This window comes from Arvicanthis niloticus, chromosome 6, assembly GCF_011762505.2.
Source record: "Arvicanthis niloticus isolate mArvNil1 chromosome 6, mArvNil1.pat.X, whole genome shotgun sequence".
Classification (NCBI taxonomy): Eukaryota; Metazoa; Chordata; class Mammalia; order Rodentia; family Muridae; genus Arvicanthis; species Arvicanthis niloticus.
Genome location: NC_047663.1, coordinates 50,010,478 through 50,263,411, shown reverse-complemented (window position 1 = coordinate 50,263,411; position 252,934 = coordinate 50,010,478). Strand labels below are relative to the sequence as shown.

The 252,934-nt window shown below is 41.3% G+C and overlaps 1 protein-coding gene, 1 long non-coding RNA gene, 1 other non-coding gene and 3 pseudogenes across 3 annotated transcripts; 3 read left to right on the top strand and 3 right to left on the bottom strand.

The window, feature by feature from the left end:
• The first annotated feature begins 19,098 nt into the window (after nucleotides 1–19,098).
• On the top strand, nucleotides 19,099–19,547 carry LOC117710904 (U6 snRNA-associated Sm-like protein LSm5; annotated as a pseudogene).
• A 3,501-nt stretch (nucleotides 19,548–23,048) lies between these two features.
• Nucleotides 23,049–61,982, bottom strand: LOC117710281 (NACHT, LRR and PYD domains-containing protein 1a-like). The gene is made up of 13 exons (XM_034505027.2): nucleotides 61,832–61,982; nucleotides 47,555–49,229; nucleotides 42,665–42,835; nucleotides 41,768–41,938; nucleotides 39,484–39,573; nucleotides 37,295–37,386; nucleotides 35,918–36,017; nucleotides 34,404–34,627; nucleotides 30,972–31,234; nucleotides 30,372–30,497; nucleotides 29,273–29,414; nucleotides 23,804–23,848; nucleotides 23,049–23,374 (listed from the first exon to the last, which is right to left on the bottom strand). The coding sequence occupies exons 1-13, from the start codon at nucleotides 61,980–61,982 to the stop codon at nucleotides 23,049–23,051; spliced, it is 3,576 nt and encodes a 1,191-aa protein (XP_034360918.2).
• Nucleotides 61,983–69,719: 7,737 nt separating this feature from the next.
• Nucleotides 69,720–111,058, bottom strand: LOC117710280 (NACHT, LRR and PYD domains-containing protein 1b allele 4-like; annotated as a pseudogene).
• Nucleotides 111,059–111,510: 452 nt separating this feature from the next.
• LOC143433729 (NACHT, LRR and PYD domains-containing protein 1b allele 4-like) lies at nucleotides 111,511–144,719 on the bottom strand (annotated as a pseudogene).
• LOC117712202 (small nucleolar RNA SNORA17) lies at nucleotides 139,741–139,867 on the top strand. The gene has a single exon (XR_004607265.1). It is a non-coding gene; the product is annotated as a small nucleolar RNA SNORA17 (small nucleolar RNA).
• Nucleotides 144,720–248,145: 103,426 nt separating the features above from the next.
• Nucleotides 248,146–251,428, top strand: LOC143442763 (uncharacterized). Its single transcript, XR_013111226.1, has 2 exons — nucleotides 248,146–248,221; nucleotides 251,229–251,428. It is a non-coding gene; the product is annotated as an uncharacterized LOC143442763 (long non-coding RNA).
• Nucleotides 251,429–252,934: the final 1,506 nt, after the last annotated feature.

Genomic DNA, 252,934 nt, shown 5'->3' with positions numbered 1-252,934 from the left:
ATAGGTATGTGGGTTTATTTCTGGGTCTTCAGTTCTATTCCATTGATCGTCCTGTCTGTCTCTGTACCAATACCATGCAGTTTTATTACTATTGCTCTGTTGTACAACTTGAGGTCAGGGATGGTGATTCCACCAGAAATTCTTTTATTGTTGAGGATAGTTTTCGATATCCTGGGTTCTTTGTTATTTCAAATGAATTTTGAGAATTTCTCTTTCTATCTCTGTGAAGAATTGAGTTGGAATTTTGATGGGTATTGCATTGAATCTGTACATTGATTTTGGCAAGATGGCCATTTTTGCTATATTAATCCTGCCAATCCATGAGCATGGAAGATCTTTCCATTTTCTGAGATCTGCTTGGATTTCTTTCTTCAGAAAGAAAGTTCTTGTCATATAGATCTTTTACTTGCTTGGTCAGATTCACACCTGCTGGGAGCAAACTTGCTTAAAAATTAACTGCTTTGTCAGCCATACATGCTTACTGGTACAAAGTCTTGGCCTCTGTGGGAAAGTACTAACCCAGTTGAGAACAAATAGCTATAGATCTTGTGGACAGGTAACCTCTGCGGGAGAGTACTAGCTTAGTTAAGAATAAATAACTATAGAACTTATGAACAGGTACCAAGCAACCTCTTCTGCTCTGTTCCTTCTGCTGAACTTTTCACCCAGCCAATATCCTGTTCTTGAGAACAGCTGTGCTCCCCCAGAGACAATGAGACTCTACATCACTCTCCTATCCCATATCCTGCTTCTATGTGTATATAACCTGTATGAGAACAATTAAAATTTGACAGCTTGATCAGACCTCTTGTCTTGCTGTCTGTTTATCACATCCTTTGTCCCCTGTTCTCTTTTTCAGGTGGCCCCCCAGTTTCAGTTCACTGCCCATGGGCCAGGGCACACACACCAAGGTATTTTATATTATTTATGACTATTGTGAAGGATGTCATTTCCCTAATTTCTTTCTCAGCCTGTTTATCCTTTGAGTAGAAGAAGGCTACTGATTTGTTTGAGTTAATTTTATATCCAGCCACTTTGCTGAAGTTGTTTATCACATTTAGGAGTTTTCTGGTGGAAGTTTTAGGGTCATTTAAGTATATTATCATATCATCTGCAAATAGTGATATTTTGACTTCTTCCTTTCCAATTTGTATCCCTTTGACCTCCTTTTGTTGCCTAATTGCTCTGACTAGGACTTCCAGTACTATATTGAATAGGTATGAGAGAGTAGGCAGCCTTGTCTAGTCCCTAATTTTAGTGGGATTGCTTCTAGTTTCTCTCCATCTAGTTTGGTGTTTGTTACCAGTTTGCTGTATATTGCTTTTACTATGTTTAGTTATGGGGCCTTGAATTCCTGATCTTTCCAAGACTTTTACCATGAAGGGGTGTGAATTTTGTCAAATGCTTTCTCAGCATCTAGTGAGATGATCATGTGGGTTTTTTCTTTGAGTTTGTTTATATACTGGATTACATTGATGGATTTCCACATATTGAACCATCCCTGCATTCCTGGGATAAAACTTATTGATCATGATGGATGATTATTTTGATGTGTTCTTGGATTCGGTTTGCTAGTATTTTATTGAGTATTTTTACATTGATATTCATAAATGAGATTGGCCTGAAGTTCTCTTTCTTTGTTGGGTCATTGTTTAGTTTAGGTATGAGTGTAATTGAGGCTTTATAGAATGAATTGGGTAATGTTCCTTCTGTTTCTATTTTGTCGAATAGTTTAAAACAATGGTAGTAGGTCTTCTTTGAATGTCTGATCGAACTCTGCACTAAAACCATCCAGTCCCGGGTTTTTTTGTTTGTTTGTTTGTTTTTTTGTTTTTTTTTTTTTTGTTTTTGTTTTTGTTTTTTTTTTTGGTGGGGAAACTTTTAATGACTACATCTATTTCTTTAGGGGTTATGAGACTGTTTAGATGGTTTATCTGTTCCTGACTTAACTTTGGTAACTGGTATCTGTCTAGAAAATTGTCCATTTCATCCAGATTTTCCAATTTTGTTGAGTATAGGCTTTTGTAGTAGGATGTGATGATTTTTTTTTGAAATCTTCTGTTTCTGTTGTTATGTCTCCCTTTTCAGTTCTGATTTTATTAATTTGGACACTGTGTCTCTGCCCTCTTGTTAGTCTGGCTAAGTGTTTATCTACCTTGTTGGTCTTCTCAAAGAACCAGCTCCTGATTTATTGATTCTTTGTATAGTTCTTTTTGTTTCTACTTGGTTGATTTTAGCCCTGAGTTTGATTATTTCTGCTGTCTACTCTTCTTTGATGTGTTTGCTTCTTTTTGTTCTAGAGCTTTCAGGTGTATGGTCAAGCTGCTGTGTGCTCTCTCTATTTGCTTTTTGTAGGCACTCAGAGCTTTGAGTTTTCCTCTTAGCACTGCTATCATTGTGTCCCATAAGTTTTGGTATGATGTGTCCTCATTTTCATTAAATTCCAAGAAGTCTTTAATTTCTTTCTTTATTTCTTCCTTGACCAAGTTATCATTGAGTAGAGTTTTGTTCAGTTTCCACATGTGTGTGGTCCTTCCATTTTTGTTGTTGTTGTTATTGAAGACCAGTCTTATTCCATGGTGATCTGATAGAATGCATAGGAGTATTTCAATTTTCATGTATCTGTTGAGGCCTGTTTTGTGACCAATTATATGATCAGTTTTTGAGAAGGTACTGTGAGAAGATGAGAAGAAAGTGAATTCTTTTGTTTTAGGATAAAATGTTCTACAGATATCTGTTACATCCATTTGGTTCATAACGTCTGTTAGTTTCTCTATGTCTCTGTTTAGATTCTGTTTCCATAATCTGTCCATTGCATATAGTGGGGTGTTGAACTCTCCCATTATTATTGCATGAGGTGCAATATGTGCTTTAAGCTTTAATAAGGTTTCTCTTATGAAAGTGGGTGCCCTTGTGTTTGGAACATAGATGTTCAGAATTGAAAGTTCATCTTGGTTGACTTTGCCTTTGTCAATTATAAAGTGTCCTTTCTTATCTTTTTTATAGCTTTATGTTGAAAGTCAATTTTATTTGATATTAGAATAGGTACTTCAGTTTGTTTCTTGGGACCATTTGCTTGAAAAAGTGTTTTCCAGCCTTTCACTCTAAGATAGTGTCTGTCTTTGTCACTGAGGGTGTTTACTGTATGCGTCAAAAAATGCTGGGTCCTGTTTATGTATCCAGTCTGTTAGTCCATGTCTTTTTATTGGGGAATTGAGTCCATTGATGTTAAGAGATATTAAGGAAAGGTGATTGTTGCTTTCTATTATTTTTGTTATTAGTGGTAGAATTAGGTTTGTGTGTCTATCTTTTTTTTGGATTTGTTGAAAGATTACTTTCTTGCTCTTTCTAGGGTATAATTTTCCTCCTTGTATTGGAGTTTTTCCTCTATTATCCTTTGTACTGCTGGATTTGTGGAAAGATATTGTGTAAATTTGGTTTTGTCATGGAATATCTTGGTTTCTCCATCAATGGTAATTGAGAGTTTTGCTGGGTATAGTAGCTTGGGCTGGCATTTGTGTTCTCTTAGGGTCTGAATGGTATCAGTCCAGGGCCTTCTGGCTTTTATAGTCTCTGGTGAAAGTCTGGTGTAATTCGGATAGGTCTGCCTTTATATGTTACTTGACCTTTATCCCTTACTGCTTTTAATATATTTTCTTTGTTTTGTGCATTTGATGTTTTGAATATTATGTGATGGGAGGTATTTCTTTTTTGGTCTAGTCTATTTGGAGTTCTGTAGGCTTCTTGTATGTTTATGGGCATCTTTTTCTTTAGGTTAGGGAAGTTTTCTTCTATAAGTTTGTTGGAGATATTTACTGGCCCTTTAAGTTGGAAATCTTCACTCTCTTCTATACCTATTATCATTTGGTTTGGTATTCTCATTGTGTCCTGGATTTCCAGGATGTTTTGGGTTAGAAGCTTTGCATTTTGCATCTTCTTTGACAGATGTGTCAATATTTTCTATGGTATCTTCTGCACATGAGATTCTCTCTTCTATGTTTTGTATTTTGGTGATGCTTGCATCTATGACTCCTGACCTTTTTCCAAAGTTTTCTATCTCCAGGGTACTCTCCCTTTGTGATTTCTTTATTGTTTCTACTTCCATTTTTATGTCCTGGATGGTTTTGTTCAATTCCTTCACCTGTTTGGTTGTGTTTTCTTATAACTCTTTAAGGGAAGTTTGTGTTTTCTTTTTAAGGGCTTCTACCTGGTTATCTGTGTTCTCCTCAATTTCTTTGAGAGTGTTTTTTATGTCATTTTTAAGGTCCTCTATCATCATCATGAGAAGTAAGTTTAAATCTGAATCTTGCTTTGCCAATGTGATGTAGTTTTCCAGACTTGCTATAGTAGAAGAACTAGGTTCTGTTGATACCAAGTACCCTTGGTTGCTGATGTTTATGTTTTTGTGCTTGCCTTTCACCATCTGGTTATCTTTAGTGCTACCTGCACTCACTGTTTCTGACTGGTGCCTGCCTTTTCTGTTATCTTGGTTGTGTCAGAACTCCTCAGAGTCCAGCTGTCTCTCTGATCCCGTGATCCTGAGATCTTGGGTGTAAGATCTCCTGGGAGTCAGGTTGCCTCTGGGTTCCCAAAATCCTGGTGTGGCCAACCTCCTGAGATCCAGTGATTCTATGATTCTACATTTCTGAGCTTGTTAGAGCTCATAGAAGTCCAGCCTTCTCTGGGTTTTGTTGGATTGGGTGCAGAGATGACTCTCAAGATCTGCTCAGTGCTCAGGCACAGACCGGAAGGAAGTCGAGCCTCTGGCCAGGAGTGAATTCCAAGTCTCTGTGGTTCCTAGTTACTCCCTGTTTGGGGCAGGTGTTGCTGCCATTTTACCTAAGATCCTGCAGGGGTTAGAGCTCCTAGGAGTCCCACCTCTTCTGAGTTTTGTGAGATTGGGTGCAGAGCTGAAGCTCATGGTCTGCTCAGTGCTCAGGCACAGACTGGAAGGACTAAAGTCTCCATTTCTAAATACCTATTGTCTCTTTGGATTTATTAAAGGACCTGACACTTTCTGCAGTTTCAGGTGTCTCTTGTTGGCACCACATTATGTGTTTGTGTTAATGGAACACCAGTTGTGCAGGTTGTAGATTGCATCTTTAGAAACCAATCCTGGAGAAGGAATAATAATATTTCTTGGAATAAAACTTATTACTGAGATATTCTACTAACTAACACTGTTTTCCCTGCAAATGTGCCACTATCTGATGTGCAACAGGTCCTGACTGCTGCCCAGGTGGCTTGTCCTCTGGAGCAGCCAAGTTTAGAACCTTGGTTATGGTGACTGTTTCAGTGCAGCTTTGCTTTTGGCCACAGAAAGTCCATCCTATCAGGGCTTGTGTCTCAGCTCTTCCTAACCAAATCAGTATGGAGACATGCATTAGAAGAGCACTTGATAATCTTGCATTGCAGTAAGAAGACAAAGAAAGTGATGGGAGCTCATTTTAATACATCAACCATTCATGAAATCTAATGCATTTATTTTGTAAACAATTTAAGATGCTCACTGTATAAAATGTATATTAAGTATTGATATTTTAGCATTTTTGCTTATTTACAAATAAGCTCAGTATGTAATATCTGCCATACACACTTATGAACCAAACTGGCACCCTATTGTGTCCTATCTGTCACACACATTTAAGAACCGTGATTGATATTGCAGTGTGTCATATCTCTCATACACATTTAAGAACTTTGAGTAGACCTGCAATTATCTTATTTGTTTAGTTTTAAGTTATTTCTAATCATTTTAAGAAGTAAATATCACAGAAAGGAAACTCAAAATATGGAATTATACAATAAAACCCTGAGGATTGTGGGTAGGATATTTGGGCTGAAGCTGCCTGGCTGGGACCTAGTAAGGGCAGGAGTTAGAGCAAGAAAAATACTGTATTCCAAAAGAGAAAGAGAAGCAGGGTACAGAGATCTTCACAGCAGAGCTAGAGGACCCAAGAGTTAAGAGGAAAGGATGGGGGAACACGGAGAAGCTGGCTAATTCTTCTGTCTATTGACCTGGCAGTGTGGGATTCAGAATTCAAAAGCATGATCCATAGGGAAAGTTTTATAGCCTTGGAAAAGAGACTGGTAGGGCTGTGCTCCAGGCCAATCACACAGCTTTGTAAGCCTTCAGGCCAACTGTGACTTTTGGTGAGATGATTTCTCTTGGAGATAAGTGAACAGTGGAGAGTAATCTAATTTTGTCTTTCTCGTATAATGATTAAAAAATACTTATTTGTGAGTGATTGAAAGAACATCTGTGTAGGGGTAACTATTAAGTACAAAATAGGATGTTGGATCCCTTTTCCAGTGTTATACACAGTTGTGTATATGTGGTGCTGGGAGTAGGACTCTGACCATCTCTAAGGCAGCTCCTAACCACCAAGCCTTCTGCTCAGTCGTGTGTTCTACCTTGCACATAAATTTCTTAAGCTGTGACACTCAGCTCCGTATGTGATAATGTAACCAAATATTAGGCTTGCAAGTTCTTCACAAGAACAGAAGCCATGTGCATATGCAACTCTCCAAGATTAACTCACAATGTGCACTGATTCTGAGGGGTTTCTGGCAGCTAGTTGCATGTCATATAATGTAACTTTTCTACATCTTTGTTTGACCAGACAACATGCATTTTAAAAGTGCCCCCCTTCCTTTCCTATTAATAAGACATTCACTTTTCAGGGAGAATTATCATCTCTTTGTTTCCATTCTCAGGATCCCAATCATGCTTGTATAATGGTGGGTCAGGTTGGATTGAGGCCGGCCAGTTTGACCATCAGAACAGGCAGGACAATCTTGATTAGTCTTGTTGGCCCCACTGTGTTTTGCCTGAGATGGTCAACTCACATGACCATTTGGCTAGGGAAGCCAAAGGGGGATATCTTTTTCCCCAAGAAGTGTTCTGCAAATAGTGCCAGCAGAATAGAAATTCACATGGCCACTAGTTACAGATGGAGAAACTAAGGACCAAAGGAAGTTCAGGCAGAGATAGGATTCTAATGAGATTGCTCATCCTTCAGCCAGTAAGATGTCAGGATCCCAAAGAGACCCCACCTGACTTCTCAGAGAGGTCCATGATCAGGTGAGGATGGGTCTCCTTCAGAGCTTATTAGAATTGGTCTATGCATGCTCTACTCCAGGACTGGTTGAAGCTGAAGAGCTTCCTCATCTTGTCTTGGTTTGTGGTCTCAGCCCGCACTGCCTCATAGGAATCTTCACTTAGCACCAGACTATACAGCTTGTCCAATATAGGGTACACTGATGTCACTCAGTGTAGTAACAAAGGAGCATCAAAGGGTAAAGATGAGAAAGGCACTGAGCAAAGAAATGCTCCTCTGGGGTCTCTGAATGGCTGCCTACTTCCTGCTTTTTTCCTGAAACTGCTTTTTTCTTCTGTACCCCTGGCTCCCTTCTTCCTCTGGAAGGCCAGTAGAAAAATAGCATTACATTCTTGAGGCCAGGTATTGTAGGACCATGAAGGAAAGCCTGGTTTCTGATCAACCAACAGCTGGAAATCGCTGGAGACCCCACAGGGTTTCCTGCAAGGGATGGCAGGCATTTCGCCATGCTCCCAGTCTCCAGGCTCCTGACAAGGCCACAGACCTCTATAGAGTTGGGTCCTTTCAGTCATGTTGGACAACACCCCCAAGCCCCTCCACAGGTAGAGGATGTGACTACAGGCCTTGGAGCCTCAAGACAGATCTCCATATTAATGAGATATCTAAAGGCCAGAGGGGCATAGCCAATTAAACACTCCTTCCCAGACTCCTTCTTTCTGATCTTCAGTTACAGGTGAGGAAGTTCAGACTCTTGTGTTAAGTCATTCTCTAGGCTGCTTGATGAGTAAGTGTTGAGGTGAGGTTCCCACCCTGGCCTGATGCTGGGACAGATCAGGTTTCCCACTGTGGCTCACTCAAGTGAAGGAGGAACAAAGACTATCCTTTGACTAGCAGTGCAATTGTGTGTAGTATCTCAGGAGCAGGGACCATCACTGTTTGACAGCTGACAAAGACTGGTCATCCCCAGAGGCACTGATTGGAGGAGCTTGGTATTGGCATCATGGGGGCTGGACTAGATCTATATTGTTACTGTACTTGAAAAAGTCACTATTTTCATTTGTCTATGTCATCTTGAAACTATGGATGAGTTAAAATAGCAACCAATCAAGTAAACCTCCTAACTAAAATTCTGGACAGAAAACCTAACCATAGAAACAAAAGATCTTTACAAGAAAAACTATCAAATATTCCTTAAAGCAATAAATTGAGAAAGGTCTAGACGATAGAAAGATACCTCTGCTATGCTCAATGACTAGAAAATTTAACTTTGTGAAAATAACCAGCCTACCAGAAGAACTCTACAGATTCAGTGTAGTCCCAATAAAACTTCAGGAACATTCTTCACAGATAGAGATGAAAAGTTCTGAGATACATGGGGAACTATTAGAAGTAAAGCATGGCTATGGTGTCCTGAACAAAAAGAATTGTGTGGGAAGTGTCATCACACTTCATTTATAATTAATACTACAGCTGTAGTACTAAAACCAGCATGATGTTGGCAGAAAACAGCCACACAGTTTAATGGAATAGAATAGAGGACTGAGATAGAAGTCCACACAATGACATCTGTCTGGACGCTGATGAAGAAGGCAAAAATATACTCTGGACAAAAAAACAACCAATCAACAAATGGTACTGGAAAACCTAGATGGTAAAATGTGGATGAATTAACCTATGTGCCTATATGTAGCCTTTAAAATTTCTATTGAAAATTATCTAAAACTTAAATGTATGAGTCAACCCCTGAGATGAGTAGAGCAATAAGTATAGAGTACTTTTCAACATAGTAACATGAGATAGGATTGCCCAAATGAGACTGTTGCACAACAGAAAGTAAAACCATTATAGGAATTGACAAATTGTATCTCATAATTCTGAAATAGTTCTGTACAACAAATAGACCATAAATGACTGAAAACACAGGTGAGAATGGAAGAAACTGTTTCCCAGATAACATCTGACAAAGGATTAGTAACTAGAATATACATGGAACTCCAAAACCTAAACAAAAAGAAAATAACTTAGTTATAAGATGGGATCATAGGAGTGAGCAGTGATAGAATTCTCACAAGAGGAAACACAGCATTAGGGAACAGTTAGCTATAAGACAAACACAGGTTAAAATTACTTATGATTCTCATCCCTTGACAATATCCAGTATCAAGGAAACAAATGATATCAAATGCTGGGGTGGATGTGGGAAAAGGAAAACTTGAACACTACCAGAGTAATAGTTCAAGTTAGTTCAAGTTCAGTGAGGTAGTTCAAGTTCAGTGAGGTAGTTCATGCTAGGACAGCCACTCTGGAGATAAATCTGGAGGCTTCATGAAATGTAGAAGTACCTTATAACTCAGCCTTGCACTCCTAGTAATATATCCAACTGAAAGACCAATCTTTTAAGTTCAGACTCCATTTTAAAGAACTTGAACTCAGATAAACTAACAGGCTGGTATCTACCATTAGTTTCTAAGTTATCCCCTCAACAAAACCTGAGCTTAGCTTCAGTTTCTAGGCTAACCCCAAGAAGACCAGGGTCTCCAAGTTAGTCTCCCCAAACAAATCCAGTGTTACCAGTTTAATTTCCAACAAGCCCACTCCCTGATGACAACCACCAATGCAGAGGGAAGCAAAAGTTAAATTTATAGTAAGAGTTTTAGTAGCAGCCAATTGTGCTAAAGGCCATAGCAGCTTTCCAATTAGATGCTTGCTAGGCTAAAAACCCTCATCCCTCCCTTGTTGCTTTGTATAACCACTTACCCCTATAGATATTCAAGGCTCCTATCCATCAAAACTGTCCTTATATGGGCAGTAAGCTGAGGGACCAGAGCTGGCTTGAATAAAGGCCCTGTTGTAATTTGCTTGGGATTGGCTGCTGTCTGTTTTTCTGGGTTCACTAATACCTCCCTGGCACTATATGACAAAATTTATATTCTACAATGTAGACATTTGCACAACCATGCTCATTGAATTTCTGTTCCCTATAGTTATGAAATGCAATCAGCCTAGATGTTTATCAACAGAGAATTGGGTAACAGATGTGTGGTGCATACATACCATGGGGTTTGACTGAAGTGTGAAGAAAATGGCATTACAAATGTACGCATACAAAGTAGGAAAGATATCAAGCAAGACAATCCAGATCGAGAAGGAAACACCATATCTGTTATGTGAGGCTTCTAAATCTCTTGAAACCAGAAAACTAGAAATGGGACTTGGTTTAAGGATACTAAAAAGGACAGTAGTTGATTGGTAAAATGTAGGTAGACTAGGACCCTATTATTTGGTAACTATAAAAAAAACCAAAACACCATACAAGGATTAAAGTGGAAATCCTAGTAGTAATGAGTTTAAAAACAAAAACCCAGTTCTAAAAGTGGGATACCTCCTTAGGAGTTTGTGGGCAGGGAAGTCCTGGAGATTCCTAAGACAATAGAAGCCCAAGTTATTCTGACTAGTTCCCCAGAAGAACTAGTAGATAAGGCATTATTATTGAATACACCACACCTCTTAGACATTTGCTATAGAGAATTCACGCTGGAGGAGATTTGGAAGCTTTCTTCCTGTTGCTAAGCCCTCAGGTTGCTGAGGAAGAAAAGGCATCAACAACAGTCTGACCCAGGTGTGTTCTCTATGATGATAAACCAACCTGCCAAGGTGGTCCCTCTGCTGCACAGTGGCACAAACATGATGTGAGCAGTCACTAGCTCTGTGATTCCCACTCCATAAGAGAGACTGCATCCCTAGCAGTGTAAATCTTGTAAAACAAATAAACCAACCCACGTTTGTAGAAATCTTAGACTCTCAAGAGAATCTGCTATTGCTGCTTAGCTAAATGGACATAGTTAATGCCCTTCTAAATATCTATATTTATACCGCAAACAAAACTACTTCTTTCTTTTGTGTGAATGGAGGTGACTACACATATTTAAGGATGTACACTATGCTGAAAAAATAGTATGGGTGAATACTCATTCCTGTAATTAAGTCATTTATATCACCCCATTAAGGCTTAAGTAACATTGTGGAAGGAGAATTAGAAAAAATACAGCAACATACTGTATGGAGAAGGCTTGTGAAGTGCTGTCTTATAAGCAGGGTATTTCCATGGTCATCATGAACTCATAGCACCCACAGCTCCTGTCTCTGGACCCTCACTAGTTGGGCCTGCCCATCAATTAGCTATCCATGGGGAAGCAGCTCCCAGGGACAGTGTACTTACTATTAAACTACTGTCAAATAATAAATTATGGAGATGGGGAGGTAAATGTTCCATCTGTATACATGCTGGTGAGATAACTATGTACTTCAGGATCATGCAAAACCCTTGGTCACACAGATGGTACAAGTTAAACTCTTGGAGATGAAGAAATCCCTTTTGAATGTGACAAAGTGATTTATAGAAAGAAAGCAAAGGTGGCAGGAGTAGGAGGGAGAGAAGAGAGGACTTTTTCTTTTTTCCTTTATTTAAAGGTACAGTGACTAGAATGCATTGTATGAGAGTAGAAAACTGTCAAAAACAGCTTATTAATACACATTTTGTATAGGTTTAAGATCCAGTATCTCACATTGGCAAAATCCCATCACTTTAAACCTGAGCTTTTATGTGAACTGGCAGTAGATCTTCGTGCATCTCAATCTGCCACTTCCAGGGCAGTGGGAGAAGAAAGAATACAGGAATGAGGAAATGGGGTTTAAGGTATGTGGTGCTTTCCATATGATGTGTTCCCTGACAAATGATCATGTGTTGAAGGACTGATCCTGCAGCAATAGTAAAAGGTGACTGTCCTGAGGGCTGTAAGTCTATGAATGAAGCAATACACCAATGTTCTCATCATGGAGTGAGTACTGAGAGTGGAAAGGAAATCACATCAGAGTCTACAGTGGGAAGAGGACAATCACTGGGCATGTCCGGGAGATTATGTAGTGCATGGACTTCCTCTCTTTCTCCTCTTCTCAACTCCACTTTCTCCTCTTTCCCCACTCCCTTTCTCTCTCTCCCTTCTCCTCTCTCTTCTTTGGTGATAGCACACCATCAGTCTTCTCTCTCACATGGAAGGCCCACTTCCATGATACTATGTTTCATATATGCTCAAAGAAATGGAGGTAGCTGATTGTGGACTGAAACTTGGTTTAAGACCTTAAAACAAAACAAACCTTTCTTCTTTTAAAATTGTGGTTTTTCTCATATATTTGTCATAATACAGAAGAACTAACTATTACAGTGTCACAGTGTAAACTGCTAACACCAGCTATTAATGATCTCACAAAACCACATACCAGATCTTGCTATCTTGCGGCACCAAGAAATTATGAAAGTACATGTCTCCCTAATCATTGCCTTTCCTCAACACCTAGGGTCTCTGGCCTTATACTGCTTTTACCTGGTTTCAGCAAGGCCTTCCATATGAGTTGCATGTGCTTCTTGTCATTGATTTTCAGCTTAATCTCTGACCCCATGTGTCCAACGTAGATCTCAGAGAAGAGCTGGGATTCCTTGCTGCTCCTGTAGCACAGCTTCAGTTCCTAATGTGTGAGTGTGTGTGTGTGTGTGTGTGTGTGTGTGTGTGTGTGTGTGTGTGTGTGTGTGAGAGAGAGAGAGAGAGAGAGAGAGAGAGAGAGAGAGAGAGAGAGAGAGAGAGATGCTGTGTGAGACTCATTTTGTGAAGGAGGGATGTCCCCACTCAGAATCTTTCTTGATCTTGCACAATACATTAGATTCTGACTCTCTTGCACTGAGGTGATTCACAGCCTATGAACACACATCTTTACTCAGAAGGCTGAAGACACTGCATGCTGTTTCTTTTTTCATTATTCTGACAACAGCTGTCAGGAAGAAATTTAAGGAAGGAATTAAGATGTTTAGTTTCCTGGTGGGAAATACATTGAATCTGGGGCTCTGTTATTTGTGGTGGGAGCTTGTTATACCCCAGAGGATCACGAATCCTCTACATGTTTTCTACATGTCTAAGGTGGGAAGGTGGCCATGGCTCTAAGCCTCATAACCTGCCTCTAAAGACATTGTTCTGACACCCAGGTCTCATACCTTTTGTTGAGAGAGAGAAGAGAGAGAGAGAGAGAGAGAGAGAGAGAGAGAGAGAGAGAGAGAGAGAGAGAGAGAGATGCTATGTGAGACTCATTCTGTGAAGGAGGGATGTCCCCACTCAGATTCTTTCTTGATCTTGGTCACCACATTAGATTCTGACTCTCTTGCACTTAGGTGATCCACAGCCTATGAACACACAACTTTACTCAGAAGGCTGAGGACACTGCATGCTGTTTCTTTTTTCACTATTTTTCATTATTCTTATTTCATTCCACAAATTTCCTAAATACTACCAGTGTCTGCAGACCCAGTGTTTAAGCATTTACACCTGTAGGAGACATTTCGTATTCAAACCATAAGAGCCATGGATGAGGGGGTGTGCATTCTGAAAGTCCTGCTCACACATTCTCAGCCTGGGCCTCTTTTCTCCATGTTTAGCAGGACCCTTCTCTGTGCCAGATTGAATCTATTTCCTCACTTTCCCAGGCCTAATTTGCAATATTGTGTGGTTCCTTAAAACTCCACCTAACTTTGATGTTTAAGTGGTAAGTCCTGATTGTTGAGATCCCAGTTGCTTCCTCCCCAATCTTAGTTTGTTGCAAAGTTTTGGAATCTGTCCCACAGTTTTCCCAAGCCTGGCATCAGACCCCAACAAATATCAAATACCAGGTGCTCACCTTTGGGGTGATTTCCAGCTTCTCAGAACCAGACACAATGTATCGGGAGCCAATGTAAAGATTGTCTACTGGGGGTGGCTTATTTATTCTCATAAACTGAAACTTCATTTTTTCATCAATGGCCTAGGGAACATTATTACAGACAGTGATTTATCTAGCTTTCTGGGCCACAACATCTGTTCTAAATGAGGTGAGGTGGTTGATTTGTACATTTGTGTGAGATAGGTTGGTGATACCTCCTGAGCACCCTTCTAACTTGTGTTCCCTTACACGGTTGGTTGCATTATTGGCCCCAGTCAAATTCATTTGAGAATGAGTCTCTGGCTGGGAAGAGGGAGTTCACTACATGTTGGTAGTGGAGCATTCCCATCCTCTGTTTGGGGGAAGAGGCTATAGAAGCCTAGGTAGATATTGGCAAAAAGGCATTAATGAAGTTTTAAGGGACTCAGGTGTGAGTGGCCTAGAAGAATGCAGAATCATACACACCAGGGTTTCCCTCACAGAACTACATTCACTTTCTCAGTTAAGAATCTCTACAAGGGGCTCAATAGCTGCATCTCAGGTTTTCTGTCACCCCAACATAGCCCCACTCTTGGGGTTCTCAGTTTTACCTTCTGAATGGTGCAGTCATTGGGGATTAGGTAGAGGTGAAGGGTGACTTCTTGGAGACTGAGGTGATAGTAGATCAGTGTGATGGTAGTGATGGGGATGAAGCGGCGGGCAGCAGGGATTATTCTCAGTACAACTCCTATTGGGGAGAATCTTGGGTTTTTTAGTACTGTGTAGCGATGCTTCACCCTATCTGGCATTTCTAATACCATCCCATGTTCTTGAAAGTGGGCCACCTTGAAGTCAAATGTACTTGCGTTTGTCTGTGAAAGAACAGATTCAAAGATTTAGATATAGTGTTTCCATTGGGTGAAACTTGGATGGGAAATACCACTGTAGGATGTAGCATGACTGTGGTAGTTTGAATGAGCATGGTTCATATAGTTAGTGGACCTGTTTGGGAAGGAATAGGAGGTGTGGCTTTGTTGTAGGAGGTGTGGCCTTTGAGATTTTAAAAGCTCATTGTTTCCAGTTTCATTCCTGTCTCCTCCTTGCCCGGCTACTGTTCCAGTGCCATGCCTCTGTGCTCTCTGCCATGCTACCTGTCATAATGTCCATGAACTTTAACCTCCTGAAACCATAATTCTCTGCAATCTTCCTTCTATTAATTACCCTGTTCAAGATGTCTGTTTAGATTTATTTTTATGTTGATGAGTTAAACTGTGACCATGATCATTTTAAAGCTTTAATAATACATGCCCATTGAGTACAGATTAGACAAACAGCCAATCCATCACCATCAATTTATCATTCCAGGGTGGGTGAGTGTGACTTGCTGTCAGTGTTGTCACATGTACAGTGCCTCTTATTTGAGGGAGCCTTGGCTTTGTGCCTTGATAGCTGAGAGAGTTTTCACAATTAAATGGTTGTTCTTGATGGTATCATCCATGGATGCTATCAATAAAACAGCCTCAGATGCTACTGTCAGACACTTGACAAACCACTGTTTCTCTGGGATGCTGCCATCTCCAGGCTGAGCATATAGAGATTGGCAGTACCCATTAAAATCTTTATTGCAGGTTCATAAAGACCTAGAGGCTTAGCCAATAAACTTTCCTTCCCAGACACTCCTCCCTGCAAAAGGTATTTAACCTCAGGCCCACCCTAGAAAGTGGGGTATGGTTTAACTCATTCACTTTGAGCCATGACAATAAATGCCTTAAAACCATGGATTGCCTCTTTACATCAGAATCTGCCATGGGAAGCCCTGGAGGCCTTCACCAATAGAGTTGCCATCTAACCTCTGTATTCACAGCTACAACCACAACCAAGCCAAGCCAGGTGCCAACAAGCCAAATCTCCCCTTGGGACCAGCCATGGGCACCAGGCCAAGCCCAAGCTCGCCATCATCAAGGGATCATCCAGACTGTCCCTATTTTCCCACTTGGTCCCAGGCTAGAACCAGTCCAAGGGGCACCACTCTGTTCTCAGCTCTTCCATGACATCCACTGGTGCCTGGGTGCCCAAGAGCCTGAGAACCAGATGGACCTGCCCTCCTTGCAGGCCTGGGGATCCCTGAGCCTGCTCCAGCTGTCCTGGGCCTCAGACTGCACTTCCCCACTGGCTGTCCCAGGCCTCAGTCTGCACTTCCACACACCCCGAGAGCAGTGTCCTGCAGCTTCCCTACAGCCCAACACGAATCCAGCAACAGTATGGAATAGGCATGATCAAAACTTCCTGCTTCCTACCTCCCTGAGCAGCAGAGCCCTGTGGTGGAGTGGACGCAGGACCCCATTAACCCTACAGTTAAGGCATTGCATTAAGTCTCTGCTGAGAGATGGATTCTAAACTATAGGAATTATTAAGGTCTAATGGGACTTTTGATAACAGATTGCACTTTTCATGATGATACAAAACTGAAGCTTTAGAGACAAAAAGTGGAAAGTTAGGATGTAAAGTGATGTGCTTGACAACAGGTAGAACTGCGATGATGAATGTCACATGTCACCTTGATGTGATCCCTACATAATTCTGAAATCCATAGTTTGCCTGCCTTTTCTCCTGAGTTTGGTTTCAACTTGCATCAGGACAAAGAGTATTGCAGTGCATTTCTTTTGCAGAAAAAAAATATATTTTCTTTCAGGTGTTTTCTTTGGAATGGATAATCACCAAGATATGAGACAATGAAATCTCTCCTGCATGATGTGGTCAACTTGGAATTTACATCAACAACATGCTAGCCAATAATTTCAGATGGAACTGCATGACACAAAATTGTCCCCTGTGTGACAGTTTGGGGACTTGATAGCCTGTCTTTTCTTAAGGAGGCCTCAGACCTTGTACCAGATCCTCAAAATTTCCCTTCTTTGTGATGTACCTATTTAGATAGACTCCTAGAAGGTGCTGTATATTTCCAAGTTCCCTGTTTGCTAGCATAAACACTAGCCATGCTTTTCCTAGGACTTGAGGGGAGCATGAAGTGCTGGACTTTTATTATTAAGACCAGAAATTTCCTGAGACATTTAAGTTGACAGTGCTGGGATCACATACTGCAGTAATGGCTTTCTTTATGAGACTGTTCACTCGGACCCTGTATTTATCAGACCATCCTCTGAAGGAATCTTTGAAAATCACTGAGGTTAGGGCATTTTATGAGCCCCCTCCATTATTAGGACAAACTTTTCCTCATCTTCTATGATCCTATAGTCTGCTGAAGGACCTGTCAAGCCCAACCTCCTCCTTAAGCTTCCCTTGGTTACCTTGGAGAGCCACAAAATGAGGGAGGTACACAGCAGTCACAGCTCCTTGCTCAGCCTTGATGTCAAACAGAGGTCCAACCACTATGAGACTGTGTTGCAAGGGAGTCTTGTCCAGGTATTGGCTCCAGGCACAGAATTCAATCTGGATTGTCACTGCCCTTGTCACCACAAAGTGGAGTCCTGTGCTGGGACAGTGGTAGGAACCAGCCATGGGCAATTGAACTCTGGAAGAGGAGAAGCAGACACCAGTTCAAACCAGTACTATTCATTTGTTATGTGCAGAGCTCAGGACAGAGCCAACTTCAGGCAGCTAGCTCTGAGTTTTATTCCTCTGCTGTCTATGGGGATCCCTGATTAGTCATTTAATCTCCCAATCTGTTTCCTCATCTATACATAGGGTTAATGATAACAAATCATCTTAGAGCTTTGTGAGTACTGAGTGATCTAATGCAAGTCTCCTTGTAATACATGTAGGGAACAGTCAGTGCTTCCTTTGATAATGATGAGGGTGATGAAATGTGTGTGTGTGTGTGTGTGTGTGTGTGTGTGTGTGTGTGTGTGTGTGAATTTCAGAGGATAAATCTAGTACCTTGTGCACAAAAGTCTAAGACTCAACTAGTGAGCTAGTGAGGCACATCATTGGATATGTGTGTGTGTGTGTGTGTGTGTGTGTGTGTGTGTGTTGGAGATTTTATTTATTTACATATCAAATGCTATCCCTTTTCCTTGTTTCTCATCTACAACTCCCCTATTCTATACCTCTCCCCTGCTTCTATGAGGGTGCTCCCCCACCTACATACCCACTCCCACCTCACGCCCTGGTATTCCTCTACACTGGGTCATCCAGCCTTCACAGAACCAATGTCATCCCCTCCTATTGATGCCAGATAAGGCCATCTTCTGCTACATATGCAGCTGGAGCCATGGGTCCCCCCCATGTGTATTCTTTGGTTGGTGGTTTAGTCCCTGGGAGCACTGGGGGGGTTCTGCTTGGTTGATATTGTTTTTTCTGTGGGGTTGTAAACCCCTTCAGTTCCTTCAGTCCTTTCTCTAACTCCTCCATTGGGGTCCCTATGCTCATTCTAATGGTTGGCTGCTAGCATCTGCCTCTGTATTTGTCAGGCTCTGGCAGAGCCTCTCAGGAGACATCTATATCAGGCTCCTGTCAGCAAACACTTTTTGGTATCCACAATAGTGTCTAGGCTTGTTGTCTGTATATGAAATAGATCACCAGGTGGGGCAGTCTCTGGATGGCCTTTCCTTCAGTCTCTGCTCCACACTCCCCCCCTGCCCCCGCATTTCCTTTAGACAGGAGCAATTCTGCCTTTAAAATTTGGAGATAAGCAGGTGGCCCCATCCCCCAACCAGGGGCCTTGCCAACCTCTGGATATTGTCTCTACAGGTCCTCCCTCCCCTTTGTTGGGCATTTCAACTAATCTCACCCAGTTGGGTTCTGGGAGCCTCTTGCTTTCCTCAAATCTGTAACTTTCTGATGGCTACCCCCAGTTCCCCATCCCCCATTGCTACACACCTCTGTTCTGTTTCCTGACCTTCTGTATGACATCCTGGTCTCCTCTTAAACCTGATCCTGTCCCTCTTTTTCTCCTCTCCTTCCACTCTTCCTCCCTAGTTCCTCCCACCCTCTACCTCCTGTGAACATTTTCTTCCCCATTGTAAGAAGGACCGAAGCATCCACACTTTGGTCTTCCTTCTTCTTGAGCTTCATATGGTCTGTGCATTGTATTCCAAGCTTTTGGGCTAATGTCCATTTATCAGTGAGTGCATACCATGTGTGTTCTTTTGTAATTGGGTTACCTCACTCAGGATGATATTTTCGATGCAGTCTGGCATTTGAGACAGCCAAATTCAGGTTGTAAGAGGGAGGTGATAAGGATTCAGAGGTCTGGTCTTATTTATTAGTTTATAAATTGCCCAAACCAAACATGAGGGTCACACCTTGAAGGAAGCACTGCTCACTGGTTAAAGCAAACCAGACTTCCAGTGTGACCATGTCGGCCAATGCCACCATGAACCCATTGCATCTCTTACGAATTGACGTTATGGACAATTGTGTGGAATCAAGAATTGACATAATGATGAACAGTGATAAAGACATTTTTGGGCTGGACGATGTTGGCACGTCTTTAATCCCAGCACTCAGGCAGTAAAGGCAAGTGAATCTCTGTGAGTTCAAGGCCAGCCTGATCTACACAGTGAGTTCCAGGACAGCCAAGATGACACAGGAATACTTTGTGTCAAAAAGGCTGGAAGAAAAAAAGATGAATGAGAAAGAAACTGATGGCAGTTTACTAGGATTTGTTGTCTATATGGTTTTGGAAGATGTCACAGTTTTTACACAGAAATTACAACAGAGGAAAGATACAAATTTGATCAGATTTTACTAAATGGAAATAATATAATAATACTGGTCCCTCAAGGAGAAGGGCATAAAGTATGACTGGATTTCCTTGACTTTCACTAGATTCAGGCTTTCTCAAGTATTTAATGTTTAGATTATATAAAACAAAGTTTCCATTAAAGTAAAATACTTTGAAAATATACACCCCTTTTAATGCTAATCATGATAATTTTATCATGGTTTAAAATATTCTTTTTAATTGAAAAAGTATTTATTTACTTTATATGAAGATTGCATTTTTCCTCTCTCCTCTCCTCCCAGTCCCACCCTTACAAATCCTTCCCCCACACCATGGAGTTCTCCTCAGTGAAGGGCAAGTCCCCCTTGAATACCACGCCACCCTGGGATATCCACTTGCAATAGGCCTAAGCCCATGCTTTTTAATGAGGCCCAACCATGCAGTTTAGGGGGAAGGGATCCAAATGCAGGTAAAATAGGCAGAGACAGCCTCCTTTCCAATTGTTAGTGGACCCACATGAAGAACAAGCTGCACACCTCCTACAAATGTGTAGGGGACCTAGGTCCAGCCACTGCATGGTCTTTGTTTGGTAGTTCCATCTCTGTGAGTCCCCATGGTCCCAGGTTGGTTGATTCTGTAGGTCTTCTTGTGGTGTCCTTGACACTGCCAGCTTGCTCAATTGTATCCCTCTCTCTTCCGCAAGCCTCCCAAGCACCACCTGATGTTGTCTGTGGGTCTCTGTATCTGTTTTCATCTACTGCTGGATGAAGCCTCTCAGGGAAAGTGATATTAGGCTTCTTTCTGCAAGTATAGCAAAGTATCATCAATAGCATCAGGGATTGGCTTTCTTACATGGGATGTGTCTCAAGTTAGGCAAATCACTGGTTGGAGTTTCCTTCAATCTCTGTTCCATCTTTATCCCTCAATTAAAAATAAATAGACATAAATTTAAATTTAAAAATAAGGATGTTTTTTGTTTTTGTTTTTGTTTTTTAAAGCAAAACACTGGAGGTGTCAAGAACCAAAGGGTTTGGTTGTTAATATTCTAATGTTTCCTGGAAGGCACCAAATATTTAAACATTCTAGGGTTGTAAGGAAGGACCAGGCTGAAAAACAAACATATTTACACCCCAGACCACTCCACCCCTCTTCAGCCAAGAAGCAGGACCATTCTGTTTTCTGTTATGAGTGTTGGTATCAGGTCACATAGATAAACATGTTATATGGACAGCTAAGTCACAACTGGTAATGTGATACAAAACAGTCTTTACCAATGGGTATTTACAGTTACAAACAAGAATAACAACAACAATCACAAAACAGAAGGAAACACACAAACCTTTTCCCCAGCAGACTGCCACATAAGCAGATAGTTGCCATTTATCACCTTTATAGCATAGGTTTCCCTTTATGTAGGAAATGTAAAAAATGAACCCTTAATCATCTTAAATTCAATTTTAAGAAATTAACTGTTATAATCAGGTTTAATTATCATTAACACAAAATGTAAACATGTCAATACACTTCTTTCATCATATAAAGTATATTTCTTTCAAGTTATTGGTTTATGTGAGATGAGTGTGTACTACAAAGTCTCCATTTCTAAATACTTACAGTCCCTTTGGACTTATTAAGTGACCTGGCAGTTTTAGGTGTTTCTGCAGTTTTAGGTGTCTCTTGCTGGTACCACATCATGTGTTTGTATTAAAGAGACACCAGCTGTGCAGGTTGCAGATCACATCCTCAGATACAGAGCCCAGAGAAGGAATAATAACATTTTTGGAAGAAAACTTAATACTAAGATATTTTATTCACTGACACACTTTTACATGCAAATGTGCCATTATCTAACTGAAGCAACCGATCCTGACTGCTGTCCAGGCAGCTTATCCTTTAGAAGAGCCAAGCTGAGAACCTCAGTTATGGAGGCTGTTTCAGTGCAGATTTGTTGTCGGCTACAGAAAGTCTGTTCTGTCAGGACTTGTGTCTCAGCCCATCCTAACCAAATCAGTATGGAGGCATGGGTCAGACAGAGCACTCCATGACCTTGCATTGCAGTGAGAAGACAGAGAAAGTGATGGGAACTCATTTGAATACATCAGCAATTCATGAAATAAAATATATATCCTTTTTTAAAGTTGTAATATGTTCACTGTATAGAATGTATATTAACTATTGATATTTTAGCATTTTTATTTACAAATAAACTCAGTGTGTCATATATGACATGTATCTTTAAGAACCTTGATTGACAGCCCAGTGTGTCATAACTGTCATACAAGTTTAACAAACTTGGCTTTACCTGTCATTGCCTTATTTGTTTAGTTTACTTCTAAATTCTCAATGAAGGCAATATCACAGAAAAAAAAGCTCAAAATTTGGAATTATCCAATAAAATCCTGGAAGATTCTGAGTAAGATATCTGGGTGGAAGCTGCCCATCTGTGACTTTTAGTTAGGGCAGGAGTTAGAAACAGCAAAATACTGTATTACAAAAGAGAAAGAAAAGCAGGGTGCAGAGATCCCCACAGCAGAGCTACTGTGCCTGCAGAGTCAAGAGGAAAGGATGGGAGACACTGAAGAGCTAGCTAACTGCTCTTTCTATAGGCCTGGCAAAGAGATGCAACAGCATGATATAGAGGGAAAGCTGAGTAACCTGTGGTAAGAGACTGGCAGGGCTGTGTTCTAGGTCAAGCACACAGCCTTGCAAGCCTCAAGTCCAACTGTGAGTTTTGAGGCGATAATTCCTCTGGGAGATGGGTGAGCAGTGGAGAGGATTCCCATTTAGCCTTTCTTTTATAAAGATAAAAAACCCACATATTTGTGTGTGTTTGAATGTGCATCTGTGTATTAGTGCCTATTAAGTACAAAATAGGATGTTGTATCTATCCATGGGCTTGGTGTTACACACTTGTGAGATGCCTGAAGTAAGTGTGGGAATAGGACTCTGACAACCTCCAAGAGCTGCTCCTAACCACTCAGCCTTCTGTTCAGTCACCTGTTCTACCATCACACATCAGTTTCTTAAGCTGTGACTCACACCTCTATTTGGGATGATGAATCCAAATGTGAGGCTTACAAAGCCATTACAAGGACAGGCTTGTACATATGCAACTGCCCAAGATTAATTAGCAATATGCAGAATTTGATGTATTTCTGGTGGTGAGTCCCTTGTTGTATCATGTGACTTCCCTACACCTCTGTTTGATCAGACAATATGCATTTTAAAAGCCCCCTCCCTTTCCTATTTATAAGACATTTACTTTTTAGGGAGAACCACATCTCTTTATTTTCATTCTCAGGATCCCCATCCTGCTTGTATCATGATGGGTCAGATTTGCTTGAGGCTGTCCAGTCTGACCATCAGAGTAGGCTGGACAATGCCTGGTTAGACTTACTGGCCCCACTGGGTATTTTCTGAGATGCTCAACTCACCATCTGGCTAGAGAAGTCAAGGGGTAACATCTGACTCCCCAAGATGTGACCTATAAACAGTGCCCTTAGAAAGGAACCCCCTCCCCCGGCCACCGGTTACAGATGGAGAAACTAAGGACCAAAGGAAGTTCAGGCAGAGCCAGGACTCTAAGGAGAAGGCTCAACCTTCAGTCCCTGAGATGTCAAATACCCAGAGACCCCACCTGACTTCTCAAGGAGGTCCATGATCAGGTGAGGATGGGTCTCCTTCAGAGCTTGGTAGAATTGGTCTTTGCAGGCTTGACTCCAGGACTGGCTGAGGCTGAAGAGCTTCCTCATCTTGTCTTGGTTTGTGGTCTCAGCCCGCACTGCCTCATATGATTCTTCACTTAGCACCAGACTATGCAGCTTGTCCAAGAGAGGATCCACTGATGTCACTCGGGTCACCAGCTGCTCCCGATGCTGGTCCATGAAATGTATCAAGGAAGGAGCATCTAAAGATAAAGATGAGAAAGTCATTGAGCAAAGAAATGTTTCCCTGGGGTTTCTGATTGGCTGTTCACTTCTTGCTCTTTTCCTGTAACTGCTCTTTTCTTCTTCACCACTGGCTCCCTTCTTCCTCTGTAAGACCAGTAGAAAAACAGCATTACATTCTTGAGGCAAGATATCAGTGTGACACTCTGCATAACCAGGAGGTAGGGTTCTTGGTCAGGTATTCAGTTTGGGAGTGAGTAGAGTTGTTGTCACCATGGAAAGCAGCAAGGTACGTAAGAGGCAACTTTGCCTTGTCTATGAGCCTTTCCTACATTCTGGTGAGGTTTGCAAACTGAGGACCCTTCATTACTTTCTGCCCTTCTCTCAAGGATCAGATGAAATACTACACAATACTATTGGCTTCTCTAGCCTCGTAGAAATTTACTAACCTTTGGAGGATGGAGCAGTCCTGGGCAGTGCAGGTCTGAAGTCACCTGGAAGAAAGGAGAGGTGAAGCATCTGTAATGATGTCCTTGCCAACACTCAGTGCATTCTGTGATACTCCAACTCATGACAGATTTTGAGAACGAACTACAGACATTCTGATATAATCCGGAAGGTGAACAGCTTTATGTCCTTGTTTGATTTGTTTTACACTCAGATATGACAAACTTGTGCTCTGGATTTGATGTTAGAATTAAGGTGAAGCAAGAGTTACTACATGGAAATAGTGAGTGAATTTAAATCACAAGTAAAGGAGATTAATAAACTACAGCTCATGAATAAGCCTCAAGGTATTGAGAGTTCCTAGATTCACTGTGCTCTAACAGTTTAGGGAAATCATTTCAAGAACTCAGTCTGTAGTAATGGGAATCCCTGGTTCCATTGGTGTGAAACAAAGATGATATTGGTTACAAACCATGCTAGGTAGACTGTCTTGGTGCACCCTGAGCTGTATGTAAACTGGAGCATCTAATGAAGAAAGTGACAGCATGACCATGAATTTTAAAACTAAGATGTAAGCCTGGGTGTACACATGGGCCCCAGTTTTAACCTTCTAGTATCTGAATAATCTCCCCAATTGAAAGGAATAGATTTTCATGATTCCTAAATGACAGAATTAAGAAAAATATGTGGAGGCTGGGTATGGTGGCGGATGTCTTTAATCACAGAACTTTAGTGGTTGAGGCAAGCAATCTCTGTAAATTCAAGGCCTGAGCTTGTTACACAGAGGAACACTGTTTGGAAGTATCCACCCATGCACCCAAAATACAGGGAAAATGTTAGCTTAATATAAAGAAAAGCAGCATCCTTGATCCTATCAGCTAAGGGTCGTACTATGAGATGTGTATGAACAGCATATTACTTTTCCAAACACCTTACCAGTTACTCATTCTGATCTTCAGTTACAGGTGAGGAAGTTCAGACTCATGTGTTAAGTCATTCTCTAGGACTGCCTGATGAGTAAGTGCTGGGGTGAAATTTCAACCCTAGCCTGATGCTAGAACAGTTCAATTTGCCCCCTGTGCAGTTGTTTGTACCATCACAGGAGCAAGAACCACCATTGTTTGACAGCTGTCAAGGACTGGTCATTCCCAGAAGCATTTATTGGAGGAGGTTGGCTTTGGCAGTGTGGCTTGATTAGAACTGTGTTGTCACTGTACTTGAGAAACATTACTATTTTCACTTGTCTATGTCATATTGACATCCATATATGTCATCATATATGGATGAGTTATAAGAGTAAACAATCAAACAAACAAAGAAACCAAAATGCTGGACAGAAAACCTAACCATAGAAATGAAAGATCGGCACAAAAATTTTTACCAAACATTATTCATTAAAGCAATAAATTGAGGAAGGCCTAGAAGATAGAAAGATGCCTCTGCTATGTTCAGTGCTTAGAAGAGTCAATATTGTGAAAATAGTCAGTCTACTAGAAGATCTCTACAGGTTCAATGCAGTCCCAATCAAGGTTCCAGGGACTCCATAGAGAATGAAACATTCTGAGATACATGTGGAACTACTAAAGATGAAACATGGGCAAAGTAACCCTAAACAAAAGAAGTATGTGGGAAGCATCCTTACACCCCATTTAAAATTAATATTACAGCTGTAGTACTAAAACCAGCATGGTGTTGGCAGAAAACAACCACACAGTTTAATTTAATAGAATAGAGGACTGAGATAGACATCCACACAAGCACATCTGTCTAAACACTGATGAAGACGGCAAAAATAGACTCTGGACAAAAGACAACCTGTTCAACAAATGGTACTGGAAAACCTAGATGGCAAAACGTGGATGAATTAACCTACATGCCTATATGTCACCTTCAAATATTCAAATGCAAAATATCTAAAACTTAAATGTAAGACTCAACCCCTGAAACTGGTAGAGTAATAAGTAGGGAGTAGTTTTCGACATAGTAGCATGAGTTAGGATTTGCCTGAATGAGACTCTACTAGCACAGGGAGTAAAACCATTATGGTAACTGACAAATTGTATCTCAAGACTCTGAAATAGTTCTGTATAACAAATAAAACACAACTGACTGAAGATGTAGGTAAGAATGGGAGAAACTGTTTCACAGATAACATCTGACAAAAGATTAGTAACTAGAATATACATGAAACTCAAAACCTAAACAACAAGAAAATAACTTAGTTGTAAGATGGTATCATAGGAGTGACCAAAGAATTAGAAAACGACAGGTTAATTTTTTTTTTTATTATTCTCATCCCTTAAGAATATCCAGTATCAAGTAAACAAATGACAATGAAGGCTGGAGTGGATGTGGGAAAAGGAAAACTTGAACACTGCCAGAGGTAGTCCAAGCTAGAGCAGCCACTGTGGAAATAAATCTGGAGGCTTCATGAAAACCAGAAATCGAACTACCCTATAACTCAGCCTTACACTCCTGGTAGTATATCCAACTGAGAGACCAAACCATTTATGTTCAGACTCTTTTTTAGAAAAATTGAACTCAGGTAAACTAATAGACTTGTATCTACCATTAGTTTCTAAGTTATCCCCTCAACAAAACCTGAGCTTAGCTTCAGTTTCTAGGCTAACCACAAAAAGACTAGGTAGGGTCTTCAAGTTAGTCTCCACAAACAAATCCAGTGTTTCCAGTTTAATTCCCAACAAGCCCACCCCCTGATGACGACCACCAATGCAGAGGGAAGCAAAAGTTAAGTTTATAGTAACACTCTCAGTAGCAGCCAATTATGCTACAGGCCATAGCAGCTTTCCAATTAGATGCTTGCCAGGCTAGAGACACTCACCCCTAACTTGTTGCCTTATATAAAGACTTACAACTATAGATATTCAGGGTTCCTCTCCGGCAAAACCATGTGTGCAGACCGTGGAATGAGGGGCCCAAGCTAGCTTGAGTAAAGTTCCTGTTGTGATTTGCATTGAATTAGCTCCTGGTTTTTTTGTTTGTTTGTTTGTTTGTTCACTAACATTTCTATACTTTCTATTCTACAATGGAGACATTTTCATAACCATTCTCATTGAATTTCTCTTCCCAATAGCTAGGAAATGCAATCAACCTAGCTCTCCATCAACAGAGGATTAGATAATGGATGTGTGGCACATTCATACCATGGGTTTTGCCTGAGGTGTGAAGAAAATGGCATTACTAGAGGTAAGTGTACTAACTAGGAAAGATAACTAACAAGACAATCCAGGTCCTGAACGAAATGCCACATCTGTTACATGAGGCTTCTAAATCTCTTGAAACTGAAAACTAGAAATGGGACTTGGTTTATGGATGGAAAAAAGAACAGTAGTTGATTGGTAAAATGTAGGTAAACTAGGACCCTATTATTTGGTAACTATAAAAAAATGAAACACCATACAGGGATTGAAGTGGAAATCCTACTACTAATGAGTTTACAAACAAAAACACAGTTCTAAAAGTGGGATACCTCCTCAGGAGTTTGTGGGCAGGGAAGTCCTGGAGATTCCTAAGACAACAGAAGCCCAGGACATTCTGACTAGTTCCCCAGAAGAACTAGTAGATTAGGCATTAGTTTTGATTACACCTCAGCTCTTAGACATTTGCTATAGAGAATTCACGCTGGAGGAGATTTGGAAGCTTTTCTTCCTGTTGCTGAGGAAGAAAAGGCATCAACAACAGTCGGACCCAGCTGTGTTCTCTATGATCATAAACCAACCTGCCAAGGTGGTCCCTCTGCTGCACAGTGGCACAAACATGATGTGAGCAGTCACTAGCTCTGTGATTCCCACGCCATAAGATAGACTCCATCCCTAGCAGTGTAAATCTTATAAAACAAATAAACCAGCCCACGTCTGTAGAAATCTTAGACTCTCAAGAAAATCTGCTATTGCTGCTTAGCTAAATGGACATAGTTAATGCCCTTCTAAATATCTATATTTATACCGCGAACAAAACTACTTCTTTCTTTTGTGTGAATGGAGGTGACTACACATATTTAAGGATGTACACTATGCTGAAAAAATAGTATGGGTGAATACTCATTCCTGTAATTAAGTCATTTATATCACCCCATTAAGGCTTAAGTAACATTGTGGAAGGAGAATTAGAAAAAATACAGCAACATACTGTATGGAGAAGGCTTGTGAAGTGCTGTCTTATAAGCAGGGTATTTACATGGCCATAGTGAACTCATAGCACCCACAGCTCCTGTCTCTGGACCCTCACTAGTTGGGCATGTCCATCAATTAGCTATCCATGGGGAGCAGCTCGCAGGGACAGTGCACATCCTGCTACACTACTGGCAAATAATAAACTATGGGAGATGGGGAGGTAAATATTCCATCTGTATACCTGCTGGTGAGATCATTATGTTCTTCAGTATAGTACCAAACCCTTGGTTCCAGAGATGGTCCAAGTTAAACTCTGTGAGATGCAATCAACCTTTTGAATGTGTCAAACAGATTCATAGAAAAGAAGCAAAGTTGGCAGAAGTAGGAGTGAGAGGAGAGGAGACATTTTTTCTTTTACTTTTTTAAGGCGGAGTGACTAGAATGCATTGTATGTATGCATGAAATTGGTAAAATAATTTATTAATACAAATTGTACGTGGATTTATCATCAAGTATTTAATGTTGGTAAAAATCCCTTCACTGTAAAGCTGAGCTGCTATGTGATCTGGAGCCAGATCTTTGTGTACCTCAATCTGTCACTTATAGAGCATTGGGTGCAGAAAGTCAATACAGAGAAAACATGGCTTAGGGTATGTAGTGCTTTGCATACAATGTGTTCCCTGAAAAATGGTCATGTGTTGAAGGCCCAGTCCTGCAGCAGTATTCAAAAGTGACTGTCCTGAGGGCTGTGAGTCTATGAATGAAGCAATACACCAATGCTCTCTTCATGGAGTGAGTACTGAGAATGGAAAGGGAATCTCATAGGAGTGTACAGTTGGAGAAGGACAGTCAGTGAGCATGTCCAAGTGAGAATGTAGTGCATGGACTTCCTCTCCTGCTCTTCTCAGCTCCATTTCCTCCTTTTCTTCCCAGTCCCTCTTTCTCTCTCTCCATCTCTTTCCCCCTCATTTTCTTTTAAGATACCACATGAACAGCCTTCTCTCTAACATGGGAGCTCCCACTTCCATGATATCCTGTTTTATATCAGGCTCAAAGAGATGAAGGCAACTGACCATGGAAAGAAACCTGGTTCTAAGACCTTGAATCAAAGGAAACCTTTCTTCTTCTAAAGTTTTTTTTCTCACATAATTGTCACAATTGTGAAGAGCTGGCTAACACAGTATCATAGTTCAAATTTGGTCCTACCACCTTTTATTGATCTAGAAAACCACTTGAACGATCTGACTATTGTGGCACCAAGAAATAATGACAATATACCTCTCCTTAATCATTGTCTTTCTTCAACTCTTAGGGTCTCTTGTCTTAAACTAATTTTACCTGGTTTCAGAAAGGCCTCCCATATCAGATTCATGTGCCTTTTGTCTCTGATTTGTAGCTTAATCCCCGAGCCCATGTGTCCAACGTAGATCTCAGAGAAGAGTTGGGATTCCCCGGGGCTTCGGTAGCACAGCTCTAGTTCCTAGAGGGGGGGGAGGGAGAGGGAGAGGGAAGAGGAGGGAGTGAGTGAGAGAGAGGGGGGAGAGGAACGAACAGAGGGAAGGAGAGAGGGAGAAAGAGAGGGAAGGAGGAATGGAGAAGGAGAGGTAGAGAGATAAGAAAAAGACTGTGGGAAAAGCCTAAACTGATGTAAATGAACACTTTCTACAACCTCATAATCTCTTGATCTTGCACACAACATTAGACATTGACTATCTTTTGCACTGCTGTGACACAGCCTTTGAACATGCATCTTTACTTGGAAGGCTGAGGACCCAGCTGGCACCCAGCATGCTGTTTCTTTTCTCATTATTCTAACAAAACCTGACAGGATGCATCTTAAGGAAAGGTTTATTTTGTTTAATTTCATGGTGGGGAATGCATTGAAGCTGGGGCTCCATTCTTAGCAGAAAAATTTGTGGCATGGCCTGTTATATCCCAGAGGATCAGGAATGAGCAGTCTGAGGTGGGAGCAGGGCATGGATGTAAGACTCAAGGCTTGCCACATATGGCTTGCTTATGACAATCAGGCCTCACAGATTTGATTCCATGAATTCTCCAAATACTACCACTGTCTGGAGACCAAGATTTACTGTTTAAACATTTACACTTGTAGGAAAAAATTCAGTTTCAAACCATGATAGCCATGGATGAGTGAGAGCTCATCCTGAAAGCCCTGTTCACAAATCCTCAGCCTGGGCTGCTTCCCTCCATGTTTAGCCGGAAACTTCTCTGTGCAATATTGATTCAAATTCCTTAAGTCCCCAGGACTAATGTGCATTCTTGTTGGGTTCTTCCAATTAATTTACACATAACTTTGATGTATTCTTGCTCATCCCAAATCTTAATTGTTTTCTCCTTAATCTTAGTTTTCTACAAATCTGTGTAATCAGCCCCACAGGTTTCCCAAGCCTTGCATCAGAAATACCTGGATGCTCACCTTTGGGATAATTTCCACCTTTTTGGAGCCAGACACGATATAGCGGGAACCAACATAAAGAGCATCTAATGGGGGTGGCTTGTTTATGCGCACAAACTGAAACTTCATTTCTTCATCATCAATGGCCTAGGGAACATTACAGACAGTGATTTATCTAGATTTCTGGGCTACAACATCTGATCTGAAAAAAGTGAGGTGGTTGATCAGGACATTTTGTGGGATAGGGTGATGACACATCATGAGCTCCCATCTACCTTGTGTTCTGACACACTGATATTTGGATTGTTGACCCCATGATCATTTTGTGAACAGAGTAACTGCCACAGAAGAAGGGAGTTGCTGCAGATTGAGCACAGAGCTTTTTCATCCTTCTTGTGGGTGGTAAGACACTACAGAGGCTGTTCGGGTATTAGTAAATTGGCATAAAAGAGAGTGTGTGGGTAGGGGGACAAGAAGGCAGAATTGTATAAACACACCAGGTTCCCCTTATAGAAATGTATCCCAACTCTAAGTTCAGAATATCTCCAAGGATTTCACTAGCTATAACTCAAAATTTCTGTTTGTCCACTATGGCCCCACATTTGTGGTCCTCAGTGTCACCTTCCGAATAGTGCAGTCATCGGGAATCAGGTAAAGGTGAAAGGTGACGTCCTGGAGATGGAGGTGATAGTAAATCAGTGTGATGGAAGTGATGGGGATGAATTGTCCCACAGCAGGAATCAATCTCAGTAGAACTCCCATTGGGGAGAAGCTTGGGTTTTCCAGTACTGCATAATGCTCTTCCACTCTTGCTGGGGTTTCTAGGACCATCCCATGTTCTTGAAAGTGAGCAACATGGAACAAGGAGCTGTCTACCATTCCCACTGTGAAAGAAGAGATTCAAGAGATGTAGATTTAGTATTTCCATCTATCCATGCTGGGCTGGGAAACTAGTACCCAATGATTTAGAATGATTATGAATTTTTGTGGTTTGAATTAGAATGGTCTGTTCTATTTGTTGGAACTGCTTGGGAAGGATTAGGAAGTATTCCCTTGTTGAAGGAGCTGTGTCACTGGTGGGCTTTGAGGTTTGTAAAGTCTATACCACCATCAGTTTTCTTTCTTTCCCATCAGAATGTAAGCTCTCAGCTACTGCTGTAAGCTCCAGTGCCATGCCTGCCTGCTTGCTGCCATGCTCCTTCCCATGAAGATCTTTGTATCATCTTATGAAACTGTAAGCCCCAATAACAAGTTTCTTCTGTAACCTGCCTTGATTATGATTTCTGTGTAGTTTATATTTATTTTACTAATTAACTTTCAGTGATAATACTGCGGAACTATCAACTGTTTTCTCACTACAAATTCATGATGCCAAAGAGGGTAAATGTGCCTTGCTTCCAGGAGTGACTTATGCTGACTGCCTCTCATTGGGAGACAGCTATGACTTTGTCCCTAGATAGCTGTTACATGAATATTCACAGTGGAGTAGAGGTTAATGAAAGATGCTATAAAGAGACTATATCCAGAAACATGAAAACCTACAGGTTCACCAAGGTGCTGCCATCACCAACCTAATTGTTTTGGAATTTTGCAGTGTTCACTAATGTCCTTGTTGCCAGACAGAGTTTTGTTGCTATGAATGGGACCCAGGGTGCTAAAGACAATGTATAAGGATCCCTGGAATTTAATCTTAAATGTGAACTTAATGAAATCTAGTATTACCCTGGATCTAAGCCTGGAGGCATAATAGAAGGAGATTATCTTTATTGGGGTAATTGATTTAGGAAGATCTTCCCCCAGGTGGGGTAACATCATTCCACAGAAAAGGATCCAAGACTGAGTTAAATGGAGAATGTCACATGAGCACAAGCATTCACTGTTCTCTACTCCCTACCTATTGATGCAAGTTTATCAGGTGCCACACCTCCATGTTTTCAAACTTCCATGTCATGATAAACTGACTTTACATTTGAACTGTGAGGAAAAATAAATATATTCTCTCCTGAGTTTATTTGGTCAGGTATTGGTTATTGAGTCACAAGTAAAGTAACCTGGACAGAGAGTTGATACCAAGAGTTGAGATGTTGTTATTAAAAGCCAGATCAAGTGGTTCTTAGTCCATTGGAACTGTTGGTGGATAGAATATTAAAGAATTTGATACTTAGGACTGGAAATATTCTACTCTCCTGAAAGCAGAGCTTATGGTGCCATTCTGGTGAATGCTGGAAAGACAAGAATGCCAAGAGAGGCAGTGGAGGCCTGCTCATGAGGTTCCTGAGAGTAGAAAGGTTTTGATTTGGTAAATTTAAATGGAAAGAAACTAACTATTCATGCAACAATTTGGTCAAGAATATAGGTTTATTTTGCTAATACCCTGAATGAATAAAGATGAATTTAAATATGGGGGACTAATTTGTCAGGAGAAGTTTCTTGGCAAAAAAAAAAAAAAAAAAAAAAAAAAAAAAAAAAAAAAAAAAAAAAAAAAAAAAAACATTCTGAATGATGCTTCAGAATCACCTGTAATTGTTAAAGAGATCATCTGCACAGAAGGGAAAGCTGCACTATACTGTACTGTACTGTACTGTGGCAATAGGAAAGGTGTCTTGAGGGTAAAATCTCACTCTATACTCTTCATCTTGTGAGGAGCCAAATTCATTTAAAGGTAGAAAGCTTTAACTGATGGTTTTCTCTGATACAAAATACTCAAGTGAGCTTTTCCCTATGGTCAGCACATCATACAGCTATTTGTGTGGACACATCTTAAAGCAGTCACTAGAACTTGACAGTATCATCTCTGTAGGTTTTTTTATGTTTGAAAGATGCTCTATTGGGGGGGGGGGGGTCATTGAGTCAGGATGCACAGCTTCAGAGAGAAGCTGAGGCCAGGCAGTGTGCCTGAGTCAAAGATCCTGTGAGGAGGTCCTGGGAGGTTATTCTATGAATGTTTAAAAGTGAAGGCTAAGGGGAAATGTAAATCCTAGGATGTTCAAGAAACTAGAACATTTTTTTTTCTGCTAAATAAAGTTTTAGGCAAGGAGTAGAGACATGGTCTAATGAGAGGCTATGTGTGCTTCATTTGTACAACTGGAGAGGTGGAGTTATCTCAGTCTTTGGAGTCCAATGAATGATACCCTGAGCTCCATGGCTGGACACAAAGCTGGAGAATTTCTTGTGATGGTGTTTGTCTTGCTGTGGTGTGAGCATTCCTTGCTATGCTGTGATTCTTCCATGTTGGAACGTCAGTGTTTATTCTGTGCCATTGTATGTTGGAAACATATAACTTGTTTTTTATTGCATAGGAGGACAGCCACTTCAAAATTTGTCCTTCCAGTCCTTGGACCCTCTAATAAATGATTTTCATGGGATTTTCTGCCTGGTGTGACTCTCTGGTTGGAAGAAGACAAGAAGACAAGAAACAATGAAGAGAAGAAAATAAGGGAAAAGAAAAAAGCAGGGCTGAAGGCCCTGAGCTCCTCAGCTCTGCTGGGGAAACCCTCCCTTGGCAGCTGCAATGTCTCTGCTGGGGATGCTTCCTCTCAGAGGTATCTGGTTCCTGAGTTCCCATGTCTCAGGATGAATTTCCCTTGGGACACTGTCCCACTTCAGAGCTCTGTGACTCCTGGGCTCCCATTTCTCAGGATACTCTTCCATTGAGATACCTTCTCCCCTCAGAATTGTATGGTTCCTGGGCTTTCAAGTCCTAGGATACACTGTCATCTTAGCAGAAGCCATAGTACACTTTTAGGGACATAGTTTGTAAAGGGTTTTTGATATTCACCTACTAATATTGGTACTGAGGACATCACTTTCTAATTAGGGACACCTTCTGGTAAGACAGAAATAAAGTCATAAGGCTGGGAGACATGTGCTTCAAAGAAGATACATCAGACAAGAAGGGATGACAAAACATATCATTGTCCACCTCTGTAAACTGCTCTGCCCCATTAAGGAAACCTTGAAACAATTCTTTATCACCCACCATCCTGCAGTTTTTATATGGCCTGTTAATCTCACCTATTATAACACCCTCTTCCTTAAGCTTTCATTGGTTACCTTGGAGACACACAAAATGAGGGAGGTACACTGCAGTCACAGCTCCTTGCTCAGCTTTGATGTCAAATAGAGGTCCAGCCACCATGTGACTGTGTTGCAAGGAAGTCTTGTCCAGGTATTGGCTCCAAGCACAGAATTTAATCTCAATTGTCACTGCTCTTGTCACCACAAAGTGGAGTCCTGTGCTGGGACAGTGGTAGGAACCAGCCACAGGCAATTGAACTCTGGAAGTTGGAGAAGCAGACACCAGTTCAAACCAGTACTATTCATTTGTTGTGTGCAGAACTCAGGACAGAGCCAACTTCGGGCAGCTAGCTCTGAGTTTTATTCCTCTGCTGTCTATGGGGATCCCTGATTAGTCATTTAATCTCCCAATCTGTTTCCTCATCTATACATAGGTATTATCTTAGAGCTCTGTGAGTACTGAGTGACCTAATACAAATCTCCATGTAACACATGTAGGGAGCAGTCAGCTCTTCCTGTGATGATGATGATGGTGGTGATGATGATTGTTGATAAAGATGATTGACGATGGTGATGACGGTGATGATGATGTAGATGGTGACATAGGTGTGGTGTGGTGTATGTGTGTGTGCGTGTGTGTGTGTGCGCGCGCATGCACACATATCCACTTATATGTGACTGTTATTTTTTTTGGATAAACCTAAGATCTTGTCCACAATAGATAAGGGCCCAAACAGGTATATCTTCAGTTTTTAGTGTTTATATTCTTAAAGTAAATATTTTCTGATAATGAGAGTCTATCTAATGATAGTAGTGGTAAATCATTGTCCGAAAAACAACACTGTACCAAGATCTTCAGTTAGTTTCTCAACGCTTTCTGATTGGCAACTGTTGGGTAGAAGAGTGCCAGTTTCTGTGGGAGGAAATGAAAAGTGACAGTTTCTCCAGCAGAGACAGTGACTGTGACAGCCTTGGAGGAGAGTATCACTTTGTGGAAGACACCATGGCTGTATATTTAGTCAGTCATTATTCATGTGACTACAATTCTTGGAGGACAGGGCTGCCATACACATCATCATGTTCTCAGCTTCAGGGGGTTCTTGGCACACAATAGTTGTTAGTGAAGCACGTTTGAAAAGAGTGCGGAAATTTAAGGTGAATCTAAGGACAGGAGAGCTGGAATTTAATGAGGGGAGGAATGCTATGTCTTGGCCATATAATACTGTGACAAATGTACTGTCATAATACTGTGACAGTGTTGACAAAGAAAAATGAGGTCAGTTGAAACAAATTGGAAGTAGTTGATGGATATAGGTAACTATACAGGGAAGTTTTGTGCTCTCCTTTTATAAGTTTTTTAAAAGGTTTTTGAAGAAAACCCCTATTTGTATAATAGCCCCAAATTCCTATTGCAACCCTGGTCTTGCCTTCTGTATTGGCAAAGGGAGGAGAAGTTACAATAGAGATGGGAGGTCTGTGGTTATCTGTGGGGATCCCTTATGGAAAGTAGACTGTGAAAAGCAAGCCTCTGACAAACAAAGCTCACTTACTGGTACATGTTCCTCTCTGTGTCAACCACTTCAGCAACCACAGGTCCTGTTGGGCCCCAGAAGTCATCCTTAGTCCCCAGAGGTTCCATGGGTTTATCTCCTGAAGAGACAGGACAGCATGGATGAAAGGACTTTAATGGTACAAGTTATGAGTACCACTCCTGTAGAAGAGGCCAGGCAGTGGTCACTCTGTGTTGTCCAACTTCGTCTACCCTGATTTCCTGAGTAATGTATAATGGCTGAACCTTTTTCTATATTGACCAGCTTAGGCCTTATTAGGAAGTGCATATTCAGTCTGTATCACTGGTCCTCTAGCTACCTGCATATATATGTGTGTGTGTGCGTGTGTGTGTATACGCATGCATGTGTGTGCATGTGCATGTGCGTGTGTGTGTGTGTGTGTGTGTGTGTGTAATCTTGTTTTATTTTCATTTATTTTTATTTGCTTTTTGAGCAGGCATTCTACCATAATACCTGCTTCCAAGGCAGGCTTTGAGTTTTCTTTCATCCTAGCATGTTTCAAGTGCCTATGCTGAGAAAAGAACATACCAAAGATGAATGAGCAGGGATAGAGAGGTGAGTCCTAGGTCACAGCAGATCAGAATCAGAGAGAGAGAGCCCTGGTACAGAGCTTGATACAAGCTACAGACTTAAGAGAGTGGCAGCAGTAGCCTCCAAGGCTGAGAGAGAAAGAAGTAATCTCCTTTTGGTTCTAAGTGTGGAAGGTCTTGCAAGGGGTAGGGATCTTGACTATGGTGAGCTTGTACTGTTCCATGTCAGAGACAGGGGGATAAAAATGACCACTTCTATGACATTTACTACAGATAATGCTTTCTGTATGTGACAGGGAATGTGCACCCATAAAACCTCACCAATATCACTGCCTCAACAAGATTTCCCCAATGACAACACTAGTTGACATACTAATGTGGATGATGGATACCTCCTAATGCTCCATGCCAAAATAAAGCGCTATAGGCACTTAAAAGCTGGTAGGAGACAGGTAACATCAGTCTTCCCCAAGCAAGAGTTATCCCATTGATTATTCAATTCTAACTGGCCACCCTGGAACATGTATACATGATCAACAATAAATGGATACATCATGTTGTATTTATATATACATATGTGTGTATATATATATATATATATATATATATATATATATGTATTTAACAAAAATAATATTAAAGAAGAGGGTCAGGAATTTGAGAATTTGTGTGTGGAACATAGGAGTTGGAGTGAATAGATCGGGGGCAGAAATGATGTAAATATAGAAATTAAAAAATTCAAACAAGAAAGAGTGATAATGTGTTCTCCATACAGATGCTCTTGCATCCAATACTTACAGGCTCTTGGTCTTATTCCTTCACATACCTGACTGTTGCCTCTGCTTCTTGAATGAAGTTGAGCTATTACCCTTTTCTTCTTTATCCATGTTCCTATTAGGGACCATCACATGTGGCTTCCTACACATAGACATATTTCTTTCCCTCAGATGTCAGGAAAAGCAGAAACCAGGGTTGTGTGCACAATATTCTGACACAAAATTCAACTCATCTGGATTTTAACTCTGTCCCATGCTTCTTCTTTGAGCCACAACTGTATGAAGTCCCCCATCCTCCTGTGCATCCATGGTGTCAGAACCAGGATAATCTCTACCCCTCCTTTGGTTTGTATAAATGGGTTCCCCAGTGTTCACACATTAGAAAGTTAATTCACAATGCAGTTCCACAGTGCTCATAGAATGTAGTAGTGCCAAACACAATGAGATCATGAAGGCTCTGCCTTCATGAAGGTGTCAATAGCATCATCGCAGAAGTAGATTCCAGTGCCCTGACACAAATTGACACAAAAGAATTGACACAAAAGCCAACTTAACTTCTTGCTTTCAAAGTTCCCTGTTATGAAATATATGGAAGATCAAGAAAGGCTTCTCTAGATGCAGAGTCCATGCCCTTGCCCTTCCTTATATCCAGAACTGTAAGACATAATCTCTGTCCTTTATATCCAGTGCCCAGTGTCAAACGGTGTGTTTTAGCCAGAAAACAAACTAATAATCACTCACTCTGAAAGCTAATCACCTAAACAATACCTTCTAAACCTCCCCTCCTTTCTGTTCTCTACTCTACACCTGCATCCTAGTCCTGGGATGGAGTGAACAGTGTCTTGAGCTGCTGTCCGCATCCTCTGACAGGTGTCCTTGCTTCTGATGTGGTCCCTTCCAGCACATTTTCTACATAGTAGCTGACCATAAAGAAGAGAAGCCACTTTTTGACTGAGGCCATAGAATGTCTCTCATTGCCTCTGGGCAGAAGTAGAAATTTCTTGGCATAGTCCACTATTCTTGCTGTGGCCCCTGTCCCCTCCAAGGCCTTGTATACCACCCTTTCCTGCTTACTGACCTCTAGACCAGTGACTCTCAAATTACCATGTTCAAATGTCACCTGGATAGCCTGCTAAATCAGAAACCACACTGAAGAAAGCTGCCATACACAAGATTCTGAGTCTGTAGAGATGGAGTGGGGCCTAATAACCTACATTTCTGTGAATCTATCAGGTAATAATGAAGTAGAAATTATGGTCTCTGCACATGGTTTCCACTCCTTCCAAGGAACTTCTCTCTCTGCTTCCTTAGAACATCTCTACCTGGTGATTTCTTCTACCTGAATCTTCCCATATTTCCCATCTTGGAGAGGTCATCACAGCTCACCTCAGTTTTGAATGAGGTCAGACAGAGCTCCACTGCACTCCTGGGCTTCCCAGGTACAATTATGTGAACAGTGGGGGAGCAAGTGTTTTCTTTTTGCTGGACTGAGGTAATAAATGTTGGGCTATGTTTGCCTTGTTTACTGATATGCCCTCAGATGCCCAAATAGTGTATGATGCACAGTGTTTCTTTAGGCCCCTCCATTCAATGAATGGATGATCCTCCTATGTCTAGAGGCCCCTCCATTTCACGAGGCACAGAAGCTATGAACTTGAGAACAAATGGAATTCACAGTCATGAACTGAAATGTGCCAAAAATCAGGCTTTAGCACAGTCCCTGGGGATGGAAATGAACTTTTCCTTCCCTGAGGTTTCATATTCCATAGTTTTGTGTGTGTGTGTGTGTGTGTTGGAGTATGCACATTCTCTTTTGGGTATGTGTCTGTCTGAGCATTAGAGTTAAACAGTTATACAGAGTGTGGTTTGTTCTCCAACTGTTTCTCTGTTTTTCTTCACTGTGGTTTCTGCTTCCATTGCTCCACTGGTCTGGCTTTACTCATGGCTACTGTCATACACTTGCTGTTCCCAGAGGACTATCCACTAACTCAATCTTTCATATTCTTTTCTGATGGAATACCTTAAATATGGATGTTATATGATTCTATTTTTTTCTTAAATCATACTACCTTCCTACATACACGACCCTTCCTTACTCCAATTGCAGTGGTTTCCTGGTTTCTTCCAGGCTGTTTGTGTCTTTCCCACCACAGGACACTTTCCCTACCACTCATCTTTAAACCAGACACATAGAGCAAGGATTGCCCATGGAGAATTATTTCTTCCCCACTCCTCTTACCATGTGCTGGAGATGAGCAGCTTTGGATTCTTTGCCTCCAGAGCCCTGAGCTCTGTAATAACCTGGTCACTAAGTGAGTCCTGGTCCAGCCTGCAAGCAGAAGAGGGGGCTGTTTCTTCTATAGTCTTCTACAGGACCTTGAGAAGTCAGAGTTCAGGATTTTGGACTCTGTTGTCTGAGGATGAAGCCAGTGAGGAGGCTCATTCAGTCTTATACTTGATCAAAAATCAGGACAAAGGGGAGATAGAGATAGAAAGCAGCAGCAGGCTGATAGAACCATGGAAGGAGATGTGCCCATGAGGCAGTCTCAGTGAAAAAGTCAGTGTTCAGTGACATCTGAATACAAGGAGAGGGCCTTTGGAACATTTCAGAGCTGAAATAAGTGGCTAGACATTTATACCTCCTCTCCACAGGCCAGTCATTGGATATAGATTGTCCCAGGGAGGGGAACATGGCCATGGATAAGGGGACTCTTGTGGGCAAAGTGCACATCTGTAGCCATCAGCATTCATAAATGCTGATAGTCAGGTATGTCTCCAAAGGGATTCTGGAAAACTCTCAAGTGCCAGGATATAAGGTTTCATGAAAGTTCACCTTGAGGGAAAGAGCCTTGGTTCCATTCTCACCTCATACCTCAATCCCTTTAGTGCTGAGGAAGAAAACATTGTCCTTATACAAAAGCCAATACCAAGGTCCTCTGATGCATTCTTATGACCCTCAAGTTCCAGGGCTGCTGACAGTGTTAGAGTAGTGCCTGCCTTATCTGCATTTCAGAGTCCTCAGTTCCTAAGCATGGATACATCACTCCCACTCTGCCTGCTGGGATGAACAGACAAGGCAGGAGGAGAAAGGTTCTTCCTCCTCTGAAATGCTGCGCAATGATACCATACTACTTCATGGGGAGAAGACATGACAGAGTCTTTGAGTTCAAGATTGTTATGTCTCCAGGATGGAAGGAGACAGCTAAGAATTCACATGTAATGAGTTGTCTGGAAAGCAGACCTGCAACAGAGGCCAGTCTTGTATATGCTCTTCAGTGTGTGAGGAACAATCGTAGCTGAAAACTTGCTGCTGAGCAAAGGTGCCACCCAGCTGGGCTTGTTTCAGTTACAAGAGGTGCAGAAATAAGAATATTCACTGCAAAACTGCTCCTAAGGTTTGAGAGTTGCAGCAGATGGCTAGATAGGGAAGCCCCCAGGGCACAGGCTTACCTGACTTTTCCTATTGGCTGGAAGAACCAGCAGGTTCAGGAGTTCAGAGCTTCCATTGTTTTCTGAGCTCAAGAAGGACACTGACCTGTAACCTCTGGAAAGTGTTCTTCTAGAAAACTGTGTACATCTGCTAGGGAGGTGGAGAAATCTGATAGGAAGGAGCTTAGAGACAGCATGAAGGGCTTTGTAGAGAAGGACACATGTCTCTAGGACTTTAGTTTGGAAGTTTTCTTAGTTTTCACGGAACTCTAGGCCAGGATGAATGGTACAGCTCCAGGTACAGCCATCTATCTCAGGCTTCTGTAGTCAACCCCTGTGACACTCTATGGTTCCAGGTCCTATCTGTTCCAGTCTTCCCCAACTCTGCCTTGGTCTGGGCTGCTGGCCTTACATTGTATAAACCAAGGCGTACTTTCCCTTCATGCCTCGGAGATCTTTTCTGGGAAAATTTGGTAAAATTCTGCTTCTCACAGAATTACACTTTCATAATATTATTGACTGAACTGCATTCAGCAGTTTGTTGATACAGAGTCACAAGCTGATGGGTGCTCCGTGTCTGTCTCTTTTCACGACTCAGAGGACAGAGCCATGTGTATTTGTTTTCCTAGGACCTGTACCAATGCTCAGCACACAAAGAACCTGATATGAATGTGTGCATACATGAATTAATGGATGAGAAATGATTGAGACCCTCACCTGGAGTAAAGCAAACATGGGAGTCCCTTACTATGTATAGCCAACCATGCTAATGCATGTGATTCTACCATGCCCAGCTACTTATTAGTATTATCTTTGTTTTTACAAATGTATACTGTATGCCATTTCATATGTACTATGTAATATACATGTCTGTGAGATGGGTATCACATTCCATTTAATCCATGAGAACACTGTGTTTTTGAGAAGACAGTGAGTTGCCCAAACACAGGATGTAAGTGGTACAGCTGTTCAGAAGCCAGGCTGACTATGAATCCCTTATTTATCCCTTTTATTTTCTATATTTTGTCATCTGGGAACTCACCTATGTCCCTTCCCTTCCTTATGTGCAGAAAGCTATTGCAGGGCTTGCTTACCGCAAGATGCTGAGGTTGCAGCCACGATTCCTGAGCCCCTCACACAGCAGCTTCACTCCGTAGTCACCCAGATCATTCAGCTGAAGGTCTGCCGCAGTCAGGCTGGAGTGGGCACTGAGTGCTAAAGCCAGGAGTGAGCCGTATGTAGATGTGAGGCCACAGTCAACAAGCCTGCATGGGAGATGCTCACCATTAGCTTCTCCTGGGCTCATTGCTTTTGAGAACTTATCTCGTTTCCCTCTGTGAACCTTGGCATGCTGAGCTGCCAGTGGTTAGTTCTCTGTGTGCCTTTTCTGTTCAGTTCCATGCTTTCCCCAGCTAAGTTGCAGAAGCAATAGATATAGGTCAGGACCAATGCCCTTTTGCCATTGGCCATGGCAGAGCTCTGTAGGCCTAGGAGAGCTTACTGCTATATTTCAAGTCATGTGACATGAAATTTGCCAGATGTATAATAGGGCATAATGTCATTCATTAAGTGAGATATTTATCAAGACAAAGTCTATAGGAATAGAGTAGAAGTCTGATGTGAGGGCAGAGGCAGGAGGAAGTGGGAGATGCCATTCCTTGGACTTGAAGCTTTCTTCCCTCAGGCCTCCCTTTGCCTCTGTATTCTTCACTTCTGCTTTACCCATGTCCGCAGGAAGTGTGCTCCACTGAAGCCCTCATGAGTCTAGTACTAACATTAGATAGTGGGACTTCTTGAAGAATGCAGTCTCTAACGATCCCCAAGAATAGAATCCCATTTGTTTATCTTAACAATTCTGGCATGTGTCATAGGTGTGGTAAAAGGAGTTCAGTGAATGCTTGATAAATACTAAGCCTCATTTTAGAGATATCTTTTGGCTTTAATCTCTTCCTATCTACCCCTGCTTCTGGGGGAAGCCAGGCTAGACTCACCACAAGGTCTTTAGTTGGAAGCCAGGTTGTGTCAGAATTGAACAGAGACATTGCACTGTAGAGTAACTCAGTGGATTTCCACTTAGGTCCAGTTCCTCCAGTGTTCTGATTAATTTAAGATTGGAGAAGAAAATCTTCCAGCTGGCATTGGTGGTTGGGGTCCATCTGTACCTGAGGGGAAAGAGAGGTAGCAGAGGGGTGTGACTTCTGTGTGTATGAATGGTCTGTTCACAGTTCCACATAGAAGATTGGTTTTCTGTCTCCTGAGCCCCAGGCACTGGTATGCCACTTCCAGAACTCCCTATCCTTGTACATGTTTTTGCTCCAAATTCTGGATTCTCTCCTCTGGGTCATTCTTCATCTACATTCTTTAGGATAGCATACTGTGTGCTCATTTTATCCATATGTTTCTGGCTCAGTCTAGGTGTTCTAAGGTCGTGAACAAATGGCTCGCATCTTTTTTTGTAATCTGTAATGCTCAGCTCATGATCTAACACAAAGTGGGACCTTGGAAATTCAGATGGGCTTCTCTTTGATGTGAGTGAACCTGCTTTTCTTTGGAACACATTTCTTGAATCTTATGAAAGAATGCTGGAAAGGATATAGGATTGGCAGTTAGGAATGACTCTGTGAAGGTATGATAAGCATGATCACAAACACTATACTACAGCTGTGTTGGTTCACATGGTCCTTGTATCCTTCCAAGGATAGAGGACCACAGGGAGAGGAGAGTGGAGGGAGAGCGATGGACACACACACACACACACACACACACACACACACACGAAGGGGGAGAGAAATAGAGACAGAGAGAGACACAAACACAGAGACACAGAGACACAAAGAAAGACACACCACACAGAAAGATAGAGATACTTATAAATTTATAACAGCAAAGAAATATTAGGGAAATCAAGTACTAAACTTCAGAATGACTTTTTAAAAAGGATTTATATATTTTCACTTCATGTGTATAATAGTATGCCTGCTTGTCTGTGTCCTATATGAATGTAGGAGCTGGCAGAAGCTAGAAGCAGGGCCTAGTATCCTCTGGGAATATAGTTAAGGTAGTGTGAGCCACCTAATGTGGGTGTTTAGAGTGGATCCTCATCTTCGGAGAGAGCAGCAAGTGTTCTTTCTTGCTGACCAATACACCTCATACTCAGAGCAGGGTATTTTTGATGCATGGTTAGTATTTACACCGAAAAATCTTGAAAATCCAGAATATCATTTTTTAAAAGCATGACGTGCTTTTAAAAAATGATATTCTAAAATGATATTCTATTTTAAAAAAATAGCCACACACAGAGAAATTGCTCACCCTGCCACCTTCAATACCTTCATTTCCTGAGCTGGTCCTACCCTTTCTCTTGACTTTGGCCAATTTTACATTTGAACTCTTTTTCTTGTGTGCAAAGGGCCTCTTTTTTTTTTTTTTTTTTTTACCTGCCTTGACTGGCTGACTTTTCCTCTTAACCTTACTTTCTTCCTAGCAGCTGAAGACTAGAATAAAATGGGGTCCAGATCTAAACAGAGAATTCTCAACAGAGGAATCTCTAATGGCTATGAAGAATTTAAAGAAATATTTACCATCCTTAGTCAACATGGAAATGCAAATCAAAAGGACTCTGAGATTCCATCTTACACCTGTCAAAAATTTAAGGAACAGCTTATGCTGGTGAGGATGTGGAGAAAGGGGAACATTACTCTATTGCTGGTGGGGGTGCAAATAGTACAACCATTTGAAAATCAATTTGGTAGCTTCTCAGAAAATTGGGGATAGATTTATCTCTAGACACAGCTATACCACTCTGGGACATATATCTGAAAGAAGCTCCACCATACCACAAGGACCCTTGTTTAACTGTGTTCATAACAGCTTTATTTGTAATAGCCAGAAATTGTAAACAATCTAGATGCCATTCAGTCAAGAACCAAATAAAGAAAATGCGATATATTTATATTATGGACTCAGCTAAAATGTGGTATATTTATATTATGGACTCAGCTATTCAAAACAATAGCATCCTGAAATTTGCAGGCAAATGGATGGAACTAGAAAAAAGATCATCCTGAGTGAATTAACAGAAACCCAGAAAGATAAACATGGTAGGTACTCACTTGTAAGTATATATAAGTCATAAAGTACAAGATAACTGTGCTACTACAATCCACAGTTCAAAAGAAGCTAAGTAGCAAAAAGGTCCCAAGGAGGAATGCTTGAATCTCACTGAGAAGGTGAAATAGATTAGACATCAAGAGGGATAGGGTCTGGGTAGGAAAGGTTGTGGGGATAGGAACAGGAGAGACAAGGTGAGGAAGGACATAGGGAGAGAGTACTGAGACAACTGGATTTGAGATGACATCTCTGGGTTGAGCCAGAAACCTAGGACAATGGAAACTCCAAAGAATCTAGGAAGGGGACCCTAGCGAAGACTTCTAACAGTGGAGGATATGGCACCTGAACCAGCCATCTCCTGTAACCAGGAAAGACTTCAATGGAGAGACACATTGAGACACAAACACAGCCAAAAGCCTTAGACCCACAATTCTTCCCAGGTACAAGGCAGGCAGGGGTAAAAGATGGAGTAGATTTTGAGGGAAAGCCAATTAATGAGTGTCCCAATTTGAGACCAATTTGCGAGGAGATGATTGAGGGAAATCTATGATCTAGGTGTAAAGTAAAGGGATCCCACCCCTGATAGTGTTAATGATATTCTTCTATATTTGAAGACAGGAGCCTAGCATAACAGTTCTATGAAAGACTTCACTCAGCAACTGATGAAAATTGATGCAGAGACATATACCCAAGCATTACATGGAGTTTGGGGAATCCTATGGAAAGGGGGCTGAAGGATACCACAAGAAACTAAAGCTACAATAACTACACCACCACCAACAATAACAACAACAACAACAACAAATACTACAGAATCAACTAACCTGGGCCCATAGGTCCTTATAGAGACTAAATTGCCAATAGAGAGAATGTATGTGACTGATCTAGACCCTCTGCACGTGCAGTTGAGTCTTCATGAGGGGCTCCTGAAGTGGGATCAGGGTTATCTTAAACTACATTGTCTGTTTTGGGTCCCTTTCCCCTAACTGGTCTGCCTTGATCAGCTTCAATAGAAGAAGATGCACTAGTCCTACTGCAACTTGGTATGCTGGAGCTGGTTAATAACGATCGGAGGCCTTCCCTTTTATGAGAAGTGGAGGAGGGGTAAATGGGAGAGATAAAGGTGAAATGGGGGGGGGGGATTGAGCGAAAGCTATGATCCAGATGTAAAGTAAATAACTAACTTAATTAATAGAAATAACAAAAATTATTTCAAATTCTTGAGCTTTTCCCAGCACCTAATTTCTGCTTCCTGCTTGTGATATAAGATATGAGCTCTGAGCTGCTGCTCCAGTCACCATGCTTTCCCTGTGCCATGATGCAACCTGATCTCTCTAGAACCATGAGCCCAAATCAACTCTTCTATAGGTGCATTGTTAATGGTGTTTTATCAGAGCAACAGAAAGTTATCTAATACATTAAGCAATCTCTCTACCAATAAGTTACATCCTTAGCACATGATATCTTGAGACAGAATCATACTATGTAGCCCAGGCTGGACATGGATTTCTGGCTTTCTTGCCTCTGCCTTCTGAGTTTTAGATGACACGTGTGCACAATCAAGCTCAGCTTCTCCAATTCTTAACACTGTCCTCTATGAGAAATAGAGTTCTGGTTCATACTATTTTTTTTTTGTTTTGATAATTCATATACACTCACTTTTCTACAAGAATATATTAGCCCATCCTAATCGTATAAAAGAGTCATTGAGACACCTTACTGCATTCTCTTCACTCCATCCTGTTCTTTGACAGTCTCTCCATTCCTTTCAAGTCATTTGGTTTTCATATGAGCTTTTGCTTTCTTGTCCAAATAGTATCAAAGTCCTCAAATTAAGGAATCTTTCCACTTTAGCCTCCTGAATGGCAAGAATTCAGGCCTATGTCAGCCAGTCTAGCTCAGATGATTAGGAGAAAATGTTTCAACACATGAAAACAGAAGACTTAAATAAAAATCTGTCCACTTAAATAAATACTACCTTCCCTGACATCTGGCATGTGTTTGATCATGGCAAGAGGCACTCTCTATGTAATTAGAATAGTTGGCTGTCTTAGTTCACAGTTTCTCTGGACCTTGGACAACAATTGTACTTCTCTCATGATTCATTGGTAGGGACTTCTATAAAATAAGTACTTAATGATATAAGTACTTAATATTTATGGGATGAATTATGTAGAGGGGAGGAGACACATAGTGATTCTAAGTAATCTGTACTGCATAGTAGTAGGAAATTCTGGAAGAAGTGTACTTTGCTGCTTTGATTGACAGAATGTTAGGGAGCCTTTCAGGTGAGTGTCAAGGCAAGGTTGCCATCATTAACACCTATACTTATTATCTGGGCAGTGGAACCATAGGGACTCTCATAAATACACATTCTTAGGTGATGAGAAAGATTTCAGGGCCCAGGTTACTTTCATGGGGATAGGGGATGGTGCCTGCAGGAATGAGCTGTTTCTCAGAGAGAAATCATGTTAATGGGGAGGATCAGTAACTGTGATGATTGGAGCACCTTGAAAGGTAAATATGATTTGAATCAGAGAACTTGGGTGTTCCTCACCAAGGCATAGGGAGTGACAAGTTCTTAGCCCCCTCCTGTGATCAAGCATACCAAATAAAATACAAAAAACTTGTCTGATTCAGGAATTAGAAGTTACTGATGACTGGTACCCCCACTTCTCTGGAACCAGCTAAGTGTGTTACTGGAGATCAGAACATGTGGGTTCATGGAATCCACAGGGAATCTGGGGAGAGGACTGTGTCTGAGTACTCACAGAACCATCCTTGGGGCTGTCAGCTTATATCCTTTCTGTCTTGCCACATTCAGCTGAAGACTCCTCAGATGACAACAGAACTGAATGCAGAAAGTGACCACCATGAGCTCCATGTCTGTCTGTATCACCAGGTGCTTCACATTTGTCTGGAACACTGTGTGTGCAATGTCATTTTGGTCAGGCACTATTGTTTCTTGAAGATCATGCATCACTTGTGTCAGGAGCTTCTTTTCCTGATTTTCATATAGACAGTGGAGCAAACCCAGAGAAGGCGGTTGATGGGGTTGGGATTTCTCTAGGATGTTCTGTAGTTTCAACATTGCCCTCCAAGGATGGCTGCAGGAAACAAACTTTCCCATTTCTTTCAATCCCTCTTCAGTCAAAAGACCAAATAGAAAGCGCACAGTGGGTGCCTCAAACAGGTTTTCTTTTCCATACTGTTCTACCAGTGTTTCCATAATTCTGTCATCTTCCATAGCACCATGTCTTTGCTCACTCTCTTGTAAGATGTAGGACATTGCTGCAAAGAACTCCTGGAGACACAAGTGGGCAAAACTGTAGCTCAGAAGAGAGCTGGGCTGTTTTTGAAGGACACCAATCTTCAGGAAAGTGGCAATGGCATCCTCTGCTAACCCTTGGTTACAGAGGTCACTTTCACTGAACAGGGTCCTTCTTTGGCAGATCCCCTTAGCAGCCAGTGAACAAAGGGCTCTGAGCTGGGTCCCCAGGTGCTGACCTGGGATTGTCAGGGAAAGGTATTTCAAGCAGAGGGCTGTGGTGGTCTGTGAAGTCAGTGAGAGATCTCTCCTCTGCTCCATCTGCCTTTTCAGGCAAATGCAAACCAGCCAGCACACCCAGGGAACCTCACACAAAGTCAGGAGCACTGGGTTAGATTCAACCAATCTAAAAGCAGTAATTGCATCTCTTTCCTTTGGAAAATATTTGTAGAAGTAGTCTTCCCGTTCAAACTCAGTGAAGCCTAGGACTTCCACCCAACATGGCTGCCCCAGGGAAGGAATGAGTTTCTGCAGAGCTGTGGTCCGAGCTGTGATCAGGAAAGAAGCCTCAGGAAAGATAGATTTCCCTAATAAACTGCCCAGCAGTGTGTGCACAGGCTGTGTTTGACTCCAATGCAGACACAGCTCAGGATTCTGCTCCTCCAAGACCCATGCTGGCTCATCTATGCCATCCAGGATGAATAGCAGCTTCTCAGGGTGAAACAGGATCTGCCTGATGGGAGCTGTGGGCACTTCCTGGCCTTGTGCTATGAGCTCAGCCAGACTCAGCTGCTTGCACTGGGCCAGCTCTCTGCAGCTGAAGAAGAAGACATGCTGGAAGCGATCCCTGTAGAGCTGACCTTCCTTCCAGGCTCTCCTCACCTGCCTGACCAGTGTTGACTTCCCAATCCCAGCAGCTCCCTCTATTATGACTAATTGAGGCATTCTCTGAGTACCTATATTTGGGCCAAATAAGTCTTGGATCTCAATCACATGTCCTCCTTCTTCTGGTACACATGGATGCCAGCTTTTCCTGACCAAGTTCTCGGAGCCTCCAGGGCAAAATTTTTGAAATAGTAGTAGGTTTGTGAAATTTTGCAACAAATTCTCACTTTTCAATGATGGTGTGTGGTAAACAATCTCTCCTTCCTGCTTCATATGTACTTCTGGAAAGGTTCCTAAATGAAAGAGAAAGTTTGAGCAGAAGTGTATACATTAGTATTGTGTATTCATTCCATCCTTCCTTTCTTCCTTCCTTCCTCCCTTTCTTCTTTCCTTCTCTCCTACCTTTCTTTCTGCCTACATTTTTTCTTTCCATCCCCTTTTTTATCCTTTATCATCTGGATGCACTTAGGCATCTGTCTACCCTGTACATCGTATAGGCTGTGGGCATTAGTATATTCTGAACAGTATAGAGTAGTAAATCTGTGTTTAGAGTAGAAGATTCTACTTCAAGTAGTTATGTGGGTAATAATAATTCTGTCTGACATTCATTCATGCCTTAGATATTTATCTAATTTTTTACCCAGTGCCAGTACTGCTCTTGAGGCTGAGAGTAAAGGTTAAGTTTACAGACATAACTTGGTCTTCATTCAGCCTATGAGATGATTCAGTAGTTCCACTGAGCTCATCTTTCCCATTTGTAATTTGGCTACTATGGTTTCTCCCTGTAGGTGGCCATGCAGTAGTGGGGAGATTACAGACAGTGGAGCAGAGGTCTACTCCTGACAGATCCTATTGGATTCACCATTGCAGTTCTGAAACATAATGCTGAAGTTCTGACATTGTGTGTCTGATGGGAAGAATCAGGCATTCTCTAGGAATGCCATAGAGTTCATGTTTCAGGACATAGTCTTGGCTCCCTGTTCTGAGGTCAGGCAATTTTGGGTGTATTTTGTACTGCATTCCAAACACCTTTGGCAACAGCAAGCTTTGTTTCTGGCTACTGTTTGAATATGTTTTGTCCCCTCTGAAACTCAGTTAGAAACTCAGTTGCCAACATAAGATTAGGGGATACTCAAGAATAAGAGATACAGGTCTATTGTGAGTGTTTGGAGTCATGGGGACAGGCCCCTTAATAATTAATTGCAAATACTTTTCTTCTGGGAATGGGCAAACTGTTGTGGGAAGGGAAACCCTTTCTTTCCTGAAGGCACCTCTTTGCATCTTTATGGCCTTTTTGAAGCTGAGTAGTCATAGTTTTTAGTCTTCGACACCCAGCCTCCAGAACTATAGTTAATATGCATGTTTGAAAAAATCACTGAGAATGTTGCTGTAGCTCTATAGTCCATCACTCAGAAGACACAGGCAGGAGAATCATGAGCAGCTCAGGCCCAGATTTTCCATATGTGGAGTTTGAAACCATCCTAGGCTATCAATCTATCAGTCTATCAGTCAATCAGTAATTCAATCAGCCAACCAGAAACAAAAATAGAAGCATTGCTTACCCTCTTAGAAGGGGAAAGAAATAATCACGGAGATATAGGAAAGGAGGGAACTAGATGGGAGAGAAATCGGGGAGGGGAAAGGGTGAACAAGATCAGGTATGGAGGTGGGAACAGGAGAGAAGTCCAGAGGGCCAGGAGAATGAATGGAAATTAGCAGCCTTTGGGGGGTGTGAGGTAGTGGGACTCTCTAGAAAGTACCAGAGACCAGGAAGGTGAGGGACTCACAGGACTCAATGGGGGTAGCCTTAGCCAAAATTCCCATTACTGGGGAGAGGAAATTCAAAAAAATCCACATCCAGTAGATAGACAGGGCCTCAAGTGGAGGAACTGGGTTACTAACACACAGTCAAAATTCTGACCCAGAATTGTTCCTGTGTAAAAGAACTGCAGGGACAAAAACAGAGTAGAGACTGAAGGAAAGGAAGTTCAATGGCCAGCCCAACTTGGGATCCATCTCATGGTGGGGTATGAAGGCCTGACATTATTACTGATGCTATGATGTGCTTATAGATGGGAGTCTGGCAGGGCTGTCCTCTGAGGTGCACTCCTAGCAGCTGGCTGAGACAAATGATAATACTTATACCCAACCATTGGACTAAAGTTGGTGACTCTTTTTTTTTTTTTTTTTTTTTTAGAGACAGGCTTTCTCTGTGTAGCCCTGGCTGTCCTGGAACTCACTCCGTAGACCAGGCTGGCCTCAAACTCAAAAATCTGCCTGCCTTTGCCTCCCAAGTGCTGGGATTAAAGGCGTGCGCCACCACCACCCGGCAAGTCGGGGACTCTTAAGGTTGAATTAGGGGAAGGATTGAAGAAGCTGAAGGGGAAGGTAACCCCATAGGAAGACCAGCAGTCTTAACTAACCCAGACCCTTGGCAACTAATTTCCAGAGACTGAGCCACCAACCAGGAGCATAAACTGGCAGATCCAAGGACCCTGGCACAAATATAGCAGAGGTCTGCCTGGTCTAGCCTCAGTGGGAGATAACTTTAATCCTTGAGAGACTAGAGGCCCCAGGGAAGGGGTAGGTCTGTGGGGACATGCACTCAGATGCAAGGGGAAGGGGGAATAGGATGAAAACTGTGGGATGGGTACAGGAAGGGGACAGGACAATGAACGGAATATGAATAAGATAATTTTTAAAAATTGCCCAGGCTTTGCTTTCTTTCCAAACAATGGAAACCAAACTCAGACTTTTGTTGTTAATTTAATGTACTCCACAGTTTGCCACTGTCCACTTTCTGAGATTCACCTGCCCTATCCTATTCTTGCTTTTTCTGACCAGTACATCTGAGGATTCATCTCTCCAGTTTTTGTCCAGGATACAAATCTCATCTCAACATCTTCACTAGAAGAAACTCAAGAAAAGACAAACAGGAGGATGACCTATGGACCAAATCTAAGATCATTCCTCAACACCAGTCAGTTGCTCAAAGTACACGGTAGATACCTGTACTGCCATGGATGAGGTGTTAGAGATAATTTGGTGAGAGCACTGAGTGTAGCATCAGTTCATACATTATCCCTTGAGGACCTATAGATCTGTACTGTGCCCTTCTCCCATCCTTGAGCAGGCCTGAGAGACCTTGTTTACCTCAACAGACCAAGTGATAGGATCTAGGTGGAGTTATCCACCTTGGCTGCACAGAACTTAGAAGAAGAACTGCCCCTGGGTTTGCCTTGAGATATCTCCAGCCATGACCAAGAATGTATTATCAGATTATCCCACCTATCTCCAGCTGAAACCAGAAAGGGTTTGGGTTGGGCCTTTCCCTTTAAATTGAGAGATGAACATTAAAGCTTTGAGCCTTGATCAGAAAACTTTGTCTTGGCTTCATCTCTTCTCACTCTCTGTCCCCCCTTTCATTCCCAGTCCCCCTTTCAGGTGAACCCAGTTGTTTCATGGCCACAGGCAGCTACAGATTGGCTCCCACAAACAAGAGGCCTGAAAACAGGGCACCAGCTGAGAAACACTGTCTTGGGTGGAGCTCCATGGAAAACGGAACAAGAAGGAAAGTATCCTGGTCACTTGGTAAGCAGTGAATAGCATTGATGGTAGCTAGTTAAGGCTGTGTTTCCAGAAAGTGTGTTTAAGGGGCTACGGTCTAGGTTGAGTAAGTGTTGACCCAACGCCAACCTCACCTAGGAGGTGACATCAAATTTTGGGACCAGAGAATTCCAAATAGACATTCTCCCCGCAGCCTAAGAGATTCCCCAGACAAGAAGAGCAGGGTTAGAAGGAATTGGAAGACTAAGAAAGCAGGGCACTGAAAAGTAAATATCAGTAGCTGCCGCTACACTTCCTAAAGAAAGAGATGAAGCATTAGATCTTGAATATGAGAGAGAGAAAGGGTTTTAGAAAAGCAGTTGTTCTCTCTCTGGACTGTGTCAGCAAAAAAAGAATCAAGAGGCTGTTTCAGAGCCCTCCTAGGAACAGGAGAAAATTCAGAAGTCCTGAGTTTCTTTCTAGCTTCCACAAGAGAAATCCTTAGTTCTGCTTTCTTTGTTTATTGTCTGTCCTTGGCATGCCAATGTCCATATGAGTCAATTGGTTTTGTTTCGTTGTTTGAATGATTGTTCTATGTTTCATGTTCAAAAGAAGATCGTGAAACTGCTTGATTCAACCCTTGATCTACTTTAACTTGGTTTTAAAGGCAGTTTTAATATGCACAGCAGAGGCTGATAAATTACCCTACACCTGTAGCTAAGAATTGAGCTGAGCTAGAAAAGCCTTTCCAGGAACTGATTGTCAGCATAAGCTGCTTTTAAAAGGCCCAGCAGCTTTTTGGCTTCTATGATAAGGAAGCTGAGAGTTGTCTTTCATTGAAAAATCTTTGTGACAAGGTGCTTTTCTCTTGAAATTACATCTAGAAAAGGCAAGAAAATTTTGTTTGGTCTAAATATATAAAATGTGTAGGCCACTCATTTTTGTTTCTGACTGGTTTTAAAAGTGTAAATATGTTCTGCATGTCTTGGTTATAGATTATTAGCCTATAAGATTGGGTATGATTAAAAATTTACAACTTTGGTAACAAAAAGTTGGCTTAAAATTGGTAACTCAGGGTTAGAGTCATTCAAAAACGAGATGTATAAAAGATAGAATTTTAAAACAATGTCTCTTTAATGAGATATTAAAAGTTGCACTAGCATGCATTCATATATAAGAAGTGGCAAAAAAAACTTTGTAATATGAAAATAATCCACTTGGTGTTAATTTTAGAGAAAATTGATTGTTTGCATTGTTAAAAATTTGTTTTGCTTCTCAAACATATGATTATACTCTAATATTGCAAAAGAAACTTAAAAATGTACTTAAACTGCCAACATTCCATTGACTAAAGCTGACAGACAGTTCAATCATGAACTTGAGATTTTCTTGACTCCCTTGTGTTTATAGAAAAAAGGTTAGAATAGGTAGAGTTGAATAAAATTGTTAGAAAACAACTGTGGCACATTATGGGCCTACTGCACCCTTCATACAAGCTTTATTGGATACTGTGGTAGAAGCAAATTTAATGCCCCAAGATTTAAAAAACTATATGTAAGGCTACTTTGTCAGGAGATTACTTGCTTTGGAGCTCAGGATAGTGAGATACCAGTAAGAGAACCACCATGATGAATGCTCAGACAGGCAATGCATATTGAGATCTTAACATGCTTCTAGGAAGTCAATATGAAGGTAAAGCTAATCAGGTTGGGCCGCCTGCAGGAGTGTATCCACAGATTGCAGTGGCTGCTCTTCATGCTTGGAATCAATTACCTACTAAAGGGGATCTTAGTGGGAATATGAGAATGCTAATGCAGCCTGCCATACAGCTATTGGACCATAAGGTCGAGTGCCTGAAATTTGTTCTTGGTGCAGGAAGGATAATCTTTGGGCCAGGCCTCAGGATATAGGCCGAGATTAAGAATATTTACATTTGAATTAAGTCAATGCACAGTGGGCACAGCAGAAGTTTGTGTAACAGACATTCCTTTTGTCTTGGTCATCCTGACCAGTCCATAGAAGGGTGTTTTCTGGAATTTGCTTATTGCCTGTTTCTTCCTTGGGGAAGGTTCAGCCTCAGGCCTAAAGACATTCACAACAGACAGTTTATGGGCCAGGTGTTATAGATAATGATTGAGAGAGAAATAGTTTAAAAACTTTAAATGATTTTCAAAAGCTGTTAGGTGATATCAATTGGCTTTGTCCCTATTTAAGGCTTACTACAGGTGAATTGAAACCTCTATTTTATATTCTCAAAGGGAGTGCTGATCCTGCCTCCCCTCAATTTTTAAACCCAGAAGGATTGTTGGCCTTACAACAAGTAAAAAGAGCTATTGAGAAACAATTTGTCACTTATATAGACTATTCCTTGCCTCTACATTTGTTGATTTTTAATACAAATTATACACTTACAGGATTGTTGTGGCAAAAGGCTCCCCTCATGTGGATACATTCAAAGATATCCCCTAAATGTAACATCCTACCATATTATGAGGCAGTAGCCCATATGATTGTACTTGGAAGAAAACAGGCACTGATTTATTTTGGCAAAGAACCAGACATCATTATTCAGCCTTTTAATACAGATCAAAATATTTGGTTAAAGCAGCATAGTACAGTTTGGTTGCTTGCTCAAATAGGATTTAATGGCATTACAGACAAACATTATCCTCCAGATAGATTGATACAATTTTTAAATGTACATAAAGTTATATTTCCTAACATGACTTCTTTGCAGCCACTACATGATGCTCTTTTAATCTTTACTGATGGCTCCTCTAAAGGACGAGCAGGTTATCTCATAAATAATCAACAGGTAGTCATAGAGACTCCTGGACTCTCTGCTCAGTTAGCAGAACTGACAGCAGTTCTGAATGTCTTTCAGTCTGTAAATGATGCTTTTAATCTTTTTACTGATAGCCTATATATGGCTCAGTCTGTCCCCTTGTTAGAAACTTATGGTGTATTTCAGTTCAATACACCAGCTAGATATCTGTTTTTACAAGTACAAAACCTCATTATTACCATAAAAAATCCCTTTTATATTGGCCATATAAGAGCTCATTCTGGTCTTCCTGGACCTTTAGCTTCAGGTGATGATCGTATTGACAGAGCTATAATAAGAGAAGCCTTAATTTTGGGTCCTGTTGTATTGGCTAGATGAGATCATAATAAATTTCATCTCTCTAGTCATACCTTGAGGCTCCGACATAAGATCACTAAGAAGCAGACTACAATGATTGTAAAGCAATGTCCTAACTGTCTTACTTTATCTCCAGTTCCCCATTTAGGCATTAATACAAGAGGCTTTATGCCCAATCATATTTGGCAAATGAATGTAACTCACTATGCATAATTCAAAAAATTGAAATAGATACATGTCTGTATTGACACTTGCTCGGGATTCCCTTTTGCTTCTCTACATGGGAGAAGCCTCTAAAAATGTAATTGATCATTGCTTACAAGACTTTAATGCTATGGGATTACCTAAAGTCCTCAAGACAGACAATAGGCCAGCCTATACTGGAAACAACTTTACTCCTTTTGTAAAGAATTTGATATTGAACATAAAACTGGAATTCCTTATAACCCAATGGGACAAGGAATTGTTGAATGTGCATATCACACTCTAAAAAATTAGTTCGTTAAAATTAAAAAGGGGAAATTATGTCCTCCAAGGTCACCAAAAGCACACCTTGCTTTTGTGATATTTGTTTTAAATTTTCTGCAAACTGATGCTAAAGGTCAGTCTGCAGCAGATAGCCACTGGCATCCAGTCACTTCAGCTCATTTGCCAGGTCAAAGGTCCTGACCCTGTTTTAATTTGGGGTCATGGCTCGGTCTGCATTTTTTCAGAAAAAGAAAATGGAGCATGATTGCTACCTGAAGGATTGGTCTGTCAAGTGAACACAGATTTTGCACCTAATAATTATGATTCTAATGATGAAGATGGCTCAAAATCAGCCAGCTGATTTAACTTGGCATATACTTTTTACTCTTACTGGAGAGTAAGTGTCTTTTATCAATACTTAAAGCCACCCACTATATACCTTGTGGCTAGACTTTGTGTCTAATCCCTGTCAAACAGCAGTTGGATTCGATACTGGAACATTTCTGCTTTCAACTTTATTTTCTACCTTGCTTGGATAATCATGTTGCTTTTAACCTTGTGTCTTAAACAGATTGGTTGCCTTCACACAGGATTGCTCTCAGCAAGCTCAGCCATTCATCATGGCAGTTATCCATCGCTATGAAAAATTGCATTGAATGCATGCCCACGGGTCCTTTGGTCTGAATGTGGCTTGGTCTGTATGGGAATGTGCCAATCATGGCTGGTTAGTCAAAGACGGGTAAGAGTGTTCTTGAGCTCCTATAGACCTAAGGCAGAAGCATACATCAATATGCTATGTATGTTTTCCTTGAGGATGGGTTATATAAGGAGCAATATAGATACCAACCTAAGCCAGGCACAGTCACCCAGCCACTCTTTACCCTAGATGGTATGAAATCTTGTACCCAATCCAACTGCTGGCACTGCTCATCTTTAAAAACTAAAAAAGGGGAATTGTGCCCTTCCCCAAGCCTTGAGCAGGCCTAAAAGACCTTGTTTACTACAACAAATCAAGTGATAGGATCTAGGTGGAGTTACCCACCTTGGCTGCAGGAAACTAAGAAGAATAACTGCCCCTGGGCTTGCCTTGAGATATCTCTGGCCACTCATCTCCCCCACTCATCTCTGGCTGAAACAAGAAAGGGTTGGGGTGGGGACTTTCCCTTTAAATTGAGAGATGAACATTAAAACTTCAAGCCTTGATCAGAATACTTTGTCCTGGCTTCATTTCCTTTCACCCTCTGTCCCTTTCTTCATTTCCAGCCCCGTTTTCAGGAGAATCCAATTGATCCATGACTGCAGATGGCTACACACAGCCTTGGGGTCTAAACCTCTGATGTCTTGGAATTTTAGCTGGATGCAGTGAAGACACAGATGTCAGAGAGTTATCAATTTACCCTTCCCCCCACCCTTCTTCTAATATCTCAATGCCCATAATCAGCTTAAAGAAGTTAATGAAGAGTCAGTGCTCTAATTCCCTGGGAATGGGGACTGAGGTAATTAATATTAGGCTGTTCTTCTAGGGAAAAGTAATGGTTTTATTGGAACAGGGAGGAATAGCTAGAAATGATTACATAGCTATAACCTATTGGTAGAAAGCTGTATAATTGTTATTAAGCTGAAGTTATAATTTCTTAAATGATACAAAATTTATTTTGATTTGAAATTCAATGGTTCCATTAGTATATTTTCTTATAAGTCAAAATTGGTGGGTACAAGGCTTAGACCCAGTCTTTCATCAATTTTTTTAACTGATCTGAAATGTTTAGCCTGTGAGTAAAGGGCCTATAGCAAATTCATGGCTCTATGTTTACTGTTAGGGTGCTTTCTAGATTTTAATTAGAAATAGCTGAGAGGAGTTATCAGACTACAGTCCAGATTACTTTACGTAGATAATTGGTTTTCAAAAACATCAGAAGTCCACAGTATTGATGTTACAAACATTCCTATATTAATGTTCATTTGATTAGAGATCTGTCTGCCCATGACAGCTTCCCTGTCTTGGATTTTAAGAAGAAACTGAGCATCTTTGGAGTTACTCCAGTTGTGGTAAGACAGCCACTAGGCAAAAATTGCCTCTTTTCATATACAGACAATATACTGTCCAGAAAAAGGACACACTTGCAGAATAGTTGACTGATTATATCTGCCAAGACAGAGTGATCAGCCCTTAAAAATTCTACATTACTGAGTCTGTCAGATGATCCTGGGCCAGAGGCTGAAGATCAGATCCTCCAACGTTTTGAGTATAGGGACTGTCCAGGTATTCAACAGTCTCTATAAATTGGCTAAGTTTTGGAAGCTATGCTTTGTGATTCCCATATCTTCAGTTAATTCAGTAATTCTGGATTTCTGACACAGTTGAAGACTTATAGTCTCATAGCCAATCTCAGCTATTTACTTTGAGAGAAAAGATTTGAGATGATTTTCAGTTGACATTCATTCTAAAGCCAGGTTGAGAACTAAGTCTTTTAGTTAGGAAAGATGACAGAGTTTCTGTTTAGTTGACAAAAATGATGGATTGAGTATTAGGTCTATCTTGTCCTTTACTGATACAAATTAATATAGTTGTGCTCTTGTTGTATTTTGAGAGAAAGTTTGGGTTTTTTTTGTTTGTTTTATTTTGAGAGAAAGTTGGGAGGAGCTAAGGTGGGAGGAGTAAGGAGAGGAAGAGGAGGAGTAAGGATAGGAAGAGGAGAAGGAGGAAGAGGAGCTGAGGCAGAGATGTAGGAGCAATGGAGAATCACACGTTTATTGGGAGCAGCCTTGGGTAACAACTTATATCTAGATTAGTTAATTGGTTGACACTTCTAATTGTGTGGGCATCTTGTTATTTGAGCATTGTCAAATATATAAAGCTATATATATATGGCAGAGCCATCTTCCATGCTGGCATATTGTGGGCAGCAGGACTGGTGTCTCTGGCCACCTGTGCCAGTGGCCAGCTTGTATTCTCAGCCACAGGTTTAGGCTAGTTGGGAACATGGTGGCTCTGTAAACAAGCCAGAATAGGTGCTGCCATTTTAAATATCACCATTAACAAGTGTAGGAAAAGGTAAGAGAGATAAGAACACTGGTGGGAGCATAAAAGAAACCCTTTTGGGGAAAGACATGAACAGTTTAATTTCTGCTACAATATCATCAGTGGAGTCTTCCTAAGCCCCGTGTGTAAGAGATTTGGTGTGTGGAGCTTGAGATCTAAACTTCCTGTAGAGGTGGCAGTGGTATAAACAGTGAGTAGTGTGAAGCCTCAGATGATGAAAATGTGACAGATGGGTAGGGTGACATGTTCTACATCACACAGTAAGTGAAATACCAGTGGCAAATGAGGGCAATGGGGTTTGGCCCCATGGTAAACATTTTCAAGGCTTAATTCAGGGTGGGAATAATGGAATTTGAAGGGAAGATAAAGATTGGGTATAGGCAGGACTTTCACAGAGCAGCAACATGGTAGAGGAGAAAGTTGTTTATTAGGCACTGATTCAATTTTTCTAGATTCCAGTCTTGTGTCTGTTTCTGTATGCTGTGAGCTTGGACAAGTTAACCTCTCTAGACCTAGTGCACTAGAAAGAGATGGCTATTTTGATGCTTGAGAAGATGAGGAGGCAAGGGCATGGCTGGGGTAAGTGCAAATAAAATGATGGAACTCAGTAGAAGAAACTGGCTGAAGCTGAAGCAGGGGCATATCTTCTTCTCAGGTCCATCTCAAGAGAAGAGACCTTCTTGGAGCTTCAGGTCCTTCCTGGTTCCCAGAATCTTTAGTTTCCACTCAGATTCTGAGCTGAGCTCTGGGTTCTAGTTAGACTAAGCTCACTGCTGACCCACATCAGTTCCTGTTTTTCCACCTGTAAAATGCAACTTCTGCACTGCAGAACCCAGCAAGATCATTTCACTCAGCACTCCACCATGGCTCCTCTGACATTTCAGTCAAGTCTCTCATGCCAGTAACCCATAATATGGAGGCTTACTTGTGAAGAGCCACCATCTATATAAACTCAATGTCCCATTCATAGATCTTATCTCATTTTATCATTTTACCTTTGCTTCTGCATCCAGATTCATCAGATTCCCCTTTAACAAGTTCCTTATTTGACATCAGAGGATATCTTGAGTATTCATGGCCTAAGATTAGTAGTTCTGGTGAGTTGGCCTGGCTAAGAGATTCCATGTTAGTTGCCCCCATGAGGACTGAAATGAGTAAGAATTGTCTGTGGGAAGGGGGCAGTTGTGCGCTTATTGTAGATGCAGCAATAGGAGTTGGGGGAGAAAGCCTAGAGTTCTACCTGATTACCCTCATACTTTTCTCCATAGTCACCTGGGAGGGAAACAGGCATTCAAAGGTACAGCTGGAAAATGGTCCTACTGTGTAGTCATGAAGGTCAAACACTTGTTCTGGGTCTACTCTTGTCCTCTGTTGAGTCTCTATTCTTTTCTGAGCCTCAGTTCCCTCACGTGAGGCTCTGAGCTTCTGTTCCACAGGGTTGCCAAACTACACTAACAGTAGTTGCAGTCACATGGGATTGTACTTACAATTAGTGAACAATTTTGACTCTGTTTAATAGTCTATGTGTATTATCACTTTACTCTCATAACCCAAGGAGATGAGTTTTTAACCCTGCTTCCATTTCTCAGATGGAGACACAGAGGAAAAAAGACTGTAAAGTGACTTTTCCAGCATGGTTGAGCCAGTACTGGAGTCTGCTTCTGCCCAGCTCCAAAGTCTGGGCCTGTAATTTCAGTGTTGCCAAGCACTCCTTTTGGTAGCTGGCTTGAACCAGCTTTAAGAGTTGGGAAAAAAAGAGCTGTTCTTCGGATTATGGATTATCCCACCCATCTCCGGCTGAAACCAGGAGGGGTTGTGGGTTGGGCCTTCCCCTTTAAATTGAGAGCTGAACATTAAAGCTTGGAGCCTTGATCAGAAAAAAAAGTTGTTCTTAATGCCAGCCTCTTCCTACTACTACAGCTTTAGTATACTCCTTCCCAGGGACTGTAGGGACCACCCAGGAGCTTGAGAATTCACTTTTGTAGAAGAGGATGTGGAGCTCTAAGGTTCACATAGGGGTTTTTTCATGCCTCATGGCTGCAGCTTCTCATAGATCTGGGAATACTTATGATAGGAAGTTAGTGAAGGGACTCTAGCCAGCCAGACTATGGCAAACATGGTTTTGGAAGTCTTTATTCTTCTTTCCTTATTTTCTCTGCCTTGCTAAAAATCATTAGGTTACATTCTTAAACCTAACCCCCAATGTCCATTCCCTCACTTGACCACTTCATCCTCCTGAAGCTATCAGGGTCCAGCTATCAAAGTATTGAGGTCCAGCAATAAAAAGCCCCTTTGCTCAACTAATTAACATGCCCAATTAAAATTAAACACTCATCTTAAGATAAGGTTTCCCAGTACCTTTATAATCTTTAATTTGCCTTATGGGCCATATCTGTCTTCTATCTATCCAAAGGCAGTTCTTTCTCCTCCTGTAATCCTCTCCCTTGCTCCATATCTCCTCTCTCCCTTGTTCCCTTCCACTTCTTCCTCTTCATCTATCTTCTGTCTTTGTACCTTATCCCTAGTTTCTGTGCCTTTGGGGCAAATAAATCTCCTTTATGCTGAGAACTTGGTCTAGTGTCTTGAGCAAATTTCAAGGTTTCCTACAGTTAACTATCTATGGAAACTCTGGCAGGAGAATTCAGTGGTAATGAAAGGGCCACAGAGTGGTGAATTGGGGTCCTAGATGTACTTACTTAGCATCAAGTTCTTCTCTGCCTGGGTTGTATTCTGTAGTAGTTCCAGATCCATATGCTTCCTCCTGTTATGGGTGGGGTTCAAGTCCTCTTGTCCTTTATGCTGCACCTCCTCTGTGCTACTTGCCTTCTCAGACTGAGGTGGTCTCATGGTGATAGAATCCTCAGATAATGCTTGGATATGCAGCTCATGTTGATATTGCTTAACATCTCCCTTCTGTTCTTGTTCCAAGTATGAGGTTGGTGGATTCTTGTCTCTTCCAGACATTTCTGTTCTTGGATTGAGTGATTGATCAGAACTGATAACAAAAAAAGACCTGGAAATAGAAGAACACAGCAATTTCTACATGAACAGACTGTCTTTTGATAAGAACAGCAAAAGGACTCCAGTCTCTTCTGGGGAGTGGGTACTATGTATCCAGGTGCAGGGGCTTGGCTTTATATGGTAGAAGATAGAATTCTGGGAATGTTTATCAGTGAGGAAATGTAGAAGTACAAAGATGGAAGAATGAAGGGTCAGAGCATGATAGCTACAAAAATTAGAGGATGCAAATTAAGAAAGAAGGGGTTTAGGGATGGAAGAAATGACTGTTGGGCTTGCAAGGACAGACGAATCAGAGGATAGGAACACAGGGATGGAGGATACATGGTTGACTGTTCAGGACATCCACTATTCCATGTCCTCATTCTCTCCCTCTTCTAGGGTCCCATTCTAATACTCTGGCCGTTACTATGACAGCAGAAGGTGGGGAGATGCAGCACAGAGCAGAACACAAGAGCCCAGTCTGTGTTCAGGGTAGCCTCTTTGGAAAAATCTTAAGAAATCTCCTGCCCCGGGCACCACACAATGGTGACAGTTCAGAGCCAACTAAGCTGAATGGGCAGGTATGGGGCATTAGAACAACTCAAGATTTTTCCAGAGGCCCCAGTGAAAGAACAAAGCGAACTATAGTTTTAAGTTCTTATCTAGGAGTGGACTTGGCAAGGCTGGTCTGACACTCAAACTATTGCCTCCTCAGAGAGTCAAGGTTCCTGTGCTCAGGACTAGACTCTTCTCCCTGGACTGTAGTTTTTAGCCCCAAATCAGCTGTGTCTGACATATCTCATGTTCTCTTTACTAACACTGCCTGACTTAGTTCTCTGCTGAGTGTAGTTGTTTTGCCCACTGCAATTGGTATATAAGATGCTGTAATTTTATGATAGCCAGAAAATCCCATCTTGTCCTAGGCCTCCATTTTACTACCTAATAAACCATCAAGTCTTAGAATCAAATTCCTGGAAGATGAGTTCCCAGTAAACAAACCTGATTAAATGACTTCCACCAAGATATGTGCACTTGTGGCTATCTGCTTTGCTATGATAAAGATATGAGCATTTGCTTTTGGAGCTTGTATAACTTGATTATACAGATAGTAAAGGATTATTTTCAAATCATCCTGAAATTCTGCTTTATCTCATCAAAACAGACCAATTCTTTGCTTGCCTTGTCTCCTTACAGTTTTTGCCTTTACAAACCCCTCCTTAAATCTTGGTCATGTGTCTTAGATTTGGCTTCAAGGCTTTTGTCCTACTATCAGTAACAATAAATTCATTTGATTATAATTGAATTGAGTCTGTAGCCTTTTCCTGATGGTCTCAAACTCTATAACATTTCTTAATAAATTTGTGTGGCATAACTTATCAGCCTATGCAAGTCCTCCTGCTTTCAGCTATTGCTTTTTGTTATACTCAGATTGAAGGGTCCCCAAAGTCCACCAGAGATCACCATGAATCCAACTCATATGCAAAAGCAAAGAGTTTTTATTCAAGCTCCAGCTCAGATCCTTCAACCTTTCCAACACAGTGGATAGTGGTACTTTCCTGGTACAAGCCTTGCTTTTTTATCATGATTGCAGCAAGGTAAAGGACTTTCCAACTTGGCAGTTAAATGATTGGTTGACATTTGCTTGGCGCATTTCTATTGACTAGTAATGTTTTCTGCTTGGTCTGGATAATGGTTGCTAGCTTAATCAATCTACTTTGAGACATTGGGTACTTTCTTTCCCCCTGAGAACTGATTGTTTGTCACTAGGGGATGAAATGACTGTTTATTTAGGGGAATTGTGGTTGTTGCTAAGGTGACATGGTTCCTGGAACAAGTTGGGGTTTTTCCAGTAGCTGAGTTCATTCTAAGGGCAAGTTAATCATAACATGGAGTCTGAAAGCAAAATGGGGTTTATAATGTTAAGCTGGGTCCTTCACTTTGTCTTCTTTATTTGTCATTACTGGTCCTCCTACTCTACACCTCACCATGCGGAACTCTTATTTCTGCAGTTTCAGTCAAGTTGCACTAAATATGATTTATAAATTCTGGAAAAATCAACAAAAGTTAGTAAGGTTGTGATAATATATAGAATAGAAAAGTTAGACTAGTGGACTCCCTCTCTATCAAATTGCTTTCTTCCCTTGTACATTCTAATTCTTGTAGTATATTGCTAAAAACCCCTAGAGACGTTCTTTACCTTCATTCTGAAATTCTGCCCTTGGTCCCATAAATGGGTATGTAAATGTAAAGATATGGGAATCTGAAGATGAAAGTTTAATGATAAAACACAGCCTATGAGAGTTGCATGAATTTCCTATTGATGAGTTTGAACTGTGACACTTGATTAGAGATTAGTTATATTCACAGAATAAATATGATTCAATTGTAGTTCAACTCCCCCATAAATCTGGTGTGGTGGTTTGTATATACTTGTCCCATGGGAGATTATACTATTAGGAGGTGTGGCCTTGTTGGAGGAAGTGTGTCATTGTGTAGGTGGGCTTTGAGGGCTCCTAATGCCCAAGGTCTGACCACTGTAGAAGACTCAGTCCTCTCCTGGCTTCCTTCAGATCAAGATGTAGAACCCTCAGCTCCTTGACCAGCATCGTGCTTGCATTGGACTAGTGAATGCAGATCAACCCTTTGCAATCAGGAAATATCTTAAGAGGCCTTCTGTGGCTCCAGTATCAAATTTGATTCAACCATTCCCTGTTAGCATCAAAGAAACTCAGCCATAAAGCAATTAAAATGTTGTTAAAAATAACACTGCCCTGAATATAATTAAGGACATAGCAGCTTCAATATGTAAAACAAAAATTCAAGAGATTAAGTATTTTGGCAAACTGCTATAAATGATCAGAGACCAAAGCAAAAAGTACAAATAAATGGCATTAAAATTGAAGGTTTAGTCGACATGGGAGCAGATGTAACAACAATTTCACCAAAATCTTGACATATAGATTAGCCTCTCTAGGAGGTAAATATTCAGCTTCTAGGGATTGGAACTTTATCTCAGGCAAAACACAGTACAAGATGGGTCAAGTGTACAGGGCCAGAAAGACAAATAGAAAAATTAAAGCCATGGATGGCTAATATAGCCATGAATTTATGGGAATGTCATTTGTTGCAGCAATGGGAGACAGATTAACATTCCTCCAATCTCTGAAACAAACTGTAAAATAAAGAATGTTTCTAGAAAAAAATATTAAAAGGAATTATCAAGAACAATCACAAAAGATCCAGGTTGTCTATAAGTAGGACACAACATATATTGGTCTTTCAAATGTGTCTAACTGACAGCTTGTATGACTGGATCAACGGCCTATGACTAAAGAAAAATTACAGATACTAGAACAGCTGGTATAAGAGAAGCTGAATATTCAACACATTGGAATTCCTCTGTATTTGTTATAAAAAAGAAATCAGGAAAATGGAGGATGTTAACAGATTTAAGAGCAATAAATAATGATTCAGCCAATGGGCTCTATGGAAGTCTATTTCTCTAAGCATGTTCCCTGGCATTATTTCTTAGAAATAACAATAGCCATTTTGCTTCAAACTTGTCAGCGTTCTCAAAATACTGATACAAAAAGAAAAGGCAGTCTAACCATAAGACACAGAATATAATTTGGGTCAGAGGGAGGTCAAATTGACCATATATCATGCTATGCTCAGAGGTTTGTTGTCATATAATTAAGAACTGGTCTCCTTGGAAAATTCTCCAGCTTCATCCTTCACTCAGGGGCAAGCAAAATAAGGGTCAGCTTAAAGTGTTATGTCTAAATTACTAAAGAAACATGAAAAACAGACTGATTACAGCACCTGCCACCATATTTGCATATGAGTTCATTGTGGGTTTTGTGGGTTTGGTCTTTATAAGCTGACATAGAAAAGTGTTCAGCATCATAGCCTCAGCACCTGAATTCTGAGCAATGGCCCTGATTGCTCAGTCTTAGGGTGTGCATTCAATAAACTATACCTGTCTGACTAAAATCGGTGTTTGTGTGATTTGTGGGGCAACTCATGAAGCCCAATAGGCTTTTTACAGCCTGGAATCCATTGTCTTTTTTATTACCTAAGTCATGGCCTTTAGTAGTAATTGATTTAGAAGATTGCTCTTTTTGCAATCCCTTTCCATAAGTATGATAGGGAAAGGTTTGCTTCCTCAGTACCTACTGAATAATGGCTGTCCAATAAAGAGATATCATTGGAAAATCTTACCACAAAGAATGTTACACAGCCTTACCTTGTACTAATATTTTGTACAATAGCCACTAGAACTAATTCATAAACAGTTTTCTCAATATATAATTTACCATTATAAGGATGATATCTTACTGACTGATTCAGATGCAGATAGTTTAGAAAAAATGTTTGATAAAGTAAAAAGAATTTTGCCTCGCTGCAGCATACAAGTTGCTCCTACAAAATACAAAGAGGAGATTCTGTCAATTATCTAGGATATAAGAGACGTTTACAGAAAGTTCAACCACAGAAAGTACAAAGCAGGAGATATCAATTCAAACTCTTAATAGCTTTCAAAAATTGCTGGGACATATTAACTGCCTGTGGTCTACAATTGGATTAACTCCTCAAGAGCTAAGTATTTTATTTCAAACCTTACAATGTGATAAGGACTTAAATAATCCAAGAAAATTATAGGCTGAGGCTGAGAGAGAATTGGCTCTGGTAGAAAAAAATTACAAGATACATATATAAATGGTTTGGATCCAAAGATGGATTGTATTTTGTTATTTTGCCCTTTACTCATTCTCCCACAAGAATTCTTACATAGAAGACAATATCTTAGGGTGAATATTTTAGTACACAAAGTAAAAAAGTAAAGACCTATGTAGAAAAGGTTTCTGAATTAATACTGAAAAAATAAATGAGATTTCATAAATCAGCAGGAACAGACCCAGGAGAGATTGTGGTGCCCTTTTCTAATGCTGAAGTTGCCTCATTATAGGCAGAAAATGAATATTGGCAAAGAGCTTGCAGTAATTTTGGGGGGTGAGATTAACAACAAATATCCCAAAAGCAAGAGACTTCAGTTTGTAAAAAGAACTAATTGTATTCTCCCTTGTATAGTATAAAGCACAACAATTTCTGGAGCTCCTACATTATATATTGATGCAAATAAATCAGGAAATGTAGGTTATATCAGGAAAAATGATTAAGTGGCCCAGAGCCTTTATGGTTCAATTAAAAAAATCAGAGCTGTATGCCATTCTTATGATATTAGGTTTTCCTGAATCTCTTAATATAGTTACTGACTCTCAATACGCAGAGTGTTTTCTAAATCTCTGAGAGTTGAAATGACTTTGAGCAAAGATAATATATTTGAGTGGGAGAATGATAGCTCATGCCTTTAATCTCAGTAGAGACCAGCACACAAACAAACACACACACACACACACAAATACATGCACACACACGCACACACATATGCACGTACATAGTGAACAAGGTAGTAGTGGTGGTTCACATCTTTAATCCCAGTATTTGCGAGGCACATGTATTTGATCCTAACACTTGGGACGCTAAGACAGGTATGTAAGAGTTAGAGTGATATAAATTTAAAAGCTACTTGCAAAGGAAGACTGAAATTCAAAGTGGATGCCCCTTATAATCACTTAATATGATCACTTAATCTCTCTGTCTCTGTCTCTCTGTCTCTGCCTCTGTCTCTCTCTCTCTCTGTCTCCCTCTCTTCCTCCCTCCCTCTTAAGTATATTTATTCAATAAGGTATATTTAGTTTTATTATTTCAAAAGATATTTTACATTTTTTTTTAAAAATTTTAATTGGATATTATATTTACATTTCAGATTTTATCCCCTTATCCCATTCCCCACACTACCCAGGAACCCCTTATCCCATCCCCCTCCTCCTGTTTCTATGAGGGTGTGCCCCCACCTACCCCCCACTCCCACATCCCCACCCTCAAATCCCCCCCCCCCCTACTCAGTGTTCAGCCTTCATGTGACCAAAGATCTCCTCTTCCACCTATGCCTGACAGGGCCATCCTCCCCTACATATACAGCTGGAGTCATGGGTCCATCCCTATGTGCTCCCAAGCTGGTGGTTTAGACCCTGGGGAGCTCTGGTTGGTTGGTATTGTTGCTCTCCTCATGGGGCCACCAACCCTTTCAGCTCCTTCAGTCTTCTCTCTAACTCCTCCATTGGGAACTCTTGATAAGATCAATGGTTAGCTGTGAGCATCTGCCTCTGGGTATGTCAGATTCTGGCAGACCTCTAAGGAGACAGCCATATCAGCTTCCTGTCAGCATGTACTTCCTGACATCCATATCAGCTTCTATCTTTGGTGACTGCACATGGAATGGATACCCAGATGGAATGGTCTCCAGATGGCCCCTCCTTCAGTTTCTGTATCACACTTTGTCTCCATATTTGTGCCCTTGAGTATTTTGTTACTCCTTCTAAGTAGGACTGAGGCATCCACACTTGTTCTTCCTTCTTCATGAGCTTTGTGTGATCTGTTAGTTGAATCTTAGCTATTTCAAGCTTTTGGGCTAATATCTGCTTATGAGTGAGTAAATACCATGTGTGTTCTATTGTGATTGGGTTACCTTACTCAGGATATTTTCTAGTTTCAACCATTTACCTAAGAATTTCTTGAATTCATTCTTTTTAATAGCTGAGTAATACCCCATTGTGTAAATGTACCACATTTTTTTATCCATTCCTCTGTTGAAGGACATGTGGGTTCTTTCCAGCTTCTGGCTATTATAAATAAGGCTGCTATGAACATAGTGGAGCATATGTCCTTGTTATGTGTTGGAGCATCTTCTGGGTATATGTCCAGGAGTGGTATAGCTGGGTCCTCAGGTAGTGCTATGTCCAATTTTCTGAGGAACCACCAGACTTATTTCAATGGCTGAAAGAACCAGCAAGCTCTGGTACAGGGCTCCAGAGCCTCGGTGGTTCTCTGAGCCCATGAAGGGCACTGGCCAGCAATTTCTGGGAGGTGTTCTTCAAGAAACTGCCTATGGGAGGCTGGAGAGATGTCTCAGTGGCTAAGAGCACTGACTGCTCTTCCAGAGGTCCTGAGTTCAATTCCCAGCAACCACATGGTGGCTCACAACCATCTGTAATGGGATCTGATGCCCCTTTCTGGTCTGTCTGAAGGTAGCAATAGTGTACAGTGTACTCACATACATAAAATAAACATAAATCTTTTAAATAATTTATTTATTTTGTTTATATGAGTATATTGTCACTCTCTTCAGACACATGCTAATGCATGTGATTGCACCATGCCCAGCTCCTTACCTACTATTATTTTTGTTTTTATTATCTATATTGTATGTTATTTCATGTGTACTATGTAATATACATTACATGTCCATAAAATGGGTATCACATTCCATTTAATCCATGAGGACACTGAGTTTTCTAGAAGAGAGTGATTTTTTTCAATCACAGGGTATAAGTGGCACATCTGGTCAGGAGCCAGGCTGACTATGAATTATCTATCCCTTTCCTTTTCTATGTTTTGTCATCTGGGAACTCACTTATGCCCTTCCCCTCCTTATGTCCAGAAAGGAATTGCAGGGCTTACTTACCGCAGGACGCTGAGGTTGCATTCAGGATTCCTGAGCCCCTCACACAACAGCCTCACACCACAGTTACCCAGGTCATTCAGCTGCAGGTCTACCTCAGTCAGGCTGGAGTGGACACTGAGCACTTTGGCTAGGAGTGAGCAGTGTGTGGATGTGAGGACACATTCAACAAGCCTGCATGGGAGATGCTCACGTCAGCTTCCCCAGGGCTCATTGCTTTTGAAAACTTATCTCTGGTCTCCATTTGTCAGCCTTGGTGGTTAGCTCTCTGTGTGCCTTTTCTAGATAATTCCATGTTCTTCAGGAGCAATGGATATAGGTCAGGACCAATGCTCTGCTACCATTGGACATGGCAGAGCTCTGTAGGCCCAAGATAGCTCACTGGTACATTTCAAGAATCATGTGACATGAAATTTACCAGATACAGAATAGGGCATGATCTCATTCATTAAGTCAAATCTTAATCCAGATAAAGTCCATAGAAACCAAGTAGAAGTCTGATTACAAGGGCAGAGGGTAGGAGGAAATGGGCAGATGCCATTCCTTGGACCAGAAGCTTTCTTCCCTCAGGTTTCCCTTTGCTTCTGTGCTCTTCACTTTTGCTTTAGCCATGTCCTCAGGAAGTGTGTTCCACTGAAGCCCTCATGAGTTATTTGTTATCATTTGGTAGTGGGATTTCTTGATGAATGCAGACTCTCATGATCCCCAAGAATAGAATCCCATTTGTGTATATTGAAAAGTCTGCCATATGTCATATGTATGGTAAAGGGAGTTCAGTGAATACTTGATAAATACTAAGCCTTCCCCTAGAGTCCTCCTTTGCTTTTAGTCTCCTCTCATCTACCCCTGCTTCAGGGTTGAACCCAGGCCAGACTCACCACAAGATCTTCAGTTGGCATTCAGGGTATCTAAGGGTTTCACAGAGATTTAGAACTGCAGAGAAGCTCAGTGGATTTCCACTGAGGTTCAGCTCCTCCAGGTTTCTGGCAAATTTAAGATTGGAGAACAAAATATTCCAACTGGCATCAGTTATTGGGGTCCATCTGTACCTGAGGAGAGAGAGAGGTAGCAGAGGGGTGTGACTTATGTGTGCATAGTCTGTACACAGTTCCACATAGCAGGTTGAGTTTCTATATGCCTGAGCCCCACACACTGGTATGCCATCCCCAGAATTCACTAGCCTTTTGTATATGTTTCTTTGCTCCAAATTCTGGATCCTCTCCTCTAGGTGGTTCCTCATCTACGTCCTTTATGATAGTATGCTGTGTGCTCATTTTGTGTGTCTGTTTCTGACTCAGTCTTGGTGTTTACCAAGTGTGTGAACAAATGCCTTACATCTTTGCTTTCTAATCTATAGTGTTCAGCCCATTGCTTGACCTAATGTGCAACCTTGGAAATTCAGAAGGGCTTCTTCTCTTTGATGTGAGAGCACCTGCTTTCCTTTGGAACAGATTTCCCGAGTTTCATGATGGAAAGCTCAAAGAAAGAGAACTCAGGATCAGTAGTTGGGAATGATTCTGTGACAGTATGGTAAGCGTGATCACACACACTATACTACAGCTGTGTTGGTTCACATGATCCTTGTATCCTTCCAAGGATAGAGGACCACAGGGAGAAGGGAGAGTAGATTCTCTCTCTCTGTCTCTCTCTGTCTCTGTCTCTGTCTCTCGCTCTCTCTCTCTCTCTGTCTCTCCTTTCTCTCACATACACATATACACACACAGACAAGAGAGAGACACAGAGACACAGAGAGAGACACACACACAGAGATAGATGTACAGATAAATTTTCAACACCAAAGAAATATTAGGGAAACCAAGTACTAAACTTCAAAGAATGATTTTTTTAAAAAAAAATTGATATATTTTTACTTTGTGTGTATGATTTATATATATTTGCTTTGTGTGTGCCTGCTTGTCTGTGCCCTATATGAATGTAGGAACTAGCAGAGTCTAGAAGCTGGGTTTTGTATCTTCTGGAACTACAGTTAAGATAATGTGAGCCATCAAATGTTTGTGATTGGATCCACATCTTTTGGAAAAGCAGCAAGTGTTCTTTCTTGATGATCCACTCCCCTAGTTCCCAGAGGATGCATTGTCACTATTTACACTGAATGAATGTGAAAGTCCAGAATATATTATTTAAAAAGCATGAGGTGCTGTTATGAGCCACACACAGAGAAATGGCTCATCCTGCCATCTTTGATGCCTTAATTTTCTGAGCTGCTCCTTTCCCTTTTTTCCTGTGTGCAATGAGCTTCTGTTTTTTTCTTGCCATCCTTGTCTTGCTGACTTTTCCGCTCAACCTTACTTTCTTCCTAGCAGCTGAAGTCTTCCACTTTCCTATGGTATCACCCTATGTTCCTAATGACACTGTCCTGTTCAAGCAGGCTGGTGTTCCTGGTTTCTCCTGTCCTATCTTGACTCCATCTCTACATACTCAGATTTCTTCTGAATCTTCACATCAGACCTCTTCTACTTGAAACATCTGTATCAAGCCCTTTAAGAATAAGTTTAAATAAACATAGACACATAGAGATAACTTAAAATAGCCAAGAATAGGAAAAAGATCCATTTCATCATGCTATTCTCTGTAGGCATTATTCTCTGTAGCCTCTTCAGAATGATACTGTACTAGACATTTATTTCCAGGAGAAGACAGGCTTGATTCATTAAGAAAACATGTAAATTCAGATTGCCAGTCAGAGGGGGTTCTAGGTGCCCCCCCTGCTTGGTCTAGGGTCGGAAGTCCCCTCTTTTAGGTTGGGTGAAGATGGGATTTGAGAACACCCTGGATAGAGTAATAACCTCATATTGATTCTTGTGGTCCTCCATAGCTAACTTATGACAATGTATCTGAATAGATTTTGCTATCAGTTTATCCATCTTTTGTTTCACCAAGTTAGTCAGCCTATTTAAGGCCCAGGGACCAAAAGAAATAAGCAAAAATAACCCAATTAATGGTCCCAAGATGAAAGGAAGTAAGGTTGACAATTCTTGCTTAGGCTGCAAGGCTAAGCACTGCAAGGGAATATAAATAAAAGTTAAGAATATGTTTCTGGGTCCCCTGAGGGACAAGCCTGACTCAATAGGGGTTGATGTCAAAAGTATCCCCTCTCCAGGAAAAAGACACTGGGATGGGTATGGCCCTCATGCCTCATTGGAAAACGACAGGAGGACCGGAGCCATTACAAGGTTCCCTTTAATTACTGGAGGTCAGGCGTCTATTCCTGCCTTGGCAAGATTAGAATTGCCATGGCCCTTCTATACTTAGAGAAGGGAGGAGATGTCAGGGGCAGCCATGCTTACACACTGAAGGCCTAAAATGAGCCATAAGCCTAAAATCAGCAATGATATATATGCCCGCTAACACAAAGTCTTGGTTCTCTGTGGAAAAACACTGAAACAGATGGCTATAAGCTATTGTAAATAGGCAGCTTTTGTGGAAATTTACCAGCCTGAGTAGTCATAGACCTTGTAAAATAGGTAGCCTTGGCAGATAGTACCAACTTAGATAAGGACAAGTGAATCATAGGCAGAGTCATAGTGACCTGTCCCCTGAACCTTTACCCAGTTGATACCCTGTTCTGAAAGATATATGTACTCTCCCTAAATACCTATGCTCCTGTGTCATCCCCTTCCCCACATCCTGCATTTTTCTGTTTCTAACCCCTGTGTTAAAAAGTAAAAATTATGATTGATAATAAAAAAGAAAACATGTGAATATAAGCTAACAGATAAAGTGTGATTCAGTTTTCCTATAGGCAAGTATACAGAGGGTATAACACAAATTTTCTTTCTGCTGTGAATCAAAGCCAGGGTCGTGAGCTTGCTAGATGTGGTGTTTTGAATGAGATGTCACCCTGAGTTATGGGCATTTAAATAGTTTATTCAACTCAAGGTATGCTTTGGGGAGGCTTAGGAGGTATGGGTTTGTGTCAAGGAGTACATGACTGGTGACAGGCTTTAAGATTTCAAACTCTGCCCCTGTCTATTCCCTGTGATTCATTTTCCAGCACACCACTCTGCCTGTATTCACAGAAGCCTGCAGACATCAGGGACAACCAGGTAAGCCCCAGTCCCTCAAAAATCACCAGCCTTCTATATACCCTAAAGCACACCCAAGAGTGGTAGTCTTCACACTGTTCCCTATGCCCCATATTCAGGCCCACCACTCTGCCTGCATTTTCAGAAGCTTGCAGGCACCACAGATAACCCACTCCAAGCCCTTGCCTTCCAAGTTCCCTTAAAATATACCCAACACCCTTGAACTGTATCCATCCCCTGGACTCTATTTCATGGCTCATAATTCTGCCTATTTTCCCAAAGGCCCTTGTGGCACCAAGAATCCTGGACACTGTTACTATGGATCCTAGAGGCAAGATGAGCACCTGAAATCCCAGATGCTATGCAGGCCACAAAAACTCTAGAGGAGACACCCTACTGGAGCTGAAGATTCACTAGTCATGAGAACCCCAGGCCACTCAGGTAGAAGACAAGAGGAAACATGAACTAAGGGGAAAATTGATCCAAAAATCTATCCAACAAAGTCAGAAATCAGCACCTAAGGCTATATTAACCACAAAAGTCAGATGGGTAATGGCTAGAGTCAGAAAACAGTCAACAAGAGCTGGAGTAATATGACCCTACCAGTGCCCAGCTATCCAACTACAAGTCCTGGATACCCTAATACTGTTGAAGCTCAAGAAAATGACCTTGAATCCAATCTTATGAAGATAATAGAATTCCTTAGATAGAAAGTGAATAAACCTCTTAAAGAAATATAGAAAATACAAGCAAACAGGGAAATAAAATAAATAAAACCTTTCAAGACCTGAAGATGGAAATAGAAGCAATATAGAAAACACAAACTGAATGAATCCTGGAGATGAAAACCTAGGTAACAGAACAGAAATTATACATGCAAGCACCACAAACAGAATAGAAGACATAGAAGAGAGAATCTCAGGAGTAGAATATACCAAAAAAATGACACATTGGTCAAAGAAAATGTTAAATCAACAAAATTTCTGACACAAAACCTACAGAAAATTAGGGATGCCATGAAAAGACTAAACTTCAGAACAATAGAAGTAGAACAAGGAGAAGACTCCTACCTCAAAAGCCTAGAAATAATTTTCACCAAAATCATAAAAGAATAATTTTCTAACCTAAAGAAAGAAATACTTGTGAGCATACAAGAAGCTTATGGAACACTAAATATATTAGAGCAAAAAGAAAATCCTCTTGCCACATAATAATCAAAACACTAAATATACAGAACAAAGAAAATATTAAAAGCTGCAAGAGAAAAAGACCATGTAATATATGAAGGCAGACCTATTACAATTGTCCAAACTTCTCAACAGAGAATGTAAAAAGCAGAAGAGAAGAAAAAAACCAGAAGAGCCTGGGCAGATGTCTTGCAGTGTCTAAGGGACCAGAATGCCAGCCCAAAGTACCAAACTCAGACAAACTTTCAATTACCATTAGTCAAGAAAACAAGATATTCCACAGCAAACCAAATTTACACACCATCTATCCGTAAATCCAGTCCTAGAGAAGATAGTTGAAGAAAAACTCTAACTTAAGGAGGTTAATAACTACACCCAAGAAAACACAGGAAATAAATAATTTCACACCAGAAAAACCAAACCAAAACACACACACACACACACACACACACACACACACACACACACACACACACACACAACTAACAGCAAAATAAAAGGAATTAAAAACCATTGGTCTTTAATATTTCTCCACATCAATGGACTCAATTTCCCCATAAAAAGATATATACTATCAGAATGGATGTCAAAACAGGATCCAGCATTATGCTTTATGTAAGAAACATACTTCAAGATCATTATCTTAGATTTAAGGACTGGAACAAGATTTCCAAGCAAATGGACCCAGGAAGGAAGCTTTAGTAGTCATTTAATAATATAGACTTCCCACCAAAATTAATAAAAAGGTCGATAATTGGAATCGAATCAAGGACTGAGAAGTAAGTCCAGGTACTTACGCATCTCAAGTTTTGACAAAGAAGGCAAAACTACACAATGGACTTATTTCCAGAGTGGTTGTACCAGCTTGCAATCCCACCAACAATGGAGGAGTATTCATCTTTCTCCACATCCTTGCCAGCATCTATGATCATCTGAGTTTTTGATCTTAGCCATTCTGACTGGTGTGAGGTGGTATCTCAGAGTGGTTTTGATTTGCATTTCCCTGATGACTAAGGATGTTGAGCATTTCTTAAGGTGCTTCTCGGCCATTCGAGTTTCCTCAGTTGAGAATTCTTTGTTTAGCTCTGCACCCCATTTTAATAGGGTTATTTGGTTGTCTGGAGTCTAATTTCTTGAGTTCTTTGTATATATTCGATATTAGCCCTGTATCAGATGTAGGATTGGTAATGATCTTTTCCCAATCTGTTGGTTGCTGTTTTGTCTTACTGACAGTGCCCTTTGCCTTACAGAAGCTTTGCAATTTTATGAGGTCCCATTTGTCAATCCTTGATCTTAGAGCATAAGCCATCAGTGTTCTGTTCAGGAAGTTTTCCCCTGTGCCTAGGTATTCGAGGGTCTTCCCCACCTTATCTTCTATTAATTTCAGTGTATCTGGTTTTATGTGAAGATCCTTTATCCACTTGGACTTGAGCTTTGTACAAGGGTATAAGAATGGATTGATTTGCATTCTTCTACATGCTGACCTCCAGTTGAGTCAGCACATTTGTTGAAAATGCTGTCCTTTTTCCACTGGATGGTTTTAGATCCTTTGTCAAAGATCAAGTGACCATAGGTGTGTGGGTTCATTTCTGGATCTTCAATTCTATTCCACTGAACTTCCTGCCTGTCTCTGTACCAATACCATGCAGTTTTTATCACTACTGCTCTATAGTACAGTCTGAGGTCAGGGATGATGATTCCCTCAGAAGTTCTTTTATTATTGAAAATAGTTCTTGCTATCCTGGGTTTTTTGTTATTCCAAATGAATTTGCAAATTGATCTTTCTATCGCTATGAAGAATTGATTTGGAATTTTGATGGGGATTGCATTGAATCTGTAGATTGCTTTTGGCAAGATGGCCATTTTTACTAAGTTAATGCTGCCAATCCAGGAGCATGGGAGATCTTTCCATCTTCTGAGATCTTCTTCAATTTTTTTCTTCAGAGACTTGAAGTTCTTGTCATACAGATCTTTCACTTACTTGGTTAGATTCACTCCAAGATATTTTATATTATTTGTGGCTATTGTGAAGGGTGTCATTTCCCTAATTTCTTTCTCAGCCTGTTTATCCTTTGAGTAGTGGAAGGCTATTGATTTGTTTGAGTTGATTTTATATCCAGCCACTTTGCTAAAGTTGTTTATCAGATTTAAAAGTTCTCTGGTGGAAGTTTTAGGGTCACTTAAGTATATTATCATATCATCTGCAAATAGTGAAATTTTGACTTCCTCCTTTCCTATTTGTATCCCTTTGACTTCCTTTTGTTGTCTAATTGCTCTAGCTAGGACTTCCAGTACTATATTGAATAGGTAGGGTGAGAGTGGGCAGCCTTGTCTAGTCCCTGATCTTACTCAGATTGGTTCAAGTTTCTCTCCATTTAGTTTAATGTTGGCTACTGATTTGCTGTATATTGCTTTTACTATGTTTAGGTATGGGTGTTGAATTCCTGATCTTTCCAAGACTTTTACCATGAAGAGATGTTGAATTTCATCAAATGCTTTCTCAGCATCTAGTGAGATGACCATGTGGTTTTTTTCTTTGAGTTTGTTTATGTGGATTACATTGATGGATTTCTGAATCTTGAACCATCCCTGCATTCCTGGGATAAAGCCTACTTCATCATGATGGATAATTGTTTTGATATGTTCTTGGATTCGGTTTGTGAGAATTTCATTGAGTATTTTTGCAACAATATTCATAAGAGAGATTGGTCTGTAGTTCTCTTTCTTTGTTGGGTCTTTGTGAGGTTTAGGTATGACTGTAATTGTAGCTTCATAGAACGAATTGGGTAGTGTTCCTTCTGTTTCTATTCTATGGAATAGTTTGAAGGGAATTGGTATTAGGTCTTCCTTGAAGATCTAATAGAACTCTGCACTAAAACCATCTGGTCCCCTTTTTTTTTTTTTTTTTTTTTAATTTTTTTTGTGGGGAGACTTTTAATGACTGCTTCTATTTCTTTAGGGGTTATGGGACTGTTCAGATGGTTTATCTGTTCCTGATTTAATTTTGACACTTGGTATCTGTCTAGAAAATTGTCCACTTTATCCAGATTTTCCAATTTCGTTGAGTATAGGCCTTTGTAGTAGGATCTGATGATTTTTTTAAAATTTCCTCAGTTCCTGTTGTTATGTCTCCCTTTTCAGTTCTGATTTTATTAATTTGAGTACTGTCTCTGTGCCCTTTGGCTAGTCTGGCTAAGGGTTTATCTATCTTGTTGATTTTTCCAAGAACCAGCTCCTGGTTTTGTTGATATTTTATATAGTTCTTTCTGTTTCTACTTGGTTGATTTCAGCTCTGAGTTTGATTATTTCCTGCTGTCTACTCCTCTTTGGTATATTTGCTTCTTTTTGTTCTAGATCTTTTAGGTGTGCTGTCAATTTGTTAGTATATGCTCTCTCCAGTTGTTTTTGTAGGCACTTAGAACTATGAGTTTTCCTCTTAGCACTGCTTTCATGGAGTCCCACAAGTTTTGGTATGATGTGTCCTCATTTTCATTAAATTCTAAAAAGTCTTTAATTTCTTTCTTTATTTCTTCCTTGACCAAGTCATCCTTGAGTAGAGAGTTGTTCAGATTCCACGTGTATGTGAGCTTTCCATTATTTTTGTCATTATTAAAGACCAGCCTTAGTCCATGGTGGTCTGATAGGGTGCAGGGGGTTATTTCAATCTTTTTGTGTCTGCTAAGGCCTGTTTTGTGACCAATTATATGGTCTGTTTTGGAGAAGGTACCATGAGGTGCTAAGAAAAAGGTATATTCTTTTGTTTTAGGGTGAAATGTCATATATATATATATATATATATATATATATATATATATATATATATATGTTAAATCCAGTTGGTTCATAACTTCTGTTAGTTTCATTGTATCTCTGTTTAGTTTCTGTTTCCATGATCTGTCCATTGCTGAGAGTGGGGTGTTGAAATCCCCCACTATTATTGTGTGAGGTGTAATGTATGCTTTGACCTTAATAAAGTTGCTTTTTTGTATGTGGTTGCCCTTGCATTTGGGGCATAGATGTTCAGAATTGAGAGTTCATCTTGGTACATTTTTCCTTTGATAAATATGAAGTATACTTCCTTATCTTTTTTATTACTTTTGGTTGAAAATCAATTTTATTTGATATTAGAATTGCTACTCCAGCTTGTTTCTTGGGACCATTTGCTTGGAAGATTGTTTTCCATCCTTTTACTCTGAGGTAGTGTCTGTCTTTGTCACAGAGGTGTGTTTCCTGTATGCAGCAAAATTTGGGTCCTGTTTATGTATCCAGTCTGCTAGTCTATGTCTTTTTCTTAGAGTAATGAGTCCATTGATATTAAGAGATATTAAGGAAAAATGATTGTTGCTTTCTGTCACTTTTGTCATTAGAGTTGGAATTATGTTTGTGTAACTATCTTCTATTGGGGTTGTTGGAAAACTACTTTCTTACTTTTTCTAAGTTGTAATTTTCCTCCTTGTGTTGGAGTTTTCCATCAATTATCCTTTGAAGTGCTGGATTTGTGGGAAGATATTGTGTAAATTTGGTTTTGTCATGGAATATCTTGGTTTCTCCATCAATAGTGATTGAGAGTTTTGCTGGGTATAGTAGTCTAGGCTGGCATTTGTGTTCTCTTAGAGTCTGTATGATATCAGTCCAGGATCTTCTTGCTTTTATAGTCCCTGGTGAGAAGTCTGGTGTAATTCTTATAGGTCTGCCTTTATATGTTACTTGACCTTTTTCCCTTACTGCTTTTAGTATTTTTTTTGTTTGTTTTGTATAATTGATGTTTTGATTATTATGTGATGGGAATTATTTCTTTTCTGGTCTAGTCTATTTGGGGTTCTGTAGGCTTCTTGTATATTTAAGGACATCTCTTTCTTTAGGTTAGGGATGTTTTTCTCTATAATTTTGTTGAAGATATTTACTGACCCTTTAAGTTGGAAGTCTTCACCCTCACCTATAGCTATTATCCTTAGGTTTGGCCTTCTCATTTTGTCCTGGATTACCTGGATGTTTTGGGTTAGAAGCTTTTTGCATTTTGCATTTTCTTTGACAGTTGTGTCAATGTTTTCCATGGTATCTTCTGCACCTGAAATTCTCTCTTCTATTTCTTGTATTCTGTTGGTGATGCTTGCGTCTATGACTCTTGGTCTTTTTCTTAGATTTTCTATCTCCAAGGTAGTCACCCTTTGAGATTTCTTTATTGGTTCTACTTCCATTTTTAGATCCTGGATGGTTTTGTTTAATTCCTTCACCTGTTTGGTTGTGTTTTCTTGCAATTCTTTAAGGGATTTTTGTGTTTCCTCTTTAAGGGCTACTACCTGTTTACCTGTGCTCTCCTCATATTCCTTGAGAGTGTTATTTATGTCCTTCTTAAAGTCCTCTAACATCATCATGAGAAGTGATTTTAAATCTGAATCCTGCTTTTCTGGTATGATGTGGTGTTCAGGGCTTGCTATAGTGGGTGAACTGGGTTCTGGTCATGCCAAGTAACTTTGGTTTCTCTTGTTTACGTTCTTGTGCTTGCCTTTTGCCATTTGGTTAACTCTAGTGCTACCTGCATTCATTGGTTTTGACTGGAGCCTGTCTTTCCAGTTATCTTGCTTGTGTCAGAACTTCTCAGGGTCCAGATGTCTCTGTGATCCTGAGTTCCAGCTGCTCTGAGTGCAGTGTCTCCTCTAGGATGTCTCAGGATAAGGTGTCTTCATGGGAGCAGACCAGCTAGGTGTTCGCTGCTCTGAGTGTAGTGACTCCTCTAGAATGTCTCAGGACATGGTGTCCCCTGCTATCAGTGCAGTGGCTCCTCTAGAATGTCTCAGGATATGGAGTCTACTGCCCTGAGTTTTGTGGCTCCTCTAGGATGTCTCAGGGTATTGTGTCCCCTGCTATGAGGTTGGTGGACTCTCTAGGATGTCTCTGGATATGGTTTCCACATGGAAGCAGACCAGCTGGGTGTCTGCTGCTCTGAGGTCAGTCTCCTCTCTGGGATGTCTTCGGATACGGTTTTCCACATGGGAGCAGACCAGCTGGGTGTCTGCTCCAGCCACAGGGATCTGGAGAGGGGCAGAGGGGGAGTGGTATTCTGCAGGGGTGGGGTTTGGGTGCTTGGTGGATCCTGTGAGCTTCCTACTCTCAGATGTAGTTCTGAGGCATATGGTGGTGGGCAACTAACTGATCTTACCTGCCTCTCTGAGGTCAGTGGCCTCTCTGGGATGTCTAGGGATATGGTTTCCACATGGGAGCAGACCAGCTGGGTGTCTGCTCCAGTTGCAGGGATCCAGAGAGGGGCAATATTTTACATTTCACTTGAAAGATAATACTTTTTCTTTTCCCCATTTGTCCTAGGAAAGATATAATCTACCAAAAAAAGGAACTCTCCAGAATTAGAATTGGGACAGGTTTTGTTTTTATCTTTCTAGCTAAAATAAAAGCTTTCAATCTAGGAATCTGGAGACCACTGGACTAGTGAAAACTCTTAAGGAAAAGGGTGGATCCACAAGAGAAAATGTCCTAAGACGATTGGCCAAAATTGCTATTACTGCAGTCTACAGACAAAAGTGGCAAATGATCTTTATATGTTTTAATTTAATTGAAAATTAAAGCTGGCTTTGGAGCAGGAGCATGGCTCTTTCTTTCTCTAAACCCATGTGTTAAAATATTTTTTAAATTAATGTATCCCATCAGTGAGTTTCCTACAATCTTCAAAGTTTTCTGTTCCCAAATGAAAGACATACACACACACACACACACACAGAGAGAGAGAGAGAGAGAGAGAGAGAGAGAGAGAGAGAGAGAGAGAGCCTGTATATTTTAATGTGCCTTAGGCAGCAAAATAGCTGGGCCACTGCCTAACTGCCACTATCTCCCACTGATAATTCCTAGTTCTGTTTTCTATATTGGCTGCTCTGGACCCAGTGGGCTGCCCAACTTGGCTGTGCTCTCCCAGCTCCTTCACATTGTAGTTATTCCTCTCTGTCTTATACTCTTCTCAGGGATGGTGTCTCTTCTCTTCTCCACACTCTTCTGGCATGACAGCTCTCTCCTTCCTCCCCCTCTTGCTACAAACCTGAGAATCCTAAAGTCTTACCTTTGTCTGCCCTGCCCAGTTACTGGTTGTTTGCAAATTTATTACAAGTCAGAACCAACTAAGGGCAGGTTCCCAGAAGCTACATTCAGACATTCTCCTTTAAACAGTTTTTTGGAGAACATAATTAGCATTAGAATACAAAGAGCTACATCGATACATGCTTGTTAAAAGATAATCCAATATTTTGATCTCTTATCAGGAGAGTCAGCTGGTATGGGACAGAAGAAAACAAAAAATAAGGGACTATTGTATTGTCACTGATCTCTTAATGTTTTGGATTTAATTTGACTCTTTAAGACTTTTTTAAAGTATAAATATTATCCCCAAATCTATAATATTATTATGTATATATAAAGTTTCTTCCATCATACAAAATATTGACTAATTTTAGAAATAGGCTTCATCTAGTTTCTTGTATGTGTTTTCAAATTTGAGTCTGAAGCAAGTGAGTAGGAACAAAGCTTGTATAACTCAGATATACATAATAGATTGTGGTCTTCAAACCTTTCTGAAATCTGCTAAATATGGCATTTAAATTTAAATTTAAATTTAGATTTTCTACCATTTCCAAAACTAACCTTTTAGGTTTCTAAGAAGATGATGGGGCACTGGCTCCAGTGTCAGACCAGTTTTGGCAAGTCTACTCCTGGACAAAGACACAGAACTAAAGTTCTGTGCCCTTCCCCCAGGCCTGAGCAGGCCTGAAAAGTCATTTGTCACAATAGACCAAGCAACAGTAGGACCTAGGAGAGGCATTGCATTGCCAGCCTTGGCACCTTGGAGCCTGCTACCTGAGCTAAGAAGAATGGACTGCCTGCTGAGCTAGCCTTGACACCTTCCAGACTGCTATCTTCTTGCCCAGCCCCTGGGCTGAACCGAGAAGAGACTCTGGGGGGTGGGACTTCCCCTTTATATGTGAAAGCAAATTATTAAACTTGGAGCCTTGATCAGAGAACTTTGTCTTGGCTTCATCTCTTCCCACCCGTTTCCCTATTCTCAGCCTCTCTTACAGGTGAACCCGGTTCAACATTGTTGCTGCTGGCGGCAACAGAATGGCGCCTTGAACAGGGAGGGACCTGAGGACGAGATATCAGCTGACCATTGTCTTGTGTAGAGCTGCTGGCTGCAACAAAGTTCCTTTTGTCTTTTCATCAGAGCCTCTGAAAAAGTTTTAGGTCAGTCTAGCTCCTCACATATATTTTCCCCTTTAAAACCATATGAGTAATAAATGTCTGACTGTCTAAGAGATCTTGCTATCCCTTAAATCAGCAAATGTCTCCTAATACTGTCAAATATCCACAATATATTCTGAGTATAACATGAATGAATGTTGAATGATGTTAAAAAGGTTAAATCCTTGTAGCTTGTATAATAAATCTTGGTCAGCTCCAAAGGAGAATTCAATACAAAATGTATTGAATTTTGTATTGACCCAAAATTTAGTCATGGCCCAGGTCCATGACTAATTGCTTAAGGGTTAATAAACCTAAATGAATATGTTCATGATGTCATATTTCTTGTAAATGTCTTTTAAATTTCATCCCTTAATACAGGCTTATTATACTCCATAGTTACACAGACATATCTAAAGCCAGTATTGCACAGTAAAGTTAAATGATGTTGTATAGGTTTTACAGTATCACCTAGGTGTAGTACCACACCTATTAAAGCACTTAACTTAGGTTTTCATTTTTAATCTATATGTTTTTAGAGTGTCAAAGACACAGACCTATTATGAGCAAGCTGATTAACAAAAATGGGCTGTTTTCACTTGTTGGGTAAGGGCCACTATGGAAGAAGCTATAAGTACCATAGCAATGACTATTGGAAAAAATGCTAAAGTAAGGAATATACATAGCTATCAAAAATATAACTGATACAAGTAATTTTGAAGTATTCCCTACTCTTGTGTGAAAGTATTCCAAGTCACCATATATGAAGGGTTAATATAAGCAGTGATTCTAAATATGAGAGGATGTCCATGTCATAACTGTTCATAAATGGTCACATTGTTCAGGGATGTAGCTAACAAACAATGATCTGGCTGATGCTTTTCCTGTGGAGACATTATAATGAGACACGGCCAGTGAGGGGATCTTAAGAAGTTATTTTCACTCAGACCAGTTGGGCATCTCCAGGACAAGTTAACCAGAATCTCAAGCTGTCAACTCAGAGACAGAGTTCTTCAGAACCATGAAACATACCATCCAAGAGGAAATTTCATTCTGAAATCAGGGCTCCAGTTTATCATTGCATACTGGGAAGCATTCATTCAACAAGAAAATCTGTGGTTTAGGCTGGAAAAACTAAAGTGATAAATGAATTGATGATGTTTTAAAAAATACAATTGATCCCTCTCAAACCCCAAAGCCATCGGCATTACAGCTCACATGAGATGATCACACTCATAATGACTTATAATGATAAACAGGAGTAGTAGATAATACCCCAGTACAGTTAAAGAAAGCATAACAAACACTCAGAAAATCAGTTACCTCAATCTGATACTTATAATATTATGGAATATTGTAATAACCATACATTTTAAAATAAACCTTGATTTGACATATATTCATTTTCATAATTGTTAATCTTAGACATTACAAACTTTAATATCATGTATATTGTCTCTAAGTGTTATACTTTACATATCTTAAACAATTAGTTAGGACTTTGTAAATTTTAAAAGTCTTTTAGTGTTTTATTCTGTAAACATATCTATCTATCTTAAAGTTAATTTGCAAATCTTTATTTATTAAAATAATTTTATCTTTTAGTATAGATCCCTATTTTTAAAACAAATTTATTTTTATTTTATAACATCTTTTAATTTTATTTTTATTGAAAATAGGTTCTTTTTTCATACAATATATCAGAATTATAATTTCCACTCCTCCTGCTTCTCCATGATTCTCCCTTTCCTCCCCTTCCTCCCCTTCCCTCTGGATTCATTCCCTTTCTGTCTTGAATTAGAAAAAAACCAGCTTTCTCCTGGAGCCTAGGCTGTCTCACAGCCCTCCACACACAAATCCTGCCTGGAGAAAGCTGGTCTTCCAGGAGTGCTCTCACTTCTAAGCCCAGAGGTAAAATAACCACTTTTGCTCCAATAACTTTCCAAAGAAGAACCCATCAGGAGTACACAGGGCACAGGAACAGTAGAGCAGCTGGGGACAGGATCCTTCCAGTCTCCATCTATACCCGAGAATTACAGCTGTCCTATAGCCCTCAACACCCAAATCCCACCAGGAGTGCTGACACACTTAAGATCACAGGCTCACAGGCACACAGGAAAGACAAACTTCAGTCAGAGATAGCAAGACCAACTAACACCAGAGATAAACAGAAGGTAAGAGGCAAGCACAAGAACCTAAGCAACAGAACCAAGGTGATTTGGCATCATTAGAACCCAGTTCTCGAAGAAATAATTTCAGCCAGGAATCTAAATTTTAGGCAAGAACAAAAAAGTAGGCTTCAGACATGAAAATGACTTTAGGCTAGGACAGGAAAGTTGATTCAGATATTTTGGTCATCCTGATAAGCCCTTAGAAACAGTGATCACAGGAGTGTTCATGGAATTGTGTTTAATGACTTGCTTGTTCTTTGACTATTTGTGTTTATTGTCTTGCTTGTTTCATGACTATTTGCATCTACTTATTGCTAGACCTTCAACCTAGATCTGACCTTAATACATGCATGTAATTAAAATGGGATAATAGCAAAAAGGAGAAGGGAGATGGGATAGAGGGTTCTGGGAGGGGAAATGGGAAAGGGATGACATCTAAAATGTAAATAAATAAATTATACAATAAATTTTTTAAAAAGTTTAAAAAAGAACCCAGTTCTCCCACCACAAAAGTCCAGAATACCCAAACACACTGGAAAAGCAAGATTTGGATTTAAAAATTGCATCTCATGATGATTATAGATGACTTTAAGAAGGATGTAATTTCCTAAGAAATACAGGAGAATACAGGTTAAACATATACAAGTGCTTAATGAGGAAACACAAAAATCCCTTAAAGAATTACAGGAAAACACAACCAAACAGGTGAAGGAATTGAAAAAAATTCAGGATCTAAAAATGGATATAGAAAAAATAAAGAAATTACAAAGGGAGACAAGCCTGGAGACAGAAACCTATGAAAGAGATCAGAGATATAGATGCAAGCATCACCAACAGAATACAAGAAATAGAAGAAAGAATCTCAGGTGCAGAAGATATCATAGAAAACATCAACACAAAGGTCAAAGAAAATGAAAAAATGCAAAAAGCTCCTAATCTAAAACATGCAGGAAATCCAGGACACAATGACAAGACCAAACCTAAGAATAGTAGGTACAGAAGAGAGCAAAGATTCCGAACTTAATGGACCACCAAATACCTTCAACAAAATTATAGAAGAAAACTTCCTTAACCTAAAGAAAGAGATGTCCATAAACATACAAGAAGCCTACAGAACTCCAAACGAACTAGATCACAAAAGAAATTCCTCCCTTCACATAATAAACAAAACACCAAATGCATAAAACAAAGAAAAAATGTTAAAAGCAGTAAAGAAAAAAGGTTAAGTAACATATAAAGGCAGACCTATAAAAATTGCGCCAAAATTCTCAACAGGGACTCTAAAAGCCAGAAGATCCTGGGCAGATGTCACACAGACCCTAAGAGAACACAAATGCCAGCCCAGGCTACTATACCCAGCAAAGCTCTCAATTACCATAGATGGAGAAACCAAGATGTTCCATGACAAAACTAAATTTACACAGTATCTTTCCACAAAGCCAGCCCTACAAATGATAATAGATGGAAAACTTCAACACTAGGAGGGAAACTACACCTAGGAAAAGCAAGAAAGTAAACTTTCAACAAATCCCCCCAAAAATAGTCACACAAACATAATTCCATCTCTAACAACAAAAATAGCAGAAAGCAACAATCACTATTCCTTAACATTTCTTAACATCAATAGACTCAACCTCCCTATAAGAAGACATAGACTAGATACATAAACAGGACCCAACAATTTGCTGCATACAGGAAACGTACCTCAGTGACAAAGACAGACACTACTTCGGGGTAAAAGGCTGAAAAAAATTTTCCAAGAAAATGGTTCCAAGAAACTAGCTGGAATAACCATTTTAATATTGAATAAAATCAACTTTCAACCAAAAGTTATCAAAAATGATAAGGAGGGACACTTTATACTTATCAAAGGAAAAATTTACCAGATGAACTTTCAATTCTGAATATCTGTTCTTCAAATCAAGGGCATTCACATTCATAAAAGAAACTTTTCAAAAGCTCAAAGCACACATTGCACCTCATACAATAATAGTGGGGGATTTCAACACTCGACTCTCAGCAATGGACAGATTATATAAACAGAAACTAAACAGAGACACAGTGAAACTAACAGAAGTTATGAACCAAATGGATTTAACAGATATCTATAGAACATTTAATCCTAAAGTATATATGTATATATACCCTCTTCTCAGCTCCTCATGGTACATTCTCCAAAACTGACCATATTATCAGTCACAAAACAGACATCAACAGATACAAGAAGACTGAAATAATCCCATGCATCCTACCAGATCACCACAAATTAAGGCTGGTCTTCAAAAACAACAGAAACAACAGAAAGCCCACATACATATGGAAGCTGAACAACACTCCACTCAATGATAACTTAGTCAAGGAAGAAATAAAGAAAGAAATTAAAGACTTTTTTGAATTCAATGAAAATAAAAGCACAATATACAAAAACTTATGGGACACAATGAAAGAAGTGCTAAAGGGAAAACTCAGAGCTCTGAGTGCCTCCAAAATAAAACTGGAGAGAGCATACACTAGCAGCTTGACAGCACACCTGAAGGATCAAGAACAAAAAGAAGCAAATACACCCAAGAGTAGTAGATGACAGGAAATAATCAAACTCAAGGCTGAAATCAACCAAGTAGAAACAAAAAGAACTATACAAAGAATCATCAAAACCAGGAGCTGGTTCTTTGATAAAATTAACAAGATAGATAAACCCTTAGCCAGACTAACCAGAGGGCACAGAGACAGATTCCAAATTAACAAAATCAGAACTGAAAAGGGAGACATAACAACAGAAACCAAGGAAATCTAAAACATCATCAGATCCTACTACAAAAGCCTATACTCAACAAAACTGGAAAATCTGGATGAAATGGACAATTTTCTAGGCAGATACCAGGTAACAAAGTTAAATCAGGATTAGACAAACCATCTAAACAGTCCCATAAACCCTAAAGAAATAGAAGCAATCATTAAAAGTCTTCCAACCAAACAAATCCCAGGACCAGATAGGTTTAGTACAGAATTCTATCAGACCTTTGAAGAAGACCTATTACCAATACTCTTCAAACTATTCAACAAAATAGAAACAGAAAGAACACTTACCAATTTATTAAATGAAGCTACAATTATGCTCACACCTAAATCACACAAAGACCCAACAAAGAAAGAAAATTTCAGACTGATCTCCCTTGTGAATATTGATGCAAAAATAACCAATAAAATTCTTGAAACTGAATCCAAGAACACATCAAAAAAAATCATCCACCATGATCAAGTAGGCTTCCTCCCAAGGAGGCAGGGACGGTTTAATATATGGAAATCTATCAAAGTAATTCACTATATTAACAAACTCAAAGAAAAAAACCACATGATCATTTCATTAGATGCTAAGAAATTTTTTGACAAAATTCAACACCCCTTCATTATAAAAGTCTTGGAAAGATCAAGAATTCAAGGTCCATACATAAATATAGTAAAAAAGAGTATAGAGGAAACCAGTAGTCAACATCAAACTAAATGGAAAGAAAATTGAAGCAATCCCACTAAAATCAGAAACTAGACAAGGATGCCCACTTTCTACCTACCTATTCAATATAGGACTCAAAATCTTAGCCAGAGCAATTAGACAACAAAAGAGTCAAAGGGATGCAAATTAAAAAGGGAGAAATAAAAATATCACTATTCATAGATGATATGATAGTATACTTAAGGGACCCCAAAAATTTCACTGGAGAACTAAACCTGATAAACAACTTCAGCAAAGTGGCTGGATATAAAATAAACTCAAACAAATCAGTAGCCTTCCTCTACTCAAAAGATATACAGGCTGACAAAGAAATTAGGGAAATGACATCCTTCACAATAGTCACGAATAATATGAAATACCTTGATGTGACTCTAAACAAACAAGTGAAAGATCTATACGATAAGAACTTCAAGCCTCTGAGGAAAGAAATTGAAGAAGATCTCAGAAGATGGAAAGATCTTCCATGCTCATGGATTGGCAGGATTAATATAGTAAAAATACCCATCTTGCCAAAAGCAATCTAGAGATTCAATGCAATCCCCATCAAAATTTCAACTCAATTCTTCATAGAGTTAGAAAGAGCAGTTTGCAAAATCATTTGGAATAACAAAAAAATAGCAACAACTATTATCAACAGTAAAAGAACTTCTGGGGGAATCACCATTCCTGACCTCAAGCAGTACTACAGAGCAATAGTGATAAAAACTGCATGGTATTGATACAGAGACTGGCAGGTAGATCAATGGAATACAATTAATGACCCAGAAATGAACCAAGACCCATATGGGCACTTGATCTTTGACAAAGGAGTTAAAACTATCCAGTGGGAAAAAAAGACAGCATTTTCAACAAATGGTGCTGGTTCAACTGGAGGTCAGCATGTAGAAGAATGCAAATTGATCCATTCTTGTCTCCTTGAAGAAAGCTCAAGTCCACTTGAATCAAAGACCTCCACATAAAACCAGATACAATGAAATTAATAGAAAGAAGGTGGGGAAGAGCCTTGAACACATGGGCATAGGAGGAAATTTCCCAAAGAGAACACCAATGTCTTATGCTCTAAGATCAAAAATTGACCAATGGTACCTCATAAAATTGCAAACCTTCTGTAAGGCAAAGGACACTGTCAATAGGACAAAACAGCAACAAACACATTGGGAAAACATCTTTACCATCTCTATAATGGGATCAAGGGCTTATATCCAATATATACAAAACCTCAAGAAGTTAGACTCCAAAGAATCAAATAACCCTATTTAAAATGGGGTAAAGAGCTAAACAGAGAATTCTCAATGGAGGAATAACAAGACATCATCATCCTTAGTCATCATGGAAATGCAAGTCAAAATGACCCTGAGATTCTACCTCACACCAGTCAGAATGGCTAAAATTAAAAATCGGGTGACAGCAGATGCTGGCAAGGATGTGGAGAAAGAGGAACACTCCTCCATTGTTGGTTGGATTGCAAACTGGTAAAACTACTCTGGAAACCGATCTTGAATTTTCTCAGAAAACTGGACATAGCACTACCTGAGGACCCAGCTATACCACTCCTGGGCATATACCTAAAAGATGCCCCAACATATAACAAGGACACATGCTCCACTATGTTCATAAGAGCTTTATTTATAATAACCAGAAGCTGGAAAGAACTCAGTTGTCCTTCAACAGAGGAATGGATACAGAAAATGTGTGATACATTTGCACAATGGAATACTACTAAGCTATTAAAACAATGATTTCATGAAATCCTTAGGCAAATTGATGGAATTAGAAAATATCATCCTGAGTGAGGTAACCCAGTCACAAAAGAACACACATAGTATGCACTCACTGATAACTGGATATTAGCCCAAAAGCCAGGAATACCTAAGATGCAATTCATAGACCACATGAAGCTTAAGGAGAAAGAAGACCAAAGTGAGGATGCTTCAGTCTTTCTTAGGTGGAACAAAATAATCAAGGGAGGAAATACAGAGACAAAGAGTGTAGTGGAGACTGAAGGAAAGGCCATCTAGAGAGTGCCTGACCTGATGATCCATCTCATATACAAACACCAAATCCAGACCATATTGCAGATGCCAAGAAGTGTTTGCTGACATGAACCTGATATAGCTGTCTCCTTAGTGGCTCTGCTGGATCCTTACAAATACAGAGGCAAATGCTCACACCCAACCATTGGACTGAGCATGAGGCCCCCAGTGGAGGAGTTAGAGAAAGGACTAAAGGAGTTGAAGGTGTTTGAATCCCATAGGAAGAACAATAATATCAACCAAACAGACACCCCGGAGCTCTCAGGAAATAAACCACCAACCAAAGAATACACATGGAGGGACCCATGGCTCCAGCTGCATATGTAGCAGAGGACAGCCTTGTCAGACATCAAAAGGAGGAGAGACCCTTGGTCCTGGGAAGGCTCAATGCCCCAGTATAGGGGAATGCCAGGGTGGGGAGGTAGGTGGGCATGGAAGGGTAGATAAACACCCTAGTAGAAGCAGGGGGAGGGAGGATGGGATAGGGGCTTTAGGAGGAGAAACCAGGAAAGGGGATAACATTTGAAACATAAATAAATAAAATATCCAATAACAATGAATGTATAATTTATTTATAAAAAGGAAAGATAAAAAAATGGGTTTCTAAGAGATAACACCAAACAAGGCAAAAAATATAATAATATAAAGCAAAAAACGATCATATTTGGCCATGGCAACCCAACAAGAGGATAAGTATCCCAAGAGCAGACACAAGAATCAAAGACCCACCTTTTCTCACACTCAAAAGTCCCATTAAAATAAATGCTACATATGCTAAGTACCTGGTGCAAACCAAGGTAGACCTTGTGATTGCTGCTTCAGTCTTTGTGAGTTTATATGTACCTTACTTAGTTGATTCAGAGGGCCTTGTTCTCCTGGTGTCTTTCATCCCCTCTGGTTCTTACTCTCTCTGCCTCTTTTTCCCTAGGATTCCTTGAGCTCTGAGAAGAAGGTTTTGATGGAGACATTCTGTTTAGAGTTATGTGTTCCTCTCTGCATAACGTCTGGCTGTGGGTCTTTGTTCCCATGTTTGATGATGATGATGATGATGATGATTGAAGTCTCTCATTATCTGTGTATAAGGAACAATATGTGATTTATGATACAGTAATGTTTCTTTTGCAAAGTTGGGTGTTCTTGTTTGGGGCATGATATTGAGACTGAAATGTCATCTTGGTGGATTTTTTCTTTAATAAGTATGTAATGTCCTTCCCTATGTATTTTGGTTAATTTTGGTTTGAAGTCTATTTTGTAAGATATTAAAATGAGTATACCAGCTTGCTTCTTAGATTCATTTGTTTGTAGTATCTTCCCAACCCTAAACCCTGAGGCAAAGTCTGTCCATGAAGTTGAGATGTTGTAGTGGATGTTGAAGGAAAATAGGCCCCATAGGCTCAAATGGAGTGATACTATTAGGAGGTGTGGCCTTGTGGAGTAGGTGTGGTATTGTTGGAGGAACTATGTCACTGGGGTCAAGCTATGAGATCTCAGATGCTCAAGCAAGCTATGTATGGCAGTCTCTTTGTGCTGCCTTCAGATCAAGATGTAGAACTCTCAGCTACTCTGTTGCACCAAGTCTGCCTGCATGTTGCTGTGCTTCCTGCCACACAATAATGGACTAAACCTCTGAACTGTAAGCCAGCCCTGATTAAATGTTTTCCTTCATAAGAATTGCTGTGATCATGCTGTCTATTCACAGCAAAAGAACCCTAATTAAGACAGGTTTGTTTCTTATATCCCATTGGTAATGCTTGCATCTTTTGTTCCTGCTTTGTTCCAGGTTTTGTTAGTTTGTATTTTTCTCTATTGCTTCTATTTAAATTTTAAGGTCTCAAACTGTTTTATTCATTTCCTTTACCTACTTGTTTGTTTCTTGGTTTTTCTGGCTTTCTTTAAGGAATTTATTCACTTTCTCCCATTGTTTTTATTTTCCTGGATTTCTTTAAGAGATTTATTCACTTCCTCTTTAATGATCTTTACCATCCTAATAAAATTAGTTTTAAGATCATTTTATTGTATTTCAGTGTTAGGAGCCATGCTGCGTTTGCTGAAGTAGCTATACGCTCGCCATTATAAGATGGCGCTGGCTTCCTGTTCCTGGTTCTTCTTGGCCTTGGTGTCTGCAGCTGTGCGCACGCTTAGGCTCGAATTTTCCCCGCTGATAGTACTATCAGTGGATATGTAAATGAGACCCCAGTCTGTAAGCCAATGAGGACAGATCATGTCTCTTTGATAGTATATAAGTCAGTACATTCTGGGGCTTGGGGTCCTTCCTTTGTTCTCCATCTTGCATCCTTCTAACTAAAAGAGCTGTAACAATAAAAGACGCTGTCAGAAGAATCTTGAGTGTGACGTGCTCCTTATCGGCGAGGTAGCGTGTCGCATTTCAGTTGTGTTGGAATATCCAAGTCTTGCTGTGGTAAGATAGTTGGGCTTTGGTGGTGCCATCTTGCCCTGGTTGTTGATTGCATTCTTACCCTAGAGTGTAGGTATCTTCATTTATGATGAATATTAGGTCTAGGTGCCAGTTTCTGAGTTGGTCTTTATTAGATGGCTGTTTTTCTCTTGGTTTCTGTGTCCTCTTTGGTCTTCTAATCTTGTTGGTCTATATTATGATATGGAGCTGGCATGATATCTGGTCCATCAGAGGGTCTCTGTTCTTCTGAAATATCATAGCTTGCATCTGAGCAGTGAATATCTACCTATGTAGGCACAGGGGCATGTCAGCAGGTGTGGGCGGTGGGTGGGAGGTAGTGTCAGGCTTGGATCTTTTGGATGCTAAACTAGAGACATGAGAGGGTTCCAAGAGCAGGTGTAGCAGGTGGAGCTCTTACCCTAGGCATTAAGACCAACCAGAGCCTACCTTAGTGGCTCTTTAATGATAGCAACTATACTTATACTTTGTTTTGTTTGTTTGTTTGGGAGTTTTTGATGTTGATAAAATTTGTCAACTTTAAAGTGTTAACTTTTTTGATAGTATATTAGTATTGTGGTTTTAACGCATATATAATTTTTAAAAAAACATTAAAATTGTAACATAAACATCTTTTTAACTCAGAGAAGCTAAGCCCATAGGTCCTGAGAGAGCAGTGGATTTTTGATATGAAGAAGAAAAGAGGGGAAAGGAAAGAGTTAACTTCCCAAATCTCTTTAAGAAACGTTACCAGCTCAGTTTTAACCCTTATCTTATGTATTTAATATAATCTGTCTTAGTCAGGGTTTCTACTGCTCTGAAGAGACACCATGACCATGCCAACTCTTATAAAGGCAAATATTTCATGGAGGCTGGCTTACAGTTTCAGAGGTTTAGTCCATCATTGTATGGAAGTATAAAAGCAAACATGATGCTGGAGAAGAAACTGAGAGTTCTACATCTTGATTCAAAGATATCAGAATGAAACTGTGTGCCACAGTAGGCATAGATTGAATGAAGGAAACTCAAAGCCCACCCCACAGTGACACACTTCCTTTAGCAAGGCCACACCTGCTCCAATTCCACACCAACTTCAGCAATGTCATACCTTCAAATAGTACCACTTCCTATAGCCAAACATTCAAACACATAAGTCTATGGAGCCATTCCTACTGAAACCACCACAATATCTTTGGATCTTTGGATGTCTTCTCTTTTTTTTTTTTTTTTTTTTTTTTTTTCTTTATTTTTTTTTTTTTTTATATTTTTTTTTTTTTTTTTTTTTTTTTTTTTTTTTTTTTTTGTCTTAGAGTCTTAACACCAATCTGACACAGGCAAAGGGTTAAGGACATACAAGAAAAAAAACATGTTGAAATCTGAGATTGGAGTACCAAGTCCCATATTCCAGAGTCAGCTTCTCAGCTCTAGCTTAACCAGTATAGAACAATTTGGCAACAGCAGCTGATTTGATTTGATAAAGAGGGGAATTTTAGCCTGATTATAATCTAAATATGAGCTGGTGAAACCAAATGTATAAAAACAAAATAAAAGGAGAAGTGAAAGATACTTGAAGGTAGGAAATATTCTAGTGCTGTTTTTAAAACAAAATCTCAAATGTTTAATTTTACCAAGTGAAGACTCAGGATCCAGAAACTGTGGTTAAAGCCTGCTAGTTCAGAGAAGCAGAGAAAGCACCCAGCTGAACTTCCTACTCCCCTAACATCCAGAAGAAAAAAAAACTCTCTCTCTCTCCACACTGTCTTAAATACCCTTCAAATCAAAGACACTTTCCTGCTTACATATGTTCACTCCCTGTCAGCTTGGTTGCTTACTCTGCCTCTTGACCTAGGGATGACTTTATTTAGCTCTTGGATTAAAGAAATATGTTGTGGATTAGGGCTGAGCCACTCCATAACAAGATTTCTCATTAATTAACATAATCTTGGGTTTCACAGTATGATCAAATATCCTGCAACAGTTCTCCATTTCTGCCTAAAATAAAACTCTTTCTCTAACATCAATAAACTATATACTATCTGGTAAGAATTATATTCACAGTATTTATTCCCTTTGTATTTGACAATCTTTGAGAAAGCACTCTACTATCTAGCCTATCTTGGAGAGTCCAAAGTTCTGTACCTAAGTCACTTTCTAGCATAACTTGCATTTACCAACTTAAGACCATCTTTTTAGACCTTAGTATATCTTCTTAAACCCTAAACAAATTAAGCTTAACTGTGAGATTATAACTATGTAGTCTTCAATCCCATCAGAGACCTGAAAAAATATTACTTGAATAAACAGCAAGTACAAAACAAGCAGGGTCTAAATTTATAGAAAGGCAGAGACTGTTGGCTGTCTGACAGTTACCCATAATTCCTCAGCAGCATTGGAACATCCATCTCTTTGGCCTACTGGCCTAGAATATCTGACAGATTTTTCTGACATCACTCCATGGGCATCTTATCCAGGCACATCCCCCCTTCCCTATGCTGTATGTCTTAGTCCTCTGCTGAAGCTAGAACAAAATAATACATACTGGGCAGTTCACTTCTTAGTTTTGAGTAACAGATTTATTTCTTACAATTTTGGAAGCCTATGGTTTCAGATATATTTGGAAAAGACCTTTTCCTTGTTATTAACCCATCTTGTGTCCTCGAAAAGCAGAAAGAGTCCCTTGGATATCATTCATGAAAGCAAGAATCCCATCCATAACAGTTCTATCTCTATGACTGCTTCCCATATGATATGAAAAGACTTCATCTTTTGACAGCATCTCCATGGCCTCTAGATTTCAACATATGTATATCAGCAGGTTTCACTTAGGTGGGTGGAGAATAAGAAGAAAGGGCAATGGGAAAATATCATCAAGAGTAGCCTACATTGTCTGACGTTTGACCACCATCAAAACTCTTCATTTGAGGTGAACCTTTTTTTCTGCTGAAAGCTAGTTGGGGAGTTAAGGTTCCATCTGCCAGGGCCAGATTCAGCTACCATAGATGCCCAAAGAAGGCTTTTCATTGGCAAATCCTGCCAAACTGCTACTCTAGATTTGAGAGTTGAAGATGGAGACCTGGAAGAGGCAAGCACTAGGACATAGGCTTCCTGGATTTTAACTAGAAGAACTAGAGGTCACAGGCACAGGAGTTTAGAGATTATAGTTTTCTGTGAACATGGCTGGCACTAGCCAGCAACCGCTGGAAAATGTTCCTCTAGAAACTATTTATGACCTTGTGCTGGGAAGGTGGAAGGACAGGGGAGGGAGGTACCCAGAAGGACATGGATCTCCATGGCTATAGTTTGGAGTCTTTTCTAGCTTGCAAGAAAATCTAGGGCAAGAGGAAGCACACCATTTCGGGTACACAAGACCACCTAAGACTCCTGTAGTAAAGACCTTTGATTCTTCACAGACCCAAGCCTTTTCTATTCCAGAGCTTTCCCAAATCTGCCTTTGCCCGGGCTATTGTCCTCAGCTTGGCCCATCATTCTGTTTCTCCTTCAGGCCTCACAGAAGCCTTTCCGAGCTTTCCAATACAATCCCTCCTTTCCCACTGTCCTAGTTTAGTTTCTGTTGCTGTGATAAAACGCTATTCAAGATGTACAGAGGGTCAGGAAATTGAACAGAAGTGTGTAGCAATGGGGAATGAGGAACTGGGGTTAGCCAACAAAAAGTCTCAGACACCAGGAAAGCAAGAGGCTTCCAGGACCCAATAGTGGGTAACATTAGCTGAAATATCCAACAAAGAAGAGAGAGAACCTGTAGAGATCATATCCAGAGGTTAGGCACAGCCCCTGGTTGAGGGATGGGGTCACTCACCCTTCTCAAAATTCTAACTAAGAATTGCTCCTGTCTAAAGGAAATACAGGGACAAAACGTGGAGCAGAGACTGAAGGAAAGGCCATCTAGAGACTGTCCCACCTGAGGATCCATCCCATATGCAGCCACTAAACCCAGTCACTATTGCTGATGTTAAGAAGTACTTGCTGACAGGAGCCTGATATAACTGTCTCCTGAGAGACTCTACCAGAACCTTACCAGTACAGATGTGGATGCTTGCAGCCAACCATCGGACTGAGTATGGGGACCCCAATGAAGGAGTTAGGGAAAGGACTGAAGGAGCTGAAGGGGTTTGCAACCTCATAGGAAGAGCAACAATATCAAACAACCAGCGCCCCCCGCCCCCTAACTCCCAGGGAGTAAACCACCAACCAAAGAGAATGGCCTTATCTGACATCAATGGGAGGCAAGGCTTGGTCCTGTGAAGGGGAATGCTAGGATGGTGAGGCAGGAGAGGGCAGCACCCTCATAGAAGCATGAGGGAGGGGTGGGTTAGGGGGTTTTTGGAGGGAAAACCAGGAAGGGGGTTAACATTTGAAATGTAAATAAATAAAATAACCATTAAAAAACACTATCCAAAAGCAACTTGGGGGTGTGTGTTTATTTGGCTTATAAGTTACATTTTATCATTCATGAAAGCCAGGATGGGAACCTGGATTTGGGAACCAACACTGAAACCACAGAGGAGTGCTGCAGACTGGCTTTCTCCTATTAACTTGCTCAGCTTGTTTTCTTATACAACCCAGGATTGCCTGCTCAGCGATGGTGGGTCCAACAGTGGGCTGGGTCCTCCTGTCTCAAACACTAATTCAGAAAATGCCCACACAGGTGGCCATAAGCCAATCTGAGGGAGGCAGGTACTCACTTGAGTTTGTGTCAAGTTGAGCACACCTAACATTATTCTCAAGATACTGTTTGCCCCAAGCTATTCAGCAGAACTTATTAGTCCATAGTTGGATGCTGACAGATAATCTATGTCTGTTTCTTTCCCACTAAAATATACACTTCAAGAGAATAAAGCTCATATGTTTTTAATTATTATTATATCCCTATGTATTTATTCAGGATTCTGTAAAGTAACAGAATTTACAGAATTAATCTACATATAAAAGGGATTTAGAATAACTTACAGTCAGTGGTTCAGCTAATTCAACAGTGGTTGTCTACGAACAGAAGGTCCCAGAATCTTTGAGTTGTTTATTCCACACAGCTGGATGTCTCAGCTGGTCTTCAGAATATGCCAAAATCCCAAAGAAGTAAGCCTTAATGCCAATAAAGAAATGGACTTGCTTGTAAAGCAAGAGCAAACAGGCACAGAGTGAAGCTTCTTTTTTTCACATCCTTATATACACTTCCAGCAGAAGGTGTGGCTCAGGTTAGAGGTGTGTCTTCCTACCACAAAAGATCTGGATTAAAGATGTGTCTTCCCACCTCAAAGATGTGTATAAAAAGTGGAGCTTCCTATTTCAAATTAAACTAAAACCTCTCATAGGTGTGCCCAGCCATTTTTGGATTATAGTTAATTCTATATGTATAGTCAAGTTAAAAAACAAGAATAGCCATCACAAGTCCATCCCTTGCAAACTTGACACTCAATCATATTTTCTTTATGTCATGATTCATTTCCAAAGGAAAACAATCAGGTCATAACTACATCTAAACTTGATATAAGTATCCCATGTAAAATTAATTGCAAATACATTACATATTTAACCAGTCAGACAACTGTATTCCTCATACTGTATATCTCCCATACAGCTGTTTAACACATAATGAACTTAGAATAGGCAGCAATGTCCCTTGAAAACATTCTTTTTAGTATCTCAAACTTAAATACGATAACCATTGATACTGATCTTAGCTGATGTTACATAATATGATAAAAATTAAGGGAGACAAACACAAATATCTCTACAAATACATTTTTAACAAAATATGTTAAACAGAAGCACTCAGACCAGTTATAATCCTCTTTTCTGCAAAGATCATGTGACTTTACCTGGCCTTTATTATTATCTTCTTCTAGCATCCATCCTGCATTTTCTCCACCCTCAAAAAGCACCTCAGCAGGTCTTGACTCTTTTCCTGGAGGAGTAACCCAGACTTTCATTTTTGATTGGTTTGTGCCTTTTGTCATCTTGCCTGGATTAGATTATTGTAGTTTCCTAAACTTTAATCATGGGATGTGATTAGCACCAAGAGGTACCCTAGATGATTTTTTGCACACCAGACATAATCTTTCTTACTTCCACTGTGGAGAAGCAATTCAATTTCTCCATGGTAATCTGGATCAATCATCCCTTTTAAAACTGTTATTTTTTCTTAGCCTATTGTTTTAGGGACATCAGAAGCCCAAGTGGCTACAGGGAAGTGTGAGCTTCCTGTTGAATGAATTGTTTGTTGTGGCTTCTGGTAGGAATGCTCTTCTCTCTGAAACCAGCACTTCTAAGCCAGCAGAACTTGAGGCCATAGGAATAGGAAGCAAAATTTTCCTAGTGGTTCACTAGAGTTGATAGTGAGTGGAACTTTACACTTTCCACTCCTTGATTCCTGAACCTGTGGACCCTAGCTATGGGAGAAAATGTGCCATACATCAAATGCTGATTCAAAGGATATACCACCTTCTGGAGAACCCTGTCCCATTCCTCTAGGCTGCTGCCATCTAATTGCTGCTGTAACTTTGTTACTAAAAATAAAAATGATATTTTATGCTTTTCTCAGGATTTTCTGCTGCTTCAGGATGTTGGGGGAATATAGTAATACCAGTGTATTCCATGATTGTTGGCCCATTGCCACATTTCACTTGCTGTGAAGTGATATACTTGGTTACAAGCAATACTATGTAAACTACCATGATAGTGAATAAGGTATTCTTTAAGTCCATAGATGGCGGTTTTGGCAGAAACATTATGTGCAGAAAATTCAAACTCAAAATCAGAATAAGTATCTAGTCCAATAAGAACAAAGTATTGTGCTTTCTGTGAAGGAAGTAGTTCAATGTAGCCAATCTGCCACCAAGTTGTTGAGTGATCATCTGGAGAAAGGTGCCATATCTTGGCTTCAGGATTGGTCTCTGATGCTGACAGACACTTAGTAGAAGCTATAGCCAGGTCAGCCTTGGTGAATGAAAGACCATGTTGTCAAGCCCATGTATAATCCCATCACTGCTATTATGGTCACTTTGTTCATAGGCCCATTGATGAATGACAGAAATGATAGGAAAGAGGATGACTGTCCGTGGAATGGCTCATCCTATCTACTTGATTTTGAACTCATCTTCAGCCAAAGTCACCTTTTGATGAGCATTTACATGAAACACTAGTATCTTCACAACCATTGTCTATTGGGGAGAACTATCCACACATTTCTTCCATATATAATCTTTTCCACCAATTTTCCAATTATGTTCTTTCCAAATCCCTGACCATCCACCCAATTCATTGGCTACAGTGCACTAATCAGTGAATAATCACACATCTGACCATTATCCTCCCAAACAAAATGTCAACAATGTATAGTGCCTGAAATTCTGCCCACTGTGAAGATTTCCGTTCATTAGTGTCTATCAGGGTTATCCATTAAATTTGGTGCTTCTTTCACAGCTATGGGAGGGACTAGGTACAATGACTTATTCTTCACCTTAGAAGGTGTATCTCTGCACACCTCATACTACTGGACTTCTAAGAATTTCACTGAAGTAGAAGGCCCTTGAATTTTGGTTAGATGTACTGTCAATCATCTGATGTGCATTTTTTACCAATGAGTCTAAAGTAGTTGCTACCCCTGCTCACTTGGACCAATCAGCATAATACTGTTAATAAGTGAAACAATGTGATATTTTATGGAAGAGATAGATTATCAAGATCTCTTCTAATTTATGATACAGGCCCAGATAGTTAATATATCCTTGAGGTAAAACTGTAGAGGTATATTGCTTGCTTATTGTGGTCCTTATGAACAGGTACCAACAAAAGGGCATTTGATAGCTCAATAGCTACAAATCATATACCAAGATGTATCAATCTGCTCAAGTAAGGACACCACACCTGATATGGTTGCTGCTATTGGAGTGACCACCTGATTGAGGTTTTGACAGTCACTTGGCATTCTCCATGATCCATCTGTCTTTCACACTGGCTACAATGGAGAGTTAAAGGAAGATGTGGGAATCACCACCCAAGTCTTTCAGGTCCTTGATGATAGCACTAATTTTTGCAATTCTTCTAGGAATGTGATACTATTGTTTATTCAATATTTTCCCAGCAGAGGCAACTCTAAATTCTTCTATTTAGTCTTTCTGTCAACAATGGCAGGCAAAGAGCAAAGCTTTCTTCTTCCATGTCTTTATATGGCTTCCAGCAGATGTGTCCCATATCAGAGGTCTTCCCATATCAGAGATCCAGATTAGAAGTAGATTTTCCCACTTCAAATTAAGCAAAAATTCCTCACATGTGGGCTACCTATTTTGGGGTTTTTGTTAATTCCAGATGTAATCATTGTCAGCCATGTATAGCAATCACACCATAGCATCTGGACCAGTCTTGCCACATAGAGGTCTGTCATGAGTGCATGTATAAATGAGTAAAGTGCTGCTCAAGGGAATTAAACCTGAGGAGTCCTTAGAACCTGTAGTCTCACTAGTAAATATTTAATGGTGTCCACCTCTGTACATGTTATGAACTTTACCTTAGGAGTCTAAATTGACAGGTATAATTCTCCAGCCCTTCCCACAGCAGCCCCACACAATGATCACCCAGGTCATTCAGTTGCAGGTCTAGCTCCATGGTTCTGGGATTTGCCATGATTAATGGCTGTAATCAGGTCCTGGCAGCAGCTGGATGTTAGCACATAGTCAACAAGACTGCATGGGAGAAGCACACTTTTGTTTTTTGATAGTTCACTGTTCTGAGTAGAAGGGGTCAGGCCTTCTTTTTGGTAAGAGAAATGTTCATTAAAGGAAGATAAAGGCTTACTTTACTTGTAGTAACCTCAGAGGTTAAATTTTCTTCTTGCAGATAAGATGTTTCCCAGGATTTAGTCCAGCCTTTTATCCAGTTCTGTTGAGATTCTCATGAATACTCTTACCTATCACATCAATCTTCCATGTATAATTTGCTCAATGTCCAATGAGTATAGCTGGGTTTAACTGTTAACCACATTGGTCCAGGCAAATAGCCAGAGTCAGTGGGTGTATGATGCCCTGATGGTTTCAGAATTGAAGTCACTGTCAGGCCATGAGATAAATCAGTTAGCTTCTAGTTTCATATCTGAAGGTGAAGGAGAATGTTACAGGTTTTTAGGATCTAAAGGTTTTTCCTTGGTTCTATTTTGTAGTCTGAGCCACACCTGCCCCTGGCATGATGTACTGGCAGTAATACACTGTCTTGGGTCTGCTTGTCTTATTTAGGTGAGTAATTTCATGTTTCTCAGAGCTGAGCTTCTAGACCAATGGTACACAGGCAGGAGCCCTATGTTCTGCTGTTCTCGGTGCTATGGGAGCCCCCAGCCTCAAGATCTTAAGAACAACCAATCTTGTATTTTAAGAGTTATCCTAAAACAAATAAAGCCAGGCATTTAGTATGGCACTTGAAATTTCAAGTTGCACTTGAAATTTTAGTGCAAGTGAAGTCCATAGAAACAGACATCTGTGTGGATGGCATCTGAATTGTAAATAAAATATCCAATAAAAAATAAATTAAAAAAAGAAACAGAGAGCTGAGTAGTAGTTATGGGGAAGTTAAGACATGCTATTCCCAGGCCAAGAGCTCTCTTCCTTCCTGCTTCAATTTACCTTCTCCATATTATTTATCCTCCTTTCCCCATACTGTCTCAGGAAGTTTGATCCAATGGAGCCCTTATAGCTCCCAATTAGCTAGTATAGTTCCCTGATTAATATCAGTCTCTCTCACACTCCCTGTGAACAGAATCCATTTCACCTATCATAGTGAATCTAGCATCTGTCACATGCATGGTAAAAAGTGCTCAGTGAATATTTGATGATTACAAACACAAAGTGCCATCCTAGACTCAATGTCTTTTACCCTCTGCCCATCCTTCTGTATTTTAGGGGAAAAACCAGGCTGGACTCATTAAAAGGTCTTCAGATGGCAGTCAGGGTGTATCAGGATACTATCATAAAATTATTGCATACTACTAAACAGCTCATTGAGTTCCATTTAGGTCTAACTCTACCTGGCTTCCACATCAAGAGTGGAGAAGAAAAACTGCCTATAGCATTTGTGATAGAGTCCATCTGAACCTGAGAAAGATTGAGAAGGACAGGAAAGAAATGATCTCTGTGTGTGCATGATCTGAGGTACGCAGCTTTCACACAGCAGACTCTGTCTTACTAAGCATCAATCTACAATGTGCTAGCTCCAAAGTGGACCAGCTTGACCACTTGCTACCATCAACTTGTCTCTTTCACTGTGTGGTAACTTATCTATGAATTTTAGCACAGTATGCTGTGTGCTAAATCATGTGTATGTCTGTTTCTGCCTTAGTCTGGGTGTTCCTCAGGAGCATGGACAACTAATTAGCATATTTTCTTGTTAATCTACAGTGCCAAGTACAGATCTTGGGACAAAGAAGGATCTTGATAATTTATACATCCTTCTTTCCTTGGATGTGAACATACTTTCTTTCCCTTGGCAATGAATTCCTGAGTCCCAGTAGCCATAAAAAAAGTAAGAAACAGAAACTGTTGGAATGTGCTTAGATGATGTAGTTAAGAATGACTCTGTGGTGAGATGTTGAACTTGGTCTTAAGCACTGTGGCCATGTTGGCTCACATAGAACCCAACACCTTCCAAGGACAGAAGGTTACAAAGAAGGTTCACAGACAGCAAAGAAAATGCAATGGGAGAAAATGTCTTCAGCCTGAGTGGGAGAGGATTCAGGGAGTGATGAGTAGACCTTACCTCATATAACTCCTGCTCACTTATTCTCTTCATTCTCTCACACTCCCTAAGTGAGCTCATCTGCTGCCAGGTTTCATTTTGAACTTCAGATGTGTATTTCTTGCTTCTTTACAGATACTTCCACTGTAATACCTTAGTAACTCTTTGACTTAATATGTCCTTATATGTCCTCATTCCAAAATTATCTCCCATTCTAGGTCTACAGAGCCATGCAGAGGCCACAAATTAGCAGTCTTCACATAGAGATAGCTGTGTTTCACTCTGTCTAGGTTGGATAATCAGGACAGACAGGTTCCTTCTACCCAGAAGATGGTGAGGACAACAGATATTGCAGTCACCTAAAAGCCCAAGTTTACCAACTTCAGATGCATAAATCTGATAACATCAACCACAAAACAGCTCAGGGTAATAGAAAATGCTTGTAATAGTGAGTTCTAGGCTAGCTTATGTAGGAGTAGCTAAGGTGGGGGGGGGGAAGAAGAGGAAGAGAAGGAGTAAGGAGAGGAAAAGGAAGAAGAGGAGCTAGGGAGAGCAGAGAGGTAGGAGCGATGGAGAGCCACGCAGGTATGGAGAGCAGTCATGAGTAACAACTTTTATTTAGAGTTAGCTAATTGGGAAACAACTCTCTTTGTATGGGCATATTGTTATTGAGCATTACCAAACAAATACAGCCTTTGATCAATCTTTAAGCATTAGAGTCTCATTTTCCTACTGGGCCCGCATGGATGGCAGGACGGTCTGGGCAATGCCCAACCTTGAGGAGACAGAATGGAAGATTGGCAGAGCCATTTCCCATGGTGGCACTGCTGGTGTTTCTGGCTGGTCATTTCTAGCTGCAGCACGCATGTGGCCTTTGGCCACAGAAGATGGTGGCTGAGCTAGACAGAGCCACTGCAGCTTAGATAGTCGGCTTCGCCAGCGGCTGTTTTAAATATTTTCTGCAACAAAGCGGCACACCAAGTTCAGCACAAATTCACTAGAAATTTAAGTCTATTCACCTGAGAGTAAAAGTTGTATTTTTTTAAAAGAAAGTGAGTGAGTGATTGGCACTGATAGGAGTCACGTGACTCCTAGCACGGGAACCTGAACAAAAAACTGCAGCTGAACTCCCTGTTGTTGGGAAACACAGGTTGCTTTTTGTTAGGAAAAGAAGAAAGTAGCTGACTCTAGAGTAGAGAGTAAAGTGTCTGTGAATTAAAGTTGAGATTATTTGTTTTTAAGATAGATTTAGAAACAGTTTTGTCCAATTGACGTGGGAAATCTTGCCTGCAGTTTGGAACAATGATAGATAGTGATATAAAGATAGATGATACAAAGTTATATTGCCTCACAGGAGTCTCGGGTTTTGTTTAAGGTGGGCCCCACAGGAATTCTGGGTTCATTTCCTGCTTGGCAAATTAGGGAAAGCCTAAGAATAGGTACATACAGTACTTTAGTTAAGATAGGGAAAATTGTCACTGACTCTAGAGTAGAGAGTACAGTGTATAAAATAAACCATTCTAGGCAGAGAGCTGAACAGAAAGATAGTTTAAATCAGGTGTGTTTAAATGATATAAAAGTAATATTGCCTCACAGAAGACTCAGGCTTTGTCTAATGTGGGCCCCGTGGGAATTCTGGGGTGTGATTTTCAGTTTTGCAGTTATATTTTTCCTCTGAGAAAGAGGTCAAGATAAAGGTTTTTCTGGTTACTGGTTCAAAGATATTCTGTTTAGGGAAAAAGATTCTGTCTGTGTGTTTTCAGAAGAGACAATTAAGATATTTCTGCCTTCCAGGATTATATGGATTAGACATGACAGAGGCAGACCGCCAGAAGACTAGATTCTGGAATTCAAACAAAAATTATCTTGATACTAAAATTTGTTTTGAGAATTGTATATTGCAGAATACACAGCCTTGGTGTATCTATTCATCAAGCAAGCTGAGCAGACCTGCTTGAATCTCTGATGTCCTGGAATTTCAGCTGGATGCAGTTAAGACACAGACATCAGAGGCTTATCAATTTACCCTTCCCCTGCCCCTCTTCTAATATCTCAACACCCAAATTCAGCTTGAAGAAGTTAATTAAGAGTTGGCACCCCTATTCCCTGGGTTTGGGGACTGAGGTGGTTAATATTGGGCTGTCTTTCTAGGGAAAAGTAGTGGTTTTGTTGGAACAGGGAGGAATAGCTAGGATTTATTGCATAACCATAACCTATTAGTAGAAATCTGTATAATTGTTATTAAGCTGAAGTTATAATTTCTTAAATGGTACAAAATTTACTTTGATTTCAAACTTAAGGTTTTCATTGGTACAAGTTTCTTATTGATATAAAAGTGAGATTAATATTGTTACTCTCATAGGCATTGTGCATATATAACACATTTAGGAATACAAGGCTTAGACCCAGTCCTTCTTTAACTTTTTTTAAAACTTATTTGAGATGGTTAGCTTGTGAGTTAAAGGCCTATAGCAAATTCATGGCTCTGAGCTTATTGTTAGGGTGCTTTCTATATTTTAATTAGAAATAGCTGAGAGGAGTTACCATACAACAGTCCAGATTGCCTAACGTGGATAGTTCATTTTCAAAATGTCAGAAGTCCACAGAATTGACATTACAAACATTTCTGTATTAATGTTTATTTTGATTATAGTCCTGTCTACTCCTGATAGCTTCCCTGTCTTGGATTCTAAGAAGAAACTGAGCATCTTTGGAGTTACTCCAGTTGTGATGAGACAGCCACTAGGCAAGACTTGCCTCTTTTCTTTCTTTCTTTCTTTCTTTCTTTCTTTCTTTCTTTCTTTCTTTTTTTTTTTTTTGTTTTGTTTTGGGTTTTTTGTTGTTTTTTTTTTTTTGTTTGTTTTTGTTTTTCGAGACAGGGTTTCTCTGTATAGCCCTGGCTGTCCTGGAACTCACTCTGTAGACCAGGCTGGCCTCGAACTCAGAAATCCGCCTGCCTCTGCCTCCCAAGTGCTGGGATTAAAGGCGTGCGCCACCACCGCCCGGCGCCTCTTTTCATCTACAGACAAATTACTGTCCAGAAAAGGACACACTTGCAGAATAGTTGACTGATTATATCTGCCAATACAAAGTAATCATCCCTTAATAATTCTGCATCACTAGGTCTGTCAGATGATCCTGGGCCAGAAGGCTGAAGATCAGATGCTCCAATGTTTTGAGGTTTAGGGACTGTCCAGGTGTTCAGTGGTCTCTATAAATTGGCTAAGTTTTAGAAGCTATGCTTTGTGCTTCCCATAATTTCAGTTAATTCAGTCATTCTGGATTTCTGACAGGGTTGAAGACTTACAGTCTCATAGCCAACCCAGGCTATTTACTTTGAGAGAACATATTTGAGAGGATGGTTTCAGCTGACATTCGTTCTGAAAAGCCAAGGAAAAGCTAGGTTCAGAACGAAGTCTTTTAGTTAGGAGAGATAACAGAGGTTCTGTTTAGTCAGCAAAATGATGGACTGGGTATTAAGTCTATTTGTACCTTACTGATACAAATTGGTATAGTTATGCTCTAATTGTATTTTGAGAGAAAGAGTTTTTTTTTTTAAAACAGGAAGTTTTGTTGTTGTTTTTTTTTTTTTAAGATTAATGGGCACCACTTTAGGTGCCACTTTGTTGTAGTATTTGTGATTTAAAAACGGCCTCCAGTCAGGCTGACTATCAATGCTGTGGCTTCTCTGCCTAGCTCAGCCACCATGTTTCATGGCCAGAGGCCACATGTGTGCTGCAGCTAGAAATGGCCTGCCAGGAACAACAACAACCCTGCCACCCACAAGATGCCAGCATGGGAGATGGCTCTGCCAATCTTCCACGTTGTCTCTGCAAGGCTGGGCATTGCCCAGACCATCCTGCCATCTACATGGGCCCAGTAGGAAAATGAGACTCTAATGCTTAAAGATTAATCAAAGGCTTTATATATTTGGTAATGATCAGTAACAAGATGCCCATACAATCAGAGGTGTAACTCAATACCCAACCTAGATATACCAACTACATTTGACTGCTACAGACAAGCGATCATCAGCCTCCATGTCCCCTACTCTCATTTTATATCTCTCCTAGCTCCTCCTCTTCCTTCTCCTCTTCCTCTCCTTCCTCTTCCTCTTCTTTTTACTCCCCCCACCTTAGATCCTCCTACAAGCTTAAGTTACAAAAGTTCAGAATGTGGCTTAGCATTAGTACTTCCCTCGTATTTTCCGGGTTTGATCTAAAGTACTACAAACAAAACAAACAAACATATCAAAATAATAAAAGAGGAAAAAGTGGCCAAGAATGATTGAAACAAACAATAAAAAGAGATTTTATTCAAATTTTGGTGCATATTTAATATTTATATGGACTGAAAATAAAAACTAGAAATGTATTATTCTAAAAGCAGGAGGCTTTAATATAAGCCACATACACGGAAATGCTCGCTTTCTGTTTTCAATGCTTTGATACCTTCCTGGGCTAGTCTTTCCCTTCTTGTGACTTTGGTCAGTCTTCACCTCAGAAATCTTTTGTTTGATGGTACTCCTTTCTGGTCTTCTTGCCTGTGTGTCTAATTCTTGCTCTCAAGTCCCATTTGTAGCTGAAGACTCTCACTTTCCTATGAGGTTGCCTCCAGGATCCCAAGACCACTGTCTTCTCCAAGTTCTCTGTTTTTGATCTCATGTCCTGGGTTCTTCTCATCTTTACCAGGCCTCTGCCTCTTCCGTATCTGCTCTTCTGAAGGCCCAAGAACAGGCCACTCTTCCTTGAAGCATTCATATCCAGACCCTTCAAACAACCTGCCTTGATTATAATCATGAACATCTAGAAAGAACCTGAAATGGCCAAGAAGAGAATTGCTCAATCTGCCATGATACTTTTCCTTGGGAATAACATGGTGCTATTCAAAATGGTATTGTGCTAGATTTCACAGTACCTGGAAGAGGCAGCCTTGGTTTAAGAAAATAAAGGTGAGTATAAGATACAATATATTGTTGTACTGTATATACTTTTAGAATATACATTTCCAGTATAAAATATATAGAATAAAAGCTAAATGGTATACTTTGGTTCATTTCTCCCCCTGGCTATGGATTGAACCCAGAATTTTAGCATGCCAGGAAAGTACTATACCACTGAGTTACGTCCTTAACATGTGCTCTTTTGAGACATGGGTACACATTATATTCCAGGCTAGAGCACAACTTCTGATCTTTATGCCTTAGACTTCTGAATTTGGGGTGATAGATGAGTACTACCAAGATTAGCTACTCTCGTTCTTAATGGTGTCCCTTCTGAGAAATGAAATTGTGCTTAATATTAATTTTTATTACTTTGGTAATTGATGTATTTTCACTTTTCTTCAACAAATATATTTTGAATTCATACTAATCATGTAAAGTGAGAGTCATTGGGACATCTTCAAACACATGTATAATGTTGTTTGGTCACATTTATGCTTTCTGATCCATTTCCTTCTCTTTTCTTCCTCCTTATCTCTGTCCTCTTCTTTAATACCCTATCACTAGTTTTCTATCTTTTTTAGGAGGAAAAGGGAGAGATGTTATGCTGTCTAGACTGGTCTTAATTCAAGATTTAAGCAATTTTACTTTTTTTCTTCCTGAGTGGTGAGATTACAAGTAGCTATAGCAAGCCCCACTGAAATGCAATTTATGATGAGAACAAATTCTAAATTTGAAAATATTAGAGGTGAATGAACAAAACAATTCTGAGACTCTCTCCATTTCTGGTCCAATGTGTGAATATTCCTTTCTCTCATATTATGCTTGTATTTCTAATAATGCAGGTATCACAACCTATAGTAATTGTTGGATGGATTCCAGCATTCAGCATAGCTTTTGAGCTTCTTGAGAGATCAATTGTATTTTTCCTCTTGTGCTTTGTAGGTCCTAGCATAAGCTGAATAGATATTTATGGAATAAGTCATGTAGAGCGGAGAGAAGCACATGCTGATAATATGTGAGCAGTACTGCAACAAAGGCAGGGAGCACAGAAAAGGGAAGGTTAAAAAATTCAGAATGAGAGGTTGGTGACACAGTGGTGTCACTGACACAAACAGGAAAGCCATATTTGCAAGGAAAATTATAGACTCTACCTGATTGATATTTATTCTGAGTTCATGGAACATCTTAGAGCCAAGGTAATTTTCATGAGGGTAGAGGAGAGATATGCCTTAATAATTTGGATGAATTTCTCAGAAAGAAAGCATGCCAAAAGTCTGTTTGACTCTTTTGAGAGTAAGAACAAAGTGAACATCACTGTGAAGATAGAAGCCTCTCAAATAGAGAATGTGGATAATTCTATTAGGGATAGAGGGAGACGAATTAATTCACATCCTTACCAAACTGCTCAGCATACAGGCATGGGCATAAAAATGTGGTCAGTTTACAATGTGATATTGGAGACCTGTATCCTACTGCCTTAGAACCAGCTAAGGGTGCTGCTGGTGCTCGGAACATATCAACTCATGGAATTCACAAGGAAGCTGGAGAGAGGATTGTGCCTAGATACTCACAGACCCATTCTGGGGGCCATTGGCATTTATTCCTGCTGTCCACTACCATTCAGCTGAAGCCTCTTCACATGGCAGCACAATTTAATGTGGAAAATGATGACCATGAGCTCTATGTCTATCTGTTTTACCAGGTTCTTCAAATACTGGGTGTGCCATATCTGTCTGGACATGCTCCCTTGTTCCTTGAAGATTGAGTATGACCTGCGTAAGGAGCTACTCATCCTGTATCTCATAGAGACAATGGAGCAAACCCAGATAATATGGTTCATGGGGTAAAATTTCCCCCAGATAGCCTTATAGCAAGTCCAATGATGTCTTCCAAGGCAACCTGCATTTCTTTCACTCTCTTCTTATTCAAAAGACTGAATAGAAATCACATAGTGGATGTTTCAAATAGGCTACGCCTTCCACACAACCTAGCACTGTTTTCACAATTATATTTTGAAAACTGTTACTCATTTGCTTACACTCTGAAACATAGGACATTGCTGCAAAGAACTCTTAGACACACAGGTGGTTAATGCTATAACACCTAGAGCTAGACTGCTTTTGAAGGGCATTCATCTTCATGAAAGTGACAATGCCAGTCTCATGTAATCCTTAATTTCTCAGGGTCCCTTTTCATAATATCATCTCAGCAGCCAGAAAACAGATACCACTTATTTGTCTCCCCAAGGGGCTAATTTGGCAGGGTCTGGGACAGGTTATTCAATCAGAGGAATGTGGTGGTCTGTGAGGTCAGGAAAAGATATTCCCCACAGACTATCTGCTCCTTCAGGCAAGTGAATACAACCAAGACACCAGATATGGGGTCTAGAGCACTGAGTTTAATTCAACCAATCTCATAAGTTCTGATAGATTGTTTTTTTCTGCAAAATATTTGTTCAAATATCCCTTCCATCCAGATGCAGAAAAACCCAATGTAGATGCTCCCCAAATTAAATTAACTGTGGAGCTATTTTTTGAGCCATGAGCAGCAAGGCAACTTCAGGAAGAATGGATTTCACCAGCAAATGACCCAGCAGCAGGATGTGGATGGCTCCAATGCAGACAGAGCTCAGGATTCTTCTCCTCAAAGATCCATGCTGGCTCATCTATGCCATCCAGGATGAATAGCAGCTTCTCAGGGTGAGATAGCATCTGCCTGATGGGAGCTGTGGGCACATCCTGGCCTTGTGCTATGAGCTCAGCCAGACTCAGATGCTTGTACTAAGCCATCTCTTTGCAGCTGAAAAAGAGGACATGCTGGAAGTGATCCCTGTAGAGCCACAACCCCAGCCCCCCAGGACCCCTCACCTACCTGGCCAGTGTTGACTTCTCAATCCTAGCAGCCCCTCTAATATGACTAATGAAGGCTCTTTCTGGGCACCTGGATTTGGGCCAAATAAGTCTTGGCTCTCAATCGGATGTCCTTTCTCCTCTACTATATCCTGATACCAGCTTTCCCCTACCAGGGACCTGTTGGCTGTTTTCCTTCTGCCTACCTCCCCTCCCAGGTCTTCCTCCAGGGCTGCAGGCTAACCACTGATTTTCCACCTCCACCTATAGTTTCTCTTGCCAAACAGTTTTTTTTTTTTTTTTTTTTTTTTTTTTGTTTTTTTTTTTTTTTTTTTAATGAGAGCAAGTAGCCATATTCCTTGCTTCACCAGAATGGTGAGATTTCTAATCCTTCACTGTTGACTGGCTAAATCAGAAAGTTTTATCCTAAGCCATCAGATTAGGATATACAATGTCTGTTCTCTTATTCTGAAAATCCCATTTCAACCTCTGACTCATGTCCTAGATACATTTTGAAAAGCTTATCTGTGTTCCATTGGTAAACCCAAAGTGGCGTCTCTAGTTCTTTCTCTCTGTGAATGTAGTTCTTGTTATTTTCCCCTCCCCCAAGATCTACACACCTGGAATACAAGTGTTTGATTGTACTTTAATTAACTCCCTCCCACACACACCCAAGGAATAAAAGATAATATGTTCTTCCAATTAAACAAACACAATCTAAAACTGCCCAAGTACTAGAAATAACTCCATTGTCCCACCCAGATCATTTCCCATTTGTTTTATACTTCATATGGAATATTAAAAAAACTGTCACTCCATTCCTTGCCCCTATCAATATAATCATGTTACATATTACTTGAATGCTTTTAAAAAAATGATAATTATATATTTTGGAAAGAATGGCCAACTTAGCAGTCAAACTCAGGACAAATGGCTGAGGTGCCTCAAAGTAGACTCTGGCCACCAGCCTCCTTCAGTCTCTATCTGTTACAGATTTATCCTGGCTGGGATATCCCCCTACCCGGTCACCCTGAGCTCCCTACCAAGAGACTGTGCAATCCTAAACCAAACTGATGATTTGACTCTCCTAAGACACCTATAGATCATTTGTTTCTGCTGCCATCTGCCACCCACCAAATTTGATTTAATTTCCAGAGTCCAACTCCTCAGCTACTTCTCTTCTCCATCTGCTACTCCTTGACCACTCCATAAGAGTCTTTCTGGCTCTTACAGCTTTCTGACCTGCCTGGCACTTGTCTTGCCCCTCTTGGTTCTGGCCTGCTACACCTGTCTATCTGTCTACACTCATATGGGACACATCTTTCTACTAAAGATGCTTAGCCTTTCAACTTTCCTAAAAGCCCCAGCTGCTTTTTCCTCTCTTTATCTATTGAATAAGTGTCGCCTTGGAACTACTTGCTTTGTCTATTACTACAGAAGCTACGCTAGTGTACCGAGAAGCTCCTCTGCCCTGCTAGGCCCCAAGTTACATGGGAAGTAATGCCTCTCCTTTGTGAGTCAGAATCCTTTTCTCTGACAAGTTTCCCATTCCACGTGGAGTACTGTGGATGAAAATTCTTGTCACAATCACACTTTATTCACCTCAGCTCAGCTCCATCATAGACCTTCCTCTCATCTCCCCTTGGCAACTGCAGCCCAACCTGTGACCCTCTGAGACCCTTTCCTTGTCTCCCCCCTCTATGAGAAGCCTGCAGTCCTGAAGCTTCTCTAGACCTACCTAGGCTACTATAGTATCTCTCAGCTTCTATCTGCATGCAGTCCCACAGCTTCTGTTCTCAGCTCCCTCCTGAAGTTTCCTCTTCTCCCTCAGGCAGAACACCTATTCTTTGTGTTACTGTTACCTCTCAGATCTCTCCTGCAGTCCTATAGCTTCTCGAAGCCCATCTGGATCCATCACTATGCTCTTTTAGCCCCCTCTTGGAGCATATATGAACCTTCCACCTGTCAGTGCTTCATTTTGTGACCCCGTCGTGAGAATTCTGGAATTTTGGTTTCTTTAAAAACACAGAGGTATTATAAGACTATGTTTTCATTTTAATTCCAGGTGTGGGGATGTGGCACTGTTTCAGACTGTCTGAAGCAGCTGACTAGGATTTGCCTCATGCTCTAGCAGAGGTGGGTTTTTCCAGCTGCATAGGTAATGTTTGGAATTCAGGGAACTTTTTAGAGAGTATATAAATGTTAGAGCCCCAAGAGGCAGATCACTGAATGACCAACAAACCACCTGAACAATCTCTGAACCCCTAAAGGGGTTGGTAGTAGTCATGCTCAAAGAAGAATCAAAAAGGAAAAAATTAGATTCAAGGACCTCCCTCCCCCCCTCTCCTTTATTCTTCTTTATCTTTTATCTAGTGATAGGGAGTGAAACTGGAGGGATAAAGGGTTGGAAAAAGAAGAATCCACAAAGTAGCTAAGACCTGCTACATGACTCTTTCTTCTTCCATGGACTCAAATTTTATTAAAACCTTGCTATGTTATTACAAACAGCTTGGCCTCAGTACAGCTCAAGGGCCAAAAGAGATATGTTCAATTTTAAAATTTCTCATATGTTAACAACTTCTGCCACTTCCCAAACAGATGATCCCCAAATATGTTATACCTACACTTGCTCTTCTCTATATATCCAGTCTCTTATTTCTAAGATTTTTCTACTTCCCACTCTTTTAAAAATCTTTCATTTTTATGATTTCTCTGCACTCTGCTCTCAAAAAACATCTCTTAAGACTATGCTGTAAACTTTATCTCGGGATTTATAAAGTTATTGGGTATTATTTAAAAAACTATAAAAGTTTGTAACAAAATGAAGATCTTAAGATAACCACATAGTATAAAGTGAATAAGGCAGCACCTATAAAAAATTTTTAGTCCTACTGAGCCCTTGGCTTATTGTTGTATCTGCTTTTTAGACTATAGATAGCCACACCACTGTCAGGAAACCCTGCTGCTAAGGTTAAAGCAGATGTTATTGGAATAACCTGAGGTCAGTGCAAAATGGCAGACTCCCTTTCGTCAGTGTGGCTTCCTCTTCTCTACCTGGGGGATCTCAGACTCTACTGTCTACCTAAGGAACATCACATGAGATTCCTGGAATGCCTCCCCATGTTACTGAAGCATCTCAGTACCTTAGCCTTCAACCAACGATCTTTGCCTACCCTGGCTATTCTCACCCTCTTTTCCAAAACTATATAACCCTTGGTTCACCCTGAATAAAGTGTACATACAAGCATACAAACTCACCCCAACTAAAAAAATATGCACAAGCTGAGATCATTTAAAAGAGCTGTTTTACTGGAGATTATTGGAGAATGTCTTCTTTCTCTATCCTCTCACTGCAGCATTCACTCCCATCTCGACTGGGATCCTATAACACTCCACATGTAATGGGCTCCATTTCATCCATTCAGTCTAGTGTACAGTGGTGTCTGGACACCCTAAGAGGGAGGAAGCAAAGCACTAGGAACATAGCTGGACCCCAAAATGCATACCACAGCTGGTCCCCACATGGGGTCAATGGGACTTACATTTTTAGAAAAAAAAAAAAAAAAAAAAAAAAAGTGAGTTCCCCTAGTCCCAAGCAGCCTCCTGGCCTTTCGAATCAGCCCAAAGGCCTAAGCCTCCACACTCTGAGAACAGGCAAATGTTTTTCTTACTTTATTTTCAGTTGTAGTCATCATGTGGATTTAGGTACATTGAGATGACATCTGAATGCCTTCTGGCCAAATCTATTTCTGATCTGGCAGAATGTTCCTAAACCTCTGTCTAAAACCCAACAGCTCATACCAGCATTGGTGAAGACCTCCCTCCTCTCCTCTCTCATCTAACTTCACACTCTGACTCACAAAGTCCTAACTTCTAGCCCCTTTGGCTGGGTGCCACCTAGATGACTATGCCTGTCTTTTTTCCCTTTCTACTTTTCAGGAATTAAAGAGACAGAAAGTTGCACCCCTCCTGATGCCACCTGCTGGGCTATGGTAGTGCAAGGCCAGGGGGCAACACACAACAGGGACTCACATGCTAGGAAGAAGGACCTCCCCACCCAGAAGGTCAGGCATGAATGGCATCTGAGAAGAAAGGACCTCTCAGGCAAAGTTAAATGCTCTGAGCAGACTAAACACATGTTAACTGTTGCTTCTCAGTTCAGATAAAACATAAAGCTGCAGAACCTAATACTACAAAAATAATGGGTGGAGTCTTCCTGCTGACATAGCCTGGAACAACACAATTCACTCCAAACTTGGAATTGTTATGCTTTTTTGTCTAAATTTTGTTTAAATACATGTTCTTCTCTAATAACAGGAATACCTATAAGGATGTTCATACTTTTAACACAAAATTGTTTACAGATTGCAAACTATGATAATACAGACACATCTTAAATGTAAATTTAAAAATTCTTTTAAGTTTCAGAAACTTATCTTGGATCTTGTTAATATAAGGGTCTACAAATTTACTGAAGAATGGTACCCTAGACTCAAATAATATGTAAAAGAAAAGAGTGTTTTATTCTACAGAAGTCCAAGATGGTAGAGTCTCTCATTTCAAGATTAAAACAACCAAGTGAGCTTGCAGTCCCGATTTAAAACACATTAGGGGATTCTGGAATAGGTGACCTTTATCTTGCTCCATCTCTAGGAACAGTTATTCCAGAACTAGTTATTGAGCTATTTAAGGCATATTAAAATATAAAGACTGAGTGTGTATCTTTCATTTGGAAACAAAGCATTGAGGAGGGTAGTGAACCTACCACCAGGATTTCACAATATTTATTTCAACAGATGTATGTCTAACTACTTATATCCTTGATAACTGCTCAATACCAGGCATCTAGAAAATTTAAATAAGTAACAACATATGCTTAATAAATACATATATTTTATAAATAAAGTTTATAAATTCCTAAGGTTTCCTTAGGTTCACAGAAATATTTGTCTAGCCTCTTTGTCTTTGCTCACTTTACTAAGTTTTAGCTATTTGGATAAATTGAGTCATACAAAAAATGATATTTTATAATGGTATACCATAAAAAAGTCAAAATAGGCAACTTTCCCAGTAGTGCAAAGCAGCTAATTTAAGTGCAAAGCAGCTACTGATAAGCTGCTTGGGGCTCCGCCAGGGTGTGGAGAGGTATCAGTTGGAAGGTCCCACGGGGGCAGGGCTTGAAACCCAACATCGCCCCACAGGTTGTAGACTCTTGGTTAGGGCACTCGCTTGGCTGACTCGCTTGGCAGCTTGAATAGCTACCTTGAATTGGCAACCTCCATGGCTGGAACGTAAAGAAGCCCTCCACGGAAGATTAGGCTGTGGCTCCTCCACAGTTCTCCACAACAGGCCCCAAAGACACAAGGAAGTCCATGGTTTAAAATATTTATTGTCATGGCAGATGGAGAATGAATCTGGTTGTACCCTTCCCCCCACCCCATTTGTCAGGGTGGGCCTGACTTAAATAGGGAGAGAGGAGGGTCTGGGAAAGAATGCTTAATTGGCTACATCATCTGGCCTTCAGGTATCTCATTAATATGGAAATTAATATGGAAATTTCTTGAGGCTGAGGCCTGTGGTCATTCCCTCTATCTGTGCTGGGTGACACAAACCTCTCAAAGGGAGGGGCTGTGGAGAAACCAGGGGCCCAGGAACAAAGCCAAACACCTTCTGTCCCATTAGGGTCTGGGGTTCGAGGCCTGTGCTCGACCAGGTGCCCAGCTGCCTTCCACAGCCCACTGCCCCACAATCATGGACTACATTTATGGTTTAATGTTTTATTTTGACACCAAGGATCTTTAATTAAGTCTTCAACTCAAGTTTTTAAGGCTGAAAATTAACAGGGATAAAGCTATAGAGTCTTAATTATATAAAAACCATTTTGTAAGCTTCTATGTAATAATTTAGTGACAAGCTTTACTTAGCCTCCTGTATGTGTTTTGAAAGTTAAGCCTAAAGCAAGTAACTAAAAACACATAAAGTGTATTAGCTCATACATAATAGATAATGGTGTGCAAAGTCTTCAGAGATCTGCTGATTATGGCATTTAAAATGTTTAATAAAAAGACTTCCCATAATAGACAGAAATGCCAACTCCTACCAGCATCCCCAAGGTCTCTAAAGAAGACAGATGGGGCACTGATGACTTCATTTAGATTGTGGTAATGCTGGCCATTGGGAAAAACTGCCCCATGCCTTGTTTGTTGCCAGGGTTGTGTACATACTGTGGATACTGTTGGATTGACTGCTCTACTCCCAAGTCAAGGTAGACTAATCTTCCCAAGTATCTAGTCCACAGGAAAATCCCTCAGGCTTTCTGGGACTGGTAGCTGAAGGCTCATGGTGCCCTGTGTGGTAGCTAAAGATGTAATTCTGTCCTGAATGACAATGAAGACTGACTACTCCCTCAGATGAAGCCTCCACGGTGGCCTAGATAGTGGATAAGTCTTTGTTATTTTAATTGATACTTAGGCTATTTGAAGTATGTTACCTGCTATAATTTATCCTTCTCAAATCTCTGACAATGTTGAAGGTTAGGCTACTGTATGTAGCTTTGTCAGTTTAACATCAGCAAACATACCAGCTCTTTCCAGAGGCTGTGGCTGAGTTGTCAATTAGTTTCATATATAAATCAAGGTTCTCTTTTTCTAGACCTGCTAGGTATCCTGCTGAGAAAGACTGGCACAGACAGTTTTTCTTGGTGGAAGACTTCAAGCTGATAAAGATAAATCCATAACACAGGTTTTAAAGTAGCATTTTACTATTCCTTTATTTACAGGAACTTGCATTGTAATGACTGCTTTCAGTAATCAACAACCTGTGTCTCATGGTGAGTAATTGGGTAAAAAAAAAGTGTATAGCTTATGTAAGTTATGAAGGTCTAAGACAGTGTTCTCTGGTGTGTAAATACAAGTAATAAAGGTCTGAGGATGTAAAACCTTAAGTAAGTGGTGAGGGTCTAAGAAAGCATTTTTATAGTATGTAAATGCAAGTTGTAAAAACCTAAGGAAATCACTTAAGATATGTAAGAAATAAAAATGTTTCAGACTTCTTTCCCTCTCTATACTATTGTTATACTAAGACTTGAAGAAGTTTAGAATTTTAACATTAATCAATAGAGTTTGATAAGTTATTAATCTGGCCTTTGTAAAATACTAACTATATCAGTCACAAGCTCAAAAATTTAAACTTCCTTAGGTTGTCTTCTAAGCGTAGTCTTAAAATTGGTTCTTCGAAAGTTCATGAAAGCTTCAGGGAGTTGACTTGGATATACCTCTGGCAGGTCAAATGGGCTCCAGATAGGTATTCTTATCTATCAACAGCCTACATTTTCTCACCTGCTTATTCCTGGGGATGGGGTCTTGGGACTCCCCTCCTCCATTTACCAGGACAGTGGACCTGGAATTTTCAAGTGTATATCCAAGATAAAAAATTCCCCTAAGCTCCTTAATTTTATTTTCTGTCTCTAGTCTATATCTGTCCCAAAGATTTCTAAATCAACTGAAGCTTGATTCTTCTGACAGAATTTCTAGTTTTGGCCTTTGCATTTCAAATTGTTCCAAAGTAGCTAAACCTAGGAGTTTCAGTCTCACAGATGGTTCCAAAGTGGCCTGCACTTCCCTATCCCCAAGTAGTCCCATAGAACCCAGGAAGCAGTGAGCATCAAGCTAACAGATGTCCCCCTGGCCATCCTTTGATCATTATTCAGGTGGCCATTGTTTAAGCCTTTCTGAGCCCCCAACAATGATGCCCTAATTTCAATCAGAAGTAGTTATAGAAAAGGCTATATTGTCCTTTACCATCAGCAAGAAGGTTGGATGTTAGGTCTCAAACTCAGGACAAAAGGCTCAGGTGCCTATTTAACATATAAAAGCAGATTCTGTCCACAAGTCTTTCTTGGTCCCTACCTGTTACTGAACCATCCTGGCTGGCATACCCTGCCCCCTACTCTCAACCTCCCCAGCCCCTTAGCCTCACTGCTTTTCCCCCAATAGTTTTTCCCTATAGAACCTGGCCATTTTGGTAACCTGGTCTTTTTTATCTCTTTGCCTCTTGGCCACTGCTCTTGGTTCCCATTCTCCTGAACTCTTGGTTTCTGGCTCTCTCTCCTCCTCTTCCCACTATCCTCACATGGCCTTGTTCAGTTGGCTGGTCATGTTCATTCTGGGCCATTCCAGATGCCTCTTTACATGCTCTCCTGCATATCTACAATAAACCTTCTCCTTGTCAACTCCTTAGGAGAAGTATATTCTCCCTCTCTTTCTTTCTTTCTTTCTTTCTTTCTTTCTTTCTTTCTTTCTTTCTTTCTTCCTTCCTTCCTTCCTTCCTTCCTTCCTCTCTCTCTCTCTCTCTCTCTCTCTCTCTCTCTCTCTCTCTCTTTCTTTCTTTCTTCAATCCCAGGTAGGAATAATTATTTCCCACAGAAATCTCCTAATATTAGTGCAGTGACCCTCCAGCAAGTGGAGGCTTTATATAAAGAAAAGATATTTAGCATTAAGTGTATTTATTATTATTAGCATTTTGTATAGGTTCTGTCCCACAGTTACCTGGCAACAGCCAGGTATGCCTGACTCACTATAAAAGGGACTGCTCGCCCTCTCCCCTCTCTCTTGTCTTCTTGCTCTCGCTGTCCTTTTGCCCCTTCTTCCCCTCTCCCCATCCCCCTCTCTCTCCACATGCTCATGGCCGGCCTCTACTCCTCTACCCTCTCTCTTCTTTCTCTGTCTCTACTACCCTCTCAATTTCCCTCCCATGCCCTGAATAAACTCTATTCTATACTATACTATCATTTGGCTGGTCCCTCAGGGGGAAGGGATGCCTCAGCATGGGCCTGTGGAGGCATCCCATTCCTCCACACCTTACTGCACATCCATCAAACATATTCTCTCTACATATCTTTTTATAAAACACAACATTAGCTCCTTGACTTGGATTTAGAAACTCCACAGGTTCCCATATGCCATGCTACTACATAGAAAGCGATCGCTTGTTAGCCCAAACCTCACAGAACTGGTACGCTCCCCTCCACTCACTGGTCTGAGTAAACATCCTCATGGTCCCAGGGGAGAGTTTTTGAGCTCAGAACCACCTTTGTGCTGCCCTTGAGGATGGAGACATTCAGTCTTTATGGCTGGTCTTTTCACTGACCCTTATTCTAGGACCTCTAACCCTTGGATGACCCCCCCCTCTCAAAAGTGTTTTGTTTGTGATACCCCTCCCTCTGACTCTTGCATCTGTAGACCAAATCCCTAAGTTTAGGTGGTCCACTTTCTCCCATGAATCCTGAACTCACCACAGGCCCCAAGTTCACCACATGACAACCTAGTGATTTGGCCTAGCTGCACATTTATATTTTGTTATTAAATTCCATTCTTGGGTTGCTAGTAGGAACGTTTTTAATAACTTCCACACCCAATGGGTTGGTCTTCACCACCTTGTCTCTACTTACTGAGTGTTTCCAGGTCTAATTCACAGTACCCTGCAAGTAGTATCTCTACATGGCCCTTAACTGACACTCAAAATAACTCTCTTGCTAGCAATGATCCATAGTATAGTTTCCCCCTCCCCCTCAGTCATTCTCTGGTCATTTGCTCTGCTCCTGTTTTGTTGCAGTGAAAAGCAGGTCTGGCCCTGCCCCTTGTACCCTGCCCTGAGAGCTGCTTTCCCATGTGGCCATCTGCCCCTGATCTCTCTCTCTCTCTCTCTCTCTCTCTCTCACTCCCTCCCTCCCTCCCTCCTTCCCCCCCCCCCTCGGAGAAGCATGTGCACAGTCCTGTGCTGCCCCAGCCACTGTTGCCACTGCCATCTCTGGCCAGCCTGCCCGGGACTGCTAGGGATAGACTTTCCAGTCCAGTGTCTCCCACCTCAGCTCTCTGCCCCTTCCTGCTCAACTCTGCCTTCAGGTGTTTCATGACAGAGTCCTCTCACACCACCTGGGTGGAGTTGCTAGGAGGCAGAATGCTACACTACTGGGTGGGAGCTTCCAATTGCTAGGAGGAAGCTCCTCCCCACTTGCTTGCATCGGATCTGTGTGCATGCACTGTCACTATCAATACTATACATATACCATGTGCCCCCATGCTCCCTTGGGCACGCATGCTATTATTATGGCTCCATTTGACCTGCATGCATGTGTGAGCCCATCTCACTGCCACTATCTGGCCACAGCGTGGGTGCTTCTGGTGTCTCAGCCATACATGCACATATGCTTGTCTCCCTCTCAACGAATAGGTCCAGGTTGGAAATGGAACTGGTCAAAACTCCACAGCTGGCTCCAGCAGGGTTTGAGCTCCCACCTTGCCAGGCTCTGCATGCCTGGCCTCCACACTGATCAGTAGTGGGATTGCACCTGTGAATAGTCATCTGCTCTCTTTACATTCCATTTTATCAGCACTATATCCAAAGCCCAGAGCCAGTGCAGCTCAGTGCTCCCATGCCCCCAGCTCATTCTCACAGCCTGAGTGCCCGCCTGCTCCATTCTGCCTGGACATACTCACTTTCTTTTGCCACAGTCTGACACTACTGCTGTCAGCTTTCTGGTTTCTGTCCATTCTGGTCCACATTAACTCTAAGTTTACAGTAGACAATCTATCTCTATGTGTGTCTCCTCATGTGTTTTTTTTTTTTTTTTTCTGCTAATGCACCCTGTCACAGTTACTTAACAATTAAGGTTTTTGTTCTATCCTGCCTTGATAAATAATGATTTTTACTACTGCCATTAAGTTATAGTGTGTTCTATTTACTATATACATTCTCAAACAAGAAATTAAACAAACACAGATTTGCATAACTCAGAGATCTAACTCAGATACGCTTAATAGATACTATTCTCAATCTTGTCAGAAGTCTACTACTATATTAATATTTAAGCATATGACAGACAGATTCCCAAAGCCTAACAGTTAACCCCCCCAAGGTATCAGAAGATAATGGACAACTACAAGAGACTACCTGGATTGTAGTATGAAAACCACTGAAAAATATTGCCATTGCCCTTCCCCGGGGTTGGTCTACACTGTGAACAAAACTGGATACCCTGAGAGTCAAATGCCTCATATTGTGTAAACCAAGGTGAATCATTTCTCATTTCACATATATCTATTCAACAACAACAACAACAAAAAAGACTCTTAGTCTTCTGGATGTGAAAGCCAGACTGACCCCATGAGGAGAGCAACAATACCAACCAACCAGAGCTCCCCAGGGTCTAAACCACCAGCCTAGGAGCACATAGGGAGAAATCTACAACTCCAGCTGTATATGTAGGGGAGGATGGCCTTCTTGGACATAGAAGGAAGAGGAGATCTTTGGTCTCATGAAGGCTGAACACTGAGTGGGGAGGAATCTGAGGGTGGGGAGGTAGGAGTTGGGGGTAGGTGGGGGCACAACATCATAGAAGCAGGAGGAGGGGAGATGGGATAAGGGGTTCCTGGGTAGTGGGGGGAATGGGGTAAGGGGATAAAATTTGAAATGTAAATATAATATCCAATAAAAAAAGAAGAAAAAAAGAAAAGTTGTTAGAACCAACATCTTTAATAAAATGTCAGCCCTCTAAAAAAAGAAAGAAAGAACAAAAGAAAGAAAGAAAGAAAGAAAGAAAGAAAGGAAGGAAGCCAGACTGACTCTACCCAAGTTGCCATGGAGACCACAGGGACCTGAGAACTATTTAGGTAGTGGACTATCAATGAACTCTGTCATTTTAAAATTAATACATGACTCCTAGATTATAATTTACTCTTCCCCAGACTTCTGACTACATTGACAGCTAAGCGAACTGTAGCTTGACAGCTAGAAAACAGACCTAGCTTTTTACCGCTAAGATAATCTACCACTATATTTGCTCATTAATAAATTTGTTAAATAGCTAAGACTACCACATTTCTTAGACTTCATGATAAATGATACACAAATTCAGATGTAAACTTTCACAGATGTAAACTGTTACTTCCTTACCTAAACTCAGTTTCCAGCAACTAAATGCTTCATATTTCCTCTTCTTGCTGTGCCACTGTCCTAACATTATTCCAGTTCTTATAAATTTGCCTAACCCTAATAAAATATTCCACTATACAATCCAACTATATAATCACAAATTCAAATGTTAAGTTTTCTTTTAACTAAATTTAAAGTGTTTCTCATGCTAAATCTACACTGTAAGCTATAAGTACTCAAATACGTTTCATTTGATTGTACTTTAATTATAGACTTAAGGTGTTTCTCTTGCTATATGATCAACTGTGTTCACAAGGTCAATGTTTTGAATTTTCTTTATCTCTCATTTATAAACTTAAAATTGTTTTTTGTTATATATATTCAGTCTCCTAGACAGAAAGAAAAGCCCCTTCTTGTTCCTTCTGCTCCACAAAAGGTTTTTCTCTTTCCTAAGCTCATCTTAAAGTCTGTTTATGTTGTTAAAAAGTTTAAATCTTTTGAAAACCTATAAGCTACAAGAAACCCACTTAGATCTGCCTCTTGTGGACCAAATAGAGTCTGGACAGATAAGTACACCTACCTATTCTAGGGTGTGGGATTCCTTTCCTGTTCCCTGAAACTGGGACTTACCCCCAACCACCAAGACCTCAGAAAGGAAACAGCCACCTCTCCTGTGACTGGACCAACATCTCCACCCATACCCATTTTCCTAGGTTTCCTAGAGACATGTCACCCCAAAGCCCGCAGAAAGTAGCTGAAGAAGGCGATGACCATATTCCTGCTCCACCATAACCTCTTTCTATTTTTTCTTTTTTAATTAAACCAAATGGGGGAATGTTAGCATTTGTCCAGGCTCTGTCCCACAGTTACCTGGCAACCACCAGGTGTGCCTGACTCACTATAAAAGGAGCTGCTCGCCCAGTCCTATCTCTGTTGCTTTCTTGCTCTAGCTCTTTCCTCTCCCCACTTCTCCCTCTCTCTCCCCACTCCCCTCCCCCTTCTCTCTCCATGAGCTCATGGCCAGCCTCTACTCCTCTTCTGTCTCTGTCTCTGTCTCTGTCTCTGTCTCTGTCTCTGTCTCTCTTTCTCTCTCCCTTTCTCTGTCTCTACTACCCTATCAACTCCCCTTCCCATTCCCTGAATAAACTCTATTCTATACAATACTGTCCTGTGGCTGGTCCTTCAGGGGGAAGGGATGCCTTAGCATGGGCCAGCAGAGGTACCTCTTCCCACCACACCTTACCCCACCTCCAACAAACATATTCCTTCTCTCTATCTTTTTTTATAAAAACATAAAAATTATTTTTTATATTTTCCTAGTAAAAAGGCAAAAGCTATTAAGAACAGATTAACATTTAAGAAAACTTTATTGTTGTAAACAGAGAATCAGGCATTAGCTTTATCCTTGAGTATTGAATTTGGGCCTTAGGAATTTTAATAACCTTTAAAATTTCAAGCTAACTTAGTTACAATCAATACAATGAAAAAGAAGCAGGAAGTTCAGGAATCCATCAAAGGCTCAAACTCATAAACAGCCATTTAAGGAAAAGAGACTAAACTCAAAATGCCAAAGAGGTTCCCTGATAATGGAAAGCAACTGTCCAAGGAGGTTTTCCCTAGCAAAGAAGATAGATACTACAACTGTAGTCCAAGCCAGGGGCCTGGGGTGGGGCAGAATCATCCTAAGATGGCAAAACTTGGTGAAATCTTCTACATTGTTTTAGAGATTCAAACAGTAGAAGATGAAGAGGTCATGAAGTCTTATTCCATGGTTATAGAGCTGCTGAGGTCACGTGGTCTGAATATCTACAATGAGGCCCTGAGAGACCATTGGGTGAAGTTGTAAAGCTAAAACTTAGGTTGTAATATGAACTTAAAGATGTTGATAATTCCAAAGCTGTGAGATGTCTGACAAAAAGGGCAGCATACAGAGATTGGAAGCAGACAAAAAACAAGTCTAGATCTGTAGTAGGCAGCAAAGCTGGAGAAATGAGATCACCTAATCTCTTTGGATCTGAGTCAGTTCTATCATATGCCCCCAGTACTAGACATGATGCTACAAGATCTGGTGTTTTCCATGCTAATTTTTGTGTTCGCTTCAGTTTAAGTTTTACACACCATGCCTCCCACTTCTATTTGAACTGGGAATGTTTACTCTGTGTCACTATATGCTGAAAAATGTATATGTTTTAAATTTATTTCAGGAGATTACACTTAAGATACTGCCTTGAGTTTCAGAAAATACTTTGGACTTTGAACCTTGGAACAAGATTGGGATTGCTAAAGATTATGGAATCTTTTGGGTTTGTACTAACTTAATTTTGCATTATAAAATGGCCATGAGTTTGTAAGGACTAAGAGAGGAATATTTTAGTTTGAATGTGAAATGCTCCTCATAGGCACATGTGATTGAACACTTGGTCCCATTTGGTGGCATTGTTTGGGAAAGTCTTAGAACATTTAGGTGGTGAAGCCTTACTGGAGGAAGTACATTACTGGAGCTGAATCTTTATCTTTTATAGCCCAGCTCCAGTATCTGCTTTTTTCTGTGCTTCTTGGCTGTCAGTGCAATATGATGAGCTAGGCTCATGAGCCTGCTGCCATGCCTTTTTGTATGATGAACTAACTGTATCTCCCTGGAATTGAGCCAGAACAAGCCTCCTTTCTTATAAGTTTCTTTTGCTAGGATATGCTTTTTTATCACAGCAGTGAGGAAAAAAGACATTAAGGCAATGCTAGTTGATTGTCAACCTGGCACACCTAGAGTTGTTTGGAAAGAGAGAAATTCAATTGAGAAATTGTTCTCAACAGATTGACCTGTAGGCAAGTCTGTGGAGCAACTGGGGCATGTGTTGTATAAGGAAGTAGTCTGATTAACCAACCTATGAGAAACAAGTCAGTAGATAACTTTCCTCCATGGCTTCTACTCCAGGTTCCTGCTTGAGTTCCTTCCCTAATGTACCTCAGTGGTGGACTGTGACCTCAGAGTTGTAAGATTTTGAAAGTAAATATTTTTCTCCTTGTCTTAATTAAGGTTTACATTGCTGTGAAGAGGTACCATGACCAAGGCAAATATTATAAAAGGCAACATTTAATTGGAGCTGGCTTACAGTTTCAGAGGTTCAGTCATGATCATCATAGCATGAAGCATGGCAGCATCCAAGCAGACAGTGTTCTGGAGAAGGAACTGAGAGTCCAACATCTTGATCCACAGATAGCCAGGAGATTCTCAGTTCTGCCCTGGGTGGAGCTTGAGCACCAGGAGCTCTCAAAGCCTGCCTACGTAGTAACATATTTCCTCCAACAAGGCCCACCTATTCCAACAAGGCCACACATTCTAATGGTGCCACTTCTTATGGGTCATGTATATTCACACCACCACGTTCCACTCCTTGGCCCCCATAGGCTTGTTCAAACACAAGAGTCTATAGGGGCCATAGCTTAATTGAAAATATATTTGGTCCAACTTCAAAAGTCTCTATAGTCTATAACAGTATCAACAGGTTTTTTTTTTTTTTAAATCCAAAGTTTCTTATAAGATTCATGCAATTTCTTTCTTGAAATCAACTATAAAATAAAAATTAAAAAAACAGATCACATACTTTTAATATATCCTGGCATGGGATATATATTACTGTTACAAAACATCATAGAGAAAAAATACTGGACCAAAACAAGACCAAAAACCATCTGCACAAACTCCAAACTCTGCTTCACATCTGATGTCCAACTCCTTTCAACTTTGATGACTGGAATACAATTTTTTCTCTTGGACTGTCTCCACTCCCAGTTAGCAGCTATTCTCAGTAGGTACGCCATGGCTCTGGCATCTCTAACATCTTGGGGTCTCCAAGGCAACTTTAACTTCACAGATTCTTGTTCCAATGTCTGGGATCCATACATGATCTTCTGGGCTCTTCCAAAGGGCTTGGGGCATTTCTTCAACTCTGCCCTCAGTAGCACTCTAGGGTCGGGTTGACTCCACTCTGCTGCTGCTGCTGCTGCTGCTGCTGCTGCTGCTGCTGCTGCTGCTGCTGCTGCTGTTCTTGGTGGTCATTCCATGGTACTGGCATCACCAATATGCTAGGGGTCTTCCACTGCAATTGGGATGCACTTTCACCCATAGCCTCTCATAGGCTTCCTTCTTGGTAATAAGCCTCACTTTCTTTGCATCACCCCTTCAGTCCTGGACCATCAATTGCAGCTGAAACTGTGTCTTCATCAGTGGCCTTTTCTGACCTCTCAGAGTGTCAAGCCTCAGCTGATCTCCATGACCACCTCATGCCTTCAAAACCAGTACCATCTGGATGATTCTTACACATCACCAAGTCCAGCTGAAGCATGCTGTACGACCTTGGCTACCTTTGGAACACTGCTTCTTTGTGATCTCAGAAAACAATCCCCAGAAGTTGTCACTTCATTGATTCTGGTTTCTTCTTAATCACTGCTAATATCTTAGTTCCAGCTAACTAGCATGAATTATCCCAAGTCCTACTCCTAACTCTAAAGCCAGAACCCACATGGCTGAACTGCTGAGTTTTGCTGCTTCCTAGGGCTGGAACACGCCCCTCTTGTCCTATTATATTATCATCAGCTTTCTGTTTTCCAACTCTTTCACTGCCCAAGCTTGGCTCTTCTGGCACTTTCTCTGTAGACTGACATTGAACTCAGAGACCTGCATGCCTTTGTCTCCTGAGTTTGGGGAATTAAAGGTATATATCACCATGCCTGGACCTAAGTTTTTCCCTAGTTGGAACTTGCTTTGTCTAAGGCTATGCTTGAACTCAAACATCTGCTGGCTCCTGTCTCCTGGGATTAAAGGCATGTAGCCACAATATCAAATGAAGGTGTGCCCTCCATTTCTGGATTGTAGTTCAGATTAAAAGTCTGAATGAAAACAATAACTGGATAATAATAACACCAAGATATAACTATCCCTTGTTCAACTGCAAATGCATAAACAATAAGCTTAACTGGGTTAGATCTTGCCCCAAGGTCACCATTTCCTTAATCTATTTATCTCCTTGAACATAGGATTCAGCTCCATTCTACTTTCAAGCATGCCTTTATGATTTGAGAAATATTTTCTGTTTTTCCTTTTTCAGTTTGCTACACTTGATAAAAACATTCTTCATAAAGTGGAGCAATGGGACTAGGCTTTTCTAAAATCTTCTTCCTCAATACAATCAGTCAGAATCCATTCACCTTAGCCTCACACAGATTTCCCAGAAAGGAGCAAAAAGCAACCAAATTCTTTACCAAGACAGCATAAGAACAATTTCCAGGCAACATACTAAAATTTGCCCCATCTGAAACCTCTTGAACCAGGCCCACAGAGTTCAAATCACCCTCAGCACCAATGTCTCCTATATTCCTACTCGTATGGTCCACTAATTCCCACTTAAAGCATTCCAATACTTTCCAAATCCAAAGTCCCCAAATCCATATTTCTCCAAACAGAGGCATGGTCAGGCCCATCACAGCAATACTCCAGCCCCTGTACCAACTTCTGTTTTAGTTAGGGTTTCCATTGCTGTGAAGAGACATCATGACCAAGGCAAATATTTTAAAGGACAATATTTAATTGAGGCTGGCTTAGAATTTCAGAGATTCAGTTCATTATCATCATGGCAGGAAACATGGCTATGTCTAGGCAGACACATGGTGTTTGAGAAGGAACTGAGAGTTCTACATCTTGATCCAAAGGTATCCAGGCAGACTCTTTCTTCTCCACTGAGCTGAACTTGAGCACTAGGAGCCTTCAAAGCCCACCTGCACAGTGACACATTTCCTCCAACAAGGCCACATCTATTCCATCAATGCACCATCTCCTAATAGTGCATGGTAGGCCAGGCCTTCATAATTTCTGCTTCACATAAAAGTCTATCAGATATTTTAGGCCTGTGGGCCAAGATAGATGCTTCAACATTGCAGAGGAATCTTGGGTGACTGTCTAGGCAGCTATGCAGAGGAATCTTGGGTGAGTGTCTAGGCAGCTATTAGCTCCTACCATTTCTATAGTTTTGGAAGCTGATTGCTGTAGACTACCTGTTTACTCAGGTAATAATTATCCTTCTCAGGTTTCTGATGGGGTTGGAGACTAGATAGTTATAGTCTTAGAGTTTTCTTTATTAAAACTTAAGTTGTTTAGGATTTAAGAAAATATTTTAAGGTCTAAAAAGATGTTTTAGGTTGATAAATACAAGTTATGATAGAAAGTGATTTAGTTGAAGAACTTTGGATTCACCAAAATAGAATAGATAGTGGAGTACTTTGTCCAAGGTTGCCAAATATAAATGGACTGGACATTGTGAATCTAATTCTTATCTAATAGTTCTCATAATTTTTCTTATTGTATGTAGTTTATTGATATTAAAGAAAGAGAGCCTTTATTGGATTAAAAAGGGAAGATATTGGGATAATCTTGTGTATACTGTGTAAAGGTTGTCTTTGTATTATTCAAATGTTGATTTCTATATCAGCAGATTGCTGAGTACAGGCCAGACTTTGATGTTTTTACTTTTTTTCATCATCAACTCTGCCATTTATTTTTAATTAATTATTTTATTTATATTTAAAATATCCCTTTTTCAGATCTCCCCTCCATGAGCCCCCCCCCTTCATCTCCCTATCCCCTTCACCTCTAAGAGGGTGCTTCTTACCCACCTACCCACTCCCACCTCACCCCTCTAGCATCTCCCTTTTCTGGGGCATCAAGCCTCCATGGGACCTAGCACAACCTCTCCCACTGAGACCAAACAAGACAGTACTCTGCTACACATGTAGCAAGGGACATAGACCAGCCCATGCATACTCTTTGGTTGGTGACTTAGTCCCCAGAAGCTCTGAGGGGTCTGGTTAGTTGCTAGTGTTGTTCTTCCTATGAAGTTGCAATCCCCTTCAGCTCTTTCAGTCCTTCCCCTAACTCTTTCATAGGGGTCCCCAAGCTTAGTCCAGTGGTTGGCTGTGAGTATCTGCATCAGTCTCAGTCAGGTGCTGGCAGAGCCTCTCAGAGGACAGTCACATGAGGCTCCTGTCTGCAAGCACAACATGACATCAGCAATAGTGTCAGGGTTTGGTGCCTGTGCATGGGATGAATCCCAATTTGGGGCAGTCTCTAAATGACCTTTCCGTGCATCTTCAATATTTCATTTAAAAGACAGCTAATATCCAAAACATACAAAGAATTCAAGAAGTTAGACTCCAGAAAACCAAATAACACAATTAAAAATGGGCTACAGAGCTAAACAGAGAATTCTCAACTAAGGAATCTCAAATGGCTGAGAAGAACTTAAGGAAATGTTCAACATCCTTAGTCATCAGGGAAATGCAAAACAAAATGACCCTGAGATTCCACTTTACACCAGTCAAAATGGCTAAGATCAAAAACTCAGGAGACAGCAGATGCTGGTAAGGATGTGGAGAAAGAGGAACACTCCTCCATTGCTGGTTGGATTGCAAACTGGCACAACCACTCTGAAAATCAATATGATAGTTCCTCAGAAATTGAAAATAATTCTACCTGAAGACCCAGCTATACAACTCCTAGGAATATACCCAAAAGATGATCCACCATACCACAAGGACATATTTCCACTATGTTCATAACAGCCTTATTTGTAATAGCCAGAAGCTGGAAACATTCCAGATGTCCCTCAACTGAAGAGTGGATACAGAAAATGTGGTTCATTTACACAATAGAATACTATTTAGCTATTACAAATGAGGACATCATTAATTTTATAGGCAAATGAATGAAACTAGAAAATATCATTCTGAGTGAGGTAATCCAGACACAAAAGGACATACATGGTATGTACACCCTGATAAGTGGATGTTAGTCAAAAAGTTCAGAATACCCATGATACACTCACAGACCATATGAAATTTAATAAAAAGGAAGGCCCAAGTGTGGATGTTCAATCCCACTTAGAAGGGGGAAAATAATCACATGAGGGAGACAGAGGGAGGAACTTTAGTGAGAAAGGGAAGACGGAGGGAAAATGGGGACAGTATCAGGTATAAGGAGACATAGGAGTGAAGCCCAGAGGGCCAGGAGACCCTGGGGGTAGGGGACAGGGGAAACCTCTAGAAAGTCCCAAACACCAGGGATGTGAGAGGCTCTCAGGACCCAATGGGCCTGACCTTAGCTGAAATTCCCAACAGTGGGGAGATGCAACCTGAAGAGACTGCCTCCAGTAGATAGACATGGCCCCCAGTTGAGGGATGGGACAACCCACTCATCTCAACATTTTTGACCCAGAATTGTTGCTGTCTAAAAGAAATGCAGAGACAAAAATGGTATTGTTACTTTTATGAAGCACCGCTTGTCTCAATGTTTCATAAACATTCTTTTCCATCATTCTTCTGATTGGTTTAATAAAGAGCTGAACTGTGTATAGAAAAGCAAGAGAGGATAATTTGGATTTCTACAGAGAGAGAGAGAGAGAGAGAGAGAGAGAGAGAGAGAGAGAGAGAGAGAGGAACTCTGGGAAGAATCAGGCACAGGGGCTTTGGTGATGGATGTTTGTCATGGAGGGAGAAACAGGTGCTAGGACTATGAGAGGTAACAAGCCACACGACAGAATGGAGATTTGTCTAAACTAGAACAATAAAAAGAAGCAATGAAAGAAAATGTTAGTTCTTTGAGAAAATTAACAAAATATAAAAACTCTTATCCAAATTAACTGAGAGAGAGAATATGCAAATTAAGAAAAGCAGAAATGAAAGGGAGATATAACAGATACTGAGGAAATAAAGAGAATCATAAGGACATGTCTTAAAATCTTGTATTCCATCAAATTGGAAAGTCTAAAAGAAATGGATAATTTTCTCAATAGGTACCACTTACCAAAGTTAAATCAGAATCAGATAAATAGATTAAATAGACCCAAACTTTCTAGTGAAATAGAAGCAATCATTAAAAGTCTTCTACAAAGAAAGCCCAGGGCCAAATGATTTTACAGCAAAATTCTACCAAAATTTCAAAGAGTTAACACCAATACTTCACAAATTATTCCATAAAATAGAAACAGAAGGAACATTATCCAATTTATTTTATGAGGCCACAGTTATTGTAATATCCAAACCACGTAGAGACTTAATATAGAAAGAGAATTACAGACAAATTTCTTTTATGAACATAGATGCAAAAAATACTCAATAAAATACTTGGAAACCAGATGCAAGTCACATCAAAAAGATCATCTACCATAATCAGATAGGCTTTTGGCTATTTTGAATAAAACTAAAACGAACATGGTTGAGCAAATGTCCTTGTAATAGAATAAGTCATCCTGTGGGTATATGCCCAAGAGAAGTATAGAAATTCAGGGATGGTTTAATATACAAAATCAGGAAAAGTAATCTGTCACATTAAAAAAACTAAAAGGAAAAAAATACATAATCACTTCATTAGATTCAGAAAAGACCTTTGACAAAATCCAAAACCCTTTCATGGTAAAAGTCCTGGAGTGATCAGGAATACAATGGAAATACCTAAACATAATAAAGGCAGTTTACAGTAAGTCAATCATCAACATGAACTTAAATGGAGGGAAACTCAAAACAATTCCACTAAAATCAGGAACGAGACAAAGTTATCCATTCTCCCCACACATATTTAATATAGTATTTGACATGTTAGCTAGAGTAATAAGACAACTGAAGGAGATAAAATACAAATTGGAAAGCAAGATGTCAAAATATTTTTATCTGCAGATGATATAGTATACATAAAAATTCCACCAGAGAACCCATACACATGGAAAACACTTTCAGCAAAGTAGCTGGATAACAAGAAGTTAATTTTGAGTTATCAGAAACAAATTCAGAAGTCTCTATGTAAAACAACTCTTTCAGCATATAAAGAATCAGTAATTAAATTAATGGAATCAGGATAATCCAATATGCCACAAGGGTTACATACAATTCTGATTTTTGAACTGAGGCATGTAGACTTTTGATCATCTTGCTTATTTTGTCTGACTTATAACCTGCCATCTCCATCTTCTTTGCATCAGTATAGAATGCTGGTGCCTCTGGAATTGCTTTTGTGTTGACCTGTGCTAGCCCATTTTCTACACAGCAAGTGATTTTAAGCCTTATTTTTTTTCTCTCCCCTCTCCCTGTCCTTCCCCTCCCTCTCTCTCTGTTCACTTCTGTGCAGGTACCTGGGAAGGCCAAGAGAACCCTATTCCCCTGGATCTTGAGAATATAATGGCTACAGTACATATTTTAGGTGTGTAAGATGGACCGTAGTTAAGCACACAGTTTATGTGAGTGCAGGTGGTGATAGTGATGGTGATGGTAATCTTTCCCAGGTTATTTTTTCTCTTTCTCCCCCTTGTGGTGATTTATTTCATTTTTCTTTTTCTTTTTCTCCTTTTATTGGATATTTTCTTTATTTACATTTCAAATGTTATCCCCTTACCAGGTCTCCCCTCTGGAAACCCCCTATCCCCTCTCCCCTCCCCCTGCCTCTGTGAAGGTGCTCCCCTACCCACTCACCCCTTTCAGGAGACAGCTATATTAGGCTTCCATCAGTGAGCACTTTCCAGCATCTGAAATAGCATCCCGGTTTGGCAACTGTATATGGGATGGATCCCCAGGTAGGGTAGTCTCTAGATGGTCTTTCCTTTAGTCTCTGCTCCACACTTTGTCTCCATATTTCTTCTGATGAGTACTTTGTTCTCCTTTTTAAGAAGCACTGAATCATCCACACTTTGGTCTTCCTTTTTCTTGAGCTTCATATGGTCTGTGAATTGTATCTTGGGTTTGGGCTAATATCCAATTATCAGTGTGTTCTTTTGTGACTGGGGTTACCTCACTCAGGATATTTTCAAGTTCCATCCATTTGCTTGCAAATTTTCATAAAGTCATTGTTTTTAATAGCTGAGTAGTATTCCATTGTGTAAATGTACCATGTTTTCCATATCCATTCCTCTATTAAGGGGCATCCGGGCTGTTTCCAGCTTCTGGCTATTATAAATAAGGCTGCTATAAACAGACTAGAGCATGCGTGCTTGTTATATGTTGGAGCATCTTTTGGATATATGCTTAGGAGTGGTATAGCTGGGTCCTCAGGTAGAACTATTTCCAGTTTTCTGAGGAACCCTGGCTGGACTGATATCCAGAGTGGTTGTACCAGCTTGCAATCCCACCAGCAATGGAAGAGCGTTCCTCTTTCTCCACATGCTCGTAAGCATCTGCTGTCACCTGAGTATTTGGACTTAGCCATTCTGACTGGTGTGAGGTGGAATCTCAGGATTGTTTTGATTTGCGTTTCCTTGATAACTAAGGATGTTGAATGTACTTTAGGTGCTTCTAGGCCATTTGTGTTTCCTCAGTTGAGAATTCTTTGTTTAGCTCTGCTCCCCATTTTTAATAGGGTCCCAGTGTTTTTAGTGGTTCTCTGGAGTCTAACTTCTTGAGTTCTTTGTATATATATTGGATATTAGCCCTCTATCAGATGTAGGATTGGTAAAAATCTCTTCACAATATGTTGGTTGCTATTTTGTCCTATTGACAGTGTCATTTGCCTTACAGAAGTTTTGCAATTTTATGAGGTCCCATTTGTCTATTGTTGATTTTGGAGTATAAGCCATTGTTGTTCTGTTCAGGAAATTCTCCCCTATGCCCATGTGTTAGAGGATCTTCCCATTTTCTACTCAATAGATAGATAGATAGATAGATAGATAGATAGATAGATAGATAGATAGATAGAGATAGAGATATATATATCCTGCTCATTCTGTATAATGTTACTTGCATGTACTTTTTTTTCAGGGGTGACCATTTGGCTCTGAACAACGAATTGGTATGATCTTCCCTGGAGAAGACAGCCTGTCTTGCTCACAGCTTTCCTTAGTTACCTATAGTTCTTCATGTAGGGTTGAGGTCTCATGGGATTTTCCCACACCCACTGTGGCATGTCCATTAGTACTGTACTTGTTCAGCTCATATTTGGCCAGTCATGTTGGTGAGACTTCATGGGTGTAGCTTATAGCATTGCTAGGAGACACAATCTCACAGCAAATTCCCTGGTCCTCTGGCTCTCACAGTCTTTCTGCCCACTCTTCCACTTGTGCTCAGCCATAGGTACTGGAGTGTTTTGTAGATATACCCATTGGGTCTGGGTTCCACAACTCTGCATTTTGATTGGTTGTGATTTTCTGTGGTGGTTTCTGTCATCTCAGCAAGAGTCTTGGGATTCTATATTACCAGATGGTGAGGGAAGGGACTTTCTTAAGCTTGGTGGTTCCCATAGACCTCAGTGAGTCCCTACATTCTGCATTAATTTCTGCTTCTAGAGGGTCTGGAAAGAAGAAGATACACATCCTGGTAAGTTTCCACCATCCTAACTGGATCAGCTTCTTTCAGGGTGGTTTACCAATTCACAGCTCCCCCATGCTTCCCCTGCAGAGACACCTGACTTAGTAACTTCATTTTTGGCTCTTATCTCTTGCAAGGAATAAAATAATTATTATCTTGATTGTCACTTTCACTTAGTTCTATTGATAATGTTTCATAGCTATCATTTTATCCAGAAATCTGTCTTGGGATATTATGTGTAAAGCACTAACCATAAATTTTTACAGTTTGTGACTTTCTGGTATGTCACTGAAGGTGTCTGGACAGGAGGTAGCTGAAGAAGGAGCTGGGAAAGTTCCAAATGGCAGCCAAATGATTTCAACTGGAGGCTTAACTTTCCATAGATCCCTCAAAGTCTTCTTAGCTTTCACATAGTAAATGAGATCACTGGTCTTTCTATTGCTGTTTCTGGCTTGTTAAATCTCTGGCTTAAAATCATTTCCTCATCCTCTCGCCTTATTACAGTCTTCATGGTCACTAGTTTAAAGATATGTTTCTGCTTTGTTCAATCTGCTTTATTTCAGAGCTCTGACAGCACTGCCTCTAATCCTGGTGACAGCCACTTGGTGTCTGTTCTAGCAGATTAGTTTAGGTATGATTATAACTGTATTAAAAATAAGAATGGTGTTTTATTGTAGTAAATTATTTCACTCTGTAATTAAATGACTCTAAATATAATACAAAAAATATTTGTGAGTATTTGCAAAAGGTAGGGGGAGAAAGTCAAAGATAATAGTACCTTAGGTTTACAAAGGAGCTTCACTTCTAACCCTATAATTTTATTTTTAAAAGCTCTAAGATATGCAAATTTTCTGTCTTGTTTCTTTCTGAGTGTGATTGGTTTTGTGTTCCATTTTGGGCCTAATATATTATGAAGCAAACTAGATTCTTATAAGGCAAATCTGGCTGCAGACATATAATACCCCCAGCAGAGGCATTATATATATCTCAAGCTGGCAAGCTTTTTTTTTAACATATGGTGCAACTGAGAGCTAAAAACTGGTCAAGCAAAGTCAGACCTCAGCAACTGAACTGTTAAGTGGAGTCTCTGCTCCACTCCTCCCAGAGGTCCATAATCAAGTGAAGATAGGTTTCCTTCAGAATTTATCTTTGCAAGCCCTGTTCCAAGCCCTACAGAGGCCAAAGAGCTTTCTCATCTTGTTTGGCTTAGTGGCCTCGGCCCGAACTTCCTCATACTCTTCTTCACTCAGCACCAGCTTGTCCAAGATAGGGTCCACTGATGTTACTCGGGTGACCAGTTGTTCTCGATGATAGTCTATAAAGTGGAGCAAGGCAGGGGTACCTAGGAGTGAAGGTGAGACTTGTAGTGACCAAAGGCTCCTAAGGAAGCTCTACTACTATTCACTATTTTTCATTTCTTTCTGATTTCTTTATGTGTGTACGTGTGTGTGTGTGTGTGTGTGTGTGTGTTTGGATGAGCATGTGGATGAAGGTACATGTCGGGCCTTGGACGAGGTAACTAACTCCATTTAACCTGCGCCCTTCAGTCACTTAGCACACAAGTAGAGGACATGATTAGCAGGTCTCCACCTCCAGAGATTAAAATATTAATGAGTTATCTAAAGGCCGGGGGTGTAGCTAATTAAGTTATTTCCTCTCCTTTTCCCCCTCCCTATAAAGCCAGGAAAGCCTGGCTTTTGGCGGGGGGGGGGGGGGGGGGGGGGGGGGGGAGAGCAGGCACCATCTAAACCCATTCACCACGCCATGAACAATAAAAGCTTTGGAAAACCGGACTCCACCTGTTGCCTGGGCCTTCCTGCGCCTGCCGCCAGATTCCCAGCCATTGGAACCTTGAACAGCAGCCGCCAGCCCGCTGCGGCTGCGTGAATGTGGGACCCTCGCCACCTGGGTGTGGGAAGAGCAGCGGAACCCTGCCTCCGGCCCTCATGGCTTTGTCCCCGCCTCCAGACTCACTCCCCACAAGTTTTCCCCCCCACAGGTACACATACTTATGTATGCACATGTATGTGAAAGCAAGAGGTGTTATTTTGGATGTTATTTCTTTAGGGTGCTGAAATTTTTTGAGACAGGGTTTCTGATTAGCCTAGAGCTTGATAATTTGCCTAGATTGGGAAACTAGTGATCTTTAGAGAGCTACCTGTGTCCACTTAACAAGAGCTGGGATTGCAAGCATGTACCACCACAATGAATGTCTTGACTTGGCCCCTGGACATACACATCTCCATCCCTATTCTTGTGAAGTTTGCAATGAAAAGTCCTCCCTTTTTGTCTCCTCCCTCTTTAGCAGCAGAGGGTACACATTGGAACTATAAAGGGCTCTTGTGGTCTGTGTCAATGGCTACTGACCTGAAGGGTTTGGGGCATCTAGTATTGGTACATATCTGAGATCTCCTGCAGGAAACGGGAGATGAAGAAGTTGTTTATTCAAAACAGGGTCTCATTCTATAGCCCAAGCTGACCTGGACCTCACTATGTAATCCAGGCTGACCTTAAGCTTGACCTTCAACTTTGCCAGTGCTGAGATTACAGGCATGGGATGAGTCACTATGCTGGACTCTTACGATGAAGTACCTGTAACAATTCTAGTTTCTAATGTACACAATACACTTTGAAATACCCATTCACTTGCACAATTCTTAGTTTTTGAGGATAAACTTCAGACATATTCTTTAAAATCTAAAGGAAGGATAGAAGGGGATCTTAGACTTGTTCTAGATAAAAATTCCTTTCTTAACTATATGGGGAAAATGAGGCTCAAAGGCTGTGACCACTTACAGATAGAGGGCATTTGAATGAGCAATACAAATTTCTCCCAATTGCCATTTTTCTATCCTGTCTTGGCCTGAACTAAATCATTGGTGGAAAACAAACCAAGTTCCCTATTAGATGACTTAAGCCATCTGACATCAGACTCTCAGCAGAAATCTATTTTTTTGTCTGGTCTTTTACACTTGCACACTACATGCATGGGTGTTCTGGATTAGGCATCCACATCAAGGTCAAGCTAATAACAGCACTTTGAAATAACAACAACAACAACAAAAGTCTAGCAGAAACAATAACAGCAAATGAATATGTTTGAAAATTACTTGCTAAAAGAAGAGGGAAGTTTTCATAGGTTATGTAGCCTGTGTGAATAAGGGTTGAGAGTTTGAGCAGATCCTAGGTTCAGTTGGACCTAAGTACATGGATGTACACAATTGGCCAGCTTATGCTACTAGAGTCCTAGGGCCCATTTTTAGGGAAGGATGAGAATGTTCTTTATATTTTAAGAGAATTCATCAGTCTTGGTCCATTCTGACTTATCCTTAAACTGGAGCATCTTCTGGAAGAGGTATATGAGTAACTACAAGTTTAAACACACGGATTTAAGAGAAACAAAGAAAGAAATTATAAATGTTTAACATTCATAGTAATGGAAGACACAAAGTATGCTATGGCCATGCCTTTTGGTATATGAATTATTTCTCAGACAGAAAAGAATAGATTTCTGTGAACTCCAAGGCCCACAGTTAGGATCAATTAGAGGAAGGCATTAGAGTATTACAAAGATAAAAACAACATTGTTACTGTTTATGTACAGACCTTATTACAGATTCTTCCAACCTGCTTCTAGAGGCCCTGCAGTGTAGCTGCTGTATCACATGTGCATCAGTAAGTGGCAGAGATGAGCAAGGCTGAGTCTTTATGCTCATTGACCTATGAACATCAGAATGATTAGTAGCCTACATTTCCTGAAAAAAAAAAAAAAAGTGAGCCTGAGATGAACAACAGTCCATCATGGGAGGGGGGACAGCTAGCCTTAGGTGACCACCAGACACTCAGAGACTCTGGGCATCACTCAGAGGAGCAAGTAAGTGATGGAGAAATGGAAGAGAAGGAGAAACAGAAGAATGTGGGCATAATGAAAACAGACAGAACTGGAGACTGGAGGTACTGAGGATCAACCTGATGTGAGTAGCAGATGATGACACCTGGGATTGTGGTGGAGTCCTGACCTGTGCTGCAGTAGGGACCATATCTGGATTGTTGCTACCAAAGGCCAGACATTTCTGGTCTAGACTGCCACCCAGGGACATGTTAATGTCTGAGAGCTGAAAGAATTTACCCCATCCCTCATCTGATCATCATTGGAGATCTGGTCCTAGAAGCATGAGAACAGAAGAGCTGACCTCATTCTAAACCAATTGCAGAACTCAGGAAAGTGACTAGCACATTTCAGGGGCTGTGGGTAAGCCTCCCCCAAGGATATAAGTGTGGGAGAGCTAGCCCAACCACTTGTCTTCAGAGAGATACATGGACAAAGGAGAGATACCCTATTTCCCATCAATCCTGACCACCTGCAGTTGGCAGGTGGCCTGGCCTTGGGGTCTTGAGAGCAGGAGAGCTGACCCTTGTGGGGTAAGTGAAACTGTATCACCAGACACAAAGCTGGGAAGGCGGAGAAGAGTAAGAAACCCCAGAAATTTTCATAATTGAGAACAGTAGGTGTTTGAATTTGCTCCCAACCTAGTTCCTGTCCTGGAGTATGTGACCATGACACCCCAAATGAAGACTGTAACAACTAGTCACACAACAGAGTTTAACATTCTCCATGTTAATGAGGTATCTAGATGTGCCAGCCTGGAGGGTTCAGCCAATTAGCTTCCCTTCCCAAATATTCCTTCCCGCAAAAGGTATTTAATCTCTGATGCACCGGCAGTAAGTGTTGTATACACCGTCTTCATCATGAATAAACAGTTTGAACAAGCAAGGATTGTCTCTCTCATCAAGAACCGCCCTGGGGGTGGGGTGGGGGGAAACCCTCATTACCAAGCCACTGCCTAAGTCTCCAGCAGAAGGCCCTTCCACATTCTGGACACTTACCCCTGAGCTAAGCCAGATCTCCCCCTTCCCCACCCACAGGGCATCGTTCTGACTCCTCGTGGTTCCCAGTGGCATCTGGGTATCTGGGAGTTTGGGAACCAGGCTTCATTCTGCTTTGCCTGAGCGGAGTATTGAGCCCAACATCCTATGGCAGAGAGGATGGAATGCAACTAGCACCCCTGCATTATATTGGCCAGAGCAGTGTGCACACATCCCAGTGATGAGGCAAAACATGAAACTACAGGACATGATGGCAGAGGTACAAGCAAGCCAGTTCCAAAGGTGTGAACATGGGAGAGCTGGCCTCAAAATTTGTCTGCCATGCAGCGACATGGGAGAAGGAGAAATGTGCTCCCTCCTTGTACTTCTTGACACCTACAGCAGGAAGGAAGGTTTGCCCCAAGGTTATTAGAGTGGGAGAGCTGGCCCTGCCTCTTGTCTGTTTGGTAGTGGTAGGGACAAGGGAGAGATGCCCTTCTCCCTTCCCTGTTCTCTTACCCTCTATAGCAGACAGGAGATCTAGACCCAGGGTCATGAGAAGAGGACAACTGGCCATGGCTCTCGCCACTCAGTAGAGTGGGCCTTGCACCTCACCTGGGCAGCAGGGTAGAGCTGTCCCTGGTTGAGGGGAGTAGTTCTGGCAAGCCAGCCCCCAAGGGCTTGAGTTTGGGAGATCCAGTGGAGGGAACAGTTCAGATAACTCTCAGGCCCAGATCCAGGGCTTTGAGTTGGCCCACCCCAACATCTACCCTATTGATAAACTGCTGAAGTGCATGAAGGAGCTGGTCCTACATATCCAAACCTACAAGATCTCCATGACTCAGAACAACAACAGAATATCAGAGAGTGGTCCCAGTGAGATTCCAGTATTAATAAATAGGCAGAAGCCAGAGGCCTCTTACCAGACCAATGAGTCATTGCAGTGAGTATTTGTAAACAAAGTTTGGACAAGAGTGGGACACACTGTGACACGCTACAGCTACCACAATAAAATACCACAAGGAAATTTTTTTCTCTGTTGAGGAGTAGGTTGCAAGGGTGGAACACAGGTATGAGATGAGAGGGAGATGAGTAGGATTGGGGTGCATGATGTGAAATTCCCAAAAAAAAAAAAAAAAAAAAAAAAATGTTAAAAAAAAAACTCTTCCAAAGGCCTCATGGATGCTTAAGTCTGTTAATTCGAGGGCAGTGCAGAGGTACTAGAGAAAACTGGGCCTATATTGTTCTAGTTTAAATTTGAGTCATACTAGCTGTTGTGTATCTTGAATAGCCATGTAAATTTTCTGGATTATTTCTTTATATCAGCTGAATCATTAATGATTTTAGCCCATCTCTGAATTATCTGGGCTTGTCCTATTCTTACCTGGCTTCAACAAGGCCTCCCATACTTGACTTCCACTCATCTTGTGGTTCAATTGGAGCCAAATGTCTGAATACACTTGGTCAGTGTAGAGCTCAGAGAAGAGCTGTGATTTTCCAGGTCTCTGATAACACAGCTCAGAAAGAATCAGCATGTAATAAGCTACTGAAGGATTGGTATTTGCAGGGCATGGTAGTGCATGCCTTTAATCTCATTCTGGGGGAAAAGCAGATGCATCTCTGTGAGCCTGAGGCCAGCCTGGTCACATAATGAGTTCCAGAACATCTGGAGCTACATAGTAAGAGCCTGTCTCACAATCAATTAGTCAGTCAGTCAATCAATCAAACAAAACCAACAAAACAAAAAGAAAAAAGAAAAATCAGAAATAATAACAGCAGCTACTGATCATTGGGCAAGTGAGGTTTCCCTGGCATGTTCTTGGCCTTGTTCAACCCTATAGTGGCAGATAATTTGCAGTACTAAATTCAACCACCACCACCAAACTACTTATTCTGACACATCCTAAAAGTAGAGCTTATGCATTATAAAACAGTTCTAATTCTGTTATGAACGGGATCCTTCTTCCTTTTCCTCCCCATCTTAAAGGCAAAGCATGTTTATCTAAATGGATCCTAGGCAGAGTTAAGTTAGGTCAGGGTCTGTTGGGAGACCTCCTGGCCTGCTGAGGAATGGAACGATAAGAAGAGGTGCACTTGAGGTTCAAGGCAAGGGGTTGAAAATTCTGTTGACCTTGGTGCAAGGAATATGGAGGTTTTTGGATGTGAACAAATGCCTTATATGTATATTGCAGTAAACTGTTTCTGTTTGCTTGTGGCTTTGCTTCCCACGGTACTGTAGTACAAAATGGCTATGAGAAATACACTTGCTGCTGGTGTGGTAATGATACATTATCTGTCTCTTATGTCTTTTTTTCTATCTTTCCTATAATCATCCTCACTCTCCTTTCAGAGGACTGTTCTACTTCATACTGTCCTGACTGATACACAAATCTAGGCACCACCATTCTTAACCTCTCTCATATTTGCCAATTTACCAATAGCCAATCCACTGAATTCTTCCTTTGTCTTCAAAATATGTTTGAAGACCTATTAAAAGTACTGATGCTCATTTTTGGTCTTGGTAATTGTTTGTGTTTCAGATCCATCTGTCAAGTTTACTAAACTATCTATACTGAAGTATAATGGCACTGGGTTCGTATTTGTTAAATAATAGATCATATTCTTCTTATTCCTTGTTAACAACTGTTATTGCAGAAAAATAACAAAATGCTCATTTTTTGGTTCCTGTTTTTCAACTGTGATTGTTAGGTTCAACTTTTAACTTGACATAGCTTGGAAAGAGTTGAAATGATTGTTTATATTAGGTTGGCCAGTGGGCTCCTCTGTGGAGGATTGCCTTAATTGAATTAATTGATGTAGGATAATCTAGCCTACGGTGAGAAGCACCATTACTTAGACAGGAGTCCTGACTTGTATATTTAAGAGCAGAGACATCAAGCTGAATATAAACAAAAAACAAAAACAAGTGAACATGCATGCTTTAAGTTCATGTCACTGTGACTTCACTGTGGTACCTGAAGTTGTAAGCTGAAATAAACCCTCCTGCTTCAAGGTAGACTTTTATAAAATACCTGTAAGCTATTTCATAACAGCAACAGAAATGAAACTAAAATACTAGCTCAAAACAAAATTTCCTTCTATCTACTACCTTTTACTTTCTACCTGGTCTAACATTAAGTAGGATCATCAAAATTCTTTCAAATATTGTTGCCTTGAAAAAATGAAGCTTCCGCCAGAGATGTTAGAGTATATGAATTACCTGATTATTCAACATTCCTTTCCATCTTTATTTTTTCTTGCAATACCTGTTACTTTCTTTCATTCTCTTTTTTATTTTTTGTATAATATATTTTGATTGTATTCTTTTCCCTCTCCCAACTTCTCTCAGATCCTCTATACCTCCCTATAACTTCATATGTTTTACAAAAGATATGTTAGACAAGAAACACCTTAGTGTTTACTTCTGTGACCTTCTCTGCCTTGCTGAGGAAACCACCCTATATGCCTTCTTGAGCTGCTCATCACCACTACCCTCCTCCCTATGCTTCCTCTGGTTACCTTGGAGGTCCACAAAGTGGGGAAGGTACACAGCATCTACAGATCCCTGCTCAGCTTTGATGTCAAACAGAGGTTCTTCCACCATCCAACCATGCTTCAGAATATTTCTGTCCCAGAACTTTTCCCAGGCACAAAATTCATTGTCAATGCCCTTTTCACCACAAATTGGAGACCTATGTTGGGATGGTGGTGATATCTGGCTACTGTGAAATGAACTCATGTTGGGAGCCGTAGTGAGTATGTCAGTATCCGCCATTCCAAGATGGCGCGAACATCGTGTCTTCCCAGTAGTAAACAAGTAACTGCGCAGCTGCAAAGGCAGAAAGCTCGCCAAAGTCACTGGCCAATCCCGAGGCGTAATATTGGGTGGTGAGCGAACAGCCAATCAGAAGTGAATACGTCACTCTAGGGTGTATTTAAGCTAGGCCTTTTCCTGTCTTCAGCCCTTCCGCGTCTTTCCACTTCTGTGTTACAGAGTAAAGCCTCGTTTGTAGTGATACCCAATTATTGCCTCACGTGTCCTTATTCGCGGGCGAAAAGGGACTCGGGAGGTGCGCGCAACACTCAGAAAAGAAAAAAAAAGAAGCAAGAAGTTTAGCATACAAATTCCTTTAGGTTTAGGGTCTGGACATGGTAAGAGAGAACACTATCGACTTTAGTAGTGGGGTTTTGACTTTGAATGTTGGCTCTTCTGCCCTCTATGCATGAATCCCTGAGCAAGTCATTTAAACTTAACTTTCTTTCTATATACATAGAAATAATAACAACACTCATCTCATAAGCTTGTGATAATAACTGATATAATAAGATGCCACAGCTTAATAATTCCATGGGAGTAACTAGCTACTTTTATGTTGAAGTACTATGTAGTAAGTACTATGTTGAACACTAGACAAGTATTATAATTTAAAAGGCTGGTTTACCGTTAATTAATAACATCTATATACTAACATTATCTGTAGTTGCTTGAAACCAAAAACAGTGCTTTATCAAGTCATAAGTGACCCCCAAAGCTCTCTTTATGGTGAATGCTAGGACCCCAGGATATTAGTTTTGTATGTAAATTATGATACTATCTCCCCACTAAGACAATCTCTATAACAATTTGTAATAAATGATAAAGTGTCATATAGAAAATTCTTATTATTTTAGACATTGGTTAATTTTATTACTAGAAACCATTGGGAAGCAAGGCCACGCTATTTATAGTAAGTTTCTCAGCCATTAGAAGGGTATTTAGTATATAAGAGTTATTAGGATAGCAGGAACTTGTAAACTATGAGTTTAAATAAAAATTTCAAGACATGACAAAAAATATAATTAGCAGGTGTTATTTGCATTGTAATTATAAGAATCACCAGCAAAACCACATTTCAGATAGCTGAGCAAAGTTGAAAACAGACTGGGTTTGTTTAGATCATATGCAAGACTCACATTGGCTTTGTTAGATGTGGTAATGGTATGCTGGTAATGGAAGACAAGGCCATATTTTAATTTAGGGAGAACCCATAGTGAAATATTTAAGGATGAAAAAAAGCTGGTGTCTTGGACTTAAGATGCTGTTACAGTGATGAAAAAGGAAGAACGAGAGTAGTTAAAATGAATTTGGTAAAATGGTGCTCAAGTTGGAAAGGAAGTTTTTCTACATTCCACTTCTATAAATTTTGAAAATTTTTATAATAAAACCCCTTTATTCATAATAAAAATTACATACCTAGTATCTCAGTCTTGTTCCTGCCTTTTTTTTTTAAGAAGAGATACAATTTTATATCGGTTACTCTTTTTCCATTGGCATCATTTAATCAATGCTTTTCTTAGCCAATAACCACAAAGAAAATTAAAGATGAAAAATCCCAAGGACTGTGGCCACCTTGTTCTTGCCCTTTTTTTTTTTTTTTTTTTGATAGGCATGAAAAGGGAAAACAGTGGATGTTGGGTGGAATGTTACACTTGGGAAGTGGAATGAGAAGGCTCTCACTTACCAGTATAGCTTCCTCCCTTTGTCTACAACCTCAGCAACCACAGGGCTTTTAAAGCACTCTTCTGTCCATTGAGGATCCATATGCATGTCTGTCAGAGATTCAGGAGAAGATGAACACAAAGGTTCTACCTGAGGCACTTGGAGGGGTCTTTCTCCTGAAAGAGGCAAGGCAATGGTTGGTCTATTTTATCTAGACTGCTCTCCCCAGGCCTCTATTGCTAGCCTTCTGGATACTGGTCATCTTGAGCCATGGCAAAGGTATGTCTGCAGTATCCATTTCTGCTCCAGGAGCTTCCTGTCAGCTTTCTGAAGATTCTTGTTCCTTGTCCCCATTTCTTTCTATTCTTTTTCTACTAGCCCAAATGTGTTACTTGTCCCAGCATTTCCATTGTGGTTCTATTGAGAGAGGAACCTACTTAGGAAATGAAAATGTATTTTCCATGTTTTAGAAACCCAGAGGAAGGGATGGGACCCTGATGAAGATCTGTTTGTGTGCCACAAACATTGGAGAGAGGCAGAAGAAGCTTCTGAGGCTGAGAAAGGGAATTTTCTGTATATTTTAAGAGAAGGTAATTATGCCTGTGATAGAACCACTCTAGGTGGAAAATGTAGATGGGGGATGCAAAGAATGATGTGTTATAGCCAACCCTCAGCCCATCAAAATGTTCCCAGGCCTTTCCCTTCAAATATCTTGTTGTAATTTCTGCCACTTGAACAAGGTCTTCTTATCACACATCTCTCTTCCATTTGGGTCCTTAGAAGAGACCATCACACTTCACTTCCTACATGTAAAAATGTTCATTATTTCCAAAATGTTATGCAAAATCTAAAACTATCTACATAAAATTTCCACTTAAAATTTAACTCATCTGAATTTGAACTCAGTTCTGTGACTCTTCTTCTGGGACCATGATCAGAATACAACCTCAGCATCCATCTATGCTCACTATTTCTCTCTCTCTCTCTCTCTCTCTCTCTCTCTCTCTCTCTCTCTCTCTCTCTCTCTGTCTGTGTGTGTGTGTGTGTGTATGTGTATGTGAATGGTCCTCTACCCACATATACATTTATCTCACAAGTGTGGTATCATACTCACTTCGGCAGGAACTATTGTTTAAAAGTAATCTTTAATGTTTATGAATTGCAAAGCTAAGCTCCTATGCCAGTGTCCAGAAACAGGGAGAATCGGAGATAATAAATTCATGAATAAAATCATCCCATCATTGCAGGAACAGGTTCTTTATAGTTAAGAGTGGGAATCTTTTTGGAACTCAATTTCTAGACCAGACTGGCCTTGAACTCAAAGAGATGGAACTGCCTTTGCCTCTCAAATACTATTATTAAAGGTGTGTGGACCTCTAAACCCAGCTAGAATAGGAATCTTATAAAAAGGACTTTGACTCCATTTGCTCTCTTTTGCATGTTTTTATCCCTTCTGCCATGGTATGACACAACATATAATCTTCAGACACAAACCCTTGAACTTCTCAATCTCTAGAACTGTAAGAAATAAACTGTGATCTTCATAACTTATGCAGAATGAAGTAAAAGCCCTCATCCTAGAAGGTGATCACATAGACAATACCTCCCAACACTCCTTTTTGATTTTGGCTACTTGTTTCTTCTGTCTTTGTCCCTGGAGGGCCAGTTATCTGTAGCCTGAGCCACTGCAATGGCTTCCAAGAAGTTCCTCTGCTTGTGTTCTGTTGTATTTCAGTCAACTTTCTACATAGTAGATGTTCTTAAAATATTAATTGTACTCATTCTTCTGTTGAAGGACATCTGGGCTCTTTCCAGGTTCTGGCTATTATAAATAAGGCTGCTATGAACATAGTGGAACATGTGTCATTGTTATATGTTGGAGCATCTTTTGGGTATATGCCCAGGAGTTGTATAGTTGAGTCCTCATGTAGTATTATGTCCAATTTTCTGAAGAACATCCAGACTGATTTCCAGAGTGGTTGTACCAGCTTACAATCCCACCAGCAATGGAGAAGTGTTCCTCTTTCTCCACATTCTCACCAGCATCTGCTGTCACCTGAGTTTTTGAACTTAGCCATTCTGACTGAGAGGTAGACTCTCAGGATTGTTTTGATTTGCATTTCCCTGATGACTAAGGATGATGAACATTTTTTTAGGTGCTTCTTGGCTATTTGCTATTCCTCAGTTGAGAATTTTTTATTTAGCTCTGTACCCCATTTTTAATAGGGTTATTTGGTTCTTCAGAGTCTTAACTTCTTCAGTCCTTTGTATAGTTTACCAACAGAATACAAGACATAGAAGAGAGAATCTCAGGTGCAGAAGATACCATATAAAACATTGATACAGCAGTCAAAGAAAATAAAAAACGCAAATAGCTCTTAACCCCATAATCCAGGAAATCCAGAACACAATGAGAAGGTCAAACCTAAGGATAATAGGTATAGAAGAGAGTAAAGATTCCCAAATTAAAGGACCAGTAAGTATCTCAAAAGAATTATAAAAGAAAACTTTCCTAACCTAAAGAAAGAGATGCCCATGAACATACAAGAAGCCTATAGAACTCCAAATACACTGGGCCAGAAAAGAAATTTCTCCCATCACATAATAATCAAAACACAAAATGCAAAATAAAAAAGAAAGAATATTAAAAGTAGTAAGGGAAAAAGGTCAAGTAACATATAAAGGCAGACCTATCAGAATTACACCAGACTTCTCACTAGAGACTATAAAAGCCAGAAGATCCTGGACAGATGTCATACAGACCCTAGGAGAACACAAATGCCAGCCCAGGCTACTATACCCAGCAAAATTCTCAATTAACATAGATAGAGAAAGCAAGATATTCCATAACAAAAACAAATTTACAAAATATCTTTCCACAAATTCAGCCCTACAAAGGATAATATATGGAAAACTCCAACATAAGAAGGAAAATTACACCGTAGAAAAGGGAGGAAAGTAATCTATCAACAAACCCAAAAGAAGATAGCCGTACAAACATAATTCCACCTCTAATAACAAAAATAACAGGAAGCAATAATCACTGTTTCTTAATGTCTCTTAACATCAGTGGACTCAATTCCCCAATTAAAAAAAAAAAAAACATAGATTAACAGACTGGATATATAAACAGGACCCAGCATTTTGCTGCATACAGGAAATGCACCTCAGTGACAAAGATAGACACTACCATAGAGTAAAAAGCTGGAAAACAATATTCCAAGCAAATGGTCCCAAGAAACAAGCTGGAATAGCCATTCTAATATCAAGTAAAATTGACTATCAGCCAAAAGTAATCAAAAAAATAAGGAAGAAACATAAGTCTTAACACCTATTCCCCCAAACACAAGGACACCCACATTTGTAAAAAAAATAATAATAATAAAAATAAAAAACACTACTACAGCTTAAATCACACATTGACCCTCACATACTGATACTGAGAGACTTCAATAACCCACTCTCACCAATGAGCATGTCATTCAGAGAAAAAAAAAAGAACAGAAAATGAACAAATGAAACAGATGTTTACAAAACATTCTACCCAAACACAAAAGAGTACACATTTTTCTCAGCAAATTGAAAAGGAAAATGGCAAAGTATTGTTATTTGCAAATGATATAATAATATATACAAGTCTACCATGAAACTTTTACAGCTGATAAACACTTTCAACAAAGTAGTTGAATACATGCTTAACGAAAATAAATAAATAAATAAATAAATAAATAAATAAATAAATAAATACTTCTATATTCAAATGACAAATAGGCTGAGAAAGAAATCAGGGAAACAAACCCTTTACAATAGCCACAAATAATAAAAAAATATCATGGAGTAACTAACCAATCAAGGAAAAGACTTATAAGTTAAAAACTTCAAGTCTTTGAAGAAAGAAATTGCAAAAGATATCAGAAGATGGATCTCCCATGCTTATGGATCTATAGGATTAACATAGTAAAAATGGCCATCTTACCAACAGCAATCTACAGATTCAATGCAATCTCCATCAAAATTTCAACACAATTCTTTACAGATGTTGAAAGAACATCTTCACATGGAAAAAATAAAAAATCCAGGATAGCTAAAACAATCCTGAGTAGTAAAAGAACTGCTTGGGGTCTCACCATTCCTGATTTCAACTTGTACTACAAAGGTGTAGTAAGAAAAAATGCATGCTATTGGCATAAAAAGAAACACATTAATCTATGGAATCTACATAAATTCATATACTTATGGACACCTGATATAAAGAAGCCAGAAATACACTCTGAAAAAAAAAAAAAAAAGAAAGAAAGAAAGCATCTTTAACAAATGGTGCTGGTTTAACTGGATGTTGGCATGTAGAAGAATGTAAATAGATAAATTTTATGACCCTGGACAAAACACAAGTCCAAGTGGATCAAAGTCCTCAACATAAAACCAGACACAATGAACCTTATAGAAGAAAAAAATGGAGAATAGTCTTGAATGCTTTGGCACAGGAGATAACTTCCTGAACAGAATAATAACGGCTCAGGCCCTAAGATCAACAATTAGTAAGTGTGCCCTCATGAATCTAAAAAGCTTCTATAAAGGAAAGGACAGATTAAGAGGCAGCCTATGTAGTGGGGAAAGAGTTTTCCGAACTTCCCATCCAATAGAGGTCTAATATCCAAAATATACAAAGAACTCGGAAAAGTAGATATTAAAAAACAAAACAAATAATTCAATTAAAAATGGGGTATCAATCTAAACAGAGTATCCTCAATAGAGGAAATCCAAATGACTAAGAAACACTTAAAGAAATGATCAACATCCTTGAACTTGAATTCAGGTAAACTAAGGCTGGTACTTATTAGTTTCCAAGTTACACCCATCCCAGCCCCACTTGTTGATTTCTGCAGAGCATAGTTCCAGTTTCTAGGCTTACCCTCAACAAATCCAGCATTTCCAGGTTAATTTCCAACAAGCCTGCCCTCTGCCTAAGGACCACCAATGCAGAGGGAAGCAGAAGTAAAGTTTTTGGTTTGACTCCCAGCACCAGCCAATTATGTTAAAGGCCATAGTAGCTTTCCAAATAGATACTTGCCAGGCTAGAAATACTCACACTCCCCAAACCCACCCTGCTTGTTGCTTTCTATAAAGTCTTACCCTAATAGATATTATAGATATTTGTGACTCATCTCCACCAAAACCGTCCTGTGTTTCGATGGTGTGCTGAGAGTCTGGAGCTAGCTTAAATATAGGCCCTGTTGTGATTCGCATTGACACTCCTGGGGGGGGTTGTTGTTTTTTTGGGGGGCATCACTAACACTTCCCTGGCACTATAGTACTAGAGTCAGTCGGCCCTCTGGAAAGTATGCGTCTGAATGTGAGGTGTACTCCAAGTGGAGTTAGGAGAGTCAGGGGAGTCAGGGGCTGCTCCTTCTACCTGTGCTGGCTGAGCAGGGGCAGCAGCAGTTGGAACAGGAATCTGACATTGGCCAAGGACAAGGAAGTAGGCTTCAGGCAGAAATCTGACATTAGGTTAGAACAAAGAAGTAATTTCAGGAAAGAATCTAAATTTTAGGCTACAACAAAGAAGTAATCTCAGATAAGAATCTAAATTTTGGCTAGAACAAGGAAGTGGGCTTCAGACATGAAAATTACCTTGGGCTAGGACAGGGAAGTAGGCTCAGATAGTTTGATCATCCTGATAAGCCCTTAGAAACAGTGATCACGGGAGTGTTCACATAATTGGGTTTAATGCCTTGCTTTTTCTTTGACTACTTGTGTTTATTGTCTTGCTTGTATTTTCACTATTTGCATATATTGTATTGCTAGACCCTCAACCTAGAACTGACCTTACTTAATACATGCATGTAATTAAAATGGAATAAAAGCATAAAGGAGGAGGGGGGATGGGATAGGTGGTTCTAGGTAGCGGAAATGGGGAAAGGGGATGACATCTGTATTGTAAATAAATAAAATATACAACAAAAAAATTTAAAAAGAAACATAGGAGGGGGACAGAGATATTCTTCGGGAACACAAAGGGGGAGCAAGGCAGGGAGCTGAAGCTCACCCTCCTTTAGAGGAAGAAGGGTGGGGAGTGACAAGGCATGTAGCACTGGTCTGGGCAACCCCAGGCCTCAGAAACTAAACTTCACCTTGTAAATGATGGGGAGATGGAAAGTTCACTCCTTAGGCCATAGGCGAATGATTCATTCCTGTAAGAGATGGTTAGTTTTGGGGGATGAACAATGAGGCTGGAGTCTTTTGCAACTCAGCAAAAGTTATTAAAATGGTTCAGGAGCTAACCTAGTGGGTTGCTTTGTGCTTGTCCCATCCTAAGAATCAAAGAAAAATTTGTGTGAGAGGACAAAAAGCACAAACAGAATACACACAGACAGGACATCCCTGGGAAAACAAAAATAAACATAAAGGCTGTCTCAGATGGTCCTCCTCCCTGTGCATAGGAGACCCATAGATCCACAGCCAGTTCAGAATCCAGATGAGAAGTAAATTCTCCAGTTTCTGGTAAGGGGCTGGGAGCATCCTCTGCTGCCCCTGGCCAGATGATAAAATAAACATCCACTTTGTCCCTCTTGGCCTCCAGTTTAAACCTAAAGCAGAAACACAGAGTAAACCCAAAACAAAAACACAGAGATGGACAAGACAAATGACAAAAGACAACCAGGCACCAGGACTTACTGATAAGAAAAACATTCCACTATTTAGGTCAGGGGTTCTCCAGCAAATCCTGGGACAAGCCCCCAAATGTAAGGGTCCATGTTTCACCAAAAAAATGATATCCCAGACTCAAATAGTATGTAAACACAATAAGTGTTTATTCTGCGAAGTCCAGCATCCTGGGATCTTTCATTACCAAGACAGAGAGACAACCAAGTGAGCTCAATTTAAAGCACAATGGAATTCCAGGATAGATGAGCTTTATCTTACCCAATCCCTTACTCAACTTCTTCACTCCCTGCTGCTTCTATCTCCCTCTGACCCCTCATCCTCTCATGCCTGGCAGTGGGCCCCAAGCTGTGCTTCTCCAGTTCCAGGTCCCCTACCAGGTCTTGGCTTATGCCTTACATCCTCCAGTTTCCTCTTCTTCCCCTACCAATCTCCTTTCAACCCTTCAAAGCTCCCCTGTTTCAGGTTATAGAATCCCATATCATTCCCTTAGACAACTCTGCTCTTGTCCCCCAACCCCCAACCACATCAACAAATTCCATCACCCCTCCTGGATTCACAAGCTCCAGACTTGGAAAGAAAACCTGGTTTTGTTATTGCCCCCTTGTGGCAATATCCAGATGGAAACTACCTCTATAATCCTTTCTCCACCACAAACCTCTACAGCTAGAAAAAAACAGAACTGTCTCCACCCCTTTCAGTATCAGCTCTGATTTCCTGATTTCTTTGGCTGATTCTATTTTTCTTCAATCATCTCCTTACTTGGGATGACACTCAACAGATTTTCTGCATTCTCTTTGCTATGGAAGGGAGAATGGATTCTTAGGAAGGCAACTGAGCTTTTGTTGGTATAGCCTCACTGCCTGATGAATCAAAGGGTGGGAAGATTGAGTCTTGCCATGGTGAAGGCCCCCTGGAATTACAACACTGAAGAAGGCAGAGAATCAGTCAGTAATTACTATCAGGCTCTGACAGAATGGATGAGAAGGACAGCAAGAAGGCTCACAAACCTGTCTAAGGTCCAGACAGATTGCCTTTAACTCTCCTAGTGTGCCTCCAGAAAGCCTATCATCTGTATACTCCAATAGATATGGCGGACATAGCAAATCTAAAGATGGTTAATTTGTCCTTTGTCTCTCAGTTGGCCCCTTATTAAGGAAAATTAAAAAGTTAGATGAATTTGCAGGGAAGAATAGGTCAGAGGTCTTAGAAATAGTTCAAAAGGTATTTGACAGCTGGGACAATAAGGAAGATCAAATGGCCAGAAAGATGGGGCAAGCCACTGTGGCAGCACTGCAGGACACATCCATTGTTATCAGAAAGAAAAAGTCAGTACTAAGAGATCAGTGTGATTACTGTAAAGGAATGGGGGGCTGGAAGAACAAACATCCACAGTGAAAACAGGTAAACCCCCCCCCTCCCATGAGCATCAGAAGAATGTATAACCACCATGGAAGCAAGTAGCTCCATCCCCCAAAACCCAAACTGGTTCTGGCTATGGAAGACTAGTGGGCCTAGGTTCCTTTGAATTGGGCCCTCAGAAGCCTAAGGTAACTGGTAATGCTGGGCCAACCTATAGACTTCCTGGTTGACAGTTGAAGCACTTTCTCAGTACTGCAGGAGCTCCTGAGATCTGAGATCCCTCAGCAGTCAAACAATGAGGATACAAGGGACAATAGAGGATATGAAACAATACAAATGTACCACTGACCAGACTATAACTTAAGTCAAGGAACTATCACCTATTCCTTCTCATTACTGGGACAGGATCTCCTGAGCAAACTTGAGGGCATAATTTCATTTTCACTTCCAGATTACAAGTAGAAGGGCTTGCAAAAGTAGTGACTAAAACTTGCTCAGTAAGTAAAGAATATCTGCTCCTCCAAAATCCTTCTCATTGCCCTGCACCCATAAGGGAAATGGAAAATGTTATTAATACAAGAGGTTCCTAAACTGTGGGTAGAGAACAATGCCCCAGTTTGGCTAAACATGTACTACCTATCATAGTATAGCTTATATCTGGGACTATGCCCATTCAAGTCAAGTAGTACCCTATCAGCCCAGAAGCTAGGGAATGAATCAAGGTGGATACCAGCGCCTCCTTAAAGCAGGTATACTCACTCCCTGCCAGTCAGCCTTGAATACCACCAGTATTCAAAGAGAGCTGAAATCTATGGGTGATAGGCTGTGTTTCTTCCTTACCACCAGGATGCTAGCCACCAACATGTACTCAGGGAAGGCAAAATGCAGTCTAAGACAGGGGTTCCAGCTTTATCTTCTGTCCCAAGCTCACATAACTGCTATAATGTGAATCCCAACTCCAACTGATAACAAACTGTTGTGCCCAGAAACTATTGCAAAAACCCCAAAGAGACTATCAGGAACCACAACTCTGATGCAAGTATATGATAGTCTTTATTCAAGGTTGCAAGCTTGGGCCACAAACCTTCCTGATGTGACAGGATAGGAGTATGCATATCGAGGTCTAGGGGAAGGGTTTTTTTTTTTTTTTTTTTTTTTTTTTTTTAGAAAACCATAAATGGGGATTTTCAAGCCTTGGTATTACATAAGAGAGTAAAGGAATGTTGGCCTTCAAGCTAATTTGTTTACAGCACCTAGTTAAACCACAAGGAGGGAATATACATCAAAAGAGAGCATCTTGACTTATGTTTTCTTTGCCCACTCAGCTGTTATTAGCTGCAACTGCTGTGTCTGTTTTCAACTGCCAGGGACATTTTGTGATTTTTCTCAGATCTCAAGGGTGGGGGCCATGTCTCTCTAAGGTCACGTTAACTTAGACTGGAATCTTATTCTGCTACCTCAGTCCCTTCATTCCCCCTCTACTAGCTGTTTTGGAGGCCAATCTTGGGTTCCTTGAGGTCTAGGTTGTTCATGTTATTTTGTTGATAGTGAGATCTCATTACCATTAATTGAATAGCCCCAATCTCTGTTTTATATATTGTAAACACTTGTTTATGACATATGATCTAAAGGTAAGAAGTAAAAGAATAACTAAGGGTCCTGTGAGGGTAGAAATAAGAGTTGTTAACTAGGGGCAGGAATCTAACAGTGAATGGTAGCAACTTTTAGATTTTTCTCTTTCTCTCCAGTACCTGTCTAGGCTTTTCCTGACCTTAGCCAATGACTCATGAATGACTCTAGAATTGTTAAGATAGAAGCAGCATTCCTCATGCAAGGTGGCACATATCCCTCCTTGTTGCAGGAAGATTAAGTTTAATTCCTGCTTGTTTTGTAACACTGCTTCAGCCAAAAAAAATCTATGTTGTGTTCTAGGTGGGAAATGGATCTTTTTAGGCACTGGATATATTTATCTATATCTGCCTTTAAACTGGTATAACTTTTTCCTATAATGTTAGCACAGCTATCGCAGTGTCAGCTCTGGCTAGTCTTGCCCCTAGAATTAAAGTTAAGATTAAAGAGATGGGTTCTCAGACCACATGAAGCTCATGAAGAAGGAAGACCAAGTGGGGATGCCTCAGTCCTACTTAGAAGGAGTAACAAAAATACTCAAGGGAGCAAATATGGAAACAAAACATGGGACAGAAACTGAAGGAAGGGCCACCTGGAGACCATTCCACCTGGGTATCCATCCCATGTACAGTCACCTAAACTAGAACTGATGTGGATGGCTGGAAGTGCATGCTGACAAGAACATGATATAGCTGTCTCCTTAGAGGTCTGCCAGAAACTGACACATTCAGAGGACGATGCTCACAGCTAACCACTGATATGATCAAGGGTTTCCCAATGGAGAAGTTAGAGAGAAGACTGAAGGAACAGAAAGGGTTTGTGGCCCCATGAGGAGAGCAACAATACCAATCAACCAGAGCTCCCCAGGGTCTAAACCACCAGCCTGGGAGCACATAGGAAGGGACCCATGACTCCAGCTGTATATGTAGGGGAGGATGGCCTTGTTGGGCATAGGTGGGAGAGGAGATTCTTGGTCCCATGAAGGACAAACACAGAGTGGGGGGAAATGTGAGGGTGGGGGGGAGAGTGAGGGTGAGGGGTAGGTAGGGGCACAGCCTCATAGAAGCTTGAGGAGAGGGGATGGGATAGGATGTTTCTGGGTGGTGGGGGGAAGTGGGGTAAGGGGATAAAATCTGAAATATAAATATAATGCCCAATTTTTAAAAAGAGAGAGATAGATTCTCTCTTCTGTCTCATAAAGTCTCCCCCAACGTATCCTACTAAGGCTCTTAACATCATTTCCTCTGAGTAATAAGTTATGTGAGGCACTAATTGAACCAAAATATAGAACCCATCTCAGGTAGAAGAACTAAGAACCATCTCATCCATGCAAGGGGATTATCGAACAGGCTCACCATGCCTGTTCTGGAGGGATAATCCATTTGTTCCTATGGGAATGATCTGATTGCAGAGGTGTTGTGACAAGGGGACTTTTCTCAGACAGATACCCTGTCCGGATATAGTCTTTGGGTTAAAGCTTCCTGTGGCCATCTATATGTGACCAGAGGGGATCTGCTAATTGTCTCAGGACTTTTAATCACCCAAATTAAATTAAAAGGCTTGTGTGGGTTAGGACTGCAATACACATAGTACATAGAATTAGCAGGGACAACAGACTCAGGACTAAGACTGAGTCAACTTTAACTTGAGGGGGTTGATGTCCTTTTGAACCCTTTATTCCAGTACAGATGGAGTCAGGCAATCTTCTTTAGAGGAGAAGCAGGTCTGGTGTGAGTACAGTGTGCCCAGGCAGTGATCCTATCTATTTGGTGGCAGTTGGCATGATCAACAGGATGATGTAAAGTCTTTTCTACCTGGGTTCAAGTGCACCTTGGTGAAATCTCATATAGACCCAGTCTCCTGGTTGAAACTTGTGCAGTTTCAGAATCAGGCCTGCTTCACAGAGGGCACGTAATTTGGGCTAAACATGTTTATGGACCTATTGGGTAACTCTGACTCTAAATATTAAATCATCATCTTCTAGTTCAGCAATGACTACCAACTGCAGGCTGGGTACAATGGAGACTGGGATATCATATATAATTTTAAAGAGGGTTAGGCCCATCTGGCAAGGAGAATTCTTTACCCAATATAGGACAAAGGGAAGGGGCATTACCCAGTCTTCATTACTCTCTCGGTCTAATTTAGTTAATGTTTCTTTTAATGTTTTATATTTTTTCTATCTGCCCTAAACTTTGGGGTCAGTATGTACAATGTAATTTCAAATCTTCCCCAATGAACTTTGCTATATCCTGACTTACCTTGGACACAAATGCTGGTCCATTTTATAACCCTATCATATGAGGAAATCCATACCTGGGAAAGATATCTCCAGCAATTTTTTGACCACTACCTTTGCTGTCTCAGCCTTAGTTAGGAAAGCTTCTGTCTATCCAGAGAAAGTGTCCACAAATACCAGCAGATACTTGTAGCCATATCTTCCCTGCTTGGTCTCTGTAAAATTAATTTTCCCAGTAGGCCCCCAGTCTCTTACCTTGCAGTCAGGAATCTGTATGTTTGGGATTGCTGAGAGTACTGGTCAGTTGGAAAGCGTTAAAGCTTGTAATTATGTCTTCAAAAGTACTTTGTGTATCCTTGAAGGTCACTTTGCATTGTCTGATCACATCTGCCATTCATCTGATGCCCATGTGGGTGACTCTGGATTTTTCTGAGAATAGTTCTTGCTAAAGAGGCAGATAATATTATCTCACCTTTAGTCAGTCATCTCCAACCCATTTAATTTCTTCTTCTGTATATACCAGTTGCTCTGGGTGGTTCAGGTAAGACAGTGGCTAACACAGAGATGGTTATTTCCTGAAAGGCTATCTCTTTTAGCAGTCCTGTCAGCCAGGTTGTTTCTGGTACTGTAGCCTCTGGATGGCCTTGTCTGAGAGCCATTGTAGCTGCTGCAGTCCTTGTAAAGGAGGTTGACAAGCTCACATTAGAGCAGATTCTAAGTATAACAGTTCAATATGCTGTGGAGACCCTGCTGAGAGACGCATATGGAACCATGTTACCAGATGGACACAAGAACTGGCAAGGTTGAGTGAGCTCAGAACCTGGAATCTCAGAGATCTGAGACTGGTAGGAGTGGAACCACAACCTACCTGTTTGTATATCAGCTCTGGAATACATAACCATGACAGTCCACTGAGGACCTTGGGTACTGAGTCATGTAATATAACCCCTGGAGTTCTTCTTTATGCTAATGAGGTATCTAGATAGCTCTGACCCTTCAGGCAATGAGCTCCCCTTCCTAGGTATTCCTTCCTACAAAAGGTATTTAATTCCTAGTTCACCCCCCCCCCCAAAGTGTATTCATTTACATCTACCATCAAATAAACCAGCATGGATAAGCAAGGATTGTCTCAGAGAGCTGCTTCATTAAGGATCATCTCTGGGAAGGTCTTCAAATAAGAGCCACACCTAAGATTCCTGAGGAAGGCTTTGTCCCGTCCACCCCCTCCTGTACTCTTCGCACTCACTCCCAATCAGATTGGTTCTGCTTGTCCTGGGCTCTGCCTCCCCTCTCTGCCTAGCATTCACATCACAAGAGACGCTGAGGGGTGGCACCTGGGTACCCAGAAAGGAGACCAGAAACCACAGCATCCCAGACCCTGCTGTTTCCCCTTCCAGTCCAGCAAAGGAAGACATAGACTGTGGACTTCCCCCCCACCCCCATTCCAGACTTCTGCTTCCCCATGTGTTGATAGCACCAAGGCACCACCAGTGGACAGGAACAAGTACCACAAGTGGATGTCAAATGTCATCCATGACTGCCGGGAGATTCTGGACATCATCCAAACTGCATGAACTGACCTGATAGACATCTTTCTCACCACATCTGTGTGAATCTCTACACAGATGGCAGCAGCTCCATTCAGGAAAGAACCGGGTAGGCGGGGCAATGGCAGTCACTGGCCAAAAGGAGGTCATCTGGGCACAAGCCTGTCTAGAGGTACATCTGCCCAAGAGCAGAACTAATCTGACACCAGCCTTAAGACAGATAGGCTAAGGAGAAAAAGGTAATCACCTATACTGATAGCCAGTATGCCTTTACTATGGCTCATGTTCACAAGACAGTTTTATAAACAAAGGGGCTTACTCACTGTCTTAGTTAGGGTTTTACTGCTGTGATCAGACACCATGACCAAGGCATCTCTTATAAAGAACAACATTTAACTGGAGCTGGTTTACAGGTTCATTATTATCAAGGCAGGAGCATGGCAATGTCCAGGCAGTCATGGTGTAGGAGGAGCTGAGAGTTCTACATCTTGTTCCAAAGGCAAACAGGAAAAGACTGACTTCCAGACAACTAGGACGAAGATATTAAAGCCCACACCCACAGTGACACAATTACTCCAACAAGGCTATACCTCCTAATAGTGCCACTCCCTGGGCCAAGCATATTCAAACCATCACATTCACTTCAGAAGGAAAGACTTTTGAAAATAAGCATGAAATTCTGGAAGTTATGTGACTACCAGCTGAACTGGCCACAATACACTGGCCTGGACACTGAAAAGATCAGTGACTCAATGTGATAACTATGCAGACCAGGTTGCTAAGGTTGTTGCACTTCGAAACCCTGTCCCAAAACAAATCTAGAGCGATCTGCTGTCACTGGGCCTCCTCAGCCTCAATGGAGATGTCCCTAACTATGATCTAGAAGAAATCAAGTCATGGTTTGGTGTGGGGGGCCAGTCAAAACAACAATGGATGGTGGGTCTTGCCAGATGAAAGAATTTGCATACTGAAGGTGTTGGCCAGAATTGGATAAATGCCTGCCACCTAAAAAGATTTCAAAACTCATTTCCCCTCATGTCTGGCTGACTGGGCACTGGGAAATACTTTAAAATATTCCAAACCATTCCCTAACCTGTGCCCAGGTAAATGTAACATAGCATATGCTCCCTCCAGGATAAAGGAGTCAAGACACTGTACCTGGTAAATTTGGGGAAATAGATTTCACTGAAGTCAAGCCAGGACTATGTGGATACAAATATCTGCTGGTCTTTGTCAACACTGTCTCAGATGGAAATGGTCCAGGTAGTAGATAAAAAATTAATAATGGAAATTATTCCCAGATTTGACCTACCTCTATCTCTAGGGGCCAAGAATGGCCCACCCCTAATGACCAATTACTCTCTAAGTCTCTTAAAATAGACTGGAAATTCCACTGTATATATATCATCCTCAGAGTTCAGGGAAGGTAAAGAGGATGAATAGGACTTTAAAGCAGGACTTTACAGTAGAGCTTTAAAATAGGACTTTAAGTGCATTCTTGGGAATGGCGGTAACTGGATTGATCTCTTGTCTTATGCTCTTCACAGATATCCTTCATGAAGAAACATTTACTGCACATGAAATAATCTATAAAATACTAATTCCCCGAATCCCATGATTTCTTGGGTGCATGCTGGACTGTTATCAGATTGCTCTCTCCAGTCCTGAGTCCTTAAAATCATTTAAATTAACTTTAGATAAGATTGCTCCCCAGGCCCAGGTCCAGCTATCTCATCTTGTTGGGTACTGGGCCCCTTACTACTCATTTAAGCCCAGAGATGCTGTGTCGATCTGCCAATCCAAAATTGACAGACAGGCTTGAACATAAGTGGAAAGGACTTCACACTGACACCATAATTCTCTGGACCCCCTCCCCCCACTGATATCAAAGTAGCCAGTAGTCTTGCTTGGATTAATTACTCTCACCTTAAGAAGGCACCAGAGAACCAAGAATACCCAAAAGGGAAAGGGAAGGAGGAGAAGGAGGAGGAGAAAGAGGAGGAGAAAGAGGAGGAGAAAGAGGAGGAGAAAGAGGAGGAAGAAGAGGAGAAGAGGAGAAAGAAGAGGAGGAGAAGGAGGAGGAGAAAGAGGAGGAGAAAGAGGAGGAGGAGGAAAAGAAGGAGAAGAAGGAAAAGGAGAAGAAGAAAGAGAAGAAGTGGACTATGATGAAACCTGGTCCTTTAAAAGTGAAGACTTCTAAGGTTTAAGGTTTCTACTTCCTGTAATTGCCTTTGATTGTCTATCATTGCTGTTTGATTAACAATGATGTTCAAGTTTGCCTTAGGACTTTATTCTAACTGTAATTTAACTGGAAAATAGAAGGAACATCTGTTATAAGAAACACTTTAATATCACCCTATAAGGCTATAGACAGTTCCCACTTACCAGGTTCATTGTTTGGCTGAAGGAAGGAAAACAACTTTTTTATAAACCAAATAGAACAACAAATGGGCTGGACTAACTTGACTGACTAGCCCCAACAAAATGATACAGACTTCAGCATAATCAAGTATTCTCTAACAAGTTCTGATTAGGGAAATTACACATGTGTTAAGAAAGGCCAACATCAGCAGCCAGTAATCTTGATACCAATCTTTGGCTCCATCTAGTGTCAAACAACAGACAGACACATTCCTTTTGTGTCAAAGGGGATCCTTCAAGAAAAATCTATATGAAATAGGAGTCACATGTAAACATTATATCAACTTTAGCAGGGGATTCAATGGAGCACATACCTGTGAACATTTCTAAGGCTACAGCTGATATTCCATAAATAACACTCATTTCCATCACTGTTTATGTTTTGATTGTACTGATGTTCCTCCCCACTGCAACACCACCTCCAATCATGCACTCCCCAAGGAAAAAAATGAGTAATAGTGGGATTAAACCATTTTCTGTGAGAATAACATTTATTCTGCCACAGTTTATGAACAAATATGTAGAATAGGGCATATCACACATATTTAGCAATCTATTAATAAAATTAAGATCTCTCTCTCTCTCTTTCTCTCTCTCTCTCTCTCTCTCTCTCTCTTTCTCTGAAAACTGTGATGACTCCCTACAACTTCTAGACCCCACCTCAGTAGCAGTTGCAGCAGTCTTTCTATTATCCATTCCTGGGTTGGTTGTAGGAATGCAAGAGAGAGGTCTCTAAAGTAGCATGAGTAATAGTTAAGACTACTAACACTACAGCAAAGATATTGGGAGGCATTAATCAAGAAATTGGAGAATCAAGGATAAAAGTCCAACAAAATAGGTCTACAATAGATTGGGTTCCCAAAGACCCATTCTACTACCTTCCACTCCATCATTCCTTCCTACCACCTGCCCTGCTGCCATGCTCCTGTACCAGACTTCTGCTACCCAGGTACAGACCACACCAGTCAGAATAACAAGTAAGTTACCCTGCTTCCTGTGGAAATTCCCCATCTCTTAGATTCAGTTCTCAAAGATCTATTCAACTCCCCACTCACATATGGCCTCACTACCTGCCCCATTGTCGTGCCTCTGCCCCCAACTCTGGTGTTGTTTAGGTGCAGGCCATACCATTAAGGAAGACCAGATGTAGGCCAAGCAAGCCTGAAAAATAGATAGACAAACTCAGGCAAAGACTGTCTGCTGGACCAGAGACCAAAGCAGCACCCAGAACCAAAGACAGGCAGCTCAACAGTGAGCCTTCTCCATTCATTCAGTGCCCCCAATACCCACTCGTTTTCTCATAACTGCATCCCACTCCCCAATTCAGGCAGAGATTCCCCCACCCTGTTACACCAAAGGCCAAACTAGCTGTCAGAAGTTCAGCCCAACTTGAACAGAGGCTACCTACTGGATCAGAGGTCACATTGGCTACCACCAGAGGCCACAAAGACCAGAAAACCAAAGAGGAAACAGAAACTAAGGAACAATACATGGATCCAATAAAGACAAACTCAGAAGTCATCACTTAAACATATAATCATCCCAAACTCAAGTGGCTAAAACCTAGTGTAAGAATACAATCAACAACAGCCAGGGCAATATGGCACCACCAGAGCCCATCTATCCCACCACAGCAATACTTAAATGTTTTAACAGATCTGAAGCACAAGAAAAATGATATTAAAATAAATAAACTCTATGAAATGAGTGATGTTCTTAAATCAAAAATTTAAAAATACCTTAAATTGAGGAATAAATCAAACAAATAATTGGAGAAAATTTAAACATCTCTTAAAGAATGCCAAGAAACCCAGAAACAAAAAGTCAAAAGACAAACCAAAACAATAACAACAAAAAATCTTACAAAAAAAAAAAAAAAAACAGGTGAAGGAAACCATTCAAGATCTGAAAATGGAAACAAGCAATAAAGAAACATAAACTGAGGGAATTATGAAAAAGGAAAACCTAGGTAAGTAAACAGAAACTACAGACACAAGGATCACCAACAGAATACAAGAGATGGAAGAGAAAATCTTAAAATGTAGAAGACACAACAGAAGAAATTGATACATTGGTCAAAGAAAATGTTTAATCTATAAAGTTCCTGACACAAAACATATAAGAAATCTGGGACACTATGAAAAGACCAAACCTAAGAATGATAAGAGTAGAAAAAGGAGAAGATTCCTAGCTCAAATATCCAGAAAATATTTTCACCAAAATCAAAGAAGAAAATTTTCCTAACCCAAAGAAAGAGATGTCTATAAACATACAAGAAGCTTACAGGATAGCAAATAGATTGACCCGCAAAGGAAAATCCTCCTGCTACATAGTAATCAAAACACAAAATGTACAGAATAAAGAAAGAATATTAAAAGCTGCAAGAGAAAAGGGCCAAGTAGCATATGAAGGCAGATGTGTTAGAATTACACTTGACTTCTGAACAGAGACTCTAAAATCCAGAAAGGCTCAGGCAATTGTCTTGCAGTCTCTAAGAGACAATAGATGCCAGCCCAGACTACTATACCCAGCAAAACTTTCAATGATCACAGATGGAACAAACAAAATATTCTGTTACAAAATCCCTATTTAAATAATATCTATCCATTAACTAGCCATACAGAAGATACTAAAAGGAAAGCTCCAACCAAAGGAGGTTTATTACACCTAAGAAAACACAGGAAATAAACAATTTCAAACCAGAAAAACTGAACCAAAAATTGTTTTAAAAAATAAGAGAAATAGAGCGCAAGAAAGTGAGAGAGAGTGAGGATGAGAGAGAGAGAGAGAGAGAGAGAGAGAGAGAGAAAGAGAGAGAGAGAGACCCACACTAACACCACCATCAAAATAACAAGAATTAACAATCATTGGTCTTTGGTATCTTTCAACATTAGTTCATTAATTTAATTTAATTATCTCAACATTAATTCTCCAGTAAAAGATGTAGGCAAAACAGAATAAATGTGAAAACAGAATCAATCATTCTGCTGCACACAATAAACACACTTCGGTGAAGATAGACATTACCTCTAGGTAAAGGGCTGGTAAAAGTTTCTTCAAGCAAAGGGACCCAAGAAGAAAGCTGGAGTGGCCATTATAATATCTAATAAAATAGACTTTAAACCAAAATTAATCAAAAGAGATAGGGAAAGACACTTCATACTCTTCAAAAAAAAAAAAAATCCTCCAAGATCATGTCTCCATTCTGGATATCTATGCCTCAAATGTAAGGGCATCTACATTCATAAAAGAAATATTTATAAAGTTTAAATAACACATTAAACCTCATACATTAATGGTGGGGGACATCAGCACCCCACTCTCATGAATGGATAGGCCATCCAGACAAAAACTAAACAGAGAAATAATGGAACTAACAGATTTTATGACTCAAATGGACCTAACAGATATCTAGAGAACATTTCACCCAAGCACAAATGAATATACCTTTTCTCCATACCACATGGACCCTTTTCCAAAACAACTCTCAACATATATGAAAAATTTGATAAAACCCCTGTATCTTTTCGGACCACCATGGATTAAAGCTGTACTTGAACAACAACAAAATCATCAAGTCATGAGTTGTTGAAAACTCATGGAAACTGAATAACTCTGTAGTGAATGGAAAGAGGGTCAAGGAAGAAATAAAGAAATAAATTAATTTAAATGTGCAACATACCTAAACTCATGGGAAACAATGAAAGTGTTTCACTAAGAGGAAAATACATAGTATTAAATGCCTTCATAAAGAAATTAGTGAGGGTCTAGAGAAATGGATCAGCAGTTACGTGTACTGTATGTACTTCCAGAGGTTGTGAGTTCAATTCCCAGCAATCACATGGTGTCTTATAACCATCAATAATGGAATCTGTTGTTTTTTCTGGAGCATAGGTCTACTTTAATAGTACACCATATTTTTTTTAAGTAAAAAAATATTTAGTGATATTCCATAACTTCCGACTAGTGACTTAACAGCACAACTGAAAGCTCTAGAACAAAAAGAATTAAACACACCCAAGAATAAATGGCAGGAAATAATAAAACGCAGGGATAAAATCAATAAAATTGTACAAAGAAATTGTAGCCCAAAATGACTACAGGGATCACATCCAAATACCTAGGTTATGTGATCTGGAATACTGACTCGCCCTTAGTATACACCTTTAATCCCTCTGGCTGGAATAGGTAAAATTGGTTTGTAAAAGGAAGCAGTCATGTTTGAAAGTGATGAACTAGAGAAAGTTTTGACAGAATGAGTAGAGATAAGATCCTCCCTACTGTTATAAGAACAGCACAGAAAGAGTCTACCTTAGAGCTACACAGGGAGAGAAAGGTAGTGTGTGTCAGTTTTAGCAGGACAGTTTTACAGAGACAAGTAACTGAAAGAACAAGCTAGACCCAGGTGAAGACAGAATGAGCCAGAAAATGAGAAGAAGCCGGAAGATTAAAACATATTGCCAAAGTTAGAAATGCCAAGCAGAGAAATTCAGTAAGAAGTTGAGAGAAGCCTTGAATATGTCATCTTGGAGAGGAATTTGAGTCAGGACAGCTGAAATAAAGGAGACATCCAGAGTTCAGAAAGAACTGTAAGAGGTGAGCTTTTTCAGCAGTAAGCCTGTGGCTAAAAGTGACATTTACAAATTAGAAACTAAGAGAACAATACAAAGAATCAATGAAACATCCAAATTAACAAAATCAGAAATGCAAATGGGGGCATAATAACAGACACTGAGGGCATCCAGAAAATCGTTAGGTCTTACTTCAAAAACCTATACTCCACAAAATTGGAAAATCTAAACAAAGTAGATGTTTTCCATGATAAACAATGCTTACCAAAACTAAACCAAGATCAAGTAAACAATCTAAATAGACCTATAAGTCTATAAGTTCTAAGGAAATAGAAGCAGTCATTAAAAAACTCCCAACCAAACACGCACACACACAGACACACACACACACACACACACACACACACACACACACACACACACACCAAAATAACAAGAACAAAACCTAAAAACCAATCAGTCGAACAAACAAAAAAACCAAGACAGTTTTAATGTAGAGTTCGATCAGACTTTCAAAAAAGAGCTAATACCAAATACTCCTCTGAAGTGGAAACTTTCTGGCTTGTTTGGTCAGTTATGTCAAATGATGTTTTGCTGAGGCACACAGATGAAAGGGTGTCTTGCTAAAGCAGACACATGAAAGAATGTTTTTCTGAAGCAAACACAGGTGAAAGGATGTTTTGATAAAGCAAACACATGCTAGGACCCGTGATGAAGGAGTATAAATATGACTCCACAGATAGTGAGAAACAAGCACTGAGCATTGGTTTGGTTTGCTTGCCTCGATAGTCTTCACCAATGACACAAATGTATTGGTTTGCCTTAAATAGCATTGTTGAACTCAACTTGTGGTAATGCTGCCATTGAGGGAAACTCACCCAAGAACTGCTCGTGAGGTTCCTGTGGCAGCTTGTTGCTTCTGCAGCCTCGCCTTGGCTGTTTGGTAAGCCTGGCAGTCTCTTCAGCATTGAACTACAGCTGCTGAGTTGTGCCTGGTGTCTGCCTGCCTAAAGGACTGGTCTGCAGCTACTGACTTGTATCCGGTGTTTGCTACAGGACTGAACTGCTACCAAAGAAGATCAAGCCCACTCCAAAAGAACTATTGCTGAACAGGTCCACTTCCCCTGTTTCCTAATAATTTTTCTCTTCCACTACTCTGGTATATGGTAGACAAGAGGAGAGGTTGAACATTTATTAAAAATCGGTTTCAAAAAGTTTATGCCTACGCTCCTCAAATTATTCCACAAAATAAAAACATAAAGAACACTGCCAAATTCATTTTTATAAGGCAACAGTCATCCTGATTTGATAGAAGAGAAAGTGTAGACTATTCTTGAATGCATTCACAAAAGAGACCACTTCCTGAACAGAAGAACACTAATAACTCAGGCACTAAGATCAACAATTAACAAATGGGACCTCATGAAGTTGAAAAGCTTCTGTAAGGCAAAAGACATGTCAAAAGAACAAAATGGGAAAAGGTTTTTACCAACTCCATGGCTGATATCCAAATATATAAAGAACTCAAGAAACTAGACATCAACAAACCAAAATAGATCTGAACAGAGAATTCTCAACAGAGGAGTTTCTATAGTGGCTGAGAAGCACTTAAGGAAAATTTCAACATCCTTAGTCACCAGGAAAATGCAAATCAAAATGACTCTGTGATCCTCCTTACGCCCATCAGAACTGGTAAGATAAAAAAACTCAAGAGACAGCAAGGAGAACGCTGCTCTATTGCTGGTGGAAATACAAATGTGTACCATCAGTTTGGAAATAAATTTGGCTGTTTCTCAGAAAATTGGAAGTCCTACCTCAAGACCCAGCTTTACCACTCCTGGGTATATAGCCCCCAAACTCTCTACCCTACCTCAGGGACACTTGCCCAACTATGTTCATAGCAGTTTTCTTCACAATAGCCAGGAACTGGAAACAACCTATATGTCCCTCAACTGAAGAACTGATAAAGAAAGTCCATTTACACAATGGACTACTACTCAGCTATTAAAACCAAGGACATCCTGAAATATGCAGGCAAATGGGTAGAACTAGAAAAAGATCATCCTGAGTGTGGTAACATAGACCTAGAAAGACAAACATGGTATTATTCACTTATAAGTAGATATTAGCTGTAAAGTAAAGGATATGCTTGGTACAAACCACAGACCCAAGAAGCCAATTAACAAGAAAGGACCAACTGGCTCACTTGAGTCTCAAGGAGAAGGGGAAATAGATTAAACTAGACACTAGTGGTAGATGGATGGAGGGTAATGGCTGCAGGAGAGGTGTGTGTTGGGGGAAACAGGAGGGATGTGGTGGGGAAAAGAAAGATGGGAGAGAGAGAGAGAGAGAGAGAGAGAGAGAGAGAGAGAGAGAGAGAGAGAGAGAGAGAGAGAGAGAGAATAGTGGGAGAGACAACTGGATTGGGAGGGCATCTTTGGGATGAGCTAGAAACCTAGCCTGTTTGTTGGTCGTGTCATGTGTTCCCCCAGCTCATTCCCGACTCTGTGCCTGAGACAATGCACACAACATCAACGCAGAGATGCTTTCAGATCTGGAGAGAGTTTTCTTTCTTTTACAATTTTTTTTTTATCCTTCTAAGCAGATATCCAATGTGGCCACTAGATGACACTCAAGTATTTTCTGTTTATTGAACTCTCATAATCTAAAGCCCCTTTGGCTTTCTCTCTTTTGAGGCCAGAAGTTTGAAAATTGCCCAGTTCTGGTGCCTTGGATCTTTACTCTCTCTCAAAAGAGCCTTTTAGAAGTGCATTAAAAAGTTGACTCTTTCTTTCTTGCTTATTTCACCCAGAAATTAGTGGATAATCCACACTTAAGAAACAGGATGCTTGCTTTCTCTATTCAAATTGTAATAACTTGAATCCCTACCCTAGCAACTTTCTGCACCAGCATTTTCATAAGTCCCTTCCTCTCAGTGATTTTTAAGAATTTTCATAAATTGTTCAATGGGGAATCTGGGGTCAGTTCGAAGTCTTCCCACTGGCTACTTGGACTGACTGTTTTATTGGACACTATGCCCATCTTTATTTTCCCAAGATTTCTGAAGCTGTTGTCATATTTAAGCCACCAGTTATAACGCTGCTGTTCTTTTCCTAAGCACTCCTTAAATGCTGTCTCTAGATATCCAGGGCATAGCTGAGCACCTTTGAAATGTCTCCAGGAGCACAGCTGAGACCAGAATATGAGATACAATGGAACAGGATTCTCTTGAAGAATTAGGCAGAAAGGACAGTAGATACCAGAGAAAGTCACTCATAGTGCCCTGTTTCTCAGCTGCCCCTGCTCTTGGAGGCAGTCTCTGAAGCTGGGCTAATCCCTAGCTGTCATCAGTGGGATCATTTCTCAGGGCTAAGATTCTCCACCTCTAGGAGACATGGACTTTCTTGTCTCAACCCCTGAGAGTGAACAAGTTCTTCTCATGTCTGTATATTTCCTAACATAAAGGCCAAATCAACCTCCTTGCAGGATGGGTCATGTGGTAAACCCTTCCCATGTGTGGTTCACAAAAATGCAACAAGAGAACCCCAATAATTTGATACTTCATTTCCTGACACTGGCAGGTGAAACAGCAACTCACTGAGCTATGTTAATTGGAAGGAGGTTTGTTTGTTTGTTTGTTTTTAGCAAATCTGACCTCCCTCTCTCCTCCCCTATGCTTTCCTTTCTTCTTTTTCTAGGCTGCTCTCCAGTGTAAAGCAAAAAAGTTATTGGGACTCATGGTGTTTTATCATAGTTTGCATTTAATTTCTGTGAATTTAGGCAGTGTCAGTCTAAATTAAAAACCAGAAATCTGTCCCCTACAGGATAGTTATCTGGGAAGACTGGGGCATGACAGGAGGAAGGCCTGTGCCATAATAAATCATGGGGAAATGAGGCAAGAAGAGTTTTAGAGAAAGCCAGAAAAGGGTTATAGCACATATTGGGAACCAGTAACCATTGGCCACCATGATGAGTAACAGGATTGTGTCTGTAAAGAGTTGACTGGATAGTTACTGGGCAGCTGTCTTTGCAGAACTGCCTTTAAAACAATGTGACTGTGGCCTCTGTCAAGTTAGTGTCCTGGTTTCTCTTTGTTTGGTTCTGGGCATGGAACCTTGGGACTTGTGTGTGCTATAGAAGTGGATCTGTGAGCCATTCCCAGGCCTTAGTAGCATAGATAGTTACCACCATGCAATCCTTCACAACCTTCTGGTTTGCTCGGTTTTTGTTTGTTTTTGTTTTGTTGTTTCTTTGTTTTTATTTTTGTTCATTTTCAGTTAGGGTTGACACAACAATTGTGTTTCAGTTCTGACAATGTCGTGTTGTAGACTTATCAGTTGGGACTGTGTTCCACAACTCCGTATTTTGATTTATTGTGGTTTTTTTTATAATGGTCTTCATCTGCTGCAAAGATTTTTCTTGATGAGGAGTGAGGACTATACTTATAAGTACAAATATTTAAAATGTAGTTAGATCCCCAGGTGGAGCAGTCTCCAGACGGCCCCTCCTTCAGTTTTTGTCCCACATTTTGTCTCCATATTTGCTCCCATGAGTATTTTGTTACTCCTTCTAAGAAGGATTGAAGCACCCACACTTTGGTCTTCTTTCTTCATGAGCTTCATGTGGTCTGTGAGTTGTATCTTGGGTATTGCAAGCTTTTGGGCTAATATCCAATTATCAGTGAGTGCATACCACGTGTGTTCTTTTGTGATTGGGTTACCTCACTCAGGATGATATTTTCTAGTTCCATCCATTTACCTAAGATTCTCTAGAATTCATTGTTTTTATTAGCTGAGTAATACTCCATTGTGTATGTGCCACATTTTCTGTATCCATTCCTCTGTTGAAGAACATCTGGGTTCTTTCCAGCTTTTGGCTACTATAAATAAGGCTGCTATGAACATAGTGGAGCATATGTCCTTGTTATATGTTGAAGCATCTTTGGGGCATATGCCCAGGAGTGGTATAGCTGGATCCCCAGGTAATGCTATGTCCAATTTTCTGAGGAACCACCAGATTGATTTCCAGAGTGGTTGTACCAGCCTGCAATCCACCAACAATGGAGAAATGTTCCTCTTTCTCCACATCCTTGCCAGCATCTGCTATCACCTGAGTTTTTGATCTTATGTGCATTCACCAAATGTAGACTCTAATGTGGATGCCAGGAAGTACATGCTGACAGGTGCCTGATATAGCTGTCCCCTTAGAGGTCTGCCAGAGCTTGACATATACAGAGGCAGATGCTCACAGCTAACCATTGATCATGGGGTTCCCAATGGAAAAGTTAAAGAGAAGACTGAAGGAGCCGAAAGGGTTTGTGGCCCCATGGGGAGGGCAACAATACCAACTAACCAGAGATCCCAGGGTCTAAACCACCAGCCTGGGAGCACATAGGGAGGGACCCATGGCTCCAGCTGTTTACGTAGGCTAGGATGGTCTTGTTGTACATAGGTGGGAGAAGAGATCCTTGGTCCCATGAAGGCTGGATGCCCAGTGTGGGGAAACTCAAGGATGGGGAGGTGGGAGTGGGTGGGTGGGGGCACATCCTCATAGAAGCAGGAGGAGGGGGGATGAGATAGGGAGTTCATAGGGGGATGGGGAAAGGGGATAACATCTAAAATTTAAATAAAATATCCAATTTTTTTTTAAGTTCAAGGTCAGAATACTTTTTTTTTATTAGATATTTTATTTACACTTCAGATGCCATCCCCTTTCCCCCTCCCCCCCCCTTAGAAAACCCCTATCCCATGCCCCCTTTTCCTTTTTGCATTTATACATTTTTTTTAAAATAATGTTAATCATAAGCGTTATAAGTTTGGAATTGTTCAATCAGAGGTGTAACCCACTGACCGACCTAGATATAACAACTATCTTTGACTGGTGGAGATACATGAATATCTGCCTCCCTGTCTCCCCCCTTTCTCTCTTTCATCACTTAGCTTCTCCTCTCCTCCTTCTCCTCTTCTTACTCCTTTTCTTCCTCTCAGTACTCCTCCTACCTTAGCTTCTCCTACACATCACCCTTCCTGTTAAAATGAAACTTTTCTCTCAAAATACAATTAGAGCATAATTATGCCAATTTGTACCAGTGAGGTACAAGATAGTCCTAATACCCCATCCATCCTTTTGTTGACTAACCAGCACCTCTGTCATTTATCCTAACTAAAACATTTAGTTCCGAACCTGGCTTTAGGATGAATGTCAGCTGACGACCATCCACTCAAATCTTTTCTCTTATGGTAAATAGCTGTAAGTTTTCAACCCCATCAGAAATCCAGAATGACTGAGTTAACTATAATTGTGGGAAGCACAAAGCATAGCTTCTAAAACTTAGCCAATTTATAGAGACCTCTGAACACCTGAAAAGCCCCTATACTACCGAACGTTGGAGCATCAAATCTTCAGTCTTCTGGCCCAGAATCATCTGACAGACCTTGGTGATGCAGGATTATTAAGGACTGATTACTCTGTCTAGGCAGATATAATCAGTCGACTATTCTGCATGTGTGTCCTTTTCTGGACAGTAATTTGTCTGTAGATGGAGAGAGGCAATTCTTGCCTAGTGGCTGTTACCACACAACTGGAGTAACTCCAAGGATGCTCAATTTCTTCTTAGAATCCACGACAGGAAGCTGTCAGGAGCAGACAGGTCTCTAATCAATATGAACATTAATATATAAATATTTGTAGCGTCAGTTCTATGGACTTCTGATGTTTTGAAAACCAACTATCCATGCAAGGTAACCTGGACTGTTGTCTGTTCACTCCTCTCAGCTATTTCTAAATAAAATATGGGAAACACCCTAACAATAAACTCAAAAATATGAATTTGCTATAGTCCCTTAACTCATAGGTTAAGCGTCCCAAATCAGTTAAAAAGGTTAAAAAAGGGCTGGGTCTAGGCATTGTATTCCTAAATGTGTTATACAGGCACAATGCCCATGAGCGTATCAATATTCATCTCATTTTTATATTAATAAGAGGCTCGTACCAATGAAAACCTTAAATTTGAGATCAAAGTAAATTTTGTACCATTTAAGAAATTATAACTTCATCTTGATAATAATTATACAGATTTCTACCAATAGGTTATGGCTATGTAATAAGTCCTAGCTAATCCCCCCTGTTCCAACAAAACCACTACTTGTCCCTAGAAAGAAAGACCATTATTAACCACATTAGTCCCCAAGCTTAGGGAATAGGGGCGCTGACTCTTCTTTAACTTCTTCATGCTGATTAAGGGCGTTGAGATTTTAGAAGAGGGGTTGGGGGGAAGAGTAAGTTGATAAGCCTCTAATGCTGTGTCTTCACTGAATCCAGATGGAATTCCAGGACATCAGAGGTTTGGGCAGGTCTGCTCAGTATGCTTGATGAGTAGATACACAGGCTGTGTATTCTGCAATATACAATTCTCAGAACAAGTTTTAGTATCAAGAAAAAAAAAATTTCCCACCCCCAGGGGGCTGACATTTTTTTTAAAGATGTTGGTTCTGAAGACTTTTCCCCCCCACCCCCCCGCTTGTTAAAATTGGTTGTAGTATTTACATTTCAGATTTTATCCTCTTATCCTACTTCCTCCCACCACCCAGAAACCTCCTATCCCATCCCCCTCCTCATGTTTCTATGAGGCAGTGACCACACCTACCCCCCCCACTATCCTCTCCCCACCCTCACATCATTCCCCCCCCCCACTGTGTGTTCATTTTTTTTTTTATGGGACCAAGAAACTCCTCTCCCACCTATGTGCGACAAGGCCATCCTCCCCTACATATACCTCTGGAGTCTTGGGTCCCTCCCTATGTGTTCCCAGGCTGGTGGTTTAGACCCTGGGGGGCTCTGGTTGTTTGGTATTGTTGCTTTCCACCTGGGGTCAATAACTCTTTCTGCTCCTTCAGTCCTCTCACTAAGTTCTCCATTGGGAAACCCCTGATCATATCAGTAGTTAATTGTGAACATTGTCCTCTGAGTGTGTTAGTCTTTGGCTGACCTCTAAGGAGACAGCTATATCATGTTCCTCACATTATGCACTTCCAGCCATCCACAACAGTGTTTAGATTAGGTGACTGTACATGGGGTGAATACCCAGGTGGAATGGTCTTCTGATGGCCCCTCCTTCAGTTTCTGTTCCATGTTTTGTTTCCCTATTTGCTCCCTTGAGCATTTTTGTTTCTCGTTCTAAGTAGAACTGAGGCATCCCCTCTTGGTCTTCCTTCTTCATGAGCTTCATGTGGTCTGTGGGTTGACTCTTCACCAATCCAAGCTTTTGGGCTAACATCCGTGGAGATATGTTTGTGTAACTATCTTCTTTTGGGTTTTTTGGGAGATTACTTTCTTGCTTTTTCTAGGTTATAGTTTCCCTCCTTGTGTTGGAGTTTTCCACCAATTATTCTTTGAAGTGCTGGATTTGTGTTTAGATACTGTGTAAATTTGGATTTGTCATGGAATATTTTGGTTTCTCCATCAATAATGATTGACAGTTTTGCTGGGTATAGTAGTCTGGGCTGGCATTTGTGTTCTCTTAGGGTCTGTATGATATCGGTCCAGGATCTTCTGGCTTTTATGGTCTCTGGTGAGAAGTCTGTTGTAATTCTTATAGGTCTGCCTTTATACGTTACTTTGCCTTTTTCCCTTACTGCTTTTAGTATTTTTTCTTTGTTTTGTACATTTGATGTTTTGACTATTATATGGCGGGAAGTATTTCTTTTCTGGTCTAAACTATTTGGAGTTCTGTAAGCTTCTTGTATATTTATGGACATCTCTTTCTTTAGGTTAGGGAAGTTTTCCTCTATAATTTTGTTGAGGATATTTACTGGTCCTTTTAGTTGGGAGTCTTCCCCCTCATCTATACCTATTATCCTTAGGTTTGGCCTTCTCATTGTGTCTTGGATTTCTTGTATATTTTGGGTTAGTAGCTTTTTGTATTTTGCATTTTCTTTGACAGTTGTGTCAATGTTTTCCATGGTATCTTCTGCACATGAGATTCTCTCTTCCATCTCTTGTATTCTGTTGGTGATACTTGTGTCTATGACTCCTGATCTTTTTTTTAGGTTTTCTATCTCCAGGGTATTGTCCCTTTGTGATTTCTTTATTGTTTCTACTTCCATTTTTAGATCCTGCATGGTTCTGTTTAATTCCTTTTCCCGTTTGGTTGCATTTTCTTGCAATTCCTTAAGGGATTTTTGTGTTTCCTCTTTAAGGGTTTCTATCTGTCTACCAGTGCTCTCCTTAAGTTCTTTGAGAGCATTATTTATGTCTTTCTTAAAGCCCTCTATCATCATCATGAGAAGTGATTTTAATTCTGATTCCTGCTTTTCTGGTGTGATGGGGTGTTCAGGGCTTGCTCTGATGGGGGAGCTGGGTTCTGATGATGCCACGTAACTTTGGTTTCTGTTGCTTATGTTCTTGTTCTTGCCTTTTGCCATCTGGTTAACTCTAGTGCTGCCTGTACTTGCTGTCTTTGACTGAAGCCTGTCTTTCTAGTTATCTAGCTTGTGTCTAATCTCCTAGGGTCCAGATGTCTCTGTGATCTTTTCCAGCTGTACTGATTATAGTGGTACCTCTAGGATGCCTCAGGATATGGTGCCTCCAAGGTAGTAGTCCAGCTAGGTGTCTGCTGTTCTGGGTGCAGTGTCTCCTCTAGAATATCTCAGGATATGTTGTCTGAAGCTCTGAGTTCATTTGTTCCTCTGTGGCTCTGGATTGAGTGAACCTTCCAGTATGTCTCAGGTGGAATCCGGGGTCCACACAACAGCAGACCTGGCAGAGGTCTGATCCAGGCCTCAGATCTGGGAACTAGTTTCTAAGACACTGTCCAAGTTAGAGCGCCTGGGATCCCTGCTTCCTCTGGATTCTTGGAGGTTGGGGACAGAGCTGCCACCCCAGATCTGCTCAGTGCTCTGGCCCAGACTGGAAGGAACCAGTGTTCTGGGCTGGGAGTCACTTCCTGGGTCCTTTTGGTTCCCAGTTACTCCCTGTTTAGGGCGGGCCCTGCTGTCTGCTTACCTAAGATACTGCCTGAGTTCGAGCGCCTGGGACCCCTGCTTCCTCTGGATTCTTGGAGGTTGGAGACAGAGCTGCCACCCAATATCTGTTCAGTGCTCTGGCCCAGACTCAATATCCAATTTTTTTAAAGAAAAAAATAAAATAAAATGTAGTTAGGGATTATGCTGGTTTTTGTAAAGTGGCAGTTGTAGGTTCTCCTCCAAAATCCACAGTTTCATTAGCTCTGGCTGTTGGCAGCTTTGGGTCTTTCCAGGACTAGGAATAATTCCCTTGTTGAGCCAGTCTTTGTTATTGTTACTGAGCACGTCTTAAGTTGGAGAGCTGTTGGTTACCACCAAGGTGTGTATGCCACTACTGAGTCTTTAAAGTTATCGTGCCATGCTGGTAATTGTTGATGTTCATAGGCATCATAGTTGGGTAGGATTGTTGGTTGCTTCCCTCCTTTAGAAGCTTGCATGGCATGGTATCTTCTGATACCATGAAAACTAGAGGATGTCTGCTCAGCTGGTTAACTTGTTGATGCCCATCTAGTGGCTGGAAGTGCAGGGCTATGTCAGTGGCAGGATGTGTTACCTGCTACCATATGCTGTCATAATGGGCTTGCTGGCACATTTGTTGGTGCCCACATGTAGCATGATGACAGATAGCAAGCCTTCATAGTTGTGACATTAATATTTTGATGCTATCTCTGCAGATGATCCAATCTTCATGCTATACTGAATTCCTTTGAATTGCTACCTGTATCATGTTTCTATTCTTGAATGTTACTAGCCTTCAACACGTCCATGGGGACTATGCCTTGGCCATCCATGAACTTGATGAGACTGGAGAGGTTTTTCTGGCCCTAGTTTCGTACCATATGAAACTGAGCTGGGCAAAGGCTAGTTTGTGATTTTGAATAGGATACTCCCATCTTTTAGACTATTCTGGAAGACAGGACCAATGGAGAGGGCTATGAATACCTCAATATAGCAGTGGAATTCAGTTATTTTCTGGGGCTTATATTTGGAAAAGAGCCAGTTCTTAACCTTGGCTAAGTGCTTATCATGGTGTTTTTATCACAGCAATAGAAATTCTAAAATAGACACCTCTTATCTGTTTCCATTTCTTATTATAAATTGCTATTATAAATAGAACAGCAATAAGCATAGCTGTGTAGGTATTTCTGGAACCTCTAGAGTAGGATATAGTATTCTTTGGAATGCCCAAGAATGGTATAGCTGGATTATGGGGCAGATCTATCCTGAGATTTAAACAAACAAGCAAACATTTAACATTGATTTCCAAAGTTGCTATACCATTGTGCACTCAAATCAGTGGTGAATGAGTTTCCCCCACTTCCCACATTCACCCCAGGGTATGCTGTCATTTGGTCTTTTGATCTTGGTTATTCTGACTTGGAGAAGTAGTTTTACTTTTTATGATAAAAGTAGTTTGCATTTTTCTGATGACTAAAGATTTTGGATTTTTTTCTAAAAAAATGTTTATCAGGAATTTATACTTAATCCTTTGTGGACTCTTTGTTTAGTTTCATTCTCTGTTTCAAAATTGGGTTGCCTATTTTCTTAATGTTTAATTTTTTTGAATTCTTTGTATATTCTATGTGTTAATCATTTGTCACATGGTCACATGTATAGCTGGTAAAGACTTCTCCCCATTCTGTAGACATCCTTTTTCACTCAAGTGATGATTTCCTTGGTTGTACAGAAGCCTTTTAATTTCATCATCATGAAATTAAATTTATTTATTTATTTATTATTTAAATGAATTATAAAATTCATTTATTATTAGTCATAATGCCTGTACTACTAGTTCCTGATCAGTGAGTTCCTTCAGTGTCAATGAATTCAAACACACCCCCGACTTTCTCTTTTATCAGTTTCTGGATATCAGGTCTTCTGGTGAGATCTTTGATCCATTTAGACTTGAGTTCTGTGCAGGGTGAGAACTAAGGATTTTGTTTCATTGTATATGTAGCTATCCAATCTGGGCAGAGTTTAAATGTAGTGACTCTAGAATGGGGTGACATTGTCTTTATTAGACACCACAAGATAAAACCCAAAAAGCCAAGTGTCAATATCTTTTGGAGTTATTGGTTAGTGAATTCCCTTAGTTGCTCCCAGACTTTATAATGATTTAGGTTATACTCCAGAACTTGACAGTAAGACTCTATTGCTAAAGTGATTATATATTTGAATCATAGAACATATAGAAAATGTGTTGGTACTAACATGGAGGTTTCATCTTACTGGATAGCTTTTATAGAACTTGTAAGTGCTACATATACTACCATAGGAGAAAGTGATCATCAGCCTTAAATAGCTGTAAACTGAGAGCTACCATAATAACTGGCCTGCCAAGGCACACTTACTGGTGCAATGGTGGTAGAAATGTCAATGGAACTGCTTTCTGATTGGATTTAAGTCTCACTTTACAAGGTGAAATTCATGTCTGTCACTGTTATTGGGGCCAAGAGCCTATGGTTACAGTGGTCATAGGTCTTAGTGGAAGCCTTGCTACTATTATTTTGCTATATTTATTAAACTGATTTCTAATGACTTATTATTAAAGCCACAGATTTGTATATCTATTATCCCTCATCAGAGGAGATTCCTTGTGTAGTGTATGGCAATTAAAGCAGAAATCTACTTCTGATCAAGGTACAGAAAATAAGAGACTGTGAAATATTCAGCCCTAAATGGGACATTTATATTACAGTCCTTCCTCCCAAAGCCCAGGAATCGTTTCCAAAGAGGCACTAAAAATATTGTAAGAGCTGGAGGTGGTAGATGACTCAAGAAAATCATTTTCTGGACACAGGAGAAAAGTTGAACATATGAACTCACAATGGTTGTGGTGACAGAATGTACAAGATAGACAGAATCCCAACATGGAGTGGGGAGATGCACACAAATTCCCTAGATGACGAACCATTGATAATTTATGGGTGAGGGAGAGGGTCAACTTTCTTTAGGTATATGGGTTCTGGAAGGTCAGCCACACTCCAATGGAAGGCCACACACCCAAGAGTTTATAGGAAGCACAAATTGGGCTTACTGTGTTTTAAAAATAAAAAAAAGACACAAAATTGGGTGGGTAGGGAGGGAAGCATAGACCTGGGAGGTATTGGGGAGGAGGGAAAATATGATCGAAATATGCTGTGTTTGTAAAATTTTCAGAGAATAAAACATTTTTTTGTTCTTTGAGAATTTTGTACAATACACTCTTCTCCTGAATAACCCCCATATCTCCCTTCCAACTTCATGTCCTCATGTCCTACCAAGTCTAGTTAGTACTGCTCTTGTGTTAATGAGTGTGGTCCATTCCCTAGATTGTGGTCAACCTACTAGGGACCATAACCCTAAAGAAAATGGATTGTCCCTATTCTAGCAGCCATTAACTCTCAATAGAGCCTCAATAGGAGTGGGTCCTCATGAGCTCTCCCACCCCAAAATGTTGACTGCCTTGGTCTTGTGTAGGTCTTGTTTAAATAACCACAACCACTGTTAACTTGTTGGTACAATGGTCCTGTCACGTTCAGAAGACATAATTTGCCTCACTCATTCTCAACTTCCAGCCTTTACAAACTCCTTCTGGCCCCTCTTCCCTGAGCCTCAGAATCATGTCCCATTTATGATGAGAGTGTGTGTGTGTGTGTGTGTGTGTGTGTGTGTGTGTGTGTGTGTGTGTATGTATGTGTGTGTGTGTGTGTGTCCCCATTTGCTTTCCAGGAACTTTGAAGTTAAGCACTGATTCTTACCAACGGACATGCAAAGTTTCATTTCATTCACACGAACTATAAACTGCTTTCTCTTATCTCCTTTCTGTTCATTTTTATTTTGCTTCATATATGTTGATGTGTATTCTAAGTTAAGACTTTTTTTATTTTTACCTTCCATCTTTCTATGTATGTAAATATTGCACCAGGTCTCTTCAGAACAAGTTGGACAGTGAGTGCATAAAATGGGTGAATTGAGTGTCTGTTGCATTTATGAATGGATTGTGTTTTCAAGGCCATAGCATGTGCAGGAGTCAGTTTCTTTTCTTCTACTATATGGAACCCAAGGTTGATTTAAGGTCCTAAAGCTTAATGGCAAATGCTTTACCTGCTCTGAACTGAGGTTTTTAAAGAAGTCTTGGAAGCATGGAGGGGACAGATGCCTAACTATAGGCCTAATTTTTTGCAACCTAATTTAAATAAGTGTTCAACCTCCCCTCTAGCTCACCATCCAGCAGAGGTAGTGGAAGAGAAAAGTTATTAGGATATGAGGGAAATGGACCTGTTCAATAATAGTTTTGGGGGGCGAGCTTGATCTCCTTTGGCAGCAGTTCAGTCCTGTAGCAAACACTAGATACAATTTAGCAGCTGCAGACCAGTCCTCTAGGCAGGCAGGTACCACACACAAACTAGCAGCTACAGACCAATCCTTTCAGCAGGCCGATACCAGGCATGAAACAGCAGCTGCTGTTCGGTCCTGAAGGAACCATTAGGCTTGCCAACAGGCCTGAGGTGAGGCTGCAGAAGTGCCAAACTGCAGTTCTTGGGCGAACTTCTCTTAATGGCAGCATTACCACAAGTTGAGCTCAACAACACTATGTAAGGTGAACCAATACATGTGTGTCATTAGCAAGGAATAGTGAGGTGGAATAAACCAAACCAATGTTCAGAGCTCATCTCCCACTGTCTGTGGGGTCATATTTATACTCCTTCATCAAGCATCCTTTCATGTGTCTGCTTTAGCAAGACATCCTTTCACCTGTCTGCCCCAGCAAAACATCATTTGAGATGACTAACTTTCTAAAGAAACAAGAAGTTTCCACTTGACCTAACACTTGCAGAGTTGTATCGGTTCCCTGCCCAGACCCTTGGTAGAACCAGCTCACTTAAACTTTCTATTTCTTTCCCAATACTGGGCCAGCCACTCCAGTTTTATAGGGGAGGACTAGTTCTGTGGGGACTCTGTAGATGTATGGGCCTTATGCATGGTGCTACCTCCCATGTGCTGAGCAGCATGACCAGTCAGCATCTCTTCCTCTAGCTGGCTTATCCTGTCACTCCTTCAGTCACTTCTAAAGCCAGCTAGGAAGCAGGTGACAAGAACCTCAAGCTTGCTCTGGCATCACACTGAGGATGTCTGAGCCCCTCAGGACACCCCTGTGTCCATTGCACTCAGTGGCCTGTCCCCATCCCCTGCATGTGGAGGCTTTTGAGCTAGAAAACAAAGAGCTGTGCATCCAGCTTTGTAGATGCTCATCAAAGAAAAGGGGCTTTAACTTCAGGAGGGACTGGGATTAGCTCCAAGGTGGGACTTCAGCCCAGTAAGATGTGCTAAGTGGAGGAGTAAGTCATAAGAGGCAAGTGTAGAATTCCCCAAGAGGAGCCTTTCAGAGCAGGCCAAATCTCTAGGTGTCTGGGACTTAGTGAGGAGAATTAATGAGGCCCCCTAGGAGAGTTTTGCTAAGCCTCCTTAGAAAAGGACAAATCCTTGGTGTCAAATGGTCATTAAGCTTTGTTACTCCAGGCTCTCATTTACTTGACAAATTTTGGGTTTGGGCCACCAGGTGGTGATAATTCAATAGAAATAAGTTCTGGAGTCATGAGCAAGTGCATTACTAGCAGGCTGGAAGACTCTGGGGCCTGAGAGCCAGAGACCTCACAGGGAGAACAGAGGCCAGATCTTGTGGACTGGCTGAGGAATGACTTCGAGGCTGAGGTCTTTGTTTCTGTCTATTCCTAGGTCTAGAGAAAAACTCTAATTATAGAGACTAAGGTAGGAGCAAACACATTCACAGAGGCCTCTCTAACCTCTCTGGGATTGATGGGCACCATTGCTTTCATCCTTGGCCACATTGGAGGACAGAACCTTGCTACCTAGTGCCAATGAACAGCATTCCTCAGTGACCTCTGTTTCAGTCCCTGCCTGCAGGTTCCTATCTTGATTTCCTCTTCTGACTTCTCTCAGTGATGAACTTGATCTATGAAGTGAAACAAACCCTTCCCTGCCTCGGTTGTTTTTGGTCATGCTGTTTATCACAGCAATAGACACCATAACAAAGACATTAGTTCTTTGTTGCTTGTAGTAATCTCAGGTTCTCATGGAGTTCAGCCTTAAAAGCCATGGAGAGAACGGCTGAGTTGGAAACACAAGGTGGAGCTAGGAGACTGAATGCAAGATTGGAGACTGCATTTGGCAGAAAGGTTCTGCAGGAATGTAGGTGTCTGCTGATCAGCACAGGAAGCAGTAGATGAAGGTATGACATTTCAGAGGCATGTGTGCATATGAACCAAAGGGTAGAAACAGGGGGTGGCTTGGGAAGATGGCTTACTTTACATCTCTCTGGCATGACACAGGAGGACCTCATGCCTGTATCCACAATGCATCTTCAGTAAAAAGGGTCCGCTGAGCTAGGTAACATCAGAGAGTTGGGTGTCAAGGCTAGGTCTTTTTCTTTTTGCACAAACCCTAATCACCCATTCCCAGGTTCCAGGTCTCTACACTGGTCTCCACACCATGGAGGTGGTACACCGAGACCACATAAAGCAAGCATGACATCACAAGTTGGGCGTCCCATGTCCCTCTTTCATCCCTGTGAGGTGGGTGTTTCTCAAGCTGTTCATGCTTCTCTTCCTAACAAATCAAACACCCCTACCACAGAGACAGCCAGAAAGATCTTTCTGGAACTTCCTATAAATTCCTTCTATGACTACACACTGCTTTGTGGGACTCAAGGTCCTCTACCATCAGACCACATTTTGGACCTGGTCTGTATCCTTTTCCCATGTGCTCTCCTCCACCTCTGTCCCACAGTGTCCTCAGAGCCATTGTGTTCTGTCACTTGGTGCATGGCACTGATTCCTCTACTCAATTCCATTCTCCTGATACACCCATCCAAGATCCAGAACAAATGTTACCTCCTGCTGAAAGTATCTCCCATTTTCCCCAAAGTAATTCCATCTTTGTCCTCAAGTAAATTATTCACTTCACGATGCAGAGGGCTGTGTGCCTATCTGCCTCCCCTGTCCCCTGTAGCACAGATCCACAAGAACAAGAATTATATCTTATTTCTCTCAATGGTCTCTTCCTCCTATTGCCCAGCAGAGTGCTTGCACCTATTTTGGTTCACAATAAATATCTGGACAATTGTAGAATGAGTTGAATCCTCAGGATAGACATGGGAGCCTTTTCTGTATGGATAGACCCTTCAGTCTAGAAGATCAGAGGCTAGGAGAGGCCACCACAAAAGCCCTAACATACCAAGAAAAGAGAAGGCATGGGAGCTTCTGGCATCTGGTTGTCCATTGATTGTTAGTCTGCTTGCCACCCTTGCTTTTAAATCACCTGCTACATTACTCTAGGCTGCTGCCCACCAGTTTCTGTCTGGTTTTGACAGGAGATTAAAGAGGAATATAAGAGACAGGAGAAGCCAGAGCATCTCCCCTTCTATCGCTGCTTTGGGGCAGGAGAACATTTTCCAGGCATGTTGCTGCACCTCCACTGCTGAGCTAGGTTCCTCTGGACAGCTCCTCCTTTCTATGTCTTACTTTTGTTTGAGACTGTCACTCAGGTTGATGGCAGGTCTTGCAGTAGTGAGGGTGGGGAGGCGGGTCAAGCCTGGCTTCCTGATGATATTTATCTGGAGTTACTTCACTATCCCTGAATTGGTGCCTCAAGTTTTCACAACTTGGTGTGGCACATCCCTTTACCAAATTTCCCATGGATGAATACTACAATGCTTTTTTTGTTTTGTTGACTGTCCCTTGAGCATTGCAGTCTTCTTTCTAAAATACAGTTTGCTTTTGACACATAACAACTGTGTATGTTTAGAGGGTATTCCAGTCTTCTTGTTTGAACCAGCCAAGACTTCAGTACCAGGGCACCTGGACCAACATCTGCCCTGTTCTACTCATAGAGACTCCTTGTCTATAGCACCCATGCAAGGCAGCCATTATTGGCCCTCTGCAAGTCAACACTGTTCACTGCTGAGAAATTGGAAGGTTCTTGGACCTTCAGAAATTTAAAAACCTTAGACCAATGGAAATTGGGTCATTTTGGTGCTGTGACTCCTTGGTTAAACTTATTCTCCTTGTCCTTTGGTTCTTATGAAGGAGGATCTTGAATACTAAAAAGGTGGGTGGAGGCTTGGTGTAGGACCACACATCACACATGGCTGCTACTTGTAGGATGCTAATTACTTTCTAGATCTTGGCACTTGGAAGAGGAATGTTTAAAACATTCAGAGTGTGGCAAACTTCAGCAATTTGTTATCCCATGAGCTAGTGCCAATAGGAAATGAAAAGCCCTTCCTGAGAGACCTGGCTGATCTCAGCAATTGATCTTCATGGGATTGTTAAGGGGAATAAATTGTCCTGTGGCCATTCCTGCTATGGGCTGCAATATCACACATCTAAACATTTCAATGAGTCTGATTAGGCCTGGGTGCATCAAGGTTAACTGGCTAATGGTTCCCAGTCCTTCACAGGATGGCAGAGTGGTGAAGAGATGCTTCTTGGCCTCTGGCAGAATAACTGAGAGGAATAAGGACAGATAGGTGCTGGATATGCAATTCTTATAAAGTAGTAGGATTAGGTACAAACTCCCCCCTGGAGTGGAGAAATGAAAATATTCAAAACTTTGGTTTGATAAATAAATACAACTTTCACTGAAGTAGGAGTAAGGTAAGAAAGAGCTAAGGGTGAGTTAAAAAAAAAAAGATCTAGGGCCAGAAAAAGTCATTTTTACAAAGGTCATTGATGAACGAAGGCTTAAGAGATGGGGTCTGAGCATACAGAGCAGTGATGTTTAGTCTGTAGGAGGACCACAGGCTTCCTGTGCCAACACCCCATAGGCCAGGTGTGTGGGAAAGCAGGGCTGAAGACATGGCTCTTTGGGGGCTCTGGTTGTGGAGACTGATCACTGAGTAGATGCCTACGGATCTATAATAACTGCTCTGAGCTTTGAGCATGCTTGAGGGAGGGGCATCCAAGAAAGACAAGCTGCATGGAAGTGGTTTGTATAGAGAGTCTTGAAGGATGGACTAGGGACAAGGAAGAACAAGAACATGAAGTGGGAAGAAGGCAGCATGGTCTGGAGAGGACCATTCAAAGCCTGACATGAAAGGAGCAGAAGACTGTGTTTTGAGTGCTGTTGTTGGGGTGATGGTGAGTTTAAGGGAGGATGGAGAGCTAAGTGGTAGAGGATGCTGTCCTGAAAGGCATGGAAGACTGAGGGTCTAAAGCAGGGAGCTGTTAGCACAGAATGGTAGAGGTGCAGTCCAGTCAGATTTATGATTTAGAAAGATCTTCCTGGCTGAAACAGGGAAATATGATCAGAGAGGGGTATAGCTGAGGTCAGACAACTGTGAGGGAATTATTGTGACATTTCCCTTGGCAACTGCTTCCTGCCATCTCACAAAATCAAACTGTAATAATAAGATAGAAGGGGACCAACCCATCCAAATCCAGGATCCCTGGGGAAGTTCACTCTGTCATGGAGAGAGGGGCTTTGGAGAATTGCACTGGAGACAGAAGTGCAGAAAAGTCAGCTGGCCAGGTTCTGAGATATGACTTCTAAGCTAATGTATGGAGTGCTCTATCTGTGGCCTGACCCTGTGTGACTCTGTGGGAGGAGAGCCTTGCAGGTGGAGGCAGAGGTTTAATGGCTGCTGATGAGTTGAGGGAGTGTGCACACATTTTTCGGGAATGTATGTGAAGGAGGCATCTCTATACAGCTAAATTCCTTTATTAACTTAATGAGTCTGGCTGCTTTCCTGGAAATGCAAGTGCTGTTTGGCACCATTGCCACTGCTTCAGAAAGGGTGTCATTAAACTGAGGATCTAGAGGAACTCACAATAGCGATAAACGAAGCGCCTTGAATATTGCACAATCACCCGCAGACTTTATAAAATCTTCAGGATGGAGAATGGTCTCACTATAAGACCCAAACCCAGTACTGGAACTGAAGCTTTGGGGAGTAACTCGAGTAATAATCAAGTTAATCCCATCCATACAGGTAATGTTTGGTGCTACTGAGGGCACTGATATTAAAGTCACTTGAAAGTTAAAGGACAGACTTCATGTCAAACATGGACTTCTCAGATTTCTCAGCCCTGATGTGACTTCAGTCCGGGTTCTTCTTTTCATTGATGTGCTAGGAATTGAACCCTAGGCCTTGTGTTATGCTGGGAAAGAGTTCTACAGAGCCACACCCACAACCTTAAGCCTAGTTTCTAAGCATAAGGACTCAGTGCTATGACTTAAGTGTTTAATTGTGTGTGTGTGTGTGTGTGTGTGTGTGTGTGTGTATCTGTTTGTGTTGTGGTTTGTGTGTGTGCTGTGTTGTGTATTTGTGTGTGTGTGTGTGTGTGAGAGAGAGAGAGAGAGAGAGAGAGAGAGAGAGAGAGAGAGATGCATGCATGCATGCGTGCATGTGTGGACATGTGTGTGGACATGAAGGATGCTCACTTTTGAAGCAGGGATTCTCACTGAACCTGGAACTCACTGTTTGTGTTAGCTGAGCAAGCAATTGTCAGGATCCCTGCATTTCAGCCTCTCCAGCACTGGGATTGCAGGTGTATGCTGCCATACACAGCTTTGTGTGTGTCTGGCAAAGGATAAACACCTGACAAAACATCAGTATTGTACCTTGTATTTTATGTAATCTTATAAGTATGATGGAGTTCTAAAGAAAGTTCATAGGTTTTCAGGATATCTACACCACATTTAATTATATATTTACTAATTTTTCCAAAATATGGTGCCAATCATATTCTCACTGTTGATGAAAAAGGAAACCTATTTATTTAACCCTACCAATACAGGATTCGCTTATTGTATTATAACTGTTGGTGTTTTAAAAAAAAAAAAAAACAGCCAACTAAATTTGTTTATTATCAAGATGTTCATGCAAAAATAAGTTAGGCCCCTATTTTGCACTAAAGATGTGCAAATGCAAAATCAAAGAGACAAACATCCAAAGACAAAGATGGAAAAAGGACAAAAGTCCAGATGACACAATTTTAGCTCAAATGTGTGTGGGAGAGTCCAATTCAAGCACCTGCTGACCTTGATGATACCCATTTATTGTCCTCCCATTTAGAGATGGGAATACTGAGGCACAGAGGGATTCAGATGTTAATATCCTGGAGATGGAGAAAGCTTGAGATTGGAGGATCTATTGGGTTTCCAGATTTATACCCTTATGGGTTCACCATCTGTCTCTGGGTTGAATTTTGTTATGATAATTGAGTGTGGGCAACTTGCATCAATAAAGCCTTCATTGATACCATCAACTTAAGGGATTCCTCTAAATTATGGCATGCCAGGTCCCCAGGAGCCACTGCTACAGAAGAAACTGGACTGAGTGGCTTTAAAATTCTCATTTCTTCCCAGATATCCACTGTGGGTTGGACATCCCTGAGTCCTCACATTAAGTCCCCAATGGTGCAAAAGTGAGGCCAGAGAGCCTCAGGTGCTCGCCAGGCCACTCAGCTGGTAGGTGGTGAGACAGGGCTGACTCTCCTATGTCTTCCCCTACACACCTCTCTTCCCATTGAGGAAGGTGTGTGTCAAGGGATCCACATGCAGTTAAGTCTGAGCTCAGCCCAGCTGAGGGGCATCTGTGCCCCTACCCCTACTCTTGGCTCCCATCCCAGGCAACAATTCCTCATGGTTGAGTGCTTTGATAAAAGTTTTATTTTTCAATTACATGTTCATTGTAACAGATCCAACAACAAAAAAGCAGATAAGGTAGGCAGAGAAAGGACTTCCCATCTCCAAGTTAGAGACCTAGTTCTCAGCGTCTACTATGTGCAGTATGGCTAGAACAGAAGGCTCAGGGCCCAGCTTTTCCAGGCCCCATTCTGTGTGGCTTACTGATGCCATGACCTGGTAACTGTTGCTTCACTTATGGAGCCTCAGTTTCCCCATCTGCAAATGGCATATAAGATTACTTATCTCACCAGTTCGCTGCTCGTATTAAATATTTAGATATGTTTCTGGCAAAGAATGAACATTTGATAAATGATTAGCTATTTTTATTATGTATGGTGTACAAACCTAAAATGAGTATTAGCACTCTCCACACTGTGCCAGAGCCTCCTTTTACTTTACAATATGTTGACATCTTCTTTCCAAGTCTGTGCATATGGCACTTCTTAAGCAGCAGTGTAGGATTGTGTTGGTAGGATAGACCACAGGTTACTTATTCTGATGTAGACATTTAAATAATTTTCACATTTATTAATAACAATTTTTACATTTAAATACATTTGATCATACTTTTCTTCCCTCCTAAGTCCTTCCAGATCCTTTCTCCCTCCTCAACCACCCAACTTTAAGCTCTCTTAAAAATAATCCAATATACCACTAAAACTCATTACAAGTAGATGGAAAGATGGCTCAGTAGTTAAGAGTATTGGTTCTTCCAGAGGACCTGTGTTGCTTTCCCAGCACCTCATAACTATCTGTAACTCTACCTATAAGTCCCAGGGGATGCAATGCCCTCTTATAGGCTCCAATGTCACCAGGCAACCAGAAGATATACTTATACACATAAAAAAATAAAATTAGATTAAAATTTTGTATAAAAAGATCACAGAGTATTACATCTTATGCTTTACATAATACTATAAGTACGGCAGGGTTCTAAAGAAAGGTTAAAAGATTTTAGAATATATACATAAAATTTATTATATATTTACAAAATTTTACCAAAATATGCTGCCAATAGTCTCTCTAATGATGCAAATAAGGAAAACTATTTCCTCATCCCTGTCTAATACTGGATTTACTAATTTATAACTACTAGATTAAAGAAATGTCCAAGTAAGTTTGTCCATAATTAAGAGATTCATATCAAAGTAAATTAGTTTGCTATTTCAGACTACCAATATGCACACACAAAATCAAAGATACATTCAAAGATAAAGATGGCAAAAGAAATATTGTCTGTCTGAACAAAACAATTTTTAACTCAAATGGGCTTGTGGGAGCACAATTCAAGACCCTGCTGACCTTATGATACCCACAAAATTTCATCCCATTTTAGAGTTGAGAAAACTGAATGGTAGAAGGATTAAGAGGTTTGCCTACAGTCAGGCAGCTGGTAAATGGCAGAACTTAGAAGCAAAGTCCACACTATCAAGACATCAGAGTCTGACTTGTATGATCAGTGATGCTCCATCCACATATCCGCCCATCTCCAGGTTGGATCTGAAGAAGTTAAGGCTTTGAAGCACATGGCAACTCTTCTAGCCTAAGATGCAGACATCTGAGCTGCTCATCTCTGCCACACTTTCTGCAAAACTTTAGGAAATTATCCTATCTGCAATGCAAGGGGGCTATATAGAGATATCCAGGGTAACAGAAAACATTCTTATTCCTCTTTGTTCCTGAGGATGGAGAGAGCAGGAGACAGGCGACAGGCCAATCCCTTCTCAGACTGCATTAATGTACCTGTACATTTATTTCGAATAGCCCATAACTCCTTGCCTTCATTTCTGCATGTGCCTATCAGTGTAGTAAATCCTGGGCACTTCTGTCTTTTTTTTTTCTTGTAACAAAATAGAATCAGAGGCTATTGTGTTCAGAAGCTGAGTGTCCATAAATCAGAGCCTCTTGAATTGGAAGATGTATGTGGATCCATGAAGACATGTCTTTGAATTATTTATCAAGAAGGAATGCTACATGGAAACTCAGGTCCATTCAGCTTCGTGACGAAATGGATGGCTTCTTAATATGTCTTTGCAGTTAAGAGAGAACGTAACATGACTCTAAGGTACTTCTCATCATTTGGTACTTTCCTACTTTTTCATTCTCTTTATGCCATAAGCTGTAATCACATGCTGGTACTCAGAGATACCTTAGATATCTTCAAGGGCTAGCTAGGGCTACTTATCTTGCAAAAGAACAAAGTCAAGCATGCAGAAGGAATTTGGGTTGTTGAGTGTGACATCTAATATTGATAGTCAACTTTATAGGATGTAGAATCATCTACAAGACAAACATGTTCATGGGGGGGGGGAGGCTCTAGATTGGGCTAATTGAGATAAGAAGACCTACCTTAAATGAGGGCAGCAACATTCAGTGAGCTGGTCTCGTGAGTGAATACACAGAAGGTGAAACCTAAACATCAATGTTCATGGTTCCCTGCTTCCTGACTGCAGGTGCATTGTGGCCAGCTGCCTCAAACTCCTGCTACAATGTCTCCCCACCAAGTAATGGACTGCATCCTTTAACTGTGAGCCAAATCACCTCTTCCTTCTTTAAATCATTTTTGCCATGGCAATGAGGAAAGCAATTAATACATAATGGGGTTTGACTTGTGCAAGAAATCTGACCATGTGGTTCTTAGCCTCTGGGCACTGATTTGCTGGAGTTAGAAACTTCAGGGTTAAAAAGTCCTAGATTGCTGTAAGTAGAGTTTGATGGATCATTATGGTGGGAGTTTGGAAGACCAGATGCTGAGTGAAGTCTGGGCAGTGGAAGTTCATGAGGTTTCAGAGTGGTACAAAGAAGTGAGATGGAGGTCATTAATATTATAGTCTTCTATCTCTCTGTTCTCTCTATATATATTCTCTCTGTGTGTCTCTCTCTGTCTCCTTGTCTCTTTCTCTCTCTGTCTCCCTGTCTCTTTCTCTCTCTCTGACCCCCACCATCACCATGTGTGCGTATGCACATGTGTGGGGATGTGTGTACCTATAAGCAGGAGGTCAACTTTGTATGTTGTTCCCCAGGACCCATCTATTACTTTATTATTTATACAAAGCTTCTCATTGGCTTGGAGTTCACCATGTAGACTAGACTCCCTCACTGGTGAGCTCCAGGCCTCCACTTGTTTCTATCCCTCCAATGACGGGATGAAAAAGTACATGCCACTATTTCCAGATTTCATTTTCTAAATGATCCTTCTAGGAACGGAACTCAGTTCCTCATGCATGTGTGGCAAGCGCTTTATCAAATGAGCCGTTTCCCCAGCCCATCATTCATATCATAGTCTGCCAAAGAACCTGGCTGTGTTGTGCTCATGGCCTGATAAATTGAGTGAGACTGACTAAAAATTATGAACAACTTTGTTTGGGAGTGGAAATATCAAGACAGGTCAGCATTCAGGCTGTGGAATAGTTACTGTTCACTGCTCTCTACAGTGAGAGAGACCAACAATGTAACAGAAAGACACAAAAATGTAAAAAGCAAAAAGCAAGGTGACTAGTGTGAGTTTAGACTTAAAGGTAAAGCAGACCCACACACATTATACATTTTTTTTGCATTATGAGAGGATTATGAGATGTGGCTTTAAAGTTATGTTTAGGTGTCAAGTTGACACGGGATAGACTTACAATGGGTAATATTAATTGTTAATTTGAGAGGGGCTAGAATTACCTAGGAGACCAGCTCTTGGGTATGCCTATAAGGGAGTTTCTATATGGGTTGATTGAGATAAAAAGATCCATTCTAGATGTGGTAGCATCATGCCATGGGCCAAGGTCCAGACTTAATTAAAAAGAAGGAAGCTGGGAAACAGCATTCTTCTCTTTCTGCTTCATTACTATGGGTACAATGTGATCAGTTGCTTCTTGCTTCAGCCCACAAAGCCTTCTTTACAGTTAAGAGGGAACCTGACTGACACTAAATGACCTCTCATCATTTGGTTCTTCTCCATCGATGAATGAGGCATTGAGTGGGGCTCTGCATGTGCTCTGGCTTTCCATATGCCCAGCCTCAGGATCTCCTGAAAGCTTGGCTTATAAAAATGATGGACTTAGTGTTCATTGGATCCTCTGTGGTTGTATTCATGCCTTCCACTTAGTAGATTCTCAATTGTAAATGCTGAGTCATGAACAGGTTTAGTCTGCATTTGCCTTCTGCTCAGAAAACCCTGTGTTTCAAATTAATTTCTTCTTTTGTCTAAGGTTCTGGAATTGAACTCAGGGCCTTGGGATCTAGGCAAGTACTCTACTATTGAGAAACATCACCAGAACCTTTAAATGATTGGTTTACAGGACTAAACTCAGGAATCAGCAGCATTTAGGGCACTTTTTCTAGCAGGTGCTACCACACTGAGTATTGGTTGGCTTGTTGTAGAATAGCCAATATTTGCTATGTTGCCAAGGATGGGCTCAAACTTCTGATCCCCTTGCCTCCGCTTCTCAAGTGCTAGTAATATGAGCATGCTACCATGTCTACTAATGTGATGCTAGGGATTGTGCTCATGGCTTATGTGAGTGCCAGGCAATAGAAGTATACCCCACACATTGCTTAGAATTATAGTACTTGTTATATCAGAAATATATTACACATTTTAAGTATATGTATTCATCAGATAGAAAGCTTGGCAAGACAAGGCTAGGTTTGATTGATTTCTGACCCATCAATGCACCCTGCATCCTTAATGTTCAATGGATGGATCCATGGAACTATAGGTGAGAAGTACTGGCCTATGACTTCTTGATTTTCAATGAAGCTCAATGATCTGAGAATTAGAAATGGAACAAACAGCAAGGACCTTGACCATAATAAGTGAGAATATTATGAACAGGTTCATGAGATCCCATGGTTTTATACTTGGGACAGAGTTTGGAAGGGGATAAATAGAACTGGAGCTGAGATGTTGGCCTGAGAGAGCAAGTGGGTTTGATTTCCAAGTTCAGATCATCCTTTGAGCATGGAGGTGGACTCAGATCTTCTGACTCTAAACCTAGTCTATTGTGCCTATGTTGCAGCCATGGATGAGACATGTGAGGTGGAGTTCAAGATTATGGCAATACCCTGGATCCAAGAGAAAGTGACATAGAATGGAACTGTAAACTAGGGTGCTAGAGAAGTGCTATCTTAGCTGTTGAATATGTCATTAGGAAACCTATCAGGAGATAAGAGTAGACACACATTAAAGAGCCATTAGACTGTAAGTGACAGAAATCAACCTCAACCAGGATTAAGCCAAAGAGGCAATGTATTGTCTTCCAGTGTTCTAGAAAAGACAGATTCAACAAACTGAGCAGAGACAGTGCCACGGCTGGGCCTAACAATGATCAGACCTGAGATTTTAATGCCAATGACTCCCTCCCTTCTTTCATCCCTCTCTCTCCTCTGGTATCTCTCTTTCCCTTCCTTGCCTCTTGGACATATTTGTTTCATTCACTGTTTCCATGATAACTGCTTTCTTTGTATGCAGGCCATGTGGCAGTTGTGAGTCTTATTTCCTACAGCTTTAAGCACTAAAAAGAATGGTTCCTTGGGTCACTATTTAGTTTAAAATCTCTGAGGAAGAGGCCTGTTGCTCATAAGCAACAGGGTTCTTTCTCTTTGATTATTGCATGCCATGAGGTCAAGGAGAGAAGAGCACATAGAGCCATGAAGAATGGACACTTAGAAGAGATTTATTCTCCATATATGAGAAGTCAAAGGGCAGTTGGGACAACCATAGCAGAGGATGGGAGAAACCACAGTTGAGATAGCCATGGCAGAGGGTGGGAGACAAGTGACTCACACTGCTGGGAAGCCCAGGTGTGAAATGACACCAGAGCCAGTTTAATCCAGTGGCTGTAGTATATCTCTGAAAGTTCCTCCCCACCCTGTCTCTATCTTCAGACACCTTTTATGAAACCTAGATCAGGCAGTTTCTAGCTTCCTAAGCATACAGAAAAACTGAGAGGAAGAAGAAACCTTCTAGAAGGTTTTTCATAATTACCAAAAGGCTTTATTTATCGATTCTTGCAGAGAACTGCATTTTGTGTTTCCTTGACTTAAATTGGGTCACGTGTCCTTTTCAAACAAATAGATGGCCAGGACACTCTCCTTGCTAGATAGGTTTAGTTTTGCCCATGAGTGAGCCTATGGCCAGGAGACTGGAATCACTGTTTTGGAACTACTTAGATTTCTAAATTGCCCGAGTGCTAGCCTATGGGAGAAAACTTAATAGTCAACTGTGTAACAAAACACCTAAAACTCAGGGGTCAAAATTACCTTTTCACTAAGAATGAGCAGCCTGGTCTGCGTTCCACAAATGTTTATGTTTAAAGTGGGTCTCCCCTGCATCTATGGGCAGTAGGAGGGTTGGTGGGAGTTGAATGGTTCATGACAACACATGCTGAGAGGCTCGAGTAGCTAAGATATGATCTCCTTCTGATAGTCATTCTTTAGTAGGCTAGCTTGGGCTCACTCATTAAATTAACTCAGGGTTTCAAGAGCTATAAGCAAGGACAGGTCCAGGATGCAAACACTTTTCAAGATTCTTCCCATCCCCCTGTTTCATATTTATTACTGCCCCCATGCCAGAGCAAGACCAGCATCAAGTGGGAGTAAGAACTCAAGGGGGCATGCACGAGAAAAAGTGAAAAGATAAGATCCATGAGTGTTTCTCATCAAAGAGAGCTGATGTTAGGAGAGAATACGTTTCTACCATAGAACAAAAGGGAAGGAATGGCCTAGAGAAGGCACAGGGTGAAAGATGCTGATGGCACCATACAGGGACTAATGGGGACAAAGTGGATGAAGCATCTGGATGCAGCACACATACACGAGGCAAGAAAACAGAAGAGCAGAGGATCCAGAAGTTTGCATTTGTATCAGAAAGAAGAATCAACTTAGTCTGTAAGCAGGGCCAAGCCCAGGACTAAACATGCAACAGGCACTGTTTCATTTCATCCTTGGATTTGCAGGTGAGGAAACAAGCTAGAAGAAGTTCAGTAGCTGCCCCAAGGGAGTTTGACTTTAAGCTCACTGCTTATGACTTTCAGGCCTAAAGAAAGTAATATTTGACTGAAGCTAGGTGGTCACCAAAAGAGAAGAGGAAATTGATGGAGTAAGAATGCCAGTGTCACCACTGCTTTGGGCACAGTGGGTCTGGAGGGTGAGGTGTCTTGCTGGCATGAATTCTGGACTGTGAACTCTGGATGCATGACCTATTCTGGCCTATCTGTAGATCTCTCAGAGTAGCCATACCTAGCCCCTGGGATCAGGTCCTGCGGCTTTACAGCTGCATCTCATCTAGTTTTTCTAACAGTGATGATTCAGTAGGTGCTGGTTTTATATTTTTATCTACATGTGAAAAACTTCAGTCCAGAGAATTAGGACCCATGTCTAAATTATCAGAGTTCATGAGCCCAGAAGCCAGGGCTTAAAGCTGAGGCTCTTGGCTGGGAATTGTGCCATCAGGAAGGGTAATGAGAAAGGAAGAGGCTGGCTGTGACCCTCATGAGGCCTTTGGAATCCCCCCATCATGTGCATGTGAGGGCTTAGAACCAAAGGTTGAACTAGGTATATTCAAATTCATTTTCAAAAGTACTTGGGGGTAGATAGAATTATATTGCCCATTTTAAAGTTGAAGAAACTAAGGATAATCAAGATAAGCTTATTTGATACACACACACACAAACACACACAAACACACACAGATGAAGTAACAAGGATACAAGCAAACATAATAAGGTCTGATTGCAAAGTCCACTATTATCTACTGTACAGCCAGCACCAAGCTTATTAGCATTGGTGAGTTAGCATTGACAATCAAACAGTGCTTGTCACATGTCCTATTCACTATTCTATGAGGAACATGAGGGGCACAGATGAAATAGACCCTTAGTTCTGTGCAATATCAATGTTTATGGGACACAGAGTGAACCCCACTGAGCTGATGAAGGAGTGGGGATTATCAGTTGCTTCTCTCAGTGTTGACATTTTGGGATGCTCCAGTAAGAGTTGAGGTGACTTCCTTAAGGCCTCACGGGGATGTGAGGGTGGAGTTGAGGTGTATCTGCCATTAAACATCATGATGGGAGGAGGTCACATGGTAGCCAGTGATGGCTAGCTGATAACACACATCCTCACCATGTGTGTCAGATTGTTATCCTTCATCATTTATTATTTCCTCTTTGATCTCCAAACCACAAGGAAATAGGTGAGAAACAGGTACACGTTGTGTGATGCTGAGACCTTTCATTGTTACGCAGCAATAGCTAGCTAGTACAGTTCTTAGTATCTAAAGTAGAAAGCTCGCATAACAAAATCACTGGCTAAGGTGTAGCAACAGTTTTGAGATTGGCTGGTAGGTCTCAAAGAAGCTTGGCAAAACAACACCTTATGTAATGGCAAAACATTTGGTAGATTGTCACTTGCAATAACCCAGAAGGTAAAAAAGAAAATGTGCCTGAGGCATTTGTCAAGTTATATGAAGGGATTCTGAGGCAGGGTGTTGAAACTGAGAGCTGGCTGCTACTAATTGCATTTGAAGGAGTTAGGCTTAGGCAGGACTTGGCCAGTTTGCAAGCAGAATTCCAAGGAACTGTAGATGGCTCTGGAATTGTTGAGTGGACAAGCAAAACATTCTCACCACACCAGAGTGATGGCCTCTATGCAGCTGTGGGAATGAGACTATGGCTTTGCCTGTAAGATTTTGTGGATTGTTTTGCAGTGATGGCTGACTGAGTGCCTCTTTGCTGGTCATCACACATGGTGCAACTCACTGGATCCTTGTAGTAATCCCAGGATGTAGCGGCTGCCATTTCCCATCCAGTGATGGAGAAACAACGGTTGACAGAGGTTTTGAAACACAATCATGGTCACAAAGTCTGAGTAAACAAGATTCTGAGTTGGGATATGGTCATAGATCTGACTCCAAAATGTGTACTTTGTCCTAGAAAGCTGCCCGGCCTCCTGTGCAAAATGCATTCTCTCTTCTCCACTGCCAAAGTGTGAGAGCAAGGTAAGGCAGGTGGACAGGCCCTCAAAGATGTCCACATCCTATCTTTGGAAATGGCAAGGGGGAATTAAGGTTACTTGACAGCTGGTCTTCATGTGGAGAAATCTATATGGGTTCCATGAAAACAAACAGCCTTATAAAGAGAAGGTGCAGAAAAGTCATTGAGGGTCAGAATGACATAATTGCTTTGGGATTGGCCTTTGGGGATGAGGGAGAGGAGGAAGAGGAGGAAGGGACACAGTCTGAGAAGTGCATGCAGGTTTTAGAATATGGCAAAGATAAGGGGACAGACTCTTCCCTTGAGAGCCATGTCCAAGTTTCAATTTTAGCCCACTAATGGAGTTCTTACTTCCAGAACTTAATATTCATCAGCACACACACACACACACACACACACACACACACACACACACACACCACGTCTCTGATGTGAGTACACACATTTGTATTGATTTGTGTTTATGGGTCTCTGCAGCCATGGGTGTACATGGAATACACAAGGCATTCCAGGGCAACTCCATTCTTCCATATGTTGTGTGTGCCTGCACACATACATGTGTGTACCCAGAATTCATTTGGAGGCTTCTGAGATGAGGTCAGAACTTGTCTGCTCTGTCTACCTGGCCCCTTTCTGATATGGGCTCCAGGCAGAGAGGTAGCACAGGAGCCCCTGACAAGAACCATTCATTTGCTCTTTCTCGCCCAGGGCTGGAGTAGAATGAAGTTTGTTTTCCAATTCCACATCAGGAGAAGGAGCATATTGATTTCTGCTCACTTCCGATTGCTCATGCTACAGGCTTGTTTCTAAATTATTGACACTTGGATCATTCATTTTACTGCATAAATATACTTTACAGGTCACTTTAGTCCCTGTGAGACACAGTCCTGGGTGGACCCCAAGGAAGTTCATGTTGTAGAGCAGTGTTCTCTGCTCAAAGAACACCCCCCCAAGGGCAAGTTCAGCTGTGCATGCTCCTTTTAATTATTCATTTGCTTACTGTGCTGGTTAGCTTCTATCAACTCGGCACAAACTACAGTCACCTAAGAAGAGGGAAGCTCAGTAGAGAAATTGTTTCTATCAGACAGGCCTGTAGGCAAGACTATGGTCACTTTCTTGATTAATGATTGTTGTGAACAGGTCCTAGTTCAGTATAGGCTATGCTACCCATGAGAATGTGGTCCTGGGTTGTGCAGGAAAACAGGCTGAGTAGTCATAAAAAGCAAGATAGTATGCAGCACTCATCCATGGCCTCTGCTTCAGTTGCTGCCTTGAGTTAATGCTCTGATTTTTCTCAACAACCAACTATGATGAGGGTATATAAACAAACAAACAGAAAGCCCTCCTCCGTAAGTGGCTTTTGGCCGTGATGCTTTATCACAGCAGCAGAAAGCCAACAAGGATACTTACCCGTTAATTTGTTCAAAACTAGTGCTGAATGCTAATGTCTACAGATTATAGTCACTGTGGTTGAAGGCACTGGTGGGTCCTTTGCAGGACCAATTACCCTGGGCTTACCAACTTCTATGGAATCCTCCCATCCTTCTCAGTAAGTGGTAAAGAAATTCAAGGCAGGGGAGAGAGGGAGAGGGAATAGGTAGCAAGGAAGAGGAGAGGCAGAGCCCTGGTTGGCAAGTTGTCTTATACTTGTGTTTCTGCCCTCACCAGGAAAGGGCCTATGGAATAACCTGAAAGCTGACTTAGAGCAGGCAAAGCCAAGCTTACAGCTCAGGACCCATAGGCTACTGTGAACTGCCTAGCCCCTGGGGATGATGAGAAGCTGGACCACTATTGGCTTGGATTTGAATGATGCTACTCATCTTTGCGGGCCACCCATCCCATGCTTGCATCCTCCAGGTACTTAGACTAGGAAGATAGCTCCCACCTGAGTCAGTACCTGACTTTTCTCACATTCTGACTTAGACTTCAACACTAGTTTCCTACAATTCAGTTTCATTGAGACAGAACCCAACTCTGTCAGACTGGCCTCCTAAACAGGTCCTAATGCTGTCCTCTGTACACCACCATCATTTTCATCCCCCTGGGTTTTGAAAGTCCTGCAAGAGATTAGCTAGGATGGAAAAGGTGACCACCACCCCAGTCTTGGAGACTGCTTGGATCCTCTTCTCCACCCCATGGTGCACACTGAAGAAGATTTCTTGGTTGCACTCAAGGCTGATTGTCATTTTCCAAAGTGCTACAGAGTAACAGGTCCCCTTCTTCCTCTGGGTGGACTCTGAGTGGAGGGCTCAGATCCCTATGCTCTAGCACCACTTTCAGTATCCATGGAGAGAAGAGAGAAAGATCAAGATCAAGGCCAAAAGCCATCCAGCTAGCTTCCCTCCATGCCCAGGAGCTTTGCCTGCTCAACGGAAAGTTGATGATTCTACCAAAGACCTTATCTGATGAGGATGTGTCTCCTATCACTCAATCCAGCTGGGCCTAGAGAAGGCACCAGGATTTCTTCTGTGGAGCAGCAGCTATGTTGTACACTTCCTTACTATCCAGCTGGTCCTTATCCTCTGAAGAATTTTGACAATACTTTGCATGATACAGAGCACTAAAGGGATAATTTAAATGCTAATAATACTAACTAAAGGGCTGTGGATTTTTCTTAACAGATAGGTTGGAAGTAAAAAGGGTAGACAATAGATTGTAAAATAATAATAATAATAACAATAACAATAATACCTTAACAGGAGGAAAGCAGGGTGACTTTCCTCTTCTTCCCTCCTGCTTTCTTTCTGCCTGCAACTCAAAAATGATAGATGGAGCTTCAACAGTCATCTTGGTCCTGAGGAGACCTTAAAGATAGATATATGGTTTCAAAATAGTGATGTCAAAAAAATAGTATCTCGACAAGCTAATATCTTGACTCCTACTGCCTATCTTAGAATTTCTTGTACAAGAGAGGGAAATAAAGTATTTCTGTTTCCTATTACTGAAAGCAATTACTGATGTAAGAGAATATATACACATAGCTTTACCCAGAACAGCCTGGGTGTCCCATGCTCAAGAGACCTATTGATCTTTTAAAATTCTGTTTCTAAATCTCCAGCATGTTCTTCATTTCCAGCTGGGCACCGAGCCTCTACTTAGATAATAATCATGCTGTGTTAGCCTACTTTCAGATTAAGGTTTGTAGCATCTTGATATCTAGGGATAGTCTGGTAATCAAAAGGAGAAAGCCTTATTATAAAGCAGTAGGTAGATGGGAATCCAGATCCCATCAGGTTTCCTAGAGACTCTTCCAATGTCGGCATCCAGAACAAAGTAGCAATTGACACAAGCTCAAGTTGCCTGGCCAAGAAGCAAGACTGTGCAGCCCAGGAGATCCCAGTCTTCTTTGAAGAGGCTGTGTGTGGCACTTAATCTTGATTTTTTTAACTCAGTTGCACAAGAAGACACCTAAGACATCAATAAAGCATACCTGGGAGTGTATCAAAGATGGTATTTCCTGAAAGTGTTAGATTGTGATTGAATTAAGCAATGATTTAATCTTTTGATGTATTCACCATTTGATTAGACTTTTAAAACATGAAACTTAGTTGGAGGTAGCATGTGGATGTGTCTGTGCCTTTGATTGACATGCCTTGGCCCCTCCCATTTCCTTTGCTATCATTGCTCTACCCGCCATGATCCCTGCCAGTTTTCTACCCCATTACACACTGGCCCAGAAGCAGTAGACTCACATGATTATGGACCAAAACTTTCATAAATGTGAATTTCATATAAAGCCTCCTTGTAAGCTGGTTTCTAATAATTTTGCCATAGTGCTGAGATAATGGACATTTTGTGTGTGTGTGTGTGTGTGTGTGTGTGTGTGTGTGTGTGTGTGTGTGTGGTCAGGGTGGTCAAGGCTGAGCCTGGGTACTTTCTTGGGTTAGGAAGGACAGTTTATACTCTGACTATTGATGTTTTGCCATATTAACTATGTTGATAGCAGTCTTTTAGGCATGGTATCATCTTCCCTTGATAATATCTAACTTCTTTCTCTAATCAGAAACCATGAAATCTGTCTTTTGGTTTAGATTCTAAGTTTTTGTAAGTGATTTACTCCACACATGTACAGTTCTCTTTAATATTAAAAAGAAAAGGCAGTGGCCTCAGCATTTGTGCAGAAGGGCCATGGAGCCTCTTCTTGTAAGTGGTTAAGGCGCAGACCCTTTTTTTCTTCCTCTACCCATGTTAAGGATTGAACCTGAGGCCTCACATATTCTAGATACATGCTCTGCTGTTGGATTTATTTTCTCACCTCTATTCTTGCTTATTATTTCGAGGTATTACTAAGCAGCTTGGGCTGGCTTTAAGCTTATTCTGTAGCCCAGGAAGATCTTAAACTCACAGTTCTCCTGTCTCAGATTCCTGAGTAGCTGGATTACAGGACTGTACCATTAGAGCTGGATAAAGCTCAGGCTCTGTGCTGTTTTCTTTCATTTCCTCTTTGGTTATTTTCTGATTAATCAGACATACTGTAATTGGGAATTATCAAATTCTACCAACACAGCAACCTCTGGATCCCAAACAGTAAAGGCAGCAAGCACAGTGTCCTGCCTCCTGAAGTCCAGTTCCATTCAACATCTGCACATGCCCATCTCTGGTCGTTACTTCTTGATCGCCCCCTTAATGGTTAATCAGAGCATGGTAAGCCCACTGAGGCATAGCAAGACTGATGCCACTTATGGTTATAGGTTTTATCCTAGTGTCACGATGCACTTCAGGAGGCTATGAGCTAATCAAGAGATAAAATAAAGCCAGTGAAAATGCATCTTCAGAGGAAACAGATGGCCAGGGGACAGGAGAGAAATTCTGAAATCCTGCCCACTCTAAAGCAAACAAGTCCCTGTGGGTCCTGCTCAATCTTCTTACTCCTGCATGAACATGGAGAGTTACATCTTCATGTGACACTGACATATCTGAAATCTATGCTGCAATATCTGGAATCTAGACACTGGTCATTTGTAGGTATTTATACCCAACACCACATTAACTAAACTGGAACAACATAAAAGAGTTAGTTGCTCTGTTACTTGATAGTCACATGTGGCTCCCCTTTTGGACAGAGCAGAGAAAGAACATCTATAACATAGGAGAAAATTCTCTTGGACAGTGTTGAACATATTTCATCCAGAACTTGAGAATTAGCATCATTACAAAGATTTATATGCACACATACACCCATCAATCACCTGCTCTTAAAATTATTTGTTTTTTATATATTTTTAAATCGAAGTGTAATTTATATTGGGTAGAAGACACAAATCTTAAGAGTACAGGTTGATGCATTCTTAATGTGCGTGTACCAGTGTTGACTACAACTCAAATCGATACAGCGAACATTTCCATCACTCCAGAAACTTGCCTCGTATCCTTCCCAGTTCACCTACATCTCCTGCTCTATAAGGTGAAGCCACATGTGCGTGCCCTTGAACTTACAAATGGAATCCAACAGTGTGCTCCCTTAACACCTACTTCTTTTTTTCTCAACAAATGCTTTTGACTGGCTCCCTGCCCGACATGTGCTTGTATTATTTTATTGCCTAGTCATGGCAATGTTTATCTATTGCTCACCAGAGGATGTCTGGGTTGCTTCTAGGTTTTGCCTGTAATGAGTAAAGCTGCCAAATGCTGTTTTAAGGTCTTTCTGCAGTAAACCTTATAGGATTCTCTGGCTTGGCCACTGACAGACTGTAGCAATGACCTGAGGTGGAGGTTCCTGGTAAGAATGTGAAGGCATGTTTACAGCTAATCCTCTGTGTTCTGGTATAGATGAGAAGGATAGGGAATATAAAATTTGTCTGGGAGGAAGACAGAGACTCATTTGGATTACATTTGTTGAAGGTCCAAAATGGCCTAGGTATTGCGTTGTTTTGGGTGATATAATGTGCTTTGTAAGTTTTTAAAAAGATACATATTTTTACTTTTAATTATGTGCATCTGTGTGCAATATGTCTATGTGTTCATGAGTGCAGGTGCCTAGGGAGGACAGATCAGGGCAGTGTGAGCCATCCATTGTGGGCACTGGGAGACCAAACTTGGGTCCTTTGGCAGATAACTAGAGGCTTTTAATACTTGAGCTATCTGTCCAGCTTTTGCACTGCTGGGTTTTCATGTGAGGTCATGGTCAAATTGTAGTGAGCCATATGTCTCTGGAGGGCCTTGGGGTGAATAGTTTGTCCTGGATGTCACAGATGTTCCCATTGAAAGTAAAGAGACTGCTCTATTGCCTATCTGTCTCAATGTTTCCCACTCCGTGATCATACCCTCTTTGGGGTCCTACATGAATTAGAAAGACACTTGTTGATTTTAGGTGCTGCCTTCTTTCTGAACTCTCTCATAAATGATGTCCCATATCAGCGCTCCACAGAAGCTCACATCCCTTTCTGTGTGGTTGCCTCAGCTGCCTTCATGGTCCCTGACTTATGGGGAATGCTAGCTTCTCTTGATGATAGATCCTACAATCTTTAGGCTCTGGGTCTGTCCAGAGCCTTTTTTTTTTTTTTTTTTGAGTCTGTCCAGACTCAGCTTCCTTCTGCTCAGCCCTGGAGCCCTGGCAATATCTCCTATTAGTGACCCCAGGCTTTCACCTTTCATCCCCACCTTAGGTTATGACTGTCTTTTCTCTGTAATACATCAGTATTACGATCTCCGTGATGGTCCTCAGCTAGGGAAATCTCTCTAAGACACGAGATGGGGGTCTCATTTTCTTTCTTTTTTGTGTGTTTAGCCAGGTATTTTATTCATTAGACATATGATGTATACAGGTATGTCTTGTTCATATATGTAGTAAAATGATTACTGCAATAAAGAAAACTTTTATTTATCACTCTCTAGTTATTGTTTTTCCTTTTCCTGCAAGAATACATAAAATCTCCTCACAAAGTAAATTTTGGTAAACAGTATAGCAGTAATAAGTATACTTTAGTTGATATACACACTATCCATTAATTATCTAAACTTATTTATTTTATATGACTACAAATTTATACTTTTTGAAGATAGTAGGATTACATTAACTATGTTAATATAAAAGAATATGTAATTCTATTTATGTTCATGCACACATTGTGACTTCCTTAGGCAGAGAGAAGGTCTCTTATCTCTTTTGGCTCTTTGTCTTGGCAGAGTACAGCAAGTGAGCTATATGTATTAAAATCTCAGTAACTAAATCAATGATATTATAAGTTGATTCTGAAAAATAAACATCAGATGCTGGAAATATGGTTAGTCAGAAAAGGGGTTTTCTCGAAAACATGAGTACCCAAGTTTAGATACCCAGTGGCCACATAAAAAGATAACAGCACCATTCATGTGTAATCCCAGTAGAAGGGGGATAGAAACCAGGGAATCCCTGGGGTCCACTAGCCAGCCAGTCTAGCCCAATCAATGAACTCAGATTCAATGAGAGACTCTGTCTCAAAAAATAAAGTTAAAGGCAACTAACGAAGATGCCTGACACTGATCTCTGATTGCAGATGCATGTACATCCATGTGACCATGTTCTTGGATGTCCGTGTATACACACCAGAACATAAGCACAAATAAAACAAAATAATGCCCCCAAATTCACAGTGGCCAGCTGAGGTGACACATGCCTTTAAATTATCTTGTGATTGAGAGGCAGAGATAGGCAGATGTCTGTCAGTTTCAGGCCACCTGGAACAGTACAATGAGACCATGTCTCAAAACAAAAAACACACAGTAAAGAAAATATCTGAATTCACATAAATACAGGCTGTGACAGAGCAATGTTGAGCCATATTGGAGCCTAAAGTGAAAGGAAAATACACATTTTAATATATGTGCTTTTTGTGCTTTTAAAGAGCTAATTTAAATATTGAAAAAAATAGATATATGAACACTCTTAACATTAAGTTTCAGTATCTTATTTTTACCCGAACCAGAACTTGTTATAATTTCACTTTGTCTGCTTTAGCAGAAACAAACTCATCAGTCATACTCTGAGAATCCAGTTCTGCAGACTAGCAAGCTTCCTATGCAGTTTGACTATGGGTCCAGGGTGGATCCAGGGGACACTGCTGCAATGCTGTTCTCCTGCCTGGGAAGGTGGGCAGTGGCTTTGAACCTGGGCTTCCTGGGCTCTCTCTCCTCACTCTCTGTGTCCTCATCTGCAGAAACAGGTCCTAAGGGAAGCTCTTGATTCAGAGAGTTGTGAGGATTAACTGAGACTGTCTATGCAGAACCCCTGGGAAAATGTGAGACCCAAGTAAGCTCTCTGAAGATTACAGAGTGAGCCACTGTTATCCCCGCCCTTCAGATCACGCCTACACATATGAGGCCTTCATGGCAGCTCCAGAAAGTTGTCTCTTCCTTTTTCTTGAGACACCTGAACCCATATCCTACAGCAACCCCAGAATCTCCTGACAGCACCTCAGTGTCATCATGTGCTCTCATTTGTCTTCACCAGTGTGCTGAGTCTCACAAAGGCAGCAGCCTGGGGCACCTGTTGGAAAGCCAAGGTTGAACTTCCTGTGCAACACAGGCTCTCTGACTACTCTTGGAGCCCCACTCTAGGCTTGTTCTGTTATGGATGAGAGAAAAGATGAGCTTTCTTTCCCAGGGAGGACCATTCCAGGTAAGTAGTTGGCTAATATGAAGATCATCGTAAAAGTACATGCTAGTCTGAAATTCAGTCCCCGCCCGGACATCCAGGAGGGTGCTGCTCTGTCATGTGCAAAGGTTGCCATGTTTCCTGCAAACTGAAAAAGAGCCATTCCATGGAGCTGTGGAGCCTGAGAAAGTCTTCCCTGGAGTGTGAATAACATGTCAGGCCATATGTGGGGGCCTTTGAGATACAGGTACTCACCTGTGTATCCTCATAGCCTGTAATGGAGTGTTCACTGGATCTGTTTGGGGGGTTTGCTCATAACTCTTCATCTGAGGTTCTTCCATCACCCCTTCTGCTTGAAAACAGATGCTTCCGCTAGACCAGGTATCTGCTCCCTCCCTTCCCCCTCCTCAAGGAAGATGCTCAGACATAGACAGGTATATAAGTATGCATATGATCAGGTGATACATAAGGACAGTTTAGTCAATGACTGCATATACTACAGTGGTTCTGCGGATTATTATGGAGTTGATGAATTTGCAACACCCAGTGTTAATAGCCACTATAATGTCATAAAGCAACGCTGGTGTAAATGAATCTACGGTGTGGTCAATGACATGCCATGATACTTGATAAAAACAGATAATTATTTACTGGCTTATATATTGAGCATATGGTATTTGTTTAATTATTTTAGAATTTACTCCTTCTACTTCAGAAAGAAACTTCTTTGAAGAAAACTGAAAAGCAGCATGCCTTGTTACACTGGAAGCACCTCAAATGCCTTGTGTTTGCTGAGTCTCGTGAATGGATTCAAAGGACACACTGAAGGGAGTGACACTGACATCTGAGTTTGAGTAATGACACCATGATGTTTGTACTATGATGAAAGTGACTAGCAGCAGACCTCTCAGAATCCACCATCTTTAAGTGATAAGTGATTTCCTGTGTGCTTGTATCTATGGAGCCAGGTTTGTACAATTTAAGGAAGGGCTAGCTAGACACTACCCGGAAGCACAGGCCCCTATTCTCATTTTTTTTTTTTTTTTTTTTTTTTTTTTTTTTTGGTTTTTCGAGACAGGGTTTCTCTGTGTAGTCCTGGCTGTCCTGGACTCACTCTGTAGACCAGGCTGGCCTCGAACTCAGAAATCCACCTGCCTCTGCCTCCCAAGTGCTGGGATTAAAGGTGTGCGCCACCACCGCCCGGCGCCCCTATTCTCATACACAAGCCAAGGCTTCTCCTCACAGGGAGAATTTTGTCTTTTATTTCCCTCAAAGAAGTTTCTGACCTACCCTCAAGGTCCTTTGTCCACCAGGCACATTCAGGATACCAAGGAAAATTTTCTTTACTTAAAACCAATTGATTATAAGCATTAATTACACTTACAAAATACCTTGAAAACAACATCTAGAATAATGTTTGGTCAAATAACAGGGCATTATGGCCTAGCCAGTTTGGCACATAAAATTATCCATTGTGTGTCTTAAACTTGTTGACTGGCTCTGTGAAGGAAATGATTCTAATTTATCCTCTTTGTGTCTGTAAAAGCGAAAAGGCAAGAATAAAAATGGAACTTCTGTGGTTCTGAGCTTATATTTAGGCTGGGGAGATGGCTCAGCAAGTGAAGGTACTTACTGCACAAGCCTGGTGTCCTGTGTTCTGTCCTCAGAATAAAGTAGAAGGAGAGAACTAACATCCCCCCCCCCCCATTACACTACTACTACTACTTAAAAGAAAAAATTAAAACAACTTATATCTGATTACAAAATTTGTGCCTGAGATTGGGGAGCAGTGACTATATTCATTTCAGTAGCTCAATCAAAGCCCTTTCCCAAACTGATTTAAACATCATTTGCCTGGGGACAAAAGTAGGAGGGAAGTAAAAAAGAAGGATTTATTTCTTGACTATTTATATATTATGTGTATCAGAGAGCAACTTCCCAAAGAGCCTCATCTCTAGAACTTATTTAGTGGGTGCTTCCTACTTCTGACATTCTCACACAGTAGCTCATGTCTCTTCCTTCCCCTTCCCTCTTCACTTCCCGAGCTACCCACATACCCTTCAAGCCAATCTCCATCCATCCACTCACCATTCACCTATCCACACAGGTGCTGCCTTCTACCCTCATTGAGATATTCATACATAGACCTTTCTATGCCTTCATCCATCTATCCATCCAATCACTATCCTATCTACTATCCTTACCACTCATCCACCCACCTGTTCTCTCATCGCTTGATCCTAAAGATAGCTACAGATATTTAGATGCTTATCATGATGCAGCCACTTTGCTTGAGATCATGGTTGACATTAAGAGAAGCAAACACAGCTCCTGCCCTATGACAATGTCCAGGAGATAGATATTAATGCAGAAAGATGTACGATTGCAAATGTGATAATGCTTCAGAAGGAAAGGCCACGATGCCATGAAAGCTACACTAGGAGACTCAGGCAGAGAGACAGGGAAGACTGAGCTCCAGCCAAGGTTTATAAGATGAGGGTGCATTTAATGGAAGCAGAAGAAGACCAATAAGTTCACAGAACTGGAGATGGTGCTACAGAGAGCAGATCAGCACAGAAGAGGTTGGAGGCACAGGAACAGGCCCTTTGTTTAGAGCCATCTTGGGAAATTGTAGTGTTTTATTTTCTGAAAATAAAGCATTTTAAGAAGGGGATGAGTGGTGGGATATGTGCTTGAGGTAGATTGAGGGGGAAGAAAGACGGGCTGAGAAAGGTATACAGACCAGGGATAATTAGCTGTTTTTGAATGTTTTATTAAAAATATAGTGTTGAAGTTTTTAATGAATACTTTCCACATGTAAATAATGGCTAGCATTTTTCTATTGAGATATTTAATGTTCTTTAAATTTTGAGTGTAAAATTTTGAGAGATGTGGGATGGGTAAAACTACCTGGGGCCGTGCTCTGTGGGACTGCTGTGCTTGGTTTTGCATGTATCCCTGGAGAACAGGCTGTCAGATTAATTCCTCCACAGCCCCACATCCAGTGAGGGCCCATGCCCAGTGCAGACACCTGAAGAATTTGAGATAACCAAGGAATAAAGGAAGGGAGATGGATTCCTCTCTGTTCTATCCTTTTTTGTGAAGAGGACTGAGTACAACAAGCAGCATTTCTTAGCCTTCTATCAGGACTAATCCAATAGTACGTGCTGATGGAAGATTGGGAGACAGAAGTAAGACTCTAGAGCACTGTCCTCTCCTTGGATACCTTGGATGGGGAAATAGGTGCTGTCTCCAGTAGGTGTTATCCCTGCTTTATGGACCTTGGTTATCTAGGTCTCTTCTGGTCACTCTTCCTCTCTCTGTCCTCATAGCCTGGGGGTAGTGAAGGCTTTCTGTTGTTGCTTATCAAGGTTGCCTCGTTATCTTTTTCAGTTTCTCTCAGCTTTCCTGTCAACTGTGGAACCAGAAGACCAGTCTTCTATGCACAAATGCCTCTTCCTTAAGAGGTTGAGTGCTTCTTCTTCCTTACTTAACCCCAATAAAGTCAGCCTCCCTGCCCCAGAATTCCTGCGAAATTCTCTATCCACATGCCAAGTGCTGTTAGAAATTTCATTAGAAAAAAAACATGGGAGATGCTATTTGCACAGAAATGAAGATGTTGCCATTTTCCTAGGAAGCAAAATTACAGATGAGCTTGTTGGGAGAAAGAATAGATGAGTTTAGACATTCTTAACAATAACTTTCAGTGACTGGACCACTGTTTTGTAATGAAGGCCTCGCAGACATTCGCTGATACTGAAAAAACAAACAAACAAAATCCCTGTTGTCCTCACTTTACAGATAAACAAGCAGAGAATAGTAAGTGAAGATGAACCTCTGGCATGGCCTCCTCCGAGGCCATGGCCATTCTGTGTAGCACAGCAAGAAAGGTACCTTCACAAGCAAATAGAATGTAGTTTTAGTTATGTATGTATATCAGGCATCATGGTACATGCTTGTAATCCCAGGACTGAGTCCCAGGCAGAAGTATTGTTATTTTGACATTATCCTGGGCAAAACTTATCTCCATAAAAGCAATGTGCACATATTTAACAATTTAATTATAAACAGATATTTATAAGCTTAATAATTTATGACTTTAATAATATTAAGAAGCTCATCCAACCAGGACTTATTACTCAGCAGTAGGAATGTTGTATCCTTAATTTTCAGATCACCCTAATTATGTCTATGATGTCACACTGCAAGATCAGAGGCAAGCTGTCAGTCTGCATGGCCAAGAGTCTTTGTGACATCCATGAACACTCGGGTATCATACTGGCTGTCACTTTAACAATGGCATAGAACTGCATTTTAGGAGACTTGACACAGCCAGATCCTATGCTCAATTGTCCAGGAGACTACATTTTTCTCACAGGTCACAGAGCAAACACTGTGAGCACCAACCCAATTAAATGAAGAAAGAGGAATGTTCAGAGAGCAAAGAGGGTCCTTATGGTGTGTATGGTAGAGAAGCCAGACAGAAAAAGCCAAGAAAATGAGTCTCAATGGCCTCTAAAACATTTAACCTTTCTTTGGCAGGACTCTGTGAAGAAGCCTACCTTGGGGGTTAGAATTTTAAAACAGCCCTTTGATAAATGTGAAAAGCAGAGAATGCTTATTGAGAATGAACAACTGGACAGAGGCACTTCGGACATTACCATAGTCCTTTCCAAAGAGATGGTGAGATGGCAAGATGGCTCAGTGGGTAAAGCCTGTGTTTGGATCCCCAACACCACATAAAAGCCAGGCATCTGTAATCCTAGTGTTGGGGAAATGGGAACAGGAGGATCATTAAGTTCACTGGCTTGTCAGCCCAGCTAAAGCCATGAGCATTCAATACAGTGAGAGACCGTGTCTGAAAAAAAGCAAGGCAGAAAGCAATAGGTGTGAACTTGTGGTCTTTATGGCCATCTTGACTAACAATGTGGCCAGGTGATCTTGTCTGATTTCCAAGACTTCACCATAAGTCTTTCATGAACTTATGTTCTGCTACTTAGAGATGCTTGCTCTTGAGACCCAGTTACCATGCCATGAGAAATCCATGAGAAGCCATGTAGAGAGGTCACACACAGATATTCTAACCAATGGACCAGGAGAGGTCCAACTAACAGACATTTGGTCTCAACCACTGGATACACAAATAATGATGCACCCAGCCATTCCTGATTTCAGCCACTGAGTTCTCCCAAAGCTGAAGGATCTTCCCAACTGAGGTCCCAAGATAGAGAGAAGAGACTAATGTCTCTGCTGTACTTAATTTGGACTCTTGAAACAGAGTAGAATAAAGCATTTGCTTTGATGTTACTAAGGTTTAGGGGCTCTGTTAGATAGTCAGAACACTGCATTCACTTTGGGGCCATGACTATCCTCCAGCTTCAGGCTACATGAAGCCTACTCTGCTTGGGATTCTATTCTTGTACAGCAGAAACAATATTGTTCACTGTGTGCTCCCATAATTACTATTGTGGTTAAAATGTCAAATGTCCCAAATGGGCTCATGTGCTTGAATACTTGGTCTCAAGCTGGTGGTGTTTTGTGGACATAGGGAACCTTCAGGAGGCAGAGCCTCACTAGAGTAAGTGGTTCATGGAGGTTCTACAGCCTTGCCCCGCTTTCTTTCCATTCTCTGCTTTCTGACTTGAGATACAATGTGACCAATTGCACAAGCACCCAATACCATATCTTCTCTGCCATGATGTACTGAACCTTCAGTCTTTAAGTCAAAACAAATCCTTTCCCTTCTAAGTTTCTTTTTCCGGATATTTTTGTCACTGTAACTAATATGCTGAGTCTCCCAGCAATGGAACCACCACCTTACTTAGGCCAAGCAGAGGAGCCAGACTGACCCCATACATCTTGTTCACCAGCCACTGGAGCATGGGCAATGCTGTACCCAGTTCTCAGTTCTTAGAAGAAGATTTCAGAGAGTTCTATATTTACATGTGTGTAAACTTATATATGGGCTTTGATAGGCTCTATGGGTACAGCCTTTACCCAGCCCCTGATAATTCACTGCTACCCACACCATGTAGCTAAATCTTCTGACTTTGTAAGGTGAGCCCCAGTTCTGACGTAAAATATCCCAGGTTGAATTTAAAGGTTTAAGCAGGCCATGTAGACTGTTGCTTCCTATGTGGAAGGGAGTCCTCTAATCATTTAGCCACCTCTTGAAATAGCACATTCCAGCATTGTATGCACAGCACTTCCTATATAGCTATGAGCCCCTTGGAGAAGTGGAGCCTCATGTCTGCTCTCCGTGTTCCTAGAGTGATCCATGGAGGGCCAGATATTGAGGTCCTCTTGGCCCTGGTCTCTGCCATAAGGATTCACCTCACCCACCTTCCTTCCTGCAGTCCCAGCCTCATGTGGCTGTTGGTCCCTCCTCATGTCCAGTGAGGACACCCTCTCATTTTTCCTTCAGACTGTATCCTTCTTAAGTGGCCTTTTGGAGCCTAGGATTGTTAACAGCCCTTCTGGCTGCAGCCCATGAGTCTACTGTGATTTGAGGGCCTCTCCCAGCTTTGTCTTAGCTGAAGCGGGGTCCTTAGAGCTGAGTTTCACAGCCACACGCTGATGTGCACTGAGAAGACAGCACCTGAGAAGTTGTCTCCAGCACTGTGGATAGTCTGTCACCAAGAGTGTTCGAGAGTATCTGCAGAGCTGGCATCACTGACAAAACACGGGGAAATGCTGTTCCCTTTCACACATGCTGATAAAAGAAGGCAAGTCTGGATTTGGGGCACATCTTTCCATGATGGCAAAACATTATCTTTTCTTTATGAATAATACAAGATACTTGGCTTGCTCATAATTTTTTAAAAACTGTAGTCATAGTAACACGTGTGTTGCCTGTTAATATGAGATCTACCACTCGCTTTTTAAAGACAACAGCTTATTTTTACAATGCGTTCTTATGTCCCCAGCAGAGCAATCTCTATTAGATTTGCAACTCAACCAAAATAAGCTACAGGGGGAAAAATTGACTTTTCTACTAGTGAGATTCCCAGCTATGACCCTTGTGGGGTAACATAAAAGTTGAGTTCTTTTGAAGAAAAAAAAACAATGTAGTTTAGAACAAGAGACAAATCTTTGATGAAAAGAATCGTAAGAAATTTGCACAAGTAGAGCAAGGGGTGCCTGCCTACACATGCCAGTCTCCAAAGAAACCAGCTCAGCTTTCAGAATACTCAAAAGACAAGGCAGAGAGACATTCTAGGCATGTACAAGCCAGGGACCCCTGTCACTAGTATGAAGATGGCCCTGCTTTGCAGCTATGAAGGGAAGGAAATAAGTATTAAATAAACATGAAGTATGCTTCCTTTTCCATAATTGACACACATCATATGGTGTGCAACAAGGAGGAATATGTGGATGCTTGGTGACAGAATGGTTGGGGATGGTCACTGGCTGCAGCTGTCCTACAGGTGTAGGGTTGCTCTTGGCTACTCTCTTCACTTGTGAGGAATTCCATGAGGGAAAATTGATTGATAGTTATCATTTGCTGAAGTTCCCTAGAGCTGTCAGAATGAGAGTTTTCTGTAGAAAGAGGATCCAGGCAGTATAGCATCTTGTTCACTACAAAGAGTGGTAAAATGAAGATTTGGTGCCTCCTCCATTGGATGAGTTCTGTGATAAATTATTATGAGGACTAAAGCAAATCTCATCAACTGGGTGTGACCATGTGAGGCCTCTGGCATGGGGTCCTGGTAGAAAGAGACACAGGTTGCTCAGCTGGAAATATCTGGCTTTTTATAAGAATACAGACAATGTGTCTCGGTTCTGGAAGTGTCTGTTCACTCAAACTTTGTTTGTATATATTAATGAAGTATTTTCATTCAGAAATACAAACATGAAGAAGAGAAAGCCACACTCATGATGTGCAACAGGACTCTTATGTGAGAGATAAAAAGCAAGGCAAATTAAAAACTCAGCTAAGGAGATGTAAAGTGTGTGTGTGTGTGTGTGTGTGTGTGTGTGTGTGTGTGTGTGTGTGTGTGTTTTACTGGCACCTGGGACACAAGGCCATCCTCTGCAGCAGATATGAATTATATTCTGGGGCTACAAAGAAGAAATAGAGAAAAAAGCTCCAGGCAAGGGATCTGCAAGTGCAAAGAGCCTGAGAAAGGAAATCCTGATGTTTTTAAAGACTCGCTTGACTGCAGAGTAGAGGAAGATGAACTTGAGTTTTCAGAAAGAATTTGCTTCAGTGGTGAGAAGCAGTTGTATGTGGGGTGCTGGAGCCATTCTCAGCATTAACAGCCCAAAGCTGCAGGTACTTTCAAGAGACAAAGCCCAGTTCTGTTGCAGAGTGCTGTCAGGAGGCATCTGTTGGCGGAATGATTTCAGTACTTCTCTGTAGCATAGTTATGAAGGTCAAGAGATGCAGTGCCCAGGACACAAGTATCTCAGTCCCTAGCTCATAGATAATACTTGATATGTGCTGGCTCACATTTATATTATTTAGCTTGGATTTGAATTCTGTCCCATTCTCTTCTGTATGCCATCTTCTAACTCTATCTAACCCAATATCTGCATCTCTCTACTTATCTTTCTCTCTCCTTCATTCTGCTCTCATCCCCTTTCACTCTCTCTACTCTTTATTTTATTCTGTTTCTGTCTCTCCCTTTTCTCCTGCCAGACTGAGATGAGAACAGCTGTGTGCTAGCTGTGTGTTCATCCCAGGATCCGGCAGCTCTCCATGGTGCTGACGAGGATGATGGGTCCCAAGTTTCCACCCTTTATTAGAGACCAGAGATGGATGGTGATGTTTTCCCCCTGAGCAGCCAATCAGCAAAGACTCTCCATCTGCTGCAGCAGGTAGAGGAACCTCCTGCTCTGTAGCACATAGAAGCCCTTGGTCATGAAAGCAGCTGCCTTTCCACCCCCTCATGCAGGCACACTTAATCCTGCCTTGTCCTGGCCCATATGGCCTCTGCGGGGGCTGGAGCAGGGAGTGATTCCTGGTCTCTGGACTGAATCGAAGCAGATTGGAAGAGGATTTATTTCTCCTGCTCCAGTGGTGCATAGCGGCTCCCCCGGTGTGTGTGTGTGTGTGTGTGTGTGTGTGTGTGTGTGTGTGTGTCAGCCCTTCAGGAAATACAGGCTTTTTCTCCATGGAAACTCTTTGCAGAAGAATGGTGGCAAAATCTTTACTCCTCAGAGGTTGAGGGAGGGTAGAGGCAAAATTATCTGACAGGGTAAAGTGTGATTGAGGAACTTCCAGCATCTATCTCAGTCCTGACTTCACCATTGTATGGTCTCAGAGAAAGGGTAGCTTGGGTTCCTTTCTCCAAAATAAAGCACAAAGGTGTCTACTCAGGCTTACTCCTAGAAACAGGAGTGGACCTGGCAGTTGAGCACTGTGTACAGACCAATAGTTTAGGATTTGGAGTATTTTCTAGGCTCAGGTTCTGTGCTGGTGGCTTTACATGCATTGTTGTATACTGCCCTTAATCTACTAAAGTAGGATCCATTTGATGTCTGAAGAAGAAACAGAGGCCTCTGAGGGATCACACACACACACACAGGGAGAGAGAGAGAGACAGAGAGAGAGACAGAGAGAGAGACTACTAAGTGAGCTCAGGTTTGTCTCATTGCAAAGTTCATGACTCTTGCACCTTGTTCCCCACATTGCCTTGGAAGCTGAGCTGTGGCTGATGTCCTTGAATCCAGTTGTCTTGCTGGATAGATGGGAGGGTTTGAGTTGGCAAATCTCAGGATGACATCCAGGCCCCTCATCCTTGACCACCCCAGAGGACACTTAGAAGAATTTTGATGTTCCTTACCCTAGAAAGAGACCATCTGCTCAATGATAAAAATCTATGACTTTCTCTAATACTTTTGACCATCAGAAGCGAAGGAGAGCAGGTGTCTGATAGCTTATTTGTGTAGAGAGAGCAGAGTTGTATCTGGATAAAGGAGCTTCTCCGGGTGCAGGAGGCCCTGCTTAGTGCAGTAAGATTCTAGCCCAACGCCAGCGTTCTGCAGTAGACTGGTGCTCTTCTGCTGTCTTTGTTTTGCAGTATGATTGAAATGAGGGTCTGGTGCATGTTAGGATCTCTCAGATTCTGGCTCCAGCTGCCATGCCTAGTGCTTGAAGCCATGCTTCTCTGTTATGGTGGACTTAGCCCTGTGGAAAGATGAAGACAAAATAAACTCTTTCCTCTATAAGTTGCTTTTAACCGTGATGTTTTATCACAGCAACAGAAAAGTAATGCACACTCAACCTTTCTGAAATAGACTTAGGTAGCTCAGCAGGGAAGGATTCAGAAGTGAGTTGAGTTTCTGTAACTTTGATGACCAGCTTTGTAAGTATGAATTTGGCCACAATTTCTACTTTCAAATCAGAGTGAGCTTAGTCCATCACTTATCATATTTTAAAGAGTAATCTTAGTAAATGAAAAGATTTGGTGATTTTTGGATCATGTATATAAAATAAAAGCCTTGGAGCAGACTCAGTTTAAAAAGTCAATTAGACAAGCTGCTTCTTTAGACTTGAGCTGAAAAAACCTGCAGATATGACCTACCTACTATCAGGTAGGGTTCAGCTGTCTCTGCTGCTGTTGCTACCTGAAAGCTGGTCTAGTGCACTGTGATAGTTTTAAATAGATGGCTTGGGGCAGAGCACTTGCTGATTTAGATTCCTGAATGAATCAAGGTGTTTCTCAATACCACCAACCCAGTGTGTGTGTGTGTGTGTGTGTGTGTGTGTGTGTGTGTGTGTGTGTGTGTAGACCAGAGTGTTCAATGTTAGCTATCTTCCTCAGGTGCTCTCCATCCTATCTTTTGAGAGAACTTCTCACTAAATCTGAAGTGCGTTCTTTTGGTTAGACTAGCTATCTAACAAACTCCAGTGGTTCCACTGTCTCTGCCTTCCAACATGTGCTGTTGCACTAATCATTTAACAAGGGTGGTGAGGATTGAACTCAGGTCCTTGTGGTGGTTGAGAAATGGACATAATCACCTGGAGCTTGCTACAGGGGTGACCAGCATCTTCTTTCATTTCAAGAAATGTCTTTATCTCTGTGTCAATCAGCACTAACACACTGGAGCAGAAACGTCTGAGTTCCACAGAAGGAGAACATGACAAGCACTAGACCATATATTGACCACGGGACCTGGGAAGACCTCTAGTGGCTCACTGCTTCTGTGCCTGGTGATGGGTCTGAAGTCACTGCAGGCCAACAGGTGACTGCTGGAAGAAACTCAAGGAGCAAAAGACTGGAATCATGAAAACAGCTGCACCTTGTAGAATGCAGAGTTGGCTCATATCAGCTCTGGAGAGTTCATTATTAAATTTAAGAGTCTTTCTGATCCAACTGTTAAACATAGCCATTACTAAAAATTATATTATGAAAACTTATGAGTAAATAAATCACATTAAAAACAACAGTAATAAATACTTAAAACTCATCACTCCATCCCTGGTTATTTTGCTAGGTCTTATTGCCTATGTGCTTGAGTTTATTTATATCTATTACCTCTGAATGGTGAAAAACAGTATAATACATTCTACTGCATATTACTTTAAGCTCCATGCACGATGGTATCCAGTTAGTGGCTTGCAGCTCATCCCAATGGGAACTGGTATACCAGAGACACTGGCAAATACAATGAATCAAGTGTTGATTTATTACACTAATAGACACATTTAAAATGGAATGGCAAGACGACTTAGTGGGTAAAGAAAGATACTTGCTACCCAGTCTGATAACCTGAGTTTGATCTTTGGAACACACATGATGGAAGGACAGACTTGTGACATCACAAATATGCCATGTAATGGCATGTACACAGACAGAGAGAAACACATACTCACATACACAAGCACACACACATAAATAAATTTAATACTGTTAAAAAAGAAAGTAATGAAGGAATATTAGTCAAGCAAATAAAAACTTACAAGAAATTCAAAGAATCAGAAAATTTATAGTAATTATATAATGAGTAAAGGAAATATCCTGCAGGAATTCTAAGCTATTCTTTCAGTTTAGCCAAGGAGGAGCTCACAATGTTAATAAAGAAATGAAGTCCTAATATGTATGTCTTTCCTTTTCGCTTTATTATCAAGAAAAATGCCAATTGCTGTTCATCTTGGAACTTTACTCAAAAAGTTGGCTGTTTCACAGACACCAGAGCTATTGACTGGGTTCCACAAGGACCGTACAATGTCTGCACATGCTCTCTGCTGTCTCTAATCTTGATGGCACAAGAACTTAAGAGAAAATATTTTATTGCAGTGCTAAACATATACCAGGCCAAAGACTTATAAGAATAAAGGTTGGGAAGATGGTTCAGTTCACAAAATTTCTGCTCTGCAGGATGAATTCCAATCTTCAGCAGAAAAGTAAGCATCATGTGTATATCTATAACCCCTGCACAAAGAGAAACAAAAACAGGAAGCTCCCTGCAGCTCTCTGGTCAGCTAGTCTGAGTGGATCTGTACTTCAGGTTCAGTAAGAAACTTTGCCTCCAAACAAAATCAAGTGTAGTAGAGAGTGGTTGAGGAAGATACTTGCTGTACACATATGTACAAGCATATGCATATATATATATATATATATATATATATATATATATATGCACAAGAACACAAACTTCTACTCCATCCACACAAAGAAAACACCCAAGGAGACCTGACAAGAGCTGGATGAGGGGTATCCCTGTCAGTACCGCATAGCAGTGAGGTGAGTTAGCAGTTGGGACATGTTATAGTATGTTTGAGCTGTGACTCTGTATGTCTTTCACCTGACCTCCAGAGAGAAGGAGTTATGCTTCTTTCCTGCCTCCATCTCTTGTGCCAATTTCTCTTGGAGTCACCTTGAACTTGAGGACTCTAGTTCCCACTGAATTAAGCTGATATAACATCATATAACTTTCCTGTCTTCAAGACTGAAAATATGCCTGTGATGTGTACTTTCTGGGCAAGGCAGCTGACCCTAGGTCTGGTGGATCCCAGTGTTGGCTGTCATGATGTATCTTGTAGATCATACAGGTCTATACACACACCTGATAGCCTGGATCAGAGCCTCAGTGCCCAAGTTCCTCCTTCAGGGATCAGTCTAGAACCTGGGTGTCCACATTCCCCACTTAGAAGATGCATGCTCATTCTTGTTCTTGGGTCTGATCCATCCTTGTGGGGAGAGATGGCTAGGATAGGGGAGGAGTTTTTGGTCCTTTGCAAGGAAAGCTACAACCCATTCACTCACCAAGCACTGAGCTAGGCCACATGTGGGTCCCTGAGAATCAGGAGATGGATCCAAGCAGTACCACCTTCAGAGAATGCACAGCCTAAGCCGGAAAGGAAGGGGGGCTAAGAAGTACTAGAGACCAAGGACTCCAGGCAGCTTTCATACTTTCTGTGCTCTTCTGGAGATAGCAAAGACTTCTCACTACTTGCCCACTTGCATGGCACAGTAACTCTCAACTTGGGCTCTAGTTACCTGTACAAACTGTGAGTGTCTTTCTACCTGTCCTGTACTCACCTGCCGCACTCCACTCTCTTTAACACCAACATGCTCTCACACTCTCTCAGTCTACAATGTCACCCCTTTCCTAGCCCTACAAGGAAGACTTGTTTTCCCAGGTCCTGTTCAGTGCTGTATCCTCCAACAAAACTTTCTGTTTCCTGCAAAAACAATTACATCTTTTGGGATTCAGTCTCACATCCTACAACCTGTCTTTATTGAACACCACTGGTGGTATGTTGGTTTATGGCCTTTTACAGGGAACACAGAATGTCCCAGGCACTGTGCCAAGTACATTATGGGGATTGTATCCATTTAATTGTTCCATGAGTTCTGGGAGCAGGTGTTCTGAATGCCTTCACGGTAGAGGAAACGGAAGCTTGAGGAAAGGCAATGAGACATCCCCCAAGGACTCATAGCTGCTAAGCAGCAGAGTGAGAATTTGAACTCTGGATGTTCTTTCAATTAATTAAGTAATTGAGGCAAGGTTATACTACATATCACGGAGTAGACTTGTGATCCTCCTGCCTTGGCTTCCACAGGGCTGGTGTTATGTATGTACAGCACCATATGGCTTCAGATATGTTGTTCTTAACTTCTAAGGTTAGCATGAGTTGGCCTCCATAAACATAAAGTAAGAATGCAAGAGTAGAAAGATGGCTGACTCCAGATCAGTGTATGGGCAGCTACTCTCCAGAAAGTGACAAGATGGTAGCCCTGTGGACTGAGAATCCCTTCAGAAAAGACAGCTTTCTACAGGGCCACAGTCAGCCAGAAAGGACTGGCTCAGCTGAATGAAATCCAGGGTTGCACCAGTTATGGAAGCAATCAGCCCCTTCATTTGGCAGGAACATGGTTCCAGGCACAATTCTGCCTCCCACCTTCTCAGACTCAGACAGGAAGGCTGTCAGCCTCACTTGTCAATCTGACTGAGCGACAGCAATGGCTTGTGTGTGGGAGGCACTAGATTGGGGATCCCTTAATAAAGCAGGTGTCTCTCAGCCCTGAGGCTTGATGCCCACTCAGCAGAGACTGCGTCATTGCAGAATGCAGTATCTTACCCTGTAGGGATTAGGAAGAGGCAAATGCGAGGAGGAATCAGGAATCTACGAAGTGGCATGTTATGTTTGAGGGCAGTGTTTAAAAACCAACATTCATGAGAAATGCCCATGTTGAAATGCTGTAACCATTTTAAATGGAGGTAACTCCAAAAATACTTTCCCTAGCTTCTGAGAGGCACACATATGTCATATGACAAGTGGGTCAGCTAATCTCTGAACTCTGAGCTCCAGGGAACAGAAACTCTTCTGTGTGTTTGTTCTTGAACTAGTAGGACCAAGCTGAACTTCATTTATTCATTCAGTCATTCATTCCCTCACTCACTCATCAACATCTAGGAAGATTTTTTTCTGTGCAGTAAAACCTATCATTTAAAAATAATAAAACAACTTTTTATTTATTTCCTCTTTTTCTGGTCCTTACTCTCTACACATTAGTTTAGACCTCCTGGCAATTTTGAAAATTACTGCCAAGTATAGCCACCCTGATCATTTTTTCTGATTTGACTGAGGAGGATGCTGAAGTATTATTAACTAGAATGTCCACTTGGAGTTTTGGGTATGTTCATTTCATTAGGTCAGGGACATTACATTCTGTTTGATTTCTATTGGAAGTACCTATCATTTTTAGGCTTTCTTAGACCATGTTCCTTCTGTGGTATGAACTTGGGAAACCATAGAATGCTTTTGACAACTGATTACATTTCCTTGGTGTTACTGGTTTATTCAAATACTCTATTTCATTCTTGGTTTTCTATTACTTATTTAATTTTATTTTTACACATATGTATGTATGTAGTATGTATGTAGCATGTATGTATGTAGTATGTATGTATGTATGTATGTATATATGTATGTATGTATCTATCTATCTATCTATCTATGAACATGCATGCACTTCTGTCGAGGCCAGAAGGCATCAGAGCCCCTGGAGATGGAGATGGAGATGTAGATACAGATGGCTGTGAGCTGCCAGATGTAGATGCTGTGAGCTAAACTTTGTTCCTCTCTAGGAGCATCAAATGCTCTTTGGGCTCAATCTTTTTGTCCTAGCTTCTTGAGTTAAATAAAGAACTTGCTTATTTTTTAAATTCTCATTTTCTAACAAATACGTCTGAGGGTAAATGTCCTCCAAGAGTGGTGCCAATCAGGCTCCACACATCTCTACGTCTCACATGTGTGCAGGCATTGCTATTTGCTTTAAATATCTAATGAAGGTCCATTGAGCATTCGTTTCTCAGTCAGTTTGGAGTGTGTACTTCTTGTTTTCAAACATATCTTAAGCTGCCTTAATTGATGGATTCTTTTTCAATTCTCAGCATTTGTTGGAGAGCACACTGGGTGTGTGAAACATAGCTTCTTTATAATTTGTTGATACTGTTTTTGTGACCTGATGCAAAGTCAAGTTTTATAACGTACATCCCTGGCTGGAAAGAATGAATATCCCATGCTTGGTTGACACAGGGCTCCAGCTTTATCTATTACATCGTCTTTTAATTTTGTGCTTCAAATAATCCATAGCTTTGTTGCTTGGTCTGTTTCTTGGGAAGAACACTAAGTTTTTCCTGCACAATTGGGTATTCGTCAATATCTCCCTGTACCTCTGCCAATTTTCACTTCCCATATTTAATACAGGCTATTTGAATTTATAGAAGTTCATGATTATTGTGTATGTTTGGTGGAGTGTGCTCTCCTTATCGGTATGTATAATAACGACTCCTTATTGAAACTTTTGCTTCACATTTTGACTCACATTAACATTACTAAGCCAGATTTTCCATTGTTTGTCTAGCATGTTCTCTTTTCTGGTTCTTTATTCCAAATTCTCTCTGTCATATGTAAGTACCATGCAGCTAGGTTTAAAAAAAAAAATCTGATATGTAGTAGCTAAGGTTGATCTATTCACATTTTTGTGCTGGCTGCTAGTGTGTAAGATTGTCTTAATTTGTGGTTTGCTGTAGTTCTATTGTCCAAGTCTTTAAGCTGTTGTTAGACTGACAAAATTTACTTGTATTCGTTTCTCCCCAGTCTTGCTGACTTGGAAACTACACACTGTAGTCTTTGGGATTTATCAGAGAGCTTTACATTTTTAGCACTTCTCTTTGCATGTCAGTGTTTGTGACAAAGTCAAAGGTTACGCTTTATATCTAGTCTGCAGATAAGTTCTTAGCATACTACAGTTAAGTGTTTACATATTTCTCCTTGTTAGACTGAATTCTAGACAGTATTGGCTTCTAATTTCTGAGTTTCACTTTGTTTCTCACAGGTTGTACTTCTGTTTCACTTGTCTTCTCACCAAAACCCTTGCTGCTACTTTCAGTTGGTTTCTCTGGATGATAACTAGTCTTTTATGTCTGAAAAGGTGTTGATTTTGCCTTCATCTTGAGTGATAGTTTAGCAGGGAATATAATTCTAGGCTTCTTATTCTTAGCCCTGGCAGAAATAATTCACTGTCTTTTGTCCTTTTTTTCATGAGAAACTTCAATTTCATGTTTTGTACATGGTCTGCTTTTATTTTCTACCCAATTTAAAAATAACTTCCTCCATTTTACATTCTTTTGCTTAAATATAATATAGTGAAATGGGAAGATTACATTGCCAAACAAGAAGCTATAGAGCAGACTAGAGGTCAGACAGATTCAGGCTTCTTATCAATTTTCTCTCCTGAAAAATTTACTCCAAAAGACCAGCGTTCTTCCATAGCCTAAGAACCTTTCTTTTTTTTTTATTTCTTTAAGATACATTTCAGATTTTATCCCCTCACCCCATTCCCCCCACCACCCAGGAACCCCCTATCCCGTCCCCCCTCTTGCCTCCACAAGGGTGTGCCCCTACCTACCCCCACTCCCCCTCCCCACCCTCGAATTCCTCCCCACTCGGTGTTCAGCCTTCATGGGACCAGGGATCTCCTCTCCCACCCATGCCCTACAAGGCCATCCTCCCCTAAGTATACAGCTGAAGTCATGGGTGCCTCCCTTTGTGCTCCCGGGCTGGTGGTTTAGACCCTGGGGAGCTCTGGTTGGCTGGCTCTGTTGCTCTCCTCTTGGGGCCACCAACCCTTTCAGCTCCTCCAGTCCTCTAACTTCTTCATTTGGATCCCTTGATCAGATCAATGAGTAGCTGCGAGCATCCTCCTCTGGGTATGTCAGACTCTGGCAGACCTTCCAGGAGACAGCTGCATCAGGCTCCTGTCAGCACCCACTTTCTGACATCCATATAGGCGTCTATCTTTGGTGACTGCAAATGGGACGGATATCAAGGTAGAGTGGTCTCCCAATGGCCCCTCCTTGATTTTCTGTCCCACACTTTGTCACCTTGTTTGCTCTCTTGAGCATTCTGTCACTCCTTCTAAGAACCTTTATTTAGGCTCCACCTATTTTATTAAAATTTACTTTTATTGTGTGTATATGCATATATGCATGTGTGTTTGTATATATATGTGTGTTCATGTGTGTGTGTGTGTGTGTGTGTGTGTGTGTGTGTGTGTGTGCATGCGTGCACTTGTGAGTGGAAGAACCTGAGGAGATCAGAGGGATCAGATCCTTCTGGAGCTGGAGCCACAGGTTGTGTGAACTGCTTGGTGTAGGTAGAAGTGAACTGTGGTCCTATGAAGGAATAGCAAGCACTCTTAACCTCTGAGTCATCTTTCCACCTTCCTAGACTCCACCTCTTGTTCTACTGATACACTGGACACCAAGCTGTCAATACATGGCCCATTTAGAAGACAAACCATAACCCTCATTTCCCCTCCACTTCACATCCATCTTGTATAGTTTTTGTCAAACCAGCCTCTGAGACCCCCATTGGAGTACTTAGTTTCTTTTAGGAGTTGAAATGTTGGTACTTTGAGGAGAGAAAGGAGGTGAAGATAGAGAATCTAGAGTTTGGCTGGTCTGCCCAGGCTCTGGAAGGAAGGCTCTATCTCCATGCTGCACACCTTTCATCATGGCCACAGCCCTGGGCTGGGCATATTGCACACTTTCTTCTGACATGGGGACACATCCCAGGGAGAAGTTGGAATTAAAATTTCTACCTCAAACACAGTTGTTTCAGTCTCACAAAAAAAGACCTAAGCCACCTGTCCCTGACCCTTGGTTAGAAACCTACAGACATGAAATTCACCTTATATTTCTTTTCGCCTTTTTTCTGCCATGTCTAGACTGGAAAGCCATTCATCTTGTCTTTGAAAGTGACTGTCTTCTGAGTCCTACTATTTACTGTTAATCTGTGAGCACCTGTGTTGGGATCAGAGGGAGCACTCAGAGCAGGAGCTTAAAGCAACATTTTGGCTTGAGGTTACATTAGTATTTAAACTGAACCTAGATTTTACAAAAATGTTATTGTAACTAAAACATCTCAGTTAATATAATAATCTATCTCCTAATATTGTTTTGAGAACTAAGTGGACTTTTCAAACATGAGCAGTCTCTGTAGAGTCTAACACACTCAAAAGCAGATATTACTGTGAGTGATTCCATTGTCTATTTTCCCCATTGTCTATTTTTTGCTCCTGTCTGCTTAAGGTTCAGACTTTCTCCTATGCCCCGGTGTACTCTGTTTCCTCCATGGCCCTTGTCCTGGATAGTTTTACGTCAACTTGACACAGGCTAAAGTCATCTTATAAGAGGGAGCCTCAATTGGGAAATCCTTTCATAAGATCAGGCTACTTGCAAGCTTGTAGGACATTTTCTTAACTAATTACTGACAATGGAAGGCCCCAGCCCTTTGTGGGTGGTGCCATCCCTAGGCTGGTGGTCCTGGGATCTATATAAGAAAGCAGGCTAAGCAAGCCATGGGAGCAAGTTGGTAAGCAATACCTTTCCTCTGCATCAGCTCCTACATCCAGGTTCCTGCCCTGAGTGAGTTCCTGTCCTGTCTTCCTCTAATCATGAACAGTGATGTGGAAGCATAAGCCAAATGAACTCCTTCCTCCAAACTTGCTTTTTGTTCATAGTGTTTTATCACAGCAATAGAAAACCTAAGTCACCTTGCACTCTGGGTTCAGCCTTTCCCTTTTGTCCCTGTACATTCTGGGTTTAACTTAGCAGATCTTTTAGAGGATTTCATCTGGCTTCATCTGCTGTTGCCTCAGGCCCTGCCTCCATCACCACACTGGTTTTTCTTGCTGCCTTTTCTCCTTAAGAAGTTTTTTTTACAATTTAATGTTTGTGTCTTCAGAATTATTTTTGGCTCAGTTATTAATAATAATTTGGAAACACAATTTAGCAAAGAGTGCTAAGTCATTGGTATAAGCCAGACTAAGTTATTCATGGCATGACCTTGGGGAGGAAAACACTAAACTCTGATTCATACAAAGGCCGGGGCTAGAGGTATACCTCTACTATGACTGACAGTAATGCCTCATTGGGAAAATGGCCTTGCTCTCTGAATGAATTTTTCAATCTATGAATGGATATTGTAGTGCCTACTTCATAGAGCTTCTGTGTACGCTCAGAAACATTGGGTGTCAATGTCTATTTCATCCACAGTATTCAAATAATATCAAATGGTTATACCAACATAGTACATTGTAATGCTAGTCAAATAATCCTAAACACAATCAATCCTTGACCTCTTCAGAAACTTGGTTTTTAGACTCCCTTAGGATTCCATAATCTATGGTATCCTTTCTTTAAAGTGACATTGCATTTGCAAATAACCTTTATGTGTTCTTGCATGCATTTTAAATCATCATTATATTGCTCATAGGACCTAATGTGATGTCAATGTTATATAAATAGTTGTATTGTGCTGATTAGAAAGTAATAAAAGAAACCAAGTATGTGTAATACACACAATTTACTTTAAAATATATTCTGTCCACACTGAATTTATTGTGTGAAATCCTTGAATACAGAGGGTGACAGATGTGAAACCAAGTGATGCAGAGAATGTGGGTGATGGGTCAGGTTAGTCTGATTGCTACCATAGGGTACGATGCACTGTAGCACTCTTCCCTCATCATTGTGGGTAGTTGAATGTGTGTGTGAGAGAGGGGGGAGAAAAAGAGAGAGAGGGAAAGAAAGAAAGAAAGAAAGAAAGAAAGAAAGAAAGAAAGAGAGAGAGAAAGGAAAGAAGAAAGAAAGAAAAAAGAAAGAGAGAAAGAGAGAGAAGGGGGGACAGAGAGAGAAGGAGGCAGGGAGAGAGAGAGAGAGAGAGAGAGAGAGAGAGAGAGAGAGAGAGAGAGAGAGAAAAGAAACTCTAATATCTTATCTGGGGCTTTGCTCTCTGAGAGGGTGTCATTCACAAACAGAATGGAAAGTCAAATGCCTCTTACAACATGAGCCAGAGTCATTTTTCTCAAAGACAAGGTCACAGTTGTATTGACAGAAGGAATGATCTTTTCTTATGTGGGAAAAATTATTACCTGCTATGATGCAGTGTGGTTGTGACTCACATAACCATAGGGACATCTGAATAGAGTTTTGGGGCCCATCACTTTGGCTGACTCTTTTACTTCTAAATAATTTTTTTTACTTTGGATGGTTTTAGGTTTACAGAAAAGTTGCAAAAAATATAATCACTCATGGCTCATTTCCCTTGGGCACACTCTCTGACTTGTAACTCATTAGGGTTGAGGCACGGAGGAGGCAGAGAGGAGGCTGTACTAAAACAAAGCATAAGTGTCCTTGGAGACAGATTGAGTCACTAAGGGATGGATACTGTGGTTTGATTCCCATAGTTCCTGGGTTGGATTCTTGATCTTTGATGTGACAGAATCAAGAAGTGGAAGGTTTTTAAGAGGTATGCCAAATGAGAGCCGGGTAGTTCACTGAGGGCAGGACCACTGGAAGTGTTAGTACTGATCCCATGGAATGACTTAATCTGTTTGAGAGTCAGTTGTTAGAAAAAGGAACAACTCCTACCCCACCTCTTATTTTGCCATGTAATCCTTTTTTCCCCACCATGATGTCAATCAACTTCCTTGTTGGGAACTGATGATGTTGTCTTCCATGTCATGAACTGATGATGTCACCTGCTATGGTCCAAGTTGATGATGTCATCTGCCAAGTTGTGAACTGATGATGTCACCTGCCATGTTACAAGCTGGTGATGTCATCTACCATGGTGAACTGATGAAGCTGTTTGATCTTGCACTTTCAGTCCCAAAAAGTATGATCTAAGGAAACCTCTTTATTTATGGTTATTCAGTCTTGGATAATTTTGTTTGTTTGTTTTCAAGACATGGTCTCTATATGTACTCCTGGCTATCCTGGAACAGGACCAGGCTGGCATCAAACTCAGATATCCATCCACCTCTGTCTCACACATGCTAGGATTTAAAGGCATGCACCACCATCATCTGGCTGGGTATTTTATTATAGAAACAAAAAGTGATTAGTAAGAAGGACTAGAAGCTGGGAAGGAGGAAGGTTGGAGAACAGGGTAAGGAATATCTTCAGATGCAAGCAGCAACAACATACATCGAATTCCCCAAATATCAGTTCCTTTCCCACTCCACACAGGCAATGGAAAACCCATTTAGAACATCCTAGGAGGGGCTTTGCAACACTGGGTTTATATTTCTTAATATTTCCATAGCAGATGGCATAGGAAATACCTATTGCTAAGTGGGATGTTTCCAATTGACAGCAAAGTATACTTAGAAAAAATCCACCTTTAATATTAATTATTAATATTAAAGATATTAATATTAATATATACATTATATGTATAATAACTCAGAGGATATTAATATATACATTATATGTATAATAACTCACCTTTCAAAGCCCCACTTTGAGGTATGTATCTGTCACAGGGGATTGCAAATTCTAACAGGGGCAAGCTTGTCACCTGGAGCTGTTTCTGTATATAGTCTCAAGTTGGTTATGTAAAAACTTAAAATTCCTTATTGCTGTTGTTTTCTTTCTGTGTCTGTCTGTCTGTATGTCTGTCTCTGTCCCTGTAAAACCTCTCTCTCTCTCTCTCTCTCTCTCTCTCTCTCTCTCTCTCTCTCTCTCTCTGTGTGTGTGTGTGTGTGTGTGTGTGTGTGTGTGTGTGTGTGTGTGTGTGTGTATGATGTCTATGTGTGGGAATGTATACATGTTATGATTCTTTATGGAGGTCAGAGGAAAGGTGGGTTCTCTCAACAGTGTTTTTGAAGCAGGGTTTCTCTTTTCCACTGTGCCACGTGCTCTTTGCTAGCTGGTCCAGCTCATTCCCCTGCCTTTGCCTCCAACCTTGCTGTAACAGTACTGGGGTATCAGCTGTGAGATACTATACCTGGCTTTTGACATGGTCTCTTGGCATCAAATCTAGGCTGTCAGGTTCTCATGACTAACAGCTTTTCCCATTGGCCCCTATTAGAAATTTTAACTTGAGAGTAATCATATATCATGTAATCGTATAATATTGTTGAGCATAATCATGCAATAGTAGCATAGTTTCAACATGATGTTACAATTCCTCTCTGAAGTCACCACAAACATTAGAAGGGAGGCTGTAAGGGGTTCCCAAGAGGTAGGTCTATGTGGATTCAAGAGCTAAGCCTAGATGTGTGCACTTGACAGGAACCAGCTGCCCAACTAATGTGGAGGCAGTTAGCCAGCTGCAGCAGTGCCACTGAGGGAGTAAAATGATTCCTGACTGTCACCTCCTGAATTATCCTCACCTGGGTGCCACCTGTTTCTCTCAGGATAACAGAGATGTTCTCTCTGTTGAGCTTTCCATGGGCATTTCCTCTGGGCTTCAAAGCTTACAAATCATTCCTTTCCGTGAGCGGCTCGGGTGATTCTCCAAGGCCCTGTCGGCAAGTGACTGACAAGACAATTTGGTCTCACAATTGCTTGAGCTGATTTGTTTGCAGAACTGGGCTTGTTTAGTTTTCTGGTAAACTGGATTTGAGGATGGGAGGGAGTTGAAGTCATCCAGAGGGAGGAAGGAAATCTCTTTTCCTGAATGGTCTGAGGGTGGGGTGGTACAGGCCTGCAGCAGGAAACTCCAGGCCCATAGAGATGGGAGGTTGGAAGAGCTGCTATTGTTCTCATAAAGATGTTGTGATAGCTGGTATTCTCTAAAGAAAGAGAATGGGGAGAATGAATACGCATCTCAGAGGACATTATTAGATTGCCTTATAGGATAGGGACTGAGTAGTCTAACCATGACTCTGTTGACACTGGAGAAGCTGGAAACCCAGTTTGCTCCTCAGTCTGCAGGAAGGAATGGCTCAGTGGTTCCAACATGGCACTGAAGGCCTGGAGAATTTTTGAAGTGCTTCAGTCTTCAGTCTCTGTTGGAAAACTGGAGAAGCTAAGTTCTGATGTCAATGAAGAATGGCTCTCCAGCAAGGGGCAAAGCACACACACAAACAGCATGGTTTCCCCTCTCAGGCTTCTTTCTATCTACAGTTCCACCAGAAGGTGTTGTCCACTATGAGGAAAGTTCTTCCTCCCTCGGTGAATCCTTCTAGAAAATTCCTTCACAGACCATCTCTCAGACATTTCTTTTATCTGATCCCGATTAAGTTGGCACTAAGTTTAACCATCACAGATGGAAGCACTGAGCCTGGATGCCTTTCACAAAGCCGCATGGCTCACCCTGTGGCACCTGGGCTCTGACTGACAATCACTGAGGACAGGTCGTCGATGCTGCTGGACTTGAGGGCTTCCATCTCTCCAAGGAAAGCAGCCATTGCCTTATTTTTATTCTTTTGTGTGTAAAAAGTAAAAGTTGCCAGTGATCTTCTACTTCTTAAACTTGGTTTTATTTGACATTTTCATATTCATATATACATAAATTCTGGTTGTGTCCTTCCCACCCTCATTCCTCTCCCATCCTTATGAACCCCCTTTCCTAGCTACAAGTCCTTTTTCCATATTTATGGGGTGTGTGTGTGTGTGTGTGTGTGTGTGTGTGTGTGTGTGTGATCCGCTGAGTTTAACCAGGACCATCTGGGTGACCATGGGTTTGGAACATGGGAGTTTTATGGGAGATTGCATCACTGCTCTCAGTGGCTACCCATTTCTCTGAATCTATCAGTGGACAGTAGTTTGCTGGAGGTGGATGAGGTTCTTGAACTCCTCTCCTATCCAAATCCATTCTTGGGCAGGCTCAGTGTAGGCAATATGGTTGCATGGAGTTATGGATGGAGTGGTGTATCCTGCCCAGAAACAGCATTTATGTTCAGGTGTCCGATGTCTTCTTTTCAGAAGAACTCATAACATGTCTGCATGTGACTCAACTGTGGGCTCTGGGGAACCTTCTAGATGTCACTGTCATTTGCTTCATATCCACAGTGTACTCATGTGAGTGACAAAGAGTTAATACTGTGAAAGGTGCAGCTGAGGCCCAGAAAAGAAAGGAGTCATCCTGGAGGGCAGAAATGTGGACTTCTGTTTCATTTCTGGCTCTTAAACTTTGTGTAAGTCAGTACCTGGTGCAGGTCACCTGTTCCCTCTTAGTTTAAGCTGTCCCATGGAAGGTGATTGTTGCTTGGAGTCTTACCAAGCTTGTAATGAGGGTATAACAAGGCTAGAGACATGGAAATTCCTTGTAATCCCATAGGATTCAAGGTGTAGTGAGAGATGGAACTTGATGTCCTGCCTGTTGATGTCAATCATCATATTCCTTGCTATTTCAGCATCTAAGTATTCCTGGCTCTTGACTTCTTGGCATAGAAACTTAGAATTTCATTGCAGTAAACAGCCTCCATGACCCAAAGCAACTCTTATAAAGAAAAACATTTATTTGGGGCTGGCTTACAGTTTCAGAGGTTTAGTCCATTATCATCATGGCAGTAACCATGGCAGGCAGACATGGTGCTGGAGGAGTAACTGAGAGTTCTCATCTGGAGCCTCAGAAAGCAGAGAGAGAGAAAGAGACACACACAGAGAGAGACAGAGACAGACAGAGAGGCAGAGACAGATAGACAGACAGAGACACAACAGAGACAGAGAGGCAGAAAGAGACTGAGATAGAGAGATATAGACAGAAAGAGTACCACTGATCCTGGCTTGAACTTCTGAAACCACAAAGCTCACCCACCCTGTAACACAGTTCCTCCAACAAGGCCACATCTACTCTATCAAGGAAGTGCCTCCAATAAGGCCACTCCCCATGAGTCTATGGGGCTGTTTTCATTCAAACCACCACAGAGACTCAGGCTCTTTATGTTTGCCCTTCTCCTACCCAGAAGTGCATCCTGCTCACATTCTCAGCCCTCCCTGAGCCAAGGGAACTCTTGGTAACTTCTTAGCTCCACAGTGGAGGCTCAGTTTCTAAATGGGTTTCTTTCTGGGACTGTCTACACAGGAAGCTTGCAGGAAGTCTTTACATGTTAGCACAAGTAAGAATGATACATTCCCAGAAAGGAAAACATATCCTGTTTTCTTCCAGTAAATCAAGGTGGGAGGTGCATTTATTTAATGGCCCCTGTCCACAGCTAATCCAATTTGGTAAGTGACTCTGGAAAATGCTGATCTGACACTTTGGAGAGTGGACTCCAAGGAAAAGGCCTGGGAAGCAATGCACACAGGACTGTGAGCAGAAGGCCCACCAGTAGAATAGAAACATGGCTGAGGGTGTCCTGTTCAATCCCAGTGCAGCATGCATTCACACATGTATGGATTGGCACATACATATGTGCATGTGTAGGTGACAGCTTTCTATTCTAGCTCTTAATTTGAATTTCCACACATACACCCTTTGACTGTCTACTTGACTATTAGAATGAAAGCTTCGGGGTCCAGAAAGTAGATCTTCCCACCATAGGCGATGAACAGCAGCCCTGTAGGGACAGGCACACATTTACTTTGAATGATAAGAACTGTGGTAGGAGAAATTATGATCCAGTCTTCAGAATCTGTGAATGTGTTGCATTATCACTTTGTTCTGGAACTCAATACATGGCCAAAGGCTGGCCTTGAACTCATGATTCTCTTACTTTAACCTCCCTAATGCTGTAACTGTGGATATGTGCCACCACACCAGCCGGGAAACTTTTGAGCTAATGACCTCCAGACAAGAGAATCTTGGATGAGAGATGCAGATGAATCCTTATAAGAGAGGAAGGAAGACCAATGCAGACGGGGGTAGTAATGATGGAGGAAGGGTCTTGTGTGATATGCCCTAGAGAGAAAGGCAATCAAGAAATAAGAATGCAAGTAGCAGCAGTTCTCAACCTGTGAGTCGTGACCCCTTTGGGGGTCACATATTAGATACCCTGCTTATTAGATATTTGCACTACAATTCATAACAATAACAATATTACAGTTATGAAGTAGCAACAAAAATAATTTTATGATTGGGAGTCACCACAGCATGAGGAACTGTATTAAAGGGTCACAGCATTAGGAAGGTTGAGAACCACTAACCTAGGAGGAGAGAAAGACAAGGTAACTAAGTCCAGCAAAACCTGTTGGTGGTGAAACATTCTCAGAGGAGACAAGTCCCACAGCACGGTAAGATCACCACACCCAAAAGAGACATACAGGCTTTGTAACCAAGTTTGGGGACCCCTAAGGGAAGTATTCAAGCCACGTGGGCTGCTCATAGCCTGGAGTTCTAGATGCAGGCTGACAAGTGCGGAGTGCAGCGGGACTCTCAGCCACATTGATCCCGACACTAAGCTCCTATTAATGGAGTCAGAGGAGGCAATTGCTTTCTTGGCAGCCACAGGCTGCTGACAGCTCACACAGACCTTACAGTCAGAGACACCCTGATGGCCCTGCAAGAGCAACTGGGAGCATGAAACTTGCACTCTTCGGCATCCAAACCCAGTGTGGCTGCCCACTGGCCTGTCATGTGGGCTGTCACTTCAGCTGCCAGCTTATTCTATGATGAGGAACCTCAGTTGTCGATCCTATACTGGGCCCTTTACATGGACCTAACCTGTGGTGGGTAGCAGGAGCCTGTGGCGGGCAGCAGGAGCCTGTGGCAGGCTGACTAACCACAACACTCTTTCCCACCCTTGCCGATGTTGCCCCTACACTGTCCTTCCCTGGTTTTTGATCCAGTGCTTGTGCCTACCCTATGTACATTGAGACCCTTGCTGATTTGTTTGTATGTCTTCCTGGTCCTGTACCCTCAGATTCACTCCAATGGGCCTGGTTTGGGTTTTGACTTCCAATCTTGTACACTTTAATTGGGGCTCAAAGCTTACCCTTTCTCTTGTCATATGAGGTCATCACTGGTTGAGACCCCCCTACTCTACCACAGCTACACTCTCAGAGTCAGTAAGGTCTGTGTCTTGTGCTTCCCTGATGCCTTCTGCATTTGTTGTTTCTCCCTATTGTTGCTTGGCAGGCGGCTTCAGTTCGCAACCACCCCTTGTGAGCCTTGTCCACCAAGGAATCCTGGGAGATGTTGCCTCTCTCTCACTGACTCAGCTGACATCCTCAGCCACCTTCAGACAACTAGAAACTGGCTCAGCATTCACTTCTCATGGGACAGGCTACAGAGTAGTGGGCAAAGAGGGCAGGATCTGAATTCCAGTCTTCATCCTGCTGTGCGATAATGGCAAACCTCTTGCATGTCCTGATCTTTTGTTTTACGATAGCTGAGACTTGTAAGGACTTGAAGATCATGACCGTGAGGCTCAGAGGGACAGTAAGGGCTTCTCTGTGTGACGTTATCCACTGCTTAGCACATAGTGTGGCCCACCAAAAACTTGGCTTGTCATAGTTGAACTAAAAGCTCTTTGTAGACCATGTTCTAAAACTGTGAATCAGGTGCCTGAACCAGGCCATTAGATCCGCTCTGTCCTAGTTAATTGAACAATTGCCTTGTGTCTGCTGTGTACTATTATGTCCTCTTGTATAATGCATGGTCTTTTAAAAAGAAAATTAGAATCTGTCAAGCATCATGGCACAGTGAACCCAGCCCAGGTCAGCTCAGAGCATCATGTCCAGCTCTAGACTCACAGAGGCAGCTGTCTATAGATGAAGCATCATTCTAGGGTATCCTCCACATGGAAGGTCCCCCTCAAAGAGTCCCTGGAAATTGCCTTGGGGAGTGGAAAGGAGTTGATGAATTCTCTGGCTCGAGAAGTAGGGTCTACCTCTAAAGATACTCTGAGTTCTATTCCTGCCCACTGAGGAAGACAAAAGAGCAGAAAGGTCTCAGAGGCCCCCGGAAAGGAAGAATGGAGCTGCACACTAACAAGAATGCCCTTATCAATGTTCCTGTGTCTGCTTTTTCATGATGTCATAATATTACCCATCTAACCTTAACAGGAAGGCTCCTTTTAAGGCAGATACAGGTTTGGCCCAGCCCGGAGTTAGGAGATGCTGATCCCAGAATGTGTGTCCTTTCCATGTATCATGCTGCCTGCTCTCACCCTGCGCTTCTTTTTGCCTGGCATGCATGAAAGCTAGCAAGAGGCTGTTTGGGCTCCTATCCATGAACCAACCACTCAATCCACCTTTTGTGGCCAGCAGGAGCTGGCATAGCTGGCCCTGCTCTGGCAGTGGCTAAGAGTTAGAAGTCAGGTGTGTCCAACCTTTTGATATTGCAATATAGTGTTGTCATCTACAAAGCTTACCCTCAAAAACTGCATAATCAAGGCACAAATAAGCCTCCAACAAACAAACACTACCTCACAATGTTCTAAGCTAATTTTGTGTCTATATTCATAGTTTTGGTTGTATAAGGTGGCAGATTGGATACAAGCTTAGCTGCATGGCACTCAGGAACATGCTCAGTGGCTGAGTGGTCCTCAATGAAGCATCCACTTCCTTGAGCCACCTACACACATTTCCAAGATGGCGCTCTGGAACCCTGCCAATCTTTTTTCCTCTGCTCCTTCTCCATCCCATTCTCTCCCTTTGTCCCCTTCCCTCACTTTATTCTCTTCCTCCTCTTATTCTTCTCCCCTTTCTCCTCTTCTTCTCCTCCCTCTTCCCCTACTTCATCCCCTCAGCTCCTCACCAACATCACAAGGACCTGGCAGGAGGCAGAGCTAGCCTTGCATGTGGCAGAATAAATGCTGAGCTGTGACAATCCTGTCGGCCTCAGAAAGAGAGGTTTTATGTAGTTTTTGGCATTTACAAATCCTTTGTGAAAAGGTCACTCTGTTCTTGGAATCTTTTATTAATGCTGAAGACTGGCCCCGGAAATGTCATGTCTTTTTACCATGATATTTACTCAAAAAAGTATGACTAAGCATCAGAAATTCTATCAGCAGCTTGACCCTGGCCATGCTGGGGAATCTGTGGGGACAAATAGATGCCAGTTTTCCTGGCATATGGGTGCTCCCATCTCTGAGAACCCTGAGTGATGGACAAGAATGGGTACTATCTGGGTGTCTACTGCTGCTGTCCCACCAGCTCAAGAGGACAAGCAGGTCATTTAAGTTGAAAAGGAACATGTATATATATATACAATTCTACATCCCCACTTTATGGATATAAAGACTGAAGCTCGGAGAGAGAAGGATACATACCCCCTGCATTTGCACCAGATAGCAAGTCAGGAGCAAATAGAGACTGAAGACTGGGGCTTCTGCTCCTGAGTCGGCAGGCAGGGTTCTTCACTACAATCCAATGTAACCTACAATGAAGGGAACACAGGCCTGGACCACCTTATCCCTCTTTGGCCTCTACCATCTCTCTGCCTTGCTGCTTGGAGCAGCATCCGCCCTTCCTCAGAGCCCTGTTAACTTTCAGATGATCTCAGGGGGTTAGACAGGGAGAAATCAAAGTCTATCCCACTATCCTATTTGTCTCAAATTGCCACAAGAAATTCAGCAGACTGGGGACTCTGAAATCAGTCACTTGTTCTCTCTGTCTTGAGGCTACAAGTGTAAGATTGAGCTCAGTATGACTGGGCACTATGCTCTATTCCTGGCTTGCAGATGGATGCTTCTCATTGTGTCCTCACATGACCTCTTCTTTGTGCCTTTCTAATTGCTCATCCTTTCTCATGTCTCTTATGAAAAGAACACTTCTCCCATCTCAAGAGCATCACCTTTATGACACTATCTAACCCTGATACCCCTTCAAAGGGCTCCTTCCCACCATCATGATGCTGGCTAATAGGGCTTCAACACATGGACTGGGGGCACACTCAGCTTTAAGCACTCATCATTTTACAGGGACAAAGGAGGTGACAAGGAATGGGAAATGAACAGGCAAAGTGCCCATGGTATGCCTGAACATGCTTTCTTGTTGTTTTGCCTCTAGAGAAAACCTGGGAGGAAGGGGAGTCAGAGAAACTTGCATTTTATAGAGGAATGCAATCTTCAAGCCAGGAGAGCGACAGACTGAAGGGATGTAGAGGAGATTGCTTGTTAGTTTTTGGTATTAATCCCATCTTCAAGTACCCTTCTCCCTCACCCATTTCAATGGTCCGAATGGACCATGAAAAACACTCCCCATCCCACCCCACTCCCACCTCCTTTGGCCAGAGTCGGTGCTTCAGGCTGGGGAGTGACTCCTGTGGCCAGTGCTTCAGGGACATTTATTGGGACTCAGAGTTCTTCATGGATTTGACCCAGAAAGGATGTGGCATCAAGTAAGTGGTAATCTCATGTGACACAGGCTTAGTCTTCATGAGGTCAGAGTCTGGACTGTATATCAACAATCCTACCTGGAGCATAGAAGTCTTAATATACACTTGTCCTAGTGTATTTTAGAACACCCATATCCAGCCACACCTGCAGCAAGACTATTTCTAAACGTTGGTTATGTAAACCTACATTTTTCTTTTTATTTAGCCAATTTAAGTCAGTTTAACTGGTCATTTGTGACCTAAGTCAATTAAAGACTGAGGTTAAAGACAAAGAACTGGTCCTACCTCATCTTCTTTTCCAGCTTGGAGAAAACAAAGGAGGGTCTTCCTGGGAGCTCCCTCTGCTGGTGGTCATTGGAAAACCAATTGGGAACAAAACTGGTGGATTCCTTGTGACTCATAGAACTGGTTGACTGTTGGGTGCTGAAACTTTCTTAGCTACAGTGGGGAAGAGGATGGCCCAGAACTGACTTCTTCCCGTATGGAACATTGCTATCCAAAAAAAAAAAAAAGTGTTATCCACACATGACCAGGGTTTTCCCGTGTCTGCTAGCAGAATACCGGTCCCACCTGTGGCTTGTGGCCGTCAGAGTTGGAAGAAAAGCATTTGTGACATCAACCACACATGATCATAGCCATGAGCAGGAAATCCATGCACTGTTGGGCAGGGCCTGTCCCAAGAATTTTTGCTTGTTTGCTGAAATCTGCCTCCTCTGATCCTGGGGTACTATGTCATAGCTTAGGGAAGATGAAGAGTACTGAGGGGCCATGGATCTTGGCGTGTCCTATGTATTAGGAGTAGTCTAGAAAAGCTCAGAGAAGTGGGCCCCAGAACCCTCTGGTAACCTCTAGCCTCTGCTGTCCCAGGTCCTCTGTAGAGACAGGGGACCTTGAGGCCCTTCCCAACATGTGCTGATATGGACTGGAACAACAAGGCAGGGCCTCACTGGAAAGTGGTATCACCAATCCTGTTGTTTCCCTTCCTGGCTCTGTCACCCATGCAGTGAGCAAAGGAGAACAGGGTGAACTGTACCCCTTCTCCATCAGGGAAGAAAAAAGGAAATGAGGCCAGGCTGGGTGAGTCAGAGATACTCTTAGACACATATTGGCTTCTTGGTATGAAAATGGACCCGGCAGGCAGGAGATGTTGCTCTAATAGGACAAGGGCCTGTCGTTATTCCACAGTGAGTGGGACGAGCTGTACTAACACGAAGAACTCATGCTTCCCTCACAGACTGGAATGTGGTGTCTTCAGAAAGAAATCAGTTCTTTGGTGGAAAGAATGACTCTGCCCTTAAATAGTCAGGAAAGGTCCACTGGTAGCCTTGGTTGGCAGGGAAGAGTCTGATAGAAATGAAGCCCATTCCTGTCGCATCTAGTTGCAATGGAGTAGGCTCTGAGATTCCAGAACTGCTCATTAAGAAGAATAGTCCAGAGGAAGGGTGTGGGTGGGCACACCGGGCAGGAAGGATTAGACTTATGGGTAAGGCCAGGTAGAAGGTACAGAGTGAGTGGTGGTAGGGAGCAAGCAAAAACCAAAAAAAAAAAAAAAAAAAAAAAAAAAAAAAAGTGTCCAAATTAGACCTCACCACTTTCTCTCTATCCCATGACGTGAGTCAGGATGCAGGAGTAGAGGTCCCTGCACTGCTGTTTCCATAAGGTGCCCTGGAGGGCTTTGTGAACTGCAGCCTACTGAGCTGCACTCCAGAGTGTCACACTCAGCAGGTCAGCTCTCGGGCCAGAGAAATGGGTTGTCTCACAAGTGCTGAGTGCTGCTGAGGTTGCTGATCAGAGCGCACATGTGGAGAGCCTCTGGCCTGCTGTTGGATGCCCTGCTGTGTCGGCTGTCTGTGGATGCTTGAGGCAAGAACTGCCCATGTAGCCTGCAGAGATCGGCCTGAGAAGATGAAGTATTGACAGGGTGAGTAGGGTAGCCTTTCTTTTCTCAAAAGAGACCACAGAAAGTTGGCTCCCAAGTCACTCATGGCCCCAGCAAGCAAAGGACCTCACTTTTCCCCCCACTAATTTATTTATTTACTCACCTTATATCTGGATTGTAGCCTCTTCCTTCCTCTCCTCCCAGTCCCACCCTTACAAGTCCCTGCTCCCATTACTGCCTCCCCTTTTCCCAAGAGAAGGGGAAGCCCTCCTTGGGTACCACCCCACCCTTGGACATCCAGATCCAGCGGGACTCAGCACATCCTTTTCCACTGAGGCCCAACCAGGCAGTCCAGTTAGGAGAAGGGGATCCAATAACAGGCAACAGAGTCAGAGGCAGCACCCTCTCTGCTCTAGTTGTTAAGGGACCACATGAAGTCAAAGCTGTACATCTGTTACAAATGTGTAGGGGGCCTAGGTCCAGCCCCTGTATGCTTTTTTGGTTGGTGATTCAGTCTCTGTGAACACCTATGGGTCCAGGTTAGCTGGCTCAGTAGGTTTTCTTGTGGTGTCCTTCACCCCTCCCACTCTCTCAGTTCTTTCCCTCACTGCCACAAGACTCCCAGAGCTCTGCCTGATGTTTGCCTGTGGGTCTCTGCCTCTGTTTTCATTCACTACTGGATGAAGCCTCTCAGAAGACAGTTACTCTAGGCTCCTGTCTGCAAGCATAGCAGAATATCATTAATAGTGTTGGGGAGGGGTGAGCTTTCTCACATGAGATGGGTCTCAAGTTGGCACAGTCATTGGCTGGGCATTCATTTAGTCTCTGCTCCATCTTTATCCCTGTACATTTTGTAGGCAGGACAAATTTGGGGTTAAAGGTTTTGTGGGTGGGTTGATGTCCCTTCCCTTCACTGAAACTCCCACTTTTATAGGATATAAAGAAGGGTCCCAGTTTGGATGGTTCATTCTAATCATGCCTTGTACCCTGTGTTGAGGTTTGTGGAGGGTGCAGTATGAGGTATGTGGAGAGTGAAGCATCCTGGGAACATAGCCCTTGTTCCAGAAATTGGTATTAAAGTTTACACTTGTCCTGCTTCACCTGTACTGTGTGACAATGCTTAATCTGTGGTGCCTCGATGTTCCTACCTGTAAAATGGTGCAAAGAACACATCTGTTCTGTGGTTCACAGAGATTACTTTGAGAGGATGAGGCAATGTAATGGAAATGAATATAAGGGTGATTAATTGTGGACAGTGTATGTTTTGGAGCAGGAAGAGGTTTCCAGGGCCTCCCTCCAAATACCAGAACCCACAGATGCATGAGTCTCTTACATAAAATGGGATAGTGTTTACATAGAACCTCTGTACATCTTTATGTATATTTTAAATAATCTCCAGGTTACTTAAATGTCCAGTGCAATGTAAATGCTGTGTACACAGTTGTTAATACTGTACTGTTTGAGAAATAATAGCAAAAAAAAAAAAAAAACTCTACTCATTCAAGACAAACAGTGTTTCATTTATGAATATCACAGATCTATGATGGGCTGAATCCACTGGTGTGGATAGAATCCATGGCTCTGAAGACTAACTACCACCAGTGTGGATAGAATCCATGGCTCTGAAGACTAACTACCACCAGTGTGGATAGAATCCATGGCTCTGAAGACTAACTACCACCAGTGTGGATAGAATCCATGGCTCTGAAGACTAACTACCACCAGTGTGGATAGAATCCATGGCTCTGAAGACTAACTACCACCAGTGTGGATAGAATCCATGGCTCTGAAGACTAACTACTACCAGTGTAGATAGAATCCATGGCTCTGAAGACTAACTACCACCAGTGTGGATAGAATCCATGGCTCTGAAGACTAACTACCACCAGTGTGGATAGAATCCATGGCTCTGAAGACTAACTACTACCAGTGTGGATAGAATCCATGGCTCTGAAGACTAACTACCACCAGTGTGGATAGAATCCATGGCTCTGAAGACTAACTACCACCAGTGTGGATAGAATCCATGGCTCTGAAGACTAACTACCACCAGTGTGGATAGAATCCATGGCTCTGAAGACTAACTACCACCAGTGTAGATAGAATCCATGGCTCTGAAGACTAACTACCACCAGTGTGGATAGAATCCATGGCTCTGAAGACTAACTACTACCACTACTACTACTATTATTATTAATTTTAAGTAGGAGAGGAATGAGAAAAAGGGGTGTTGTGTGGCAAAAGCCTTACCTTCTGTAAAGTTGGTTTCTCTTCCTTTTGTCCTTATTCTCAGAGAATTCAGAATTTAAACATAATTGCACCAGGGAAAAGTCTCCACTTGAGCTATGTTCTGTGCTGGCCTTAGCCAAGACTCTCATGAACATGGAAGACAGGACTGAGTTCTTGGAGTCTGGGAAATATTGTCACATTCTGTGTTTAAAATGTGAAAAATTATTCAAATTTGAGAAATAATAGCAAGAAAAACTTCTCTATTCATTCAAGACAAACAGTGTTTCTTGTGAGGTTAGATGCTGATATCAGAAGCTTCTGGTACCTGGCAGCATCCTCAGAGCCTGTCTAAGCACAAGGACAAAAGACCAGCATTGTGTTAGCCCTGTCTCACTGTACTGTTATTTCTAGTCAGGGCTTAACTTCAGCTTTGAAGGCAGGCATTGATGCACCCACTCCAGAAACAAGGAAGCTGAGGCTTTAGAGTTTATGTCCCTTGATAAGAGTTATAGTTATTGGGTATCTGAGTCTTTGCTTTCTGAGTGTGTCCTTCTGCTTCTCAAAAGCAACCAGATACCAATCCCTAAACTGTGTGGTGCTGAGGATACACAAGGAACTGCTCTCACAATCTCCCTCCATTGATTTCTAGTGCTCAGAGCAATTCCCTTGATCCTTTATTTTCCTAGTTGAACAAATATCCAGCCACTTGTCTGTATCGACAGTGACAGCCTTGCCTACATGGTCTCAGTCGTGCCCTGTACCCTGGGTAACAGATCCTCAATCCCAAGTGACCACAGATACACAGATACGTAGAGGTTGGAAGAAAGAGGTTTTTGCAAGCCTCTTCGAATTCTTTCCTTTCATTAGTCTACTGCCTGGGAAAATTCCCAGCTTGCCCCTTCCCCCAACCCCAACCCAAAGCCACTTTGTTGCGCTGGCATAATTTCTTACAATAACATTAACATATCACTGGAGCTCATTACCTTTGGTGTAATAGTTCCCTATTGAACTGTGTCAGACTAATTATGTCAGTTCCTTTTCATTCCAGTTTAGTGCTTCTCCTGAGAGTCACAGCGCAGCACTGGTAATAATGATTAAACTGCTGTCTAATGCTCCACTGGATGGCCAAACCAAACAGGGAAATTCCTCGCTGAAGATGGGACTCACACTGCCCTGAATTTGATGCAATTTGCTCCTTTAAAAGCCATTCCCTGGTGGCCGTTTCTATGTGACATTGCAGGGCTGGCATTGTTGGGGAATGAGAGGGCAAATTAGAGGAGGAAATAACTTTGCAAGACCTGAAGTCACCAAGAAGCAACTCAAGTACTTTCTACTAGCCTGGGGAGCCTTGGAGTTCTGATGGAGACCATCTGAGCTAAGCTCTGTAGCTCAGCCAGTGGAGGTGTGGGTATACAGGAAGAGGCCAATGAATCAGGACAAGCCAGTATCAAATGCCTAAAACTCTTTTACTAGAGTCAGCTGAAAGAGGCCCTGGAAGATGAATGAAAATGAAACCATTTTCAGCCTCCAATGGTGGTCTGGGAGAGCTCTTTGCTGGAGCCCAAGTAAGCCATGCTTTTGTCTTTTTGCATAAAGGGAAGGAATGAACCTCACACTTTTTACAGGACCTGAGACAGAGGGTTGACGTCCTTTACCACCCACAGGGATGCTAATCTGTTCTGAGAACCCATCACCAATGATTATCATTCTAATAACAGCAGCTAGCATCAAATAAGTGGTTACTTTGTAAAGGCATTGCTTTACACTTTCATTTAACCTCCAGAAAGAACTTTATGGGAAGAGTGTCTTATATCTACATTTTGCAGATGAGAATCTGGAGTATGGGGAGATTAAGTGACTTACACTCCTAGAACTCCATATTTGACTACAAAGGCCAGAATATGTTCAAAGTTATATTTTCTCCTCATTCAACCAAACAGTCATCTGTCCTCCCTCCCTGAGCTGTGTCCTCAGATACTTTGTGAGCATGGTGAACACTGCCTCCAGCTTCTTGAGTCGAAAATCAATAGGCAATATCAATACAGATTGAACCATTCTGTGGGCAGGTGAGGACTGGGGCCTAGAGAGCACAGCATTCATTTGATTACAGTGACTTGTTATGTGCCTGGCTTTATGAGGTGCAAGGGATCCTGGGATAAGTGAGAACTATTATAGACTTTGCTTTCCTGGGATCTTAAATTTATTTTGTAGTAAATGGATTAAGACAGGATATTGGTACTAAAAGGGTGGGTAGTTCTGTACAGATATCTAAAAGTATATAATTGGCCCTCAAACAGGACACCCCGTAGAGGCTAGAAGAGTGGTGGGATGCATGCTAGTGAAAAGCCACGTTGTGAATGGGCTGCTAAAGGTGATTTGATGAGGACTTGGAAGAAAACAGTGGAGAGCTGCAGAGGGTGTCTAAGGTATCTCAGAGAGTATCTGAGACATCAAAAATGTTTAGAAGCATAGATAGTCCTTCATCTGTTTTGTTCTGCTATCACAAAGTACCAGAGACTGGATAATTTATAAAGAAAAGAAACTTGTAGTTCTGGAGGATAGGAAATTAAGTGTCAAGGGACCAAGATTCAGCAAGGGATTTTTTTTTGCTCCTTTTGTCTCATGGCTGAAGGTGAGAAGGAGGCACAAGAGAAAGGATAAGAGAGTGTTACACTTGAATTTTTCAATAGGGAACTGTAGCTGGTCTTTACTAATTTGTGTGTTCTTCTTTCTTCTACCTTTCTTTATCCTTTTTCTACCATCTTCCAGCTCCCTAACACTAAATAAGAGAGCCCTGAATAAAGTCAGGGGTCGAAATGGGGTGACACCATCCTTAGACTACTTCTTGCTGATTAGGGGCATCAAGTTCCTTGGGGCAAGTTTGAGCTTCACCATTAGGATATCTAATTTCTTCTTATTTCTTCTTTGTGCATGACTACTAACAAACTGCAATCATCAATGACCAGTGACAATAACCAAACCCAACTAACAACCGCCCACCCTGCCTCTCAGGACCCTAGAGTTTATATTCCTTCTAAAAATTCCCCAGAATTACAAACATCAAACAATCACAGAAACTGGCAAAATGACATCCCTGCTAGAGCATGAGGCAAATCACAGTCAGCTGCTGTGGACAGTCTGAAGCAGCCCCATATCCCATACCTGGGACTAAAATAAAACATATTCTTATACTATTTCTATGTTTTTCAAAGAAACCAAAACTCCAAGATTGTCACTACAGGGAAGTCACTCCCATGCTAGTCAGCTCTCACCCACTCTGAAGCCTTTGTCCTTTCATAATAGTGGTATCCCATGGCCCAAACATCTATCACTAGTATTACCTCTAGCCAGTGACACATAAGAAATCACGTTTCTGACCTATGAACTCTGTGGCATGTATTCCTATCAGAATAGGAATACTTCATCAGTAGATGATAAAGGCCACTCTGATGAGGCCTTAGATTGAAATGAGTTTATTATTGACCAGGGAGGAGCAGCCAGCCTTGCTATTACTTGTCCAGCAGCTTGCCTGAGTTGTATTTTCATCTTAGTGTTTTATGGAAGTCAGAGCATGTAAGAGCCCAAAATGGATGGATATCTGGCTGAGAAAATATCAAAGCAAATGTTGAAGATGTGGCTTGACATCTCTTGATTGCTTAAGAGTACCATGCAAGAAGAGGCAAGGGATTCAAAGATGGAATTGAAAACCTGAAAGGAAACCAAACCTAAAGATGGGAAATTCTCAGGATGAACTGTAAAGGGTGAGTGGGTTTGTTTGGGACAGTTCAATGCCATCTGATAAAATGGTAGGTTACCTAGCCATCTAAATGGAAGTCAGAGGCTATTGTTTAGGAACCATCTCCTTAAGGCCCCAGGGACACCCCAAACAATACAATCTAAAGCTATTGCTTTTGACTGCCTAGAATAAGTTGATGGAAAGACCTCATTGCTGAAAAATATCACTCACTTTGAATATAGGACTTGATGAAATCAACATTGAGTGACAGGTAACTCTCTACCGGCCAGCTAGCTTACACAGTGCCAGAAGACAACATAATCTCTCACAGCATTGAACCTTGCATGCTACCATACTAACCTGCCTGGCAAGATGTACCCACCTATGCATATTGGCATGACAATTACAGCATAACCAACTGCCATTGGAGTAGATATTAGGCTTGCTCCCCAGTAGAGGTTTCATGCCTGGCACTGTAAGCCTGGTCACAAGCCCGTGGTTGGGGAGATTATAAAAGCCCTAAGGGGGAATGAATCTACTGTTGTCATTTAGAATAGCCATGCTGTCAAACTGTCTTCTAAATATTTTTGCTTAATATTAAATATTATGCCCAAGGATTTGTGCTCCTCTCAACTTTGATCAGAGACTCTTCCTCTTGTGGTGAGTAATGATTTATGCAGAGACTCATAACTGGTCAGCGTGCTGAGTGTAAGTAACTGAGACTGCTCAATTGGGGATGAATCATCTCTATCTCTTTTTCTATCCAAGGTTCTATCCAAGGAAAAGTAGACGGGAAAAATGTGAGAGTTGACAGATGAGGAGAGCTGTGAAATGCTGACCCGTGGATACGCCATGGCTACTGTACGTATTAACTCACAGCACATTGTGGTCACCTGTTCAAGACTTGCACAAGATCAATCCAATCAAAATTGCAGTATGAGTGGGGTTTAGCAGAGAATCGATTAGCTGTCAATGGTTGGTGAGGAAGGGAGAGTCACTCTCCTTTGGGGACATGCCCCAAGTAAATAACATCACCCCCATGTGCATATGGGCATGCAGGTAGCATTAATTGTACTTAGGTTAAAAATAACAAAAAAGTGACATGAAGTTGGGAAGATGATGGGTATGGGGCACTAGGGAAAGATGGAAGGATGCAGTGGTATAAGGATATGATCAAAATACATTGTGTAAATGTATAAAATTTTCAAAGAATAAATAAAAACACTATTTTAAAAAGAAAGCTTATGTAAAGCTCTCAGCACAGTGCCAAATAAGTGTAGTTGTTATGCCTATATACCAAAATAAACTCACCGAAGTTAAAATTTGGGGGGAGAAAAGATGAGCAAATGGCTAGTTGCAGTCAGATGCTTTTTACATAGAGAATGTTAGAATGCAAAGTAAAAGTTCAAAGCTGTTTTATAGTTTGATAAGTTTAGTGGTCTCCAGCAATTATAATACATTGATTAAGATTTCAAACACCAGAGTTAGGCTGTGTAAGCTAACCTGTTACCAAGATGAATAAATCAGCCTGATTGCATCAGTTCCTTGAGATATTAAATGCAGAAGGGGGTATTTTCACTTAGAAAGCTCTTTGCATTAAGTGCTATGCTTCATATAAATGAGTTAAGTATCTGTCATATGGCAAGGACTATAAATAAAAGGACCCACCTACTGGACAGGATCTATGCAGACTACAAGAACATTTCAAAGGAGGGGCTACAGGTGCTGTTGGTCACTCCAGCTCCAATGGGCCTCAGTGTGCTATGGGCCATGACCATCACCTCTCTGGCTTTGGCACTGAGCATGTGTATATCCATAGTGCATGGAGCCTGGCTACAGGGCTGCCTGCACCTCAATGTCTAAGAACAGAGCTGACGGAGTAAAACCCAGGCATAGAACTGGAGAGTTCCTGCCAGATCATCATTCAGTGGGACCACAGGAGAGAGGCTGTGTTTAAGAGCCCAAGCAGCAGAGGCATAGCAATCGATTCTAGTCCCAGAGGTACACAGGCTTGTCAATCCAATCTGTGAGAGCTGTGGGCTTGGGGACATGGACACTTGGAACTTTGGGGACCAGACCCTACCCTGTATGATCATGTATGGGGGTAGGACCTCTACCCCAGTGGCCTAGAGGAAAAGTGAGACCCATCATTCACTCTATCTATCTATCTATCTATCTATCTATCTATCTATCTATCTTTCTATCTATCTATCTATCTATCTATCTATCTATCTTTCTATCTATCTATCTATCTATCTATCTATCTATCTATCTATCTATCATCTATCAGTCAATGAATCGATCTATCTATCTATCTGGTATCACTATGTTACCTAAGCTGGCTTTGAAATCTTGGCTCAGACAATCTTCCTGTGCATCCCATTGCAGCTGGCCAATCCTATCCCTTAATGCTTCCTTCTCTCAGGAATCTCCATCTTGTTGGCCCACCATTATACTTTGGAAATACAGACCTTGTTTGAGTTCATGGGCACACTTGAGCTTTACTTGTATCTGATTTAGATGATAATGAAATAACACTTAAACTTCAGTTCTTTTAATTAATGCTGAAGTGGGTGCAGACTTTTAAGTCTACTAGGATGTGGTACTTTGCAAATAAGGAGGACACACAGTTTGGGTTTCTGAGGGTAGAATACAATGGAGTGTGTTGAAATCTCAAGCCCAAGATAGCGAGGATTTAGGGACAGTGATTAGGTCATGAAGATAGAACCCTAAAAATGGGATTCATACTCTCAGATAGGAGATTTTAGATGGGGCAGAACAAACATAGCCTGGCTTCTATTTCATCATTGTAAGTTCAGTAAGTTCAGCCCCCTTTCTGGAGCAGGGACATCACAACCTCAGAAATGTGAGGTCCCAGGTTCCAGAAACAGACTGGCTCATTTGATTGGCAGCTCTGCTGAGTGAACTTGACTCAAGGCCCTGACCTTTCTGAACTTGGCTTTCTAGTCTTGAAATAGAACACTGAGGGAGCAGGCTTATGGCTGGTTAGGGAGGTTGTGTGAGCTAATCTCTAAAGCAGGCAGTGTCTGAGAAACTCTTCAATATCTTCGTTTCAGCCCTGATGGCTAAGGACAAGAGCACTTTTTCCATGGACATAGGGCGACAGCATATCTGGCTACAGAAACACAGGAGGTGATTGAAGAACATCAACTTTGGTGTCAGTTCTGGAATTCCTCCCAGTTCAAGTCCTGCTCCATTTCTTCATCTACCAAATAAGGTATTGATAGCAGAAATGAAGTTTAGCTGAGATAGGCTGACTGTTGTGTTCCCAACATAGTTGCCAGTGTCTGTGGGTCTGTGGACCAGGCCCTGTCCGAGGGAATCTGCTGCCCTGGCCCAGCCAGAGCAGTCAGAGTTACAGCTCTGACGAGAAGCCTGAGCAAGGCAGACTTCCAGGCATCTTCCACAGCTGCCGCTGCCCCAGGGTAGGTGGCAGATGGCTAGATACAAGGAGCAGCAAAGGGCCATGGTTGGGGCCACTGAGCAGGAAGTGGCTGCAGTCAGGCTCTAGTACCTGACTGGTTGGGCCAGGTCTAGATCAGGCAATGAAAGCTTCAGGAGAGAATACTCTTCCCTGGAGAGTTACACCTCAATAAGACAGGCACTCTCAGACAGTCTTTGGTGAAATAACTCATGCACCTTACTCCTTGTGGATAGGATCTTATAAACATTTGGGGGTGGGTTGGGGTCTAGAGGCGGGTGCTTTCTATTAGCTTGGTCTGGGATGTTAGGGATGTCTCATCTGCATGTGGAAGGGTTTCAGGTGTTGTCCCTACATGACTGATTGTCACAGTTGTCTCAATGGGATGTCGTGGTCATGTGTTCCTGGACTGGAACCTGGTCAGGAGTGGATTTCAACACATACTGTTCTCAATTATGAAAATTATTGGGGTTCATGAATCTGCTTAATCTTACCAGGTTTTCTGTCTGGTGGCACAGTCCACTGCCCCACAGTGTTGTTGTGCATAGTTGTATTAAACTGGCTCAGTAAATGGCAGAGTGATAACTGTAGTTATTAGAGATTAGTGATAACTGTAGTCTTTTAGAGAGTTTCGTTTGCTTGGGGGCAGGGGAGACATGTCCTTGTTAGTATATTATTTAACAAATAGGTCTCCCTTCAAAAGTACAATAAACACATAAACAGCTCTCAGCAAATGAAAACCATGTGGAGATACCATTTCATACCCACTATGATGACTAGAAACAAAGACCCAGACAATGGTAAGTGCTGGTAAGAACTCAGCATGATGGGTGAAGCTGCTTTGGAAATAGAATATGACAGTTCTTCATAATGCTGAGAGGCCACATGATCTAACAATCCCACACTTGTGTGTCTTCTTTAGAGAAATAAAAAATATACTATCTATAGAGAGATAAACATATAGCATCTATATGGAAGGACCTCTGTGCATGTATTCATGGGGGTAGGAGTCAGAATAGCTGAAAATGTGGAAAAAACCCAAATGCCCATCCTCTGGGTAATGAGGAAGCTAAATGTGGTATATCCATACAGTGGAAAAGTATATGACAGTGAAAAGGACCTAAGTCCTGATGTAAGCCCTGTCACATGAGCCTCTGACACATCGCACTAAGTTAAAGAAGCCACACAGAAAACCCACACATGCTGTATAATACCATTTGCAGGGAATGGTATCATATTCAGAACAGGCATGTCTACAGAGACAGAAAGTAGGCTAGTGGTTGGTAGTGCTTGGGGGTAGATTTCAGGAACAACGGAGTGAACATTAATGGGCACAGCCATTCCTTTAGGGAGGGATGGGAACGCTCTAAAATTGGATTGTGCTGCTGGCTGCACAGCTCTGTAATAAACCAATGATCAGGGAATTGTGCCCTTAGAAAGGAGAATTTTATGGTAGGTAAATTGCACCTCCATAAGGCTTTTAAAAGAAGCAGAAGAGGCACCTTGAAACTCTGAGTAGGATGGATTCTTCCCAGCTGCTCAGGAGAACAGGCTCTCTCTATAGCCCCTCTGGCCAGTATTCTTCCCACAAACAATGACCTCAGACCCTGAGCAGACTTGTTTTCTTTCTCTCATCTGATCTGAGCAAGCGCCTTGCAAAGCCTCAATCTCTGGGGGCATAAGTCTAACTTCTTTATTCACAGTCAAAGGCACAGAATCTGGGTCAGTGGAAAGCATGCTTTCTCCTGAGGATCAGGGTCAGGGAGCAGGTGCAGTCTCACATCTTACAAACTATAGAAGAGGGCAGCAGTTGGGGGCAGAGTGCAGAAACGTGCCATCTGCCTCCTGGCTTGGGAATAAGAAGGTGCTTCTATTCACAGCCCTGCTCAAGCAAAGGGATCTATGAAGGGCAAGCAAGTCAGGAAGGTGAGGCTTCTGGGGAACAGGTGCCAGGATGCAGCAGCCTTTGTAGCCCTGCAGTTTGGGGAAAGGGAGAGTACTTCATAATGGCTAGGCACTGGGAGAGCTCATATCAGGTTCCAGTTGCCTGAGATTGGCAGCAATAGGCCTGAGCTGAGCATAAATTGGCACTGGGATATTAGACACAGAATAAGGAGGAGGGCTAGGTTTTACTTAAAATCATTTTATGAAGCTGTCTTAGTTACTTTGCTATTGTTGTGACAAACACCATGACCAAGGCAACTTGTAAACAAAAGTGTTTAATTGGGGTTACAATTTCAGAGGGTTAGAGTCCATGATGGTGGAGCAAAGGTTCAGGAACAGAAATAGCTGAGAGTTCACATCTTGATTCACAAGTATGGGACAGAGAGAGCTAACCAAGCATGGCATGCACTTTTAAAAGCTCAACATACACTCCCAGTGACACACCTCCTCTGACAAGGCCACACCTCCTAATACTTTCCAAATGACCGACCCAGTGTGGAACAAGTATTCAAACATTCATGCTCACTGGGGACCAAATATTCAAACACATAGGAGGGTCATTTTCATTCAAATCACAGAAAAAGCCAGGCGGTGGTGGCGCACACATTTAATCCCAGCACTTGGGAGGCAGAGGCAGGCAGATTTCTGAGATCGAGGCCAGCCTGGTCTACTGAGTGAGTTCCAGGACAGCCAGGGCTACACAGAGAAACCCTGTCTCGAAAAACAAAAAACAAAAACAAAAAACACAGAAAAAGGCTTTTCCCTCAAGAAGAGTTGCCATCTTCCCACAACTTCTCCTAAAACACATTTTTAAAGACTTCAAAAATTTTGAAGTATGTATATTTTTGTGTGTTTATAGGGATATGTGCATGTGAGTGCAAGTATCCACAGAGGCCAGAAGAGGGCGCCAGATCCTCTGGCACTGGAGTTACACGTGGTTGCAAGCCACCAGAATGGGTGCTGGGAACAGAAATGAGATCTTCTGGGAGAGTAATATGTGCTCTTTACTACCGAGACATCTCACCGCCCCAATAAAACACTTAAACTACTTTACCTTTATTTGTGTGTGTGTTTGCGCTGCATGTGTGCATGGGTGAACATGTATGTATGTGTGTGCAGAGGTTAGAAGTCGATGCTGGGTATTTTCCCAAAATGTTCTCCTCCTTAGTATATAAGTAAAGTTTTCAGAGTTTGCATGGATTGAAACAGTCTGCAGATGAAGAAATGGGGCATTTCTGTATGCCCTTCTGTATGCACCTCCCACCCTGTGGTATAAACACTGTGTGGACTGCTGATACTATGTCTTCCCAACATTGCCTGTTTGTATGTTCTATGGTCAGCACCTAGGCTCTTCTGGGTTCAGCTTCTTTTGTTCAATCTTATGCTTGTGAGGTTCATCTAGGGTGTTATGTGCAGTCACCCCTTCAAATATTGCTGTGGTGTGACATTCCATCACATAAACACATTGCACAGTATTTATCATGTGACTCCTGATACATGTCTGTGTGGCTTCCAGTGCTGCTACAGTCCTTCTGTGAACACACAGTACATTTGTGGTAGGAGAGGTCTACACATACTTGAGTAGACATTGTTCTCCAGCATCCCCAGGTGGCTGGAGAAATTTGAATGACCAACAACAGCATGTATAAAAAAGACAAATTTCAATTCCTACCTTCCATATAGAAAAGGTGTACACTAAATACAACCATGGGAAGTTACATCTCCCCAAATGTTTATGGGTTGACCCCTGATGACAGTGCTTCAAAGGTGACTATATTTGGAGACAGAAACTTACAAGTGATAGATGACTAACAAAGGGGGCCATAGGGTGGTCCTCACTCCAGTCTGACTGGCATCCTTATAAAAAGATGAGATTAGAACACACAGGGCCCCAAACTGAGCCACCACCAGGAACACTAAAACTTCTGAAGGTCTGTCTTGGAGACTTTCCTTCCTAAGGGTGCAGGTTGTATATCTCTGACAATCTAAAGGGGAGCTAGCATGCTGCCTTCTGTCTTTTCTTATAGGTTTTTTTGTTTGTTTGTTTTGTCTTTTTGTTTTTGTTTTTTTCGAGACAGGGTTTTTCTGTGTAGCCCTGGCTGTCCTGGAACTCACTCTGTAGACCAGGCTGGCCTCGAACTCAGAAATCCACCTGCCTCTGCCTCCCAAGTGCTGAGATTAAAGGCATGCATCACCACAGCCCGGCCTTATAGGTTGTTCTGTCAATTACTTTTCTGTTGCTGTGATAACCACTGTGACCAAAAACAATTTATGGGCTAAAAGTCCATTGGAGGGGGAGGCACGGCAGGAAGCAGAAGATGTGGTTGCAAGAGCAGGAAGCTGAGAGGTCACAGGATGAAGAGAGCAAAAATGAAAATGGGGTGAAGCTCAACCTTCCTCGTGCTGTGACCCTTTACTACAGTTCATGTTGTAGGATCCCCAACCATAAAATTATCGTTACTACTTTATAACTATAACTTTGTTACTGTTATGAATCAAAATGTAAATATCTGGTATGCAGGATATCTGGTATGTGACCCCCCAAAGGGGTCATGACCCACCAGT

What these genes read in the sequence shown, in the direction of transcription:
- LOC117710281 (XM_034505027.2), bottom strand. Translation starts at nt 61,982, where the DNA reads ATGAGACCACCTCAGTCTGAGAAGGCAAGTAGCACAGAGGAGGTGCAG. An exon ending in CTGCTCATCTCCAGCACATG is followed by an intron (nt 37,387 to 39,483) that starts GTAAGAGGAGTG and finishes GTCTATGTGTAG; the next exon opens with GAAGCCACATGTGATGGTCC. An exon ending in ATGACTGCACTATTCGGAAG is followed by an intron (nt 30,498 to 30,971) that starts GTGACACTGAGG and finishes AATGTTCCCTAG; the next exon opens with GCCATTGATGATGAAGAAAT.